Source organism: Hippocampus guttulatus, chromosome 11 (genome assembly GCF_054856545.1).
Source record: "Hippocampus guttulatus isolate MCC_2025c chromosome 11, RoL_Hgut_1.0, whole genome shotgun sequence".
Lineage (NCBI taxonomy): Eukaryota > Metazoa > Chordata > Actinopteri > Syngnathiformes > Syngnathidae > Hippocampus > Hippocampus guttulatus.
The window spans coordinates 8,686,484-8,974,841 of NC_141271.1; the positions used below are offsets into that span (position 1 = coordinate 8,686,484).

Consider the following 288,358-nt stretch of genomic DNA (forward strand, 5'->3'; position numbering starts at 1 on the left):
TTTTTTACTACAACAAATAGAGATTGTTAACCTCTGCGGCCAGCACAACAGCGATGCAGCGTGCATGTTATTGATTGCATGTTAAATGATTCAGACACTCAAAGTGCATTTACAGTAACATCATCAGGAGAGGTCAGTGAGGCCAAAAGACAATGACTGGAGAAACACGGCAACGCTTTGGATGGTTTTCTTGTGGGGAAAATCATTCACATGCCGTGCAATAGATTGCGGTCGATGTAGTCCTCAGTAGGTAATTGGACAACATCGGGAAGTGGTCGGAACACACTGCAGGCAAAAATAAATAATTACATAATAATAATAATAATTCAATGCATCTCAACTAAACTAGACCTATTGTCAGGTTTTGTAGTCTAGTATCCATTTGATTGATTTTGATTGCTGAACAGCCAGTGTACCTCAAGTGCACCCTCCTCCCCCCACATACAGTTTTCATCCACTGAACTTTTGTTTTTACCTGATGTGGAGGTCAGAGGACTACTGCCTGAGAGGACTAAGTGTCTGACAAAGCATTTGGGTCACAGCTGATCTGAGGCCTCACCCACTTGACTTTGGGCGAGAGGCGGGTTCAACCAGGACTCGCTAGTTGCATGCCAGTTACGGTAGAATATATCTAAACAAGCTGAACAGCTTCTGTGAAACCAAGGATTTACCTGGGTTTCCAAACCTTTTTGTTCGATGTTGGTTTAAGAAGGTATCAGACTCATGATGTCTGGGCAGGGGTCAAAGATTGCATCTTTGTTTTAAATCAGGAGTCCCCAATGTAGTGGCACACACAGACTTCAAGGACCATGAGTAGCCCGCGGACCTGTTGCTGTCAAAATAGTCCACCAGTGATGGGACATTGTGATTTCCTACGAATGCTGTAGAAGTGACAATTTGAAAATGTCAACATTGGCAGATTTATAGAGATGAAGTGTTACATATTGACATCGATCTGTTTCATAATTAAATAAATCATTAAAGGAATCAATGTCTGCTCATTGATGAACACAAATAATTATTAAAAATAAAGTTATTATGAAAGGTAAATTGAGAATAAATCAATTATTTCAGAAGTGTGTCTCAAACCGGTTACCCTTCGCGTTAATCAGTACCCAAAAGAGCTCTCGGTCTCAAAAAGATTGTAACACAATAAGATACTCACTGTCGAGCATGGTTCAAAAATGTCCATACTGATAGATTTACATTGTTTAATGAAAAGAAAACCTGCAAGTGATCCGTCTTTAACACAAAGAATTCAGGGGAGTGCATAATGACGGGTTTACTGCCTGATGAACGACAAGCAGATTTATAACCAAGTGGTCAAAGGTGACATGAAGCATCTGAGGATCATCTATCCCTCCCACCTGTTAGGCATCAGACTCCACCAAAAACCCACCACACCCCCCCAAAAAAGCTGAAAGCCATGATTAATGGGCCCGTTTTTTCCACAGCAAATTCTCAAAATGATCATCAAACTTTGATGCCATGTGCCACTCACATCAGAGGGCAGACGCAAGAAAGAGCTGATACCATGCGCATGGTTCATTCAAACATTTGTGTGCTTCCAGGGTTGATAAACGTGTCTATGGAATTTTGTGTCAATCCATACAACTGATAGTGGGGGCCAACCGGTCTATCTTCCTAGGGTGTTCGAATGGATATCTTTGAGGGGGTTGGTTTCAGGTCCACTAAAATTGTCATGGGTCTGTTCTTGTGTGTCTCCAGCAGGTGGCAGAGGAAGGGCTTCCCTCCAGCGTGCACACCTGCTGTTAATCAGCGGACTATTTAAGGACTTCCAAGTTGTCATGTCCCTGTTGGATAATTCATCTTGCTCACAGCTCTGCCACCAAGTATTGAATTCTTCTCGACCAGGGGTAGGGAATTCCGGTTCCTCGAGAACTACATCCTGCCTGTTTTAGGTCCCTCTCTACGCCAACACACCTGATTCAAACGATCAGCTCATCAGCAAGCTCTGTCAAGACCTCAACAATTGGATCAGGTGTGTTGGAATAGGGAAGGACCCAAAACAGACAGGATATGGCTCTCGAGGAACTGGAGTTCCCTACCCCCGTTCTAGACCATAGGTGTCAAAGTCCGGTCCTTGAAGGCTGATGTCCGACATGTTTTCCTTCTCTCCCTGCTGCAACACACCTGATCCAAATGATCAGCTCATCAGCGAGTTCTATAGGAGCCTGATAATGATCCTGATCATTTGAATTAGTTGTGTTGCAGCAGGGAGACATGGAAAACATGCGGGACAACAGCCCTCAAGACCGGAGTTTGACACGTCTTCTAGACGTTCCATGTTTCATGCTCGTCGTTTTTTGACCTCGCCATGTTTTTTTGCACTAACCTTTGAAAGTAGCATTTTGTTGTATTTGTCACATTTTTTTGCATCATACGCATTTTGCTTGTGTATTTATTGACAAGCTATATCCGTTAATATTTTGTTCTTGCCTTTTCCAAGCGTTTTGGGTTGTTTCATTTTCCTGATGCTTTACCAGAGTACTTTCTCGGTCTTGCGGCCTATTTTTTGGGGGAAATAAACCTTTTTGTCAATTCTATCCGGAAACCCTGACCAAAATCATAAGTTACCAGCATATACACTTGCAAAAATGGGTGTGTTTTTTGACATCTAGACACTTCATTCGTCATAATTATAAACACAGCACTCACAACGATGGAGGGAAATGGGCGTATCAAGGACAGTTATTGCATTTATTTATACATTAATGCCAGTAGGTTGGGCCTTGAAACTCTTTGTCACACTTCAGATGGTTGGTCAACCTGACCTCGTGACACAGATATGTGCCAACCACAAGCTTTTATCTGATATTGCTTTTCGTGCAGTCTGTTTTGTCCAATGTGATGTTTGTGGCCTGATGATGTGTATGTCAGATGAGCATGACCTGAGCGTCCAGACGGCCATTGCATCTCTTACTTATCCGATTTAAATCTACCTACGAAAGAGGCCTATGCTATTATCAAAGTAAAATGGCACACTAGGGGTCATGGCCTTTGAGCCTGTTTTGTGGGTCTACTTTTAGTTGACGTGACTGAACAAAATGTGTTTTTATGCGACACATACCGAAATGTTTACCTTCAAAATTCTGTGAGTATTCGGCCCAAGAATAATCACAAAAATAAACAAAGCAAGATCAAGAAGACCTCTGCCCTGCGTCCCCAAGCCCCCCCAAAAAACCGAGATCCAACATACAGCAACTGGCCTTTTAAAACAATTAAGTTTCCTGTCAAATGGCTGTGATGAATTATCCGGAAGCTTTACCCGCTGTAATTTTAAATCTTCCCCAACAAGTCCCTTTGTTGTCAAGAAATTAATGGAAACAAGATTGTCTTTCATGAGAGCTGATCTGACAAACACGACAGCCAGCTGCTCTTTCTCGTACATGACTAAAAACAGTCAGCATTAAGAAGAAAAAAAAAACAAAACCAAACAGGCAGAATACTTATGTTTTTTTCTTCTTTCCTACCACTCGTGTGGAGAAAACAAATCAGGCGATGAGCACGCTTGGCCATCTGTTTTGTTATTTGATATGTGTGAATACGCGTTGTAATGACTTTGTTTGCGAATCAGCGCACGAGAGCTCTCTAGACGTGGCGGAGTGTTCAGAGCTAATCATATAATTGGAGACAATAGTCGATGACAAATGGAGACGCTCCAGGCAGCCAGCTGGGGAAGTGGATTTGTAATCATTGTCAAATCATATCGCTGTTTTTTTTTTTTGGTTGTTTTTTTTTCCATGCGTGCACGTCAAGACGGCTTAATAGAGTTTACTGTGATGATCGCAGATGGAGCATTTGTTTCCCAAATGTTGAATAGGTTATGTGTATCATCATTAAAAGTGCTTTTACAGGCATGTTCATACATGCAGTAGTGCCTGGGTAGGCATGAAGCGTAGTAGGCATGAAGCGTAGTAGGGATGATGTGGGAGGAGTCCCTAAGGTCCCTGTAAAGTCAAAATAAATGTGTCACTGTTGGCGTTTCTACTAAATGCATGAAACCATGCACCGCTGAAATAAAGATGCATCTTTGTTATGCATACGCATCCGACATATTTATACAATACAATACAATACATGCCGATTTATATAGCGCTTTCACAACAGCGGCAGCTGTAACAAAGCGCTTAACAAAACAGTTAACATAAAGTAAAATAATAAACACAACACATAACATAAAACACGGACAGTCGTGCAGTCCTAACCACTTTTCCATCACAGGCTTTGTTGTTTGAAGCAGTTTGAGATGAAAGAGGAGAGAATCAAAGTGTCTTTTAACCAGTGGATCAGAGGCGTCATGCTCAAAATGTGCACATGTCGGCTACAAGCTAAGCTTCAAAGTCAACAAGAAGCTGTAGCAGACATTGACGAAAAAAGAGATTGGTTCACTTCTCCTGTCCCATGGAAATCCATTTCAATTCCAAGCGGCGACTCTCAGTTCCAAATACGCTCCTCTCTCCTCATCCTCAACTTCAGCAGCCATCCATCCAGCCGCACCAACGCCGACTGTCCAACAGCGCCGACATCTCCACTGAACAAAACGGGGTTGTGAAAAATGCTGCCCATTACAGGCGCAAAAAACACAAGCGCCCCAGGTCTGTCCAGCACCGACAGTCAATGGCGCCGACATTCCTCCCAACCACCAAGCACAGATACTTCTCCTTTGACGAATGTCGTGGCCAAAAAACGCTGAAAACAGTCCATATCAGGTCCACACAATGAAACAACGTGACAAAACAAAAGAACAAAAAAAGGACAAAAAAGCAAGGCTCTCGAAGAGCACTTGCCGAAGGCTGCCTACTCGGGCGCCATCTTGGAAAAAAAAATTTAAGCTGCAAATATAAATCCCGGCTGGAAGACAAGACAAGAGGCGCTAGCCACCAGCTAGCTTGCGAGTTTACAGGCCGCAGGGCCCCTCTTGGCCGATGGATGGGTGGCTGGGAATTCGAATCATGACACCGATCTGTTCCGAAAGGGGAAGACCATTTTTGGGGTGCAGGCATAGTTAGCTAGCTAACTGCTATAGTGGTAAAAATGTGTTTAGGAATAAGAACGACATAACTTGGTATTGCACCAAATATCCATTAATGGGAAGATCATGTGCATCACCGGGCACAGTTTTAGCCATGCCCTAAAAAAGAAGAACAAAAACATTCATGCAAGCTGAAATGGTGAAAAACACTAAGGCCATCTCTTCACAACTCAATACAACACTGTTCTCAGTCCTTGCACGTTTGCAACAATTCTTTTTAAAACATTTCTGATGTATTTTATGACACACTTAGGGAGTGGAGGGTCCTGCAAAATCTCGTAAAATAAAGGATTCATTCATTCATTCAAAATCATAGATTTCTCTTGAAAGGTTCTTGGAGAAGTTCTGCAGTCCATCCATCTTAACATCTTCTGCAGCATTTGTCCTCAAAAAGGTCATGAATGAGCTGGAGCTTAGCCCAGCTGACTTTGTGCAAGAGGCCAAGTACACCTTGGAATGGACGTCAACCAATTGCAAGGCACAGTTAACAAACATTCACACCTACTGTGCAGGCATGGAGTGTTCAATTAATCCAACATGCATATTTTTGGAATGTGGGAGGAAGCTGGACGACCTAAGAGTTGTGACGCATACAATGCTACCCTACATCCTCATTTCATGGACCGTATTTTCACGACCATTCGGTGCACTGTGTTGTTGGGCACAGTCTCAGTAAGGGGTGCTATTTCTGTATTTGACACATACACAAAACGCACTGTATTATTGGGCGCAGCCAGGCATGGTAAAACATACGCCAGCTTAAACATACGGCATGCATGCACGCACGCTAAAAACACGTTTTTAAAAAGGCAACGGAAGCAAAACTGAGTTCGGTTGTACTTTATTTAGCCATTTTACAATGTAGTCACATTTTTCTCTTCATCTCTTACACGCTCACCCTTCACTCATTGGCGACTGGTACCTGCGAGGGGCGTGCCTTAAGCGTCCTCTTACACGCCCACCCTTCACTCATTGGCGGACTTCCGCATGCCTGTCGTCACTCACTCCGCCTTTTCTCTATATTAACAGTGTGTCGGCCAGAGGTGCTCTCAGTCAGGCTTTGGAACTCGGCGCATACCCTAGACGCTCCGCATTATAAGGCGTCCTGTCCATTTTGGAGAATATTTAAGACTTTTAATGGCGCCTTATAGTCGTGAAAATACGGTACTTGAATTTCTTTATCCTCCATTTCTACTTTTATCCCCCTTATACTACCTACTGTATTACTTATATCCATTATCTAAACCGCTTTATCCTCACATGGGTTGCTGGTATGCTGGAGCCTATCCCAGCTGCCTTAAGGCAGTAGGTGAGGGACACCCTGAACCGGTTGCCAGCCAATCGCAGGGCACACGAATAGATGAACAGCCATTCACACTCACAATGTAATTTAAGGACACCGTACGACCGGGAGAAAATCTATAAAACCCACGCAGGAACGAGGAGAACACACAAACTCCACACAGGAAGGCCAGAGCCCGGAATCAAACAGCTCAAAAACAGCCAGCTCAAACAATTCATTGAAACAAAAAGGTTCACAACAATGTTGGGTATGCCACTACAAAAAATGTCACAGTCTCAATAACTCGTCATACTGTATGCCCTTGAGCATCAATTACAGAAAACCCACACGGGCATGGGGAGAACATGCAAACTCTATACAGGAAGGCCAGAGACGGAACCGAAACCCGCACCTCTGGACTGTGCAGCGGATGTGCGAACAAGTTCACTACCGTGCCACCAATGTACAGTCATTGTTATTATTTTTATTTCTTCTTTCATTTATACTTTCTGAAATAAGCCAGTCCTGGTTTCAATATGATGTACACACTGGCCCCAGGAAGACTCTGGTGGGTGCTGCATAAAAAGCACACTCGTCTGACATCAACTCACTTTAGCTGACTTGTTTTCCGCAGTTTTGCATCTTGTAACTCCTCCCCTAAAATGTCACCTTGTAAGATCACTCATGTTCTCTGCCTTAATTAAGCTACACGTGGTTACAACCTCGTAAAAACACACACAAAACATTGCCACCTAACTGCTTTAGCTTTTTTTTTTTTGCAGTTTTGCGTGGAAGTTTGTGTTAGCGGTCATGTTGTTCACATTAGTGGGCACATGAAAGAGCTCATAATGTTGTTGGGGTACTCTCCACAGAGTCTGGTTCTAAAGTCGGAGTCTTGCTTGGTCGACTGTACAAACATTTAGCAAGAGCAGCTGCCAGCGTTTACATGCTTTAGCTTTCCTCTTCGGGCGTTTTAATACACTCTAGCTCTCCCCTGGTAAACTTTACAATGTTGAAGGATGCTTGTGGACCGCCATCGGAAATGAGAGGCACATGTGCCCCCCCCCCCCCGCCACTCCCCTGTTTTCACGGGCGAGGACCCCCCCTCAGTGCGATGCTGCGCTTAAGGGTGCCACAATGAGACTAATGGATTCCTTTTGTTGAGCAAAAGCATTTTTAGCGCAAGATGCATCGTGGCCACGTGTGCTAGATCAACAATAATATCTCTGAGCGCAGCGGGAAGTGTCAGGGCCGCTTCGCTGGGGCCATCTTTTACTTTCTGCTCCCCACCGCCGGCGTTGCTTTTCGTCGTCTCCATTAAAAGGACATAATGTAGCGGCGGAGTTTGAAACGTTGCTAAAGTGACTCCAATTGACCCCGACGAGGAGGAGCAAATGTCCTTGATTACTGCTGTGTGTCTATTTTATCTGATTGTACACTTGCTCATTCACATTCGCTGCCAAACGCCATTAGCACATATAAATAATGTAAGGCCCCACCCACCTTCTTGCTTTTTTTTTTCCTACTCAGCTAAGTGCCTGCATCGGAACCTTGGCCTCCACTTGTCACTCTCCTCCATAGATTAGTATAAGATTTATTTTAAGTCTGTAAAGCACCATGTTCTTGAACATGCAAGAGATGTTTTTAATTGTATCGAGTGAGATGAAAGGGGGATCCACGTAAGGTCCTATTAATATTTAATCCAGTCAGATTTCAGTTTTGGAATGTGGAAGCAGCGTAATAAGGCAAGGTATGCCGCCGAAGCATTGGGATCTGGTAGTGGCAAAAGGAGCTCGTCATCACACTAAAGTTGACTTTTTTAATTCAGTATTGACCTTTTTGACCCATCACTTGTTTTTGTCAGCCAAGAGCAAGTGAGTCAAACAAATCATACAATATGTTTTTGCGGACTTTTAGCGTTCGAGTAATGTCTTCCGCCACTGTAGCCTTTTTGACCTTTTAAGGCCACCTGTACATTTGACGCAATAAGTACGTTCAACAAGATACACCTTGCGTGAGCCAAACAAAGTCAGGAGCCTGTAAAAGTTACAAATAAAGTGTTTGTCTTCTGCCAGTCCAGTCTTGAGACTTTTTCGCCCTTTACAGCCACCATACTCATTTTTTTCCACAGAAATGAGTACAAAAAAAGGTCATACATTAGATTAATTGAGGATGTGTAGTGCCAGTCCAGCATTGGGTTGGGTGGAAGGGCTATGCAGAAATTGGTGATGATTCAAATGGAGTCAAGTGGGTATGAAAACGTGACCATCAAATCATAATTTTCCAACTCAGATCAGAATTAAATTGTTGTGTTTATTGTCACTAGCTAATGATCATTAAATTAACTGTTCAGCAGTACGGTAAATGCAGCCCATCTCAGCAGTGTATGAACACCTCTGTCGCTACTTTTCTGACGGCCTCTGGCTCACTCCAGCCAACTTCAGCAGCGGCATGGTGTACGTTTTTATTGCGCTAACCTGCCTGTCTTTCACAGCATAAGTTGCTCGCGGTCTAACCAATGGACCCGTAGCACTGTAGCAGTCCAGTCATTTTTTATGTCTCAGGGCCAACATACTACTCAATCATTTTTCTTGTTAATAGACAATATAAGACATGGGTTGTTGCCATTACACACAATTCTGCCTGTTTGTGTATTTAGCAACATACGTTTACCAGACAGATTTACGAAAGAATGTACTAGCTTTGGACTCTATAGTGTCATAAGCACTTGAAAAGTCGCCAAGGTGGCAAAGCCATAGTTTGCAAGCACGTGTGACACTCGAGCTACTGGTTTCATAGTCTTATACCGGCCCAATATTGTGTTGCTTCATGTTATGATACCCAAAAACTTTCAAACTAATCGTTAGCAAAAATAGCATGAAAAATACACCAAAAAAAAGTTCCACAGGAAAAAAAAAATTCTAAATTGGTTGAGGTTCAGTCTGTGTGTGTGTGTGTGTGTGTGTGTGTGTACGCGCGCGCACACATGTGTACAGAGGAATTGCAAAGTTAGGTGGTGAGCTTCTACGGAGGGGTTGGGTGTGTTTCACTCTCTCAGTTCTCCCCTCAGTGTGCGCATCACGTCTCCGCTCCCGAGCTCAATTACTGCATTATGATCAAGAGAGGAAACTTGATCATGTCGTACAGATGTCTTCACTTCGATACAGAGGGAGATGACGTGTGCTCTCATTTAATGTGACACACTATGGGCAACATTTAAAAGAAATGTCCGACTTTAATGCGACCGGGTGCTTTGTCCTCTTGAATGAATAAATCTCTCATGGCTCCTTTTTCACCTGATGAACATTAACTGTCTCTCAGTTGCTATCGAGTAAATGAATTTTCCTGCACACTATTAAAGATGATCGACCACCTAAGCCCATGCCTTAACTTTAACTCCTAAACCCCACGTGAGGTACCTCACTCCAACCCGAAGCACCTAATTTGAATCCCGAGCCAATGTAAATTTAACCACAACACCTAACTCTGACCAACTAATCCTCACACTAACCTGAACCACTGTAAACCTAAGGATTGTCACCCCTAACTCTAAATCTAACCACCAAGCTTTAAACCTTAATGTATCACAAAGCTCCAAACCCCAAACCTAATGCGAGCCACACAACCCTAATCCACCTCACTCGAAGCAACCGAACCTAAATCCCGAATCACTATAAACGTAAACCTAAAACTGCCTAGCTGCGAAGGTGGATAAGTCATTACATTGTTTCCGAAGCCTGTCATTCGTCAGTGGCCTTCTTGTTCTTCTGTCTGTTGGCGGTTAACAACCATCTATTGGTTCATTACCGCCACCTTCTGAAATGGAAGTGCCAGTGCATTCACCAGGCACTTCGAGTGGGGGCACGGTGTGCCAGTGAGTCAAGTAGAACAAATGAAGCCATTTTAAACTCGAGCAGGTGAAGAACATGGGCTGTATTCAGAAATTTGGGGAGCGGAGCACACTCTGTCTCTCCGAACTCCCACGCACAACCAGAGTCGTGCGCAGGCATAAGAGTGAATTTCCGAACGCAAACAACAATGTATCTGTAAAATTGTATTTAAAGCTACAGTGAAACTCCTCAACAACGAAACCTACATGGGCAAAAATACCCCCTAGTGTGAAAAAAATCACGCATTAACACCATTCCCACTTTCCTGCCCCCCATACAACGAAAAAAAAACCCATGTGGCGTTATACGAAATCTTTTTCTCTGCTCTTGCCTCGCGACAAGATTCACTAGAACGAAGTCTAATCCAACAGTGACCTCTACTGCTTCGTTCGGCAGCAGCAACCACCACACTGGTTTACACATGCGCAGTGGTCCAGGAAGTATTTGTTATTGTTAGTTTCAGACGCAGCAAGAACTTTGCATTGCTAAAGTGGCTACAAAACAGAACTTTGGCTGTCAAGCAGCTAAGACAAGAAGAGCTCTGACGCTGGAAGAGAGGGTAAAAGTGATCAAAATGAAAGATGGAGGAAGCAAAATAAAAGACATTATCCAAAAGATTTATGTGCCGGTAAGTGAAAGTGAATGCTGATCGTAAATTTCGCAATTATTTTCCCTTTTTTTCTTTCTACACTGACTATATCAGGTGTCAAATAAGTGTATGCTCATACTTATGCACTATTGGAATAAAAATAAAGAGTACACCTACGTTTGTGTGTGCGTATACACACACGCATGTGTGTGTGGGTGTGTTTACATCGGAGATCAAATTTGCTACAGTGAAAAAACCCCTGTTGTGAAAAAAATTCTTGCTGCAAACATGATTTCGTTGTAGAGGAGTTTCACTTTACTTTATGATCTCTTCGCTCATGAATTAGTTGTTGTCTTGCACATGCTCTATTGTCTCTTTGGTGCATACTGCCACCCACTACCTATGTAGTCAATGTGATCTACCCAAGCAAGCCGAGTAAATGATTCCATCAGTCGTCTGTGAAATAGGCGTTTGTCACTGACAGACTGAGGGGCCCATCGGGACTACACCTGGTCTGTGACGGATGACGGATCCACCTCCGTCAGTGCTGAATCCTTCGATTTTTTTCCCAAGTTTGTCGTCAGTCATCATTCATCAGAAAATCAAGTGTCCATTAATGTCACCATAAACTCCCGAACACAAACCTAAACACCAAACCCACAAATCCTTGACCACCAAACTCCAACTCCTGCAAACTCGAACACTATTACACTGGTGTGAAAGCACTATACAAATCAGGATGTATTGTATGTTTTGAAAGTATTAAAAATACATTTCCATTTTCATATTTCAAAATGTTCAGTTCTTCAATTACCGCTGTCGACATTTGTGGCTCAAAACGGAGCAGTCGAGAAAGTTTTTATCTACTAGAGCTCCTTTTTGCTCCTGAGATTGCGCATGTGCAGTCACTCAATCATGGTGGGAAGCTTGTAAAGTGCTTTTAAAACATGACAAAAATAATACAAAACAGTCTATCCCAGAGCCATTAAGCTCCATCACAGTAAATATTGTGAACTAGGCAGACAGCTCTTAGAAGTGCCGTGGGCATCACTGCAAGCTCAGCCATCATTAGCGTGTAAAACACTAATAAGACCACACGCATACCTGCATCATACCCACGTTTGCGTGCTTTCGCTTCACAAATGCGACACAAACAGTCACTCAACAACAATGGCGACGTTCTGCTTTAATACGATTACGCTTTTGTCGTCTCAGCCGACGCCAAGCGCTGCTGCGCCTGGAGAACACGTTTCTTCTTCATTGCGTTCCACACACGCTCCCTCTTTCGTGGAGAGCTCACAACCGTGGCTCACGCCCAACATGGTTGAAAGGTAAGCATGGACACACACACACACTCGCAAACGTGCGCGCGCGCGCGCACACACACACACACACACACAACAGCAGGCGGGTTACATGCACATCCAACAAGAGGGAATACAAAAACGCAGCTCTCATTCTTGTTATATAAAGTGATGTTTTGTGTTTAGTTGAGTGTGTGTGTGTGTGTGTGTTTTGTTTGTTTTTTGCTTCTCCATTAAGAGAGCTGTAAAGGAGAGGGAACAGATGGCGGCGGGCCCACTCAGTCCTGCATCTCCTTGCGCGTCCATTAATCTTCCCGCTCGCCGCACAACTTTATTAAAGCAACTCAAGAGAGGGGGCCAACAACGAGCGGCGCAGCTGTCAGGAACACCGCGCGGAACCATTCGTCCACGCCGTGACGACGAGTCATACGTGTTAAACTTTTACTTGTGTTGAGCAGACACAATAGATGCTTTGTGGAATCAAATATAGACCATAGAAAGCAATGAGGAGCAGTTTGTTCCTCGTTTAGCCAGTGTGGCTAAGGCTAAATGCTAAGTCTAAACCAACACAAACCCCGCACAATTCTTAAAAGACAATGTCACGTTCCCACAGCTCCGGTCCATCCATTCATATTGCATTCCTGCCTTATATATAAACACTTATTTGAATGATTTTTACAAAATCCATCCGATATCACAAACTTTACTCAAAGTCTTGTTTTTGATAGGCTTCCTACACAATTCCGATGCAAGACCTACTGTACAGTATATAGAAAATGTTGCATCGATACCGTGATGTCTCGATAGTCTAACCCTTGCTACCACTACTGCTCCCATTGATTAATGGGCGAACAAAATATCATGATACTTGTGCGATATCAGGAGTTAAAAAAGAAAAAAAATCTTCAAATCCCCTGCAGTGACCAGAATCCTAAAGAGTGCTTAAAAACATGGCCTGATAGAAGACGCTTTGAGCTGTAGCATGACAAGCGAGCTTCCCTAGCGTGGAAATAAATTACACCGGAGCTAGAGGGTGCTTTAGACCTGTCAGAAATCAATGTAGCCCTAGTTAAACTCCCCAGCATTTTTATTTGATATTTTAAAATATATTTCTATTTTATTTTCTGCGCCGCCCCCCCCCCCTCCGTTTCCGTCAAACCCTTTTTGTATGAGAACTTTATGTATTCAATTATTGTACTTACACTTTTGTTGCATTTGTTTTTCCAATGACTATGTTTCTCGTCATGACTAATTATTCAAAGTCCACAGGGATGGTTATAGAGTCGCCGCTCTTAAAATGCACACGGAATATGAAATCGACATGGAGAGACAAATTTCTCCCGTAAGCATTTCTGAGTGAAAAGTGTTGACGCAGCATGCTCGGGCCCATTCCCATTTTGCATGCTTTTTAAAGCACGGCTGTAACACAGCCGCCCGAATGAATAATTGACCGATTGTTGCATAATTCAATGGCACATTGTTCACATTCAAGGACTGCACTATTTCAAGCTTCTTATTTTCCTTTTTTTTAAGCAAAATAAGGTTTAAATTTCAGCCAACCTTGAAAGAGCAATATGACACACAACGGGCGGTCAGTCATGAACGCCCGCAAGTCACCCCCCCAAGTGAAAGAAGTCATCCGTTTAGTGACTCAGTGTTTCACATGCTTTTTGTACTCACTTCCTGTGCGCTATGATATTATATTTATTTCTCTTTATGTGATGAACGCACTCAGGGGGCCCCGCAGCTACATGTTTCCTATCACTGCACATTTTGTAATAAATGCAACTCGCTACAAATTTGACCACGAGGCACAAACACTTTAAATACCAAATGTGCATTGTTGTTGCCTTATTTATTTATTTATTTTTTTAAAGAACGTGCCACTCATTACACACTCAAAGCATGCAAGGCATTTTGGACTTGATTTTCTCATTGAGACATCAGGATCATTCCATGTCACCCCATCGGACAGCACACACAACCGTGTGCCCATCTTTGTTAGCCCTGGAGAACCCAAGAACCCTTTTCTTCTTTGGAAAATGATGAATTATACATTAAATGCCTGCTATGTGTTCACTGAACACCAAAGTATATGCTTTTTCAAATATTGAATGCTTTAATCCTAATTTACGATTAGGGCCAAATTTGACCCTTTGGGATTTAAGGGTAGCATTTGAGTAGCAGAATTTATAGGGGCCAAATTTGACCCCGTGGGTTCTCCAGGGTTAGGGTTCCTTAATTGGCAGAATTTTACCACAGCTTTCATCCTTTTGCTTGCACATTTGAGCTTCACATACAAGACAATGCTAAATTAGAAGGAATTTCAGTTTCAATCTTTGTGAAGTTGAAGTTGGATCATATTTCCAGCAAAACGTACAGCAATGAGTTGCATCACTGCAGTGGTCAAAAGTGATTGACATGACGTACTCAAGGGGAGGAAAAAGAAAAAAAAACATTAAAAAAAAGAAGAATAGTAACTTTGGTTCAATGCATTATGATCATGCACAACAGACGTGCGTTAGAATGAAGTGAATCCAAAGGATTGATCTTTTTCAGTGTACCAGTCACATCAATGGGTCTTCACGAATTTCAGTCATGTTTTTGCATCATTGCAAGAATGCTACTGTCTGACCCATGACTCTCAACATATCTGCGGTCAAATAAACTTCTCTAACAGAAGCCTTCAGGGATTTTTGTTCAAGAAAACAATGAATCACAGTAAGTTGTGTGTTTAAACAAAAATGTGTTCAATAGAATACTAGAAAAAATAGAATATAAGAAAGAAACATTTTCGTAAACAAAATGAATATCTAAAAAAATGAATATGAATTACAGATTAAACAACATGAAATTACAATTACATTTTACAACTTCTTTAAAACAATCATCGCAGTTGTGTCAAAACATTAAAAAACCCTAATTAAGGCAAATGTGAGGGGAAAAAAACATTCTGAATCTTAAAAACAGATTAGTCCAAATTAAAAAACACTACATTATTTCAACTTATTTTAATTACTTACGTTTCTATTTCGTAAAATCAAGAGTCGTTTTAAATATAAGAAAGCAAAGCAATTAATTTTTTCCTAAATAATTTGCCAAATCAAAACAAGTAAACTCAATTTAAAACCTCTTACAACTACTATTTTTTTAATTACTTATTATTTTTTAAGTTTTAATTGCTTAGATGTCTTATTTATATATATATATATATATATATATATATATATATATATATATATTTAATTTTAATCCGTCACAGAGCGTTTAATGCAGGGGTACCCAAACTAAGCAAACCAAACTCTCTCGATCGACCCGTTACCGCACCTGCATGCATACACGCGCACACACGCATCCCATAATGAGCAACAGCCGTAATTGACCCGAACATGAACGAAACATTAAAAATGAAGTAGATAACAAGGGTTTGTGAGTTTGTGAAAAGGAAAACACTGCCTACCTTAGCAGAGGTCTGACGCGGAGGCAGTGGACGTCACTTTACAGGGTCTCGCGTGCAAGAGCATCAGTATCGTAGTTCACCTGTGTACCGTTTTAAAATGCTTCACTTGGCGCTCCAGATTCACGTTCTTTGCAAGTGCCATCGGGGAATTGTAGCTTAAATGAACTTTGAAGGAGAAGAATAATAATTTAAAAAAAAGAAGATAGACTGCAACAGCTCTCTGATTTCAAACTGCAATTGCAGACTTCTGACTGCGAACAACTTCCGGTTTTTGCAGGTCACGCCCCCACCTTTGGGTAAAGGTGACCGGCTTTGTACGTAGCAGTAAATGACTCTTTTTGTGTATTCATTTTATTTTTGAAATAGTTTTTGGGTGAATTTCAAACTGACAGGATGTTTAGGGTGCAGTGTTCACCAACACAAAAAACAGACACAACATTTTTTATCCCTCAGGAATCAGCTTGGGATCAATCCGGGGGGGCTATCTGAGGTCATGTGACAGTTGATCTGTTCGGGGTCGCTGCTAACATGGATTTGTTGTTCCACTTATTTGGTGTTACATGCGGTTTTAAAGCCTGCCACCCAAATTAGTTACAATACTATGAATGAAGAAAAGATGTTGACATGACTATTAAAAAGCCACATTTGTTGTTTTCAGGCTTCAAAACATCACCATGTTTTATTTATACTCCAAGGTAAGCCTCACAAGAGGTAATTCTCTGTTCAACTCTATTAATGTTGAGGCGGTGCGGTTGCACGTGCGCACATTAGGACGGTCTGATAGACCCGGTGCCATCTAATCAGATGGACCATTATGTATTAGGCGAGGTACAAAACACTTTCATCTGACAAGGGCCGCGGCCACATTACCTAAATTAACATTTTGCAAGCATGAACATGGAGGCCCACAGAGGCGACGGATTGGGGGGCTGGGGGTCCGCAAAATGGGCGGGTTGGGGGGTGGACGGTTGCAGCGCTGTGGCTTGCGCTTAGACATTCGGCAGTAATTATTAATTTATGATTGTCTCTTGTCTTAATGAAAATGAAAGGCAGGCAAAAGAACAGGGAAGGATAATGTGGCGTGAAATTGAGTTTCATTTGTACAGGGGGCCACCTTTTAACTCTGCGGAAAGGGAGACGGCCGCTTCTTTCGCTCTTTCTTCGCTTTCTCTCTCTCGAGAATCTCTTTTTCTTGATTTTTTTTTCCTGACTTTATCATAGATGGGCCTCCTTTTGTAATCAGAACCCTCTGACATCTCCATTCTGCTCTCATGACGGCTGATGAGTGCGTCAACAAGTGAGGGAATACTTAGGCGTAAGTGTTCACTAAATATCAGCAGGCTGCCAGTGAGACACTAAGACCATTTGTTTATAGTCAACAGTGTTACTGGAACACAAACCGACTGGCCGAATGAATCCTAAATGATTAATTTGGTATTTTTGGATGCCCCGCTATGAAGAGTGCACATATCTTTCCAGCTTTATGCAAAGAAATTTGTTGCACGTAACTTTGAAATGTCATATGTCAGAAACGATGCAAACCGAAGTGCCCCCGTACGAATATCGAGATATTGTCCCCAAGTACAGCAAATCCAACAAATTTGATGCAACTTTTACCAGTCCAAATGGAACATGGTTGTACTTTTGATGAGCGTCGGAAACATTTCTGTGGTGTGTTTTGGCCAATCAGGGTCATACATATGAAAGAACACAGGGAATAATTTATTTACAGTCAGCTTGGTTACACCCGCACTTACATAAATTGTGGGTCTCCAATTAGCCTAAAAAGAAAAATAACACATCGAGGTCAAGGTGCGCACCCCCATCCCAAAAACACACCAGGAGGATCAAGGATTATACATTTTCTTTCACTGCTATACAAAAGAAGAACAATATGCTCAGTCATTTTCTACAGTACAGCATACCTGCATTTGTTTTTTTTTGGTAACCCACACCCCACCCTCGCCCACTCTTTACATAGATGGGAAAAAAAAAGAGTGGGCACACCCCCTTTCTCACGCTCACATGGTTTTATTGTCAACATTATTGTAAGTACAATGAAGAGATGATTTAGAGAGGGAAAAACAAGAAGCTACATAAGTTATCAGTGATAAAACACACACACGGGAGGCTTCTTTTTCTTTTTCTTCTGATTAGAACACATACGCTCAAAAGTGACATTAGGTTATTTCTGTAAGAATATACACACACGTTTAAAAGTCTTTCAGGGACAAAAGTTCACTTTTGATCCAACGGGATACCAGGAAAGTCATGGAGGGGTAGGGGGGAGGAGGTCTTTACCGAGAGAAATTGTTGCACAAACAATGATGGATTGTTTTTGAGTTTCTTGTTTGTCTTTAAAAAAAAAAAAAAAAAAAAAGTGCCGATGTTGAGGATTCAAAATCATCCAAAATGTACAGCAAAATTCCAAGAAATATCACCTCTGTTACAAAGATTACAGTACGAGCGTACAAGAGGAAAAGTCTTCAATTTGAAACTTTTTTTGTGTGGTGGTGAGTAAAACCCTAAATGTTTGTTCAGCACAATATAGGATTCATTATTAAATATCATAATTCCAGGACAAACATTTACATCATGCCTGCATGCTTTCTCAACAAAGTGGCAGCTATAGGAAAGAAGGATGGCTCAGGAATACAACGGAAAACAAAACCCCAAAAAAGAGAAGTTTATATAAACGGTGGTACTGTTTGCCTATTAGTTCTACTATATATATATATATATATATATATATATATATATATATATACACATATCATATCAATCTGCTCCAGTTGTCCCATCACTGTTAGGCATTGCATGTACAACAGTGGGAGAAAGGAAACTTGATTGCATTGTCATCTAAGAAAACCATTTTCCTCTGGATGTTTTTCCGTCTTTTCTGTTTGAAAATTCAAATTTGAAATACAAAAATGGGCAAATTCATGTCACTAGTATTAAAAACAAATCTTCAGTGCTGCGGTTGGATGAGTCGGTGCCAACATTTTGACTGTGCTCAACATCCATGACCGGAAGCCGTTCCCCCCCCCCCCCCCCCCAGGTCGAAACTATCTCAAATCCCAAGGAGAGAAAAAAACTTGCTTATTCTACATTCAAGCACACCTTCCTCCAGCATTCCCTTCAAGCAGCAGCTTCACGACGTCCCCAAAACTAAATCGCCCTGGAAATGGACTCTGGAGAATCTTTTCGATCCTTTGTTTCCATTTTTTTTCTTTTAATCGGCCTTTTCCCACCAGGTTTCTTCCAAGTAGGTAGCTCCTGTCGGCACTATTAGTACATCACGGCTGTTTTGAGGAAGAGTCTGCCATCTGCAACACAAAAATGAGAATTAGCCACCGGCGATGAAGATTGAGACAGGTCACAGAAATGAGCACCCGCCAAAACTCAAGTGCAGAGCTTCTCAAACTTTTACCACAGACAAAAGTTCTTTGTTCTCCAAGTACCAGTGTCAAGACCAATATTAAAATTTAGCAGAGCGTTGTTCATCGGAAAGTAATGATTTGAATTCATAATAAATATTTTTTTAATATTATTGTGCACACCATCTTCACTTAAATCGAGGGAAAAAGCTGTGGTTAAATACTAGTTCAATTAAAATGTATTGCACCTAAAAGTAGGATAAAAATTGTATCTTCCGCATTTTCCGCACTACAAGGCGGACCTAAAAACATTCAATTTTCTTCAAAGCACCTTACAATCCGATGCGCCTTATATATGGGTTAATATGCTGCTTTCTTGTATTTGTATTTTAAATGTTCTGTAAAGCGCTTGTGTTGTATTGTATTGTATTCCCTTTAGCATAGCTCCATCTAGTGGATGCATTACACAATCACAGCCACGACTATAGCTTCTATTCTATGCGCCTTATATTGCAGTGCGCCCTATATATGAAAACAGTCATTCATTGAAGGTGCGCCTGATACTCTGAAGCGCCTTATAGTGCGGAAAATACAGTACATACATTTTTAAATATAAACAATAAAAACAATTGAAAATATAATAACAATTAATGTGAAATACAACTGAACTGTACTCACAAAGTAATTATTTTCATGTACGACAAGAGGGAGCCAGCGAAGCTATCGCACTTTGAAGCTCATGTAAGGAAAGGTTTTTGTCTTGGAAAATTGACTTTTTAAGCTTGTATAAAACAATCGGGGTCTCTGGTGTGACTGCACACCCATTAATTCAATTCAATTCAATTGTATTTATAGAGCACTTTCGAACAGCCATCGCTGCATACAAAGTGCTGTACATGGAGCAATTTAACATATACAATAAACAGTAAAACAAATCGGTAACAAAGACGGGAGAAAGCACCAAACAGTAAAACCAAGAACAAATCTAAGTCATGCTGAGTCGAATGCCAAAGAATACAAGTGAGTTTTGAGGAGGGATTTGAAGATGGGCAGCGAGGAGGGTTGCCGAATGTTCAGTGGGAGGTCATTCCAGAGAGAGGGACCAGCAACAGAAAAGGCTCGATCCCCTCTGAACCTCAGGTTAGTTGTTGGTACTTCTAATAATGTCTGGTCCGCAGACCTGAGGCGCCGGGCAGGTGTGTAGGGGCGGATGAGCTCAGAGAGGTAAGGTGGCATGAGGTCATTTCGAGATTTGAAAACAAATAAGAGGATCTTGAAAATAACTCTAAAATGTATGGGGAGCCAGTGAAGGGATACCAGAGTAGGAGTTATGTGCTCCCTCTTACGAGTACCAGTCAAGAGGCGGGCAGCGGCATTCTGGACCAGATGAAGGTGCTTCATGGAAGACTGGCTGACTCCAAAGTAAAGGGAATTGCAGTAAACGAGCCGGGATGTGACAAAGGCATGAATTAGTGTCTCAATTAAGTGTAAAATAAAACAACTAAGCAACTCTTTAGATACTTTCTACAAACGTAATAGTAATAGGTACTATCTAATAGTGTTGACAAAGTAACCACACCCCACACACGTACTTACTGCACCCGTGACTTGACGGCCAAGCTAGGCGAGTCACCTGAGGCACTTTCAAGCAACTACACTGTATGAAAAAGTATGATACCAAAACTGAGTTTGGTTTGATTCGCAGATTAGCATTAGCGGCCAGTATTAGCTTCTGATAAACGGCATCGAGGCTACTTGGTTGCGCAGAGATGTTGATGCAGTGGGTTCATGGGGGCAGGGTCATAATTGTTTTGGGTTTTTCATTATAGTTTGTCTTTTCTTTTGTTTTGACTTTTATAAATTCATCTAGTTTTTATTTTTAGAGCTGGTTTGTTCATCTGTATTCGTTTTTATTTTTCAAAAATGCTTCATTTATTCATTTAAATATGCAAAGTACAATTCCCAAACAAGTGTTCAACCTTGCTTCTTCCGTATGGCCGCACAGTAACACTGGATAAAATAAAGCTCCTTCATGATATTAATTTAAAAATAAAACAAGAATATTTTAGCTATAATTATAGATTATTTCATTTTTTTCATGTAGTTATTGATTTTCCTTTTTATTTCATTTTGTTAGCGAAAATATTTTTGTTTTTCAATTTTAGTTGTAGTGGCCATCATTCGTTCACCATATTGTAGGGGGTTAGTTTTGTTTGGTGTCAGTTGCATGCACCACAGACAAGGATCTGCACACAAATTGACATTGACACGTCTAATATGGCAGCTTGGAGATGAAGTGATGCCTCCATCAGTGAAAACAGTCTTTCTTTTGGCTTGTGTGTACTTCAAAGTTTGCAGTTTTGACATGCCCAAATCCCAGCTATTTTCCCCGCTCCGTTTTAATCTGCGTGCTGCCAACAGATTCGTTTTAGCAAAATGAGTCCTTTACTTTTAATCACCTGCTCAAAGCCCGTATATATTTATTAGCAATTGATGGTGAAACATAAAACAAAGTATCGACGTTACTGTATGACTACAACATCCGATATATTTATCGGAAGCGGCGTGCTACCTTGAAACAGCGCTCACCTAACGCGCTGCATCCATTTCCTGTGAGAACGCGCTCATCTCGGAAATGCTGCGGCGGTAAAAGCATCTGTCAGGAAGCTTGTCAAATGTTGATTACCTTTCCTCTGCCAGAGGAGCCGTAATGCCTTTAACGTGACGTCCGCCTCTCTACCTCCGCGCGATTAAATAATTCAATGCCGAAGACGAACGCATACTGCACGGAGACATTTAGCGGCGTGAGATGTTAGACTTGACGGCGGACATGACAAGAAAGTCATATTGTACGGTGCCGAGGAAACATCCGAAAGTGAGATAAGTCATTTTTCGTTGCACGTTGATGCGTCATTTCACAGAGGATTTCAGTTGGATTCGCTCCGGGTTGACACGCTAAAATCTTGTGGTTTGAAGAAGAATGTTGCGAAAAAAATACATACACGTATATCGTTACAGGGTCCAATGTCAAGCACATCTCTCCAAATTTTGTGACTTAATGCTTTCATGCAAACACAAAGATGCATCTTGTTTTTTTTTCTACTTTTATTAAATAACAAAAAATATATATATTTGAAGATAGATGACGTTGTCATTGGACAAGGATGTTTTCAAACTAGAACGTCATGTCAGAGGCGGCTTTGCCAAGGCCCAACTCTTCACAAAAGTGGGTGGGGTGGCTGCCATGTTTTACTTGTTTTTGTTTCGTAGCTATCTAGAGCTGACATTTAAACCGTGTTTTTTCCCACACATTCTCCGATCAGTTTTTTTCTTTACAGCTATTCCCGTGCTAAACATGAGGCATTAGCTCATTTGCAAATGTTTGCGCAAATGTTGAAAAATCGCATGATAATTTGTTCTGATGAAACAACCTCGATTAAAACACGTTCAAACTTTAGTATTTTTTTGCGTTCAAATTGAGACTGGAAAAAAAAAGTTCATTAAAGAGAATGCATATTTCATTAGATGCTAAATAAAACAAAATGATTTTTTTTTTGCCTCAGCATAAAAAAAATCCTTTGAAAGATTAATTAATACATGTAAATTATGCAAATTATGCCCATGCAAATATTTTATGAAGACAATTAAGGGATTCATTAATTACAGCCATTCCCCCCCCCCCCCGTCCCTTTCTTTTGCTTCAGTGACATTCATTCATTTAATTTTTAATTTAATTTGAACTGTTTCGATGTTAAATCTAGCAACAACGACGACAACGATGCCAACAACAACAAACAAAAAAAGAACTTTGGAGACAACGGGGCGCAAAGATATCCAAGATGGTGCCGGTGGTGGTGGTGCCCCGTCTGCCAAAAGACTTTTGCTCCCTCTTGGAAGCCGTTCAAAACACAGCGAAAAGCAATTAATAAACACCGACTGTGTTCATATTGCAGAATTAGAGAAGTGTGACAAAAGACAAATAGAAATAATTAGTTTGCTCAAAATGACGCCCTCATTAGCCACCCCCCACCTCCTTGAATCCCTGAGTTAGGAGAATGTCCCAACACATTCACTCTAGCTGATACCTCGCTCTCCCCCCTTCCTCTTTATTTAGTTATTTATTTCACTCTGTGTAATTTATCCTCTTTTTTTGTTGTTGTTTTTTTTGCCATTGGAGGTTAATTATACAGCCAGGCTGGCAGAGTAAAGCACAGGAGGAAACAAGGATGGCAGACAAATGCTTCCCTAATTGAACAAAAAAAAAAAGCACAAAAACGCAGTGTTTTTTTTTTAATTCATTCATATCTTAATTTATGTATTCCGCATGCTCGTCCAACGCAGCCATGTGAGAAAGTCTCATTGTTTTATGATGGACATTGTATTTTATTTTTTGGGATCATTGTGATGTCGCAACAGACAGGCAGGCACCATTGATGGGCAAAGTCAGGTGGACGTACTGCAGCATACAATCTTTTCTCGCCTGTTTGCAGGTTTCTTTTTGGAACCTATCCTCAGTTTTATTTTCTGGAAAATTCACCTATTTGCTGTTTTTCATGCTCATTCTGAAATGCCCCAACATGATGCCAAAACACCGTCTTATAGAAAAGTACGTGCAAAGGTAGTATGTTGTCGTCTGTATGACTGAGAGACAAGCTTTGGATGTTAGGGATACAGGACAGTCACACATTAAGTGTTTTTTCTTCTTGTTGTTGTTTTTTTAATCGGCTGCCATTCTTTAGCCATTCAATGTTAGGGGGATGTAAGATTACATTCTATTTTGTGATCATAATTTATGGTAGATTTACGGTTTTAACTGTTAATTTAAATGATGAACTTTCTGTGACAGGGCTTGTTATAGTTTATATATTTATATCAGATTACATTCTAATAAAGGACATTGTATTATATTAGATTTAGATGCTGATTACTATGAATTTAAGTATGGGTTTATTTTAGTTTAATTATGTAGTGTTGACCACTTATCTTGGCGGTATATACAGTTTTATTGTTAAAAAAATTACTTGACATGAAAAACTTTGAAATGAAAATCATAATTAATCAACAGTGTTACGGTAGTGAAAGACAGTATACAAATTTGTTGTTAAATAAGGCACGATTGTGACTTTGGGATGTGTGCGTTACCTTTGCATTCGTGTAAATCCTGACATCAAACCGTGAGTGAATGGCATTTCATGAAAGAGGAGTCATGGGTTCTTTCTACTGTGTTTGGCTTTTGACACAAATCAAAGTTTTTGTACTGGGGAGATGAAAAATTTCCTCGACAAATTCTGATTAAAGGTGCACCCTCGGCCTCGAGGCATCTTAAAGCGACATGTCTTCGGCGTGATAATTGAGGATGTTTTAGCGCGGTGTCTTGTGTGTGCGTAAACACAAATAGCAGAGGGCCCACTGAGGTTATCACCGGTGTGCGGTCCTCCCCAAAAAAAAAGCACACTCGACACCCCCCACCCCCTGGCCCCAGAGGCGAACAAACAAACAAAGCATTAAAAATGCACAAGGCTTATTCATAAAATGGATTGATTTGGCCTCTTTTATTGCTACCAAAGGGGAGATTCCGACGCTTTTGGTGGTTTTATGACTCATTAGTATTTCCTGAGCGGTAAACAAACGCGTCTGCTTCTGCAAAGAACGCGAACACACACAAGGCATGCCGTTTGGTGATTTTGACTGCATGGAGATGTTTTTACCCTTGGTGGAGGTGAAAGGGTCACGTGCTTGTTTCGTGTGTCGTTATTTCTATTTGTTTGTTCTTAGCATAACTCCCAAAATTATGAAATGTATTTTCACCGCACGAGCAAATATCCAAATCCCGACAGCAACAATTTGCGACGTTTTAGCCCAAAAAAATGAAGACACGGTTTGCTGATTTAATTTTGTTGGTTTTGTTGGCACAACACTTTTATTTTTTGTTTTAGTTGATTCAATAATGATGGAACTAACTCCACCCCAGGAGGCAAATGTTTTCTATTTAAATTCTTTACGTCATTCTCCATGGACCAGGAAGAAGTGTCCTGGCGAGCTAACATATAGACAAATTGTTTTGAGGGATTTCTTTTCCGTTTTCAAAATTGGAGTCATAATGGAACAGCCACAGAATGCAAATACAGAATACAAAGTCCTTTCCAACTGATCCTAAAGTTATTCTCGATGCACAAGAGTGTAGCCTGCTACTAACAAACATGGAAACAGAAATGGCGAGTGACACTTTTTTTTCCATTTATGTACATATTTTAAATGTTCACCTCAGATTCAAAGTGACCCCTTGCCAGGGTAAGAATTAAATTGCAGTCCCTTCTCTTTTGCACTCACGTTATTCTCCATGAATCAAAAATTTGCCTCGTAGCTAACACGGACAGGCAAAGAGATCCACTGCTGATGAAAGTCTTACACTGGGTTCCATAGACAAATTGTATAGTCCAGTCATCTGGCATCATAATCCGTTTCCCACGTTTTTTGTTTAATTGTGCATTTGCCAATATTTCAGTAAAGGAAAATGCAGTCTTAACACTCTTTAAAGTCTTCAAGGTCAATAAAATAATTTGAAATTGAGTTCCGGTACAATCTGTAAAAATATAAATTTCTTAAAAAAGAAAAAAAAAACCTTTTAGCCCAAACCTGATTGAGTCAGGTTTGGGCTAAAAGTCAAATTATATCATGATTTAACAAGATTAAAGTTAGCTGTCTGTTAACAGGACAGAGATGATGCTCATGTGTCAATAAATCATCCTCGGCATCAACTGCCATATCCTTGCCAAACGTTTGACAATGGCAGCTTAATGCTTTTTCAATTCACTGTAGTGAAAAGGGGAACATTGAACCACCTACAAGATCGAAAAATGTTTTGTTCACTTCTATTGAGGGCTATTGTTTTGTTTTTTTTTCTTTCTCCCTGAAAGCATTAGATTGTCTCTAAAGAGAAGCGATGATCTTGACCCAGTACGGTGGCCCAGATGGTGAACAGCGATGGCCCGACGGCAGGCACACTAAATGTGTGTGTGTGTGTGTGTGTGTGTGTGGGTGTGCGCAAGAGGAAGAGAAGAAAAAAAGAGATTTATAGTCTCATCTGAGCCCTTGTACCTTGTATTGTCCTTTCAGCATCTGTTCTTCCGCTGCTGCGGTCGCTCTCCATCTCAGGGGTCAGAGCGTCTGTGGCAGAAAAGAGATCAACGCCGTTAAACATCCTCTCGGCGTCCGTCCGGCGCAATGTCAGCAGTGCCGACGCATCGTTCACTCGGAACGAGCAGTAGCGCCTTGGAGCCTCGCGGCAAACGTGAGATATACTTTTGCTATAATAATGTGTTGCTTGGAGTCACTCGACCTGAAAACGGCAGCTTCAAAACCATTCAAAATAAAGCCCAAAACAGTCAACTTAATAGACGCCGTGCTTCAGTTAGTCAGCAGACGTGGGCTTTCACGTCAGACAAATAAACACCTCGTTCAAATCGACACCTCTATCTAATCGAATGATAAAAAACAAGTACCCTGAGCAGTAGTGAAGATAATCTTGCCATTCTCTGATGTGGTTGCTCCACAATGTGGAGTGCATCCGTGTTTTTGTTCCGCAGACTTATTTGTTTCTCCTGTTGTCGCGTGTCTCCATTGTATTATGTTTCTTGCTTTAAAAGTACAAAGTGTAAAATTCACTCGCAATCTTGTCGTGAAATAATAGAATGCAACGACCTACAGTACGTTCCAAGTGCGTGCATTTTGCACCAATTTCTCAGCAGAGGTACAAGCAAAAAGTCATAAACAATTTCTAGTGCTCCCTCAAGTGACAAAGTGCATTGTATTTGTTATACATGCTGTAGTCATTGATCCAGCAAATTTGTGATCGAGGGATCTGTCTCTTTGAGGTATCCATTGCAGAAGGATGGCAGTGAACCATGAAATATAATTTGCGATTACTAGACCTACGATTATAGAAAAATAAATTATGTTGATGTCCATTGAGCATATGTTTTTGCATATTATTGAAATTAATAGCGGCTTTTAAAAATGAATGCAGATTGAGGTGGACGTGCTAACCAGTCGACCACCGTGCCGCGCCCGTAATATACCACAAACATTGTTAATTCGTTTTAAAAATGCATTTGTTAAAATAATGAGACGGTTGATATCTCCTTCCACTATACTGTATCGTATACTATTTCTGTAATAGGTCTTACACGACTGACTGATCAGTCAACGAGACGTCTCTCATGCTGTGTTATAGGTACGGCATAGGTGCCAACGTAACAGTTCTCGGTTGTTCACTTGTACAAACCTTCTACACAAAAAGCACACAGAATGTTGAGGCTACGTGTCGTGAGAATCCTTGAACCAAATCTCTAGTACAGTTTCAGGTAATTGCTAGCAGAGCGAGCTTATGGCTGAAATGTACAAAGCCATGCTGAGAGGTGATTTCAGAAATGCACTCCAAGTGCGCACTGCTCCAATCCAAGGGTTCAGAAACTCAGAGCGTTGTTGAAATGTGACTTTGGTTATCCAGAGTCTCTCAAAAAATGGATGCCAGTGCGAGCTCTAGGTACTCCAACTGGAGAAAGGGTGTGCTCAGTGTATCAGGCAGTACAGATGGAAATGTGACGGAAGCACGCTGCCTCTCAGAACATACACACTCAGAGTGGAGTTTGGGAGTCGGACTGAATTTCCGAAAGCACCCGAGATAACACTACATTCCACAAACCTTAAAGACAATTTATGGGTAGGATATGCCAAATAGCTACTAGCATTAGCATGGAAATGAAAACAGAATTTTGGAATACATTACATGATTGTTTTCAGTCACTGACCATTGAGTGAGCGCATGCTGTCGGCGGGCGACGGCTGCTTGAGGGTCTGCTCCACCTGCTCTCTCCTCTTGGATTCGTACTCCAGAGCTTCTTGCAGTTTCCTCTTGGCCTTCTTCTCCTTCTTCAGACGCTTCTGGATAATCGCTGAGTGGGGGATGCACAGACATTAAATACACTCTTGGATGTATTGTACAATATGAATGAAATCCCTCACTGTTTGTTTGTCTGTTATCTATAAACATCTTTGTGTAAATAGTAAATCAAGTGAAAGGCATATTCTAGTAATGTGTATTTGAATGCACGCATGCATGCAGAGACAGATTCGGTTACCTCTGTTCTTTTGCTCCATGGCCAGCTGCTTTTCCAGAGTTTCCCGGAGTTCTCGCTCTCGGAAAAGCTCCATCTTCAGCTCCGTCTTCTCCAGCTGAACCTGCTTCTCTTGAGCCCGCGCGTTGTCGATGGCCACCTTCAGCAGGCCCTGCAAACACACACATTATTTATGACAAGTCATACTTGGATGCTTTTTCTCCAATTGTCATCATATTATACACTAATAATAACCAAGTGGAGACTGACACCCGCTGCAGCACAGCGGAGGCCGTGGAATACTGTAGGATCCATAGCTAATGCAAAGACCAATGACAAATGTGATCACCCACTGATAGACAAGAAATGGTTTGCGTCACCCACAAAGTATTTTGTATGCACACTTGGAACCCCACCTGGCCCAGTATTAGAAATTCTACCTGGAAGCAGAATGGCAGCTAAATAACTGGGAGAAGAATAGTATTTGAAACAGTTCCAGTTACCAGCCAAGTGTGCCTGGTACCACAAATATTATCTGGTAAATGGAATAGTACCTACTCCCAGAATGGCGCCAGAAATGTATCTGAAATGGTACACAGTTCCAGGAATCATACTAGTTCCCAGAACAGTACTCGGTCCCATACGTTGTAGTTGTATAGTACCAAGTACCAGAAATAGTAGCTAGTCCCAGTTTAGTCTTATGAAGGTTCCTGTAAACTGTGTACCTATAGCTGCGTTTGATATTGTTTGGGTGGAGAAGTGTCTATCAGTGTTTAAGACCCCATTTATTAAGGTGGAGACCCGCGGCTAATGTACAAATGAGTTTTTATGGATACATCTAGCTGTTGCGGCTTTTAATCGGTTCATTTTGTAGTCCTTAAATTACAGTATACATTTACATAAATATGCACATTTGTCTCTATGTAAATATCGATCTCGATATAATATCAATAGTTGTCACTTCTACACTGATTTTCACTGTTCGCAGGCCTGCTTGGTTTGGGGTTCATGTTCCCAATGCATGTCCTCATAATTGCTCTGTCTTCCTCCCACTTTTCAAGAACATGCATGCTAAACCCACTGAAGACCCTAAATTGTCCATCGGCGTAAATGTGAGGATGAATGTTTTTTGGGGTTTTTTGTAAATGTGGAGCTTGCATAGAGCTGCAGCCAAGAAGTCTGCTGTGTACAGCAAATCTCAACCGAGTTAGCTGGGATTGGCTCCATCTCACCTGTGATTAGGGCTGAACTATTTTGAGATACCCCCCGCCCCCACTTCAAAAATGTGTTTGCAATTCAAGTTGTTAATCTCGATGATAGGAGATATATATAGTACATAAAACAGCCTACTAACTAGCCAAAATTATTTTTTGGGTGTTTTTTTTTAACCCAAAAGTGCAGACTCTGCAATTAAAAAATTCTACTACAGTGCTACATCAATTGGAATTGGATTATCTCTTCAGCTCTATCCACGATCCAAATTATGACAAGCGCTGCAGAATATGGATGCAATGACTGAACGGATGGATGGATATCATGACATTTGGTTAAAAAATTGCACCTGTATGTTGGTGAGGAGAGTCTCTATTGACGACAGGCCATCTGGGAAGAGGAAGGGCGAGGGGAAGCCGGGAGGCAGAGTTGGTCCAGCCAGAGACAACCGCTCATAGCTGTCTCTCGCTGTTGGCGTGCACATCAGGTTATCATCTGCAAACAAAGTCACAACAGATTAAATATTCATCCATCCATGCATCCATTTTCAGGACCACTTTATCCTCACCAGTCAAAAAAGAAAAAAAGAAAAGAAAAAAAAAAGAGCAGAACCAATTAAGAGGAAAGCCCTTGAGGTGCTCAGATTGTGTATGAACTTCGAGGTTCCACAGTCCACTGTCCTAACAGAGGTCTCTTCTATTGTCACCTGGACTCTACTAAATACACTGCAGTGGCCCCTGTGAGAATCCTTTGTATTGCTTTTCCTCAGCATTCCAGAGTGGGGGCTAAACACTATCAAGGCGGACATAAATCCCAGTTTCCTCCATATAAGAGATGTCATGTGGACAACAAAATCAGGCCCACTCGCCTCGACCCCCGAGAGGCTTGCGTTTCCTTTGTGCTCGCACACATGCGACTGTCTGTCAAATCGGTAATGACATCATGCTCCTCTCATCGCGAAACGCGGGGGCTAGAACCCCCGCCATCTGCAATCCAGCCTCGGAGGAGGACGGAGAGGATGGGAAGCAAAGACAGCGCACACATCGGATGTGTTACTTTTGTCCGCCTTGGAAGCAGACGATTCATTGTCAAGGCATCTCCACAGGAGTGAAGTCACTGTTTAAGAGCTACAGTAAATCATTTCAAGTGAGAGGGATTCATGATAAGGTTTGACAGTGCATTATTATCAGTCCTTTTTAAACTCTTTTTCTTTGTGCGTTGTTTGCATCAGGAATACATTTCAGCACTGTTGTTGAAATGAGCTCACTAATCACAGAAGGAACAATAAGTATTATTTTAGAATGGATCCAGAATATTTTTTGTTGTTTCTTAGTGGGGTTTTGCAAAAACATGATTGAATTATCTTTATTTATTTATTTATTTGCCGGCGCAAATCTCGTCCGATCTAAAGTTGGAAATGGGACAAAAGCTTTATTCAGTTAAATTGAAATATCCTTGCATATTTTGATAATGTAAAACATCATCAAGATCAATATTGATATCATTCATTATCTGTATGTACACTGAAAAAAATGGTATGTTGATTTTTTTTAAAAATTGTCAAGTGGGTGTACACAACAGAATCATCAGATTTTAGATATTTTTAAGTAGATGTTGAGTTGACTTAAAAAATGAATTTGGATCCAGATGATTTTATTTCATGCAACCCATTGATTAAATATTTTTTTCAGTGGAATATTTTTGTTTTGTTTGCATTTCATTGGCGGATTGCATAAAATAAAGGCATTTTAATGTATATTTTGCAAACATGTTTATTTTATAAGAAGGATAATGACCCAACAAAATGGTTTTAATGTTATTTGAATAATGTCCATTAATTTTAAAGGGTTCTCAACAGAAAGTGTTCATGGATATTTATTGAACATGAAGAGACAATGTTGTTCATTGTGTCATTTTATTTGTATTTATTTTTTTGTGCTTTAATTTTTAAAATACATGTTTTCATAATGATCATACTTTAAATAAAAAAATATGTAAAAAAGTATATATTTGTGATAGGCATTTTTTTTTCGAGATTGTTAAAAAAAAATCGGCTGTTAAGAATTTTGGGCAATTTGTGCCGAATTGATCGTTGATTGTGTCTCAAAGCAGAATGGCAGTAATTTTCTGCAACCAGCAGAGGTGCTGTTGATTCAGTCTCAATGAATTCAAGTATTGTCGATTGGAGTTGATCCAAATTAAGATCCTTGAGCCTCGGTCTGCGCTCTCAGAGTGCCACTCTCAATTGGAATGTGGACTTCAGTTTTCATTTGTGATTGTGTGGCAACAGAGGACCGGTGCACAAACAGCACCCGCCTTCCCTCCCTCCCTTTCCTCCTTTCACCACCCACCCATCAACATTCAAGCGATGCCAGCCAAGAGCCGGGAACAGCTGGTGCTACATTAATTAGTTTAAAGTATTTATTTCGCCCATCCTCAGAGCAGATTGAGCAAAAACATTAGAGATTATTTCGAGCATCTGCAAAATGCCCTGGAAACATGTCGGGCGCCAAAAACTGGAGCGCTAGGATTCACAGTTTAGGCTTGTAATTTGGATTTGGAGTCCACCTTTCCTGCGGAGAAGGTGGTGAAGGTCCGTGGAGGAAACATACAACCTTTCTGCTTTTATTCAAGGGGAAGAAGTTCACTCTGTGTGGTTAATTAGAATGGATGTTTGCCCGAATTGATTAAAATGCGTTCATAATGTGACTGTAGAAATAATGACGCTCTGACTGTTCAGTAGAATTTTGCTTTGTCTTGCTTAAGCGATCATAAGGTGACTATATTTTGCTTTGTGCAATCTTCCACAAGATGAATACTTCCCAAAATAATTATCAACAGATTCTAAAAAACAAACATTTACAAACTGGGTGCTACAGCGTTAGCATGTGCACCAGCGAAACAAAACAAAACAAAAACATTTTGACAGACCAGGACAGGGAAAAAAATAAAAACAAATGATTAAATATACAATTTAATATTACGCCGAATGTATTTCAATCTTGTTTTTCTTTCAAAAACTCGGAGTTGAGGCGGCATGCGTTGAAGCAGCTTTGATGGCTTTAATATCCCATTTACGAGCCTGTCCTGACATATTAAACAGAGCGAATTTGGCGCATGCGAGTCAACTCGCTATAAACCTTTACCTGAAGTAGGACTACTGATTTTGTCTCTTAAGGACTACCGTTTTTGTCTCTTAAATACATCTTCAATATCTACATATTATTTAAATTGGAAGTTTCCTCTGTGTCATGTTTTGTCCTGTTTTCTTACTCAAAGAAGCTTTCAAAATGTTGCTAAGTTGTGGGCTTACTTTTTCCATGTCATAATGCTGAGATGAGCTTTTTGACAAAGGCACAAGCAGATGCGTCTGGTTTTCTTCTTCTTCAATGCAACCATCACAGTTTGGTTGACTTGTCCCATATACTGTATAAACTCAAAATCCATCCATCCATCCATCCATTTTCTAATCTGCTTCTCACAAGGGTCACGGGTGTGCTGGAGCCTATCCCAGCTATCTTTGGACAGTAGGTACACCCTGAACTGGTTTCCAGCCAATCGCAGGGCACACATAGACGAGCAACCATCTGCGCTCACACTCACACCTAGGGACAATTTAGAGTGTTCCGTTAACCTGCCATGCATGCTTTTGGAATGTGGGAGGAAACAGGAGTACCCGGAGAAAACTCACGCGGGCCCGGGGAGAACATGCAAACTCGACACAGGAAGGTCGGAGCCGGAATCGAAACCTGCACCTCTGCACTGTGAGGCCGAGGTGCTAACCAGTCGATCACCGTGCCGCCCTAAACTCAATATGGAAATCTTTTCTGAAATATGTGCATCTCCAGTAGATCATCCATTTGATAATAAAGTTGTATCCAATCCAATCCAATCCAATAACAATGAGCAGCCTTTGGTGCTGTGTATAACGATGAGGCCGTGCCAATGGTACAAATGCAGATTAAAATGAAGGAAAACCTAAGCCGAAATGAAAGCCACTTTGCAGGAAGGAGGCAGTTGCTATTGTAACCCACAAGTACAGAGACTGATGTCAAATCATGAACAATCATTGGTGCTACTATAATGATTGACATGGTGACTGTCCAATGACTGCAAGAACAGTGACTACAAAGCCACATACGAAGTAGGTTGGTAGGGCCGATGACCAGTCCAGTTGCAGGGCACATATTGAGATGATTTGGATCCAATCAAAACCGAGAAATCTTTTAGGTTGCAAAAAGTGGACATTTCTGGGAAAGACCAAGTTTGGTCACCCTCAGCTATGATTTGCGCCTTGTGCGGTGTGTGAAATAAACATCTTTTAGAGTAAGATGAAAGCCTCGTTTCATCTTCATAAAACACCTAATGAAAGATCAAAACGCCGCGAGTTGGCCGGCGCTCAGGTTGATATAGACGTCGTCCACCCCCGATAAAATCACCATGTCAACGAGGGATGTTAGCACACCTCTGGGAGAGCGCGCTTTGTAATTGAGTCCTACCGGTGGCACTTTGTCGTCCTGATTCCGAGCTGGCATTAATCATAAATCATTGCTTTAACAAACTCCGGCGTCAGGCTTCCGCCAGCACCCCCAGCTCGACACGATGTTGGATCACACAGAATATTTGATGGCTTTGTTGCGACGGGGAAACAACCTGTCATGCCGTGGGAAAAGCAAACAGAGCGTTTTGTTCGACAGACTCCGACGAGTGTGCAAGCGCCTCTTGTCAGATAACATTTCCACCTTGAAAAAAAGAAAAACAACAACTCAGGCAAATAAAATGTGATGAAACCAAAATAGGAGACGGCTTAATGGAATGTGAATATATAGATCAGCAGATCCGCATCCTCTTTCATTCAGCACACGCTTCTTAAATGCAGTCTCTGGCATTCTGGCGTGTTGATTCCTCACAATCGCTTGACGAGCGTAGTCTTCAACTTAATTACAGTGAGCTGAATGGCGGCCCGCTGGAACAGAGCGCTCTGCTTCCAGGTGATATTTCTGCGGGGCTGGCGAGGCTGCCAAGAGCAGCTGTGATGGCGGCGTCGGCGTCCAGGCCCGACGCATGTGAAATACCGCCTGCAAAAACGGGCAGGTCACCCCGACGCCCCCCGCTCCTCCTCCCCTTTCCTGTCACCAATAACATTTCACGCACAACTGTTTCAGCGGATAATAGGAGCCACAAATAAAATGGGGACGTTGTAAATACAATGCATTGTGAATGAAACACCGTAATTTAAACACCTCCACCGTAGCCTCCATAACTCCCTCCTTTCTCCATCTTCCTGCTTTGAATAGCTGCAGAGGGAGTCCTTGACAGCGTGCAAGCGGTGATGAATTACCTATCCAGTTAATTTTCTCATTCCTCCCATGTTGTGCTGCTCAAACACCAGGCCAGGCATTGACTTGACTATAAATACATACAAAACGTAATAAATATATAAATATGAATCACTTGGAGGGATATAGGCTTGTCTCCAACTTACATTTGATTATATATATGTGGCAAGTGGGACCTGAAATTAAAACAATATCATAATGAACCCCCCAAAAAAACTTACACTTACATGCTATTACATTTATGTTTCTAAAATAATAGGCTATACTGTATGTGAAGTTGCATTTATGGATTTATATGTTGTAACATTGGTGGTGTGAGAGGTACTGTGCATTTCTAAAAATAAATGTTAAAAAATGTGACCAGATTTATTGCATAGAAAAAGAAGAAAAAATAGCAGTATTACTGTACATGTAAATGGAAAAAAAAATACTGTATGCAGCACATAAAAAACAAAAAAAACAATAATGTATAAGTGAAGATGTGCTAGCAGATTATGAAATCTGAGTTGCAAGTTTACCTTAAAACTTGTATTTCTAAATATGACACAATGATATATAATTGAAAAATAATAACATAGCAAGTAAAATAAATGTGAACTTGCAAATATTTTGAAATATTTGTTCCAAGCACCCTTACATTGTTCGACAAATACAAAATAAAATAAATCTACGTGCTCATGTGATTACATACGTGTTGTATATAGCAATTGGAACTTGCTCCTACAAATATAAGAACATATCTTAAAACTGCACGTGAAGTTGTGCTATGTAGGGAAAATACGAATTGAAGTGATCTCATTTTAGTTTTTTTTTTCCATTGCGAGAGACACACATCACAATCTGCGGCGAAGCCAGAGGAGGAAAACCTTGGGAAATTTAGCCGCAATCTCGGGATAAATAGCTGTAATTGACCTTGGGAGTTGAAAATGTGCCATATGTTTCTGGTTCTTGTGTTTGAAAGCGACTCCCTCAGGACATTGTTGAAGCGGGGAGAGGGAGGTGTGGAGGAGAGACAGACAAAGAAAAAGGGGGGAAAAAGGAGGTGGAGGAGGATAGTTAAAGAAAAAAAGGCAGAGGAGATGGATGCGTAGATGGCGACGGCACAAGAACAGAATGATTGAAATAGTGACAAGAGTGCGCGAGAGTGAGAGAAGGAGAGAGGGCAAAGGTACACTGGGCTGGGCCAGTCAGAATGATATATTGACAGGTGGAAGCTTTTGTCCTTGTGAGCGCCGCTCCTCCCAGCAGGAGAAGCTTTAAAAAAAAAAAAAAAGCAGCAGCAGCTTGTCAGCACAGAAACGAGTCCTCACTGCACAATTGCATTGGATTTGCCTAACGCCAGAACCTCCTCCTTCAAATGGACCAGTTATGACCTCTCGGACAGCCATTAGCGGCTAACGCGGTGCTGATTCCAGCTGCACTTAAAAGCAATGGATTTGGAAAATCTTGTCAAGGGGAATCATGTGTCTGCCGCTGCAAATGCAAGCGATGCAGGCAGGAAAAAGGAGTTGTATGCAATTTGAGCACTTAAAAAAAACATGAGGCTTGCTTATCTTGCAATCGCTCTCTGCACTTGAAAGCGTCTTTCAGGCTAAGTAGACTCAACTGAATGACCCGTCTAAATGGATGGATATGAGCAGCACTGTTAATCAAATGTCAACGCAAACTTGTTAGTCCATGCATCCTTGGTTCGACTCCCTATTGACAACTTGGATGTACAATTTCTAAGAAATGGCAAGTACTCGGTTCCAAGTTTGAGTACACACGTCACATTTGAGGATAAAAAGCCAAAAATGGCAAAAAGGAACACACATGCTAATATTAGCTTATTCCAGAATACCGTTCTACCGGGTTCTACCTGGTAAATCAAGAAATGATGCCAATGAACACACGCTAAGTTTAGCTCACACCATCGTCTCGTCTTGACTGCAGCGCTCCATTTTATTGTGTTTCAGGTATTTACATGTGTTCGAGCAGAAAGGACAATTCCAAAAAGTACTGCGTGCCTGTAAAAACACAGGACAAAATAACACTGTATAATCTGTTTTCGTACTGTAAAATGACAGCAAACTAGAAGAAGAAAAGAGATGCTAACTTTCTTAGCCTGTGCTCATCGATGGACTGTGCATTGTTTAGTTGATTTACGGCTGACGTGTTCCTTAAAAGATCGCCTGTCCGCTGTTTTTGTTCTGCTAAAAGCAAGTGTTAATTTTGCGCCATGTGGTGTGATCTTGATGGACATGTTTAGGTGTCATAAATTTTCTTCATCTGTATTTTAGATGTCCTGTTTTTTGGGCATACACTGAATACACCTCATGGACAGTCAAACGCGAAAGTCAAAGTATGTGTCTGTTTCTCTCCTGATGCAGCCATAATAGCTCGTGTAGTCTACTTTGCTGTAAGAATTTGCCCGTATTCCCTAAAATTGATTTTTATATGAATTTACAAAAAGGTAAGTTTAATGTCGTAATAGCGCTTGTGTGCATATTTGTTTACCCATGCATTTTTTTTAGTGGGACGATGGGCTGGGGTGTTAAAAATGACTTTTATTTAGTTTTTTTTTATTAAGGGCTGGGCTCGGTTCCTATCTCTGGCGAATAGTGGGGTGTGCCTGTACATTGATGTTATGATATGATGAATCTTAGTACCGTACATATGGAAGGAACCCGAATTCCTGATTGGTCCTTGGGCTGAGAAAGTTCCGCTTCACTTGCAAAGTGAACAAAGTAAACCGCTGATGGATGTATGCGAAAAACAACGCAAACACACAGTCATTAAACACACACGTACGCGCGCGCACACACACACACATCCAAAGGCACATACACAATACTAATGTGGCCTCATCACATTGAAGCTAATTTCCTTTTCATCAAGGAGAGAGGAAAATGAGAGTTTGCCTCATCCCTGCTGGGGGGACAAAGTCAAGGGCCCCCGGTTGGGATTGGGCTCGATTAACAGGTAACATTTGGCACTTGCTCTCTTATCGCAGCGTGAAAATCAAAACGCCGTTCTTTTTTTTCCCCCTCCTCCCATTGCGTCGAGATGAAATCGCTTGGTGCATAAAGCCATTTAGAGAGAGAGAGAGAGAAGGGAAGGTGAGCGAGATAATCAGGCTGGCCACTGGGCCGTGTTTTCCTAAATGCTCTCCAAAACATTACTGTGCACAGGCATTAAATTAGCCGCGGCCCACCTTAAAATGTTGACATTTAGCGTGACTTTTTGGAGAGTGACACCCTCATATTTTTCTCGTTGGATATCATTAAATCTCAACTGCCCTATGGCCGTGCCTTTCCATTAATAACCCATTCCGACTGTTGCCTCCCTCACTCTCTCTCCCTCTGTCTGTCTCGCCGCATTCTTGAAGTGACGACTCCATTGCTTTTGCCTTAATAATAAATTGAATCGTATCCTCAAGGCTGCATGAAGATAGAGACGCAGATGGACATCATAAATCCTTCGGCATCAGGGACGTGACAAAAGACCCTAAGAAGAAGCTCACTCAGGCCATGTCCACACACACGCACACACACACACACACATTTTGTAAAATGTAGGTTTTGTTTTTGGTAACGAAAATCTTTTGTGATGCTTTGCACAGTTTGCTTGAAACTCGGCAGCACGGTGTGTCTCGCGGGTCTGAAGTTCATCGTTCAAAACCTATGATCTGGCATTCGCACGTGGAGTTAACATTCACCCATGCATTTTCTGATTTGCTTATCCCCACAAGGGTCGCGAGGCATGCTGGACTCAGCTGACTTCAGGCAGTAGGCGGGGGACACCCTGAACCGGGTGCAAGCCAATCACTGGCCTGGAGTTAACATGACATTGTATATTACGTTTGTAGTTATTGTTCAGCACCACACATTGTAACAGCGTGAAACACTAATACCCCTTTCCCACTGCCGCAAAATCACGGGTAAACACGCTTTTTTGGGCAGTGGGAAAGGAGTGTCAATCCGTGTCGATCCGTGTCCACCAGCACGCCATCGGAGGCGGTTTGTGATTGCCTCGGATCGCCTCCGCTTGCAGTTTGAAAGCCTAACACGGGACTTCCCAATAATTACGTGATGACATAGGGCGGTACGTGATCAGTCATAAAATTGCGCGCCATCGGCCTCGTATATAGCACGCCCCCACAACAAAGCTAGGAGATCGCCCCTTAAGCTGTTGTCTCAGTAGTAGCAAAGAGTTGACTCTCCGCTGCTTTTCGACCATTTTGAGGACGGTAAAAAGCATGATAAAAGAAAGAACACTCGCTTCCATGTTGCTTTGTTTACCACCAAGAAATCTGTCGCACTATCATCTACGCAATCACAGCGTGGTGACGTAACCAAACACAAAGTGGTGGGGGCGCAGAATCACCTTCTGTTGGTCAATGGGAAAGGGACATATTGCCAATTGGTTGCGTGTCGCCATGGATCACTACTACCCACTAATTTCAGTGGGAAAGGGGTATATGTGTACTTTTTCAGTGAACATCCACAATATGTGTGCTGTACATTCATTCGCCCAATTTCTGCAAAATGATCTCTCCATGCTGGTTAACATTTTCATATTCTTACAATACCGGTGTAGATATGGACTCGGCATCAAAAGAGATGCACTCAACCGTTGACGCTGCTAATCTGCATGGGTGCATAAAGCGCATTATTGCGTTAAGTGGTGGGAGAAGGCCCAATTAGAATCAACTTAAAGAATCTAATCATGCATGAACAGAGCCGTACAGACAACGATCCACCCTTGTCTTCCGCCGTGTATATGAGGTGTGGCGCGACTAATAAGAGCAGATTATGAGCTACAAATTGAACTTTAGTAGCGTGCGTTTAAAGGCGGCGGATACAAGCGTGTCTCACCAGTCGCTCGGTCAGAACGAAACCGCAAACACGTGCGAGGCAGCGAAAGCGGGAAGGTAACGAGGGATCTGCGTTGACTTCCAACCGGGAGGAAGATATCTTGTCTTTTTATGCCGCCCGTGTCATATTTATTGCATAAAGGTCAGAGTGTTCATTTGTTCAAAGTCAGCATTTTGCCTCCCTCCTCTCCGCCGTGTAATAAATGCAGGGGGCTGTGTCATTATCGGACCTACGAGGATTACAGGCTCGGCCGACTGTGATGACTGCATAAAAGTGTGCGGGACTTTTAGTTTCCGCCTTTTCCGACGAGCTCTTAAAGCGAGCCTCGATAAAAAGGTGGCCGTTTTGTGGAGAGAAGTTGGCGAAAAGGCCTTAAATGCGATCCGTAACCCTCGGCAAGATAGCACTACAAAAGGAACTAAGAATTATAGTCGAACATCTGAGGTCGAGCTAGCAACAACATTCCACTGTTTATTGAAGCGGTGATTTAGATTGCGGCCGACCGTTTATTGACACAAGAATCCGAGAGATTAAAATTGATTGGCCATTTTGCCTGACTCATTCCCATTTCCGAGGGGGATCGTTTGTACTGTATACGCCACAAATCTCTGCGTGACCCACTAATCATCCAGCCATTTATTCCTCACTCTTTGTTTACGCTGCCTTTTGTTTGTCATTTATGAATTCATTAGAGCGCCTCCTCACGCGGCTTAACGCGGAAGGTGACTGGGGAGTCCTGCGTGTACCCGATAGCGCCGCCGAAATACGACCAACACAAGCGGCAATTACACATTAAAATCCTAATCATGAAGCATTCGGGACAAACTCACAAATAAACAAATAGGAGAGGAAATCCTCTCTAATTGTCTATTTTTTTTAGTATTTGTCTTAGTAGTATGCTTGGAATGTCACGTAATTCACGTACACCTCTGGTGTCGGTCGAATAAACAAAGAAGAAGCAAGTCCATGTTATGATGCTTGCTAAACTGAGGTCTCAGGACGTACGTTGAGAAATTCGCAATATGGAGAGTCGCAACTTTTCTTTCTTGGGATATCTGAATTTTACAAACTAAGTGGTGATTAACTTTTATGTCACAAAATAGAACATCTCCCACCTCTGCCATATCTTAAAAAGCATTTGATTGTCATGATTTTTATTCCACGAAAAATTTGGCAAAATGTTGAAAAAAATGTCGTAAAAATGTGAAAACCTCAAATATTCCTGAATTTTTAACTTCCGTTGTAGAAAAAAAAGACTGCATAATGTTAAAATTTCCAGTAAGTTGTTTCTGTATTTTCTATATACACGCATTGAGAAATGTATTATAAAAATAAAATGCGTGAAGAATTTGAAGAATTTTGTGCATATGTTCTCCACCTTCATACTCATCTCCCACATGTGACATGCACCCATGACAAATTTGTGAGGAACATTTTTCGGCATATTTTGATCAAATATTTAACAAGAGAGGCAAACCCCTCATAATTGTCTTTTTTTTTTTTTTAAACGGAACAAGTATTAGTATTAGCATCGGACATATCGGCTCAGAGTAACTGTCTTAACTTCGACATGTCTTTGTCTGGTTCTGGAATCCGCTGGGAGCAGCTCTGCTGGCACTAATCCATACTTGTACTCTACTTGGCTTGCTTTTTAACGACGATGATGAAAACACGAACAAAAAGAAGCACAAGAAGAAGCGGGGACTTGAAAAGGACTGGCTTAGAGCAACACTTTGCAAAGACGGATGCAAATCCATTAGTCGTTTCACAGTTATAAAAATACTTAAGGGGCCCTTTTAATCGCAGCGACGTGTTAAACGCGCGGAAATCTGTTTTGATAACATTATTCATAACACCGGCTTTGCTCGTGTGAATTAATAACACTTCATTTGCAGACGCTTCCAGAAAAGCTGGCATGGTATTTGCAGCTAAAGAGATTAATTTTCAAACACCTAATTGACAGACTGGGGTTATACGGGATAAGCAACACACTCTATAAGGCGGCAGCTGCAAAGTCAAGGTGACTGGAATACTGAGGAAAAAGGCTTCCACGAAAAAAAAAAAAAACTGAACAGAATGGAGAGCAGAAAGGGAGGGAGTGAAGAAAATTAGTCCTGAAGCACTTTTCCACCACCCGCCCCCTATTCTTCCTCTCTTTATTAGGAATGATTTACTTTCATGGTGGAAGGATATAAAAGCTCGAGTATAGCCGCGTAATTATCGCCGAGTGAAAATTTAGAGGTTTGACTCACAATGTCCTCAAGTCGGCTATCGAGCAGACTGCCAGACGATAAGAGAGGCCGCGCTGCGCTCCCGGCATCGCATCGCCGATGTTTTTTATTTTATTTTATTTTTTTATGAGTGCTGCCAATGAGGAGCACCGCTCGCGAGTCTGTAAACAGGACGGGAGCGCTGCGAGCGAGCGGGGCCGCTCGCTGTTTACCTTGGCAAGCCCTGGCCTCAGCGTGTCCGCGGCATCCCTTAATTACTGTTTACATGCAAATATTAAATTATACCAAAAAGACCCCCACCCCTGCAAGTACGTCTCCAAAAGTACAGAAATACATATTCAGGGTCAACCTTATCTGTCCGCAACAGTCGCCGCCGCCAAGATATGTATTGTTTTGAATCACAAATGTTCCCGCATTGTACATAATCTTCATAATTGCTTAATGCTGTTGTCCAAGGGCGTTGGGATGGAAGCCTGCTGCCGCGATCTGCATAATAGCAGATGCTCAGATATGTAAAACTCACCTTTTCTGCTCTCAGGGAGGACAACAATAAGAATAATAAAAAATAAAGGGCTGTTAAAAAGAGTTTGTTGAGGGCTGCCGCACGAGCGCATTGAGGAGCAGATACGCTAAAGATAAATACATTGACGACTGGAATGTTGTTTGATACTTCACAGCATATATCCTAGCCACCTCTGGATACCATGAAATTATGCTGTCTTTGAGAGTCATCCAGAAAAAGACAAATGATGAATGCGTTGGCAAAATAGTGACATGGCACTATAAATCGACAACAGTTTTAAAATATATCTACGTGAGGCAATTTTCATTTTATTTGACTTTTTTGTTAATTTAGTGGGTCTAGTTTGTTGAACTCCCATATTTCTGCATGGGGAATGAAGCAAGGGGAACGACTTCTCCACTTTTAAAACTGGACCACAAAAACTCTCATCGAACATCGAAAAATGGCAGCACGGCGAGACAGTGGTTAGCGTCTGCTTTCAGTCAAGAGGTCTCGGGTTCCAATCTTGTCTTAGGTCCTTGCTCTTTCCTTAAAACATGCACGCTCGATGAATTAAAGACTAAATTGTCCATCGGTGTAGATGTGAGTGTGAGTTATTTGTCTTTTGGTGACCAGTGACTGACTGGCCACTCGCCCCAAAGTCACGGAGGCCAATGACCACAAAACAACAGTGACGTTCTGGTACTCCAGAGTCTCTATTCAGTCAGTTCCAGGATAACATGCCAAAGTAAATCCAGGAGACCCCGATTTTCCAACTGATGCATTTCAAAGTGACATGGTTTTCGCAGAAGTAATTCTGATTCTGTACACCCAAAACGCCTGTACAAGGTAATGCGATCCTAGAAAGATTTGCTTGATTGGGTGTATTTTAGTCCAAATATGTAGTGTGATTATTTTTGCCTTTGAAGTCCTGTTTTTTTCCGATAGGCATTTGAGAAAAAAACAAAACAAAAAACAAAAAAAAAACAATAACAACAACGTTAAAGACACTTCCCTGACATTGATGCTCTGCCTATCATTAAAAGTTTTCTTGTCTTCATCTACGCTGACTTTAATGCCGCGTGTTGTGTTGGGTCCTCCCGGTGTCCTTGGCGCTTCGCAGCTTCAAACGGGGTGCTGACTACCTGACTTTTTTTTTTTCCTGGACGAAGGAGGCGAGATCATTAGCCATCAGAGCCCCTGAAATGTGACTTGGCAGACAATAATGCTTTGTGATCAAACAACTTGTCAGTGCGTGCCGTTGAAATGAAAGAGTGCAGAAAAAAAATAATAATTCAATAGAGGATCAATCAAATTTCTTCTTGCACCATGTGAGCAGGAATGCTGATGGTGCAAGAGCAGGGACGCGGGGAGTTCATTTGGATATTTGTTCTCCGCTCATGAATGTTCCATCGCGTGACACCAGCTCCCCGCTAATCACATTTCACTCAGGTGGGTGGTGGTGGTGGTTTGGTGTGGGGGGTGCGGGGGGGATGCTTTTAGGGACGTTGAAAAGAGAGAGGTTCTTTTTAATCTTTGAAATGCCTCAAAAGTGACAGAATGCTCTCTCCTGCCAAGACGGAGAGCGTCGGATGGGGAGATAAATATGCTGTGGTCAGCTAAGTGTATCTAGTGAGCAGAGAGGCAAATTTAATAATGCATTATCATTCACTGGCGAAGGTGAAATCTGCCTGTCCATCAGGAGGCTCGGCCCTGTTTCATGTTACCCTTCAGTGCAAATGAACAAGTGCTTTACTCAGCCAGAGCAGAGATGCACACGAGGCAGTGCGCAGAGCCCCCGCTAAATATGGAACATCAGGAAAAAACGAAAACAACAACAAAAAAACAAAAAAAAAATGGTTGGCAATCAAGGGAATCACTGGTGACTCCAGAGATGAATGATCAAGCGCCTCAATTCCAAATCCAGTTTTGGTTATAACACCAAAAGTTATCTTAAAAGACACTTATCCCTTGTGGCAGGTTTTGGAGTCCTTATATTTCACCCTAGCTACCTTTAGTTTGTTTTAACGGAACTCTGGTTGGTTTCTTGGTTTGGTGCGGTTCAGTTGGAAACGTGGCAACACAGTCAATGAACGCTGGTACAGATAAACTCAAACGGTCTAAGAGTTCTTGCAAGAGCAGGTTCCGGTATGCCACACCTCTTGAACAAATCTCCTCCCAGGTGTACAGAAAATGGGTATGAGAATTTATGGTAACATCAATGAATTCGACGTTAGTAACAAAATGGTAGACCTCAGCGATATTCATAGATACTCACATCCTGCTTTAACGTAAATATGAAACCTGAAGATTGATCATTATTCCGTGGCCGGAAATATTCACAGACTCCGCCTTGTTCCTAACCATGGCGACTAATGCAAATAATCCCGTCTGGAATTTCAGCAACTCTGGAAGATGGTTGCAACTCATTGGTGGCTAAACATTGCCCCCTGCCACATGGGATTTACACGCATGGTTCGATGTACACGCATATGGCTAGCATTTCAAACACTCTCCCAAAAAAATGAAATGATGTCAAGCCGTTTGATGTCCGGAGTGAGTTTTACGGCCAAAGGCTTTCAAATCCCCCCCCCCCCCCCTCCCGCCCCGTCACCACCGTTTGTCGAGGCTACCTGCTGTTTTCATGAGACAGAGGCTTGTAGGAAGACTTTTTTTTTCTCGCATTTGAAGCTGCTCAATTAGTCACATGTGAGATAGCTTTATACTTTAAACATCATCTAATCTCACTCCTTGCTTTTTTTTCCATCCAAGATTTTTTTTTTTTGGACCAATGACAGAAAAAAACAACAACAACAGCCTCAGACCATCTGGCCCGTCTGCGTTGGGTGACACAACTTCGGAAAAAGGCTTGACAACAAACAGCCTTTGTCCCGCCACGGTGTAGATGACATTGCGGCGTCTTTTCGGGAAGCCTATTTAAATGGAGTCCTTTCACCGGCGTTCCCGCTGCGCCCGAGATTAATTGAACGCTCGGCCAGGATCGTAAAGATCAAACAAGTGGGGGCGATATCATTAAACCATCGGAATGCTATCTCTAAACAAACCGACGTGACAAACGGGGCCCTAATTAAAAAGCCGGTCATAAACAAAGCCTCCCGAACAATAGTTTATATTATTCATCTAACGCATCGTGTAATATCATTACAGTCGACTATATCTATCATTAATTTTATTCACTTCACTTAAAGCTTTTATTGGAATTACTTTGGTTATTAGTTAGTTCTTAATGTATCGGACGGTGGTGGCGACCATCTCTCTTATCTCGCGGCATAAACCTGTGCATGTTATTCAAATTGCCTCATTTATTATGATAGCTTCCTCATGTAAATTGTGCTGACTGCTCGCCCTTGCGCAGTCCTCATTAGACTAATGAAAAGCTTCAAACGAAAAAACTAAACAAGCTGCCAAATAAAAGGTTCCGGGGTTATTATGAAAATTACAACTGTGCGAGCGGCGAGGAGCTCTCTTCATTAATTCATGCTCAGCAAATTGCTAACTAATTTGGTTGCACTCCTCTGCATTAATGGGTTATTTTATGAAAAACTAAAAAAATAAATATATATGTATATTTTTTTTCCTCCCCACAGTGCAAGACCTCACAAAAGAGCAGAATCCTAATCAAGTCGATATATCGGGAGTTGACAACACGGTGAGGTTAAAATGAGGGAGGGTCACCTGGTTTGAAATGCTCCTGGAATGTTACCTGCCATTGGTTCATTTTTTTTTTTTTTATGGTTCCCTTGTGTCCATTTTCGAACCATATCGAAACTAAATTGTGTTAACGTTGACTATAACCTTGACCCCATCCCATACTTGGACACATATTCACGTCACAACTCAAAAGAGATTTGATTAGACTCTGAACAACAGCAAGAAACAATTTAAAGATTGAAATATTCAACGTGTTGATACAGAATTCAAATTTTTCGAATGAATCTGTTTACCAAAGCCTCTGGCAAAAGTTAATATTGAAGAATGTTTTATTTTAGGAATATTCAATGCTCTTTCACTTAGTACTGTTTTTATTATTTCAGTGAATGTGATATTGTTTTGGAAATGCGCAGAACCAATCAAAACCTATGTACTTATAACAAAAGCAACAACAATAATAATAACAATAAATAATAATAATAATAATAACAACAAGTAGTGGTAGTTGTAGTCGTAGTGCATTAGTATAGTGAATGTTGACAAATGTTTTACAAAGTATAATTACAATGTATATAAATACCTGACTCAGATTTTTGGGGGGATACCATCTAAACAACTTTGTAGCGCCCCACCTCAAAAAACAAAAAACAAAAAAAATATATATATAAATATATATATACTGTATATATATTTTTTCAATTTGGCAAGACATTATTGTTTTGTATTTTTTATTCCACAATAATTTTTTAAAAATTTTGCATAAATGGTAATGAAGAGTGGCATAAGTAGCACGAAAAAAAAAGTCTGGACGACACAAACAGCCGCTATATCCTTCAAATATTAAAATGTGGCAATATCGAATATGTGATGTGATAATGCATTTGCGGTTCATCTGCACAGAACTTGTGATTTGTCGGTGATGCCTCGTAGTCAAAGCCAGACATTAAAACCAAAACAAAAAAAGTAATAGCATGCCATCCGTCCTGTTATCCAAGATTCATACCACTGCAGTATAAGGAGGATCTGTTTAAAACACACACCCACACACACACACACACACACACACACACACACACACACGTGCGCGCGCGCACACACACACACGCACACGCTTTAGGTGACCCATAAATTGTGTTCATGATCCTGCTAATTATTCCGATGCACTGCTTCGCAGGCTGCGAGGGAAGGGCTAATAGTGATTTTCATGTCAGACTATCCAACAGGGAGCAAAGTGGATCCCGGTGATGATTTCCACAGTGGTTCTCGTATCATTATCACCTCGCCCCACCCCGCATCACCCAGAGTGCAGCATCGCAAGCTACTCTGATCCCTTTAAACCAATGGAGAATACTACAAATCTATTATTTGCTTCACTTTCTATGACAAAAGATCATTTTTATTTTATTTCACGGGACGTAATTAATGAAACTATTCAAGCCCGGGTGATATGACTGGGGTACATCTCTTGAACATATCCCCTCCCATGTGTCAAGCAAATGGGAATCAGAACCTATGGTAATATCAATTAATTTGACTTTTGTAACGAAACCGGTAGACCTCCACCTCCTAATTTAGAACAACGATATAAATGGAACACCTTCATAGATACTCACATCCTGCTTCAATTTGAATATTAAACCTCAAGATTGATCATTATTCAGTGACAAATTCGCCTTTTGCACAATTATCCGGAGTTTCGTCACACTTCCTTTTTTTTTTTTTTTTAAATGGATTGCCGTATTTCGGCAAATTGTGTTGACATACTCAACTACAAATGGAAGGAAGTGCTTATTATTCAATATTAACACATTTACAGAGTCCTTAAATATTGCCACAAAATGTTACCAGTGTGTTATCTCAAGCGAAAGTGTTGTTAATTCCTTTTTTTAAACAAGATAGGAGGCAAACAAACACATATATAGCTCCCCTAAACATGGATGCACGTAGAATGCAAATCGCCCCTTAAAGATGTCGTCATTGTAAATTAAACATCAGCTTTACAACTGGCTTACAACATGTGGCAATCTCCACACTTAAATGCATTTGAGAAATGACTCCAGGGTGGCTGTTTTGGTTAACAATAGAGTTGAAATGGGTTTTACAGTTATGACATTTGCAGTGACGTCATTTTTGCATGGGCTTTATAAATCAAGATAAACATAGTTACTATCTCTTTTTTTTCCTGATGAGAAAAAAAGGCGGCTTTTATTTGTTTTAAGTTGATGATGCACCCAGCGACTAATCAAGTACTGCCCAATCTGTGGGCTATGTACAAATACCACTGAAAATGTCCATAAAAAGACAGACAACTACCTTGCAGCATTTAATGTTTTCATAATGACTTGGAGATTAAACCCTTTTTTTTCCCACATCACCTTTCACTTTTTTTTTTTTTAAGATCCATTTTCAGATTAATTTTCTGACCTTTAATTTGTATTTAACAAGCTCTGTTATCGGACAACATTTTGACCTTTCACACCTTGCAATCCAGCAAATAGCTTGAGGCAGTACCTTCATATATTATAGCTCCTAAAATAGTGGCTCCTACTCTAAGACCCTAACTTTAATCCATTGATTCACAGAAATAAATGGCTCCTTCAAATAATGGTAACTTTCATATACGTAGTTGGTGACTCAAATTCTGATCTTATTCACTGCACACCAAAACAGCAGCACCACGCAACTTCAGATTGTGGACACTTACTGTAAATTGAAAAAAACTTCCCTGTACAGTATTAAATATGATCTAATATACGTTTCATGCTAGTAGAGTCTGACGTAATCATTCCACAATGTTGCGTGCATCAAATTTGCTTGCTTTTAAATCCTTATTTAATAATTAAATTTCACCCCCCCAAAAATACTGATGAATAGAACCTAACTCACCTTTTTCTGCATGCATCCTCTTCACTTCGTGACTCATGTCATGGGCCAGGTCTCCCTCCTTAGGCCCAGGCGGGATGTTGGGGGACAAGCCGAGCAGTGCTTGGTTCATGGACAGGCCGTTGTGGTGTGGTGCTGTGGACAAAAAGGAACCCGGGCGGCCATGAGTACGTGTCTTCAAAATGCAAATCATGAGCCACAATTTGACAAGGATACGTACGTATCCTGTCTGAAGAGCTTTCCGTATGGGCAGGCGAGCTGGACACGCTGCTGCTGCGGTGAGATGACGGGTGACTGCCGGGCCTTCGGTGGTCCTCTAAGGATGGGACAGGGGAGGGACTATCCTGAATGCGCTCCTGCAAGCCCTGCAGTGACAACACACAGCCCTAAAATAAATTCAGTAAATTAATTAACTCCAGAACAGAAATCCCTCGTTTATCGTGGGTGAAGTGTTTTTTTTTTTTTCAGGCCCAAGCATTTAATAAAATATCCATTCATTTAAATGTTTTCTTACATACAACTGACCGTTTTTAGAAATACTGTATGCCCTGCGACTGGCTGGCAACCGGTTGAGGGTGTCCCCCGTCTACTGCCCGAAGATGGCTGGGATAGGCTCCAGCACCCCCCGCGATCCTTATGAGGATTAAGCGGATCAGAAAATGAATAGATGGATGTCTAGAATGTTTTGTGACATTGTGGGTTTTGTCATGGAGAAAGTTTGGCAAGCTGTACAGTGATGGGGCATGGAGACTGTTGACATGAGTCTACAGTCCCTTAGCCAATCAGGATGCAGAACAGAATGCAGTGTATTTTTTTTTTTTACTGTAAAGAATGATTTGCTACTTTTTATACTGCATTCCAAACTAATACCATTATTAAGGGCTAAAATCCTCCAAATATAGTTCAGCTGTTTTTTTAAATCAGAGTTCCCCATATTGCTGTCCGCTTCGAATTTTTGGTCTGGTCTTTTAAGACCCACAAAATATTGTGTCATGTGACACTATAAGCGGGAAATGTACCCAAAGAAAGAGTAGAGACACTACTTTCACAAGAAAAACAATGTCTAGCTTTCAAACATGTTAAGCAGAATTGTGACTGAATGTTTGGCATCGGTGTAATCGTTTACTATGAAACCACAAAAACAAGATCAAGAACGGTCTTTCCCCACCGCGACACATGGACTACTCTGTTGAGACCATGCATAATTATACATCATTGACTATGATGTGCCTAAACTTGTCCAACTTCTAACATGCTGCCATATCTTTCCCACTCAATGGACGTGACAAGCCGAGAATTCCCTTCAGCAAGTCCTTACCTTCTACTCAAAAGCAGTAATGGTATTGATCTCTGATCCAAAGTGACGAAACGTTATCACCGACATAGATCTGTTAGTTACTACAATAGTTTGCAAACATGCGTTTTACAGACAAGCTGGGTGAGACCCTCATCCATGCCTAACTGCTGAAAAACATACAGTACTGGATGAACATATACAATGGTGGCAGTCAACGGGTGGATTCATGTTGACGAGAATAAACGGCGGTGAATGAGTGAATGTCTATATCTGAGGCGTTCAATGTGTACAGTCATTTTTAGTGACTTAATTTTGTCAAATCAGGGGGAATATCAAAAAGAAACTTTTGACGTGTTCAAGAAGTGCACCTGTATAAAAAGTTACCTTAATGACAGAGGTGACCATTCTCGACGGTAGGCTCTGGCCCTGTGCCGCAGCGGCCATGTTGGCGATGGTGCTGAGATGGTTCATCTGGCTCATGGCCATCGTGACGGAAGCTGGAGGCAGGCTGACGGGGATCAGCGGGTGAGGCATCATCATAAAGGGCAGTTCCAGGCCTGGGACAACGTGAAGAGGAGGTCATTGGTTACTCAACGATGCGTTTCATCACCAAAAGGGGCAAACGTTGCCGAAATATATTTTCTGATGCTGCAATTGTCACCCATCAAATACCCCTTAAAAAGTCCAATAACACTTAAGATGGAGCAATTGAATAATTCGCCGTGTTAACATAACTGACATCAATGTTTTACTATGCGTTAATAATAGAGAAGCAATGCAATAATAATCGAGAAAAGGGGTGCGGGGGGATCAAAACTATCCACACAGTCGTTCATGCACCAAAGTTTACACTGCAATAAAAAGGAATCAATTATTCTCCGCTGAATAAAAAATATGGGAACATTATGGAAATTATCTCAATATTTCAATATAAAAACGGTCTTAAAAACAAAGGCAATCTTGAAAGCCACCATGATTAGTTAAGCACGCTCATGATAAACGCAATCTAAGGTTAATTATATTGGCCTATCAGTGGGCATAATGAAGGAATTTACTCCCTTTCATGTGTATGTATATGTGTGTGTGTGTGTGTGTGTGTATATATATATATATATATATACATACACACACACACACACATATACATCCATGCAGACATTATTCCATTTCGGCATTAGAAATATCTTTTAAATTATTCAATTGCAGTCCGCCGATGGACGCCTAATTGGGGGAAATTGAAGATGTTTAAATGGCAAAGAGAGTGGAATAATAAAGACACCGCGGGGGGTTCGTAGTTAGCAGCGCGCCGTGCTTCTTTCAGGAAAACAGGGCAACTTTTAGAAGGTCACAGTTCGGTGTCTGCGTACCCCTCCAGCACCCCGCCCTTCCCTATCGTCCGTCCCCACTCGCCTTGATGGGGACTTTGAACGGCTGAGGATCAAACGTGACTGTGAAGAGTTTGGTCTCATTCCTGTGCCGCTCGCTTTAAAGGCAACCTCATGGACGCTCAGATACTGATTGAGCTTTTTTTTTTTGTTGATTTTTTTTCCCTTTCTCTTTCTCTCTCACTTGGCAGAGCAGTTCAAGGTAAAAAAAAAAAAAGCTGATCTGCAGAAAAACAACTCTGACAAAACATCAGTCGCTAAAGGGCAAGGAGATCTACATGGCGACAACTCGAAAGAGAAGGACACTGGTTGGAAATGAAAGGGCTCCTTTTTCCAAAAGCAAGCATTGATTTCCATAAGAAAGATGCCTTGGCGGAGAGTATTCGCAAACAATATAAAGGATTAAAGCAAGCACCTTGTATCAGTGCTCGGACTGAATCAATTACCGCTCAGCAGGCAGAGCTCAATTAAAGCGCCCCCCCCCCCCAAAAAAACAAACAAAACTACAAGGGTCTGATTGGGGAGGTGCTTAGTATAGGACATCATGGAGAGGGTTTTGGCAACCCATTCAAGGCTCCTCAGGGGCCGCTCAGGTGGGATGCATAACACCCAGGGCCAAGCGAGCCCTCCCTTTCCAAATATACAGAGAACCCGCCACCACTTGTCCTTCAGGCGACACAGTGTACCTCTGTTCGGGGTATTAGTGTCATTTTCAGCGGCTGCGCAGCACCTTTCATGTCCGCCTTGTCCTAAAGAGCCCAACCCCACTTAAAGTTCATTGAAAGGAGGGAAGGAGAATGTGCCACAGGCCAACAAACTTTATTTTGTTGGAGACTGAAAGGATCTAGGGGAGCATAATTGCCAAAATTCCTTCATGAGAAATGACCAGAAAATGTGCCGCCCAAGTCTAATGTCCAAAGTCTAAAAAAAATATGTGCAACTGGAGATCATTGCCACAACTAACAAAAACATCTCATGCAGACTGAATTAGAAAGCCCAATTTCCACCAAGCAGAGTGAGACAGGTCAGTTTGGCACGGTACATATCTTTCAGTATTGCCATACAAAATTGATTAAAGCATTGCCATTCAAGATAAGACCCTTTTTTTCTTCAAGTTAAATGTAACCTCTTTTTAGGACCAATTTAAGACCTTTTTTTTTCTTTTTATCTTAATACATATTTCACAGCCATATGGGCAAAGGAAAAAAACATCTGTGATTTTGTGTTAATTTATTTCTCAAACATGGAAATGTGGAATGCGTGCACAATTTATAAATGCAGCATGTTGAGTAGGGTTCTCCGGTAACACCAGCACGGCACAGATAAAGAGCAGAGTAAACACAGGCCAAGTAGAGGTGTGAAAAATCAGAACCCCTGACCTCTGAGCACACATAATGTCATTTTCAGTTGACCGCAAGTGGTAAAATGTGCGAAAGTTGCCAACTGATACCAAATATTAAGCATGAAATACAAAATAAGTCTCGCGATATTTTATAGGCTTAATCAGCATTGTGTCATCTCTTCTCATAGTGGTTTGGGTGGAAAGAAAAAAGTTACGCGCGGCAGCTTTAACTTTAAAGCCACCGCAAAATTGAAGATACCTTTGCTATTGCAATTTTCAACCACAGAAGTTAAGAAGTGATGAAGAAGCGAATTCCCGCGCTTCGTAAACAAAGCGTTTGGAATCATTTACCGGAAGTGAGCCTGAGGGAGCCGCAAAGGTGAACTCCGATGTGCTGTCATTAAAACAACAAATCTCTTAATGCCGACATAAACAGCTCAGCTATTATACTCACGCCTGGCTAAGCAAAGATCGGAATCGGCGGGGACGAACAGAGTGAATTGAAACAGCCCTCAGTGAGAGCGCAATTACTGCAAAGGGCTTGTTATGGCAAACTCAAATTGCATATTATCCCCCAAAAAATGGCAACCAAAGAAAGAAGATTTTCAAATGATGAAATGGAGCTGTTGCCTATGTGGTGGACGCGAATGATATCGGCCACCATCAGTCTTAATCTAAACTGGAAGTCTCCCTTTCTGCGGACAAATATATGAGAACAAGGAAAGCGGAAGCCTCTTACTCTTTTAACTTTACTGCAGGGAGATTTCCCCTGACAAAAATTAAACTAGATCCTACTTGGCACTTTATTATCTCTTCAATGGAATGATTTATTGTTTGTGGAACCAAGGAAGCACAAAGAGCGAAGGAGGAGATTACATTTCCAGCTCAAGCTCAAGCCTGATCTCGTTTTCCGAGGAATAAAAGGAGGGAAAAAAAAAGGTTCCTGACAAACAATAATGTCAGCTGTAATTGATCAGAGGTCGCCGGCTGAGCCCACAGTAACGGTGCACTATTTAAGCGACAATCTGCCCCGACGCTTTTCAGACGCTGGCTAATGAAGCTGTCTGTCTTGGGCTATTTACCTTCCCTTAACTGGACGGCAGGAGATGTACTGTAAGAGACAGCGCCGGAGAGGATCTGTGAAATAGGACCTGCACACGCCTGAGGAATGTCTAATTGGTTGGCGCCGGCCAAGCTTGGGATCTGGCGCTAATTAAATGCCTTGTTTAAAGCCTATCTGTCTTTGTTTGGTGCGTCAGAACACTGCATCCGAGACAAACATTCCTGGCGGTTCTGCTTTGAGTTTGATTTCAATTGGACGAGACAAAAGAGCCGACGTGTTTGACCGCTAAGCCTTTTGGGTTGTTTGGTGTTGAGACGCTTCTTCCGTCCCTCTGATCCAGTCAAACTCAACAGGAACATTCCACTATGCTGGCTAAATGGAGCGAGTCACCGCTCCATACGAAATTCAATCTCGGTCTGCCTTTAATTGAGCTCAGCAAAGTTGTATTCTTGCATAGATGGGATGAGACGTCGGTGCACTTCAACAATCTTGTTTTTTTTTGGGGGGGGGGGGGGTCATACCAAGAATGTGATGACAAATATGGCGTTTTTGGCAAATTACGTTCACTATTATTGGGGATGGCACGTTAACTTAAAATTCGAATCTGTCAATAGGTCCGAATGGTTGTTTGTCGATGTTTGCTCTGCCATTGCCTGGCTACCAGTCCAGGATGTACACCACCTCTTGCCCAAAGTCAGCTGGTCTCAAGTTCACCCACGACTCTAACAGAGCACAATAGAATATGGATGAGTGGGATGGATGGAAACAGTGGAGTTGGAATAATCGTTTACCGACCTGACATTTACGTGATATATTAATGACCTTGCAGAGGGGGGGAAAAAAGTATGTCCCTGACATTTGAGTAAAATTTCATTCACTCACTGCTTTTCATCCATCCATCCGTTTTTTTCGGCAATTCATGTTGAGGGTTCATGGGTGAGCTTAAGTCTATCGCAGATTGCTGTCTTTTGGGAAAATGCAGATGGCACCCTGGGCCAGACTGCTAACATATTGACACACAGGCTTTGAAACACTCCCATCCACACTATCACTGAGAGGAAAATGTTCATGCATGCAAGTCAAAAGGTTGAACCACGACCCCATCTGTGATCTGCAAATTTCCATGCAAAAAAAAAAAAAAAATTGTTTGGAGACAAATATTTTTCTCCAAGAGGAAAATCATCTCATTGGAACGTAATATTGGTTACAGTCATGTAAAAAAATGGTGGAGTTAATGTTCCTGATGTATTTGACTTGAAGCAAAAAAATTCAAAATAGTTGTCAAATTTCTGAGTCAACATTTCATAGTTTGATGAAAGAACTACAGAAAGAAAACAATCACATGATTGAAATGATTGCAAATTCTATTATTTCTCACACATCATCAGATACTGCAATTTTCTGGAAAATAGTTGACTTTGAACACTCGTCCATGATATATTAGTGACTGCACCAAAAAGGCCTTGAAAGAATAAACAAGTGTACACAAAAAAATAGTTGTCAGTCTATTCTATACAGTGCTCTACGATTTTCTGCAAAAGCATGAGACATCACACAGAGTCTCAAGTATCGAGGTGATGGCGGGCGAATTTCCCAGAAGCTCCTTCACACTCTCTCCTGAAGGGCGTAAACAAGGCAGTCCTCATTTAAGTGTCAGCTTATAAAATGCCCCCATGTCGTATTCCGGCAACAAAGGTGAGGTATGAACAGCCTTTGTTGTGGTCATATCAAGCATTTGCGTGAACCCCAAGAGGAAATGAATAGCGAGACATTTGGCGGTCCGTTGCACTAATCAGCTCTTCATCTTTATTAGAACTGTTCACGACGCTGAAAAAAATTACTGGAGCCATCGTTTTTGGGAGCCTGGCGGATACGACTTCAAACGTGGAGAACCTCCATAAACGTGTTGTGCTGTCTGGAGTTATGCTACCACTTACAACGCTTACATTACGCACAGACGCACACACGCAGATGGCGGGTCGGGTCCAGGCAGGCGAGTCCTGGTTCTCATTAAAGTGGGAGGAAGGTATCCGGCTTTGATGTTGCCACCCACAGCCCCGGAGTGTCATTGAACGCACCGAGGAAGAAAACCTTTTGTGTTGACGCACTTAATGTTGATCATAAAGCAAACATGCTGCCTTTGTTAAATACGTCCTATGCGTGCACACACACACATGAGGGAACGGATGCCGTCAAGACGACATAAACATGAAACCTCAGATAATAACGCACTATAGGTGCACGCGGAGACGACCCGACATGAAACACATGCAAACGCTATGCTTTGCATTCCACAGGCCAGATGGAGACAAATCACGCTGAGGTGTGTCAACAAGCTGAATGATGGTGGATGAAATGTCCTTCTAAAATGCTGACGATATTTCAAGCCTTTGCAGCACCTTCATTTCTACAATCATAATGCAAACTTTTGCGATAGGGGCGTCTGGATTTTTTTAAATTTTGTTTTGGCTTTTTTATTTTTTACATTCAGTAAGTATTAATTATTTTTTGGAGCAGGTTTGTTTATTTGTATTCACATTTCTTCATTGGTTTTAGTATTAATTTTTGTTATTTTTTTGTATTTGTCAAGTGGAAGATTAAAAAAAAAGACACCAAGTGATGTGTAATAACATAATTATTACGGTCACTTTGAGTTATTTCTCTTAACATTAGATGGAGTTAGTTTTTGTTTTGTTAAAAACATTTTTGTTTTTTATTTCATTAACGAACATGGTTTCATGTTCATGGGTAAAAAACTGAGCTACAGCCCCGGTAAATGGACACGTGAGTGCAGAACATTCAGAGAGATTTCCCCACCCCATCAAAAATAATACTTAACCCTTTCATACACTCTGTAACCTGATAACACGGTAAGCTGTCCACTGTAGTAACCGATGTCCCTGAAAGGGTTAAAAAGAAGTTAATTGGTCATTAGTTGATCCAAGAGTTAGTTGATCGGTCAAATACTCGATCTTAGCCCAACCACTTCAATGTCAAGCATCGTCATACGCAGCATGTCCAATTGCGGGGATGTTAGCAGAGCCGCAATAAGAGAGAAAACATCTCCGATTTGACAAGCTGTAGAATAATTGCTTTTCTCGGTGAAGCGGCGGAGTGTAACATGTGGTCGAAATTATCAGCCTGACAGAGGTGTTTGTCCTTTAAGTGTATCGGGCTAACTTTTATGGGATCATTTAAAATCCCGGCGCTCTAATGGCATCCATTCTTAAAGAGGAAATGGAAAGATCCATCATGCATGTGACAGAGGAAAAAAAGCGTTCTTCCTATCTTTTGAGTAGGAAATGCAAAACACGTTTTGGCCTTCTAGCGCAAGCCACACGTTTGAGCTGTCTGCTCTTTGCTGGGAATGTTAACGGACATTTATTGACCATCTTTTTTTAGGTGAAAATGTTGATCTAACGGAGGGTGCAAATGGTTTAAGAGCCTGAATTCAATGCAGGCAATGTGGGTTCAATTCCCACTCAGTGATGGAGTGAATGTGAGACTGAATAGCTGTCCAGTATACAGTATGTCCTGTGACTGACTGGCGACCAGTCTGGGGTGGAAATTTGCTTTTTATTTAGAGTTGGCTCCAGCTCTCCTGTACCCTGAACATGAAAAGCGGAATAGGAAATGGACGGTAGAAAATGTTCAAAGGTTCGAGAAAATAGTTGGGTTGGAACATATTGTGGTCATATATCATTAAAACTCCATGCGCGTGTGTGTGTGTGTGTGTGTGGGGGGGGGGGGGCTTTGTAATATTTAATCCAAAAATGTGGATTTTTTTGGAGTGGACTGTGCATGCTGTTAAAATACACATTTCGGACATGAAAAAAGGTGCAGAGACTCATTCTCAATAATAAAACAATACATTATAACAATTTTATGAGGGGTGTCCGTGGTGTGGCAGCACATTAGATCTTGCGTAGCCAAGTGTGTCGTGCATTTTTTTTAAAAATTCAAAATTGTTTCTAATTGTTTTGTTTATTACTATTGTCAGTGTGAAAGCATTTTTTTATATCTCTAATTCTGTGGATTATGCCTCGTGTTCCTATTCATTCATGTTCTGGGAGGAAAAAAAAAGTAACCAAAAAAAATGGAATTGTTATGGTGCAAGAAATCTTGCAAAACACGTTTTTGTCTGCCTTGAAGCACTTTTGAGTTGTCTTGTCTGGCTCTTTGCTGCAAATGTTAACGAACAGGGCTCCATAATCATGCCATATGCTTGCATGTGGCAAATCTCATTAGAGTAAATGACCTTTACCAGGCAATGCCAACATCCCAGCACTTGATAACGGAGAGCACAGGAGACAATGGCGGCTCCGGTTAACGTCTTCACTGTCGGACAGCAAAACGGATTCCCGGGAGGAACGGCTCCTCTAATTTGGGCCCATTTTTTATATTTGTGTCACGTCACTCTTGATAAATTTGCCGCATCAGGGGGGAAAGAGAGCCAGCGATAAGCGACAAAGGCGTGAAGAGTGCCGTGGACAGGAGTGGAGAGTGTTAGCAGGGTGCAGATATTAGCAGCTGCTTTTACTGCAGCGGCTGCAATATATTCAAGGCCAATCAATAAAGCTCCAGCAGACAGTGACACCCAAGCAGACAGAGGAATCATTTTCATCTGATACTTAGCAAAGGCTCCCCCCTTTTAAAAAGATTGCTTTCAGTCAATGACAAGCCGTTGTCATTTGACTAAGGCTCCCCAAATGAAATATATCGACGACCGTTATCAATCACAACCCACTCCGCTGCCATATCACACAGGCAGGAAAATGGACACTTGGGAGTGGATGGCTGTTAGGGTTTCATGTGGTCATCGCGTGCATGGCATGTTTTTAATAAGACCAATTTGCGACGACAAGGTTTATCTTTTTTTTTTACAGTTCCAACACAACCAAAACAAACTGCCGGCAGTCAAGGTTCATAGCGTCTGACAATTAAAAGTGCATATCTGCAAACTTGGTGTTCGTTTTTTTTTTTTAATTCCACAACAGGATTTTTGTTCATATTTGTGCGAAAAAAAGGGATTAAAAATGAGACCATTAAAATGGCAAAATCGCTGCAATTGAAAGTCTGAATTAAAGCACCTGGTGAAGCTGGATGGGATCCTCCACTTTATATGACAGATAATACATTTGTTAAGCAGTGTATGGAGTATGAAATCCACTTCTCATGCAACAATTGCAACAAAAATAAAAATTTAAAATGTTGAAAACAACATCAATAAATACCTTCAAAAAATAAAACAACATCGGATCCTTGGTGGATAACGGTCCCAAAATTCGACGTGCTGGAGACTATGAATGGTGTCCAATGGACAAGTTTACAGCGTGACAGAAGAATATGTCGTCGTACAACAAAGGAAGGTGCACGCAGTTACCGCCATGTGCCCTGCTTGTCAAATATATACTATGTCTTTACAAATAAAGTTATAATTTTAGTCTATGATTATGATTTTGCTGCCACGTTAGGGTAGGGTAGGCGATGACACATGTAAACGTCAGCGCCCTGGAATTCCTGTGAAAACAGAAGACCCCCTCGCTGTGTCTGCTTTTTGTTGGACCGTGACGTCATGCTCTATGCTGCTAGATAATTTAATTTGTTCTCTGTGTTTATTTCCTTGCATAGCTGGATTGCAGACGATCAAACTTAAAGGGGAAGTCAACCCTAAAATATTCTTTGCAATAACTAAAAATGGTTTTCTGAGTTAGGTCATGTGCCATTTGCTTAATTCATCTTCCATAAATGCAATATGAATCAGAATGCCAGGTTTAGATAAGTGGGGCTGCAAAAAACATACTATTGGAAAGAACATTTTGGGGTGGGCTTCCCCTTTAACTGGAGAAAATTGTAATGTTTTTTTTTTTAATATATCCCTTATATTGTTCTTATACTACTGATATTAATGACGATTTGCTGCCATGATTTCGGTTCTACCTAAAAGAAAAATAGGACTGACAAGCTGTGGCTGGCCTGACGCAGTAATCTAATTGACACTGACTCAAATGGCACAATTACGATTTTATCTACCATGTGGCCCAATTTGGATCATGGTCATAACATTAAAACAGAAAACGCCGCATGGAACTTAAATGACAATCAGACACAAATTGGATATTTGCCGACAATTGTATATATACTGTATCTACTTTCAAGGCAAGTTTGACATGATCAAAATTCACCCACACATCTTCCCAAACAACAAACCTGCTGTGATTTATTTATTTTTTTTTTTAGGATTTATGAGTGCCAAGGTTGACACTATCGTGAATTGTATTTGACCATACTCTACATGTAATAACATGGGCAATTGCAATTGAGGGACCTGCAGTGTAAATGCAGCCTGATTGTCTCCTGCAGTTAGTTGATGTGCATAATAATAAAATAATAAAAATGACCAGTCGAGTTGTCACCCATCATCAACATTAAAGCTCATTCTTGATTAATTGGATAGATTAATTTGGAGCACCAGGATGCGGGGGCGATACGTCTGCTCCACTGTCCAACCCCCCCCCCCCCCCCCCCACACTCTTCTTCTCTGTCAACTCGAATTTAGCGGCGCAAGGCGCTGACCTTTGCGAAGTGAAGAGATCAACACAATCTGAAAAGACAATGTCACTTGGTGTAAATGTGATACGCGCAATAAACAACATTCAACCTTTCGGCGGCGATTCACAGGTTTTGAGGCTGTAATGCAGAGAGAGATTGCGCGGCGATGTAAAGCAGTTTACGCAGTGAAAATGGCTGCGACATCAGAGACGCGATCATGCTTAGAAGGGAACATTAGCATGTCGGCACGTAACATTACACCACACGCAAGTGTAATGACGTGGTGATTACAGCGACAAAACAATTTTCTACGGTGATTGAAGAGAAAAAACACAAATGGTCAATGATTTTGCCTAGTAACAAAATGAAAAGCTCCTCCTACATTCCCATGTAATGGGGAGTGTTACAATCTTGCATGTAGTTGACAGATTTAGAACATTTACAATATTAATGATGATGTAATTTCAGACAAATTTCAGTGATACATAATACCCAATGTTTTCAGTTCACTACCAAACGAAAAATTCTACTTCCTTTCTGTGCCCTAAAACAACAGATGCTTCATAACTTTATGAGATCAACTGCCATCAACAATAATGACAACGTCATGCGAGAAGTGCTTACATGTGGACTCCTTCGATTTCAGTGAGCCTTCAACATTTGATCATTTTGAACAGGAATGAGGATTTGGGTACACTTTTTTTATATCCCAACTTGAGTCATTAGAAATGAATCCAGCATAACACTTACAGAAGTCAAGTGAGAAATGTTCTTAATACTAATATGTTCTTTATGCACCCCCACTGGGGTAAATACAGTATTCAGATTACGTAATATTGATTTAGTGGAATATGAATTAAGCAGGGCGGCACGGTAGTCGACTGGTTAGCACGTCTGCCTCAATGTGCAGAGGTGTAGGGTTTTGCTCTGGCCTTCCTGTGTGGAGTTTGCATGTTCGCGAATGGTTGTTCGCCTATGTTTGCCCTGCGATTGGCTGGCAAGCAGTTCGGGGTGTCCCCTGCCAACTGCCCGAAGACAGCTGGGAGAGGCTCCAGCACGCCCGCGATAAAATGGATGGACGGATTAAGCAGAAAAAGACATCTGTTTTCATCCCTCTCAGGGGGCGACCATTTTGTCTTGGCCTGCCACTGGCTGTTGACTGAAAATGACATCACTATGCCTAATGTGAACATCACATGACTAAACCCAAAAAACTGATGAATCGTGACCGTCGTTACCTGAGCAACTGTGATGTCATTTTCAGTCGACAGCTAGTGGCAGTCCAAGGCAAGATGGTCGCCTCATGAGACTGATAAAAACAGAGACTGATTTTTTTTTTTTTTATACAAAATTCATACTGTACAAACTCAATATTAATCAGAGTGTTGTGTTTAGACTAGTGGGGGCGCATAAAACATAATATTTTGTATAATATTGCATTTATTTATGATTAAGATATCCTTTATTTGTCCCACACTGGGGAAATTTACAGTCAACAGCAGCAAATTTGGGGGGTAGAAAGAAGAAAAACAAAGTGTTTGCAAGCACAAAAATAAATGTAGATTTATGTAATTTGTGAGTTCCAGAAAGGATTGCAAATCTTGGGTCAGGTTGCAGTATTAAGTATCTCCAGGTTGGATCTCTGGAGTGTAGTGTAAATCCTTTCCGAAAACAAGTATATTCTTGTGGGGTGATTTGTTTTTGTTTAGTTATTTTTTTTGGATGTGAGGCGGGAAAAAATGGTTCTGCATCATATTAAAAAAATATGTTAATGAGGGTCCTCTGTTTACGACGGTAGTCTATCACTAACCCATCACAGTGGTGAAGTTGTAATTTCAGTAAATATTTTTTTATTAAAAAAAACAAGATGTCATAACTATCAAAATTGAAATAAAAAACAGTAACTCGTGGGCATGAACCCCCCTTTTTTAAATTCGTACTCACTTATAAACTAAGTACTCACTTGAAAAACCTAAATGTAGACCTCTATGACGGTAATTTTGATCAATGAGGAATAACCTGCACATGCTTTTTGTAATGTATAATAATGACAGGAGTAGACTTCAGGTCCGTTTCAAAGATCTTAGAATTGATTTGTGTGGACAATATTTTAAAAAAATATCTGCAGAGGAGCCGAGTGTGTAACCGCCCCTTCCAACTTTGCTTGATATGCATCATTACGAAAATAATATTTCATCAATCTCATGTGGTATTGCAATCTATTTCTGCAATTGTCGTCGTGGCATTTGTGGTGTTTTTTGCGGGGCGACTCCCCATTTCCCCGTCATGCATATTCAACAACGGCGCACACTGCCGGAATTGGAACGAGGACATTAAACTTCATTAAAGAGGAGAAATGATTATCAGATTTATCTGTTGAAATGTCTATTAAAACGTGTGACTTATCTGTCACCTGGCTCCCAGGAGGCTCGCCAGCCTAATGGAGAGATGGCGAGGGCCTCAACCCAAGAGAGTGAAAGAGGGAGCGAGAGAAAGAGATAGAGTGAGGGAGAGAGAGAGAGAGAAAGAGAGAGAGCGCAATTAAGCTCTTTGCTCATCTTGTTGTCTTTATTTGACAACACCTTGCCACATTTCTGTTCCTGAACCTTTTAAACGGCTTCTCCCGTCGCCTGAACACAAAACAGTGCTGTAATGCATAAATCAGACATAAATGTGCCCCCTCACCCCCCACCGCCGCCAACCACTCCATGGAGGAGCTCTTGTTCATGAAACAAATTCCATTCAGCCCATGGCTAAAATCGCGTTGCTCTCGAGAGCTTCCCTGGGACAAAAGGTTCCCACAAGAGAGCTACACAAGAAGACGGATGAAGTTGCCCCCAGACACTCATATCAGGTCAGCATGCGCTTTATCCCCTAATGGTTAAGGTTACGATAGAGTAGAGATGGGGGGGTAGATACCAGATCTTAGCCTGAGGGCCATCGTTCTGTCTAGCAGGGACAACAAGGAAGCACTTGCCACCATCCTCCATCCATGTGTTGGCCCACATTCACAGAGCAGCCACCAGTCTCCTGCAGCAGCGAGCTGGTCGAAGCCGCTTCGGATGTGTCCTTCCACCCGGAGAGCGTTATTATTAGAAAGGACATAAACAGACTAATTAAATCGCAGTAGCGCAGCCGAGGCTGACAGCTGGCGCAGAGAGTGTGACCAAACGGATTGCTGTCAAGAGTGCGGGCGCGGCATCGCTGCATGTGGCCATCGTCTGTGGACAGGCACAACACCATGCAGTGCCACTGCACATACATGAGGGTCTGAAATGTGCCTGATATTCAGAAGACATGTTTCCTTTCAAATACCTATTATTCAGATTCCACTACATGTCATTTACCGTATATACTGTATATCTCGTATATAGATATAGATAGATAGATAGTTAAATAGATCGATGTTTCATTCAAATTATTTCCATATTTTAGCATATTTCTTCATCGTCTTGTTCTTTCACATTGAACATTTTAATGCAAGATGTAATTTTAAAAATATATTTTATATACAGTATATTTTTTTCTTTTTGTATCTTTATCTGATTTTACATTTCTGTAGAAGCTAGCTGTCAAACCCAAGACCCAGAGAACAGATCTGGCCCACCGCATCAATGCATACGGCCTGCAAAAGAAGCAAAGTAGTTAATGAAAACAAATGAGAAAAAAACATTAGGTAAAAAAACATTTTTTGAAATGAAATAAAAATGAGTGTTCGAAAAAACAATACCTTCATAACACAAACTCTGATTATAGTATTATTTACAATTGTATTGGGAGATGCCCAGTGCACTGTACCCACCAATTTGCAGGATGCTTTTGATACTGCGCCATTATGTCAGCATGTAACGCAACACAAGATAATCTGTACCCCCCTTTTTTGCTTCAATACCATATAAACAAAGTCACGCTAAAAGTTGCAGTGAAAAAAAAACACTGAAAGTTTTCATCATCTATCCATCCATCCATCCATCCATCCATTCATCCATCCATCTGCCTGCCAAACTAATCTGTATCTATCTTTGACAGTCACGAATAAAAGTAAGTGCCTTGTAGTGGAGTGGAATCCAGTAGCTACAGTTCAAGGTCAATAACGACCATAAATCTGAAAGTCCATTGGAAAATTAATCTGTCAAATGTATGGTTGGAAAGGCGACTTCACTCTGAGTACAACACAACAAGAATTTTGAATGAAGGGTTCAGATTATACTGCCTATCAAAAACCTGCTCAAAAAACACTTTAAAATTAGAGTAACAGTCTAACTATATTATTCCTCAACATCTCTTTTTCTCATTTGTTTCCACTTTCAGAAAGGGGTGTTTGCGCCGTTGTGGGAGCCGACTTCATTCCCGGCAAATTAAAGCAGCTGCCCTCGTTGCCTTTAAATTCAGCATCGGAGAGGTGCACATTCTACATGGCGGAAGCATAAAAGACTTGCTGGACTCCATGCAGAAGATCGACATGTGCAAAGTACATTTATAGGGTACTGCAATAACATCTCCTCTTGAGGATGACATAAAATTGGCCACGGCAAAGTGGGCACTTGGAGACCATCGTGAATCCCCGTTCCTGGGTCTGAGTGTGACGACCCAACCAATGATTCGGAGGGTTTGATGCACGGTTTCGTCATATTTATGAATGAAATACAGTACTACCCAACACATATCAGCAAAGCGCAAAATCTCTCTGCCTGCACCTGGATCAAATCGAACAAAATCGTGTCACACCCTGTAGTTTCCCCTGGTCTAAAGTCTAGTCTATAAAGTACTTTCTGTCACCACATTGTCAGGTGCGCGGGGAGCGTAACAGAAAATGTCTTCAATCTGCTAGAACGCCCGGCGAGGCTCAGCGCGGTGTGCGAAATTCCCAAACACGGTAAACCAGACTTGCCCTGGCACGAAAATGAAGACGAATTAGTTAATACACCGACATCACTGTCACAAAGGGGAACCCTTGTACCACGAATGGTACAGAGAACACACTTTGAAAATTACAGACAACACGTATATCATAACTCAAAGGCTAATGTCTAATTTACTCACTCGATTATGAGATATGGGAATCAAAAAGACTCATCATATTAGTCCTTTATTGAACTGAGAATATGAATCAGGGTTGTCAGCGGTTGGTTTATTATAACAAAATGGTCAGCTCATTTTTGAGTTCGTGTTTTTCTGCAAAACAAAATGGCAGCACGATCTGTCGCCATAGTGAACGCATCTGCCAGCCAATGGAAATGCTTGTTGATGCACGCCGTAATAAAACACGTTTTATTATCTTCCCATGCAGGAGATTACGGACTTTTGCATTCTGTAGGCCAGTAATACCAATACAGTGTGTTGTGGTACTTTTGTGTGCTGTGAGAGATCATTTCACGAAGACTGGTCTGAAAATAATTTGTGGATCTTTGTTTATCTATCTATCTCGAACAATTAAATGATCCCACTAAATACAAGAGCTGCATCATTTTCTTGTTGCATCATGTACCATCAGATCTTTTTGTCATGAGAAATAAATGTTGCTCAAGGTTGGGAAGCTATAAGCTATCTTAAAGAGGGCATGGAATGTTTTCATCAGTTAACAATGTCATTTACACACATGTTAATTTATAGTGCTATCCAGCAGAGCGGTAAACATTCAGGTAATTAGCGCTTGCTCTCGATGCTCGCTCTGGGCGGCTCTCCGGCGTCGCAAAGCAGAGACCCCATATCGGGAGGGGGCCCCGTTATGCATTGATCTTGCAAAATTAAGACTAACCGCCCCAGATTGCCGCGTCTTGATGTACCGTCTGGCCGAGCGACACATGCTAGGCTACGTGCTGTTTGTGGGCCGAACACAATGACTCAGGCCTTGCCGTGCACCTTAAATAATTAATGATTCCCCTTAAAGTGCCGTTCTATCTGTTGACCGCAGATATGATGATGATGAGAAAATATTGTTTGAACAAGTCAATAATGGCGACGACAACGAGAATAACCTAATCAATGCGGCTGCAGTGTTTGCAAACTTGAATTATAAACGCAGATCATTGATCTCTTCCATTTCTCCTTCATGTGATGCAATGCTTTATCGACCGGCCAAGGATAATGGGAACTTTCTATTTTAGATTTAGCATGACTTCTGCCCTCCCCACCAGCCCTCCATTCCTTTATGCTTAGTCTTCATCCTTTTATTTGAAATTTGCAAGCTGTAGCGTCAGCTTAACCAAAAAGGATTAAGTCCCAAACCCAACAGAGAACACAGATAATGCTCAGTAATTGGTAAAAAATGAAGATGAATGGGACAGCTAGATAAGGACCAATTAGCTGCTGGGAGTGTACAGCTGTGGTCTCCTCACAGAGCGCTCTCAGGGGCCAAAGCCCCCCTTTTCTGATGCATGTGCATGAGCGTGCACGCACACCCACACCCACACACAAATGCGCTAACATGCAAGAATGAGGGTGGTGCTGCCAGAAATTAGCCTGATGACCCTGGAACGGAGAAAATGGCGCTTCCTCCTCGTCTTGCCATTTCCCTCTAAACTCGCATGCAGGCAACACTCCAGGTATGTGGACAACGCCAAATGAGCAGGTGGAGATTTTGGATTTCGAAGTAGGTTACCATGTCTACACTGCAGCAGAACTGCTGATGTCAAACAAATCAGTTTTCTGGTCGAATTAAGAACCATCCCCCCATAGAAAATAATGAAAAGAGAATGAATTCAACTCTTGGGTAAAACTGTGGCTCTCAGTGATGTTTTCAAGAACGTTTTAATATATTTATGACAAATGAGCCGATTTTTTTAAATCAAGAATGAACATAGCATTTTTCGACTTTCTTCTGTATTGGAATGTGCAGGAAGGTCAGCGACAGTGAGTACCACTTTTGACCTGGCCATGGAGCCGCTTCCTGTTCTATGGTTGTCATCACTAATTGCTTCTTTGGTAAGAGCAAGTTTACACAAAAAGTTGAACAAAAAGCACTGAGCTAAGTCTAACGCTTAGAGGCATAGTTTGATGGAAAATGGATGGATTCCAAATGGTGCTATTTCAGAGTCATTCAAATTACGAAATTAAATTGTCTTTTTGTGAGCTGCTACATTATCACTAATTTTTCGTCCACACATCAGATTCCTGCTTTTCACCCATTCACAAAAGTAGCTATTTTGTCTTATCCGAAAATGATTTTCTTTGGTTTCCGATTGACTACTCAAGCCATAATTTTTCTGCCATTTTTCCAGGTTAGTTTTGGCCACCAGCTGCACTGACATGGAATGAAGTGTCTGAAGTGTGACACCCAACAGTCACTTCTCCAGCCAAGTTGTGTCGAAAATAACTGTCATGGTTTGACAATATTTGTTCATCACAACAAACATTGGTGCTGATGTCATCTACTCTAATTATCCGATTGTGGGATGTCGTGTCACACGGGTGCATTAATGTCTCTTTTCCCTGGGTTCTACCATATATGAAAAGCAAACGGTCGATCTTCTATTTCAGCTCTCATACAGGTATTTGCAGGACCTGTCTGTGAAAGAGGCAGGGGCTTTTATATATATATATATATATATATATATATATATATATATATATATATATATATATATAGTGCCACCGAGATTCAGCAAACATGTTTTGATGTGGTCCGGGATTTTTCTTAAAATTCCACTGGTGTGGAGGGACATTTGTTTGAGGCCGCCGTGTGTAAGAAAACTGTTTTGTACAGTATGTATGGACACCGTCTGAGTCTCTACTGCTCAGAAGTCGATTAGGAAGCGTTGCATTTAAGCAGTCTTCGCCCCACTTGTGTTTCTTTGGTTGGTGGCATCATCTGGCTGATGACAGTCAGAATTCCCATATCTAATTACGAGCGGGATTTCAGCTCCATTAGAGCTGCGTGGTGACGAGTCGGACGAGTGGCGTGGCAAGCACCCAGTGGCCAAAGAGAAGGCCGGGAGTAGGTTGAAAGATGGATGGATTTTGATAAAATAATAAAGGAGGAGCGGTTGAACATTGTCATCTTTACCTCCCACTCCTCTTACTGAGAAACACTTTATTTTCCTTCCACGCCAGAGAAGAAAGAAAAAATAACAATTCCTTCTCATGGAATTGGCAGGTGTTTGTTAGTGGGCAGCGGACAGTGTTTTCTCTCCCAGTAATGAAGGTTGTGGCTGGGGTCAGTGCACAGAGGAAAACTGGGGAGGGGAGTGGGTGGTGGGGGCTGTTTATCCCCCTCAAGGCCCAGCGCCACATGTGTTTTGCTTGGTCTGTGATCTGTAATTGTGGCATTTCCTGAGAGGCGCAGGAACAATCCACAGTGTACTCTGGGAGGGCTGATTCTAACAGGCAACCTTGATTCATTCCCGTAAAAAATATATTAAAAAAAAAAACCAACACAAAAAAAACCCCAGTTTTCATTTCTTTGTCTCTCATCACAGACAGTATTCCCAACATTCAAAACTATTTCCCCTCTTGCTCAGGATGTTTGCCTAGTTTGGTTTAAGAGTGGAACCAGCTGTTTTTCCTTTTCTTATAATTAATAACATTGATGCAAACAGGAAACTAATTGAGATGAATATTTAATGCAAGGGAGAAACATCAGGCTGTTCAATTTACATCAACACAAAGACAGCTACCGCCGATCCAACTCTACAAACGGAACAGAGTGTCCTTCACAGGCTGGCTCACGCTTTCAGCCTTCTCACACAAACACTCAGAGGGGGCACCTGTAGCTAAGAGGGTTGGGATTTAATACAGCCATGCAGTCCAATTATATCAATGTCACGGCTGGTCACATACACTGTACATATATCCAGCTTCAAAGATTTTGTATGTAGGTAGGGTAAAGCTGCTTGCATAGGTATTTGACGGGTATAGGTTAAGTAGGTACACAGTGCAAGTTCAGTAGGCGATTTGTTGTTGGGGAATTGGGTTTTTCTACCTTTTGGTACCTTAAAGGTACTTAAAGTAAAGAAGATAGCTAGATAAGGTGGTGTGTAGGGTTGGTAGTTAAGTAGGATAAGGAGGTTGCAGATAGGTACACTGAAAAAAATTGGTGTTATGAATTTACACAATTTTATTTTGTCAGGTGGTTGCACACAATAAAATCATCTGGATCCAAATGCATTTTTTTAAGATAGATGGATAGTTAAAAAAAAACGTATTTGGATTAGGTTGATTTTATCTCATACAACCACCTGATGAAATAAAATTTAGCAAATTCAACGTACCTTTTTTTTTCAGTGTGGGTAAGCAGGGTTGGGTAAGAAGGTCGGTAGGTAGGATAGATAGGGTGGTAGGCAGGGTAAGGAGATCTGCAGGAAGATAGATAGGTTGGAAGGTAAGGACAGGATTGGTGGGAGGTACAGTAGGTATGGTAGCCAGGTAGGTCGGATATGAAGAGCGGGTAGCTAGGTAGCTAGCTAGCTAGCAAGGGCCGAGTCGGATTTTGTACGGACATCAGTGATGAATAAAGCGGTGTCAAGAGAGATAGTTGCTGAATCGTTATCACACAAGTTGATATTTTGGTGGATTTACTGGTATTAAATATAATCCAAGGGTGGAGATGGATGAAGAAGCAATGCAATAACTCTGCGGCGTATTATCAAGATGACTCCTGCTGGCCACCTCTGTCACAGACGAGTGCTTGATATAAACACGAGATTGCTGCGACACCCGGTAATCAATATGAGGATGGTTTTCAGTACCAAACATCATTTGTCTCCGAGACCATTCCTTTGACCAAACGGAGCATTAATTCAAATCATAAATCTGAGCTGATTTAAATCCGCATTGAGTGAGAGCAGGGGCGAGATGAGGAGGAGGTGGGCGCCGGTGTGGGGGCAGGGGAGTGTAGAGTGGCCCTGTCGAGCTAATGATTTATTTTCTACATTTCTGCGAGCGAGAGATTTGTCCATACTCACTGACAGGTCACCTTCAAACGCCACTGGCAGACTGTTCATCACCATGCATACGAGCATGGTCTCATCGTAGCGGGTAAATATTAAAGGAAAAAGAATCCAATTGATTGTGGATGGGGCCAAGAGGCGTCGCCGCCATATATTTCACTCACAAGCTAATGCCGGACGCACCTGAGAGCCGCTCCCGCCCTTCGCCGGCTAGGATTATGATTCTAGCGCGGCGTGGCCGTGCTCAAGGTTACCATTTAAATTGTAAAAAGATAAAAGAGTTTCTTATTAGCTCCAATGCCGCAGCCTTGCTGTTGGTGCTCACATTTATCTTTATTTCCGTGACCTCGCACACTCCTATTCTCTTCCGTCTTTCTTTTTTTTTTTTTTTTTTTTAACACACTCTATTCTCTTGGAGCAACGACCTCACGGTTTATGCATTCCGTATTGTTAAAATCGGCTTCGGATACACATCCTGTTTTCGTGTGCGGTGTCAAGTGTTACTAGTGAAATGTATTCACGAGTCGCAGTAAGTGAATCCAAAAGCTTCCATTTAGCAGCCAAAGCTTCAGGGAATACATTTGGTTTATAATTCGGAATGGGCTCGTGGATCTGCTCTATTATCATTCTCTTTAATACACTAAGTGCTTCTGTGTGATATCATGAAAATCCTTCTGCATTTTAGGGCTAATAATTAATTGGAATGGCACACAGCGAAAGGAGGGAAGAAAAAAAAACCAAAGCTTTCACAGCAATTCAATTAGGCCTTGTTAAAAGGCTGATAGCTTTGGGAAATTGTGTTCACAGATTCACTTAGCCTTCAAGAGTGTTGAGTTTTTTTCTCACTTTCAACACAACAATCTCAAATGTCAGGTGAGGAAAATAAGAAACAAGCCTAACCAAGCTTTGCAGCTAGCTCAGATTAGCCAATATTGGTATGTTCCTACTTATAACAAAAGGTGACTACTTTTAAAATTGTGTACAGTATATTGTCAATGGGTGGAGGATTTTGAAGAAAATCTGACAAATTTGAGGGCAAAAAAAAAAATCCAAGAAAAATGCAGTTGAACCTGTTGGCTGGAAAATGTTGCTATCTAGCTGCAAATATAAATCCCATAAAAATATCCACTGAAAATCAATCTTAGCCATTAATTCTTGTGTATTGGAAAAATGTCAGGCCCAATCTAAAAATATGCAGTAAAAGCTACTTATTGATATCAGGCCCCTAAGTTACCATGTATGCTACAAGTGCTGTTCATTATTTAATATGTTTTGAAAAAGATAATATTAATAAACAGTTTAAAAAACTACATTTTTTCCTTATTAGCCACCTAGTGAGCTACAAATCCCAGACTACAAAAAAGGGGAGTTGGAATTGCCATTATTGTGTATCCTTAAACTATGACAGAAATACTTTCAGTTGTAAGGAGCAAAACTCACTCCTCAATCTCAAATTATGATCCACTTTATTGGTTGTTTATTCGCTGTCCAGCTTGCGAGCTAGATAGCTAGTTAAATTCATTGTTAAATGACTACAACTAGAACATATTTTGATGTGTTCATGATATACTGATGAGTCAATCGTTTTTTGTTTTTTTCCCCCTGAGAATGACTGTGTTGATGACAGTACAGTACATGCGCCCTCACCGACGCTGGAGCTGAGGTCTCCGTTCTCACCGTCGGCCCCGTGGTGGTGGTTGGCGTTGGCGTGGAAGCCGCCCATGGCCTCCAACTTGATCTTCTTGACTTTCATGGCCTCTGCGATGGCTGCGTTGGCTGCTGCAGCCGCTGCCGCCGTGAGACCTTGAGGGAGGGGGGAGAAAGAGGAAGCATAACAGACTGCTTAGCTACAGTGTGCCACAAGTTCGCCAGGGGACGCAAAAAACCTGCTTGAGCAAATGAATGGAAAGAAAAGGGGACTTTTGAAAGAGTAGAACAATGAATAATGTCATACCCCATGGGGAATAGGCATGTACATGTTTTTTCATGTGGCGACAGAGGATATCTTCACAGCAGGCTGTCATGATGATGATATCATACGATCGTGATGAAGGCTACACCCACCCCATGGTGCCTCACCCTCTACATTGAAATATTCGTGCCTTCAAAGGGAAGAGATGCCGTTATAATAACTACATGTGAATCACGATGCAAGCATTCGTTTGTTCAGTTTATTTACCGTTCCAGTGTATGAGTTACGCTTTGATATTATACTCTCAAATGTCCTATGGCCAGCGGTGTACTGATTGGCCAGCATCTGCCCGGTGGGCCGGCAATCCTTTGGGCCCAACTGCGATGCATATATTTATTTATTTGCTTATTTATACACCCTAATTAATTGCCCTTGCTCATCACATTGTAATACTGCACACTTGCCAAAATCTAGCAGCCATGGCACCTTATTCTGAGAAAATAGCAAATGGTCATTGTCGAGAAGTATTGGATGAGGAGCAAGTATCCACTTTCTACCACATAGTAATTTAGGTATTTATTTTTGAAAGCTAGCATCGTATTTTGAGAAACGGTTTATGCTGCAATTTGTTAGAAATCATCATGGTTGCTTTTCATGACTTTATAAAGCAGCCCTATTTATGCCGGACATGCATGTTATAGTTTTAGTGGAGGTAACGAGAGACAACAAACTTGTGATGGCTACAATTTTAACGATACTGTACATTGTTTTAAATATAAAGTAGAAAAAGAGAATATACTGTACCTAAAGGGGTCAAACTATAAATGACATTTCTATTACATAGTATTTATCTGATATATGCGTGCCTGAAGTCAACTACATTTTTGGTTATCTTGGTTGGTGCATTACTATGAGCCTTTTAGTCCCATAATGTTCGGTTTCGATGGTTTACACTGTTGCAATTTTTCCAGGAAATTCAAGCGTTTTTAGTTTTGATTTTAAGCTTTTAATTATCATTTCAATTTGTTGATGGCAGTGGAGGAGAGAGAAGAGGGACTTCTTTGGACACACACCGTACCAAATATGTTTCGAATAATTTTAAAATCAATTCCTTTGGGGAGCACACATAAATTAGGAATTCTAAAATGTTTTTACATGTTCAAAAATTGGGCTAAGTAGCACTAAAGTTAGCAAGAAAGTTGTTAGTCAAATAGAAACAATGTGCACTGATGTTACCTGGCTCAGTTTTATAGATTAAAAAATATATATTTTAAGCGTGTTGTTTTACAGCAATGGAACGTTTAAACAATCAGGTCCATTGTCCAAGTTGATTAGTCATAATTTCAAAAAAATAATACTTTGAAATACAAAAAATATATATAAGTGGGACAACATTTCCAAGTTCCAAGATTATTTTGTGTGCCTTAAATATGGATTTTCCTCAATAACTCTTTTTCCAATTTTCAAACATAAAGAATGAGCATGACCAGACCCTCAAATAAAATGGACTGGATATGATCTAGTATGTGCGGGATAATAGACACACATATGGCGAGTGCACTGCAGAGATCATAAAGCATCGGGTTTGTCATTGCGGCACTTTCGGGGCTTCTGGCTGTATCAAACGTGACTTGAAATCTTTATTCATGAGGCTTCTGTCTCCAGCAGTTGCGACAAATAGCGCTAAAGCTCTTCCGGGCCGGCGTGCATGGTACGCGCGGTCCCGGGAGAATCCCCCCGAATTCTCCTCGCCAACAACATAAAAGATGCGCAATTGGGAAAAGATGAAAAAAAAGGAATACAATAGAAAAGCGCCTATTAGTGGAATCAGTCAGCTCCGCCATAGAGTATATCACCTGCCCTTTCACTGCTTCGCCGCTGCGCTGTCACACTCAGAAGGGGCTTTTAGCACACGTGTGAAGGGGCGGGAATCGAACGTGTGAGCCTGGCAGAAGATGCTCTTTTTTTCCCCAGCTGATAGGCAGATGGCGAGAGTCATTCTGCGCATATAATTTCGAAGCTTGTTTGCATCTTAAAATACATCAGGACCATATTGACGCACTGTATACATCATGTCAGCGATGGCCCCCTCGTTTGTGACCGACTGTTCCATATGCAAAAGGCGTCAGACAGAAAAAAAAAAAGTCAGGGGCCCATAAGAAGGTGATACTTGTGCACATAATGAATGTAGCCCCTGCCTGGCCTGAAGGTCAGCCTTCATTTGTGTATAATGGCCAAGAGTCAACTGTTTCCCAAATGAGACGTATGCAGAACAGACTGCAGAGTAAATATTGAAATCACCTCCGGGGCTGTTTGTGTGATAAATTCACCGCACAAATCAGGTGTAGGGAACACCTCGCCGTGCCCCCACCCGCAGCTTTAAATGTGGTTTATTGTACTGCAGCCTGTGAATCCTTAACACTTGTGAGTACCGTCTAGGATATTTTATTTGCTGTTTGTTTTGCCATTGTTTCGTGTGTTAAGACAACCAGCGACAACAAACATTTCCTCATCTGCCCAAATCAAAGCTGGGTGGAACAAGTGCAGTTTAAGACATGCCGGGAAATATACCAGCCGTGCAGGAAAATTAACATATTTTCCCGAAATTCCCGATAGCCACCCCACCCCTGGCAATCTTACAAATTGTCTATGAGAAGATATTTTCATATGAAAAAGCTCCAAATGGCACCTCGTATGAAAAGATGTAACTATTTTGCAAGACATCAGAGCATTTGGAGAGGAGCTTTGATGAAAATGTCTGTTCCTAAGATGTTTCGTGCCTGAAACTGCACTTTGAGGCCGACGCGCGAACCAGTCAACCACCGGGCCGCCCACCTCTAGGACATTGTTCACGAATGTCTTGCACTTGGCTTTTGGGAGCTTAACATTGCAAGATCAGAAAATGTCCTTTTTCAATTGCATATTGATCAATGCATTCATCTAAAAAAAAAAAAAAAACTGCAAATGCAAAGAAATGCAGAAGAAGCTGTGGATCAGATGTTTATGATATTGCCGAGCAGAGCTATCAAACGAGGCTCACTTTGTCTTTGGCTAAACGACTCCCTTAATAAATCTACTTTGTAAAATCTTTCTCCTGCTAATTGTTTCATTCCAACAGATCAATTGTCATATCTTCAGAACCCGCGGCTTGACGCAGCAGGCGTAATGAGGAGGACAGGGAAGTCTATTAAGCCGCAGGAAGTCTAAAACGTCAACATTCCACTTGGTTGCTAATCTGCATTCATTACCATGCAAACAAAACAATCCCGCCTTGTATAGTCTCCCAAAGTCACCTTAAGATTCAGACGCTGGTATGGACACAGGTACGAATCATTGTGAGCGCAAAAGCAAACCCAAAGGAAAAAAAAATGCAGAACCCGTCAAAGAATTAATGGAGACTAGCGTGGCGGTGTCACACGGGGAGCACCAAACAGCAAATAACAGAGACAAGGTCTGACGGTAGCCCTTGGAGCAGCTGTCATATTAAATAATAATGAAGGATCTATTAATATGCAAAGGAAGCAGCAGCCGACTGGCTTAACGCTGTCATGCCTCCGCATATTGTCAGGATCTTCATCATTAATTAACATGCTAGCTGCCCCATACCTGCGCCAATGTCAGAACATTCTTACGACAAACACTCCGGTGCCTGTGCCCTCCGCAACTAACTCGCATAATTGAATTAAAATCAGATTACCTTCACACCACTGCCCAAAAACTGGATTCATATTTCTCACAAAATGAAAGTTTTTGGCTTTGTTAAAGAGCCCACCACGGGCACACATTAAAACACTTAAACATCAGCTTACGTATACATGTGGCAGCAAATTAGCGACACGAGCAAGGCTACGCTCTTAGGTGAACTGCCCCTACTCGAACTGTGCTACATTGCATCACGAAAACTTTAGGATCAGTTACAGTGCTTGCTAACCTTATGACAGGCTGCCAACTGAGAGGAGGAGTGACCAGCAGCACAAAGAAACAACGCAAATTGGAGGTGGATCTATTTTAAAAGCAGCTTGAAATGGCGGATTAGGGCAAGCTGCTCTCGTCGCCACCGACATGCTAATTGTATGTCAAAAAGGCATACATATTTCGACAACAGTAAAACAACACGGGTCGGCTGAGCCACATGTGATTCTGAAATAAATACATACATACGATCAAAAACACAATTTACAGACTTCTGACTTTGAACAGCAGTCATGTATGACGACAGAACAATGAACCCCACTATTTGCAGAGGATAGGGATCAAACTCATACAATTCTTCAAAATCGGCAAGTAATTGATGCCCCCACTAAAATGTTTTAAGTATAATTGCCTGTAGAGGGCAGCAAAAAAAAATTGTCTGAATGAAACTCCTCAACACACAGATACCGCAAAATAGTGGCAAAGTTTTTTTTCAAATAAAACTACGCAATTCAACTCAACATAGCTATTTGACACAAAGATGCAACAAAGTGGCAGCAAAGTAATACTTTTATATTGCATTATGTGCCGTCAACGGTTTCATAATACATGGACTGCGTGATTATGAAGTCATGTCAATGTGATTTTGTGTATTGTGCGAATGCATGTCACTGAATGTCCTGTTGGTTGTTTGTCTTTATATCTGCCCGGTGATTGAGTGGCGACCCATTCGGGGTGTAGTCTGCCTTCCGCCTGGAGTCAGCTGGGATAAGCTCCAACGACCCCCGCGACCCTGTTTAGGATAAACTTTGTTGAAAGCAATGGATGGTTTTAAGACAGGGCCTTGGCGAGTTTGAAGAAGCCATATTACATGTTTTAAGGCAACTTCCATCAAATTTAAGACCTCTCCTTCACTAAATTTGACCATAATGACTGAGTGATATGAACTTCGCATTATATCACAGAAGCGAATATGTAGTTACGACATATTTGTAAAGATATTTTGTTCGGATATACAGAGGGCAGTCTAGTTTATGTCTGCAGTCATTTTAAGACCTTTGAATGCTGGCATATCATTTTTGGGGGTCTTGAATTTGGACCAAATGTTAGAATCGCTGGTCATCTTTATTTTGACAAAACTGAAGTGTGTAAGGGACAACTGCAGCCCACCACTATAAAATACTTTATTTTCCTTTTACTTTTAAAAGTCCATCCATTGTCCAATCCACTTACGTAGTTGCCACTGCACCAATGATTTTAACTTCCAGTGGGGCAAACAATAATTTCAGGGTTTCACTGTCTTGTTATTTTATCAGTGAAGTAGTGGACATTTGCAGGTAGGATGTATACTGTTGGTGGCATTCATTTCTCTAATGGTAAACTCGTTCCTCTGGCACATAAATGAATTACACTGAAGCTTGTTCTGCTCAAGTCGTGGCCCATAGTGTGAGTGGAGGTCCTCTCTCCACTTTGAAGGAGATGTCATTTTCGTGTGGTGTCACTCCATGGCAAATAATCCCATTTGGAAGGTTGGGAACGTCGGGTTGGGAGTGGGGGTGGGGCAATCTGCCTGTAATGCATCAGCCACCTGAAAAACTCCCTTAGGCACGTGAATACACTTACACGTGCGGTTTCACACACACACACACACACACACACACACACACACACACACACACACACACACGCACACGCACGCATGCATGCACACACACACACATGAACATCTGAGAGTATTTCCTTAAATGGGAAGCTAAGCATATTAAAATGTCCTCTTTTCTAAATGTAGGCGTTGTCAAGGGCACACATACATATGTTAACGATATGTTCCAACATGCATATTGCTGCTGTTGTTAGCGAGTGAAGGAAACCTGTACTACAGCGTAGGCGTTGATTCTAATCGAACGCGATTTGCGCATTGAGCGGCAGCAAAAAATACAACATTTGCAGATGAATGAGTCATAAACACCACAGTGGATTGGGGCTTGTTTAGGACAAAGTAAAATGAATGTGACAAATTTGAGCTATGGTGATTTAAGTGCGACTGGCCATTAGCAAATATGGCACCATGGTGACATTTCAAATATACTTGCTTCAAAATGCTGCTTGAACAGCCTTAAGACTTCATTAAAACTTTCTAACAACATTTGAGACATTTAGCTCATATAGACCATCGCATGTACAACAGGTGCCAGAATATTTGCGGATGGCAAAACAGTGACTGACTAACGCTGACCAATACAGAAAATGATGGCAAAAACGTGTAAAACCTCTCAAAGGTTGTTTGTTGCGGTCACATAACCCCCAAAATTTGTAAACAATGCCTCAATCATCTGGTTTGTGGAAGGAATTTTCTCACAGGTATGCATAAAATGGTTGTGAGAAATTTGTCCGAACATACGTCCAAGCATGATAGCTAACATGAGCTTTAAAATAGCTTGTCTGTGCCATTTATCCGAATTATACAAAAACCAATTGGGCAGTCGCTTAGTGATCATATTACCGGTGTTCGAATTTCTACCACGTGTTTTTTTAATCAATTTACCTGTTGAAATGTAAATGACCAGCTTTCCATCTCGCTTGGAGGTTATTCATCTCACGTAACAACGTTTTGACTGACACAAAGTACAGTAGTCGAAAAGAAGGCTAAAATTCAAGCAATTATGCAATTTTCTCGCTCTGCCTTGATATGGAAGGGTATGTTTACCAGTGGTAAACCTCAGGCTTCAAATTGTCTTCATGGATGGAAAAAAAAACATCGCAACAATTTTCTAAGCAGTCTGTCAAGGGCCATGAGTGACAATGTCTTGTTGAAAACTGATTTGACAAGTAGCTAGATAATGTTGATGAAAAAGGTCTGATTACAGCTGCTCGTGTTTATTGAAAATTGCTGCATATCTGTACAAAATAGCTGATACAAAAATGATGCGATAATCGGTGAAGCCGTCGGCATGCTGAAAATACGCACGGGGGCGCTAGCTCAAGCGAAAAATGAAATAATACGATGTGCCACGATGACTCTTTGAGACACTTTCTCATCGCCTTTATTTACCACCCATCAGCACTCTTTGGACGTGACAACAACATCAATTAGCCGCCTGCTTAGATACTAACTTATGTGTGGTCAATTATATCCAATTAGGCGACTGTCAAGATCGGTAACTTCCCCTGACATTTAACGCCTAATGCTATCATCAAAACGGTTCAATTATGAAAGCAGCAAGTGGCGGATAGGAAAAGTCGCATCTGAGCACCGTGAGCGAGGGCCGCATGACAGTTATGAGAACAGCGAAAACCTCAATTACTTTATCAGTGGCCTCTGAATACCCCGACTAAAATGTCAAGATCAGAGCGTTGCTCTGCGCTTGAAAGGGGATGCTATCAAAAGGCCTCTCTGTTGCTCGTGTGTTCCACCAAATAACACGACTCTTTCACAACATTGTCCTCCTCCGCGCTCATCTCGGCCTTTAAGTTTTGCTTTCTACAGTGAGCCGCCGACCTCGCCCTATGCGTTCAAAGCATGTAACTGTGGTGAATGAGCTTCATATTAGGTTTCAAACATCTCGCAGACAATGTTTTCTTGCCTCCAGGACAAAAACACTTTTGGTATAATATTACAGCAAAGAAGAGATAAATACAAGTCTGTTAAAGCAAAACTGTGTTTCATCAGTTTGTCCGAGAAAATCTCTGACAATCAGACACCCTTTTTTTCGATCTGGAATCAAATTTGGGAAGTTAAGTTGGCTTCAGCAGTGGGAAGAGCAGATTTTTTTGGAAAGCCGTTGTCTCATGAAAAGACAACATTTTGGTGCTTTTGAGTAAAAATATAAAAATAAATAAACAACAGAAAATTTTGAGATCCATGATTTACAGTGGCCGATGATTGATAGTTCGATTTTTCCGGGGGGGAGGGGGAGAGACATAATTACATGAGTAAAACCACCTAATTCCTCCCAAACAATTAAAAAAAATTCATCATAAAAAGCGATTAAACCATCTCGTTGCCATCTTATGAAAAACATTTCTCTGAAATGTCTCGAAATCTCTGAAATATTGTGCTTATTTTGAAAACCTATGAAAATAAATAAATAAACATTTAAGGAATGGTCCAAGCTTTTCTTTATTTGCAAGACAATGAACATTTTCAATGCAGTTTTTTTTGAGAGATAAAATAACAATTAAAATTGAGAAAAAAAATGAACATAATTGGTGGCTCGTTTTTTTTTAAAGCAAGGGGCTTCACTGTTACAAAACCCCAGTCGTCGCAATGGAGGATTTCATAGTTAATCATTTGTTTTTAACTGCTTGTATGCTGGTCATCAAAATATATCTATGCGATAAAGTGACTTGCCCGGTAAGTGGTAAAAGTAAAAAGAAAAAAGAAATTGCTGCTTCTAAATGCTGGCGTGCGTTAGTGGAAGCATTGCACACGTCCTGACTGGCAACACATCCGTTAGATAAGGTATTTTTCATACACAGCATACTCAAATTGAAGCAAAACTCCAAGCCAGCCTCAGAAAACAGAGAACCAAAGCTCTTTGGTGTTTGCACTAGTTTTAACACGGTGGGTGTGTCATAAGTCTGGACGTAGATGTCGTGTGGAAGCCCAGGCGTGCAAAAAAAAAAGTGAAATGCAAACCACAACCTTTTTGGTTACATACAGTTAGCCAAAAGGTACAAAACAAAAACACATAAAAGTGGAATGCTTCTGAGGTTTTAAAAATTGCAGCCTGCTTTGTCGTCGAAGACGTTTCCCCTCCCATCTGAGTAGGCTTCATAAATTCATGCAATAAGACAAACAAGGCAATTGCGACTGATTTCATTCCCTAAGAATGCCAACAGTTACTACAGCTAGTAAGCACGTGTTTTGCTTTTTCTTTGGCTTTAAAGTGACACTCAAAGACTTGTTCTAAAAGCTGAGGAAGTGTTTTGTTGTTTTTATATTTTACAGTGATTTATATCTGTAGAGTGGATTTTTTTTTCTTCTTCCTGGAACGGATTGAGTGTTATCTGAGATTTGGCATTACACTCAAAGCTGTAAGGAGACCCCGGAAGCCATCTGACATCGTCATAGATATAAGCAGTGTTGTTTTATGTGTATTATATCTGGAGTACTTCAGTAAATGTCATGTACACCAAGTGAATGCTGAAAATGGTGTAACATCGTTCGACATGTCAAGAAGGAGAGCACAACAATATGCAAATGGCGCACTTAAAGCCACCAACATCAAAGTAGTCACAATGAAGCCCGCCACAAATAGAACAAAAGCGTTTGTCGCAATAAGACTCGGCCTGAGGGGGCGTCAGGGCCTGAACGCTTGCTGTTGATTCTTGTGGCGATAAGCTTGCTTTAGCGTCAACCAGTGCCTATGTACATATTGCAGTGGAGTGGATTAATCGCGCTAATTAGAATGCACTCCAGGCAACAAATGCAACATCTACCGGAATAATCTGAGAGAAAAGATCTCCATTCCAATTTATTCAACCTTGCCTTTGTTGTTGCTTTTTTTCCACAGGGGCTAACGCAGACGATCTGTTTTTGGTGAACGAGTGAGCGGCGGGTGTCTGGTGGCGGGGGGCTTCATGTGTCACTTCGGACCCATTGCCATTTCGAGGATGAGCTGCAGGGTGCCCCCGGGCAGGCACTACAGTGGTACCTCCAAGTTCCAACACCCGAAGGACGTATCTGGAATTTGACCCACATTTGGAAGAAAAAATATGCCCTAAAGTTCTCCAGAAGTCGGGAGTTCCAACCGTGATCATACCTCACGTCATTATTTTACCACAAAACTCCCTAGAATTCATGCCAGCCATAATCCAAGGATTACTTTGTGCATATGTTTTGCGGCAGCCTTCTTTATGATTATGGGCTACATAAACAAAATTTGACTTTGACTTGGCTTCAGAGAAAAGAAAAAAAATCAGCTAACGCCGTCATGTTAGGCAGAGGTGAAGTGAGTGAAGTCCAGCCGTTTGTGCTATTTGACAAAAAGAAGCACAGAGTGAATTTGTAGACTGCCATGTTAGCTTCAAGCTAGCCACAGACTGGCTGATGTGTGTCAATTGTCAAAAACACTTTATACAACCTGTCTTTGTTGCCAATGTGCTTATCTTGCTCCTACGTTAGCTCATCACATTTTTGGTTAGCCCCCATATGCTCATCACTTGTGATCAGAAGGGAGAATGTGTTATACATATATGCTGATTTGTTTTTATCATTCATAACTTTCACAGAAGTGTAACGATTAGTTAATTACAGATGCATACTACTATATATTTTTGGCCTACTTTTCTATCACCCTTCGTGAGGATGCTTCTTTTTTTGGATTAAGTTTCATGACAAACCAAAGAAAAACCCGAATAAGGGCTCGTGAAGGAGCATCACATTTAAGAGGCATATACTTTGGTCAAACTCAAAATGTGAGTGGTGTTGAGCATTTGAGTCCTAAATGGAGATGTTTAATTTTATTTTATACTTGTGTGACAGACAGTTTATGTTAAAAAAAATGAAATGGACCCTCCTCAATGGATTATTCAATTAAAGAGTGCTCCAAGAGAGTTTTACAATGTGACAGTTTGGACGCTAGAACGAATTATTTCAAATCCGGTATAATTTATGTAAATGGGATATTTTGCTTGACCAAGACTAAGTGGGAATCCAAGCCTACCTGTGGGTGGGATCATGCCAGGGGACATGAGACCGGGGACCGTGTGGGGCATGATGTGAGGGTTCTCGGGCGATGTCACACTCTGGGTCCTCTTCGGAGGCCGACCGGGTCTGGAGCTGAAAGCAAACACAAGAGGCAGACGGATGAGAGAGTGCGGGGGTGGCAGCGAGAGCGGTGGTGGGGGAGGTGGGCGACAGCGATGGCTGGTGTTAACATTTGGAGCGTTCCACAACGAGACAACACGCACTGTAAATAAATTCCCTTTCAAGGACAGTTGCTTTCTGCAGCTCAACATAATAGACTTCCATAACTAATTAGAGTACACGCTGAATTCATTTCCTTTTATTGAAGATCAACCACTTTTTGATGCATAATTCATAGCCCGTACCTCGTTACCTGTTTCTGCGCATTAATATCCCCCGCACTATTTGAATTGCCTCGTTTGCATATGCTAAAATCTTCAGCCCACGTCAGTCTCGAAATTACACATTAACTTGTTATAATTATTGCAGTCAGGGCCCTATTGATTTATGAGACTTTTAAAAACCAAATATGTGTAGTTGCAGTAATGAATGATATTTTAAGCTTCTTCAGGAAATTAAAAGGCAATGGCTGCCTTAGGAAATGTTCCGCTTGCTTGATTTAATGCATGCCATTGCTGGAAGGTGGTGTGACAGAGTGATTCAGACCTGTTGGACCACTCCGATGGGGGGGAGTTTTATTACAGCAAGCGAGGGGCACAGATCCAGCCGTGATAAATGACCCAGTCACCTGACTGAGGAGGGTGGAAAAGGCCTTGGAAGCAGATACCATACTGACTTTCCACACGTCTCACTCATTGGCGTGTTAATACAGCTCCAAGTTGCAATCAATACCTACTTTGCTGGCTTATACTTACAAAGAGATGCCTACAGGGTGACAAAAACATATTATAAGGGGGCAAAGACTCCATAAAGGTATATGCTGGTGTCTCTACCGAAGATGAATTATGGCCGACTTGACACCAGTGACATATTGGCGTCATAAATTATTGAGCATACAATAGTCTGAGTGTTATCAGGCTACTAAATCCTATCCAAAATGAGATGGGCTTTTGTTTCAAATCTTTAAAAGATCAGTCAAAACCAGAACAACATGGCATTCATTTCAGAAACACAAAACATGGCCAGAAATCAAATGTGTCGAATGGTTCTGGGCGATACTCGCCGACAACCCCTCCCCCAGACCCCTGCCCTGCGCAGCACCCGCCATTCAAATGAATTCTTTTTCTGTTAATAAGACTACAACAGTTAAATGTGATGTATTGTGTTCCACTAGAAACCGCAATTACATTCTCCCCTTGGAGATAAGTGTTTGTTCTTGTGCTAATGAGAAAATTAGAAAAAAAGCAGGATAGGAAAGGTGATCCAACACATTATTTGACTGTTCACTCAGACTTGCGTCTCGTGGTATGGAATGGGGCAATAGAGGGAGGGGAATATGTTTTCAGTTATCAAGTGCATGCGATGCTGTGTGCTATTTGTCTTTGGACCGTTTTTTTTTTTTTTAAACTACACTATAACCAAAACATGATGCATCAAACTTTGATGCATTCTAATCAAACATATTCACGTTTATTAGTCTGTTTTGCCATTGGAAGTTAACTAGATGTGGGTGTGGACTAAAGCAAGGTCTCCATGACGAAAAAAAAAAAAAGAAAAATCAGACAGTTATCTTTTTCACCACTGCTGAATTTCGTATATCTGAGGGCCTCAACAGCAAACAAATGAAAAAAAAAAGATGTCTACGAACAACAGGGGGATGCCGGATCCATGTGTTATAGTGCTACTACCACTAATGTGGGCGCTGCACTCTTTATTCACCTACAAGGAAGACCAGTGCAGAAACGTGGAAATAAATGAAAGCGGTTGTCTCTGATTGGTTATGACAGTTATCTGCCCCAACTTTGATTTGCTCATCAGTCTGACCCATAACGACAAGGTTGTCATTGTCAGTGCTGACCTAAGTACTCGGGATACACTAATATCAATACCAGTGTTAGTATACCAGTATACTGTATGTCTGTATCGTATCCGTACAGCAAACACAGAGTGTCTCGAGCCTCGTCGCCGCGAAGATTTGAACACCATTGCCCTAAAACCGAGACCCATGTTAAGCAGAAAAAAAAAGTCCGGAGAGGAATTGGCCTTTTCCATTAAAGCTGTTTAAGTGAGGATGAGCTTTTTTTGTATTTTTTATTAAACACTTGTGGCTGAATCCAGCGCCCCTCATCAGCCATTGCGGTCGTTTGCCTTACAGCCCATCTCATGCATTTCCCACAGGCAGCATCCGCAGCAAACGGCCTTAATAGTGGAGTTTATTCAGCCGTGTCTTGTGAGGTTTACTTACCTCGCTGCTTGCTAATAGAGTGCGCTTGCTCTCTCTGTCTGTCTGAATGTGCTGACTCTCATGGCGTGGCTCAAGAGGACTAAAAGCCGGCCCTCATCGAACCCTTTGAAGGGGGGCGGGAAAAAAATAGACAAGCGAGCGAAGTGGCGAGGGAGCGAAAGTGAGAGGAGCGGGTGGTGGTGGTGGGGGGTGGGGGGGGGGGGGGGGGGGGGGCAAGTGCCCGCTCAACCTGGGAATGTCTGCAAATGTAATTCCTATTTCTATATGCCTCTTTGATCGGAGGAGAGGGAGCGATCGCGGACAGTTTTGCTGTCATCACTTTCACTCGTTCTCTGGCTGAATTATTTATGAAGACCTCAATGGAGGCTATGTGACGGCTAAAAGGCTTTTTGCCAACAATACAAAAAGCAAAAAAATGCTTCTCAAATGGACAAAAAAAAGTGATGTTAAAGGATGTGAACTTTAGTATGAAAAAAAAACAGGTAAAAGTGGTTTGTCAGCTTGTACGCCTACAAGCTGCCAGTGAAAGTCGCACAAATGTACTTTGCAACCTAGCATGCGCACATCTGTGACGGTCAAGCTAAGTGACACAGTGCGTCCGCAGAGGAACTCAACCTGGCCTCCAACAATAAAAGCGCCAAGCTATTTATCAAGCAGCAGATGCTGACTTCCCTAAATAGCCTGGCACAGAAAAAGGCCCCAAAGTAGGCCATTATTGCAGAATAACTGAATTCATGCAGGCTTGGAATTTTTAAACCCATTTTGTGTGTGTGTGTGTGTGTGTGTGGTTTTACATGATGAAAAACAAAGCCATTTTTCTCTCTTTTTCAGATTTATCAAATTTCAGACAAAATAAGCAGTTCATTATGAGACTGTAGATGAGCTTTTTCGGAGACAAACACTGAAATACGTTGTTCACAGATATGTTGCTTAATCTACATTAAGAAGTTTTCGTTTTGATAGCAACAAGAGTTTCTGTTTGGCTCATCACAACTGATGCAATATCGTGAGTTTTCAGTCACCGCAGTGAGACAAAATGAGTACATTGTTGCAAACTGTTAAAAAAAAGGCAATCGGTATGCATTAAAGATTTCCCTCAACGTAGAGAGAAACCATTGTTGTAGTGTCTAAATCTGCATCAGTGACGTTTTGGGTGACACTCATTGGGGCCTGATGTTATAGTTATGCTCTCAGCTGCTATTGTGCTTTTCTGTGTCACTCTTGCATATACAGTTGTATGAAATATAATACAGTAAGTTGCCATTTATCAATAATATCAATAAGCAGAATTTTTCATTTTATTTTTACATCCCCTTCATCATTTCCATCAGGTCTGAAGTGTTTACGGAAAAAGATACAATATATAAAAGTGGGAGGTGACTTGTAAAACAAATGATTTCAGTCTTTATTTACGTTCGAGCTGCGAAAGGATATTTGAGGGCCTCACATCTCTGCTGGCTTCAATTAAATAACCCAAATAGGCCCTGGCAGCAAATATGCGATGTATCACTTTCTTTGTTTTGCTGCCGTCGCCAAAAGAAAATAACAATGAACTTTCCCTGAACCTGACCCCCTATAATGGCGCGGCCTTGTGTTGACCCAGCAGAGTCGCCGGGAACCCGATACTCGCCAACACACTACGCCGCGGCGGGCAATCGGATTACACGGGGCCCAACATGAGTCCAATTTCAATGCCCCGACGCAATAAAAGCCCCGATAATTGCATTCACGTTCTCACCCCAGTTTACAGGAAGTGATAGGCGGAGAATATCGCGAAAGGGGACGGAAACGGTGACTGGGATCTCATTACGCAGCGCGCCGCTAATGCAGTGATTACGATCGGTTATAAATCAATCGATAATGTTGAGCCCAAGTGAGCGTGCCGTCTTTGGTGGATTTTGTTACACACATCTGCCGCCCTCCCGTCTTTTGGAATCCAACCTGATTATGTCAACAGAGATGGTAAAATTATTTTCCGGCGGTTCTGATAGAGCCATTAACCTTTTATCTGGGCTTTTGTTTGACGTGCCTAAAAGGTAGGCATGAAGATATTTATTCCATTTCCGCTGCTCGTTCGGCCGACAAACAAACGAGTGAATCATTCCGTGTGTAAACAAAAGGCCTCTGCAGGTTTCCGCCAATCAGACCTTATAAAATATTAACCCAATGTCATTGCCCTTTGAAAATCTCTCACCTAGAATTCCCCTAATTGTTCTTTTTCTTTATCTCTCCGCCGCAGAGAGTAAATAAATTAACAAAATAGCTTTTATCGCCCCGAGTAACCTTTTAACTGAAGGATTATCTGGGGTTTATTTTTCATTTCTCCACCAGCGATAGCGGAGCGCACACCCATTGATTGGTTCTGCGAGGTGATGACCAGCCGTGAAAACAAGGTCTTATTGATAAAACAAAGCGTCTCCTTACCTTTTTTTTTTTTTTCTTCTTCAAAGTGCCGGGTCAAGCAGAAACACAGACGCTTCGTATCGTCAGGGACCGGAATTTTCTGACTTTATTAGCGTTTATATATATTTATTTTTGTATGTATTTGCTCAGGTCAAACAGTTTAAAAACTCCCCCAGGGGGTTAACCGCTGCTTGAAGGACTTACTATCAATAGAAAATTCAATAGTGCATTGTTGGACAGAATAAATCAACTCTAAATCAAAAATTTAATGCAAGCTAGCATCCATATTTTTACAGAAAACAATTTCACAGGACATGGACGATTTGGGAAATATGAAGCAGCGTTATTGTTAGACAGTAGACAACAGTGTAAAGTTACAGGAAAGCGGCAATTTTCACATGGAGATGAATGGATTAAGAACACAACTTTTCAATTAGGTAAGCATGACAATGTTACGAGTTAAAAACAACCTTATTTGTCAGATACTGCTCGAGTGTACCTAGGGCCGTATTCTACTAGACGCCAGTCTTAAGGCGGGGCATATGAAATTTATGAGGGGGAGGGGGGCCATTCTCAATAGAATATAGACAGCATTTACTTTGCTTTGCTCCATATTTTAGATGATCTTGAACTGCAATTTATTCGCTCAGCGCTGCACCCCATACGCAATTGTCTTAAATGGTGCCATGTGGGACATCAGCTGGCAAGAATGACCAGAGACAACATTTACTGTCATACACATGGAGCGCTGAATCATACATCAACGCCGCATCCATAGTGGATGGAGCAAAGTGATGTGTAAAGAAGCTTCATTCATTCGCTCCTTGGAGAAGTATCAAGCCAGAACTCGTGGGATTAAGAGTGAGCCATTACTTCTGATTTTATTGTGTCATTGTAACACCATTTTCAAATTATAATGACCAAATTTTATGGCTAATACAATGGCCACATCGAATATGGCGGACACGCTGATGTATCGCATGGAATGGGCTAAGGCGGTTTCTGCAGCAGAATAAAAAAACAACCGCCCCCCAAAGAAAACAAAACTAAGAAAAGAGAAACATCTTATTTTGGCTCGTATTATTTCAAAATATCTACATATTTTATAGACATGTAATCCGATTGCACACTGATTCCCTGCAAAGATATTTAATATTTTTCATCACGTAAGCCTATTATTTTGACTCATATGTGAGTGATAAAGAACTTGACATTATTTAACAAAAAAATAGCTGCTATGATAATCTAATATATATATACAGTTAAACCTCGGTTTTTGAACGTCTCGGTTCTCGACCAATTCGGTTTTCAACCAAAAACGATGACGAACAAATTTTGGTTCTCGAACAAACTGAGCGCACTTAAATGCACCATTTGACTCCTCTCGCCTTCCTTACACGACGAAGTGCCGCTTCCTCGGGTAGACGAGGAAGTGACGCTTCCTCGTGTTGCTTTCCATTGTGAGCAGACGTGTTCAGTAAACATTTTTATTTTAAAAAGAGCGTGGTTTCGGTTTTCGAACAATTTCGGTTTTCAAACAGCCTTCTGGAACGGATTATGGACGAAAACTGAGGTTTGACTGTATATTATATATATATTGTATATAAAATCGTTTACACATTCTAGAGGCTATTTTAAGTCCAGCACCCTGTGGAGGTGAAACATCATATTTTACTCAGTTACAAACTACATTGGCACACATTGTGCTTTCAGAAGGCTATCAAATGTACAGTATGTACTTCGCGTTCACCGTTCTTGGGTGATTGTACACTCATTCCAAGGTTACTCCAGGTGGGTGTGTCAGAAGTCTGGCTGTAACATTTATTTGTTTATTGACATTTTGAAGGATCCCCATTGTCCCCCGGAAGTCCCATTATGCTCTAATTGGACCATGAAAATATGTTACTTTAGTCAATATGAAGCAGTCATTACTTTCACGTGATTATGATGAGAAACTAGTTGATGGGTCCGTGCCTGACGTTACCCTCAAGACTGTAGTCCAGCAAGTTCCGTTCACTGTGTAGCGGGTACAATCCTGTTCGCAAACACGAAAGTACAGATAACATCGGGCGGCCATGCAAACGATCGCACCAGGAACAGTGGAGCATTTTGTGAATCATTTACAAGTTACCAAGCGGAGACCGTTTCCTCTTCCAAAGCTATCAGTACTTTAAAAGATGAAGACCCAAAAGTGACTGGCGTGAAATCATTCAAGGGGTCCTTCATCTTTCACGCAACGTTTGACTTTTCTGTTTGGATCATCACAACTGATTCAGTATCTTGAGTTTTCAGTCACGGCGGTGAGACAAAATGAGTACATTGTTGCAAACTGTTAAATAAAACAGGTAATAGGTATGCATTAAAGATTTCCTTCAACGCAGAGAGAAGAGAAAAAAAGGGATGATTTATATTTCCTGCTGACCTTGGCAGTCTATTGCTTGTGATGATCGTAATCTCACAGTCACACCATGATACATGGGAATATATTCGCTCATCCATCTTTTTCATGCAGCCATCTATCCCCACGCCTCATCTTGTATCTGCACTCGCATTCAACTTATTCTCGGATTATCTCCATCAGCTTCCCCTTGCACCTGTCAAACAGACGCCCGTCGCTGGTAGCCACATGGACCTTATCTTATCAAGATTGTGGGTGAGTTGGTGAGAGCGGGGAACAGTTTTTTATTTATTAGGGATGGGAGGGAACAGCTGCATCCGCCTTGAAAACTGTGAACCTTTTGTTGCCTAACAATATATGGCAGATCAAATAGTGAGGAACCAACCAGAGGCGGGGGTGGATAGGGCGAGCAGCGATTCAGTCCCCACTAAAACTCTCGTCTGGTGCCTGTTCCCTGTGAGGGCGATAGCTTGGGATCAGGAGTCGCAAAGGGACCAGTCACTCCCCAGTGCTTTTCTTTGACTTGATTAGAACTGTCAGCTCAAGTGTCAGCGGTGAACCTTGAGTCAGTTAAGCACATTTTTACGTAAAATAGAATCCAATATCTGTCAACATTGGATTGGATCAGGAATGTTATCCAGCCCAGGCCAGTACTGGGGGAGTCTAATGGGAATGTATAGTCAAACTTTAAATCAACTATTAAAGTCATCCATCGCATACAGTTGTCGCTGGATGACTACTCTGGCAAAAATGGCCGAAAAAAAAATCCATGTCCAATTTAACCACATAAACAAAATCCTAAATACAATATACGTTTTGTTAATTATTTCCCATTATTGTTCCAAAGGAAGCAACACTTGAGTGCATGACCCACTAGTTCAGTTAGTTTCGCTTTCTCCATTTTTGATGAAACACTGTAAAAACCCTTTTTCTCTTCATATCAATTAACTAAGAAAGACCGAGCATCTTAATTGCTAGTTCCCAAATTATCTCAAGTGCAATTTTGCAGTCCAAATGTTTTAACATTTGCATTGTAATAAGTCCCAAAATATTTTATACGTAGCCTGCGCCACTTTTCCGTATACCGTACTTTGGTTGGGGTCTGCAGTGGTGCAGCTCAATTCAGTATGCTTTCCGTTGGGGTCATGAAGTACAGTCTGGTTCAATTCAGTGCATCGTGTGTTTCAGCGTTTCTATCCAACCAGTGGTGAGTCAACTTTCATTCAGTTACACTATAGTCACCCCAAGTAGTATGCAGTACTGTATTTTTTAAACGGACTTCATGAAAACACTCAACTCAACTGTATTTATAGAGCACTTTCAAACACTTGCTGCATACAAAGTGCTGTCCATGGAAAACACAGCAAATATTCTCTAATAATGAGAAAGTAGTACACCAGTAGCTATAAAGAACAAAGAAGAAAACGACAGGATAAATAAAAGTCACATCCCATTGCTGTATTTTAAACATTTCAATGGACAGCAACAAAATGCCGAACATAGCTATTAAAGAGACGTATTAAAAAAAACAAATCTAATATGATTACAACAGGGGCGGCCGGGTGATCGAGTGGTTAGCGCGTCAACCTCACAGTACAGAGGTTCTGGGTTCGATCCCGGCTGCGGTCTCCTTGTGTGGAGTTTGCATGTTCTTCCCGTGCCTGCGTGGGTTTTCTCCGGGTACTCTGGTTTCCTCCCACATTCCAAAAACATGCATGGCAGGCTGATTGAACACTCTAAATTGTCCCGAGATGGGAGTGTGAGCACGGATAGTTGTTCGTCTCTATGTGCCTTGCGATTGTCTGGCAACCGGTTCAGGGTGTCCCCCGCCTACTGCCCGAAGACGGTTGGGATAGGCTCCAGCACCCCCCGTGACCCTTGTGAGGATAAAGCGGATCAGAAAATGGATGGATGGATGATTCGAACAGAGATAAGAATATGGCGTTTTTGTAGCTTTTTTTCTTTTTCCTCTTTGGCCAGTGACAAGCAACCAATGATGTCACACTCCCACCTGCACAATGAATCCGCACCGTACTGTAGTGTTCCAAGACTATGAACAACTCATGTTTTAACAGCCTCCAAGTGAAACTATTGTCCAAACTTAGTGATGATAAAAGTTCTGAAGTCAAGGACCATTCGTACTCCTTCAATCTTTTGGGAGGAGACTTTCTCATAATCACATTCCATTAGAGCTGTTTGAAGCCTCTCAGCTGTGAAATTCAATCTACAAAACATCTAAAACACCATAAATTGCTGATTATAAGGCGCGCTTCATTAATGGCAAAAAAGAAGATTTCATAATTGCCGCCGCCGCTGCCGTAACTACAGAGTAAGAGTGTTTAGTATCACATCAACAGGCCACGATAATGAGTAAGCAGGCTTCCCACATCATGGCAACTGATGAGGAAAGCCTAATTGGTTGACTTTTCCATGCCTAATGGATGATTCTCTTAATTAAAAAGATACTGTAGCAAATGTTGGGAATCAGATAGTGCTTCAAGTAAATGCAGTTAATCAAATGTACGCGAGTGCACAGTTCCAGGAAAGCCCCAAATGAGATTGCTTGATATGATTGGCTCCAGTATTTATTATTAAGCGCCTTTGGTTAACAAAACAGACCAGGTCTTATCTTCAAACTGCGAGGAAATTTCTCTTTTTTTTTTTTCATGAACTGTGATGCATATGAAACAAGTCTTCAAAACAAGGCTTTAAAAACTTACCCAGTCAGGGTGCCTTTGAGGATATTTAATTAAAATCTAATCCTGCATTCATTAAGGCTCACATAAATTAAGCTGTCATTCATAAGATTTATGGATTCTCATTTGCATATTGCATACAATTCATCAATTACTCAAGTATGAAAGGAGCGCATTTCCCTTGGAGCTGCCTGCTAGCCTGCCAACATTTGAAATGAGAGAAAGAGCACGACTGTCAGGCATTCACGGCAAACTTTTTTTTTTCCCCCCTCCTCACAATGTCTGCAGCGCTGATTAATCTCATTTCCTGAGCATCCCTTACAAGAAACGTACACAGCGAAGCTAGACTTTTCAACTTTTTCAATTATTTCCCCTGTCCTCTCCGAGGAACTCTGAAAAGCAGGACACGGGCTACTCATGCAGACTGGAGGCTACTTGTGTCTTTATGTATAAAACATGTCCTTTTTGCCAGCGTAATCATAAATTAGAGCGCGAGAGGCTGATGGAGAGGAAATGTCGTAATTTTATTACGGATCCCATCAGGCAAATATTCCATGTGCTATAACAGCATATTTCCCATCATGTTTCAGGGCAGGGGTGGGGTGGGGTGGGGGGGGGGGGGGTGGTAACATCCGGCAGGCATTCTGACGGAGGCAACAAAGACTAGAGCAGGTGGGGGCGGTAGGAGGTTCAAGGTATGATCAGGCGCCATCTGACTAAGGTTGCTTTTGTACTTTTGACAGTAACTGTGGAATACTTAATCGAATCGAGGTTTCAATGGCTGAAAGGAAGGGGGGGGGTCAATTACACAAAGTTCACTTGCATCTACAAAATGTATGAAAGCGCTACTAAGCCCATCAGAAGGCTGAACAAACAATAGCAACTGCATCGGTTGTCTGAGAAATTATTTAATCGGGTTATCGGGAAAAACTCGAGAGTAATAGTGAGCATTAAATTGTACGTTTGCTACAAGCTTTGAAATTCTGACAGATTTCTAAAAAGCACATTTTGGAATGAATTCACCAAAATGCACTGACAATATTCAAACAATACTTGCATAAAAAAATAATTATAATAAAAGAGAAAAACTATTTTGCTGCATACTGATTGGGAGCTGAGCACATTCCTTTAATAGGTAAGGGACATTTTAGACAGTTATATAGTGGACTGATTCTTACCAAGGTTATCGTACTAAACGTTTTAGTTAGCAAAGTAAAATACAAATGAAAATGATGGAAAAAAAAAAGAAAATTAACTGAAACAAAATCTTACATGACAAAAAAAGGAGTAAAACTGCAAAAATGTCTGTTGGTTTCATCTTAATATGATGAATTAATAACATGAGCTTTCGGGGTTCATTTTAAATATATTTATTTTAGTTATGCTGTAAGTCCGTAAAGAAGAAGGACCGTCAAAATTGCTGTTTGAAAATAGTAGTTAATTTTACTTCATTACATAATACATAGTGACCTCTTTTTCTTATCTTGCACTAGACAAATACCCCTTATATTAAAAACATTTTTAAAATGAAGCATTTTTGAACAAATAACCTGCTCTAAAAAGGAATGAAAGCTAACTGAATAAAAAAAACCATAAGTCAAAACAAAATAAAAACAAAATATAATGAAATATCCAAAACTACTAGAACCATTCTAACTACTGAGGATACTTTTTAAAGTACCTTAATACTGTCTAAATGAGTGAAAGGAGTGTTCCAGTGATAAACCCCGGGGCGATATGGTGAAGTCCACATGCATACAAAAAAAAAAAAAACAACCAAGGAAAAATGTATATCTTATATCTCCACATTAAAATTTACCTTTAGTCAAGTGCCATCAAGGCAATGAAAAAACCTGATATATTTCTAAAATGCCCACTTTAAAAAAACATGGCATATATTTATAAAGAGCTCATTATTAGCAGTAATAAAACTCTAGTTTCAAAATCACATTTTAATCATCTAAATATAGCAAAGACTATCCAAACCAGATCTAAAAGTATGACGAAACAAAAGGTACAGCATCTTTCACATCGAGCTTGGGAGCCGAGCACTCCCTAAAGTTTCCATCCTGAGAGGGCAGCCGTGAAACAAAAGCGCGGGGGAGCACCTCAGTGCTAAACACATAAAAAAAAAAAAGTCCTTATTTGGATGCGAGGCTATGGGAATCGCAGCGAGGAGCGGGTACTTAAAGCCAGCCGAGCGTGAACGAATCTCAGATAAAAGGTCAGGCCCGAAAAACAAACAGGCCACTTGCCAGGACGAATGGAATTAATTGACTCATTAATATGCATGGCTAATAAAGCTGGAAATCCTAAAACAAAAATCATTGTCAAGCATTTCCTTTTAATGGCTCTTATTTTCAGCTTGAGAAGAGCGAGTCTACAGGGCGCATCAATCTTTAAAGGGGGGTGTTTTTCGGGGGGCGTCTCTCGGAGTCACCTCGCTGTTGTATGCTCATGTCCTCCCCGGCAGACAAAGGCGGAGTTCTTCTGCTGCGGGGATTAATTGAGAATTAATCCCGCTTTCTGGCAGCGGAGCAGACCGGCAGTTAGAAGTGAAAGTCATCCTGAAGGGTAGTTAATTGGTTCCCCCCATAGCAAGAAGCTTTGGAGAAGAGAAATCAAGCTGCATTTTCACCGGCGTCAAAATTGTCGCGGAGAGTGACTTCACATGGAGTACAACGGTTAAAAGCTTTCATTTTCATTCTGTCGGTGCGGTGACAGTTAAAAAAAAACGCCCGAGAACCACAGCAGTACCGGGACTCGAGCGTCTCGGGGCTCTAAATTCTTGACAAAGTGATAAAAGTCGTGAAAAAAATCAAGGTGAGAGCACCATGGATAGTAACTCGGCCTCACATTTGTTAGAATAGCAGCATACTATTATTTTTGTAATGTGAATATAGCGTTTACTGTGGAGCAGAATTGAGATGATTGAATATTGATATGTGCCTTTTGATTTTTTGTTTTTTTTCCCCACAGATCGAGTCAACCACATGGACAACCATAAAACTTGATACAGAGCCTTTATTCACCTCGATATGTTTTAAGTTTTGGAAACCTCAATTTCCCTGGATAACGCTTATCACTGACCCATCTTAACCATACCTCAATCCATCCATTTCCTTTTTATCACTTATCCCCTTCAGTGATTTCCGCTGACTGGGAGAGGCAGACACAACATTGGTATGGTGGTGAACAAGTGCCGAGCTTTATCCACAGCATTTATTTACTTGGGTTACTTTTGGAAATGTGACAAAGCAAAACAAAATCCCTTTAACCTCCCTGAATAACACGCGTTGTCTGGGGCCTTTAAATGTTTTCCCCGTGCTTGGGTGTTTTTTCTCCGGATATTTTTATACTGTTTAACGAAGATAAAGTGCCCATTCATCTTTGTCGATGTATTATGTAATCCTCACCAGGCAACCAGTCCACCTGCGATAGGCCTCAACTCACGCGTCACCCTTAATGGAATAAGTGATATTAAAAAAAATGAATGAATGAATGGAAAACGTTTCTGTTTTTACAAAGCTTGTAAAAGTGGATAATAATTTGGTTTTATGTTCATGGATTGACATAAATTCAGCGTTCCTGATAGCACAGTGATGAGCGTAAAATGGTGGCAATGCAACAAATCCCCTCCTGACTATTTCCTCGTGAAAGGTTTTAAGAGGGCAGGAGCAGCCACACACAAACTCAAGTTGAAGCTAAACAGGAAGACCGTGGTGATTAGCATTAATTGCACTGAGGATTGAGATCCTGTGTGAAACAGTCAACAAAAATTATCTTCTGTTTATTCCCACCCCCCCCCCTCTCTGATTTTCCCAATAATTAATGAAAAGTAAATACAGAGGAGGAGTCCAAAAGCGATCTGGGGGAGGGAAAAGAAATATTTACACAAACTTGAGTGTGCTCTCAGTTTGTATACATGCAAAAAGGTTAGGGATCGGGCCTGTTTCTCACTTGTAGGACACCCCCCCCCCCCCCCCCCCCACTGCTGGGAGAGTGTTTATTCTCCAACGCGAGCCATGATCAATTTGACCAGCTGTGCTTTAAATACAACAAGAAGAGCCTGGAAGAGGCATGAATGGAAGGAGAGGGAACTTCTGAGAAGAGCCCCCCCCTTTACACCCCCCTCCTCCTTGCTTTCTTTTAGTTCAAAGCTTGCGCATTCCCAGACGAGCATTTGTACCCAGTTAAAGACAAATCAAAGCGCCTCCTCCGCAAGACACGGAAGACTTGGATTCCGTCTGTGTACATGCTTGTGATCTTTTTTGCGGAAGACTGCTTGAGCAAAGAACAGGAAATAACAGGCGCTCCAAATTGAGCTGAACTTTGAATGTCGGATTTACTTAAACTGTTATCGACCGCCTGTCACTAAATAACTCTATTTGGGCGAGCTACTGCATTCCTCCACCCTTGACAATTCGCTTTAGAGGTCTCCATGTCAACAGTCACACGTTCCAACGCACAATCATTGCTGTACGATTCCTGCCAACCCAGAAGTCGTCGGTCTAACTTGTAACTTCTCGTTAATGCCAAAACATACAAAGTTGAGTATTTTGCTATCGTTATTTCACTTTGGTATGGCTATAAAGCTAATGTCCTGTTACAGTGGATATCAAAAGTTTTTTTTTCTGATATAATAAGTTGAAATCTGTCACATTTAGACATTTAATAGAAGTCACTACACACCAGCACGTTTAAAGCGGCTCTTTTTAAACCCAAATAAAATTCGGCTGTTCTAGTAGGCTTCTCCTGATATTTTTTTTTCTTCTTTCAAGCAAAAGTCTCCAGATTTTGTGCCAATGCTGACTGCGAGATCAAACTGTTCATGATTCACTCCACCTTGAACCTGGTTGTAGTTCTGCTGAAACAAACAAAAAAACAGCACTAAAAGCTTGATGCTGCCACCACCATGTTTTACTCTAGGTACAGAACGGTGGATTTTTTTGGGGGGCTGGGGGGTGATGAACAGTTAGTTTGGTGATGAATCGTGCTGTGTCTGAGCATGCGGAAACATACAGGTACCTTTCGAAATTACGGCTTAAAAGTTCTTGGTTTCATCATTTACCGACATGGGTCTGGAAGATTTTGTCATGGTCGATGACATGTTGCTTGATTCTATCCGGATATACCGTTTCCTGTAGTTTTCTGTGCCTGCATTCTATTGGAAAGCAATGATATGCACATAGGGAGTAAGACAAAGATAGAAGATTTAAGAAGATCCTTGTTTTGTTTTTTTTTTGTTTTTAATCCTCAAAAAAGTATTTTTGTTGACTAAAAAGCAAATCATAATATTTGGAGACTCCTACATTGCAATTGTTTTTGACCGGATGAAAACAAGAACTCATTAAAAAGTTGGACACAGATGGTTTTTATGAGACGGCAACTACAGTATCTGCAAAATTGAGAGTGGGGCACTTGTGCATTGTTAGTTTATATCCCTTTATGTAAGAGTTGCACTTTATTGCATTGCTACGATGTTATGGCATTCCCAGAGCTGACGCAGCTTTCACCATCCCTTCTACCGTACTGAATCGCTTGGCTGTGCAAATATCGGATTCCCTAAAATCCCCATGTGTGTGACAATTGTTATCGACTAGCCTGTCACACCTAGCGCAAATAACTCCATTGGGGTGATCTACTGCATTCCTCAAGACTTCAGGAATTCTCTTTATGAAAAAAAAAACCCAACCCTCAATTCACAAATGGCAGAGAGCAAATAGGCCTACTCAGCAGTGTCGAAGCACAGCCCGCCGGTGTCCTCTTATGTGACGATATAATTCTTAATGTAAACCACAAGAACGCATAAATCTTACCCCCAGCGAGCGTCACCTCTCCAGAATTCCTCGTGATGAATTGTTTGCTACATCTCGCAGACTAAAACCCTTCAACCTCTTCAAAGCCGGGTTTCTAATAACGCGCAGGTGCTTCTGCGAGGTGACAGCATGATGAATATCACAACAGACAGCTCCAATATGGAACAATTTTACCAGATCGATATCGCTCTCTGTAATATCAGAGAAAAGGAGCTGATATTAGTGCAGAAAGTGTATTACAGATGGGCTCCATTTCTCCTTCCCCTTGCACTCCCAATGAACCTGCGCTATATTTCATCCATGTCAAACGGCGCTTTACACACTCGCAAACTAATCATAGCACGAGAGCATCTGTTTAAGAATTATCCATATGCGTGTGCGTGTCTGTGTGTGTGTGAGAGAGAGAGAGAGAGAGGCAGCCATAACCGGATTCAATGTGGGAATGGACTTGAAAATAAACTGAGAACCGCAAGCGTGGAGGACACAGACGATTATTCCTGGTGAGAACAAAATATTTTGTCACGTTCTAATAAAAGACGTCGCTTTGAGGCAGATGTTCCCATGCAACCGAAACGGTTACGTGCATGACAAATGTCACTGCTCTTGTTGATTAGAAATGTCTTTGAGGTACATCGAAAAATTTCAAATGGACAACTTGGCATTTGTGTTTACTGGCGATAAGGCACATTTTGACTACGGCAGGCAATGATATTTTAATATTTAGGATAATGGACGGATGGATATAAATGGTCGTTGATGACAACAAGATCCCCGTGAGGCATCCTGTTTATTTGAATTTTCTCTTCATTTGTTAGATACGGGCTCAAGCTTTTAATTGGACTGTTGCATAAAATGATAATATATTGTCATACAAAATAAAAATGATAATTGTAATTACAGTTCAAATACGACCCGATGGCTGCTTTCAGAGAAGTGTCTGCCTAACAACAGCAAAAAAGCAATCAAAGACCAAAGTGCTTGCTAATAGTTACTAATACTCCAATAATCATTTCACGATATTGGTTGTTTGCTCTAATGTACAGGATTACAGTTGATTCATATGTTGGTTTTTGCGTTTACAAGCAGAATCTTTGTTTTTGTTAATGGCAGGTTTGTTGGCTGCTAGATTTGAAAATGTCCAACGTGTAAACTTTGAATACGAAAACAATTAAGAACGTATTGCAGGTTAACACTACTTTCATATTTATGGTGGCCGTCTGATTCCCTCGACTGCACTTTTATGACACAGTATTTTCATTTGGAGTCCTGAGGTGTAAAATGATTTTAAAAAAAAAGCACTCACACAGCACATCTCAAGGCAAATCATGATGAATATGAGAATTAATTGTGTATATTTAGTATATTGAACTGTCAAATCTGTTTCAACTGACTCGTGTGCCTTTTTCTTGGCTTGATGAATGAATGAGACGTGTTTCAACTCGCTATTAGAAGTGGTATGCAAATGTCTGCATGCAGGTGTCATTAGACGTCCAAGTTTAATTTGGAGCAAATTGCAGTGCCGGGGATCCATCACAAACATTTATTGAGCCTCAAATGAATAAATCAATCACAAACTCTCGCCGACAAATGAACCGACACGTTTCTCTTTGTCCAACACAGCGGTCAAGTAATGCAAATCGCAAGGAAAATGCAAGGTGACACCTTCCACTTGGGCTGATGACGGAAAGACTCCCAAATCCAAACATCACTAAAATGCTTAATATAGGCCCTTTCTCTCTGGAGGGCCGTGGCCGAGGGCCCCTCTGCTGTCAGACGCAATTGGTCCTTTTGGTGAGTGCTCAAGGTTCGTTGAGGACTATTAATGGAACACGGAATCCCTCGTGCGGGGGAACTTGTCAGTCTTTCATTAGAAGCTGATAAACATATACTACGGACGTGTCAAACTGTGTGTGGAGAGGAGGAGGTGGGGCAGGATTTGGAATTGCTGTATGAGCCATCCTGTAGTCTAGTCTGCCTATCGTAAGTAGTTAGAAAAAGGAAAATATTTACTTTTGCCCTAACATGCTGAAAGAGATCGACAAAGCAAACGGCTAAGGCTGTCATTTTTTTATGCCAAGCCTCTAGCTGGCCGCACAAATGTGACTTTTTGGAAGTCTAGTTATTATATCTTTAGTTTGTCCTGTCAAATGAAAAACAGAGAGGGAGAAATTAGTGAGCGTTTTTGTCCTGATGTGAAAATAAATGCTTTCCATGCGTTTTTCTTTGATACAAAAGTCATTTTGAAAAATGGTCATATATAAACTAAACTAATTTCATTTTTCATGGAAGGAATATTTTGAGATTATGTACATCATTTGATCTGAAAACTAATATTTTTGGGATGGATAAAACAAAAAATGTCCGGAAAAAGTGTGACATACAATGTTTTCGATTATAGCCAGCATTATAGTTCACATCAATTTGCTATGCATTTTTTGAATTTGTGTTGTTTTGTTTTGAATCTTCCAATGTTATCTTCTGTTTAATTTTCATCAGGTTATACAGTATCTATCACGTTAAAATAACACACTACCTATATATGAGGTGTGCCAGAAAAGTTTTCCCCTTCGAAGTAATTCACATGGAGTCGAACGAACTTTCCCATCCTTCTCAGTCACACCTTCATGTACTCCTGGAAATATTCTTTCCAAATCCAACAGAGATCTGTTGTCAGAGCCCATAATGAAAAGGAAAACTTTCAGTTTGGATTTCAAATACATCTTTTGTGACACTAGTACAGTAGTGTTTTCAGCACAAAATAACACAAGTTGGCAACGTAAGATGGCTGCCCTCTGGTTTCAGCCACGAGGGCCCAGTTGAGTCCATTCATTTACAATGTAAGCAAAGTGCCTCAGGTAATGACCAATTGTGGGCGTGAGCCTAGTAATAGTTTGTAAATTTATCTACAGTACTGCAATTGGAAAACATGGTTAATGTTTCTACATTTCATGTCTTTAAACCAAATTGAAATGAATGGTGATGAATATGCAGATGATTGTTAGCATTTCCCCACCAGCAGTGGGACAAAATTACAGGACTAATGTAAGAAATGCTGATTTACTTTGAAGTCATTGCCAAGACCAAAAAAAAAAAAAAGAAAAAGCTATGTTGAACACGCAATCTTCATTAGATGTAAAGAAAAGTTTGCCGTGGTGGACGTCTAGCAAGATAAGTCGCTTTGGATCATCTATTGTTCGCTAACAGCAGTTGGGGCCCGAACATATAAGAAAAGAAATGCGTCGTATTCAATTAAAGTTATTTCCCGACACTATAGAAGAAACAGGCCCACAGCTGGGACTCTGGGTCGAGTTCACAAAGTCCTTTTGATCATTTGGCTACAGTTTGAGAGTAGTTTGGAGTCCCATGGAGTATGTGGCCAAGCCAATCTTACTATGATAATTGGGATACATCAACTTCACATGCCGCTAATGGAGCGAGATTGCGCTGATCAAGAGCACATCTTCCACTTTTGAAAGCAGACGCTACGCGAAACGTCCTGGTCGCCTTCCCAGTAGGCAGCGCTCTTCAAATAGGGCGCTGGGAGCAACGGTTAGCTTTGAAGAAAAGCGGTCAAGTTACGTCTATGTCTTCCCGCGAGTGTCTAATTGGTAACCGTGACCATTAATGAAGTTAATCTTTTTTTTCCTATCTTTTATGCACACTCTCTTCAAGCACAGGGAAATATCACAGGTCAAATAATTAAAAACGTGTCAGGTGAAAGTCCAGCACGCTTTCTCGCACTGTATGTTCTCACATTGGCCGCTTTGTTCGTCCTATTAACCTCCTTGCCGCCGGCCTCGCCTTTAAATGAAATCTGTAGCCCTTTACACGCCAAATTAAAACTGCCCTCCCTCCAGCGCTTTTAATTATTCTTCTTCGTCTTCTTCCGGAGAAACTTTTGTCTTTCTTCCTGCTCTCGCTCTTTTGCACTCCCACTCGCCGGCCAGCCAGGCCTGTCACGCTCCACTCCTCCCTCCCTTCCTCCCACCCCACATTTATTTTTTTTTTGGTGCTCTGTAATCTTTCCCTTTTCTCTTCTCTTTCTTCAGGTCTGTTTAATTCTCACCTTGCTCTGCCCTTGTCATCAAGCCGCTCAAGCACAAAGCCAGGAGCAAGGGAGTGTTTACTCATTTCCCCACTACATTACCCTTCCTATTAATCACGCCATGGAAACTTCTGAACACTGAAACATTTCTGTGGCCTTCGTGCCCCTCCTCATCTATCGACTGGCAGGGGCCAACTTTAAATAAAGCATAGATGTAGGAGATATCAGAGATAATTGTACACAGAGCTCACAATTTTATTCGGACCATGTTCAAATTGGGCGCGTGGACATCCAGCACTTGAAATGCCAACATGGCAAAAAAAGGCCAACGTCGATGCTTTCTGTTCATTCCTCCCAACACTAAAAATAGGATTTCCTTCAAGCAATTATTGGTATGTGTTATATTACTGCAAAATGGCTTCATTTGAGTACTTTGTTAGTTGGTTAAATACTATGATTTTATTAAAAAAAAATTCTAAACTTTTCCCCAAGTATTATGACTTCTTTTTTTGGTGCAGTTTTTTTCTTTAATTACTTTTTAACCAATAATGTTCTTTATTGTAATAAAAGTAGAACTTAAATTTCAAATTCTGACTTCCGGTAAAATTCTTTTTTTCTCTTAATATTACAAATTCATTTTCATAAAGTGGCAACGTTTTGTGGAGAGTTATTCATTTTTTCGAGGAAAAGGTCAACTTTTATCCAATTACAGGATAGAGTGGGTATCGATTCGCTTGAAAAGAAAAAAAAAGTTTTCTAGTAAGGAACAAATTGTCAGAAGCTGCCGTGAAGGATTCATTTGAAATTAAATAACACAGCAACAAGCGTCCTTTTGTTTTCTCTGTTGCCCTGATTGCCACATTATCGCTTGAAACCGCAGCATTTCTGGTGATTCGGCTCACCCGCTTTTGCCGTAAATTTGCCTTCTGTATATGTGTGGGGGAGGCTGTATTAAAAGAAAAGAAGAAAAAAAAGAAAAAAAAACAAGGGCTCCTTAAATATTAGGAGGGGATGTTTGAGGAGATGGATGGCCGCGGGCAAGTGCCGAGATTCCCAACCCGTGTGCCGTGAGAACTCTAACGGTGTGAAATTATCAAATGTCACCTAATTGGCGAGAACATTATTTATAAATCACAAATAATGTATCTTTGTCCCTCTATCTATGCCAACAACTTATGACAGAAAGAACAAGTAAATGATCTTATATTAGGTTGGAAACCTCTTTTTGTCACAATTTTCTTTGGTGGTGTGTCGTGTCATTTTTTTCATATGTAATAAAATATGTGTCTTGACTCAATAAAGGTTGGGAATAACTGGGCTAGTGGGCCGACCAGGATTTTAGTGGGCATGGGGCAGGACGGGGGTTGGGGTGGGCTTGTTTGGGGAAACACATGCTCTTAATGAGGCTGTATGGACATAAGCGACATAATCATTAGCGACCCGTTGGTGGATTTTACTTCCGTTTTTACCACTTTCCCAATTAAAGTTGTACTGGAAGTCCGTAGGCGACGCGGCTGTATATACGGCAAAGAGAAAGAAGACCTAAAATATTTGAAATGCAAATCCACGGGCAATGTAAATAGTTTGGAGAGTTTAGTCTGCGAACAATGCCCCCATTATGCGACAAATGCAACAGAGGCAGCCTGTACGGGACCGCTGGTGTCGGTAGGGGCGGAGTGGGGAGGGGAGCGGGGGCGGGGGGGGGGGGGGGGGTCTTGCGGAAGGGAGTGGGGGGATGATCCAACACAATGTGGCCCTTCTCCTGAAGCAACTTGTTATCAGGCACAGCCCCCACTGCTCAACCCCATTCAATCTGCATTTAAATACATTTCAGTCCACTCGCTCATTTGCATTCATTTCTGCCATTATATTTGAAAATGGCCAAATGTCTGCCCACCACAATGTTGGAGCCCATCACCGGGATAGAGACGGGGGTAGTTGTGGGGGACGTGCGCCCACACCTGATGCCAATTTAGTCCTGCTTGGATCTTTTCAGCGCTCTTTGCCATCCTCTTCAATTGGATGTGCTTGTGCTGACAAAATTGTTTTGCTCCTTGTGTGTGTTTTTTTTCCCTCCTTCACCCTCTCCTCACTTTTCCCTCCCTCCCTTTTTTTGCCGTGTTTGTCTGGGTGTCTGTTGGGGAGCCATGGGAAAAGCAGAGGCAAACGATTCTCAGTGGCTTCTGATTTCCACTATTTGTTCAGCATTAGGCCCCACTTATCTTACCCCCCCCCCAAAAAAAAGAAAAAGCAACACGCGGAGGGAAAGTGACAAACTCACTAATGGGTCCTTATTGTAAAGCGCAAAGATATGCATTCAAACACTACAACTCCCTCTTAATTTTTTTCTCCACTGCTGGCCCTTCCTTCGATCTGTCGCTCGCTATCTGGCCGCATACTCGCGCACAGACGCCTCAGTCAATTACCGCTGCTAATCTGTGACGGAAGGGTAAATATTTCATTACCTTTTCCAAATAAACACTTGCTCTGAGGAGCCCCTCAAGTGTCATCTATCCTGCGGAAGGTACAGCTGACAAGTGGCTCCAGTTTGTCACTGATTGTTGGCTTGTTTGTAGGAGAGTGGCTCTGTGCAAACCGAATTCAGTGAAACACGTTGAACCCATTTCTAAAAGAAAAAACTTTTAAAAAAGTGCTTCTTGGATGTACAGTCTAGTGATAGACCACTGTGTTTATTTCAGGGCCAGCACCAAAACCGATATTTGGAGCCGATATTCACACAGAAAATCAGATTGGTTTTAAAATTTGAACAAAAAGTGCAGGGAGTATCCTGGGTCATTAGCATGTCTTGAGTTTAACCAAAACTAGTACAGAGCTCTCAAAAAACGTTTTTATTTTCCACGCCTTCAAACTTTGCAAACATGTTTAGCTTACACTCTTGGGGTGGCTCTATTTTTGTGGCCAGTGCAAGTTTATCTTGATGCACGGTCTAAAACTGTGTAGGGATGGGCTAGACTTGTTTTGGTGAGTTTTGCAGACGAACGCAGCTTGGTGCATTTAAAAACTGAGGCTCTGCACCATTGTGGGTGTGAACAAAATGGACTGGATTCATCGTCAGTGGAAGTGGCTCCTCTTATTCAATTTAGTATTTTAAGCTTGAAGAAATTGATTTCCTTGTCCACGTGTGAGGTTGAAATGCACAAACTATGTTCATAAGGACCAAGCAGATATTCACGAGCAGATGATGTAAAATCAAGGAGAATCACAAAGTGATATGGGGCACTGGAGGATTGCCTTACACCACGATGGTTTGAGTCCGTGATCTTTTGTCTGAACTTGATACTGCATTAACATCAAAATTCAGGCTGTGAGTCAGATGTGGTGCTGATCAACATTTTGAATGTTTTGGCCTTTGGGGAGCTCTGACTACAATCAGGCTTATTCATGTCACCAACAAATGTTACCAATCACTTTATATTCACCATCATTAACACGAACAACTCGAACAGCACTTTCTGCTTGAAAACACAGCTCTTTTGGCACACTCGTCCCCCGCTACATGCTAACTTAAGCGGAGCTGGGTGATAAAATAATGCGCAGAGCAGGCGAGAGGGGAGGGCGATGGCGGCGTGAGGAAAAGAGGACGGGTGGGGGGTTGACTGAGATCCCAGTGTCTACTGCTCATTAATCACTGCAGCTTCTTTGACCTTTCATTTGCCAAGGGCGCAAAGAGGGGAGGAGGCGGTAAAGAGGAGGAGGGCGGCCACTAAAAGCTGTCTGGGTTTAAAAGAAAAAAAAAAAAAAAAGGCAAGAGCGGTGCGATGACCAAGCGGCGGAGATACACTCTCCGGTCACCACAACACCTTCTTAATGAAGAGTGAAATTAATCAGCTTCACGGACTGTTGGATGGATCCGACACTTCCTGGCCCTGGAGGAGGTATCAGCTGCTGCGCTCCGCTGGCCAAGCACGATAAACAGCGACAGCCTAGCCCCCCCTTTGCCTTACCCCTGCATTCGTTTACACGTTATTAAAAGAATTACGAAGATGCTTTCACACCAGCTCGGCCTCTGGGAAGACAGTGCAGGAAACAGCAAGGGGGTGCGACTTTAGCGCCAGCTATATTTTTAGCGTGCTCGGATTGCCAGTGGCATCATAGTGAGGAATAAGTGTGTGTGTGTGTGTGTGTGTGTGTGAGCACCTGTGTGTATGCATGAGGGCATGCTTGTGTGCAACAGAGCTAACGTGGGAATGTTAGTAAGAATACCCAGAATAGCTTCAAGTAGGAGGACCTTTACCAAGGCCCAAAAATCCAAATTTGGATCAGCATCATGTTGTTCACCTTCAGAGGCTCGAGGAAGGAGGGCATATTTAAAATGTCTTTTTCCCAGCACTTTGGTCTTCCTAACATATGAAACATAAACTGGTTTAGGGGCACGGAAAATGGACTCTGTGTTTCAAATCCACCTTTACTTGAGGGATCAGCAACTCTTGCATAAATGTTGCTTTTTCTTTTGCCATTCAGTTGCATGCATTATTCTTGAAGAGACTGATGAGAAAAAACGCCCTATCTTGCAATGTTAACAATGTAATCGGCTTTTTTTTTTCATATTGCAGCTAATTAACAAACAAACAAAGAATATGATAACGTCCTGTGTGGAGGTAACACCTTGAACAAGAGATAAAATAAGTGATGACACAGACACTCAAATGATGCAAAGCAAGGTTAGAGCGCAGCATCAACTAGTTATTAATATACATTTCATCATTTTTTTTTTCATTTCTTTCCAACCCCGACTGATGTTCAAGGTTAATCTAATCAGCCTGAACACGCGTACGAAGAGCCTGCTCCACTTTTAATTGGCTATTTTTACGGCCTCAGCACCGCTGTCAGTCCAAACCAAGAGGGGATATCTCACAACAAGTGTGACATGTGGAACGTCTGGGGGGAAGAGTTATAAATATGTGACAAAAGTATGTGCATTATTCACGCCATTATTTCCCCGTGACTGCGGGGCGAAGTCTGGAGATTTCTAATCATTAACATTCCAAATGACAGATGTTAGAGCGGTCAAAGCTGGGAATCCTGTTTGGAGAATTTGAAAGGTTGATTCAACACGTTGTCGCCTTTCAGTGCCTGATTCATAAAAGCGAGAGATTACATTGTGTCTAAGACTTCCTGGATCCAATTACGCCATTGATGATATCGATCGAGACTTTGAGAATGTGCTCCCCTCTTCAACGTCCTTTTATATCGGAACGAATGTTCCATTTGGCATCACGGCACTATTTGGAGATGAAGGGCTTATTAATGGCATGCCTACTTCCTGCTAAGAGTTCCGCTGGGAATTACACGCTGCGGACCGTGTTGTTATTTGTCCTCAAAAGGAATGACTGCCACTCCGGAGCGCTGCTTTATATATCAGACCTATTTAAGGTTCTGGAAGGACGAGAGGCTCTGTTAAGGTCGGAGAAAGTTGGGACTACAACCGGTCCGGAGTGGAAAACACCACCTACTCAAGCTTGACATCTGTACAAAAACAAAAATAATCTGCTGTCAGCGGAATGTTCAGCGACTGCTATCACCCGCGCCGCGATAAAAGACCCGGAGGGGAGGCAGGGCTGCGTTTCTGTGGATCGGAATGCATGCTAATTGCTGTCGGAGCTATGCGGCCAGCCTTACGATTCTTGCGCGTTGCACTGCAGAAAAAAAAAAACCCCTAAAACTAAAAAAACAACAAATGAAGAGTGTTGAATGGCTGTAATGCGGGACCATACATTTCATTAATGAGGTCAGCAGTGCTGCCGCTCTGCATTAATGCCACGTGGCGAAATTCTCCCTCAGTATAATATGTCGCACTGGAATACACAGTTTTTCTTTTTACAGGTTTTCTTACTGGATATGATGTCGCTCCGCTTGTGATTCAAAAGGCATGTAAAAGAGTAGGCAAAAACACTAGTGGAAAAAGTATGTATAAATGTACTTCTTTACATCGAAAAATTTTATCCAAGACGAGACTGGAGGCACAAATAAACCGGAGTGCAACAGCAAAATGGAGCCTGCAAAGTGTAATACTGTACTGCAGCAGGCAGAGCTAAAGGGCAGCAATAGTGAGAGCTAATGTCAGCATATGTGTTAATTTTGGCATGTTTAGCCAGGTATCGTGAGGAACCTACTCGATCAATGAGCAAAAAGCAGTGGTTGAGCTAGATGTTAGTGTCACACTTGGAACCCCAGGAATTTTGCCTCTGCAAAGCATGAGTAGCAAGTACAATCGCATTGATCCAAGTAGAAACTTTTAAAAATCAGAATTAAAACATGCAAATGGGCAAAAATATGTTCATTAAAAAAAACACAGCATACTTGACCCCAGGGCCTCTATTTTCATGAACAGTGTAAATCTTGCAATTACTCTTTGAGGAGGTGAGTAAGACCTATGTTATTTGGCAGATGAGTGCAGACTGGCAGGCCTCAGAGAGGGAGGACTGCACCGCAATGGGAGAGGTCAACGCCGACTTCCATCATGGCCAATCAAAGTCTCGACATGGTGGAGCGCACATCTCCGTACTGCCCCACCCCTCCACTGCCCACAGAATCGTTATGCAGGCCAGCGGAATGATTTAAAAAAAAAATTTACTCATGATGATTATTGAATGATAATACAGTCGCGTTAGGCCAGCTGTCGACCCTTCTAAGAAATCTCTACCACAAAATTGTCACTTTGCCAGGTTCATCTCGAACGACTTAGGCTGCGCTGGCACGCCCAGCTCGGCGGAGCAAGGTCTGTCAATTTGGAAAACATGCTGCGAGTCTTGCACCCGTACGGAAATCAGGATCTGCCGGCACTTCGAGTCCACCGCAAATTGAGCACTACACGTCACTCCCTTTCAAAATATTTTCTTTGAAAATTAAAATCCAAAATCCGAAAAACGATTTAACCATGGGAACTAATTAAAATACAACAATTTGAAACAATAATATAATGTGTGTGTGTGTGTGTGTGTGTAATGAAGTGTAAAATGTAATAGATATAAATAAATATGAATACAAATACAAATAAAACATTCAATCCAGTTTGTCGGATCAATGTGACACTCTAAACAAGAGCAAAGCTCCCTTTTTTAATAATTGATACTTTCTGATTAAATGTGGCAGTTTGGAGATAATGAATTCTTTATAGTGCGCCTGGAGCAAGTCGGCAGCGTTGCCCGCGCATGACAGCTTTATGGGGCATCTCTCTCTCTCTCTCTCTCTCTCTTTTTTGTTCCCAAATTCAGAAAGTTTAACCTATGTAGATCAATCCTTAAAAGAGTTTCATAAATTAAAGTGCAGGGGGCTCTCCCCTCAACCCCCCCTTTCCCCTCTGTGAACAGAAAAAGCTGATGAGACAGGTTTAGTTTAATCTCAGGCAATAGAAGTCATTAACCATTCTCCCAGGAATTAAAATATAGCTTGCCCTTTTCTTCTCTCACTTATCATTAGCATCACTTTAATCTCCGCGCGTTTCACACTGCTATTTTAATCATTACTTACTGCCTTTTGACAAGTGAAGAACACGCTTGGGCAATATCCTGATTTTAGCTGACAAAATGTAGGACATCATTTAAAAATATCAAAATTTCCTCTTCCTCTTCTTTTTTTTTCTTTTTAATTGTCTATTTCCATCAAACAAAAGGAGGTGCGGCATGGACGACATTTGAAGGGGAACAAAATGTAGAATACGCGGTTATTTTAATGAATGCAGCGCTTCACATAATGCTCGATGTGGGTCATGCAGGGTATTGGAGCGGGATGGTGTTGGGCGGAGGGAGGGGTGGGGGGAGTATTTGTACGCCCTTGAATCAATGATCATTTGCAACATAAACCTCCCATCACCAGAGCAGAATATAAATAAAGTATTATGGCCGGCCGCTCAGTGACAATGACAGATGTAGGGCGCCATTTCTTCAACTTTGGGGTCTTTATTGTTACTATTGTTGAACAACGCCAGTGGATCTGGAGCATGATTAATTTGGATATGATAAAAAAAAAAAAAAAAGACAGCCTAAAGCTGATAGCGTACAGTTGCAGAATGTGCACTCGGAGGCTTCCAATCCGAGTTTGTTCTTGAATTAAATGAGAACGTAACACGATTTAACAAGCATTACTTTTGACGAGTGCCGTAATTCTGCCCGATTTGCTGTTTATTTGCCGTGTCAGTGCAAATAAAGGCATTTTGAGTCATTACATTTCATTTCCACTATTTAACAGTAATCCATCTAAGCCGGCGAGCGCTTCGACAACCCCTGAAAGTACGCAAAATTGAACTAATCTGCTTTTCCCCTTGCCGATTTTTTTTTTTTTTTTTAAACACGGTGCCAAGATTAAAAGCATTAGCAAAGCAAAGAAACCGCAAGACTTTTAGATTAGTGTTCAAATGACTTAATCCTTTAATAGAATTGTTGAGTTTGGTACGAAACAACAAGATGACCTCGTAGGTTAAGAAATATTGCCGCTGGCAGAAATGACAATGAACAATTCACAAGACCACCATTTTTTTTTTTTTTGCTTGAATTCAGAACATACAAAACTATAATGTGCTGTCATATGGGACCACAGAGGATATCATCAGACATCCTGCAAGTGATCTTTTATTTTTTCCCCAAGGAAATAGTACAGGAACATTTGTTAAATTCTTTTTACACTTGCTTGACCTTAAAAATCCCAAAATGTCTCTTCAAACATTGCCTTGTACAGCTAATCAAGGTTTTATTATGGTGAAATGTTGATTATTGTCATTCATTCCAAAGAGGAAATAAGGAAGGGCGGGCAAAGTTTGTGCTCAAGGGGTTTTCAAAATGGACAGATGGGCCAGGTTAATCATAGATGAGGTTATAGAAAATAAGAGTTAAAATGTTTATGGAGTAACTTTTGAAATGAAATGAAAAACTATTTCATTCAAATTTTCAAATGAAATTAAGATTTTAATAACTGTATGTGCTGTGCAGAATCAATCTCTTACTAAAATAGATAAACTGTAAATGTACATACAGTGGAAACTGGTTATTTGTATGTAAAATACAGTACTACAATTAATCACACCATAAATTAATGCGTTCATGGCATACTTGAATTTAAACTAAATACACTTAGAAAAACTATTAAATCTTGATCGGTAGTTCAAATAAAAGTTTCATGCAAGCTGACCTTATTTTAGATCATGTAAGTGTTAGGCGAACCGGTTTAATAAACTGAGTGGTGGTCATTGGTGGCCATAGTTTACCCACCACTGTTTTCCATCCATCCATCCTTTATCGCTCTTATCCTCAAGTGTGCTCGAAAAAATCCCAGCTGACTTTGGACGAGAAGCAGAGAACACGCTTGAATGGTCACCAGTCAATTGGAGGACACATACCGTATTTTTCGGATTATAAATCGCACTGGAGTATAAATCGCATTTTGGGGGGAAATGTATTTGATAAAATCCAACACCAAAAACATACACGTCATCTTGAAAGGCAATTTAAAATAAAAATAAAATAGAGAACAACAGGCTGAAAAAGTGTACGGTATACTAACGTTACATAACTGACATGCCTGGTAATGTCAGTAACGACGTGACATATTAAGAGTTATTCAGATAACTCTAGCATAAAGAACATGCTAACAAGTTTACCAAACTAAATCTTCATCCTCAGTGTCACTTTTAAACAACTCCCCCAACTCGGGAGGTGGACGATGCGCCGCTTCCTCTTCTACGTCACTTACGTCAGACTCATCGTCGATTTATCAACACAGGCCGAGAGCGCCCTCTTGTGGTTTATTGTGAAAATAACATGAAATGACATAATCATGTGTTAATAATTTCACACATAAGTCGCTCCAGAGTATAAGTCGCACCTTCGGCCAAACTATGAAAAAAACTGTGACTTATAGTCCAGAAAATACGGTACATACAAAACATCCCACTGGAAGGTCTGATAAAATGTACCTAGTTTTGGCATAGGGGGTTTCGTCCCGACACTAGCTATGTTAGTCAACTTGAATCACAAAAGTTTTCACACAATGCAAACTCTTCCACAAGAGACATCAGAGAAGGACGCATTAAAGATGGCTTATTAACCTCATGCGACGCTTCAGCCAAAACTTGATCGAGGAGCTCTTCTGATGAATAAAAGGAGAGAGTTCCTCCCGTTTTCCGACTAGTTTTTTTTTTTTTTTTTAAATCAACAGCGCTCCCTCCTAAAGAGTTGGGTGCATTTTATGAAGAGCGAAATCCCCTCCTCTTACATCAAAAAGCAGCTCCACCAGCTGACTTGTGATGTGTGTCCAAGTGCAGAGGGCGAGCTAAAGTGATGCTTCAAAGACGAGCGCAATCAAAGACGTGCAGCTGTTAAAACAATCTTTTTTTTTTTGCTTGCTCATTGTCTTCTTGACTGCACTCCTCACATATAATCCCTTTTCGCAAAATGAGAGGAAGCAGAATAAAATAAGTTGCATTCAATCATTCCAAGTGGGAGGCTTCGGTGTCACGCTACACGTAAAGATTTACGACTATTTACAGCGGCCGCCACACTACAATAAGCTGGAATCGCCGCCGCCGGAACAACTCACGCCGTCCTCTTAAACATGCCAAACCACATGAAATACGCAGAGGTATTTTGACGCCGAGTTATGGCAGGCTACATTTTAAATTTGACGCACCACAAGTATCATCAGCCGCCCTCTGCAAGGGCAAGTTGTGGCACACTTCTCCATGCTGCTGAACTTGTCATGCAAGAGCCGGAGGAACATTTTCTTGAATACGTGCCTTCGCTTTAATCCGACTCTAATGTACGTTGAGATAGAGTGAGAGGAACTGTCAATCAGCACTCACCTAAATTATACACCTCGACTTCATTCTGTGCTTGTCAATCAAATCACTCGGGCGATGGCCGCTTCGGTGGTTATTTCAGTTGCAGATGGCGCTCTTGGAACCATTAGCGCTCAGTTCAAGAGTGCCTGTTGCTCTCGAATAACACACTGTTGAATGTTATTCAGTTACAACATATATATGTTTGTGTCCAAGTCCAATTACCTGATGTTTGTTGGAGGATTACTCAAAAACATATTTCTAATAAAATTTTGTGGAGGGGTGTGACGCGGGTCAAAGAAGAAGCTGTTGAAATTTATCAATAAAATGTGCAGATGAAATATGTTAATGGAACAAGATTTGTGTCAATATTACTCCTAAAGCATAAGAATCCAGAAACAGGTGCCAATCTAGTTCTTACCTTTGTCAAGATGCTTATTTAGCTCCACCCTCCCAGGTTTATTTGGTTATGCAAATAAATAAATTAAGAAATAAAAACGGAACAAACACCAACAAAACATTGAGTTCAGGGTTTGGGCATAGACCAAGGAAAGATGTACAGAAATCAGTCCTTGTCAAGTTCGTCCATGTACCAACTTTTTAAACTGTTTTTTTTTTTTAATTGTGAAAAAAGGTAAGAAAAAATCTCAACTTTGAAAATTGTTCATCTTCAGTCTTACGATGAGCACCAGTGACACTTACATACCACATTCTATCCCGATTTTCCTACTGGGTTGCAAATTAAAAAGATTGTTTTTAAAAAGAGCTACGGAAAAAATAAATAAATAAACAACTCACCTGCACATCAGACAAGCCGAACAGGACCAGCAACAGCACATGCAAAAAGGGAAACAAAAAAGAGAGTATATTAGGACAGTGATAAAAGCAAAGTGGTTTTTTTTCAAAGTCTATAACTTTACTTTTTGAGGAGAGGAAACATAATGCGATTGATCTGCAGAATAAAGAGATTTGCATTTTTTTTTGATTCACGTTGCCAAGGAAGACATTCTGTGAGGCTTCCATAAAAAAAAAAAAAAAAAAAATTGGGAGTGAAAAAAATGAACAGAGCGACGGACAATATGTGCAGCATTAAATTGTGAGACGTTTTCATTTGGACTGTTTGCAAACATGACACCAGCTGTACACTTGCCAGCCGCTCTTTGCGGCCATATTTCTGACGAGAAAGAGGCTGACTTGATGGCAGGAGGGAGGTGGCGGGTAGCTTGGAGACAAAATGCCAAGAATGACATTATCATTTCCATATATGCCACACGGCGAGCAGATCTTTTCAAAATAAGGGTGTTTTCTTGTGTGAGCGTGCGTCTGACCCGCTCCATCTGGAGGACTGCAATACTGGGCTGTCACACAATGGTGGAGACGAAAGCCCGCTGAAGGATAACAAATGACTTCATGGCAAAACAGCCATTGAAATTCTTTCACTATGTGGCATTAAAAACAACTGAACAAATAGAGATAAGACGCTGGCGAGGATTTGAAATGAGATTTTTTCCCCCCCCTGCTCTCCCTTCCTGTGTAAAAAGCTAAAGCAAACAAATGGAGCTTATTGCTTCAGATAAACTTACACTGGACACAGTCACCGCGTGTAAACACGCCGTCCTCCGCTAAACGCAGCACCATCATCGAAACCCAGCGCCATGTTGTGAGATAAAGTCAAATGAGCAGACGTTTAAAAATATAACTGTCGAAGAGGTCGTTTCCACACGGGTCGCCACAGCAAACACAGATAAGACAATTAGGCTGTTATATTTTGACTGTGGCCGCCAAACACCATCATTGACGTTGGCCAGCAACCAGGATACACTCGAACAAGCACTCTATTTATTTTCACTACCAATTGATTACTTGATTGTTGCTGGGGTTTTTGTACTACTGACAAGGAAGGTGATGGAACGACTTCTGCTGTCAGGATTAAACCACTGTAGAACACAACCGCTTTTTCAACTCCAATTGTGTCGGATTTTGAAACAACTGCCATCATAAAACGATAGTAGGCAATGTGTTAAGCAAAATGTTAGCAGTCAGGCAAGTGTAAAAAGAAGCAAACCAATGTGAATGCATCGATGTAGAAACAATTGTCGAAAATGTAAAAATCGTTTCTAGCCATAGCAATGGTTCGAAGTGTTGTTCAGATATTTAACTCCCCAAAACGTTGCTTGAATCCTGAATTTACAATCTTAGGGGAAATCTTATAATTAATTAATTTACACTGAGAAAATCGTGTTGAATAAGCAATATTTTATTTTGTGTGTGCGTGTGTGTGTGTGTGTGTGTGTGGTGCACTACTGTTCTCCACGACGGTAAACTAAAACATTACATTAATCAGGCCACTGAGAGAAAGTCTCAGAATCAAGCACACTTCCCATTCCTGCCGCGGTCAACTGAACATTAACAATAATTTTGAACCCAAACTGACGATGAATTTTACTGCAACTATTTCCCTCTTCCTGGACCGAACTGATCAATAAGCCATAAACTGAAGATGCATCATAGTTTGTACAGGAACAGGGTCGCACAGACTGGGTTTGGTCCCATATTCAACGACTTCAGTCATGTAGTACTGAATTTCCGGAAGGGCTGTTTCTAGCTTGTGGGTCACCAATCTTTAAACTTGGATCTACTTCTTGAGTACTGATGATTGCAAAGGTTTGATACATACTTTATAAATATGCTCTTATAACATCTTATTTCTGTAAATCTCAGCAAGTGTTCTCAAATTATTCCTCTGCTAACCTTCCTAGGAAATCGTCATGTCATCATCACTGGTTTAACTCTTTTCAGAACAGGCCCACTGGTTCCTCTTATGATCCTCAGGGGGCCACCTTGTGCTCGCGGGCACCATGTTGCTGACCCTTCTTCTAGTTGTTAGCAGTGGAAACTGATACCTCTGGTTGCTTTCCCCCTACCCGCCAAAAGAAAAACACAAAACACAAGTGGCCTGTGACGTTGCATATAAATTGATGCACAAAGGGCCACTGGCGTTTGTGTAAATATTACAAAATAATTGGATGTTGCCGCATCAGCTTGGCTGTTATCCTCCTGTAGTAAGTGGAGTTTATGAGAGCCCGTTTGATTCGACAGCGGGTACGGACACGGATACCACCCTTTACTAAATTTATCACGTGACCTCAACTGCCTAACAATCAGGCGGCTATGTGAACAAAAGCCCATTCCAAATAAATTCTCACTGTATTTGTGCTGGGATTTGATTTAGTGGCCTGTGGGGAGGCACCATTTGGTAGCGCGAGAAGAGGCGGGAGGATGTAGGTGGTGTCTGACAGTGTTTGTGTGTGTGTATGAAGGGGCTGGGCATCAGGGGAGCAGGATGGGTAGAGTTGGGGTGGTGGTGGTGGCGGTGGTGCTCATGTGCCAGAAGTGTTTATTGTGTCATGGTGATTTATTGAGTGAGCTTCATTTCACTGAATGTTCTCAGATATTTATTTCCCTAAAGGCCCCCACAAAGATATGAACAGGCCTGCATCCACATATGTCATCATTGCCCATTTTACAGTGTCAGGAGATTTCTCTCCACCTAAAGGGAGGAGGCGCTGCTGCGAAGATTGTGGTGGGGGAGTGGAAGTGGAGGGGGGGGGGCTACAACAGCTCGTGGCGATCAGGGCTCCTCTCCATCAGAAAGCCTTGAAACAAAGGCACCTCAGCAAGACGGCAAAACGGCATTTCAGAAGACAGCTGATGACTTTCCGGCCTCTGACCACAGTTTGCTGCCGCAGATGTACTTACTGACTGCAAATAGTAAATTCAAAGCAAGACTAAACGACTTCATTGTTTTCATTGCGCAACTCTAATGGTTCAAGTTTTTCCAATCCCCTGACAGCATATAAAGAAAAAAGGGGGGAAAACCCCCCCACATGGGGATTATAATCAGGCCATGTCCAAATCTGGAGAAAAAGTACACTATCAATCGTATGCAATTGCAGCTACGCACAGATCAGATGTACCCTATCGGCGTGAGCTTGTCAAAGTGTGACGTTCAAAACTTACGTAAAAACAAATGACAATAAATATGATGCAGGTGTAAAAATGGTGCATCACAAGCGCACCGGCCAGATTTTCACTATTTGCACCACTGTGCTTGGACCCCATCAGGAACCAATATGATATACTGTACTACGTTATGAGTTGTTAACAGAAAAAACGGCATTTGGATTTGATGGTGTATTGCAATACAACTGAAGGCTACTAAAACCTTCAAAAAAAAGCCACGCCAAAATTGCAAATGATTAAAGTTATCATCATAGCTGCCTCCCACTGACAACTGCTCACATTTGACAGCGGGAAATGGCTGTCATCGACACAATCCCCGCCACTGACATTCTCTTGTGCTTGGGCTCAACCAAAAGTCTTATCACATGCTCGAAAGATGTGTCGTTCGAGCTACCAGAGGCCGAGGAGGGGCTCGTATCCATCTTCGTAATGCTGTTGGAGGATAAGGAAGAGGAGGAGGAAGACGAAGGAGGCAGCATGTCAATGAGCCTAGCCCGTGTCACTGAGCAGCGCACACAAGAGCCATCTGGAGAATCAAAAGACTCCAACCATCTGGCCGCCTCAGCCACTCTCTACCCCCACTGAATTAGAATGGACCAGACGCCGCTTTACCATAACACTCCCGGCCTTTCATGGAGAGAAGAGTCAGGCAAAACCGTCATTTAGGTGAAAACATTGCTTATGATCTTTAGATGTTCTCTTGTTCGCCAATAAGCAACATCATCCCAGTTGATTGATTTCACATCTTTTGCTCAGAAAACACTCACAACTTGCACAGGTATACCCACGTGTTCATTCAATCAAACCAAAAAAAAAGAAAGAAAGGATTTCGGAAAAATGACCCCCCCCCCCACCGCCTGCTCACAATGCCCTGAGCATTCAACAGTTTCTCGCCAAAAAACAGTGTGCCGATACTTGAGCATCATCATCCTGACTCACCAGACCTAGCACGATGTGATTTGCGTTTCTCTTTCCCAAACTCAAAGTGATCGTCAAGGATAACAAGATGGTTATGAGAGCAACGCTATGGCCAATCTGCGTTTTCTGAGTGTGGCTTAGTGAGAGATACTTTTTGAATGTTTCTATCAAGAGTGCAGCATAAACGTTTTTTTTTTTAAAAGGCTTGTATTAAATTATTATTTATTGACATAGTTTGTCATTTCACTGCATTTGTTCCCCCCCCCCCTCCCCCCTATTTTGTTCATTCATTCCCGAGCGTGTATAAATTACGCGATGCGGAGTGCTGACAGTGAGGAAACTGTCATCTTGACCCTCATCATTGCTTTGGCCGGGCAGGAAATGAAGCAACATTCATGCACATCCAAATTAGTCAGTTAAGCAAATCTCAGCCCTAATTTGAATGGGACCAGTTAAGTCGGCATTAAACGCTCACCGCTTTTATTCGCTGACCCCCGGTGTGCACCTCTCCTTTCGGGGTCATATCATCATTACCATAGTGCAAGCTCAGAGACTTGCTTTTCTGTGTGCTTTAATTAATGTGTGTTTATAGGGAAAGGGGGTGCTCTTAATGAAACATGGCTACGTCTGTCTCGGGAGTCCGCGAAAGACAGCTCGGCTATTGTGCTGGCTGTAAAGACTTAATTGATCTGTGGAGCATATTTGACTGTCTGGATTGGGAGGCTTCCCTGATTGCTTTTAAATTCAGCAGAATGTAGTCAGTGTCTGGGGTCTGTTTACTGCATGTTAAAAGTGCACACACACGCATCAAAAAGCTCGGCAAAAAGTGTGTGGCGGAATAAAAACGCACAGTGGCCGGGCCCTTCACTTGTGTGTGCGCGTGTTCGTGCGTGCGCAGCGGTGCCAATGACAGGGGCCACGGCCTCCTCCACTCGAGGGAGCGGCAATGAAAAAAGAAGCATTTCCTCTCACATTCCACGGGTGACCCAAACAATTCGCCCGGAGAGCGCTGGCTAACGCCGGAAAAAAGCTGCCGGGTATCACAGGAAGAGGCGGAATAGCATTGAAGAATATAGTACGATTCTTCCTAGAGTGGCATTGTTGTATAATTAATACGTTTGCTGTGTGTTCTGCATCGGAAGGAACTAATTTCATTTCTCACGCTTCAGCGACTTTGTGATTACTTTTAATGGAGAACACACAGAATGATTCGCTACTTCATTACCCGGCAACACATACGACGACTGAAGCTAAACACGTAACCTTGTGGCTCATACCGCTTAAAAGTCTCCATCCGAATAGGATGCTGTTTAAACATACACTGTTGTGATAAAGGGAGAAAAAAAATGATGACGAGAAAGGTGGAGACAAACTTAAAACAAAGTTACGTTCTTCTTTTTTGTAAGTTGAGCTGTATTTTTTTGTGTTTATTGTTAGTACGGGTACAATGTGATGCGGCGGTCTACTTATAATCATTTTATTTAGAAATGATGCTAATTATACCCATAAAGTCGATTAAAAACATTTTAATCCATTTGGAGGTTTGATCGTGTCTCGAGGCTCTTTTAAAGGACGCCGCACTTCCCGTGAGCCACTTTGGCATTTCCTGCGACCCACAAAAATATCCTGCTTGAGGCTGTTCGGCTTTTGTTTCTGCGCGACAGATGGACAGTGTGTGCTCAAATTGTGGTTTCCTTTAATTGCGTTCATAATTCATCTGCCCTGCAGATTTTGGATTGAAACACATGTTTGACGAGCCCACTTTTACCTCGACTCTATATATATATTTTTTTCCTCTATGCTGCACTCCAGCAGGATAAAAGGACTTGAGCGACTGTGGTGTTCATTAACGCCGCGATCTGCCCTCCAGGGTGAACATGTTCAATAGGTGAGATTGTCTTTCTTTCAATATACACTTAAACTGTGCAAGATTGCGAGTGTAAAGCTTCACAGCGGCCTTCCCGAGTTCAATGTTCCGATCATTGGGATCGGCGTGGAGAGGCGAGCACCATGTAATCAAATATCCAAGTGTTAGACTAAGCCGCTCACAAGGACATGCATATTCAGGACCTACAGTGCGTTGCATTCAGGTACATCGCACACAGAAGAAAGAGCCCACTCGAGTTCTTTATTCCTGGTTTCTACACGCTGCATGTTCAAGTGGCCCTTCTCCTTCGACAAGTGCTGAGCTTCTATTCTTTCTTTGCAAACATGCAGGGCCATGATACATCTGACTAAAACCCCTTTCCCACTACAAGCTACTGAGTTTACTCGGGGCTACCGTACCTGGTTTGAATTATTGCAGTGAGTTTTAGACTTCAAATGACTAAACAGAAACCATGCCGTATGAACGCATCCGTCAAAATGACACACTTCAACAAACAACGCCTATGGTGCCAAATGAGGATGTCCTCTGCTTACTTCTTGACGGTGCAGAGACCCAATTAGAGCCGAGAGGAAACAGGGCCGCAACAGCGAAATGGAGACAGGGGAGTAGAACTCAGCAGCAGCATCCAGCAACAGGGTGTGTTTTTCTAAGCAACCTTTTTTTTGAAAAATGACTGCGTGGAAACTGTATGACCAAAAAGGATAATTTTTCAGGAGCTACAATTTTAATTCTGTAAAGTGATTGGATAGTCAGACTCCATAAAGGAACTGCTATGTGAACAATGAGTTGTTTTAAAATGGTGTCAGCGATGCCATTGCGAAAAAAATCAGAGACCACAATACATTGGAACCGACGCATCGGCTCACAACGATTCGGTTTACACACAAAATTGTCAAAAAAAATAATAATATTGCCACGGATCACGCACTTTGCTTAGGTTCATGAAGACTCTCAGCAGAGAAGGCTCAGTTGTGTATTTCTGTCTCATGCCATATAAACATGCACTCGGTACATCATGTTTTGTAGGTCTTGTCATTTTCGGATCGAAATTAACCTTTTAATTGTTGAGATTATAATCATATTTTAATCATGTTATATTTGAGTTATCACTGGTAAATTATTGCAATAACATTTTTGTGATTCCCTCTCACAATCCACCCTGGTGTGACAGTCTTAGTGATATTGTCGTATCGCGTTTTTTGAGCCAGCTTTTATGTCACATTCATTTTTGCAACGTCCCATGACGTCTTTTCCAGGTTCAATCCAGACCCCGCTGCATCTCATTAGCGGTGTTAAGATTATATGCTTGTCTCCACTCTTTATAGTAGCCTCTGCCACCCTCTAATTGATGCACCCCTGCCAATTTACACTTGAGCCCTAGCTCTGACCCCTATTAACTACCTGGCCTCACTGTGCCGTGTTCCTCCAGCCCTAATCAACTCCTCTTTAGAATGCCGCGAAACACATTTTCATTCCCAGCCAGTGAGCTACTTCACATGCCCTGACCGCCAACTTTTTTTCTTTTTTAAATCTGGATAAGAATAAGCCATGCAGTTCATCATTTCCAAGCCTTGCGGTCGTTCACGACCGTGAATCTTTATTTATTTTCCCTCCGTCTTCAGATTAGCGTCCCAGTAACACAGCACTAGCCACTTGTCACTGTCTGTTTGGCGCTCGTCCTAGATCGAGTATTTTGAGTAATTTCCGCCCTGCTCTCTCTGTTATGCCGTTCCACAAGTGAGTCCACTTTGGGGCTGAAAAATAACAAGGACTTGGAGGGGGAGGGGGCGGGGGGGCTTCTACGTGTTTTCTATCAGCTCGGATTCTGACACTTGATATGATGTGAAGACAGCTTCAGTCAGAATTAAACTCTTATTCTTTCAATATGTCAAAAATAATGAACTGAGTGCGTGAGACTTTTCCACAGTCCTTTATGTATGTGGCCTGATCAAGGATATGTTGTTTGCATGAGCACTGGGGAAAACATCTATTATTAGATGACAAGATGGTGCCACATGACTCCAGAAACAGGAAATCTACTCTCTAAAGAGTGTATGATTCAAGAGAGGGATTGCATATTAAAGGGGACATTTTATGGAAAATTGATGAGGAATGTGGTTGAATTAGCTTGGGGTGGCTTTCGTGAAGGGACATGCATTGACAGTCGGGACAAGGAGGGAGAAATAGCTCCAAAGACCGTTATATAATAAAACCACAAAAAGTTTTTTTTTCGCTCATGACTTTGAGAGTCACGAGACAAATTAGAAAAGCTGGAAATTAAGGAAGAATGTCGCTAAATTGGCAAGACTGAGAAGCCGCCAAATTTGTTGTATGACTCCTCCATACCTGGTTGTGAGAGTAAGAAAAGATGCCCTCCAGTAAATACGGAAAACCGTGGGAAAAATATCATCGCACGTCTTCTCCAATTACAAGCCTGCAAGTGCCATAGAAAATTGCTCACTGCTAAAATGGGATCGAAAGAAGCTCTAGCAGTTGAATTAGCAAGCAATACGACATCATTCTGTTTCACCGCCGTGGTTAAGGTCACTGGACCGAGAGGTGTGTTACCATTACTGGTTTGGAGCTGAGGACAGTGAAGACACACCTAAAAGGTAATTGAATTTATAATTAAATCAATAGCCAAAGTTCAGGAGAAAACAAGGACATATGTGAGCAGTTGCAATCCGCATTCGGCAGCATGCAGCTGACTGTGTGGTGAAGCCAACCAATATTTGCGAAAGACTGCTTTTATTCATAAACACTCTTTTGATCAGCTCAGCGTGTCTTGGAAAGGCCATGGAACAAACAGAAAAAAAAAGAACAGCTTGACTAAGATCTTTTTAGTCAAGCTCCGGTGAATCATTGAGAACTGCTGACCACAGCGGGAAAAAACAAAGTGATAGTTATCGATGCCCCAGAATGATGGCGTAAAGTGCTTGCAGAACGTTCGTCTTCAAAAGTCTGAAATCCAAAATAAATCTGCCATGTTTAAAAAAAACAGAACAAAACAATAAAAAAAAACCAATATATTCTGACCGATTAAAGCACATCAAAGCCTTTTTTGCATCATACCTCAGAGCAATGAAGAGAGATTTTAATTACCAGATGATAAAATCCTCACAATTATTAGGGAGAGCATACAAATTACACCATGCACAAAAGTGACCAGTCGAGAAATGTAGAAGTGTATATATATATATATATATATATATATATATATATATATACTGTATATATACATAAATATATAGATAAAATGTATGCAAATGTATATATACATAAATATATCGATACAAATGTATGCAAATGTATATATACATAAATCTATCGCTAAAAATGTATGCAAGGTTTCACTTATGGGGCGGGTCTGGAACACATACCCACAGGGGCGTGCTCTACAGAGGTGTCAAGATCTTTCACTGCACTGCATTTCCACACTGCAATGACTTTGATGGTGCGGAAATCTACACGGAGCGGTACACAAGCGCATATAAATATCGAGCGCAGAGGCAGACACAGATACACAGCACGGAGGTGTCAGAAAGCGCTGTGGCGGCCACGATAAGAGGCTGACAATGATCCTGTGCAGCTATTAGGCCTCAAATAGCCGGCCAATACAAACAGTTGTCGCGCCAAGCTATTGTCACTCTGTGGATTTACAGTGAAGCCCAAAGAATTTAGTCCGCTGTGCTTTTGTATGAAGTTTCCTGAGCCTATTGGGCACATTGTGTGGCTGTTTAAAAAATTGCGGCATTAATAAAGAAGGAAAAACACACGTTCCTGATATTCTTAGTGAAACACATCTAATTAAAATCCACATTTCTCCCACAAAAAGGAAAACGCGCCATCTTTCAACAATCCTTGCAGCCCCGGTTGTGAATTTCCAGATAAACACGGCAATATGCGCAGACACGGGGTGGCGTTAATTAAAAGCCTTGATAGACACAGCTTCGATCTTAAAAAAATAAAAAATAAAATCCTGAATTAAATTGCTATCAGTGACACAGAGAGCAGTTGAGGGCTCCCTCAGGGGGATTCATGAAACAGACTTTCATACAGGAGCCATCAGAGCCGCCTCTAGGCAGGAGGGGGCTGCGAGGGAAGAAAGGGACCAGCAGCGGGATGTCATGTGTGGGACGGCGGCGTCGCTGACCTCTCATTTCATACTTTAATAAAGTCGCATCCAGGTGTCCTTGATGCCTTCCATTTGCCCAGGGGCTTGTGGGTACAACACCCCCCACCCCCCTCTCTAGAACTGGGGGGAAAAATGCTCAAAGCTTTCCCCTGCTTTGTGGTGTACATCCATCAGGGTTTTTGGACAGCTACAAATACTCCAACCACTTCATCAAATATCCTAAAACTGTGACAAAATCCGTAGCCAGCAATATCAAGTGCAGAAAATCGCCAGCGCGCCTAACTGTTTACATGCCGGTGTCGTATTAAGCAGAAAAATGATGCCTGCGGGAGTTGACAGAAAAGTACGAGAGTGAATCAATAGCTCCTCTGCTGTTTGAAGACAGTTTTAGGTTGATGACAAATGTTACAAAATGAGGAGAATTAAATCGTAATATCGTGAGGGTGGGGCGGGGGGGGGGGGGACACATTGTTACTCGAATAAAATCGATTTCATGAGAAAAGTTGGAACAAGGGGAAGCACATGTTTTTCAAGAAAAAAAATCTTGAGAAAAAAATCTGATTTTTTTTTTAAAGAGAAAATTTGTAATGATCAATGAAAATCATTTTTTACTTGTTTGGAAAAAAAGAGAAAATGTTTAGCTTGTCATAAAACAAGAACAAAGATGATCATATTATTATCATTAAACATTAGGAATATCCAATACAATTTAACATTTTTTGAAAGGTCACATGGAAAAAAAACATGTTAAAAAAGTCAGATTTTTTTCAAGTCAGACCATCTCTAAAATAAAAATCTAATTTTCAAGAAGAAAACCAAAGAATAAAGTGGTGATTGCAGTGAGAAAATGCTTTCACGTTTTTAAAAATTAATCTGTTTTTACTAAATGATAAAAAGTCACCATCTCTCACTATGGCGTGACTGTAGAACATAGTTGACATCATGACCTTTAGGCAGAAAACTTAGTTTTGTGAGTGAACCTACAGCACCTCTGCTGTTTTTAGCCAAATGGCACACAAAATTTTGCCTTCATGTAAGTTTATGACATGATTAAATTTCCATAAGATAAGATATGAAAATCTTTATTTGTCTCACAATGGAGAAATTCCCAATTTACAGCAGCAAAATTATGAACGGCCATGCCGTGATTAATTAACAGTTGTGCCCACCCCACGCCCATACAACTCAAATCAAAGTAGGCAGTATGTTAAATAACTCTCTAAGCCAGACAAAAATCCAACACAAACTCATTACTGACAAGAGGTTCGACACAACTCCCAGCTACTGGGCAAGGTCTCTAATCCAGATAAAAGTGTACTCATTGAGAAACGTGACGATTTCCTCACTCGCCAGCTCAACTTGTGTAATGGCAAGCGGCCGTTGCATCAACACAACGTGTACCAGTGTCATGATTTACAATCGCGCACAGTTTGGTCACAGGAAATTGGAACAGCTCTGACTTGCTTTTGAATTGTGGGCCCAGGCCGTTTACTGTTGAAAAGTGAAGCAGATTATCAGGCAGCAGATTTGGAGATGCACGCCGCGCTCCACACAATATGTTATCACAACACAGCCAGCGCCCAGACACCTGCTATCTGTCATAAACTCGGCCTATTGTTGGCCACACTTCCCCCTGCGACATGTGACCTCATCGAGATGAGCCGCCGCCGAGCAAATACAGAGCGGAATGGTGTCATTTTTAATAAAGCCGTTTTATGGACTCTAGTCACAGAGCCACGGGAGCCTACGCTCCAAACTTCCTTGTGCAAATGATGCGGCGGTGACGACAACTGCGGCGGCGGTTTCATAACTTCCTGCGCTCAGACGAGCCTGTGGCAAGTCCGCTGGCTGGGCAAAGTTAGAGAGGAAGAAGAAGGAAAAAAAAAAGCATAACCTGAGTCTTATCAAGATATTACAGACATTCCTTTAATTCGTTTTAATACATCTTGTTTAGATAATGTCAGCCAATTGACAATTCGGTCCCAAGCGGATCAGTAAGGAAACTAGGGAGAGTGGAATGGAGAGGGTGGGAGCACATCTCAGAGAAATGATGATGAGAACGATAGTATATTCCATTTTATTTAACAGCGTTTTTCTTTTTTTTGGGGGGGGGGGGCAGGCACAAAATTGTTACCATGAAACTTTCAGCAAGTAGCTGTGAAATACAAAATACTCAATAGTTCTTTACTACGGACATACACAAGATAGAAACAGATGCAGAAAAAAAAAAACATCCAGAGGAAGAAGCCCCAAAACCTTGATGACAATCTGGCAGCAATGCAAATCCAGGTCCAAAAAGTAAAAACCCTGCCGCAGTTTGGCTTTGGCCTCGGGTGCTTCTCCTCATCTGGCAGGTGAACGAGTTCCCTGAAAAGAAGCACCCATGGCTAAAGCCAAACTGCGGCAGGGTTTTTGCTTTTTGGACCTGGCTTCGCCACAACTGGAATCTAGATATGGGTGAACAAAAATAACTAAATGAACATTTTCACATCAATAAGGCATCAAAAGGATGTGTGCATCCCCAAAAACAAAAAAGCATAGCCTACCCATGAACGAGGATATAACCTGCTGGCTAACAAACACATATGTTGTGATGTTTTTCCCCTCTTAGCTGGACTTCAGAGCTCTATTGTGATTGTGTTTATATTATACTAGAGGTCCTTTGTTTACGGCGGTCCCAACATCCTTTTTCAAATTTCATATTTATAATTTAATAGTAACAACAAGGAGCAAAAGGCTAAATCTGGTAAAAAAAAAAAAAAAAAGTGGCACCTCCAAACCATAATGGCGAGCTCCCCAAACATTTCACAGTGCAGGATCTCATTGATTTTCAGGTATCGTATCATGACTGACGTGCGTAAGGATTGGAATGCACATATACTCATTTTGATTTCTTAAAATAGGACAGACAGGAAACTTTTATTTTGTCTTGTCACTCACAATTACGTTATGGTTTCTTACATAACATTTAAAACATGATAACTTTGAAGTCAAGATGGCGCCCGAGTAGGCAGCCGTCAGCAAGTGCTCTCATGAGCCTTGCTTTTTTTTGTTGTTTTTGTGTTTGTTTTGTCACTTTGTGTTTGTTGTTACGTCGTGTGGACCTGATGTGGACTTTTTTCAGCATTTTTTGGCCACGACATTCATCAAGGAGGAGGCTCTGTGCTTGGTGGTTGCGCCTTCTCAGCAGCATGGGTATACCAGCACTGTTTTTGACTGGGAGGAATGTCGGCGCTATTTGACTGTCGTTGCTGGACAGTCCCGGGGCGCTTGTGTCTTGTGCCTGGAATGGGCAGCATTTTTCACAGCCCCACTTTGTTCAGCGGAGAGATCGCTGCTGTTGAACGGTCTGCGGCTGGATGTATGTAAGTCTTGAGGAGCCGACGATGAGAAGAAAGGAGCGTTAGCGCGGAGCGCCGATGCGGATTTGGAACTGGGAGTCGCGGCTTGGAGTTTGAAGCGGATTACGTGGGACAGGAGAAGTGAACGAATCTCTTTTCGTCAATGGACGCTACAGCTTCATGTTTGCTTTCAAAACTTAGCTTGTAGCAGACGTGTGCACATTTTCAGCATGACGTCTCTGATCCACTGGTGAAAGGACACTTTGATCCTCTCCTCGTTCATCTATAACTGCTTCAGACAAAAAAGTGTATGCAGAAAAGTGGTGAAGATTGCACGACTGTCTGTGTCCTATGTGTTGTGTTGTGTTATTTTTGTTATTTTGACTTCAAAATGGCGCCGCGAGAGTGGCTGCCTTTCCAGCAGCTCCTATATTTTGTTGTTCTACTTCTTCCTTTCATAACTTTGCTGCTGTGAATTGGGAATTTCTCCATTGCGAGACTAATAAAGGTTTTCTTATCTTATCAGTAGGTCGCTCGCTTGAGGGATGAGGATAGATTTTTTTTTTCTTGAGGCTTTTTTTGTCTATATGTGATTCATATTGTTGCATTTCGGTAACAGGTTTGTGGAGAAGGGGGAGAGGCAGAGGTGTTTCTAAGTTGTACACTGGCGGCTCGAGACAGTGTTATTTGGGGTGGCATGAGGTTCCATTTTCTGGATTCCCTGGCAAGTTTTATGCAGACCACATGAAAAACAGCTCAACGTTGAGCGCTAACCCACTCCTTGTATTCAGTGCAATAACAATTCTTAACTGGGGTTACCACAAACGATGATTTTGCGAGTCAACGTGTCGTCGCCATTAATTGACGAATCGGATCATATGCAAATCGTGGCAAATTGCACCGGCGAAAAGCTGGTCTTAAATAACGATCATTGGTTTAGCTTACAGCCATATTTTTTTTAAGGCATGTGCCAACTTAAAATAGAGACAAGATGATATTGCAGTCAAATTTGATTAAACTTTGCAGCTTGTGCCAGCATTCCTGACGTGTTCATCAATGACGTGTGAGAGAGCGAAAGCGAGAGAGAGAGAGAGAGAACGGCTTGACTGATTGAGCAAGATTAAAACGACTGTGTGTGCTGTTTGTGTTTTGGCATCACTCCGGTCATACAATAGCTGTGTTATGTTGTAAATAAAAGTTTACTGACCAACGTGTCCCATGATCTTTGGAAGACGTTACAATAGTTTGTTTTCAAAATATTGTTTCGTCTAGACGGACAGCAAGCCTCTGTATAAACTAGATAACGTTACCCCGGCCCCGGCCCCTAATTAAACCCCAAATAGCTCAAAATATAGCTGCTAACAACATTTCACATTAGTTGTCACAATTTTAACACATTCAACATAGACCAGAGAACAAGCTATATCTTACCCGATTGTCTGTGTCAGCCTGGGATGGTCAAGTTAAAGTGCACTTGACGTTCTTCCGTAATTAGTGGCGGGGTGGAGGGGGGGTGTTGAAGTAGGAGTGAATTCTAAACACACATTTTATAAAGACTATGGAGACAATATAAGGAAAATATATAATAAAATTATAAATTTAGTATTGATGCGATTGGCTGGCAACCAGTTCAGGATGTCCCCTGCCGACTGCCCGAAAACAGCTAGGATAGGCTCCAACAAGCCCCAAAATCCTTGTGAGGATAAGCGGATCAGAAAATAGCTGGATGGATGGATTACTATTGACAGGTTAATTGCCAACAGTGGGGTTGGTAACCGGGGCTGCAAGGCATTTGGTGAAGGTGGGTGCTGCCACCCCTTGCCACGTTGTAAAACCACCTCTGGCTCCAAGTCAGAGACAGTTACATTTTACTACGATAAAACAGACAGTAAATATCAGCAAGTTGTTCTAAAATTTTGTTCCGGAACATCGCGACCCTATCAGCCAATGTGGTCTTCAAACTAAAGGGGAAAAGCAAACAACAGCTAACGCTTGCACAATAGAAACTTTTGCACAATACTAAACAACCGCCAGTATTTGTGTTTGTTTGGAACTGGTTGTAGGGCATGATTGTGTTCTCACAGCGGTGATGGAAAAACAATTAGCACAGCTGGGGAAAAAGTTTCCTCTCTTTTTCAGTCATCCCAGACAAATGATGTGGGCCTCGACCCCAAAACAATGTCGATCAAAGCGCAGAAACATCTGGAGCCACAAAAAAAAGACGGAAAAAAAACAGCCTTTTCCGGAAACAAACATGTCCAGATCTATTTATAATCAGTGCTGAGATGTGCACTTCAGATGGCCATGCTGAGTGCATATCAAAAGCTTTTTAGGGCGATACTGTAGCCTACCTGCATGATCACCCGGGAACCACCACCTGTCTTGCTTTCATCCACACTCCCAACAACCACATTTAACAAATTGACTACCTTTTGAGCCTGTGTCATCCTTTCTCATCTTGCACACCTTTTTGGGGTGGAAGGTGTTGAGTGGTTGACACCCCCCCCCCCCCCACGCCACCATCACCCTTCACCCACCTCTTAATGCAATCCATCCCCTCATGCTTCCCCTCTCTTAACTTTGTGTCTCCGGCAGCTGGCGGGAGGAGGCTTCAACAGCTGCACACGAAGATGGAAAAATATTGCACAAGGTAAACACCTCCAATCCCCTCAGGGTTGTCAAACTCCGGAGGCACCTCTCTTGAAACCAAGCCCCTGCGCCCCAGACTTTGGTGTTTTCCAGAGGAGGAAAACTTTTGCATTCAGTGTCCTGTTAAATGTACTCACTGGGTTATGTTCAGTTTGGATAATGCATCTCTTCCAAATGGAAATGATGTGAGTATGCTTCCCCCCCCCCCCCCAGCATCAAAATAAATGGGGACCATCTCTAGGGCTTTTTGTGTTACCCTGGCAAGGTTAGGCCATTCTCATTCCAAATTTCCTGAGGGCGGTTAAGAAAACGAAAACAATCCTGTGTAGATAAATCACTACCACAGATCAAAAGACAAATCAGTGGCAAAGACAAAAGATGCTGACTGGCTGAGAACAATGGAGAGGACTGATGCAAAGGTATCAGAGGAGCTGGCCGCTCGAACCAGGGTTTGCATGCAAGGTCAAACAAACTTCAGGAAAAGAGAAAAAGCTAAACAAATATACTTCACTTTTATTTTATTTAGATTTAAGTGGGTTGCAAGAACCCTACTGATTCCAAGTAAAATCCTTTCCGAGATCTGCAGAACTTCACACAATCAGCCATGGCAACGTCCTACTTAGATTTGCAGGTTTCCCAGTGAAAATCACTTAAGAAACTACTGATCAAGAGTCATTTACCTCCGCAACCCCTTTCTTGAGTGACACTGAGATGGGTAGCTAGTTTGAAAATAACTGGTAAATGTAGCAGCTCAACAAGAACCCTATTTTTCCACACAATATATGCTTTATCTTCCAAAACAATGTGTCCTAAAAAATTTACAACTTTTGACTGAGCTTCATCATCTGTAAGAATTGAGGCTTCACAAGAAGGAGAGTCTTTGTGAATCAAGAAACAGAAGTGACAGAAGTGACCATCGGCTATCATTGTGTTTTGGCAAACGGCTTACCAAATAAACATAACTTGGCTACCTACATACCTATTTTATTATGTTGAGGAATTTGTCACCTATTGTTTACATTATGACTCACAAAAAAATTAGGGATATTTGGCCTTCAGGCGAAAGTTATGGAATTTATGGACCTTCTCGAAGCTTTTGAATGCACATGACCAACTGTTAAATGTTTCAGTACTTTTTGCACAACTTGCTCTTGTCTTACGAGGAGCTTAAAGGCAAAATTGATAGTTGAATGGACCAATAAATGTCCTAGTTCAATTCGAGCTGTGGTTTAAAAGTCGTCCTCATCATGCTGTTTTGACATCATGAGACCAAGACAATGCCTAACCATGGATCAACACTACCTTGCCATTGTGACGCTTCAAACAGGACATTCTCAGACGGAAAATTGGCCATTGAGCTGAGAGTGTCACAGAGTGTCATCAACAGACTGCAACAGAGATACCGAGAGACTGGAAGAGTCACAGAAAGATGTATAGAAGTGGACACATCCCATGCTGATGACCGATGCATTGTGAACAATGCCCTGAGAAACTGGATGATGAATGCCATTCAACTCCAGGCACGTTTCATTTAAATTCACCTGTAAAGGCTTGAATGCATTTTAGGCTCGTCCTGAAATTTCACCCAAAAGCTAAATATCCCAAACATTTTAAGAGTAATGTATATATATTTGAATAACTGTGATATGAATAAATGCAATCCATGGAGTTGAACATAAAATAAATTAAAAGCATTTCCCCAAAAGTCTGTTAATCTTACAGAGTAGTGTCCCGCCTGAACATTGGGTTTTATTCAAATACGTGAGGCCAACAGGGTTACAGGATTTATCCTAATCGATTTGGTTAGCACCCCGTGCAGGTGCCGTAAGGAAGATTAGCATTAAAATATAAACCTTAGCTGTGTCGAGACCCCTGTGAAAGCGAGCCGCACTCAAGTGGCTGTCTACAGTCCAAAAAGGGGGAGACTTGATACTGCTGTCCCAGGCGGGAGTCGGGGTGGAGTGGAATTGATGGGGGTGCATTCAAGGTCAGTGCCACAACAAAGACGGGAAGTTCAACATAAAACCCCTTTCACATAGTTTCCACAACATTGGCATTTCAGACATTTAACCGTTGGATTTTTGTGCCTTTTCAGAATCTTCTTGTGTGACACCTAAAATACTTGTCAGACAATTGCTTTCAACACAACAGGCCAGGAGAAAATAATCCAAGGTGTTAAACCTCATATCCTTATCTTGCCTTTCCACTATCCTTCTTCTGGTTGCAGGCTCAAATTCCTGTTATGTGCAAGTGCCTTTCACACAGCACTACCCTACCCTACCCTACCTGTTATTACCTCAGAAACCAGGAGTTTTGCCGGTCCACTTCAACACCCCCAGTTCCAGGTTGCACCTCAGATGTGCTCTTGGAAGCCTGGTCAACCTGGACCCTCTATTACGTGTAATTATCTGTCACACAGGTGCTGTCCCACCTCTGATACTACCTCAGAAGGCAATAAATTTGCTGGTCGCCTTCAACCTCCCATTCTCTGTTGTTACCTTTGACAGTGCCATCATCCAGACTCCAATACGACACTGGAAGCCCTGAAAATCACAGGTCGACTTCACCCCCTCATTACATGCCTTTTATTTTTTATTTTTTACCTTTACTTACGCCTCTGATACTACCATGGAATATTTATACTGTATGGAAAATTATGGGCCAAGTTCTTCTCCCCCTTTCTGGGTCTGACTCTTCACACAGATGCAGTTCTACCAAGGGTACATTACAGCTACTGTATAATACCGAGCCAGAAAATGTGTAGTTCCATTTCAATTCTCAATACTATGTTGGTACTATCCATACACACACCATCCCGCCTTTGACACTACCTGGGAATATGAGGTGCACTTTTCCAACACCCTCATTCAGTGTCAGCACCTTTCAGTCCGCCTTGTTTATGTTATACCTCTGTTACAACCGCAGAAGTCAGGAAATTTGCAGGTGAAATTTAATTCCTTATTCTGTGTGGATACATTACACACAAAACAGTGCATCAAAAGCTTTTACAGGCAGTGTAGACGGAGATATCGATTCCCACTTCAGTCATTCCGTCAAGCCTCCCTATCGCCAAGAACATTGCTAATGGAGAGAGAATTGTAGCTCGGAGCTGGCAGAGACACCTGCGACATATTTTCTCCCGCACACCTCCTCCTCCACCTCTTCTTCGCCATCCATTCCCCCTCCCCCCTCGACATTAAAGTCCTTCACAGAAATCAGAATTTAATAAATCACCCCAGAGCCTGACAGAGTTTATCTCCGGGGGTCGCCTCTGCCGCGCAGACACTCGGTGACAGACAAAGCCTGGCACGATAAGATGTGAAATTAAATACAGTTAGTACTTTGAGACAAAAGGCTGGAGAGTGTCATGGCCAGCTTGGCACGACGTAAACGGCAGGTCTGCTTACACAAATGTCACAGAGACATTGAGGTGATCTTTTCAGCCCCCCCCCCCCCCCCCACGTACACATTTAGCCTCATTTGCATCATCTACTGTCAACGTATCGCCTCTCCCAGTTACATTCAAGAGCTTTCATTAGGGCGTCCAAGAGATGACACCCCCCCCCCTTTTTTTTTTTTGCGGTGTTATTAATCACCAGAGCTCTACTCCAATGCGGAACCATCTCCATCACGGATCAAACGCTATCTGCCCGTGTTTCCTTTCAGTCAGCAGACATGCCTGACACCAGCCATCAGCGCCGCTAAAGGAGACTTATGAGAGCACGTCGGGTCTCCGACGACCTTACAAATGCGCTACATGAGCGTTTAATACCGGCGGGGGTATAAATGTGAGGATTTGTTCAGCGCTAGTCGGATCTGTCAGAGCAAACCTCGGGCAGCGCAGCACAGGAGCACAGATGAGAGAGACGGAACGAGAGGCCCACCGCCGTAAAAATAATATAACAATGAAACGGCTGCCCTGGTGTTATGAGGAAGATTGCTTTTAAGCAGTAATATTGTTTTCAATTAACTGTGCGCTCGTCAGGAGATGGACGACCTCCCCTGATGTTGGCCCACCATGGTAGTTAGGAGAACGCAATGTCAGGTATTCGAGATGGTGCAGCTTGTTTAATAGTACAGGTGAGCCAAAAAGATATCACAATAAAATGTTTGGTTTTCTACAGTACACTAGTTATGTCAACGTCAGGTATTGACACTTGTCATCAATATGTCATGTTTTTAACACGTGACAAGCAGATCACTGAAAAAGTATTCACAGCATTTTTGTCATAGTTTTACTCGTAGATTGGAAAGGAACATATTTGTTTACGCTCAAGTAAATTTGGAAATATTTACCCGTGCTCACATATGTATGCATTCTCTGAGCCTCGTCTATGGTAGGGTCCTTTAGCCAATTTTTTTTTTTGTTTGTTTTGTTTTCTGTTGCACTTCTTAAAATGCAATGAACCAAAGCTTTTTGGGAGGACTAAGATATAACCCGTTCCATCAACGGATTCGAAGAGAGTCATGTTAAATCAGCAAACTATTGATGACACCTGAGCCAATAAGATAATTAGCCTCCCCTCTGAGATGTTAACATGAATTCATCATTTTCCCTAAACTTTGTGGCAGGTTCATTAATGTAGCATGCAAGGCTCTGATATTAATTTGTCAATGAACATAGCATATAGTTGTGCCGTCTTTCAAATGTGCTACGACAAAGCGTATTAAATGTTACTACACACACGGAACAAAAACCAATTTTGTATCATCAATTATTCCATGAATCCCACACATTTAATAGCCTTCGTCCTCTTCCTTTCAACAATTCCTAACACGACTAACCCGCTGCCCGCCTTGGGAACGCTGTGACCTGCGGGTGAAGCCTAATCTCTTCCGACTGCGTCCTTTCCCGCTGCCCAGACGGCTGTCATCCACAGCCATCACCGCTCCTGCGAGTGATGTCTTCCTGCTGAGCCAACAGTGCCAAGGAACTGTCAACAGACCGGGCCCCAGCAGGGACTCAGATTGGGCCTCTCGAGGTTCCGCAGGCAGTGACACTCCAACGTTCTCCTGAGGAATGTGGAGAAGAATGGCAGGAATGCAGGGTGCCATCACGCATCCTGATAACATTCCACATCCAAGAGCATGATTACTTTCTCACTGCAGTCAGCCAGTCTGTGGATGGCATTGCTGGGCATGGGAGGCCAGTTTTAAAAATGCAACTTTTGAATGTCATTAGCAACCACTGTTTTGAAGTCTTTCATCCACATAGGGTTTCGTTCGTGTTTGCCATTAATTATGGCAGAGTTGGTGGACAAAGGCAGTTTTCAAGCATGTCTGATATTCTGCCATCCGAGTAAAGTGAAAAAAGTAATGAAGGTATCGTAATGCCATCACATGTGGGCAAGGGGAGCCACAGTTGCCAATGAACTTTAGGCCATTTACTGAATGGGACCAATTGTCAAATACACAAACTTAAAATGAAAACACTTGCTGAGCTACTGTCAGTGTAGACACAACTCGCACAACCAGACTCACTCACTTGGCAACTCAGACACTGTAGTAGAGATGGCTGGCATCATCACTTCTCAGGAGACCCCAAAAAAGGCATGTTTGTTTAACCATTCACATTGCATCGTCAAAGTGTGCAAGACATATTCCAACACTTCGGATTGGTCATTAATTTGTTTAAAAATAATAATAATAAATAAATAGCACACACATACTGTATATGGACTCACCAATCGTATTTGTGAAAAATTATCAAATTCACCAAATTTGGGCACGGGAGGGTTCGGCCTGATGCCAGTGATATAGTAATTATACACCATTTTTTTCCTTTATTTTTTCCTTTACTTTCATTCTGTTTATGTTTTCATGCAATAAAGGCTATATTTCTTTATTAAACTCATCAAGCATTACAAAGTGGTGACTTTTAGAGAGGAAGGCAACGCTCAACAGCCTTTAATTCCAAGGTGGAAATTATACGAGTAAACCGAGTTATGAGCTGGTTTACAGAAAAAAACTCATAGGCTACAACTGTAGTTGTTATTTACCATCAATTATAAGGGAAGATTCAACTTCTGGGTGGAAATTTTAAATGCTTTGGAAGAAACATTGATCATTATTGCTGGCAAGCGAATCAAAAGGCCTTAATTGATGCCTTTTAATACCAGACGTCTTGGGGTCCAACATATTCATTCACCATATCAAGGACGATCAATGCACCTCTTGCGCGCAGCACTTAAAAAGGAATGTAAGAGCTCCTTCAATTGGCTGCGAATCAAGTTGGGTGTGTTCATGCCCACAACTGTGCAAAATGCCTTTTTTGTTTCTTTTGATGTGCCCCACTGCACAGGTCTGTAAAAATACCAAAATGTAATTGAGCACGATAATGCACAGATTTATACCACCTCAGACTTGCACCGGGCATGAAAATGGATTTCATTGTCTGTACATTTTCTCCAATTTTGCCCGCATATTCATCAGCTAATTTTGGAGACGATTATATGAGCTAACACACTAATAAGCATACCGTCAAGCTTTTTCAGCATATGGACTGTTTTTTTGCAAATGTTTAATGTTGAAAATCGGCGGTAGTTTAGATTCAGGTATTAATATGCAAATTGAACAGATTTTTTTTTTGTTAATCCAGCACAACTCTTTTATTTGTATGACTACGGTAATTAAATAAATAAATAAATAAAAATGAAATGTAAATAGACAGCCCGATGGTCCAGTGGTTAGCGCATCGACCTCACAGTGCAGAGGTACCGGGTTAAATTCCAGCTCCGGCCTCCCTGTGTGGAGTTTGCATGCTCTCCCGGGGCCTGTGTGGGTTTTCTCCGGGTACTCCGGTTTGGCTCCCACATTCCAAAAACACGCATAGCAGACTGATTGAACACTCCAAATTGTCCCTAAGTGTGAGTGTGAGCGCGGATGGTTGTTGGTCTCTGTGTGCCCTGCGATTGGCTGGCAACCAGTTCAGGGTGCCTACTGCCCGAACACTACTGGGATAGACTCCAGCATCCCCGGCGACCCTTGTGATGATAAGCGAATCGGAAAATGGATGGATGGGATGGATGGAAATGTAAATAAATGGTGATAATGCCATGTTCCACTTATGTCTTTTTGAACAACCTTACTGCAACAACAGGAACAGGAAATGGCACAGCTGTCGACATCAACACAAATAGTGAATGTTTACAGACGCTCAAACACACTGGCGAGCTTAGTGGTGGATGAACACAAGTACACTCGCACTAACTCCACCTCTGCTGTGAGCATCAGATAAGGGGGGGGGGGGGGGCGCTGACTGTATCCGCCACTGCGTAACATAAACTTTGTTTGATGTGAGCGGTTCATTCTTTTTATTGTTCCTGTGTTCAAATAACGGGTCTTTTTTTTTTCTTTCCCCAGGGCAAATAAACCGCACAAAGAAGGGTTTGATGTCCGAAACGCGATCTGTATTTCTTTGCATTGTCTCCACTTCCTAGCGTGGCTTCTTGAAAGGTCAGCAGGGGAGGAAGAAAAAAAAAGGCCATTTGATAACTATAGAAGGACCTTTTGGGTTTATTACGCAGTCTTTCATGTGCTTTAAAACAAAGCATGGCATGCTCTTGCAAAAGTAATTGATCACCTCCATTTTCATTAAAAGCAGCTTCAAAGCAAAATCAATGAAAAGGCATCCTTAAGAGGGATTGTTGGTGTGAGTCATGCGTCACTAAGTAGAAATAAGAATTGCAGAGTGATACAACAATGTGTGACAGCGTGAGTATCAGAGATATATTAGAAAAAAACAAATTTGTGAAATGGATGAGAAATGAAGAGTAACTCGCTATTAAACACATTACCACAATATCTGAACAACTACACGGATCTATCGCAATACTTCGACTGCGGAATAATTGATGTATTGTATCAGCAGAAAACTAAAGTGACATGATTGCGATAGTTTTCCAATAATACGGATAGTATCACGATAAAATGATTGTTGGTGAGTTGATATATTGGAAAAAAATTGTGCTTGATTGGAATGGGAATTGAGTAAGATGGGGTTCCGAATTTTTTTTTAATTCTCTAGCTCCTAATGTGTGACACAGTTGATGTGAATGACACACCAAAATTCAACAACAAAAGTTTGATAAAAAGCTTTTTGACTTTCAAAAATGTTTTTTTTTAACTTTAATTTTTTTTTTCCGTTAATAGGAACTAAGTGTAACATCAGTCAACAAGATGGACATTTGATCCAGCTGAGTTGATATCACATGAGAAAACAATGTGATTTTGTGCGTTATCAATATTTTGTCCCGCTCGATATATCACCCAAAATCTGACGAAAGGAAAACTTAGTCATGATTTAAAGAAATTGGAATTTTGACATTGGATCATAAGAATGAAAAATCTGATGTTTTCTAAATTAATATTTTGTATAAGCATTTAACCCTTTCAGGGTAAGCGGTTACTCCAGTGGACAGCTTATCATGAAAGGATGCATGAAAGGGTAGAAACCTCATAGGGGGACAACATTCTAAATTGCCATGAAAGTTGACATTGAAAAGAGACCACATCAATACTTGATCCAATTGTAACAATGATGTATCATGTAAGATGATGCAAAACAATGTTGATATCCCCCCCCCCCACATGTAATGTGCAAAATATGGCAATATTTATTTATTGTAACTGGTAAAGGCCAAACAATAAATAAATGAGAAATATATAATTGAGTCTCCCAAACCTGATCATAAAAATCAAGCCAAAGCTGTCAAAACTGTCACCAAGTTCAACATCAGAGAGCGACAATATGAATTTTGATCCAGTTGTACTGATACTGTATGAAATAATCCGTTATACACAGTGCCACACTCGTTTATTCCAATTACGACCATTACAACTTCCAACTACATTTTTCTGACGGTAACCTTGGGAGGCACTTCAGATCCACTAGCCTGCGAAAAATGTTTTTGATATGCTTGTGTCATTTAATCATCGCCGTTCTGCCACCAGGACTGCGTGGGACAATTTTGCAGGATATTAACTCCCGGCTAAAGCCCGCCTTGTATCATTTGCCGGGCCCAGTCAAGCGGCGTTCCCAGGAGGTATCTTGCTCTCCTCGACACTCGTAAGTGATCCAAGCTCGACTGGGCACAATACACAGGTAGAATGAGCCATAAAGGGATAAGGGGATGAGGCAATGGCAGATTTAAATGAAGTCTTTCCCTGACAAGCCACCACTGTGAAAAGAAAAAGTGTTTCTGTGATTTGGTTGATCAAGCCAAAAACAATGATTCTATAATGGGTTATATCCACATAAATGGAAAATAACGTACAAACAAAACCCTTTTTTAAAACACAATGGTAATGCATTTAAACAGAAAACAAAAACAGCAATTATGAAATGGGTAGAAAATACTTTGCATATCATAGTGTCTAGTGTGTTCCATATGTGCCTTTCAGAGGTGTGGCTTGGTGCGGTCAGTCTGCCTGCGAGTGTCTGGGTGTGAGCTGTGGTCAACAGCAGCTACTGCATGTGTTTTACTGTGTATATCATTTGTTTTCCTGACTCTCAATACATTTATGAAAAGCCCATCAGAGACTGTGGTTCTCCTTTCCCAAATGAGAGGACATGACAGAAAGGATCCTGGAATAACCACAAAAAAAAGACACACACACCTAAACATTGTGTGACATACATACAAAATATAATATAGTAGGGGAACACTGTATGCCTCCTCTCAACATAATTTGCAGAAGATGGCACAAGCTCTATTTTATGCAAATTAGCCATGTGGTCCATGTTTCAATTTGCATCCTCCCTCACTTTGAACTTCAAAATTAGACTACCTAAGTATTTTAGTGTTTTTGCAAAGGTTGACTTCTTTTTGCACTTGTATTTCTGTTACTTGGCCTGGAGAGCTCAAAAGGTTATGACTGTTTGCATTATTTCTATTTACATCATTTCTTATGGGAAAGCCGGTTTTGCAAATGTAAATAAAGCAGCATAGTTCAACATAAGTTTTACAATATTTTTTTCTCATGAATTTTTGTTTTTTTCAGTCATTATTTAAAAAAAAAACGGCACTTAATAGTGATCCATGTGAACATCTCACATTGCTTAATGGAGTAGCAAATTCCGTTTTTTTCTCAACACAGAATGGATGACACAATTCGATGCAAAATATATGAAGCCATTCTGAGAAAAAATAGTTTCAATACAAAGTCCAGGCATATCCTCGGTCTGAACGTCTCACACGCACACTATACAATGCTCACAAGAAAGAAAGCAAAGGCAAGCCATGAAAAAAATCCACACAAAGAAGTAGGTCAGCCTCTCATAATTGTCAATCATGCAATAAATGTGTGAGCACCACAAATGAATACAGCATTGGGAATGAGACAAAGCGTATTGGCATGCTATGTCAGCTTGACTCAATTCATCCTGCTTTTCACACAAGACCATTCACATGTGAACTCTCCCACTTTCACACTACCTCGCCCGCTCGCGCGCTGCAAATGTGTGAGCCGCGCCGGGGTTAATGTATGTGGACGCGTCGTCCCAGCCTAGGGGCACTTTATTACCATGAGCCGTGTTGATTTCCATAGAGGAGGCGTCACGCCGTGTAATTATTTGCCTCACCGTTATGGAATGACCAAAAAATAAATAAAAAAGTTACTTTTCAGCCGCTCGAGGCTTGAAAGTGGTCGCATGGACGCAACTTGCTGATTTGGAGATGAGATGCACTTAACTGTTTCAATTTAAACTGAGCTCGTGTTAGTAGGTTGACAAAAGAATGGGAACACATGCCCATTTTAGGAAGGAAAGAACTCTTTCCACACCAACTTCATCCAAGCATGCCTGTCACAGAACTTGCTGGGAAGACTGGGAACTGAACAGGGCCATCACGAAAACTATCCCCACAAAGTCAGAAGCATGCCGTTGTATCTATTACAAGCTCGTGTTTAATAATCGTGGCCCAGCCCTGCCACACAATTTTTTTTTTCCACTAACTGCCTACACGACAACTCAACTGTACTGTAAATATGTTTTTTTTATTTTACGTGGGGGAACATTATGCCACAAACTATTGTCAATTCAAATCTATTATTTCAATCTTGCATGACCTTGTCAAATATAAGGCTTTCTGATTATTTGCCTTGAAAAATTGAATGTATACATTAACATGCAGCATTCACAAGACGCTCTATTAAGGCCCAATTATATTGGCTGCAGTTACCTATTTTAAAATGGACAAAAATCGCCTTTTATTGCCATTTTGGTTTTCTTATACAGGAAAATGGATGGATGGATGGAACATAATGCAAAGTTAATGACATGCGGATAATTACATTGCAACCGCGAAAGCACTGAATTTCCACAGCCACAACTTGGTTGTTGCAGTTCTGCGGTACTACAGTACACTAAATCACTCTGTCAAAGCCAAAGGTTAAGCACAGCTGCAGTGTTAGCAAACAATTAGCAATAGCTAACAGATAAGTGAAAGACAATAAATACATTTGCTGCTGGTTGCTTTAAAATGAATAGATAGATAGATAGATAGATACCTGAGCCCCCGTGGCTTGATCATGACATCCTAGAAAAGTAAAAGTGCTGTGAATGTCAAATATGCTGTGAATATCCTTGGCGTATTTTGATGGAAGAATGTCGGAAACCTGGGAACTTCTTAAAATTGTGTGGAGAAAGTCTCCTTTAAATCGACGCCCCTTCAAAGAGAATGGGGCGGCCTTTTTTGCTGCACTCCCCAAACTATAGTCACTCCTTGATGACACCTGCAGATGTTTTGAGTCACCAGGTGTTCTGGCTTGCCCACCGGTATTATAGACCACTGGAAGTAGGTGATTTGAGCTGATCGTTTGACAGGTGGCACACAACCGAAATTGTTTAGAAGCAGGGTCACATTGTTTCATGTTGTGTCTTCAGTCACAACTTTAAAGAAAATGAGGCAGACTCGTTGCTGCATTCATGGCAGTCGCCCACAGTCATCCCCAAACGCAGTTGCTCCTTGACACCTGCGAAGGTTATGAGTTGGCTATCAATAACAGCAGGTCAACACATTTTAATCCAACACTGACACTCCCAGCCTTCTTCTTTCTGCACCTCGCGTCTTCTGTCCAGCCGGATTAATCGTGGTCGTATTTTTATTGGCCACACCGCTCTTGTTTGTCCCCCTCGCCGACTCAAATGTCAGCATCTCCCTGACGTTTCTTCAAAATCACCAGCGCCACCACTTTGCCGCGGTGCCCGGCTATTATTACCTACGTCTTAAAGAGTGACAGGCGGTGTCCTCAGAGACGCGCGCAGCATCAAGCCAAGGTGCTGTCGGGTCAGTGGGATCGCGAGGGGCGGACCTCTGTGAACCTAATGTGCTTTGATGCAATCGTCAGACGTCTGCCGCTACAATGTATGAAAGTATTGAGGCGCGCATCTCATTGAAATTAGTTCTACTTGAATTGTTATTTGTTGGCATATCAAAGTCACACAAAGGAGTTATCCTGCAGTTAAAGGTGGTTTGGAATACTAAACAGTTTGGGGAAAATAATCCCCAGTGTTCCCCCACTAAAGCGGTTCAATATTCATGCCAATGCTTTACCGCAGATTTTTGAGCGATTGTTTTTGGGTGATGTTTTTGCAGCATAAAGGCAAGTATGAATTTAGAGTTGTGCACCTTTAGTGTAGTACTACATTGTGCAACAACATGCAAGAGGTCTACTGGAAGAAATGTAAAGCAATTAAGAGTAAGAAGAAGAGGCAGGGAAGGTTCCAAACTATACGCTCTAGTAGGTAATACTTGTTTCAGCAGTGTCAGTAACTTGTATGCATGTAGGGCTGATACGCAAAATTATTGTTTCGACATCAGATAATTTGGGTTATCACTTTTTCCAATTACCAGATTTAAAGCATTTGTAATGGAAAATAAAGAAACGAGAGAGTTTTTCAACATATTAACATTGCATTGTAAACAGATCTGATTGACTGAATGACATCATCGATCAGATTCCCAAAATAAGACATGACAGCAAACACAATCTCGTTCACTCCAGGGCCATTCTGTGCTGCCATTGTAATTTCCCAATATTGATGAATAGTTTTGTGATTTTTGTGGGAGGGTGTTGCCCCCCCCCCCCCACCTGTTTTCCAGATATTGAATGTTTATCAGCTTTTTGAGAAGGATTTTGGGGCGGCGGGATGCATTTCGGTGCGTGTCAGTTTTGAGTTAGTTTTAGAGTAAATTTCAACTGTGAGAAATAAGCAGCTTGAAGCAAGCATACTAGTCTTCTTATTTGGAGAAGTGTGCAAACGGGAGCTTGAGAACAGGTGCCAAAGAAAATGTAAAGAGCATGTTTTAATAAACGGTCTCTGCCCTTAAGTAACAATACTACTGCCCTGTTATGTCTGAATGACAGAATGGGTACAATCTGCTGATCGACGTCCATGTCTGGAACCACCAGTCTGCTCGATATGACCCAGAAATGTAATTGTTTTAAATCATCTCTTAATGAATTTGTTGGATCATTTCTATCCGAAAAGGGGAAATTTCCCAAACCACTATGATGCCCAAAAGTTTACCCACATTCCAAAGTTGGTCCCTCAACGGTTTTAATACCATGGCTGCGCTTTTCAATAAAACCTGAAACAGTACCTCTGTTGAAAATCAAAGCAATGTCTCATCTGCTGACTCAACTCAGCAATGTGAGATTGAATCCAGCACAATACACACACACGCACACACACACACCAGTGACTGCATTGAGTGTTTGTCTGCTTCAGACTTCCCGTCAAACAGAGTTACGGTCATTTTTCTTTGGTTGGTCATCACAAGGTATTGACTGAGGGCGAAAGCTTTTGAAGCAGTGTGAAGAATGAGCCGCTAGTCTCAAGTGTCATTAGCTCACGGGGCTTTTCTCAGTTTGCGGCAGGTAAAGATTAGATAACAATCGGGTATTTTGTTTGTTTTTTTTCAATGTAAGATCTTGTGTCGTGCTCTTCAACTGAGGAAGAAGAGGCAGCGGGAAAAATGTGTCACGGTGACGCTGAACTGTGATATTTAACAAAATCATACCAGACTTTTGGCTGCTGTCAGTGTGCTCGCTTCACTCAGGTGCACTCCTTAAATTAGATTCGCTCTTACTTTCTTCACTCGTGAATATTTGGAGTGAGGCCCTTTGCATGAAACGACGAGAATGTGATTTAGGCATGAGCGTAACACAGCATTGACAAAAAAATAATAATAATTCCTTTTCAAAATGCTAAAACGACAAAGGCTCACTGCAATGGAAAAGCTTGCATTCAAGTGCTTTATGATGGTAATAAATTGTGATTAATCGACGGCATTTGGAGCAGCTCATTCAAAAAAAAAATATTTTTTTTTAATGTTCCAAATAAGCTGACATTATTAAAGCCGAGCTGCTTGTTTGGAATAGAGAGCTGAAGAAAGAGTAACTCTTGAGGAACAACATCTGTGTGTTTATGCAGGAGAAGATTCATCCCCGATAGCGGCCGTGAAAGAAAAAAAAACAAGTGGAGGAAATTTGTGGAATCCCGTCTGAGATGGCCTCCCTGATGGATTCCTTTTCCTGTCAGCTCAGACGAGAAATGAACCCGGGGAAAATTAACTCCTGATACGGCCACGCCGAATTAGACAGAAAAGAGGAAAGGGGGGGGGGGGGGTAGTGGGAGAGCAAACGAGACACTTTTTAAGGATTCCATCCTTGTCATTTTCAATTTTCTGCTCTTTTGGACATGCTTGTATTCAGGCTCCCCAACATCTCCTCGCCATATCAATCCTAATTAGACAATCTGGGCACCGCCAAGTATGGGAAGCGGCTTATTTGCATAATTTAATCATAAATACTCAGTGATACATATTTCCAAATGCATTTGTACAATTATCTTTTCATCCTTGGGGCAAAAAAAGCATTATGATTAGGCAATACTTTTCCAAAAAGGGAAAATACTCTTTTTTTTTTTTTTAACTCCAGCTTTAGGCTGTATGAAAAATTAATTAATTTCAGAGGAAAATCAATTTCTCCATGTGACCATATTAGACGGTGCCGACCCAAGGCCCATGTTCCTCTTTCCTTTCCTCCAATCAGGAAATCTCATCTCCAGCATCCAACTTGTCAGTAGCGTTTAGCGTCCTTGCGTCTGAGACGCGCGCCACCCTCGCTAAATGCGGCGCATGGTGAGGAGCAGGCTTAGGGTGGAGGAGCATTTGATGTGAAACTCGTGAGTTTTGTGTGATTCGCTAACTGCTGTTAAGAGTCATCTAACATTTTGTCGACTTGTGCTATGCGCCACCAAAAATGTATTACCAAAAGCAAAACAAAAAAACATGAAATGCCACAAGAAATCTTAGGAGGGGAAAAAACTTAATGGTGCAAGGATAAAGTTGTGATTTCTTTGTGAATGACAAAATATGAGGAAAAAAAGTTGCAATATTAGGAGACGTTCAAAGTGTTAAGAGAAAACTGCATAGAAGTTGGAGAAATATGAGAATAGTGTTCATTTGGGGAGATACAATGTGGAGGAAAAGGGTGAAGATTAACAACATGGGTTAAAAGAAAAATGCAGTGAACCAGTAACATTGACAAGAATAAACTCCTTCCTTTTTTAAGAAAAAGATCATTTCAACAACCGCAGACTCTCTTTGTAAGAATTTTTTTTGCCCTCCCTGCCACTCCTCTCTCATTGCCCATGTGTCGCGAAAACTCTTCATACCAATAAGAGCAGGAGCGAGAGCAGGCAAATGAAGCAAACGCATCTTAGCCATGCAAATAGCCTCCAAAGCCACAAACGTCATTAAGACGACGGCAAACAAAGCCTCTTTTAACAAGTCAAATCTGCAGCCGCTACACCCCGCGCCCCAGCAAAAAAAAAAAAGATTTTATTTGGGGTATGTTTGTTCACTTGTTCCAATTGGATGAATGTCATGTTAATAAAGCCCTTCTGATTTTTCAAGGAGACTATTTGCAAGGGGGGCGGGGTGGGGGGTCACACCTTGCCGCCATCTGTCACCTGCACAGTTGACTTGAGCAATTGTACTGTACCTAATCAAATTTAGAAGAGCTCCATTGAAGGAAAATAAATACATCCCATACCTGTTTGAAAAAAAAGAAAAACATGGGCAATTTCACTTCCAAGGAATTTGAAACAGCTTTGTGTACCACTATCTCACCACCCCACCCCACTCTACCCTGTCTAATCAGGCATCTGTCACTCTTGTTTTTGAAGTTATTATCGCTCTGGCTCCCTCTTGGATGCGGTTGCCGAGTGACGGGTATCTCGGCACCCACTCTAACCGGGTAGAAGCATTTGAATGGAATCCAGAAATCTCCCCTGAGTACCTGTAAACACATTGGCGTCTTGTAAGAAAACAAATATATTATAAGGGAGCTCAATGGCGGCGGATAAGAAGGGGGGGATGCCGGTTGTTGGTGGTAGCGGGGGTTTACACCCTCGGTGGCAGATCACACGGAGCGCTATACAAAACAATTACCGTCATTTCCCGATGTGTGAGCATGTGTGTGTAGGCTTAAACACGCTTGAAAGATGCACAAGCGAGTTAGGTTGACGCCAGGCAAGAGGTGCAGATGATTTGCTTTTCTTCTAAAGAGTGTGTGTGTGCCTGCAATTGGCTGGCAACTGATTCAGGGTGTCCCCGCCTACTGCCCGAAGACGGCTGGGATAGGCTCCAGCACCCCCCGCGACCCTAGTGAGGATCAAGCGGGTCGGAAAATGGATGGATGGAGTGTGTGTGTGTGTGTGTGCTCCTGTTGGGTCAGCTCCTTCAATGCAATGAAATACAATACAAAACTCATGTGCAAACAAATCCAAAAAAACAAAGATTGAAGCTTACAAAAATGGGTCTGTTTAAACTTGATTTGTGGCTCTTATTAAAATTTGGTGTTGCATATCTGGCTCGAAAAAAAGGTGGAAAACACAAATTCTGACTCGTGCAAGATAGTGTTGTAACAATATGAAAACATGTCAAGTTGGCAAATTGTAAAAAAAAAAAAAGTTTAACATTAAAATAAAGCCATAACATGAGAAACATGTTTGGTGTTGAACAGAGAAGTGGTAAGAATCAAGTACAAGCACAACATTTTCCGCAGCTCACAATAATAGGGGTCACTCCGCCAGCCTGATGTCATGTCAATGTGGTGCATTTGATGAAAAGGGGGGTATGAGTGAGCGAAAAAAAAAAAGTATATTTTGCAAGGGCTGGCACCCCTTGACACTTTTAATCAGGTAAGTTAGATCAGGGGTCACCAACATGGACCCCACAGGCACCAGTTTGCCACCAAGGACCATGGGAGCAGCCTGCGGGCATGTTCTAAAATTAGCTCTCCAGTGATGGGATATTGCGATTTCCTCAGCATTTCATAGAATTGAGTATCATTAACAGTTATTGGAACCAAATTATTTTAGAAGAGTGTATCAAACGGGTAGACCTTCCAATGATCAGTACACAAGAAGTGGTTCTCACTTTCAAAAAGGTTGGGGACCCCTCTAATAGACACTACAAACTATATATATATATATATATATATATATATATATATATATATGTTGTTTGTCTCTGTGTGCCCTGCGATTGGCTGGCAACCAATTCAGGATGTCCCCCGCCTACTGCCCGAAGACAGCTGGGATAGGCTCCAGCACCCCCCGCAACCCTAGTGAGGATAAAGCGGTTTGGAAGATGAATGAATGAATGAATGAATGAATATATAAACAAACACACACACACACACAAACACACACGGGGACAAGAAAACATCTTGCAGACGACACATTTAAACATGTGGAATAAAAGCATCTTATCACAAGAAATGGTAATAAATCTCATATTAAGATGAGAAACCCTTTTTAATGTGAGAATAACGTAACAATGTTAGCACTTATACTTTGGCCAGTAAAGTGATGAGAAATATTGCAAATTTTAGGGACATAATAAAAGCTGAATATTTCAAGAACAAATGCAGGACAAATATGAGAACAGTGCACTTTGTTTAAAAAGTTGTAATATTGTGTTTTGTTTTGTTTAATTCGAATAACCTTGTACAATTTTGAGAAAAAAGATCAGGAGAGTGAGACTCCGTTTCTGAATGTTTCAGAAGAAAAAAAAACAGTATCACAAGAAAACAAGTTCATTTAAAAAAAAAAAGCGTTGGACTTAAGATCTACTAACCAAAATATACATGAGAATAAGGTTGTAATTTTTGGGTGAAGAAAGTCACAATATCATGGGTGCCTCGCGGCGATAAAGACTGTATTTAAGGAAGGGCCTCCTTCCCCAGTCGCATGACGCTGTCTGGGGTGCTTAACCTTCAGGGCGAGTGAGGCGGGACCATGATTGTCAATTAACTGCAACATTGCTGCGCCTTTCTCAGCAACAGCAGACCAATGAGAGATATGCGATATCTTTAGGTCCACCAAACAGCTCGCTTCCCCACCACCGCCACCTGCTATGTTATAATAACCTTTCAGAGAGTTCAAGTGTCACACGGCAATAAGAACCTTTTTCCCATCCCACCGCGGGGAAAATGAAAAGGAAAACAAGTAGCTGGAACAGGGGGGGGGGGGGGGGGGGGGCTCCTGGAGGGCCGCTCGTAATGTAAGGGAGATTACTGAACCTCGATCTGTGTGTGCCTGTTAGTGTGTGGTAGGCAAAGGAAAGAGGCGCAGGAGAGCCCCTCAGAAAATCAAGGGGTCAACAATGACAATATTCCTAAAGATGAACAATAATTACAAAGTACAAAAACACAGTGCACATGTTGTCAGGTCACATCAAAACCGTTGGTAAAACAAACCTCCCCTAATGCCAAAAAATACCATATCTTGAATCAACGTTGATGCAAACCTCATTTGCTCAGAACGTTTCCATGCGCATTTACTTACTAAATGGCAGAGAAGCTCGGGTAAGCTGAAAGGAATGATACTGAGAGGACTCCGTTTTTTTTTTCTAAATTGCAGTTTAGACTCAATCTTAAATCCCAGCTTTACAGATACCACATCGTATCTGCAGGCAGGGCGTGATGTAGTGAAGATGTATATGGCGCCACCTAGTGGTATCAGTCAGAAGGAAAATAACCATTGCCTTCTAGAATTTGTTTGTCCCGGGGAGGAAGTGAAGATTGCCGGGAGTCCATTTGGGGTAAGCGACCGTATGTACTCGTGGTCAGTATACGACGACTTAACGATTTTGAAATATTCTCTAATGGTGATCCTCCCTACCATATAACGATTGCGATCATATAATCAATATATTGAATAAACATACCGGTAAATACAAATAATGTATTGGGATAATGTATGTATAAGGAATTAATTGGTCAGCCCTCCTGGATATATTGAGAAATACTGTTTCACGTTAACGCGTTTCATGCCATCTTGTTTTGTTTAAAATCAAAATCAGCTTTTCATCCACCATGTAAGAGCTGCCAGAGGTGTCATTTGTGGTAAATAAGATGGCTTCCGATAAATGTTTTTACAATTTGCTTCTATTTTTTTCTGAGCTCCATCAAAAGCTTATCAGCTTTAAAGATGCCACGTCTTTGCTGTGGTAACTCAACACATGGTGGCATTACAGCCAGCAGTTTTTTAACCCCCCCCCCCCCAACCTTAACACACACACACACGGTAGGGTGTGGCATTTATTTACTGTATTTATAAAGAATTGAAGGACGATGTTAACTTGAGACAGTTATTCAGTACCTCCATTTTGTTATTAAAACTCAGACTGCCTCGTCCTGTAACAGAAACCACTTCAGTAGCTTTACTGCAATCATCATCGCGAGGTTAAACATCGCTGTCCAAAGAAAAGCATGTATCCTGACACTTTTTTTTTTGCCCTTTTTTAGCCTGGTGCTCAGCGATAAAAGCAAAAGAGAAGGAAAGGAGGTGAATTGTTGTTATTAACATTTTTTGGACATTGACGTCCAAACAAAGTTGCAACATGCTCAACATTATAACGAGTTGTATGAATCCAAATTATTTCTCAAAGAGGCAACAACCGGTGATGGTACAATGTTGAACTGTGTTGTTTTAGCACAATAGACAAGCGGGGATGAACAGGGGGAGGAGGACGGGGGGGGGCTTAATAGCTGCATGTGAAATAGTGCAACCCCATTGTAGTCGATACACAAGTATTATTCACCTCATTGTTGCGTAAATAAAGAAGAGCAGCAACTGATGGGGAGTCGAGACTATTTCCAGAAGATACTTTTTCATCTGGCGGGTGGGAAAAAAGGGGTGGGTGCGGGCAACCTGTTTACACAAACTGACCATCTTGTCAGCGGCAGTTCAATCAAACACTAACACACCCCCGCATTGCACACACATCCCCGGCAAATAAAATCATTGTAAGCAACAGAAGCCTTTTATCCAGCAGATGCCTCTTGCACGTGATGTAATTCTCCAAATGGGACAAGCGGACGCACGGACGCTCGGCAGGGCAGGCCTCTTCTTGACTGATTGATTTGGAGCCCTGCACCGACCCGCAGGACCTGGCGGCTTTCACAGACAATTACAGTGCTGTGTCCGTGTGCCCCGAAATGGCTCGGCACTTTAGCGTCATTAAAGCGGCGCGAGGCACTGCATTATCCTTTAACCCAAAGCAATCCACCAAAACGACACGCGCAAACACACACCTACACATCGTCATGAAGAGGTATTCGACTATGTCACCACAGAGGAAGCGGGTGACGCATGTGTGTCAAGATTTGCTCATTTTAGCTGACATAGTTGACGAATGCCTAATAAGCATATGAAGGGCAGGGAGACGGGGGGGGGGGGGGGGGGCTCGGCAACCAATAGACCCATGGGATCATACACAGCAATAACTTTGAAGGCCTAATTTTAACACGAAATGCATGGTGGTAAATGACCACAACGTATCCCATGGGGCTTTCTGTCAAATGTTTGACGTCGTGTATTGACGCCGTCGTCTAATGAAGGGCATGAAATGTATCGGTAAATTTTGGAATTCGAAAACAAGAAAAGTCAAACAGCCGAAAAACATGGAACTCACTGATGCACACAACATACGATAATAAACATGTTTGACTGACATATTTTGTCTATATGTTCAATATTGATGAAATCTGAAAAGGTCCTACAACTTAACATTTAATTCTATTAAAAAATAATAATGCAAAAATGCTCCATGAAGCAAAGCTTTCCCTTCTTGACCTAAAACATACGTGAGTGGTAATCAGAGTGATTTAAGCGGTAGTCAACATCTTTAATGCTGACCAAGTGACTCAAAGTGTTGACAACTATTCCGCCACCTTCCCGTCATATTTGCATTTTCTGCTCGTCTCCGTGGAAACGGTTGGTGGGGGGGGATCGATATGGAATCAATCACAGTGACAGGTGAGAGGGTCAGTCTGACCGGTGTGTGTGAGAGACAGGAATAATCAACTATTGATCTGTGGCTTTTTAATCATGTCATATTCAAACATATGGAGATCCAAAAATATTCTGATTGCTAATATGGAATGATGGATTCATTCCCTCCCTGGTGTTTTTGTGTGTGTGCGCGCACCACTAATGTATCTGTGGTGAGCTTTTCTCCAAATGGAGGCTGTTTAATTGAGGATCGTTAATCTCCCATCATAATTCCTGGCATGTGCACTTGGTACATTTGTAATCATTATTATGGAGCGGAGTCATGGCAGTCAATTAAAAAATATATACTATTATATATTTTCTTTTAAAATTGATTGTAAAAAAAAAAAAGTGCGTCACTGGAAAAAATATATATTTACCGTAATTGAATGCATCAATTGAATAATTTGATCATTTATTGCAGGCTGCAGGAGCCATTGGTGCGATTTTGGATTTTGGAGCTATACGTTTATAAAAATATATTAAGTTGTTGGAGAATTGCTGGCCCGCTTCTACGCTACTGTAGATGTGCCCTTGAGCAAGGCACTATCCAGACACCCCCAGCACTGTTTGTGTCCCACTTTCACACTGACATATCTCCTTGAATGCCTACATGCGTGCGATTTGGTTTTGTGTACGCTATGCGTCACTATATATGTATATAAATATATATAAACACACCACAATTTAAATTGAAGCTACCACTGAGGGCTTAAAATGACCGTCACCAATTAAATGCTCTTGAATTAATGCCGAAAGTGACCTTTTTTTTGGTCGGGACATAACTTTTATGTCAAGCTTTTTTCTGACCCTCCCTGGATGTCTGAACTTTTATGCACGCTTAAAACACTTTGGCACTCACAACAACGTTTTAATATCCTACAATGTACGCACTAAAACGGAATTCCGTGCGCTTTACGCGCGAGAAGCGCGGAGAACAGCGGACCTCCAACCCCCTGCGCGCGCGCGCACACACACACACACGCACTTACATACACACACATTTCTTTTCACTCACCTGGCGTTAGTGCAGTCGTTGTAGAGCGTCTCGAAGTCCTTCCTGGAGATGAGCTTGCATCGGTTGACGCCGGGCTGGATCGCACCGAGCCCGCGGAGGATTCGGACTTGCTCCACGTTGCACACCACCGGCGTGATCTCCAACCTCTTGAGCTTCGTGTAGACTGTGTGCAGGCCCCCCACTAGATGCTTGAGGAACAGGTCGAACGCCTGGGGAAGGCAGATGAGCTCGCAGCCGTCCACCGTGAATGAGGCCACCTTGGCCCCGCGCAGCTCCACCATCTTGCACTCATTATTCTGCGGGATGTTCTCCACGGGCGACGGGGTGGAGTAGACGGGTTTGCCGGCCGCCGCGATGCCCGCCGGGCTGCCGGCGGCCAGCAGCTCAGAGCGGAAGAGCGTCTGTGCGGCTCCCACCGCAGCCGGCAGGGGAGGCAGCGAGGAGGAGGAGGACGGAGACGGAGAGGAGGTGGCCGACGACGGGGACGCGCTGATGCCGGTGCCGCTGGACGCGACCTGGGGCGGAGGAGGAGGCGGCGGAGGGACCAGAGAGGTCGGCGGGAGGAGAGCAGCCGGGACGGCGGCCATGGTCACCTTACAACGTTTCGGGGGGAGGGGGGGTGGGGGTTACGGACGAGTCGCCGAAGTTCAAAGTATGCGAGCCAGCCTGCCTGGCCAAATAAAAGAATCCACCGGAGTTCCTTTTTTTTGTGTGTGTGTCTGGAGCTCCTCAGATAAGTTGCGTGGAAGTTGTGGCACCAAAAAAAGAAGAAGAACAAGAGAGAGACGTGAGTAGTTCGTGATGGGGGTAGAAAGGAGGAGGAGGAGTAGGTGGAGGAGGAGGAGGAGGAGGGGGGCAGGACAATGATCAAAGATAGGAGGAGGAATGACAGCAGGAAAATGAGCTGAAAAGTGAAGCTGGGCTCGCTCGATGACTTGTTGTTGTCACACGGTGCGCGAGAAGGGGGTGGAGCTTGGGGACAGTGCAACAAAAAGCCTTTAGAAGAGAAACGCACGCACGCAAAACGCATCACCCGCTCCGATCATGAATATGTGTTTAAACAAGTGCATGAAACGTTTGTTTCCAAACCACCCGACTGTGGAAGTCACAATACCCTTTTGTTTATTTGATTTATTTTTTTAGTTTTGAAAGCTAATAGCCGAGATCAGGACTCTCATATTAAAAGTTAAAAGGAAAAAAAAGTATTCAAGTCTCTACAGCATGGATTATACTGTATACTAAATTCCAAAGGTCATATTCAAACCTCAAACGCGCTTGAAAAACACTTTGCACATGCACGCAAACACGCGCGTGGCCGAAAGCACGCGCGCGCAGACACACGCTCACAGTCCTGTTATGATTACATTTTCAAACAAGCGCAGGAAACGCTTGTTAAATGTTTCCAAGTGGTTTTCATGAGGGGAACCCTTTTTTTAGATACTTATTTTGCACCACAGCCTACATTAGGAGCTATGGTTTGAAAATTACAGGGGAAAAGTCAGACTTTTACACTCAATACATGCTCACTCTTATAATGAATAAGTTCAAGTCATTTTTTTGCACACACATTGTCCTATTATGGGTGTTTTAAACAAATGCATGAAATGACCGCTCAATGTATCCATCATCTAAATACCAGAATCACAGTGATTTCCATGAAAGCCACAACTATCCTTTTGTTCCTACAGTACTTACAATGTTTTCTGCAAAGTTACAATGTTAGATCGGGGTACTACATTAAAAATTAAACTCAAACAGCCTTCATGTGCAACAAGCATTACAGTTCAATCAGATACTGTGTCATCCTGAACACCCACACATGCTTTAAACAATTTCGCGCGCGCACACACACACACACACTGCATATGCACTCTTATTTTGAATTCCTGTATGCGTTTAAACTAATGGATAAAAAGTTTGCTTGATGTTTCCCAACAACCAGACACATAGTGGTTTCTGCTCAAGCCACAGCAACCTATTTTACTCGCTTTACATACTATGTAGCCTATACCCTAGATCAGGTGTCCTCACTTAAAATTTAAAGGCAAAAAAGTTTCCAAGTGGAGGTCCAGAATATCATAATCAACAGCAAGCATTATAATTCAACGCGTTGTCACCAAACGACACCCACAAGCACTATTACAGACACACACACACACACACATGGCGCATGCCTACTTTCTATATTTTTAAATAAGTGAATGAAACATTCACTTAATGTTTGCATTAAGATCATGGCCCTTCAATTAAGTTCAAGAGAAAGACATTTTTTCAAAATGTATTCATAGAATGCATTATAACTCACTAGTTAGCTGTAACTACATTGTTGTCGTCAAATGACTGTCACACTGAAGACCCACGCATGCTTTAAAAACAAATTTGCATGCGCGCGCGCACACACACACACAAACACGTTCACCCACAAAAACACAATTCATGCCTGCTGAGTTCTCTGTATTGTTTAACAAGTGCATGTAACGTTTGCGGAATATTTCTACTGAGTCCAAACCACCAGAACCACTGTGGTTTCGATTGAAGCCACAACGCCCTTTTACTTATTTTTGCATGCTTGTTAAGCTTACAGCATGGGTGCCCACACTTTTTCAGTATGCGAGCTTCTTATAAAATGTAAAAAAGTTCAGAATACTTTATTCATTTGTTTACTTATTGATTGATTTATTTGTATGTCAGTCAACATTGTGATCGGTGGGAGTCTTTTTTTTTCCCTCCCATTCACTACCGTTGGCCGGCAGCTATACCAAAAAGGGCTGGCAGCGAGTGAGCTAATGCCATGAGTGCTTTCACTCCTTTCACAAGTTAGTGGTAGCTCACGATCTACCTAATGGGCACTCCTGACTTGCATTGATGGGCCGTCAAATAAAGGTGAAAAGGGTAAAGTCTTTGCGAGGAGGTTCAAAAAGTCATGATTAATAGCATGAGTGTTATAAATCAAATATTGTGCTGTCACCAACTGACAAATGAGAAAAAAAAATCACTTTCAACCTAAAGTGGAATACTTCTGAACAAGGCATCCTTAAGTGTCAAATAATATAAAGTGATAACGTTAAGTAAATTCAACACATATTCAGTAAAGTGTTTTACTCTCTTGGTAATTAATTAAATCGTTTCGAAAAAAAATCTGAGCTGAAACGATCTGCAAACCAACTTTAACCTGTCTTATTTATGCAGTTATCATATTTGGATATGTCACATGATTACATTTAAATTTTTCCTCTTCGCTTGCCTTTTTCGCCAGGCTTCTCTGAAGAAACCGTTTGATGGGCTGAGAGGATTTACATTGCATGCGATTGCTCCTTGTGTTTCCTTTGCTCACACACATACATTGACCTCCGTGGAACAGAGAAACAGACTTCCAAAAACATGTCAATTGCCAATTTTTTTTTCACTTCAGCTGGATGAAGTTACTTTCCACTTTTGGCATTTGAGTTACAATTAAATCATCTGGACCACCCGGAATTGCAAATGATATATCCCTGTCCATTGAATCATATTGTATTTATCCAGCCAACACAAGAACAGCTGTTTATTCTGAAGTTCTCTTATTACTTTTTCGCCCATTCAGGAATAATAAAAACAAACAAAAAAAAATACAATCTCGTCATTTTACATAATTTTCTATGGAATAAACATAAAAATGTATTGGCAACCAGGCTGGGGTGTGTCCTCCTCAAAGTCAACTGTTTTAGGCTTCAGTTCAGCTGCAAACCGAATGTGGATGAGCAATCTAAAAATGAATTGATAGGTCAATTTCTTGAGATAAGCTTGGTGTTTATCGTGACATATGGTGTCTTTTAAAAGACGAGAATTGAGTTTGTTAGCAGGACAGAGATCCCCATAGCATTCATTGCTGTCCACTGGCACATTCTATTCAGAGTGCACGCAACTGATTGCAGAAATGGTCGGTTGCCACAAGGCCATCTGCCAGTGTTGTCAACCTTGCCTACACGTGCTCTACTGTGTGCGATCCCAGTCATGATTATAAATATACTTTTATTATTAGGACCCTATAACATCACCAAAGTGCCAAATTTAAATTGCTGATCACATATCTTAAATTTCTTCTTTTAATTGACTTTTCAAGAGCGCTTGCACATTACTACTCCCACCGGGAGGAAAGAGTGTTTTGCCATCCAAAACAATACGGATGCTCTGATTCTCGGTTGTATCAGAGGACTTGAAAGAGATTCGGTTGTGTCATTTCAAAATTATCATTCAAGAAAAGAGGCGGCCTGTAGTGTAAAAATCAATAGCTGCTTAAAATTCATTGGGGTGGCAATCCATTTGCCCTTTATATTGGTAACCTTTCACTTAAATATGCACCTTATTAAGATTGCATTGTATACGACGAATGTCACAACAGTTTGCAAGTATTGTTTGTACGGGTTGACGGCGTTGCACTACTCACAATAGTCAGAAGACAACAAATAGAGGTATATATTTAACATTTTATGGGAATCACGTTGGATAATATATGAGCCTTGTATGTGGCTGGGGGTGGGGTGAATCTGCATTAAACAATGCTTGTTTCAGCCACTGGTAGCTTTCAATGAAGTGGGTGGGCTGCTACGTATGACCCCCCCCCCCCTATTGATAAAGGAAAAATGCATCTACACTGCAGAGCTTGTAAAATAAAATCAAAAAAAGTAAAAGAAAAAAAAACTGCAAAAATAAGTCAACATTGCATACGAAAACTCATTTTCAGAAAAAGATCTGCAAGTTCTGCCACCATAAAATCTGTTCTAGTGTCAAACTCTTTATTCAAAGATTTTCTTTTGTGATTGACAGTTTTAAATTCTTATGTCACATCGGCATAAAGTAAACTATTCGGGATGGTCGTTTCCAAACTAACCTTTTTGTAACTAATGGGAGACATTTATTAATTTTTATACCCTTCTGGCAGTCACAAGCGGCATCTATAGAACAACAGTTACTATACATATGAAACTATGCTTCTGTGAGTCCTGAATGACCACCAAATTTTCACGTAATTTGGATGCCTCGCGTTTGTGTGAGTAGGTTCTGAGGGGCTGTCATAGGGGCTCTTATAACTTTGTACATGCCCGGGGTCATCTGGGGGTCACAATGTTGATATGCATTCTTGACCTGTACGTGCACAAAGGGACTTTTGTTCTTTTTTTTTTTTTCCCCTTGCCCGTTTTGGGAGTTTAGATCAAGAAATGTCCCAAATCTTCATCAACTGTGGGCCTGTGAAGCCCTTTGAGACTTCATTGTGATGAAAGGCTGAATAAATAAAAATGATTTGACTTACCACACTTTCCCAGCTTTCTCTGCCATGCCTTCTTGCACTCCTGGAAGGATCCTTCCTGGATCCTCTGCAACTCTGTCATCAGGTCCATCTTAATGTCATCCACATCTTCAAAACGGGTTGAGAAAGAGGAAAAATAATAATAAATCACACAGAGCCGGGTCAGGTGAGTAGGGAGGTTGCTCCATTTCTTCTTAGACGGCAACTCTTGGATGACAAAGGCAATGTAAGTAGGCGAGTTGCCCTGCCACTAATCGTGGTGCGATTAGGCGTTTGGAAAGTCCAAACGCTGCCACAGTTTGGCTTCAGCCACAGGTGTTTCATCTCAAGCGATTGGCAAACAAGCTCTTGCATTGAAACACCTGTTGCCAAAGCCAAACTGTGGCATGGTTTTTACACTGAATGAAGCAAATGCGTCTCACAAACTGAAAAATTCATAATGATGAAATAATCAATCATTATGCTCATTGATTGTTCTAGGAGAAGAGAGAAAAAAAATCAGCAAACTATTTGAAAGTAAATCAACAGCACCTCTTCTGGTTGCAGTCAACGCGTCCCCTCCATTTTACATTGACTGTGCCCATCCTTGATAACCACTGCAGAAACAGACTCAAACTCACGCTTTTATGACACCTGATTGACAGTGTCAACTGTTGGAATCACAAAATAAATACTGTACATTTTCTCGGGGTGTAACAAAAAAGTCTTTGAATGGGAAAATTATTTTGGGATTTAAAAGATGCAAATGCATTGAATACAACCGAATCACGTTCCACTTACATAATTTATTGAGATACGTACAGAATGGCCTTTCTAATAGAGAGTTATACGGATAACAAGTTCATTCAAATGTATGAAAAATGGAATAAAAAAATTAATTGCATCAAATCCTCTCGAACTGAGCCATAGCGTATCGAATCAAATCATAATCCCATTGAGTCTAACTGAATCGAATCGTTCTACTTTCAAATAGAACCGTAACCATTTTTGAATCGTTTCACACCTCACATTTCAAAAAACATGTTTTTTTTTTGTTTTTTTTGGTGGAGAGATGCAGACAGCCCCCTAACATACTTTACATACATTCACCAAACTTGTTACTAAAGTAGTTAAAAAGTGTCCAAAATCTAGTTCAAAAACATCTGAAAGTAAATTGTGTGTACAGTAAACACAAGAATGTTTCCAAAGCATCGGAGTCACTCCGTGGCATATTATAGCGATTGCTAAAAGTGATGACCCACATTGTGTCATCGGGCAGCATTTGCACACAATTTGTCTTCCATGTGCAGTTTAAGAAACTTATGAAAAAGCAGAATAATATACATGTAAAATAGTACAACATAGAAAGAAAAAAAATTCCACTACATAAATTTGCTACTCATTAGTAGAATGCTTTTGATGCTAGCATGCTAAATAATTTGTTTCTGTAATTTATATGAAATTAATTGTGTTGGCAATACACGAAGCAGCTTTCACATTTTTTTTTCATATCATTATCGTTGCGTGGTTCTCATCCAACACAAAGGAAAAGTAAAACACACATGGCATTTACAGAAAAGTTTCATCTAATTCCAAATTGGGTGTGATGAAAAACAAACTATTCGTTGAAATACTTTTTTTAAGAAGTGCACGGACGTGGCAGAGGTCGTATGAAACAAATGAGTTTGTCAAAAACGTAATCAGCGTGCATGATGTATGGAGGAGGGCAGGCGTTTGAAAATGTACGTTGCGTATGATCAATGGCACAGTATATTGTTTCTTGTGATAATTTATTCGGGCCGCAACGCTTTGATAAAACAATGTTGAAAAGCAATTTAAAGGGAATTCATTTAAATGTCAATTCTCATGCTTAAGACTTTTCTATAATTGGCTATTTAATTAAAATAATTTTCATAGTCATTAATACGGGCCGGGCGACTTGTAGCGTGCTGACGTGTTTTAATTACATGGTATTAACAAAATTGATACGCTTTAGAAAGCATGGTGAATAAGAAATAATTAGAGCAATCATGCATCATCCTCTTATGGACATTAAGTGTAGCACAATATAATTGATGAAGTTGTGCAGGGGGAGGTGGGGGGGGGGTGGAAGAAAGAAAGAGAGATAAATAACTTTAATTGTGCGGCTGTACTGCGCTCGCAACAAAGAATTGTATTGTGTTTCGGGTCTAATTCATAATCTACGGGATCGCTTGGCTCTCCTTTAACCTACGATTACATGACATTTGAAAGCAGCGGCGATACGGCGCTCTCGTTCCAAGCGTCCTCTTGCCTCGTGCGAATAAATCTCGCTGGAAAATGGGGGCGCGTCACCGTGCACTTTGGAATCATTGAGATGCTCGGAATAAAGCGACTATTGATCATGAATATTTGTTTGCTTCAAGGTCGCAACGCCTTGAACTCATCTATTCCCAGGCAGCATCAAACACAAACATGCCACGCCAGAGGTGACGGGGGACACTACACTGGAGCACATGTGTTTTATGAGAAACAAGTTGCATTTTGTTGAGAAAAGAGTGTGATTTTTTGGGGTGTGGGGACACAAATGAACCACGAATGTGATGTACATGTACATCTTGTAAAAAGTGCAATTACCTTTGTTTATGTCATAGTCAGGTCAAATCATTCACAGTTCAACAGACATTAAAACTGTCTAAGTAAATCTGAACACCATTGCTAACCAAAAGAGCAATACTGACTTCAGTATCTTATATGAAGACATATTGCATGTTACCTGGAGCAGTTTGAAAGATGAGTTTATGGTTTGTGTTGAAGGAGTCGATAACAATGATTAGTATCCCAGATCAATCTTATATGCGATTGCTACACAATGTTGTGTTTATTCATACTTTTATTCCAAGGATCTCTGAGGCTTATTGTATTTGGTCCACTTTCAGTAGCGGTATTCCTCCCAGGGATCGACGGTGGCCCACTGGCCCTTGACCACAAGGCCACTGTGTCAGGCCATTAGCCACCCTTAGACAATTGCCCAGGCCAAATTTCTTAGTCACGGCTGCCAAAAATGGCCACAAAGTGTATTTAAAACAACACGGCAACCTGTCAATTAAAAATACATTTTAATTATACATTGCGTGTCCAATTATACACTGCATATGTCCAAATGGATTATTTACAAATGTATTAAAAACGGAAAAAAGTAAATAAAATTACATGGGCTAAGTATAGTTTTTTAAAAATTGTATGACGTCCTATCACAACAGTCACACGGTGACTACTGAGCGAACAAAATTTCCCGCAGCACTAATTGGACAAGCAATGTCATGTGACCATCTGCAGCCAGTGATGGCCGAGCGGGCGTGTCATAACTAATTAACATCTTGAGTCGGGTGTGTCTTAACCTTCATGGCAGAGGCTCCGTCGAACCCCTGAGACCGATTCATCGAACCCCTAGGGTTCGATCGAACCCAGGTTAAGTACCACTGATCTCAAATAATAAACATTGTTCAACGAATACAACAACAAAGCATTTTTATCTTTTGTCAAGTCCAATTATAAGATAAGAAAACCTTTATTAGTCTCGCAATGGAGAAATTCCCAATTCGCAGCAGCAGTTATGAAAGGAAGAAGTAGAACAACAAAATATAGGAGCTGCTGGAAAGGCAGCCACTCTCGCGGCGCCATTTTGAAGTCAAAATAACAAAAATAACACAACACAAAACATATGCAAGTGTACTGAATACTCTGGTCACTAGGGTCCAAAATATTCTAGCCCTGAGACAATGACCACTCCATGACAGACATATGACTTGCTGACACTGAGTACCAAATACTTGATAACGTCATAACATCTTGCAATTATGTTGAAAATATGTTTCCTTCTTCGTCAAATACTGTTTAAAAGCGCACACTTTTAAGGAACATGGAGTGAATTTGACTCAAATATAACACGTCTTACTCGCACGGGATAATCCTATTCCATTTTGCCCTGCAGGTCCAATTTTGGGTTAGATTGACTGTAAACGTCGACTGAGAGTTTCAATAAACTGCTTGAAGCAAGCACATATAGTCACTCTTAATAACTGTTCACTTTCTATCGAACTCCACACTGCATGCTCAGCGAGGACAGAATACCATAGCTCGGTCTATGACAGGCTGGCGATGTGATAGCAAGTGTCGGTGTTTAGTTACAAGTAGAGAGGTACAGTATCAAGCCGACAGTGATATTGCTGAATCTTGAGTGTATTCATTGCACTTGGTAATTGCATCTAAAATGTAACTGTCACTGAAGAGGGCAAATATTGTGTATCCAAATATGTCAAATTAGTCACTTTTTGACAATCTTGTTGTTATTAAAAATAGATTCTGTCATTAAACCATCTTGGACTTTCCTGTTGTTTGAAACAAATTTCCTTTGTTAAAAAAAAAAAAAAACACGCAACTTGCGGCTCGGTGGAACAGTGGTTAGCGCGTCAACCACACCCTGCAGAGGTCATGGGTTCGATCCAGGCTCCGGCCTCCCTGTGTGAAGTTTGCATGTTCTCCCTGTGTCTGTGTGGGTTTTCTCCGGGTACTCCGGTTTCCTCCCACATTCCAAAAATATGCATGGCAGGCTGATTGAACACTCTAAATTGTCCCGAGGTGTAAGTGTGAGCACGGATGTTTGTTCGTCTGTGTGCCCTGCAATTGGCTGGCAACCGGTTCAGGGTGTCCCCACCTACTCCCCGAAGACAGCTGGGATTGGCTCCAGCACCCCCCGCGACCCTTGTGAGAATAAAGCGGATCAGAAAATGGATGGATGGAACATGCAATTTTTATTCTGACCACTGGATTATCATGACCCTGTAAAATGAACTCAGATATGCCTTTAAATACTTGATATATGTTTGAATGCGCACAGACTGAGAACTATGTAGTGCTGAATTGTGGAGATGCAGTGTTCAGGTATTTTTCCCTTTTCATGATTTTTGGGGGCGTGGCTAAAATGCAATTTGGCCAGCATGAGTCAATCGTTCCCCCATAAATTAAAAAAATGGGGCACATTTTTTGGATCTCATTATATGTCTTAAACCCGAGTTACTTAGTTCTTATTGCCAGGCCATTTTCAATCACTACAGCATGCAGTTTACGAAGTAGCTATGCCTACAACATCAAAAAGGTATCTTCCCCGGATGCCAGAATTTACAGAGCAGTTTGGTGTAATTATTTCAATCCCAAGAGAGGAGGTCAGGTCGCATGCGAGCTTGCCGCCCATCCACTCACTCGAGAGAGGCCTCCCCCGAAGCCTACTAGCTCGCGAGATAGTCTGTGTCCAGTGCCTCTTATGTCAGCATGGAAAGCACCAGGTATTTCAATTATCAAAGGCTTGAAGCGGATATATTTTCATGGCTCAACCATTGTACGGACATGAAGGCAGAAAAAAATTGCTTGACGAAGTGGAATCATGCATTGCTTTTAAACTCCTTTATTTGTCAGAAAAATATCGATTTTAGCATTATTTAATTTTCTTGGGATGTGTAGCATTACTACTGCATATTTTTACGTATATCTTTTCTTTTTGTTCACAAAAGTTATTTTAGTTTTCAAGCTCCTTATTATACAGAAATGCTTGCAGAAATTTGACCTAAGTCCATTGAGTAACTGAGGCTTGTGCCCAAGGGGAATTATGGGAAATGAAGTACTCTATATAGCTAATCGTCTTATTTCTCTGGTAACAATTCAATTACCAAAAGAGATCATTTACTTCCGTTGTGTTTTCACACTTAAAAGGCACATTTATCGAGTGTTGGTGTTGTAAATAAGACTAATTTAAGAGCACGCTCTGCCAGCACTTAAGGCAAGTGTTAACTTACAACACTTTAATAACACGCCACCACTCACAAAAGTACGTCAAATAACAGCTTCCCTGATGAATGCGGCCACTCACAATGAAGCCCGCATCATTTGCAGTTGCATTTCATTTGGCACCGCACCGCTCGAAAAAAACACAAACGCACTGAAGAAAAAAGAGATTTGTCGATCTCTAAATTGCCAGTGCACCAACCTGTATAAACAGCGGTAATTACCGGCCCATTGACGGCACCGTGGCGCTGCGCTGCGCTCGTTCTGGCAACAGCCGCAGTGATTAAAATGAATCCTCATCGACTTCTCCATTAAAGCGCTGGCGGCGGCGATCTCATGACCTTTGCGCATTGATTGGACATAACAATCACAATTCAATTGCAATGCAAAGAGGACATTTGTTAGAATGTACACCAGATGCATGAGCCATTTCCTGGGAGCTAATCAATGGAGCGAGTCTTGCTGTGATGCACAGAGAAGGAGGCCTTCTGATTCATACTTGATGGAAAACAATCATGTGGATGTGGGCACTCTATTGTTTGTGGGAAAACAAGAAACATTTTTTTTCCATGCGCTAATAGCCAAACACTTAGCATTGGTTCACATCACAGCATATGACCCACAAGTGGAATTTGATCCATCTTGCTCTGCATTCTACATTAATTCAATTGAACTATTTTTAGCACCTGTCTTCAATAGGGTCATGGGTGAGCTGGAACAAATCATTCACGTTCAAAAATCACACCCGTGGGCAACTCAGAGTCTTTCCTAACCCAACGATATTGATCAGCAAAACATGCTAACAACAAGCCGCATCTTGAGAGATGCAGGGAGTGTTGCGAACGTGCCGTTTGAATTGAATGACATCGGACAATCTGGGCTGGTCCAATCATTCGACGTGTTATTCTGACAAGTCACAATTCTGTGCCAGTCAAGAAAGGACAAACTTGCGCAAACCACACAGAAAAGCCGATGCTTAGCGAAACACACGCCGAGGACTTGCTGCAAGAAACTGGTACTAGGCACTGGTAGGCATAAAAATGTTTAAAATATTGAAATATACAGTATATAAAGCATAAAATGTCTTTCACAGCCGCACTCGACGGCGTCTTTCAAAAAGTCTTCTTATGAAGAGTGCGTGTCAATGATGTCCTGAAGGGATTTTCTTTTTAGAAGCAGGAGATAATAGTTTACACGGACATTAAACAGATTAAACCGGGCTGCCTTCTCAAGGCAGTTTATCGAATGGAGAAAATGTGCTATGCTAATTGGGAAATTCCAATGGAAAAAAAAATTATATTTAAAGCTATCTCTCTCTTTCTCGCACTCTCTCACTCTGCTGGAGAATTTGGCGTGATGAAATGTAACGGCCAGCGGCAAGACGTCAGCTAGAGGGAGGTAGAGGGAGGGGGTGTGTTGTTTGCTAAGCTAAAAGGTAATTGTCTGTGAAAACTTCATCGATGACAGATTCAATTCCATTTGGCAAATGTTTAATAAACGCTCTACAAACAGCGGTGGGGCCTATCTGGGAAAACAAAGGGATACTTTAATTGCTTTCATCATCGTTGACGCGGCGGTTGCCCTTAAAAAATAGCAGTTAACAGAAACTGTCCCGACCAGGAAATTGAACCGCATTTGGCAGAACGATGCGTAATTAAGATAGCACATCCTGAGCAGGGGGGCCAAACTTGTTGTGGCTAGGAACGACATTCCGAGCCTATTCAATTAACAGACGGACGCAAAGGAAAACAAGCAGCCTATTACGTATCGCCTGCTTTTAATCAGATCCAGAGCAATTGTATCACTTTTTGAAAATCGCCCAACACAAACATGTTAATTAACAGATAGGCGGGTGGAAAGATGTATTTTTCATTACTGGGTGAAATAATGTTTAACAACCAGGAGGAGAAAATAATCCAGTGCAGTTAAAACTAGTCAGTAGTGCAGATTCCCCGCCAGCATTTTTATTTAAAAGCTCATTACTGTGTTCAAAGCTGCACCTTTAATCTGCACTAAAAGGAAATAATGCGTTTCCTGTTTTATTTACCAGCCGTACTTAACAAGTGTTCCTGTACAATTAGAATTGTGAAGAGGGATCTGGGAAACAAAAGGACTTTGAAGGTGGGAAAGTGCTGACATTATTTCTCACGGGAATACACAAAAGAATCAAACGAAAATGATCCCGATATTGGTTATACCACAAGAAAAAAGAAAAAAAAATGGGGTGGGGGTATTTTGGTCCAAGCTGTCATTACATTACAAGCAAGATTTTTATTCAGGAAAATGTGTTGTCATATTAAAAAAGAACAATGATGAAAACAAAGACCTTCTATTATGTGGAAATAATATCCAAGGTTGCAGATTAGTTTTCACTAAAATAAATTGTAATTTAGAAAAGCATCCAGTGTCACTTAATTAGTAAGAAAATTATCATTTGTAATTAATCATACCGGTATATCTTTGTTCATCTATCGAGCCAGTGACCTATAGTCAAAGCCAGTACATCTAAAAACTATTTCATGAACTGACAGAAGGTACAATAAATTTGTGTTGCCGTTCATACTGTCCTGATTTTTTGATTTTGTTCAGATTAGATTTAGATTCTTGGCATTTTCAGGACTTTGTGTTTTGGATTTAATTTTTTCAGTGTTCCCTGGTAAGTTTTTTTGTTATTACATGTTGTTCAGTACTCCCTAGTTCTCCTGCCTCCCTGCTTTTGTGGGTCCACTACCATCACGTAACATGACAGAATGATTCCTGCAGGACCTGAGGTGAGTGCTTGGTCTCCTGGCTCAAGCGGTGCACATCCCACAGTTGCCACGCGTCCCCGTTGAGTTGGCGCACATCACGCGGCCGCATCCCGCCCCCATTCAGCCGCCGCATGTCCTGCGGCCACCACCTATTCCCGTCCTAGCGTCGCTCATACTGCGGCCGCCGGATGTTCCTGTTCCAGTGGCGCACATCCTGCGGCCGCCAATCGTTCCTGTTTTAACACCTTATTACAGCTCTAGGTTTTAGAAGATCATTCTTTTGGATTAATTAAGGTTGTGAAACATTATTCTATACCACTTGTCCTCATTTGTTATGCGGGTGAGCAGGAGCCTATCCCAGCTGACTTTGGTGAACCGTGAGAGGTAGAACACATCCGAGACAAGCGGCCAGTGTAGTTTACATAACCAATTACACTTACATTCAAATTTATGAGCAATTTAGTCAAAATAAAAAAGAATGAAGCTACATTTTTTGAGAAATATGTTTATCCACAAGAAGTTGTAACATTACTGAAATAAATCTATATTGCACCTTATGTTTCTTGAGAAATAAGGTGCAATAGAGCAGAAAATAGTTTCACTTTTTCAAGAATGGTCTTCAATTCATTGAAAAGTATTAAGGTGTGTTCCAAGAATACAGTGAAGCCATATTTTTTTGCTAGGTCATGCGACATGAAAATACATTGTGAAATGTAACGATCTTGTAAAATTAGAATTGCTGTTCGATCGGGGAAACTCAAGGTCTCCAAAGGTAGGAAAGCGCTGATATGGAGAATAATATTTAAAAAAAAATCTCAAGTAAAGGTGTGAGATGTTTCATAAATGTATTTTCCTGGCAGAGACGCACACAGAAATGATATCCTGGCACACATCATAAATCAACCCCGTAAAACATTTCATTGCCACACAACACTAAATTACACAGATTCTGTTTAAACATTGTAATTTTGCCTCATTCACATTAAACCAATGCCCGCTTTTTACAATCCATAAACAGAGTATCTGCAATAAAAGTTAATAAATGTCAGAATTTGCATTTGCAGAAAGACAAGGAGGGAGAAAAAACACACCCGTGCTACGTTTTTTTCTTTTCCTCTGCAAATATCAATCTATGAACCTTTCAACATTTTGTCAGACAAAATGCTAATTGTACCTTTAGGAATTTTAGACGACATGTGACAAGAAATGAGATGCAATGTCCTTTACAATGAGGAGAAGCAGGAATACATTAAAGCGCCGCACTTTAAAAAGAAACAAATTAAATCGTGTGATGCATTGTCACTGCCACGCACAAACAGGATATGTATCCATTTAATAAGATGTTGTTTTTTCTTTGCCGCATGATCACACGTCATTTAATTGCACTAAAGTTGTAACAGTGTCGTTTGGCGGCATCCGTCATGCTTCTCAACCGTTTCTTGCTCTCCTCTTTATTGAAAGATGCTGATAAAGGATGCACTGAATTATTCATGAGTACAAATGAGATTATGGGAGCATACATTGACCAAATGCAGAGGTTGCATTTGAAAGTTCATCTTTCAGTTGTTCAGCGGAGTCAATTGAAGGACCACACTGGCAAGGAAAGGGGTGGTGGTGGTGGTGGTGGTGGGGGGGGTGGGGGGGGACTATATTTAGAGGAAAAACATGTAAACTAAAACTGGGTCCTTGCAAGAAAAATGTAGAACTTTAACTTAAATTCAGACAATTTTATTTTTAAAATATTTTGGGAATAATGTCATATCGAATATTAAAGCTTTGATGTTATCACCAAAAAATATATCATCTTATATTACATCCATCCATCCATCCATTGTCCGAACCGCTTAATCCACACTAGGGTCGCGGGGGGAGCTGGAGCCTATCCCAGCCGTCTTCGGGCAGTAGGCGGGGGACACCCTGAACTGGTTGCCAGCCAATTGCAGGGCACACAGAGACGAACAACCATGCGCGCACACACTCACACCTAGGGACAATTAAGTGTGTTCAATCAGCCTGCCATGCATGTTTTTGGAACGTGGGAGGAAACCGGAGCACCCGGAGAAAACCCACGCAGGCCCGGGGAGAGAGGGAGGCCCATGCAAACTCCACACCGGGAGGCCGGAGCTGGAATTGCACTGTGAAGTCGACGTGCTAAACACTGGACTACTGGGCCGCCCTTATATTACATAGAATTTTTTTTATTTTTTATGAAAGCAATAGATAAGAGTAATGTTTTATCATCTCAAAAAATAAATTAATTTTAGGAAGAGGGGGTTAGGAAAAGGATATAATGAAACAAGTCTAATTTTTTAAAGCTATTTTTAGTTTTTAAAAAAATAAATTCACAACAAAGAGAATAAAGTTGCACTGTTTCAATAAAAATGCAATAACAGTCACAATTGTAAATGAGAATACAGTATCTTATCTTCTTTCAGAATCAGTCATGGGTGGTTGGATTGATTGAATTTAGATTACAAGGATTTATTAAATGCGAAGTAGTCTTTAGAAATATTATCAAAGGTGGGACATCAGGTTAAAAAACAGAAATGTTAGAATAATTAACTAGACCCCCCACATGTTAACGCAGACTGTTGGAGTGGCCTTTGAATTAGAATTTTACCAAAGAGCTTGCTCTCCTCCTTTTTCTCTCGTCTTCACACTTTTTGGCTGAGCACCCAGTGCTCCTGTGTCGCAGCTGGCAATCACAAACGCGACAAGTTAACAGCGTAAACAACACCCTGCTTTTGTTTGCCAGGCCCAATGAAACGTGTGCGCAGCGCACCTCTCCTTCTCACCAAAGCGCCTCTGATGATTGTAACGGACGATAACCAGATAGTTGTACCGCAACTCCAAGTGGGCCACTCTTCATTCATATCATCTCATTTCATTTGGGGCCAAATTCTGACAAACTGTGAATTGAACATTTGCAGGATTTACCAAATTGTATAGAAGTTTGTTCTTTATATTTCCTTCACTTTGTAGTTTATTTTATTTGATTTCATCCTATTAGGTTCTCATTCTTTACTCCTCTGTTCCTATCCCAGTAGTTTTCTTTATGACATTTCTATTCAAATTGCTATGTGGATGGCAAAATAAACATGCATATAATAAGAACTGGCTTGTATAGATACTAATCTCAAGAAAAAAACTCAAACCCCTGCGTCCTTTTGATTTAAAGAGGTTTTTCATCTGTTATCCTCTCCAGAATTCTTAAAAAAACAGACGTGGTGCCCCTCGTGACGCTCAAGGTTAGCGCAGGCAGTAAACTCGAATCACCATTGATCAATTAAATAATTAGTTGACCCGATTTATACAAACATAAGTATATTCATCCAAAATAATGAATCGATTGACCGGAATTTTCTCCAGCTCCATTCGGACAAGACAGAAGTGATTGTTTTAGGCCCCCAAAAGTAAAGGTTGAAGATCAGAACTCACCTGGACGCCATGTTGTTGAAAGCCACAAATCAAGCAAGAAATGTTGGTGTGGTTAGTGACTCAGACCTGACAAACTACAAAAGCGGTGACCCAATTTGCTTAGTACCGACTGGAAAACACAGCTTGAATTAAGTGTTTTCTGGATCAACAGGACAAGGAAAAAAAAGTTCAGGATTTTATCTTCAGTAGGCTAAATTACTGTAATGGTGTCTTAAGAAGTCTGAAAAAAAAACCAAAAAACGATGAGGTAGCTGCAGTTGATCCAAAATACTGCCGCCAAAGTCCTGACAAACACCAGAAAACTGGACCAGATCACACCTGCCTTCAAATAACGACAATGGGTTCCTGTGAGTCAAAGAATGGATTTGAAAACTTGCTGCTGGTCCTTAAATCTTTCAAAGGTTTTGAACCAAGATACGAGCAAGATGTGTTAGAGTACCCTGTGAAGCCCCTCACACCCCTCAGATCTCTGGGCCAGGTCTGTTGTGTGTTTTCGGAACCAAACAAAGTGAAGCAGCATTAAGTTATTTATCATGCTCATCACTTGTTTAAAAAAAAAAATCCCTAAGACTTCAGGTCTGCTCAAACTGTCCATTTAAATTTGGAGAGGAAACAAGATTGTTTTCGACAGCGTTCATATGAATCCATCCTCAATTCCCTTTTTTGATTACCGTTTGCATGGTATCTTTTAACTGATCAAGCCTGTTGCTTGGTTTTAATCATTTTTTTGAATTTATTGTTGAATTTATTATGATTTTTGTAATGTCCTAATAATATTTTGTTTCTCATTCCGTCATGCCGAATGTTTTCTGTAAAGCACTTTGTATTTTTGTGTCCATGAAATGTGCCACACAATTCAACTTGCCTTGCCTTTGTCAACTAATAGTTTCAGCTCATAATACACCATATAATACAAATGCAAATAGACTTGGGAGGTGTTTTATTAAGTAAGAACTTTGTGGAGTCTCACTCGGCGTACTTTTTTATCTCGCCAAAGGTACTGATCCGATACACCATGTGCTGATGTTATCAATTCACTAAATGGGAACATTATCAACTCTTATCACAACCACTACAACGTGATGCTCTCTGGACACTTCATCAGGTGCATCTAATGACATACAATGCAAGATCTGCATTTATTAATTAAAATCTGTTCTTTTATTACTGTAGGTTTAGCTTGTAGGGCTGTATATATTTATATATCTACAGTATATACTGTATATATATTTAAATATATGACTCCATTACAAAAGTTGACTCATACAATGTAGTAGGTAACGTTACAATGCATTACAAAAGGTAGACATTACAATCGAGCATGTTGCAGTGCAGTCAAGTGAAGTGCATTCCAATGTATTGAACAATATAGGACATTGCAATTTTTCAAAATAGAGTACAGTATTACAAATAATTTGGCTGTCCCAGTGCATTATGTTGTGGAACAAGGTAACATGCATTGTATATTTTTACAATTCATATTATTATGTGATGTAATACATTGCTATAGAGTACCAGTATGTTCATTTTCTATAATATTATGTGTAATGATGTTACAATACATAACATAGCAATGCAATCTATAACACATTTTAATGTTACACTATATATTAGAATACAGCTTACACAGTACCTTACTAAGGTTACAGGTATCGCATATATGTGAGGAAAGGTGACAATACAGTGATCCCTCGCTACTTCACGGTTCGTTTATCGCGGGTTCAGTGCATCGCGGATTTTTTCAAACCATTTTTTTTTTTTTTTTTACATATACATGGAGTACAGTACTGTATATGTTGCTCTATGTGACTCCCCGTTGTTTTGCAGCTTCTCGCGGACCGTTTGTGGACTTAAAAAAAAAATGTTACCTGTTTATGTTAATTGGACGCTACTTTGCGGATTTTTGTTTATCGCGGGTGGTTTTGGTCCCCATTAACCGCGATAAACGAGGGATTGCTGTATATTAAAATTAATTGTATCGCATTACATACTATGTGACAGTGAAATACTTTCTAGAACTCACAGTGAATATGACGAGAGAAAGGTCTATCTATTCTTGTTGGATGTCATGCATTTCAATATGTCATGAAATGCAATGCCGTGTATCACAATGAATTTTCCATGTGACACAGTATTTTATCCCACAGTACTGGACGGTACACAGCGAATGATATATTGTGGGTTGGAAAACAAGATTAACCATTGTCCGTCTTCTTGACGTATGCCTTTTTTGGTCACGCCCACCATTCCAACTAACTTCCTCTGCTGTTGAACTTTCTGCCTTTATTATTCACGTCTAATCTCATTTGCTCCTTTTCCTGCGGTCATAATTACTAAGAGTGGCTGGAGGGCATCTGTCACCTGCACTGGAGCAGATAGACTACACCTGCACCCTTTGTCTTAAGTTTCCTCTTTTGTTTTCCCCTCAGTAATAACAGGACGTGTTCTTGGGGCCTTAATTCACTTTAGGTCAGCGCAAATCAAAATGCATGCAGATTGATTTTTAATCTAAGAGACTAATCGCGTTTATAGTGTATGTATCCATCACGGCAGTGACGCTTCGTGATATGATGCGATATGAATTTCGCATTACGAGCTCAGGCTACAAGTTCACTTTTATCGTTCATGCTGTAATAAAGCTTGGCAATCATTTGCTATGACAACTTTTAATAAAGTGTGCATCCAGCAACAATAATTAGTCATGTCATTCTTCAAAGGTCCTTGAGAAAGATCTCCAGATTCAACCTTTTGTATTAATTCAAGCTTGGCGACGACTGTACCATCTGGGCCCTTGTACTTTGTGATTAATGCCAAGCGCTTGATTCATACGCACAACTGCGGATTAATAAACACCGACTTCTGGAGCTAAATGGCACATACAAATGCTGAGGATGAACTCATTCAGACGCTCTCATTTGTGTTGGTGGTAATAAAGCCCACTCATCACTGCACACTACAATCATCTCCCAGATACATAAATAAGGAGGGAGGGGGGGGGGGGGGGGGTGGCGATTAACATAATGTGTTTTTTCCAGCGGAGAGAAAATAATATTAATCCCGCTGTCCTAAAATGCCTTGAGGCATATGAACACAGCGCTCTTCATTTGGTTAACTTACTAACAGTGCAATGTGATTAACACTGGCATTGACCATAATGACGGATCATTGCTGTGCAGATTAGACACCACAAAAACTGTTCTACTTGAGAAAAAAACTAACAATAATTTTTTGTTATAGACGTTATGACTGGGCGAACAAAATTAACTCTGTAATCCTTTATCCCGTCTTCAATGACACACAACTGAACCTGCCATGATTCTGGTTTTGTGCGTCTCCAGCAGGTGGCAAAGGAGGGCCTTCCCTCCAGCCTGAACACCTGATGCCAATCATAATCAGTCAAATATTGAAGGACTTCCAAGCTGCCAAGTCTCGGTCAGGTCATCTTCACGACAAGCTATTTCTGTTGATATTATCCTTGCCTTTTGGAAGCATTTTCGGTTTGTTTTTGCTTTCCTGTAACCAGCGTCATTTGTTGTACTTTGTCAGTCTTGCGTTTTTATGTATTAAAAAATATTTTCCTTCAGTTCTATCTGAGTCCACGTTTTGAGAGTCTGATTCTGTTCCGAACCCTCCTGGAACTGTAATAGAACCTAGCATAATCGTGCTAAAGCTATCAAATAAACATGGTGCAATTACCATCAACTCTTTCACAAACAATGCTTCACAAAAACAATGTACCTTATAACTGGTGTGCCATGTGTATCAAAATGAATTAAAATAGAGCTGTTAGCCATTGTCAGGCCTTCAGAAGCCATACACAGTCAAAATCACAGACCCTTACTATACTGCACGCTTACTAGATTAACTCGATTCTGAATACATCCATGCTCACACTCACACCTATGGACAATTTAGAGCGTTCAATCAGCCTGCTATGCATGTTTTTGGAATGTGGGAGGAATCCGGAGTACCCGGAGAAAACCCACGCAGGCCCGGGGAGAACATGCAAACTCCACACAGGGAGGCCGGAGCTGGAATTGAACCCGATACCTCTGCGGTGAGGTCGACGCGCTAACCACTGGATCATAATCGTATATAATATATAATAGTTGTATACGTAAAATGTGGGCCTTTACAAAGATGCTCAGTTTTGACTGTCAACTTTAGAGTGGTATTCATTCAACAAAAGGGACTGTTGGAAGTTATGTAAAGGCAAGCCTCTTTCTAGTTCTTTTTAGGAAGGTGGAGGAGGACAAGGCGCGTGCCGAGGGAAAAAAAAAGAAGGAAAAAAATCTGGATCATTGAGGAGGAATGAATGATGCTCAGATAAGAGACAAAGTAAAGGGGGCAGACCAAACAGGAAAAGTACAAAGGGGAATATGCGGGGCGTTGTCTGCCCGAGCAGGAAAATGTGCTGATATCAATATTTTCGACTCTTTCTTGGGTCTTTCTTTTGTATTGTTTTGCATGTGTGCGCGTGCATGCGTGCAACTTTAGTCATAACACTCGGTGAGCAGTGGTGGGAAAAAGCCTTTCTGCGCTTAGTTTGTTACTTTGCCATTACATTACGTCAAGGTTATCATTGCTGACTGCTGAAAAGCATTACAGTAAAAGCTCTGAAGACCTTTGCATGCCCCTAAGATCATACGATTTGGAATTTGAACTACATTTTGAGCAAAATAAGCATTACAGAGTCAAGAGTAAGAGTTTGAATCTTTTTTTGGGGGGGGCACAATTTCTATTTTCAAAGTATCATATTCATACCAGTAAAACTGCACCAAAATGAACTTATCTAATTAGACTATCTTTACAGTGGTCAACACACATTTACAGTTGTGTGACAATTAAGAATGTTTAAAAAAAAAAAAAAAGGAAAGAAACAAAGAGCTTGTAATTGCCAGCCATGTTATGTTGCATTACATTACGTGTATCTGAATATGTATGTAAACATGGACAAACATGAATATGAAAGTAGTATTGCATTGCAACTGTTCAAAGTGCGGGTAGGATTATAGTGGAGTGCAAATTCTATTTCTGGCTCAATTGCTCATCATTAGTAATAGCAAATAGGGCCAAATTGTTGAGAAAAAAGAAAACATGGGCTAATCTGCCTTTTTTTTCTTTCCCCACAAGGGAACAGGAAAAGACAGGGAATGTTGTAGCCCCATTTCTTTCCTGCTTCAGTCCTCCTTTATGTATTCAAATGAACTTCAGCAGCATAAAATTCTCCCATGAGACGGCATTGTCCTCCTGCGTGTCCCTTGGGCTCCCGATCTCCCCGCTACCTTTCTTCACCCACCTCCACACAGTCTCAACTACACTTCCACATGCTCCAAATATACTGGAACTTTAAATGCTACATAATAACCTCTGTGGAAATGGCTAACTTCCATGTTTTTTTTTAAAACAACAACAAAAACTCTACACATAATCTAAAATAAATATGTTCCAGGACTGAACAACATCCGAAAACTTTAGCTCCCAAACAAAATTTAGAGTAACATAACATTCTTCACTGTCAAATAATTATAAAGTGAAGTAAAAAGCAAAAGTAACATAAAATTACGCCCAGTGGAAGACATGCAATGGAGTGAGGATAGGACAGTGTTGTCAGAATTAATTGGCCATCTTGTGCTGTTTTATACATCGGCTTATTGCTGCAATTTAAAAAATTCTGCGTAAAATGCTTAGTGCATTTACCTTACCATCTACTTGTTAGTCCAGTTGTGAATGGAAATTATATTTAATAAATGCTTGTGCTCCTATCATATTGAGTAGCGAGCCAAGTTCCTACGGCGCGATTCAGTTATAACACGTTTCCTCATTGCCATTACTTGGTTCGCTTCAGTGGTGGCATCACAAAAACAACAACCAAATGAGTAACATTTATATTCTCACTGAATCTCAGTTTCAATACATTTGAACTCCAAGTTTTGTTCGACTCATGAGAAGTCACACTCTGACCAAGTTGTGTTTCATGGCAGGTCATCAAAGGTTGTTTCCATTCTCTGCTGGCAGCACGCTACCAAAAAAATAAATAAAAATAAAACTCAATTTATTCTGATTGTGATATCATCCATGTAACTTGTTTCAGTGCTTCATATTTGGTTGTAAACGGTAAAAAAATAAAATAAATAAAAGTTGGTGAAGGATGCCTGGAAACATAAAATCGCTAAAAGAGCCTTTTCAGACATGGCTTTTTATGGATCCAATGTTTTATGTGGAACTGGCTTCAATGGCCATAAATAAATAAATAACAATAATAAGAATAATCATTGAAAAAGAAAATGTTCCAGGGTTCATGATGAAGCACTGCTGTCAACCAAAGCCAGAATGAACATGCCTGCAAAATGTGTCTTTCGAGTGTGGGGAACAAGTTGGTGATTTATTTGGTCCTAATAACAGCAAAGGATACAACAATTCCAGCTGTAATATTTCAGCAAAACACAGCCTGGATTTAGTGATCCATCTAACAGATCATCTCACGACAACAACATCAAAAGTCCCCTCTTATGTACGGGAAGGAGTGATTTCCAAAGAATTCCAATATTATCATATCTATTCAGCACTAGCAGGATTCAAATGGGCTCAACGGCATGCCCGCCTCTACAAAACTCTCCCACAGGGTTCTAATAAAACAGCACCATTTCCGACTCGGCGTATCCCCCCGTCGCAAAGATCGCGGTCTGAAGCTTCTGTGATCTGCGATAGACAAAATGAGAAGCAGCAGTTGCAACAGAGCCGAGGCGCAGTTGGCGTATTCCCGGGCGCTCTTAGAATAGATAATGCTCTCACATGCCTTTTATTCCCTCAAAAAGAATGCATCAGAGGTGCCAAACATTAATTCTCCTCGTCATATGGAGGAGCTACGCAAGTGGCATACCACCACGGGCTTTTGAATGATTAAGGGAACACATAAAGGGGTGCTTTGAACATTTTTTTTTTCAGCAGTTCCAGAGTTCCAAGCACTGTCAACTTTATTCCCCGGCTCTGCAGGAGACTCCGTGTTAAAAGACTACATTAATGAAAGATCCGTAACAGGTAGGGACAAAGGAATAAATTCAATGCAAATGCATCAAGCCTCTTAAGAGCTGACTCGGGCATGTAGTTGAATATAGAATCCACTTTGCTGGCTTTGTCTTTTTTTAAATTTTTTATTCTCACTTTGGATCACCTTCACAGAAAGCAAACCTGTTAAAGATGATCACCACCTAAAAAAGAAATAAATAAAATAACATCAGTAATGCACAACAAACTAGTTTATGAATAAGTCGATAACACAAAGGGGTTTCCTTTTTTTATTTTTTTTTAGCTTTTCGGTTGTGGCTGCGGATGCCAATTTTGTGTGAAGACCTTTCAAAATCAATTGTTGCGTCAGCTCTTTGGGAAAGATTGGATAAATAGCCGAATGACCCTCATGGATGGATGTTTTCGTAAAAAATAAAAAAATGTACATCGAGGGCTCACCAAACATGTTTTTTAAAGCAAATCAATTGCCACTCAAAAGTTATTATTTTGATTTCCGTTTGTGAACTACATTACACAAAAACTACATCACAGATTTCTATTATGTCATAGGATCTTAGAATGTATTTTATTTTTGTTGTTACAGTCCACCTGCATTGGTGGCCTTCGAGTGTAGTCACCGAGCCGATTCAGTTGATGGAGCTTCGCATTATAGGGCTGGAGTGGAACAACGTATGCAGTGATTTGTCAGGTGGACACATTCTGGATGGTTCAGCCTTGGCGGAAGTCTGAGCTCTCAGCGCAAACCATTCTTTGTTTTAGATAAATGCCACAGCCTGGGAGTGTACATTAAGATGCAAGTGTGTGTGTGTGTGTGTGTGTGTGTGTGTGTGTGTGTGTGTGTGTGTGTTAGGGGGAGGGGAATCACTTCAAGGAGTGACATTGACAGGGGAAGTGCTGACTTGCACCACTGTTTGTCTTTTGATGTGAGAGATCAAATCAATGTATACGCCGCTTCTCCAGGGCCACTTCGCAGGCAGATTAGCATTAGCCCGAAGGTGCGGGCTTTGCCCCTCGATCATTAGCGTTTACTTGCGTCTCTCCAAATAATCAAGATGCACTGAGTGCCGCCGCTTCTGTGCAGGCTCATCGACAGGTTGGCTGAACATCGGAGATGCAAGGCAAGTGTGAGGTTGTCATTAGGAGACTCCCAACCTGAGCCACGGACAGCGGTTGACACTGACATTTGTTATTGCCAGCTGCCGCGTTATTTGTCAACGGCCTGGTGTGCAATGGTGCCTTCACATGGAAAATACCACAATGAGATCTCCTGGGTCTTAAGTCAGATGGATGGAATGCTCCGGAATGTTGATAAAGGTTGAGTTCGAAGCACACAGACATTATATAGTGGGGAAACTAATGCTGAATAATTGGCGCATTTTCTCCCGTCAAAATACAGCACAATGACAAACTTTGCCCTTGCATCACACAGCAAGAACCTTTTACAAATAAATGAATGGATAATCAGGCATCGGAATTGAACTCAATTTCCTTGACCGACTGTAGCATGAAAGCGAATCGAATGTCATTTTTGAAGAATGATTATTAGTGTTAGAAAATGTGTGTTTAATAAATAAACACTAAGTAGCAAATATGCTGAAATGATGTCCTAACAAATAAAGGATATCTTATCTTAACACAGAGCTGTCCAAAGTATTTGCCATTATTTGTTTGGTCCCATTCATTTGTTAGTGGCCTGCAACATTTACTAAAACTAATGATTAATTGGGTGTAGTGCCCCCCCCCCTACTGATAATAAACAAAAAAAAACTAACAAATGTGAAAATGTCGGTTTGATTTTGTGCAAAAACACAACGAAACTATTTTCAACAAAAATCGTAAAAATATTTATTTTCATAACACTCTCAGGTACAAAGACCATCCTTTTAAAGCAACAACGAGAATGAATCATAGTTGTTTCGCAAGATGAAAATAGACAGATAATTATAAATTGGCCCACAGTTGGTAGCATGCAGCGAGGGTGGCATTCAAAAAATAAAAATAACTAAATAAAAAACAAAAAATCAGTGATGGCATCAAATGAGAGGGTGGGCATTCAGTCAGTATGTGAATGAAGAGAGAGACCCCCCCCCCCACACACATCATATATACCACGCCTCCTTGGCAAATGTTACTTAGGAAAAGAAGATTTCTGCATGCCATCCTGCCCCCTGTTTACAACAGATTTCAAATGAGGAAAGTGCATCACCTTCTCAACCACACCCAACTGACCAGTGCCACCAGCGAGGCACCAACTCACTAATAGCTGTGGTTGGATAGGTAGCATGGCTAATTACTGTCCCAACACTGCTGTTCCTCAGTAATCTAATTCTTACCTCAGTGATGGCAAATCAGCACACTTGCTAACAAGTGTTGTTCTTATTCAAGGACAAAGTGTAATTACCAAAGAGAAGATGCAAAACCCGAGCTAACCACTAATGTATTGTGAATGTTGTGCTTAGGAGAGGTGGTACACAGAACTCTGGCTGAAACAGTTTTCCGGCAGACATTAAGTATTGTAACTATTAAAAGCTAATTAAGAGGTAAATAATGTGTCTAGAGAGAAAATAATACAAAAACCGCTATGGTAAGAGCCCAAAAAAGGTCCAAAAACCGGAAGTGAATCACTATGTTATCACATACACCAGAAGGAAGGAGGTGCCCATAAAAGTCCAAAGTATATTATTATTCTGTACAATTCTTTGTATGTGACTTTCGTTTACCTTGTATAGCACAAAATCAACAGGGTTCTAGACACAAAGGAATAATCACAGAAAAAAAAATGTGAAAAATATACCTGTCTGGATTTAGAAAATTATTTAACTGTAATGAAACAAGTTGAAGGCGTTGCCAAGAAAAAAAAATGTTGATTGACCCCAAGTCCTAAAGATGATAAAGAAGGCTGAATGAGAATGTGAGCGAATGACTGCATTAAATGCTTACACTTTCCAACACGCTTTATTTGGCAGAAATTAATCTTTGGGATGTAGATGTCTGATTTGCATTCGCTAAAAGCACCCCCCAAAAAGTCAAACTTCATTCCAAGCAAATTCGCTTGATTGTGTATGGCGACAAATTCCCAAAATGAGCTGCAAATTTTCTCTAGCAATTCTTTCCGATTGCAAAATAAGGAGCATTATTGTATTTGCTTCAGTGTTGAGCAGCATCTAGATTCTGGGCTAAAAAAAAAAAAAAAAAAAAAAAAAAGATATTAGTGCTCAGGTAATTACAAGAATCTGCATTTTTCATTGTTAATTGTGGGTGTCAGCATCATTAATTTTCATTTGCGGCACGCAATAAAATGAAAAATACTTTTTGCTGATGTTTTAAATCAGGTCTGTGAAGGGGACGACACATAACATGACTTAAATCTCAAGGAGATATTGATTGCGGCTGGACGGGACTTTTCTATGAATCTTAAATAGCCCACACTGGAAATGTGTGTCACTTTGCAGAGTAAACTTTACCAGACAGACGGCACAGGTTCGATACAATTAACAAGGTGTCAGTTGACGCATAAGAGCATACGTGTGCAAAGTCAGTCGGACCATCAAAACTTGGGTACTGAATTAGGTGCTGTGCGGATTTATTACCGAAAACATTTTCTTGAATCAGGCACAATATCAAGTCTCATAGCCTGACATCACAAGCAAGACTACTCCAGGAATAGATAATACGTTAAGCACGTTACTTTGTTAGCGTTGTTGATCAGAATTCCAAATCCGGAGATTTGTATTTGTTTTGACAAGTAATTAAAACTCACTGCAGGCATTTCTGTTGCTGCAGATGCCAGTGAGGTAAAAATGGATATCGCTTGTCAAGTTTTTTATACGAGTTGAATACTTCTACGTAAGAAGTTGCTGCCCCACAATTTTATCCACAGAAAAACTCCACTGAGTAAAAGGTCTACTGAAAACATTTCACTTTCCAATGATATTCTGTGATCATGTGGTTTGGAAGATAACATTGGGCTGTTGGAGAGTTTGATGTGAAAACGCTGTACTGTACAGTCTACGTGTTCTATGGGGAGATGACATTGTGTGTTTCTGCTCCAACACTTGATTTATAGCTCCATTTGGCCCTCGCTTGTAGCATACACATCCTGCCTGCTGCATTGTCGTCACCAAACAAAGGAAAAATAAAATTGATCTTCGTGGACACACACACACACAAAATCAATGAATGACTATTTCCTGTTTCATGCCACGTGAATCCAACTCGTCCAGAATTTTGAACTTTCCTCTTCTGTCCATGTTGAACAGGTCACCAAAGTTTAACCTCAGATTATATCAAACTGTATCCTTTTAGACTTCGTCAGTTTACAGTACAGATTTCAAACGCTTTGTGAGCACACTGGCCAGTGTTTGCTTATAATCACAAACTTGTGCAAGCTTGGCTGATCTGTAGGGAGCGCTGTGGAACTGTCCTCTCATATAACCACAGAAAACCATTTATTTATATCAAATACTTATTGTGTACCAATCAATGAATACAAGCCCAAGGTTTAGGGAATCTGGTGACTAAATAAGATAAGATAAGAAAACCTTTATTAGTCTCGCAATGGAGAAATTCCCAATTCACAGCAGCAAAGTTATGAAAGGAAGAAGTAGAACAACAAAATATAGGAGCTGCTAGAAAGGCAGCCACTCTTGCGGCGCCATTTTGAAGTCAAAATAACAAAATAACACAACACAACACATAGGACACAGACAGTCGTGCAAAATAAAGCAGTGAGAAATAGTTTGGTAAGTGTTAAAAGGCCTTTCCTAAAGCTTTAGTACTCCCGTGAACTATTTATTCACAAATGGAGAAAACAGAACAGTGGTGAACAGCTAGCCTGCAAAAATAACCCCAAGAGCGCAGCGTCGACCCACCTGGTAGATCTCAAAGGACCCCAGGACAAAATCTAAAAGGACTGTAGGCCTCCCTTCATGACTCAAAAATAAGGAACAAGCTGGGCAAAAATGGCATCCATGGCAGAGTTCCAAGGTTAAACTCGCTGCTGACCAAAAAGAACAGAAAAATGATTCCCAATACTTTGAGTATTTCTGAACCGATGAGAAAACCTTTTGGAAGGTGTGTGTCTCCTTACTGGCATAACGTAAACTTTCAGAAAAAGAATCCATGGTTTTATTGTGATGGTTTGAAGCTGCTTTGCTAATTCAGGACTTTTCTGTGATTGATGCAACCATGAATACTGCTCTTTACCAGAAAATCCTGAAGGACAAATTCCGGACTATAATTCTATTGAAATGCTGTGGCATGATCGTAAAAAGGACGCTCACACTCAAAATCCAGCACAAAAAAGATTTCTAATTACATTGGTCAGCTTACCATGACCCTGAACAGGATGGTAAGCGGTATATAAAATGGGTGGATGAATGATTAGATGCTCGTGGCGAATCAGAGTAAAAATGCAGCGCTTCTATACACAGCAAGTTTTCAGATGGAACCAAAGACAGGCGAGTGTTTATTTAAAGTGTGCCCAGTTGTTCTTAATATATTTTAAAATGATTCACGTTCTGTTGACTCACTTGCATCCTCCCTTTGAATCCCATCGTCTGTATTTTTGTGCTTATTCCAAAGGATGTGCTTTTACCTGTTGTGAAGCACATTCCGTTTTCCCGCAAAAATTATGTTTCCACAACGCATAAGTATTCCAAAGTTCCATGTTCAATTGTTCTTCAACAGGCTGGCCATTGGCCAGCGGCCCCTGCATGACACATGGATCTAGCGTACTATCGGCCCCCAATTCCTTTTCCTGTCCCAAAGCGTGTCACCTCTCCGCAACAATGATGGTTGATTTGGACTCAGCTTACCCGGGGCAAATAAGTGCTTAAGCAGCTGTGTGTACTTTGATCCAATTTACTTCCTGAACGTGAGCTTCCTCGTGCACTCTAAACAACCCTGCCCGAGATGCCATTAGATTAAAGACAAGGAAAATGGTTCTCATGATTATTGTTAGCTGTGTGTTCCTATTGCCACATACAATTACCTAGAACAGTCTAGTCTTTGCCAAACTTGGGAGCAGGACCCAAAACAAGTCCCAGGTCAGTTTCTATTATAGGGTCATCAAGCCCTTTAGAAACTAAAAGCTTTTTATTGGATACTCATGAATGCGAAGGTTGGCCAGTTTAACACGCACTTCAGAAATAACACATTTGATCAAATTACTTTATATATTATTCATAATGTATTTGAAAATCATGTTAAAGATATCTTACAATTATCATGGTTGGAAGTGCAAAGGAAGTGCTAGTGAGTACAACTAAAATTAAATAGTTTTATTGACTTTTTTTTTTTAAGTGCAACCGGTTTGCATGTTTTTTTAAAGTAATGATAACTAATTCAATTTTACAGCGTGGCTTAAGCCAAAATGTGATGTGGGTTTTACTTTCTGTACCTGGATTTTCCACCTTTGATAAGCTGTTGTTTTTTTTATAGTCTGAAATGTAAATACATGTCGCGCACCGCTCAGTCCCCTGATAAAGTCACTTTAAAAGCTCTAAAAATGCAGTCTATGATCATGTGGCTGCCTGATGTCGTTTCATTGGAGAAATGCCATCAAACATCACTTTTGGTTAGGATCCAAGGAGGAAGTAATTTTGATGAGCTTTAACTGAATACAGTAGATTGTAACAATTGTAAAAAGTTTTGATTGTCAAATCAAAGTATCAAGCGGAATCTAGCTCAATGTAGCTGAGCTAAAGTAACGTCACTTCTTAACCTATTATGCTGCATTAAAACGACTCTGCAAGTATGATTCGCCCAAAATGTTACTTGAGTAACTGTAACAGAGTAAATGGAGTGGGCTCCTACGCACCTCTGCAGGTGATGTATTTTGGAAAATAAAAGTAATTATGTTTCTTGCATTAGTTCTAGTTGTATTTATCCTCAAATATGTGAAACACCTCTGTCTATTTTAATGCCACGTATAGTTACTGTTATGACGCGCATTATCAAATTTGTCACCCCAAAGTATGCAGCCGAGAAATGGCAATGGAAAACGAGAAGGGACGTCGAATCTAAATGATATTATGCAGACTAGCAAACAAACTGTCACAATCAAGTGGAACTGAGAAACTGAAGAAGAGTAGTAGAAGATATTGACAAGTCAAAAATACTTAACTTATCGCGTTAAACTTTGCTCTCGCCTTGTTTGGTGGGTATTGCTTTTGTAATCAAACACTGTAAGCGCCTTTGAAGGTGGTTGCTTATTCCAGAGCTACAATTTGTACAAAGAGTGCTGTTGTTGCAGATCTGTCTGCTTTTTAGGGAAATGTAGCAGAGCCTTTCACACAATGATAATAAACATGCTAAACAAAAAGTATCGAGAGTCATTCTTTTGTCTTTGTGTCGCATTCACAGAAACGTGAATGAGAAACACTCAGCCCTGAGAAACACTTGGCAGCAAGTGGAACACCAGATCTCGTGGTAATACATCGGACAAGGATACTGATTAGAAATCAACCCCATTTGAGTAATCAGGAGTAACTGTGGAAAGTTCCAAAGCCCAAATTAGTGTCTGCACAACAACAAGAGTCCCTCAAATATGCATGAAAAAATGTAAATAAAAAGTATTGTACTTCCTTTTTACTTCTTCATTCAAGCAGTACACCTGCACAATGTATGATGTTTTATAATTGCAACATGTATTTCCAGTCAGGTCAGACACGGCACAGACAGAATGTTGCAGTAGCACCAGAAACCATGGGGGCAGTGGTGGAATCAAAGCAAATCTTTTTAAGAAATGGCTGCTGGCAATGAAAAAAAGGAAATCCCAAAATAAAATCTCCATCTATTGGGGGTCTTTAACAATTACACACCCCCACGATTTCGTTTTTAGCTTCAGAACATTCTAAATACCTCCTCCAGGTGTAATTCTAAATATTCATGACCAATTTATTGACGTATGATGGCGACATTGGGGAACTTATATGAGCCTATATGCAATATTTGGGCAAAGAGTGGGAAATCCCTTTTAGCGCATGTTCTGAGACTCAGCTGACACGATGTAGTTCTGGTACCGTATTTTTAGGATTATACATAGCTCCGGATTATAAATCACACCAGCCAAAAAATGCATAATTAAGAAGGAAAAAACATAAGTCGCACTGGAGTATAAATCGCATTTTTGGGGGTAATTTATTTTATAAAATACAACACCAAAAACATACATGTCATCTTGAAAGGCAATTTAAAATTAAAATAAAACTAGAGAACAACAGGCTGAATAAATGTATGATATGCTAACGTTACATGACGCTTAAACAATGAACTGTGAATGTGCCTGGTATGTTCACGTAACATATTAAGAGTTATTTAGACAACTATAGCACAAAGAACATGCTAACAAATTTGTCAAACCATCAGCGTCACTCCAAATCATGAAATCTTCATGCTCGGTGTCACTTTTAAACAACTCCGCCAACTCCGGAGGTAGAAGATGCAGCGCTTCCTCTTCTACGTCGCTTACGTCAGAGTCATCGTCAGTTGTTTCTCTCAATTACCGCCAACGTGGAAAGTATCAACACAGGCCGAGAGCACCCTCTTGCGGTTTAATGTGAAAATAACATGTGATGTGCACAATGTGTTAACCATTTCACACATTCGTCGCTCCAGAGTATAAATCGCACCCCCGGCCAAACTATGAAAAAAACGGACTTATACTCTGGAAAATATGGTATATACTTGTATGCGACGGCAAAAGGCTTGAACTCAATATTGCCTAGCTTTCGCAGGTAGAATGGAGGTATCGTATGGTGAATAGGGCAACCTCTAACATCATTGTGTGCTTGACTTATCCCCAAGGACGACGTGGCTAAAAAAGATGATCAGCGAGAGGAAATTGATAGCGGTGATTTAATAAACATCCTCAAAATGATCCCCGTGACCTGGCAGGCAGCGCAGCAGTCGCTCGCACTTCAGCTAGGTTCAAGAATCAAGTGCGATGATTCATTTGAGTGACTGGGGTAGTTGAGTTTGATGGATCATCTTTAAAAGCATCATTGCTAATCTTCGGCTCCTCTTTTTTAGGTTATTCACAGATCAGTGAGTTTTCCGGCTAATCCTGGACCCGACCGCCGCTACCGTCTGTGTACATGGTATTCATCACGTGCTGACAGGTGGAGTCCTTCAGACGACAAATAACCTTCAGCGAGAGGAGGCATGCAAGCAGTAGGTGTGCAGTTATTTTGGATACATTGCACAGCGGAGTGGGGAAAGCTGCATGGGGAGATGTATGGTGTCCTTGTTGGGCGCACCGAGATGGACCCCTTTCCGTTTCCTGGCATAATCATTCTGAGCCTCAGCCATGCCTTCGACAACTCAATCAGACAGCTCTCTACCTGTAAAGTGGCTGGGCTGATTTGATTGCCATTTTTATTGGATCCCGCGGCCATAAATCAAACCAATGGGGACGGCTCTACAGACGTGACCACTCGTCATTCGCAAGCAGCCTTGGAAACATTGTTTCGGAGGCCGCGTGGCTGTCATCAGAGGTAAATCAGGGCTCGGAAGTTTCTTCCCTCTAATACAGTTAAATCATTTTGAAAATGGATGTCACAGCGACCAAGTGTTTTCACCTACCCCTTCAATAGAGTCCCATCAAGTGGTGACAATGTCAGCACTTTTAGCCTCCTCTGGGGGGGAAAAAAGTCCTCTATTCGTGGTCTGCTTTAGCTGATAAGAGTAATTCAGTTTTTAGACAGTTTCAAAGACTTTCGAGTTTCAAGTCTTGTTAATAGGAGCGAGAATTGCAGAGTGAACCACAATAACTAACAATATCAAGATATTTATGAGGCAATCTTGCAATTTATGCACTGGGGGAAAAATAAAACGGACACATCACAATATCTATATTATGTAAATGAAAAAGAGCAAAATGTCCTGCATGTACCGCAGTTATCATATCAACATAAGCAAATATACACTTTGACAAGCAAAAAAGTATGACAAACATTATTTAGCCATAAAAATAAATAGTTTGATAGATTTAACGTCGGACATGGCAATCTTTACTCACAATATTAACACATTCAAATATTGTGTATTTTGCCGGGATACAAGGTAAATCATTTGCATGAGTATCAGTGTCGGTAAGGATGACAGTGGCAACTGACATAGGGCGGCAAAAATGTACCAATAAACTGAATGCTAGCGATTGCTAACAAAATCTCACTTAAGATTAACAACGGGCATTAAACTGATTATTAGGGTTGTTGAAAATAACATTTGGAAAAGGTAAAGCTCCCTTTGGCTACTTTTACCCCCCCAAAAAAATTATAACTGACAACAGTATTGGACACTTCTTTCTTTGAGCTGTAAGCAAAAACAGATAACAGCCTCCCATCACAGAATATCAAAGAACCTCTCGCACATATTCAAAGAGCATGTTAAACTATTATTCAGATTGTACGTAATGAAAGCGGGACTGAGTGGTTTCCTTTTATCCGAAAAGAAATACGGCCTCCATCCATGCCGGTAAACTGTTTTTTACACTCCCTTTGAAACTTGGATTTCATTGTTCATCATCGCTTAGCGCTGTCTGCTCAGCGTTTGATTCAGTGTGAAAGTGAAGTCTATCATGTCCACCAGCGCTTACCGCGGCAACATATTCTATTAAAACGCAGGTAGCTCATTTCCTCTCCCCGCATGGGTGAGCGGGACTGTGAACGAAGGTGATGTAAAATTAATTCCGACCTCTGAAATTTTGATCACGCCAAGGCTATTTTAGGTTTCTGGCGGCGACAAGTAATAGGGGGTTGTTGCTTCCTACCCTCATTCCCAGGGGGCCACTTGGAATCATTGTCATTCAGCATAAATATCACCTGATCTGTAAAAGGAAATTGGACATAACAAAAGCCATAAATGTAAGGAAGCACTATGAAGACAAAGATACAAGAGGGCGAGATATGCCCACGGCAGTAAACACGTAAACAAGGCGGCCGTTAGGAGCGCGGATGATTTGAATCAACAAGGGTGAACAGATATGGATACTCGGCGCATTAGTGTTTAATAGGAATAGATTATGGAGGGATTTGGCGGAGTGACCTTCAGTGCACTAATTGAAATAGTATTCCGAGTCAGCAGTGGAGTAATCAACTTAAACACAGAATCATAAATCACGGTGAGTAGCGCTGTCACAACGCGGCCATTAGCCTCGTGTTTTTTTCCCCCCCGGCAACCTCACGAAAATGTTTGCCACGCCGCTCCGTAGGTTAATAGGAACAGAAATGGCATTTAGACTCTATTTGGATCAAGCGCACTGCGGGGTTGAAAGTTTGCTAATTTGCAGGTAATGTGAATTGATGTAGTGAACGGGCTGGAAGACGGGTTCAGCGGCGGAGGACGGCGGCGGGCGAGATAAAAGCGACATCATAACGCCGCTTCGTGACAGGCCGTCTTTGCGAGGTTGACTAAGAGGTCCACTAGTGACCAGATCTGTTATCAAGAAGGGATTAATCTTACAGGCTTTGTATGACCTTTGGGTTTTCTTATTAATTATAGCTGACAAAAGTGCAATAAATTGTGTTTACTTAGGGCTCCCGCTCTCCCTTACACAGGGTATCTGTTGGCTTCAGGAAGTCAACTTTAAGACTTTAAAGGGCCTTTTTAAGGCCACTTCAATTAAATTTAAGACCTGGTGTCAACAAAATGTGAGCATCACAAATAGTCAGCAAGCCTGAAAGCAATCCACTCTCCAGTTTTTTAAATGTTTATTGATAGTTCAGCTCATTTCCATCTCGCTTTCCTAATATGCACGTCGTAAGATGGACACCTCCATACGTTGTACAAAATGGAATTCAGCCAACATGTGGGGGGGGGGGGGGGGGGGTGAGACCCAAAAGTTGAAATAAGTTTTGGGGAGGTGTAATTTGTATTTGGTGATGTGTCCATAATATTTTGACATGAATTGCAAAAGCGTAATTTGGCATCTTGCTTCTGCCTCTATGAGGGAAATAAATATATTGCATGAGGATTAAGCAGTTTGCATCATGGATGGATGTTTTCTTGCAGTTCACTTTTTTAGATGTAGGTATTATTTAGTGATGAAAAGCAACCATTAAGCAGTATCACGAGAGGAATCGTACCGTACTCACTTCTTCAATTACTGTTACAGTCTTTGGTTTCCAAATTAAAGCAGATGTCTTGTTTTAAAATAAAAATAATTGACGATTGAAATCAGAAAATGGTTACTGTCAAGAGGCTGAGATCAGAGAATATTAAACAATGGCTCTCAACGATTACTCGATTATTGAAATACAGTAATTGTCGATTATTTCGAGAATGGATTAGTTGTCAATTAATCCATTGCAATTTATTTTGAAACCTCTATTCAGGTTAGGAAATGCATCCTATGTGGCCACGCACAAGCGCTGAAGAGACCGAGAACTCCAGCCGACAGTTTGCATCAACTCATCAGAGATTCGAGAGCCAGCAGCTGCCGCCCACATCGTTTCTGAGAACATTTTCGTTATGCCATTTATTGTGGACATTGTGCATGTTTTTTTTTTTGTCAAGCGGATGTTGAAATAAGGACTGCCACCTGACAAAACATCTGTATGTGCTCGGTGAACCCTTGGCAGGAGCAAGGCGGTCTCTTTTCAAACATTGCCTGGACAGTTGATCAAAGTTCAATGTCAGCAAATGGACCCGTGTACAAATCAACCAAGTGGGAGATTTTATTTTGAAAGGCAACCCAATTCGACAAGTATGATGTAACAGACTGTGATTACATTTTTTTATTTATTAAAAAGAATATCTTTAACATCAGAAGCAACCTCTTCAATGAACAAGTGTAATTTTTAAGGACAAGAGACACTTTAACTTGGAACACTCAGATTTAAGACTTTGTAAAAGACTCTCTGCTGCCAATCAAGCATGTGCCGCTTGTTCATAACAAAGCTCTTGATTAGCGCTAATGCGTCTGATACAAGTTTATTTACTCATCATCACTTAAATGTCATTTCAAGTATCGGCACTGAGTGGATTGTGGCCACATCTATATCAATATCAACAACTACCCTGGTGGTAAATAGCTTTTTAATTGCGGCTAAAGAGTTGGAATTGGATACTAAACAGTCAGTTAGCGTCGGCGAGATGTCTTTCACACAACAATACACGGCAAAGTTGTCACAAAAGCTGATAAGAGGGCCGATCCCGAGCGCTTGCACGGCATTAATCAAATAGCAGGTCTAATTAAAACCGCTTTAAACAAAGCTTTTCTTCTAAATGTTGCTCAGGTATGGCAATAATTTTTGATCAGCCAAGCCTGCAAGACAAATAATTAGAAATGCCACAGCGGCCTGATGAGTGATGTCAGCATCTCGGAGTGACCTTCCCCTGCTAATTAATTTTCATTCCCAGGGAAAAAAAAGGGCTCTGTTGTTGCACATTATTAATTGAGTTCATGAAAAGATGCACCTGATTAATTTTTGTTGATAATACTTGTCATTCTGGTGACCGTCGGTAATCATTTTATAGGGGTTTTTTTTTGTCGTTTCTATTTTTCAAAAAGTTGATCTAAGTCAGCGTTGTTGGAGATTAATTCATCCAAAAACAACAGGACCTCTGTTAGAAAACTGTAATCATCTATGGCTTATTTTTAGATCTTGCTTAATCACATATTGTTGCAGCAGATATGCAGGGAATATAGGGGACATAATTAACCTTTGGTCACTACAAACATTTTAACTTTGATAATAAAGTAAGGATGAATTTAATTTTAAAAAAAAATAATTTAAAACTTAGAACGCAAATTTTCATCTTGGTGCTCTACATTAGTTGTGTATAAAAACAATTTTAAAAGTATGCTTAAAAAAAGTATTGAATAAAAAAAAAGTCTAAATGGAAAACTATCTAAAAATAGTTCAAAATCCTATAGATTGTTTTATCATTATTTTATTTGAGTTAAAAATGCACCCTGCTCAATGATCTGCTACACACGATTTTCACCCGATCACGTTCTAACATGGCACAGTGATGTTTTTCCTTAAGTAAAGCAAGAATCCTTTTGTTGGTGACGTAGCTGAGGTTAAAGTATCTCCTCACACTTGACCGTCTGACTCGTCAACCAATCTTAAAATTTTCAGGGATTGCTGTAAATCCTCATACGTGGTTCAGATTGTTTATTCACTGAGCTGCATAAAGATCATTTCAGCCACCTGTTTATTTTTTTTGGGGGGGTGTTTTTGTTTCCCCCGAAAGGAATCATGTCTGGGTGAGGTGGGGTGTTAGATCATGTATAAAGTGGGGAGTTGCACCTGATGATTAATTGGGGCATTGACTAAAGCTATTACTTTTTTGGTAACATTTATGTATCTTTAAAAAATGTGTGTGTGTGGTGTTGGGGGGTGGGGTGGGGGAGAATGAATGCGGTGCAGGTTTTATATAATTATGGTTAAAGGGTAGTAGTAGAAGTTCTAGTTTCAACATAACATACTTAAGTATTATCGTGTACATTCATTCAAACGGATGATTAATTGATACGATTGGCTGGCAACCAGTGCAGGGTGTCCCCCTCCAACTGCCCGAGGACGGCTGGGAGAGACTCCGGCACGCCCACGCAAGGATAAGTGGCTCGGATAATGGATGGATGGATGGATGATTAATTGGGGGACACCGTCTATCGGAGCGGAGGAGACGAAACAGCTGTACAGTTGGTCATGTGGTCATTGTACAGTAGTGTATAATTATTTTTTTCACTTAAAAAAAAAACCATGGTGCAGTTTTCACCATCGTATTGTTGTTAATGAAAAATGCGACAAAAGCCTGTTGTTGTATGATAAGCTACGAAACATGGAGAGGTGTCTCACAAATATCAATCCGTTTGGAATTAATACAGAAAGCCTTTTTGTTCATGAAAACGTGTCATCCGCTTCAGGGTAATCTGCGCAATGCAAGACGCCACTGAGCTGCCATCACTGTAGGCTTTAATGGCCACTCTCCCAGCGATGTTACATTGTTCTTGACAGCGGGAAATGATGTGAATAGCTGGTGCTCGTCATTATTGCGAAACTATTAAAAACATCTGTAATTACACTGGGCAAATTGCTGATTTTTTTTTCTTTCCTCCCCCTCTTCTAGCGGTATTTGATATGCTCAGCACAATGAAGAGATGAATTAGGACTAATAAACAGGTCTCATGATTCCATGTTTAATTGGAGGATCATTATATCTCTTCCATAGAGATGCCCCCACAGCTAAACCCCTTGGTTTCAAACGGGACACAAAAAAGGCTTTAATGAATACTCCTGTGACTTAGCGCCGTCTCTCACAAAGGGGGGAGGCACATAATGTGTTTTTATCTTACACATAGTTTCCAGTAATTGTTGGGCTGAGGTACGAGATCAATGCAGCTTCCCTTGGAAATAATTAACGCAGAGGTTGAATTTAGGTTACAGTCGGCATACTGAAGTTTTGCTGATTATTTGATAAATTTGATGTGACAATGAGTTTAAAAGAACAATCGGTAGTTCTATGACCTAAAACATGATCCTAAAACCCGCGAGTAGTAGACTGGCCTGCCTGCAGTCCAGACCTGTCTCCCATTGAAAATGTGTGCGGTGTCTAACAGCATAAAATGTCCCTTTGCGACACATAGTTTGACGATGTATACCAACGTCATTCATGGCCCCTTGGTGATAAAGGGCCAATGTCAAGAGTCAATGTCACCTAAGGGTCAGTCCCTCCTTTGTTCTCACGTGTCATTCAAATGCTCAAATGCGGGTTGTGTTGTACCCTGCGGATCAAAGGAATTTTCAATCTTCATCTGCATTCCGTCGCTGAGAGCCTCGTGACCATGTTGGTCGGAGCTGCAGAGTTTTTCTCCCTCCTAAAGCTATGACTCTGTTTTGGTTAGTCTGTGCCCTGCTCTTGCTGGTTTATTGCCGCTGTGGCATTCTTTTCATATGTTACAACCCGTGACTGCATGAGGTAAAGTAGCTGGGCACTTTGATAGTCTCGCTTTGATGGTTACCGCTTGGGCCACGGACTAACTCTTGTTGCTGGGACATTTGTCCTGGTGTTTACACCTGGGCTATGTACCCTGCGGTTACTTCTTTTGCTCCTGCTTGTTAGCACTGCCGTCATTGGATTTTCTCCGGCAAAGTTGCCTTTTAGTTTGCTATTCGCCGTTGCTGGTGGCGCTTGTCTACGCATGCCCTCTTCCAGACGGCGTTGCGGCTGCCACTGCTGTGTTTTGCCAGTGGTTTTGCCTTGGCGTGTTGTGTGCCTTTGCTGGCAAAGGTTGCCTTCACGCATCCTCTCCTAGCTTGCAGCATTGCGGGGCTTTTGCTGGTGCGCCTCTGCACTCGCTCTTCGTATTGCCGCGACTGCTGCCTTGTCTCGCCAGCGGCGTTGCCTTGAAGTTTGCTGTGTGCCTTTGCTAGTGACAGCAACGTTCACCTCCTCTCTCCCATCCTGCGGCTTCTCACGCAGACTTTCCGAACATCATTGGGGAATTCAAGCTAAGCCTTCCTCCTTGTTACATGGGCTTGTCATTCCCGTGGTTTGTACTGGGTGACTGCTTCTGCCGTGGCTTGTGCTGGGTGACTTGCTGCTGCCGCGCAGGTCGTATCAGCGCTCCATTCTCTTTGCTTATTCCTTTTTTATTCGTTCCTGTGCGACTTTCTGCTCTTGATGGTGCGTGAGTTGCTTGTGGTGCATGTCTTTTGGTTCTGCCTGCCCTTCCTTCAGTGTGTACATGTCATTTTGCTTTGGAGGGCTTCCCCTGTTGTGTTGGTTCCCTCACTGTGGGCACCGATGACCAGGACGACCTCTGTGTTTTACCAAATATCTTGACTTTGTAGTGTATTCAATTGCATATAGGTTGAAAACTATTTGCAAATCACCATTGTATTTTGTTTTTATTTACATTTGACACAACATCACTGGAATTGGTCTTTAAAACCCTGGAGAACCCAATAACCTTTTTCTTCTTTGGACAATGATGAATTTTATATTAAATGACTGCTTTATGTCCACTGAACACCAAACTGTTTTTTCAAATATTTAACGCTTTAATCCTAATTTAGGATTAGGGCCAAATTTGACCCATTGCAATTTAAGGGTAACATTTGAGTAGCAGAATTTATAGGGGCCAAAATATAAGGGTTCTCCAGGTTTAAAAAAAAAAGTGAATAATCCTACTTGTTATAAAACCTGCGAAAAGGGTCTCTGACTGCAGCTTTCACAATGATCTCAAATGTGTTTCTTGTTTAAAGCAGAGTAATGGAGGTACGCAGAGCCAACGTAATGCACACAGGAAATGTTCCATTTGCTCCCATAATGCAGTTGATAGTCATTAGAGAGGCGCTCAGCTCTCAGGCCCCTCTCATACAAATGGCAGGACGGAACCATCAGGTGCTTTGTGGCCTTTGAGCACTTCGCTAAAGCTAAGGAGTTACGATGTGTAAACAGGTCACAAAGAAAGATGTGACAAAGGGACACGGGGAGGGGGGGGGGTTCTTCTCACAATGTCAAATAGGTTTTCTATTCTTTTTTTTTTTAACCCATCATGTTTGACCTCCATGCTAATGGAGGAGCCCCTTCTTTATCTATGACTGACCAACGTGATCACCCTTGGACGGCTTGAAAAACTGCTGAAATGGTCTAAACGACGAGCGGAAGGATCTGCAGGCTTTTTGCATATCACACATCCTCCATGGCTTTAAGAGGAAAAAAAAAAGGTGAAAGAGGTCAGCTCAATATGCATATAATTTGGCGTTACATTCCAAGTTTGGGTTATAAGCTGCTTGATGAAAGAAGGCTATGAATAAATGTAATCTTTTTCTCTCACATTTTGGTCATTTGCGAGTAGGAGTGCCAGGCGAAAAGTCTTTGTTCAGCAAGCCGGATGTGCTGTTAGGGTTCCTTAATGCCACTCCCTGTGAATTATTGTCCTCCTTAAACCCTCTCAATGTGTGACCAATGTCAACCAGTTCACACGTAGCACCAGAACACCACAAAATTGCTTGAGCGCACCTCCGTCAAGCAGCCTATTAACTGAAGTGGGCGGCAATGAAATCATGTAGCACCTTGCTTGTTTGTTTCGAGCGGGTTACTTACACATTCTTGGAGGATGCAGTAAGATGACAAACAGACATAACATGTTGGTATACAAACGGGAAAGTTCTATACACTATTTTCCAACTAGGGTGAGGCAGAGTTCTCGATTCACTGATTAAACGATCCTTGAGAATTCAGTAGACTTTGCGCCTTGAAATAATTGAGACAAAATGGGCTTCAGCAATTACTTGCAACCAGCAGAGGCGCTCTTAAGTCACCCACAAGAACATGACATCTAAGGCCTGCTACCACAGACGCTGACGACTCCAAGTAGCATCATTCTGCCCAACACAACAACTGGCATGATATTCAGATATGTACTCAACCCATTTGTTGAGTTTCAGGTCTCTTCCTCATTGCATTTCATTTAACAAGATCGGAGTCTGTGGCTCGCTTAAAGTCTTTGTTGACCACACACACACCGAGAAACGTGGCCAAATGCCACTGAACTGGATATAAATTACGGTCGGAAATGCACACCCGCACACCTGGTGACTGACTCTCGGATACATCCTAACTCGTTGCGACAGACAACCTGCAACACTTCATGTTCTTATCGGGAAATGTTTTGAGGCGCCACATTTTTTTGAACCACAAACAATATAGCACGATTGTCCAGGAAGAAGTGGAGTTCCCAGGCCACTGCTGATGTATTACTACATAAAGAGAGGAAACGGACGAGAAGCAAAGTTGAGAGTGTTGATATTTGAGAGCCTGTTGGCGATGATTGTCACATAGAACAGGTTCTACATTTGCAGTGGTCTGGTGGCCCAGGGCCACTATGTGACCTTGTCTGACCTTAAGTTCACTTCCACTGGCCTAACTGGGCCAGCACAAACTTCATAACTAAATTCAGTGAAATCAACATGTTGCTTTTTTAATATTCAATATTTTAAGTTTTAGCCACTTAAAGTGGTCAATCACCAGTGACCTTTTTACCGTGCTGCACAGAATTTTGTCCAACTTGTTAAATAAGGAATAGTTTGAACAAGATATAAAGCTCAGAAAATGTCAAATATGAAATTGTTGCATTTTAAACTACAGAAAAACATAACAACAACACAGATGTCTTAAAGGCTTAAATAACACTGTATGAAGACAGAAAAATGAACCAAGAAACATTTTTTTAAAAATATATATCATGTGAATATACAAGGCCATTGCAGGTTCTGGCCGGGCCTAAGCAACGTGGCTATTGGTACCCCAGCCAAAAGGCTTAAATTTGGACCCTAAATCATCAACATTTCTGCACCTGAGCCTCTCAACACTTTGCTTTTTCACCACAGGTATGAAAAGCTAAATATTGTGAAGTAGTATTGGCAAACTAAATAATGAAACTGCATTAAGGCAGGCAGATGAATTTCGCTTCATACCCAGACACGTCATTTTTGTTGTGAAAGCTCATGATACGACATGGCATTTAAAAAAAAAAAAAGATTACAAATTCAACGTTGCAACAATGTTCATCTGTGACTCAGATTATGAATTGTAGAAAAAATATTCACTGAATAAATCCTAGTTGCACATTGTAGTCGTCTTCCACCGGGTCGCTCGGTTTGCAGGGGGTCTCCGTAACAGTATAATCACTTACTCTGCCTTTCCATGTGCTGTTTTTTTTTTGCCTCTTTTTGTTACAAAAATGAGGCTTACTGAACTCAAATATACCGGTATGTGAAAAAACACATTTAGGCGTCTATTCCTACGAAAAAAAAAATGCCTACCATGTGCTGTCGCAGATTATAAAAGTGTTTTGTCCACCATGCTGTCAAGCAACTTATTTGTCGAGCCATGCAAAAATTGTGAGGAATGGAGGGCAGGCAGCCAGTCAAAGGCGCGAACATGCCATTCATCTGCTCACCTGTTCAAGGTGCGCCTGGTTGATGTTGTCCTCCTTTAGTGGTGAAACATATGTCCACAGCAGCTGTGCCACCGTCAATAGGCGGTGATTGTATGCTTGCTAACCACATTCCCGGGAGCCAGGCCAAGTTTGAGCCGAGTGAGCTGTCCCATTTTTTTTCCTCCATGCAAGCTTTTCCAGACATTCCACCTGACAAATGAATCTCAGTGGAATTAGTGACCATTCATTTTGGCCAAAACTGCATACAAGCTAAATTTTTGTCACAAGACCACAGCTGTCGAGCAGTTGTTGAAAGGACCTGTTTCAAAATGTCCGTTTAGTTTATCCCAAAGGTGTTTCATCGGGTTAAAGGTCGGAACTCTCACGTTCTCCTTTTCTCATGTGGACCAGCAAAGGGTCTCTGTCAAACTGTTCCCACAAAGTTGAGAGTATATCATTGTTCAAAATGTCCCTGCGACGGACTGGCGACCAGTTCCGAGTGTAGTCTGCCTTCCGCCCAAAGTCAGCTGGCTCCAGCTACTCCCCACGACCCTGTTCAAGATAAGCGGTGTTGAAAATGGATGGATGGATGGATGGCTGTCTGCTAACAGCCATCCAACCATTTTCTATAGTACTTGCCCTCAATAGGGTATCTTGAAAGAACGTTGAAATTCAGCAAGGGGTCCAACACACGATTTGGTCATGAATCGGTTCGTGGCCGTTTATTCATTCATCTATATATCCTTCCATCCATTTTCTAATTCGCTTATCCTCACGGGGGTTGCAGACATGTTAGAGCCTATTAAAGTGGTCTTCGGGCAGTAGGCAGTGTACACCCTGAACTGGTTGCCGGCCAATCGCAATGCACACAAAGACAACAAACCATTGACACAATCACACAAAGGGAGAATTTACAGTATTCCATGAACCTACCATGCATGTTTTTGGAATGTGGAAGGAAACCGGAGTACCGGGAGAAAACCCCATGGCGACAGCATGCAAAATCCACACAAGGGGCCTGGAATCGAACCCTGCACCTCTGCACTGTGAGACAAATGTGCTCATCAGTCGCCGACCATACTGCCTAATCTTTGTATGTGTGTGGGAGCTCTCCCCCTGCTCCTTTCTGATCGGTGGCCCTCGGTCCCAACTTACCTGACCAGTCAGTGCAGAGGAGAGTGACTCAATTAGCAAATAGCTTCAGGTGTGCCACCACCTGCAAAGATTAACCTCCACTGTTTTAGGGTCTCAGTTTTTCAGAGTAAAGTCCTGTTTTGTGTGTGAACTCACTACCTGGGGCTGGGGCTGGCTTTGTCGTGTGTGTTGTTAGGTTGAGTTTGTTAGCCCTTATCCCTCATGTGTCTTTTGATTCTGCCGTCTTGGTGTGACAAATTAGTTCTTCATAATAGCCATCAGCCATTCATTCATTTCACCATTTTATTCATTAGCGTGTTTAGGAAAATTCACCAGAAGTAGTTTTGGTTCGGCGGTCAACTGATTAGTGTGTCCGTCTCACAGTGCAGAGATGCAGGGTTCGATTCCGGCTCCGGCCTTCCTGTGTGGAGTAATAATAATAATAATAATAATACATTTTATTTATAAGTGCCTTTCAAGACACCCAAGGACACTTTACAATAACAAAAAACACAAAACAATACAGGTTGAGCAGCGGCAGCCAAAACGCGCCAGCGTTCACTCAACCCGGAAGTCAGAAAGAAACCACAAGGGAGGGAGAGGGGGAGAAAAAAACCCCACGCTCGAACAACCCTCATTTCTGAGTTTGCTTGTTCTCCCCATGCCTACGTGGATTTTATCCACGTACTCCGGTTTCCTCCCACATTTTAAAAACCTGCTTGGGAAGTTAATAGAACACTCCAAATTGTCCCTAGGTATGAATGTGAGCGTGGATGTTAGTTTGTCTGTGCCCTGCGACTGGCTGGCAACCAGTTCAAGGTGTACCCCAAAAGACAGAGATAAGCAGATCCGAAAAAATGGAATGATAAATAGTTTTGGTTCACTTTGGTCAGTTCATTTGCGTGACACTAAGTCAGTGGGATTCGGGAGTGTTTACTCCAACTTAGTCGTGTCATGTGCCCCCTGTTAGGTTGTCCCCCTGTGTGAGTACTCATTTGTTTTCAGATAGTCCAAACCTTGACAGCGCACCACTTTTTCCTCCTTTCCAACTCTCACAGATATGTTATGCCCTTCCTAATAAAGTAATAAAAATAAATGATTTTTCTAAATTCTTAGTGTGATCATGCTGTTGCAATAACTGTTAAATGTCAAAGCAAACATGGCCCTCATCATCCCCTTGCAACACCTGTGATTGTTGTTCACTCGTACAGGAAAAGCAGGGCCTGTTATGTTCACGGCCACCACAACACCGTCAAAAAAGATTCCGAGGCAGCTGCAAAATGGAATTCTCATTTCTGTTGTTGACGTTTAGTCCGCAAACAAACAATGGATGGACATATGCAACGCTGCTCCTGTCCTATCGCCGACCTCCATCCCGCCAAGCGCGAGGTCAACAGAAGAGCTCCGGCATCCCGAAATAAACCAATCCCGCCTCTTAAAAACAACACAATCGCACAATCGACGTCGCGCCGCCTTTGCCTCATTGTTTAATTCCGAGCGGCTATCTTAGATATCTCTGCGACTGTTCTTATCTTTGACCTTCAGCTTGTTGCTTTGTCGTCAACCCCCGCTGCACCCACGCACCTAGCTTCTCCCCCCCCCGCACCAACACCCCCCACGCCTTGCTCCACAGCGACCTTCAGAGGGGTGCCATTACTCCCTGACCCATTTGATGATCCCCTCATGTGGAATGTGCATATGCCCAATGGCTTGGCTGGCTGGTGAGCGGCACAGTATGGGGTGAGGTGAAGTACTTGCAGAAATATGACTTGACACGCTTTATCAAATGGGGAAAGATGAAGACGAAACAGCTGCTGGTGCTGTCGTAAGCAATCTGGCCGTGATTGAATAAAAGTGTCAGGAAAAAGGGCCGCTTGATGGTCTTTTGTTCTCCCCCCCCCCCCACCCCCACCATCCAGCTTGATGTTAGTTTGAGCTGTCAGGAGGGAATCACAGCTGGGTGATTTATCAATACTTGAAGTGACCTTGCAGCCACACAGCACTGGTGCAAGAGTGTGTGTTTGTGTGGATTAAAGAGACATAAAGTGGGATATTTTCAACACGCTTGGCACACACAAACAAAGACTTGGCCCAGCTTGGAACAAAATCGGCTCTCCTCTTAAGAGTGGATTGTTCTTGCCAGTACGATAAGACTACATTTTCATTTATTCTCCACTTCAGAGCACCACCGGTAAATGTTTGAGTCTTTTAACTAGCGCTGCTTTTGAAGATTGATTTTTTTTCTCTTAGCTGCTAGATATAGAGTCCGGAACCAGGTTAGGTGATATTTTACGTGGGTGCGTGGTTTTATTGTATTTTTTTTGGAGGGGGGGGGGGGGGTTGCGAGGGTAGAGTTCACCTGAACATTGCACCTTGGGTCGGATTGCGTGCATATTGCGATTAATAATAATAGTAAAATAATATCACAACAGGCGGCCCGGTAGTCCAGTGGTTAGCACGTCGGCTTCACAGTGCAGAGGTACCGGGTTCGATTCCAGCTCCGGCCTCCCTGTGTGGGGTTTGCATGTTCTCCTCGGGCCTGCGTGGGTTTTCCCCGGGTGCTCCGGTTTCCTCCCACATTCCAAAAACATGCGTGGCAGGCTGATTGAACACTCTAAATTGTCCCTAGGTGTGAGTGTGTGCGTGGATGGTTGTTCGTCTCTGTGTGCCCTGTAATTGGCTGGCAACCGATTCAGGGTGTCCCCCGCCTACTGCCCGGAGACAGCTGGGATAGGCTCCAGCACCCCCCGCGACCCTAGTGAGGATCAAGCGGTTCGGAAGATGAATGAATGAATGAATATCACAACAAAAAATAAGCAAGAAACCATGATAATGCAACAGAAGTTGCATTCTTGTCATCATTAGGGTTTCAGGTAAGCTGGAGCCAGTCCAAGTGACTTTGGTCAAGAGGCAAGGTATGCTCTGGACTGGTCGCAAATCAGTCACAGGATAAATATTGACAGACAAGTGTTCACATTCAAATTTATGGACAATTAATGCCAAATTAATTAAAAAGCATCTTTGGGGAATTTATAGGAGGACGTCAGGGAAGCTGAGGGCAAAAACCTACGTGAGCACAGGGAGAACACGCAAGTTCCACAGAGGAGTGTCCGAGCAAAGATTCAAAGCTGCAGCCTCTCCAGTGTGAGCCACATTTGTTACAATCGAAGCTCAAGACTTAAAATCGAAAGATGAACACTTTGAATAAAATGACAAATGTCATGAGTGCCATGAGAGCACATCACCAGATTTAATCTCAGGCAGCATCTAGGTGTTTTGCCTTTTCTTCGACTGGATTCTATAAGCAGCACATAGGTAAAAGAAGAATGTCAGAAGAAATTAAGATTCACTCGACGACCAAGAAACAAGCAAAGTCACATTCCACGCAGAAAAGACTGATATTCTCTAATATGAGCTTTAGTTTAGTGTTCACGTGTCACGATAGCTGGAGAAGATCAACATTAGTCATGAATGACTGAGCAGACGTTTCTGCCAAGCCATGTTTGGTGCTGTTACCGCTACCGTTTCAATGTCGTAGTGCTGTATCAAATCCCAAATGAAAGGTAATTTATTTATACCACGTGTGACTGGTGTGATGCGTTTTGAGTCCATCAGTGTCTGCTGTTTGACAAGAAGGAGCACAGAGGAAAGATGTAAACTGCTCCGCTGAGCTTCTCATAAAAAGTCAGAAAGGGATGTTTCCACTAAAATCGTACACTTAAAGGGTAGTATGTCTATTTTGTTTGTGTGTGTGTGTGTGTGTGTGTGTGTGTGTGTGTGTGTGTGTGTGTGTGTGTGTGTGTGTGTGTGTGTGTGTGTGTGTGTGTGTGTGTGTGTGTGTGTGTGTGTGTGTGTGTGTGTGTGTGTGTAGATAGATTAGTAGGTAGGCGCTCCATTGGTTGACTGGTTAGCGCGTCGGCCTCACAGTGCAGAGGTGCAGGGTTCGATTCCGGCCTTGGCCTTCCTGTTTGGAGTTTGCTTTTTCTCCCTGTGGCTATGTGGTTTTTGTCCGGGTACTCCGGTTTCCTCCCACATTCCAAAAACTTGCATGGCAGGTTAATGGAACACTCTAATCAGTGGTTCTTAACATGGGTTCGGTGTATCGGTTTAAGTGTTCAACCTCTGACATGGAGGTTAAGACGTTAAGACACACCCGACTCAACATGCCAATTAGTTATGACACGCCTGCTTGGCCATCACTGGCTGCAGCTGATCACATTACAGTGTTTGTCCAATCAGTGCAGTGGGAAATTTAGTTCGCTCAGTAGTCAACGTGTGACTGTCGTGATAGTACGTCATGTGATTTAAAAAAAAAAAAAAAAAATTTGAATATATGTTATGTCGAGCAAAAAAAGAAAGTGGCCGGATAAATATGTACAACATGCATCACAGAACGTGATGGGACTCAGCGTCTTATCAGCATGATTTGTCATGCCAAGTTGAGCAACTCTAGTCTCACACCGGCAAAACTGAAGGAACCCTTCTTGAAACTGCATACTGATTTATGATTTATTTTTTTCCTTTTATGCGCCATTAAAAAACGTATGTCTTTAAATTGTATTTACTCTTTTCTGAATGTGTTTTTTATGTCTTGTCTCTTTATGTCTTGAATTTGTAAAAAAATAATCTTTTTATTTTTCACTAATGAAGCGTTCGATGAATGTGCATATCAACTGGTTGGGTTCGGTACCTCGAACAAGGTTAAGAGCCACTGCTCTAAATTGTCCCAACGTGTGAGTGTCAGTGCAGATGGTTGTTTGTCTGTGTGTGTGTGTGCCCTGCGATTGGCTGGCAACCAGTTCAGGATGTACCCCACCTACTGCCCAAAGACAGATTGGAGAGGCTCCGGCACGCCCCGCGACGCTTGTGAGGATGAGCCGAATTAGATAAAAATGGCTGGATGGATGGTTGGATATATGGGTGTGTGGATGTGTCCTCACCAAATAGCTATTGTTTGAAATAGTTTCCATCCATACACCCATCCTCTAAAAAAGTGTAAAAATCCAATTAAACATAAATCCACTATTGTGTCTTAAAGTCAACTTAATACGTTAGTTATTGCGATCGAGGGTCAAAAAAGGCGAGAACACTTTTTAGTGGTTGAGGCCTCCACAAGACATTTGTCAGTGTGCGCCTGACTTCCCGTGTTGTGATCAAGCAGATGTTTTATTGCCGACTGGCGCAGACATTGGCGCTATAAACCCATCTGTGCAATGGTGTTTTAATGCAAATTTGCAGCATATCCGCATAAATAAAGTTCCAATTAATACCGTTCTGCAAACCTCCGCACTCTTGTTCTTCGCCACGCTCTTAATTGCGTACATGCAGGGAAAACAACACAATCGATGTCAAGTTTATAAGATGTTAGATACTTTATAGAGCGTTTTGCGTGAGCAACAAATAAACCAAATTCAGTCATATTTTATGGATTTTTCGAGCACACTGCATGGTTTGCAGACAGCATTTTTTTTATATACGTCGCCACATTTTGACAAGCCTAGGCCGCTAACTATTGATGTATCTTTAATTAAGAATGAGCGACAAACAACTTCAATCAGGGGTAACATTCATGTAAAAGTCGCAGCAGGCAGCGTTTTCGGTTACAGGGGAAATAAAAGCAAATCTGCTGCTACCGGTTGATTGGGAACTACTGAAGAGTAAAGTTTCTTGCGAGAACATTAAGGCGGCTTTATAGATCCCTTTGTTGTGAGGGTGCCAATGGAAGCTCATTAATTTCCCCAGGCTTTTTAATGGGGGAGCGCTGAACATGTGGCAAGAGTTGTCTTGCTGGGACCCTTATGTGTTGCACACCTCTGCAGTTGGGAGTCGGCGCGCTGCCGTTCAGTTGTAAAACCCTTGTCCCTTTTGCGAGCTAATCAAACGCTTACCAGCACCAAATGATTTATGTGTGATTCTAATTAGGCCGCTTTTAAGATTCCATTTATGCCTGCCACCGCTCTGTGCAGCCCACTGAGAATTGCCTGCTTTTGGGTGTAAACTAAGCAGTATAAAGAATTATTTACCCGCATGGTGGGATGATGTCTGAGTTAGTGGTACTTTGCTCAGTGTCGTGGTGTCCTTGGGTCTCCAAATTTAAGAACTTAAGCTCATTTTCAATTAGTATAAATCACCATGGTTGTGAAGAAAGACTTGTAAACCGTGCAAGATTAAAGGATGAACACGCATCCCGAATCAAGTTTCGGAAATAATGGAAATGGGAATAATCTGTTCCAGGGTCAAACAGTAGCCATCCTACAACTGGTTGGAGGTGATTTTTTTTTTTTTTTGTGTTAAATAACATTTTTAAATGTCAAACAGAGAGAAAGCCAAAACACACACGCAATTTGTTGACACATAGCCGTCATGACGCATGGTGACATCTGACATGATCGGACTGCTTAACTATGATTTTCATAAAAGTGTCATTCTTTGAAATGTACAAGGACAGATGCGGATATTTGACTGTTTATGCTGTCAAAGTCTCCCACCTGTCCATCTATTTTCTACTCCACTTTTCCTCATCAGGGGCAAATAAACAAAAAAATCATTTATTGTAAGAAGAATGTACAGTGATGCCTCGCTATTTGGCGGTTAGTTTATCGCGGCTTCAGTGCATCGCGGGTTTTTTCAAACATATTCATAAAAATAAGAATAAATGATTTTCTTTCCATATACATGGAGTACAGTACTGTATATGTTGCTCTATGTGACTCGCTGTTGTTTTGCAGCTTCTCGCGGACCGTTTGCGGACTTAATTTGTATTTTTCTTTTTAACCTGTATATTTTTATTGGTCGCTTTTTTCATTTATCGTGGGTGGTTTTGGTCCCCATTAACCGCGATAACTGAGGGATTACTGTATTCTCTTCTTCAAAGGTGGAGTACCTGGAGAAAAGCCACACAAGCATGAGTACGCTAACCTTCCTTCCACTACATTTTTAAAACTTATTTCATGACAATAGGAGTTAGGAATCATTTTCCTTTTACAGGATTTTAACCCTCCTCGGGGGAAATGAATTACAGTGTATATGATGAGCACTTTTTTTTTAAGCTTTCTTTTGTCTTTAGAATTGCACGTCGAACCGCATCAAATGTTCTTATGGGCCATTTAAGGCCCATGCGCTGTAGGCTACCCACCCCTGAGCAAAACGGTACAAAGTATTCTATCACAATTTTTTTTTCTTTTTTCCCACACTGCCAGAGTTTCTCATGTACGTAATGCTGCATTATTTCTTTCGTCAGCTTGCAAACATATAGCAACTTTCTACCTAATGAATTTAGCAGCTCCGCCGCCGCAACACAGTCGGTCCGAGCTGCCATCTCGCAAATTAAATTATGTCTATAAGCGTGATAGCTTTGATGCTGTATTTGGGCGGCCCACGTGCATCCATTTGCTAAATTCTATCTAACAAAATTAACAAACCAAAAAAAAAGCACAGACACCTACGGAAAGGGGGATCGGCGGCAGCACTTAAAGGCAACCACTCCAAACAGTTTGCTGACTAATGCATTTCTAATCATTCCTCTGATCAATGTTAGCTGCCGTACATAAGATTAATCAGCCATATGCAAAGCAAGGATCACCTTGAGCAAGAAGCGTCTTTATTATGCGTAAGTGCACAGTAGAGAAAAGAAATGCACACCTGCATTATTCCTGTTCTTCCCGTCATGGGTCACGTTGACTGTGTTTCAGTTCCCATCAGCTGTGTTTGGGCATCTGTGCACGGCCATCCTGCCGCTGAATGGCACTCTGATTATTCCAAATAGAAAGGAATATCCAAACAAGGCCGCTAATTCATTCGTCCCGATGATTCTCCAGAGCTTGAGCAGCTGTTGAGCAGACGGACAGATTTTTTTTCAGTACAAATAATGGGGCGGTGTTAAAAATCTAGGAAAAGGTGGACGAATAAGATTCGGGAAATGTTTAGTCTCTATATTTTTAAACTCCTAAGCAATGCCTGTTTGTATTTCAACTATGGAAATATCGTTTTAGGTGCGCAATATGTCGTCAAAAGAGTGAATCAAACTGTTGTAGGAGTTTAAATATACACTTAGGATTCCTAAAGTCTGGAAAAACATTTTTATTCCAGTGGAATATTAACAAAAAAAATGTTCAATATGGTTCCCAACCTTTGTGATACAAAGGTCGACACACAATACAAGATTGGCGTTAATTCTCAAACTCCACATTGCTGTCAATTCTAGCATCGAGTACACATGTCCATTAGCACACACTAGAAAGAGAAGTCAAGAGGACGAAGGTCTGGTGAAAAAATGGATCACGCCGCATCAGTGGTCCCCATCCACCGGTCCGCGACTCGTTTGGTACGGCGCCGCAGTGAGACAGGCAAATCAAATTGCATTATTATTGTTTGGATTATTATTTATTGAATTATTTTATTATTGGACAGTTGAATAAAAAAATTACTGTAATTATCTTTGTCAGCAACAATGCTTTAAAATATTCATTTATAAACAATGCAAAGTCGATTTCTAATGCTAGCTTTGATGCTAGCATTGGTGCTAAAGTTGCACTTCAGAGATGTGTTGCGTGCTTTACAGTTTATGTATTCTAACAATAAGAACCTTGTCAGGCTTTTATGAAAACAAAGGATACTTTATGAAGACAATGTCATCAAAATGTTTCCACCAAAGATAGGTTCTATGATTTGCGCTTACTGTGCTCAAAGTGAACAATACTTTTTTTTTTTTTTTTAATGGTGTACAATAGGACAATGCCCAGTTGGATACAATGAGGTCCTTCTGAGGGCACGCATTTGTAGAATGTAGAATTTACATTGCTTAACTTCTTTTTACGCTTGTGTGATGAGGATGTTACAGGGCATGAGATGTGAAAGCGATAGGTATGACAGTTTGACAATCTGAACAAGGTGTGTGAAGGTTTCCTCTGTAATTCTCTCACTCGAATGTGCTGTATATCTCAATACTCGTGTCAAGCATCATGATGTGCATCATTTGTAAAAGTTAAGGTCGATTCTTTTTGTTTGTTTGTTTTACACTGGTTAGCTGCTCAATACACTTGTCAAGAAACATGTAAAATTTACTGTATCCTTAGTTTAGGATTTGATGATGGCCACAGTTAAACCCTTGAACCGATTATTTCAATTTCACATTTGTAATGGGGATTATTTCTTTATTTCTACATACAGAACATGCATACAAATATAAATCGCCTGGCTCATTGAAATGCCCCTTCGGGGGAGATCTGGAACAAAAACTTTCAGGAACTCTGTTCGATTCAAATTATAAAAAGATGTGAAAACAAGTGCACTGTAAAAAGCATGTTCGTCAAATATAATGGTGTATGTCATTTGAGAAAGTTGAGGTAGACTGTTATATTTTATTTTAATTTTTTAATTTTTTTTTACAGTGGTTAGCTACTTTTTACACCTCACAGTTAAGATGTTAAAAACTCTTAAAATGTCTATCTTGTTAATTTAGGATTCTGTTTTTTTTTTTCATTTAAAACCTCAAACGGATTATTTCTACTTCTCATTTGTAGGGGCATTTTTTTAAATTATTGTTTCTCTTTTTTTTTTTTTTTTAAAGATCAACTGCCTTAGTGCAATGCCTGTCAGGTGAAACCTGGAACAAAATAAAACTTTCAGTAACTTTGTCACAATCTGATTACAATAAACTGTGAGACCAAATCATACAAGGCCACTGACAAGAGCATGTCAGTGCGGGAATAGAGATCAGTTTGTCCGGTAGAAGAAATTTCTCCAGGCCAACATTCTCCGTGCTGAACAATGGCCAGGTTTGTTCATCAAGGGTACACCTGTGAGGGCAATTATGCCAGTGCTCAAGACGGGGCACTGTCATCTTCAAACAGGCTACATTCTTGAGGCAGATTAGAGCAAAATGATGTATTATTATTTGGGGTTGAGGAGGAGGTTATGAACTGGACTCGCCATTGTGGTGAAATCCAAGACAGTTTGAGATGGCAGCGGCATGTTTGGAGTTTTTATGAAAGGCCAGCAGGGAGGATCAGATTAGAAAGCCAAAAGCGAGCGACGCTATCATCTCTCGTCTTCTTGTCCGAGCCTGTAGAGAGCTTAAATTAAATGGCTGTAATAAATGTTGCGGAATGGCCGCCCATCAAAGGGGGAAAAAAATGCCGCAGAGAAACAGCAACACGGTGGAAGATCACAAGGAAAATGCAAAATGGACTTGTTTTCATTTCAAGCTCAATTATAATGCTGCACCCCTGAAACAATTATATTGATGAATGCTGCCTAAGTTACTGTAATTAAATTATTCCATTTAATTAAGGAATTATAGGGAATTTCTCCCCTGAGAGCCTACCCAAGCCTCATCTGCTGTTTCCCAAACAGGAGAGGGCTAATGTTGTATGCTATGGAAATTATGCCTAATGAAAGAGTGTCACGTCGGATAAGTATACTCTATGCTGCTCGGAACAAAGCCAAAATGACTGATTAAATAAAACTAGGGAAAACATATTGATTGTACTTTTCAAGGGTAGGAGCATTTAAAAACTAACTCAATTGTGACTCAACATGAAAGAGGGTCACTTGAGCATGTAGAAAGGCATGTGTTTAAGTTATATTTAATATAATGTATTTAATATAAAATAATGTGTGCTTAATAATAATGATGAGAACAATGAACCCTAAAGATGTGAGTGTTCAAAACCATTGTAGGCAACGACATACTAACAGGAAACCATTAGCTGTTTGAAGTAGCACCATATAGCTAAGCATATCCACGATAAAAATCGAACTCATTGACTTTGTTAGTTAGATAATAGAGTTGAATGAAAAGATGAGAGTTGTATTTAAATACTGTACATCGCGATATAGGTGAACTGCAGCTGATCATTGCCCCCTGGTGGTTATCCTAGGGAAGTGCAGCTCAACACAATGCTGTCTATATTTCAAATGCGGTCAACAATTTACTTGAAAGCATATTTATAATAAATCAGCGCTACCGTAAAAGAAAAGGAAAGCCAAACATAAACAACTCAACAAATAAATAAAACAATGAAAAAATAAAACAAAACCTGACCGAAAAGGAAATTATTCATGATGAACAAATTACAGTACAGTGCTGTATATGCAAGCAACAAAGACCAACAACGATAAAAATCAACAAATATTTATAGAAATACACAGTAGTATGTGTCAAGATGCGGACAACAATTATATCAAAATATAAATATAAAATATATTATCTGTGTATCTATGCACACATATACCTTACAGTGCACATTTTATCATTATGTTGAATTGGTGGGATCATATCAGATCATAAGATAAGTCTTGAGGCTTCTTCAAACTTGCCTTTTTTTCTTGTAAAGCACTTAAATCGCTGCATGGCTTTTGTGCTGCCAGTTATCTGTTTGCATTTGCGCGTAAAAGTGAAAGTCATAGTCATTGTTGCTAAAGTATGAATCTGAAACAAATTTATTCCTCTGACGTATTTACTATCAGAAAATTTTGTTTTTGAAGTCAACTTGCTTTATGCTATCATTCCATTGCGACGACATGTTCAGTCAGGTCAGCTTTGCAGTGGTTACTCGATTCTTTCTACTGTATGTCTTGTGTGGGAACTAAAACAAAAATCCTGACAAGTCAACTCTATTGTGTTAAGCTGATCTTTAAAGCTGCTGTCACTGTGATCTTAAGAGTGCTGCAAGGTTGGATTAGTACTCGGCTTTTTATTGCCGAGACATGACAATGAGAAGAAATTAGGCAAAAGCACCACGCGGGTGTCAAAGTTCCTGCAAGAAGCTGACAAATGGATCTACATAGTAAATGTAATGTTTGTAGTTTGATTCTTGGAATTAACAAACTTAGAGTAGAATGTCCAAAATCTAACAACAGAAACAGTTGACACAATATGATTCAAAAATTAAATGAATTTAAAGGGCTTCAAATATGGCATTGCACACACACAAAATTATATACATATATATGCCAAAATCATATCAATGAATTAACTCGACCGGTTACACTGCATATGAATATGGGCACAAAGCAAATCACATGACATACTCACAGTCAATTTGTGTCCATGGGCAAGGCACTTCACCCACAGTGGTGCACGCACGGCTGAGTGTGAATGTATGGTGGTGGTCGTAGGCAAAACCAAACAGGGTTGTCCAACTGAATACTCACAAAAGTAGTTTGTGAGGCCTTGTCTTCCAGATTTGGCGGAAGGACACGTGGCAAGCAGTTGACAAATGACACTCATTAGACTGAAGGGAGTCAGCTGGGCGACTCACCAGGCTCCTTGGCAAGTTTGGGTGCTCCTCCAAGTTTACACATCCAGTATATATATATATATACTGTATATACAGTGTATATATAGAAATAAGTTTCTCAACTCAACTCAACTGTATTTATAAAGCACTTTCAATGCAGTTTGAGCAGTTTGAATAAAATGTGCAGCTCATCACTCGTTACCTGTTCCTGCTTGAACCAAAACAGGTTCATGAATCCGACTGGCCATGCGACATCACAGAAACGACTATGATTGGCCAAGTGGACCACACAGCTATACTTTAAATTGTAGAAATGATGTACCTGTAAACATGGAATCATTCATGATCGGCTAGTTGATGTTATCCGTTTTAAACAATATGAACCAAAAAACAAGTGGACACCATGTTATGAGGCAATTTTTTTTTTCATCAAATACCATTATTTTTGCCCACTTTAGGGAAATTTGATTCCATCTTGCAAGCAAGGCGAAAACTGATGCTGTCGAAAATAGTCTCAATTCTAACCTGGGAACTTCCATCATCACGTAAAGGCGTAGTTTCAATTTCAAGTAAACAATCAGGTTGAATCCGGGTGGCGGATCATTTTAGTGATGAACACAGGCGTTTTCTTGTTGGGTTTTTTTTTTCAACCGAGCGGGGTAAGTCCACCACCAGAGTTCTGTTATTAACACTGTCCCCGAACTCTTGACACTAGTGGATTTGCAGTGCCGACACACCAATAATAAATAGTGAACACAACTCTAAAAGTATTCAGGTAATTATCAAAACCCAGAGTAACAACATTGAAGACATTTTTTCTCAACTCTATCCAGTCAACTTCAACCCTTACGTAAAGGTGTGATTTCAGTTTCAATTAGACACCAATCAGGTTCGAATCCCGGTGATACCCTATTGAACAATTTATTGTTTCATCCAGGGCGTGGCGTCTCGGCGGTTTTATAGCTGAGTGATGTTAAGACATTTCTGTTTTTAAAGCTGTCCCCTAACGTTGAACTCTTTCAGGGACTGCGGTTAGTGGACAGCTTATCATGTTATCAGGTTACAGGGTGCATAAAAGGGTTCATATTGGCCATGTATGTAGGTATGTATGCATTGATTGTCAGGGCTGCATGATATTGGAAAAACATGCGATATCAAGATTAGTGCAATATTTAATTAATATCTACCTAAAGAAATGACATTTTTATGATCTAATGAAACAAATACCGTCAATATTTTTGTGTCTTTCTTCTGTAAAAAAAAAACAGCTGTTTTTTATTTATTTATGCGCAAGTAAAAAAATGCTTTGTTTTCAGCTTTTTGCCTACAACATACACATTTCATAAAAGTTTAAAAAATAAGTAAAACGTGTTTTAGTCATATTTCCGTTTCCTGCATTTTATCAATAGATTCGAACGTACTTTGTAGTACGTTTGAACAAGTATGCCCATTTTTTGGCCACATTTTTGGGGGGTAGCAAATCATATCCCAACATCATAAGTATTTTTTAAGTCACGCTCCAAACAAGATGAAAGTGTCGTTTCCTTGATTTGTCTTCAAAAAGCTATTTCAAAGTGCTCCTTTTTTTTTTTGTTCTCCACTTAGGACCTGGCGGCATGAACATCTGCCAGACGTTTTTTAGTGTCTTCAAGCTCCTTTTCAAAGTGGCTTTTATGTATATTTATTTTTTCAAATTAACGAATAAACACCAAATAAACCCTTTTCCCAGTGGGATGATGTTCGCCTACCTTTCTCGACTAAAACCATTCCTGCCACTTGATTTTTCAAAATGTATTTGTCTATTTATTTTACGAGCAAAAGGATGAACATTTGATTATTTCCTCCATGGGCTCACAACATGTGTCAATGTAAAGTTTTTGGGTCCAACCGGCAAATCAGAAAGAGAGCATATCAAAATCATTTAGAGCAAAGGTCACAGGGTTCTACCAGGTTAAAATAGGAATAAGGGTAGTTTGCGTTCTTTGTTGTTGTTTTTTTAATGGTTTATAAGTGTGAATTCATGTTGTTATAATATTATAGTTTATTAAATCATTGATTGAAATATATACGAAAGTTACACATCTGCAATTTGCACCTCGAAGATGGTGGGGAGGAGTAATAAGGAATGAATCATTTTCATATAAATTATGATAGGTGCATGTTTTTAAGCTTTAGTTTCCTTTTTTTTTTTTTTGGTGGAGGGTGAGTGTTATTTTTTTGGGAACAAAATAAATCAAGCTACAGTGAAGACGAGTACCGGTAAGCCAAACTCTGCCTGACTCATCCACCGTTGGACTGAATCTCACATTTGACGTGAGAGCCTAAAAAAAATTCCAAAAATGAAATGGGTGAACTTCAGAATTGTACAACAACAGGGGCATATTTTTCCCTCATAAATTGAAACCAATCAAAATTTGGAAATACTCTACGTTCCCCATAATCCCAATATTTGCCAACCAAAGAATAACAGGATATAACTCAAGCATTACATATCAAATGCAATTTTATTTACCTTCATGCCTCCATTCATATTAATATACATTTATATGTTTCAATTGATTTAAATTTCACAGCTCCATCCATAAGGAAAAAAAGACATACAGAAGAAGTAGAAGACAAAGCACAGACTGGATAGGCTACTTAAACAACTGAGAAAGAAACAAGAGCAACACAAAAAAAATGGGCACCTTTTTCTTTTTTTTCAAGATTTGACTCCCTCCCCCAAACAATAAAAAATAAAAATGTACAGTTGTGTTGTTATTCCGAGAGCAAAATCTCCCTTTTAAGGTTTGCTGAGCGAGCTCACATTTTTCATTACGTCGAGAATGAAAAGAAGAAAATTGAAAGCTATTTACACTACACTCACTTTACATAAATACAAGAACAACCATTTACCGTACGAAATATCTGCAAATTCAAACACAGCCGCCAGCTTCACTACTCTTCCAAATCTCAAAATGAAAAAGTACATTGAAAGTAGAGTAGATATAGAACTGATAGATTCATTTATTAAAAAAAAAAAAAGATCATCGATCAACATAGAGTAGGATTCCTTGATTTGTGTGTGTTTGTGTTTTATTTTATTTTATTTAATTTTTATGCGGGATAACACAAACTGGATTCCTGTGCGTCAGAAAGGCTTGTTTTTTGTTTTTGTAAGAAAATGTGTGATGAACAGTGTCAGTGAGTGGATGCGGTAAACACATGCAATCGCCATGTTATTTAAACATGAGAGGTCCGACTTGCATATCGTTGTCTGTGCTTTTTTTGTTTTCTTCCCTCCTCAATTGTTGCTTTGTGACGTACAAACGATTTTGTCAAATGAAAATGCTGCGCGGAGCAGTAATGTCAAATGAGGCACTATTTATTTACATTATTATTCATCTTGTTATTATTGCATAACTTTGACCCTGGTTACCGTTGCAAAATTATGCTTTAAAAAAGATGTTGAAGAGAAAATACAAAACAGCCTGTCTTATCAGGATGCTATTTTTTTTTCCAAGACACTGCTAAGATGAAACAAATTCATATCATGTTTGGGAATTTTGTTGATATGTGTATACAAACAATTCATTGAGAAGCGAACACTTTTCACTCCCCGAGAAAGATTTGATTGAAAACAATCTAATCCAGAGACTTCACCTCATAGTTGTATGTAAACCACACAATTTCATGATATGATTTCAACAAAATCATAGTTTACCCAATATTAACTTTATTTGTGTTTAATATTTTTTATCAACTCGCAACGCACAATTTCAATGAGTCAGTGAAGCATAAAATTGTGAAATGGACTCAGCATTTAACAAAAATAAAGGATGTCAGCCAGTGTCTTTGTGCTGCTTCAGAGATCACTTTTGAAACCTTATCTGATTTTATACTTTTTTTTTGGGCTCATTCAAAAATAAGTTTTTAAACCACACTCTTCTCTGTAATGTGTTAAATTTAGAAGGCATTTGTAACCGCATCATTTTAGAAGAAAAATCTTTTTCCGGAGCATTTGATTCCAATCTAGAAATTGTTTGACTTTCGAAATAGTACAACTTTTTATTCAAGGGGCATTTTATTTTTCCAGAAAATGTTCATAAAATTCTAAGGCGTATGCTTTTAAGGATAAATTCAGGGTACATTTTGAAATTGTACACTATATGGGACATACCTTTCATGGAATTGGTTATGTTTGGAATATGAGAGCATATTTTCCTTCATACAAATTGGATAAACTTGTCTTTGTTTTCAGCTAACAAAATGTTGTTGCATGTCAATGTATAACAATAACAAAATACACCCAAAAAGTTATTTGAGGACGCTAAAAATGTGATTGTGTGGAACAAGCTGAAAGACAAATATTTAACACAAAATGTAAAATAACCGCGATTGGCTGGCAGCCAGTTCAGGGTGTAACCTGAATACTACCCGGAGACAGCTGGGATAGACTCCAGCACGCCCCGCGACCCTCATGAGGATAAGCGGATTGGAAAATAAATGGATGGAAATGTAAAATAATGTTTAAACAATTTGCCTTTTTTTTTGCTCGATTACCATATAGCAACAGGTCGATAAAATTATTGGACAAACCAAAAGTAACTGATTTCTCATTAAATTCAGATTATTTAATGAGGAAACAAAATTATGTAGAGCAGGTTGAAAAAAATATTGACATAAGTATTTTAGTAATTTTGTCAATGACCGGCTAAAAAGTATGACTTTTTTCCCCCCCTTTCTTTTTTTTTTAATTTAATTTTTTTATCTAACATATTGCAAAATGTTCCAAATGGAAAACAAACAAAGCTTCATGTTTGCAATATTGCAACTTCAAGAAATATAACATGTTGAAATGTAAAAATACTAAACAAAAAATATGAATCATCTACTTATTTTTGGTAAAACCAAAAAATGAAAGTACGTGGACCACTTGGACACCAAAGTTTTTCTAACCAAATTTTAAGTCCATTTTGCACTGAATAACAAACAACAGTAGCGTGGAACAGTTAAATATAAAAATATCAGGTGATGTCCAAATTTTATTGTTTTGTGTAACCGCTAGTCCAAACCAGTGAAAGTGAACAGCATTTAGCCCCATGTTTGACTGTGTACAACAAATAAATTTGAATGGCACTCTCTGAAGAAAAAAAAAAAAAGGCATACGGATAAATCCTGCACCTCGAATCAAAGAGCCCTCTTCAGCCAACGCATAAACAGTATACTGTGTTTATACGGTATATACACACACGCGCGTCTTAAAAACGTCATCACATATATTACAATATTTTATTTGTACAGAAAGAAAAGTAATATGAGCGTGTTGAAGTGACCCTCAATCATAAAATATGATATATATATATATATATATATATATTATATGAATCATAAAATATGATAATGGTGGTTATTTTTGATTATAAATTGACATCTCCCATAAAAATTATTTTACAAAAAAAACTAATAATAATAAACAAACAAGGTGCTGATATTCTGTCACTAACTTAACACATTGATATGTGCACAAATTATATACAGTACATAAATAAAGCAAACACATACATGTTACACATTGGGTTAATATGTATATGAGGGTGGGTGGTTATGGGCGTCGAGCTTTTTCCAAGGTGCCATTATATGTGTGTGTGTGTGTAAGGGTCACCGGCTCCTTTTACTGGCTTGGCTCCAATAACTGTATTTCACTATCGAAGAATATTGACTGCTTTAATACTGTAGGCAGAAGAAGCAAATCTCTGCATTTGAAGAAAATAAATTCTGAATATAGTTCAAATATTGTGAAAAAAATATTGATGTCCTATTGTTAAATATGGACAAAAGAATTGGGGAGGGCCATCTAATTAAACACAGTGGAAACGCAAATTTTGAACGCCCAAAATGTCGTGCAATTGGGAAAGTGAAAAAGAAAATTGTTGAAGGAAATGTCACAGAACTAGAGAAAAAAAAAGTCGAAAAAAAATATTCGAGTAGACATTCTGCAAGATTTCAGAAAATCTTGCGAGACGAGACTACAGCTAATTTCAGCGAGCGAGCCTGAAATCATTTAATGCGCACATTTGGCTCTTTCTTTGGTTTTTCAACAGGTTCTTGAATAACTTCTCATACAGCCAACAGTCCCAAGTTAAGTGAATATAATTTATACAAAAGTGTAATGCCTAGACCCCAGAAATGTCACACATTTTAATATACGTTGATAAATGATACGTTTTACACTTTTACTGAGCACATTCTAAGTTTGAATTTAAATATTATCTTTCACGGTTTTAATTCATTGAAACTTAATGTTTTAGTTTACACTTTTACAAGACTTTTTTTAAATGATAATTGTGCATTAAAAAAACAACAAACAAAAACTTAAAACGGATATACTTTTCAGTGCTGTATTTTTGTGATATTAAATGATGTGTTGTGCACGGAGGCGGGTTAGGCGCTGATGTATGCACACGAGAGGATCTGCAAGAGGGAGAACGGTGCTGCTGTGGGAGGAGCCACAGTCAATCAAAATGTCTCCTTTCATTTCCTTTAAATGCAGCACACTAGTCATACACTAGCGTCTCGACGTGGCTGAAACACAGCCGTACCATGAAGTGAGCACATGGAGACCACCTCTTCCACCAACCAATCTATAACTGTGGTGCCCATTGGGATGATTCAAAAAATATATACGACAATGATTCATATGTTTTGAAGTCCGCCGTTCACAAATTCATGAATGAAATACATCGTACTACACCAGTCGTCTACCCTGTGCGGGTACGAAGATGTGGTCTCAGAAGGTGGAAGGCGTAAATTGACTTTCAAGCTAAACTTGTTCCAGCTACAAATTGCAAAAAACATCCATCGCGATCTGTGCAAGTGAATACATTTAATAACATTTAATAATCAGCGTCTTGGTGAGTATTTTATCCATTCATCTGTTATCTGAGCCGCTTATCCTCACGAGGGTCGCGGGCGTGCTGGAGCCTATCCCAGCCGTCTTCGGGTAGGAGGCAGGTTACACCCTGAACTGGTTGTCAGCCAGTCGCAGGGTACATATAGACCTGCTCACGATTACACCAAGGGGCAATTTAGAGCACTTGTGTCAAACTCAAAGCCCAGGGGCCAAATCTGGCCCGCCATGTCATTTTACGTGGCCAGTGAAATTGGAATTGAACCCTGGACCTCTGAACCATGAGGCAAATGTGCTAACCCGTTTGACGACCTTGTGTATGTTTAAAAAATAAAAATAAAAAGATTCTGAACTGTTCTGATGACATGAACTGAAAACATTGCATTTTTTTTACAGGAATGATGGTGATTATAGTTGCGACGTAATAATGGGGTTCTTAGTCGAAGAATTCAGTCTGAAAAATCTGAACTCAAGGCCGAGTTACAAAATGCATGGCCCACCACTTTTGAGAAGCAGGGTTTGTGAGGGTGACAGTTTGCCCCTGAGACAGACTGATTCTATTTCCATTTTTTGCAGTGTGGAGAATTTCGATATTCCACTGTGTTCATCACTCAGGGGGTTTATGAAATATCGTCCCAATGCTTTTGTCCACATCATGGATGCAAATGAGCAATGTTGTAACAAAATGTCAATTAAGTGGAGTTCCCATTATAATCCAGACGAAGTATTTTGTAGTTGATGACATTCAAGGCAGCTAAATTTTGTACACAGATGGGAGCAAAAATCAAATTTGACATCAATCACCCAACAATGTATTGCTCTTCTGTATGTGTGTGCATTTGCCGCCATCTTTGTAACACTTCAGCCATTTTAAAGTCAAGTGCTGCTGTGCAAAAAAAAAAAAAAATCCACAAATTACAAAACCAGCTGAGAGAAGAAGTAAGGAAAGCAGAGTCCTTATCGTGATTGTTGCCAAGTTCTCTGTACAGGATGTTGCTGAAGTGTATAAAGCCAGCAATGAAACCTCGAGAAAAAAAGGCCCCCCAAAAAATTTTACCTACAAAGGCGCATAATACATATTATTATTATTAATTATTATTAGTAGTAGTCATAATAATTAATAATAATAATAAAAAACAATGGTATTTTTTCACAAATTTACTATGGCCCTTGGAGGTCTAAAGTGGCCCCTGATATAGAAAAAAAGGTGTTTTTAAGAAAAACTGTTTTGTGTGTGTGTGTGTGTGTGTATTGTTGTAACCGTTAAGATTACACTTAATCTGATTGCTTCATCACAGCTCAAAAATCCAACAAAGAGGCTCCAGATTTTTTTTGAGGGGGGTGGGGGGGGCTGTTAAATCGATATTTGAGAGTGGGCCCACCCTTAAAAATAGATATTGCGTCAATGAGTTTGTGGTGGTTCTCGCAAAGGCCAGAGGAAATCATCTGTGATCAAGTGGCACCCTCTGCTGCCAATCTGGTTCTGCTTCTAGAAAGTCAGCATCATGAAAAGAAAAAAGGGGGCTAGGGGGAAGAAAAATCCGCACTCTGGGGTCTTTCACATTATGAAGACAAAAAAAAAATATTCCGAAAATTGCATCTTCTCCCCCCGTCCGATTAAAGAGTCTGTGTTAAAAACTTCCAAACAGTGCTGTAAAAGACAATAAAAGCTCCTGACTGTCTGCTCCTTCCAAGAGGATCCCCATTTGACCCTGTTTTCTTTCTTCTTCGCCGTCATGTTCCTCTCGTGTGTCCAGGCCAGCTGAAGAACATTTCCCAGGGAGATCCTGCTCCCCCACGTGTGGTGATTCCTTCCTTCCTTCCCGGCTGATAATTTCTCACTTGTCTCACACCAGCATGTGCCGACGCCGGTGCAAGGCTAAGTGGTCCGAACGGGAGAAGCTGCGGTCGCAGTCCGCGCACTTGAAGGGTTTGACGCCCGTGTGCTTCCGGTAGTGGCGGGTCAGCTCGTCCGAGCGGGCGAACTTCCACGTGCAGCCGTCCCAAGTGCATTTGTAAGGCTTTTCTCCTATCGGGAACACACAAAAAACACACCTGCTCAGAAAAAAACAAACAAACGTAGCAATTTCCAGTGTCTCCTTACAATACCTCCAACTTTGTTAGATGGTCATTTTAATACTCGCTTTTTTATCAGCTGTCAGAGATGAATTGATTTACTAAAATGTTTTCTCAACGTGGTTGTTGTGTGCTGTGCTACCGAAATACACGGCTTCACACTGGGACTGTGTAACTGGATAAAGAAAGCTTTCTTTTTTCAACTGAATGTTAATGTTCTATTAAAACGTATGGATTAAAAAAGGGGAGTCCGTATATCGCTGAATAATAAACACGATGAAATGATGAATTCAAATTGCTTTGTTTTTTTAATACAGTAGTGGCGATTTTACGAGTGTGTCCAGTCGGTGGCTTTCAAACAATGAACACCCACCCATCTAATGGGATTACATGCAAGAATTCAGCCCAAATGTTTTACTTTTTCCTAGACGTCAATAGCTTCCTTGGTCTTATCGAGCTACATACAACCTACGGGTGATGTTTGAAGTACAAGTAAAACGTTAACATTCATAATTGTTCTGCAAGTGTGATCATGAATTGCTGTTGTATGAATAAAAGCCTAAAAAAATTAAACTTATTGTAAAAAGAAAGATTGGCTGGCAACTGATTCTGGGTGTCCCCCGCCTACTGCCCGAAGACGGCTGGGATAGGCTCCAGCACCCCCCGCGACCCTAGTGAGGATCAAGCGGTTCGGAAAATGGATGGATGTAAAAAGAAAGCCACCAATGCAGATTATAAACACTATAAAGCACGACAGCTAATGCTGCCGAGCAACTAGCCACGCGGCAGATAGCTCGTGAGAGGCAAGCGCTAATAGTTAACATTAGTGGTTGACCTCACCGAGCATTGCGCACAATAAATGCGCAAGACAGCGGATAAAGGGTGAAAATTAAGATTTTGGTAATTTTCTAAATTATTTGAAATATTTTACAAACAACAAAAAAATGCTACTGGTTTATAGTGCTGTGGAGCAGCTGTGGGGCTTGCTATCGGCTCATATTTGCAACCAAACTTCACTCTCTGGACATTTCAAAATTGGCCTAATCTACAACTACGTTATTACTTTGCAGCTAGGGGCAAGAGGCACTACTTGTTAACGTTAACAGTCAACTTCCCTGCTTGGACTTAGAGATACATTTTGCAACAATACAGTATTGTTTGCTCTTTGTTTCATTCCCAAGTTAGACCAGCCCAAATAATGTTAAATACGACAATGATGATCTCCTTTAAAACTGTTTTTGGGCAAGCACATAACATAGCACACAAAACGGCAAACACGTTCTTTTCAACTGACCTGTATGCGTCCGCCGATGTGCTTTTAAATGGGAGCTTTTGGTGTAAACCTTATTGCAGCCCTCAAAATCGCATCGGTGGATTCTCCGCTTTTTGGAATCGGGCGACTCCGACCTCCGAGGGCGCCGTATACTGTCAATACTGAACGGCGACATTGAACTGAAACACACAAAAGATGCGTCAAAGGCGGTGACATTTTTGGCCCGTGTGACATTCGTTTAAAAGGAGTTCGAGCCATTTAAACAGTTTGACAAAAATAATTGTGCACTTTTCGATGGGTTACATATAATAGGGACAGTAAATAGTGTTGTTGGATCAAATATTCGGCAATTATGCTACAAACACCTGCAATTGGTGGGAGATCAGGGGTGTTGTACTTCGCCTAACCTGAAGACAGCTGTGATAGACTCCCATAGGCCCGCAACCCTCATGAAGATAAGCAGCACGGATAATAGATGGATATACTATTTACACATAAAACATGTACCCCAATCTTCAACAGATAGATAGACAGACAGACAGACAGACAGACAGACTACGAGTGGCTGGCAACCGGTTCAGGGTGTCCACTGTCAACTGCCCAAAGACAACTAAGGTAGGCTGCAGCACCCTCCGCGACCCTTGTGAGGATAAAGCGGTTTGGAAAATAGATAGATAGATAGATAGATAGATAGATAGATAGATAGATAGATAGATAGATAGATAGATAGATAGATAGATAGATAGATGGATAGATGCAAAAGATTGAACGTGCACGTCTGTGGTTCAATGTGCAATTTCGCCAGCAGGTGGCAGTGTTGGCGTGCATTATAATAAAGATGTTGACTACCTCCAAATCCTATCAACGTGTTCTCTATCTCCATCGAGTCCACTGAGATTAACGACGACAGATTTATTTCCATTGTCCGTTATTGTGGCATTACCACAGCCGTAAGTGGTCAGTATCATCTTGATGATGTCTTTTGTCAGTTTATCACAGCGAGATAAAAATCCCATTAGGACTATGGTAATGTGTATTACAGTCTGGGGGCCCAAAACGACTCATGAAAATGGTGGAAAATATTTTCTTTAAATTAGAGTAATAATTATTGTTTTAGTCTTAATTCACATGTTCAAAAAAACAACATAGAATTGCTTAACCTATTGTGACCATTTATGTAGTGGCCTCCTGCTCTCTCGTGCAGTGGACAATTGCATCTTCACACTGGGCATGATCAGACTTGATTTAAGTAAGAATTAGAACTACAGCACCTTGCAGACACATTGTGTGGAAAAAGACGTTATTGCAGTGGAGTGGAGAAGGCGAGATTAAACTGTTTTTGATCAAAACTACCAAAGTTTCAACCTATTTCCCATTGACATGAAATCTAGACGCTCTGCTGTCAGTGTCATCAGAGGACGCAGCAGAAATCAAGTGCGGAGTGACACGAGAGACACTTTTCTTTATGAAGATGAAAGTGGTTGAAATGGCAAACTTGATTAAATGTTATTGTTCTTGATCAGTTACAGTGAAAGTGTTGAGACGATTGACTTGTTTGATCATTTTCAACAAAAAGGATTTTAAGGACTTTACCTCAGGAAATGAACTGTTTCAAATTCACATGGGTGAGTTGGTGAGAAACATTAATATTCAGATGTGGAGGCCCCCCATGAGTGTGTTTGCCGTGTGCCACCAAATGACTAAATACGCCTTGGTATGTATAGCATTTCAATGTGCATTCAAGATGGGCAAATGAAGAAGTATGAGAGAGGAAGATCAAGGGCTGGATTTGAGTGCCAGACAGTTCACACAAGGGACTGTCGCCACCGCAGCAACACCACTTCCTGTTTCCCTTTGCATCTTTTACCATTTTCTTTTTCGAATTCTCCCGAAAACATGGTACACACAGACAAGCAGAAGATAATGCGGCAGACACCTGTTGCTCTTGGCCTCTTGCCAAATTGAAGCTGCAAAGGAAATTCTCATGAACCCGCTTTTTACTTTCAGCGGTACAACATATTCAACTTGACTATTTTGGGTGTTTGATTTTGATATTTTAGTATTTTTCAAATGTTGATGTTTAAGTGTTAGTATTGTATTGTCATTGTTATTCAATAAAAACAACATCCAACCTGATGATGAATAAAATGTTTTCATATTTAGATTTATGACAACATAAGATCAACAAGTTAGTCAAAATAGTGTGACATAGGTGAACACAGAAAAAAAGTTGAGTCACCACAAGTACTGTACTTGGTGTTGTGGGGATGACATTAAAAAGTAAAAATATGAAGATATAAAATGAAAAAAAAATTACAACTGTTAATTAAACATAAGAAAAATTTGCACAGATAAATTGATTTGAATATTTTGGTTTTTGAATGTATTTTATGTTTGATTTCCAATTGGAACAAATCCAGTGAAAGAAGTTCATATTTAATCTCATTTGTGAAATCAGTTGCCCCAACGAGAATAATTAGACATTGATTCTCATCATTTTTCTTTTTTGAAAAAGCACTGGCTATTTTTTTCATGATACTACACGATTGTTCCATGGTTCCATGACCACTAATGTGGGATAGTTTAAATAAAAAAGGGAATTACTGTAAAATTGAACTATTTGTGATTAGTAAAGCCTCCCAATGAAAATAGAATCATCTGGATTTCGATTTTATTTTTTTAACTACAGGTATAGTCTATCATTTGATACATACCATTTTTTTTCGAGTGTACATTCATCAGGTCAATACGGGCAGATGTTGGATTTTTACCATCGCAACTCTCCTTTAATAGATTGAGACAGACTTCATGCAACAAACGTTGCACTTGTTAAAAGTTTTAATGGTTAACATGATTTGTATACAATTAACATCGCAGGTCTTTATGAAGAGCCACTGCAGAAAGGGGGTGGGGGGGTAGTAAAATCAAAACAAATAGTCTCCATAAAAACTATGTGGAGGTAATTCAGCCTTTTAGAACTACAAAGGAGAGAACTATTAGCTCATTAAGCCGTTACTTTGCATATGTGAAACTTTGATCTTATCGTAACGTAGCTGCAGTGGGATCATCAATTGGGACTTTTCTCATGTGAGCCCCAAGTCAAAGCCAGCCCAGCCACACTGCGTCCAAACCTCTGTTTATTTGTGTGTCTAGGAAAAAAAGGAAGTAGCACTTTGAAGCATTTTAAACACTGCTGACCTCTGTTCAAGTTCCTCTCTCTCTGCTTTCTCTCCAGAACAGACGTTGATCAGAATGTGTGTGTGTAGACGTGTGTCACCCGAAAGAGGAGCTCTGGATCCTGCTTTATTAAACACAATAGCATCTGTGTGCTTGGCGAAAAGGAAAGCGGGTCATGCTAACGGATGAGGTTCTCACGCTGCGTCTAATTGCGGCTTTGCAGAGAAAACAGGAAAGGACGTGAGAAAGTGTGCCCTGGGTGGCCTCCCGTCGGCCATTGTGGTACCTGTCAGAGGATATGACTCCAAGCACGGCTGCACTCCTGCCACCTACACATTGCACAAGCTGTGGCTCCGCTAGGTCTTGAGTAACAGGCCAGAGTGATGTGTCCACTTAGAGGACAGTATACCCAGAAGCACGACATGACTTGCATTCATCAAGTCCCTTAATATTGACGGAAATCGTCTAGACTCCGGCTCAACATTTGCACACCGATCGGCCTTTACGTAACTACATTATCAGTCAAAGAAAGAGAAAACAGAGTGTCAGGGTGTACAATGTTAGAGCTAAAGGAGGAAATAGAAACTTGTTTGATAAGCCACAGCCTGTCTTTGATTATATTATATACCATGCATATTTGATGCTGATCGAGTCGAGCAAAATTGGTTGATAGTCTGCTAAAATGTACGCAAAGTCGACGATCGACCATCATGCCATAATTTGTGCAATCCATCAATGACAAATCAATGACAAGATTTGAATAAGGCAAAATAACATGCTTTTTCTCACAAATACAGTATATTGTTAGAATCATTTGTTTCAGATGTACTGCAATTATTTTCTGTATAAAAATTAATTTGGTGTTCAAAAAGTCTTATTTCAAATTTGAGTTTTGAAAAAGAGGGGGTCATCTTATAATCAGGGCCGTCTTATATTTGGGCCAATACGATAAGCTAATCTTAGCCTTGGCTTGGGTCGTCTGAGCTCAAAGAATTTGCGCTGGGAGAAACAGTTTGTGTAGATAGGGCTGAATCCACACAGCTACGGGGAAAAAAGAATCCTCGTCTCACCCCGTCCCTCATTCAGCTTGGGTCCTCTACCAGAGGCCAGGAAGCTTGAGGGTTCTGCGCAGTATCCTTGCTGTTCCCAGAACTGCACATTTCTGGACTGAGATGTCCGATGTTGTTCCTGGGATCTGTGCAACCACTCATCTACCTGTGTGTCCTGGGTATAGCCTGCTCCTCACCCAATGTCAGCTATAGGACCATCGATCCATCCATCCATTTTCTGATGCACTTATCTTCAAAAGCGTTGCGGTGCATTCTGGAGCTTATTCCAGCCGTCTTCAGGCAGTAGGTAAGGTACACCCGGAACTTGTTACCAGTCAATCACAGGGCACACATTGATGCTCACACTCAAACCTAGGGACAATTTTGATTATTCCATTAATTGACTGTTTTTGGAATGTGGGAGGAAACCGGAGGACTCAGAGAAAAAACATGCAGGCATGAAGAGAACATGCAAACTCCACAATGGAAGCCCAGAGCTGGAATCGAACCCTGCACCTCTGCTCTGTGAGACCGACGCACTAAACAGTCATCCACTGGGCCCCCCATGTCGCAAATGAATGATGCACGTTATAAGGACTTTTGGTGGTCTTTGCAACTGCCAGCTTGAAGAAGTCTGTCTTACATGCACACACTCCTTCCAGCCTCACTGTTCACTTCAAATGCTGCCCTCCAACAATAGCCAACCACTGTTCCTCTGGAAAACGCATGAATATGGAGGAGCTACCTGAAGAAACCTACACCACACACACTCGCATGCACACACATTGTCACTCTCCTCTCTCATTTCAATTGTATGAATATATGGATACCTGGAATGAAAATTGTGCCCTTACACCTCACCTTTGTGATGGCTCTGCATGATGCTTATGTGAAAGCAAACGCAGAATGAAATGCATCCTTCCTTTTAGACTAACAATGGAGCTCTCCGTAGATCAACACAATCACACGCGTCGTGTCAGCCCCTGCATATGTGTGGAACTCGAGACGGATGTGCCCCCCCCCCCCACCCCACATACACACACACACTCAAGTATAGCGTGGTCCCTGTCCCTGTGTGGACAATGAGTTGACCTCCTTGTGGAAGTGGCTGTGCACGGCGCAGGAACATGTATTGATGTACAGCAGGGGCACATGGACACCTGAGGTCTACTGATGGGAGGGAGAGAGTAAGGGGGCACAGCCTGGCTGGACGCTTGGGCAGAGAAAGGTTGGGGCCTGCCAAACTCTGTTCTCCTCTGAATTACCCAGTGCCACGTGTGTCTGTGTGTGTGTGTGTCTGTGTGTGTGTGTGTGTGTGTGTGTGTGTGTGTGTGTGTGTGTGTGTGTGTGTGCATCTTCAAACATTGCCATGAAACAGGCAATTCTATCTGAATGTGTTGCACAGGAGCCCTACATAGCTTGTTTTTCACACAAAAAAAAAAAACTCTTTCGCACAGTGATCCTGCAAATAGACGCCAGCGGCGTGATCTGGCATTAAAATGCCTTTTTCTTTGACACAGAACCCAGCTCAGCAGGATAATGTTGCAACTGTGAGCGTTTTCACACAGTCATCAAATCAAGTAATCTAAACGGTGGGACTGACAATTTCGTTGGACAATCAATCCAAATCAAATCAAAATAATGGTTCGCTGCGGTTTGCACAGGTGTGCGTATGTAGCAAAGTTTTTTTTGTTTTTTGTTTTTGGCAGAGTTCGTTCAAGGTTGCAAATGGTTGCAAAGACATTTGCTGACAATTTGCATTGTCAGTTTTTCTTGTGGCCATCAAAGTTTGAACATGTTCAAAATTTCATCCAAGTTTGATAAGATAAGAAAATATTTATTTGTCTCACAATGGAGAAATTCCCAATTTACAGCAGCAAAATTATGAAAGGAAGAAAGTAGAAGACAAAAAGTACAGTATATAAATAAATACAAATATAAAATATAAAACATACCTGTAAATATAAGTACATTAAAAATGGGTGAGTCGGGGTGAATCCAATTGATCAGGTTCAAAATGTCTTGACCATTCAAATTGTCGGTAAATGTCTTTGCCACCATTTGCAAAATTTTGAACATTTTATTTGATGGTGACAAGAAAAACTGTTTGCAACATTGAATACATTTTGTCAAAAAAATAAAAATAAATAAAAACATTCGCTCCGTGTGCACACACCATTTCAGTGTGATGATACCGGCTTAAATTGCAATGAGTTGTCCGGGTTGAAATTGCATCAACGATCAATGGGCAGTTACTGCGCAATTCCCGATTCAGGAAGTTATGTGGTAGCATCATGTTCCCACATGAGAAAGATTAGCACAGCCTGGGGACACTTTCCTCGCAGTTACACTAAATAACCATCCGATGGGCATGAGCTTGAGTCTGGCCAGGCGGCCGTTCTGGCTCGACATCTCGCGGTAAAGGAGGGGGGCGGGGTCCCGACTTCCTGCTCGCCATCAGGAAAGCGTCGTCGCTGTCATCCGCTCAAGAGGCAAGTCTTTTCATTCAACACAGATGGGCTGGCACCGCTGAAGCTCGCTATGCCCGGAGGCCGTAAAGTATGCCTGCCATGCGAGACCGTCCGTATATGTAGTTACACAGCAACACATTACATCCAACCCCAGGGTGGAAAAGCACTTCCAGGGAGATTGACAAGGCCTTTTATGTCAACAACCACCTCTGTACTCTTTTCAAGATATTTTCTACATTTATGGAATAGTCAACCTGTCCTTGATCTTGACATTGTAATTTTAGTTCAAAGACCTTTTGAAACAGTCACCAGGCCACGGCATTAACTACACCTGGGCAATTCAAGAGCGCTACATCAAAAACAGATATCAGAGCCCACTGGTGTGCTAAATGCAGTCTTTAATATGGCACCGTAAACTTGTTTAAAGCATGAGGTATGAGTCCAGACTTGCTGTGCACGTGCCGCTGTTTTAGTTTGAAACAAAGTTGAAATGGACTCATTTTTTTATTCTTTAATGTCTGTATGTGCGCGATGGCATATGTAAAGTGATATTACTTAATACCGGTGGTAGATTATCTGTAGTCAGCCTCACAGATGCGACGTCTACTCTGCAGGTTGTGTTGTTCAAGCTGTCTACCGTGACATCGAGAGGTATCAGTCACAGTCAAGGCAATTCCGGTCCCTACGAGTGGCTCAGTTTTTGATTGCTTTAAAAAAATGATGCATTGATTTAAAGTGTGGCAGAATATGTTCCAGTGGGCGAGGCAATGAGCATGTCAGAGTTTACTGGAATGCTAATTGAGCATTGATACTGCTCAGGAAACATGTTGACAACATGAGATAAGGCTCAGCACTTTAATTAATCTGGGAGACCTGTTTACTTGGTTGGCGCGACTGTTTTGGTTATCAGCAAGCATTTAAATTAGCTGAACTGATGTCTATGTGTGAACAGCACTATTAAATGTGATCATTATGCTTTCTAGGTGTTTTTTGACTGATGGGAGAAATGGGGGTGGGGCGTCTATTTGGGAGAGTCTTTTAGTGGATGATGCACTTGGGAACGTATTTACAAAACGTTTTAATCAGAGATGCAAGTACATTTTCTAGATGATTTTTTTTGCACTGATTCACTGATCATTAAACAAGTTTAATAATAATAATAATACATGTAATATGGTAATCTTTTTTGGAATATTGAATAGAGAGTTCGGTTCAGCAACAAGGTGGGATTCTTGTTTCTGAAAATTCAGGTATAAATTACAAGGCATGGTAAAATCCATCATGCACAAGCTTTTATAGGTCTAACTTGTAAACAAAACAAAATATCTCCAAAACCTGACGTGCTAGAAAAAAAGTCAAGTCACTTTTGAAATCCACATCAAAAATATGTTTCGGGACACATGAAGCCATTTCTGTTAAAAAATAAATAAATACATAAATAAATAAATATCTTGATCCGTGTACCAGTAATTACTTTAAAAAATTTCTATGTCAAGTAATTTGAACAAATTGTGTTTTAAAATGTTTTACTTTTTTTTTTGTTAGTTTTTTTACTCATGTAATCCTTTTTTTTTTTAATTAAATAATCTATTCATTATTTCTGGTGAAGTTTAACATGGACAGAACCTGCACCATCAAGGGACTGGTCGTTCATTCGCACCGAAAGTCCAGACATTATAATAAACATCTTCCACATAAAACCACCCAACCGAACACATACACAAGAATGGAAAGAATGGCCTATGTAAATATGAAGATATATAAAAGAGACTAATACTCACTCTTGTACAGCGCGGGCTATAGACAGTGCAGTGGAGCCGGTCTCATTGACGCTGTCCAACGTCACGTTTGGCAGGTCGTCGTCATCGCTGTCACTCTTGATGTGACGCGGCGACAGGCCGTTGTGTTCCGCGTGTGCTATGAGGATGAGACGAGACCATGACGGTGGTGCAGAAAGAACAAAGATCATCCTTGTTTTGTACTGGAAAGATGTACAATATTTGTTCAACAAAAGCCTTTTCGAATATTCTGTCAGCCTCTTACAGCTTCAAAACCACAGTGTGTGTTGCGAATTTACTACCTCCATGACATTGTTCATCAAAACTGACCATTATCTTGTTTCATTTGGACATTTTGGTCCATACGCATGCTTCCCTGCACTCGCATGAATATCGAATCATTTCAATGCCAGTGTCTTTCATAACTATAAATTGTCTGTTCCTAAAGATAATCTGAATTTCAGCGCCGCATGCACATCCACCACGAAACATTGATTTGGCATGAAGGCCAAGGCCATTGTGTGCGAGGCTCCATCTAAACTGAGCACTGACCTCTGACAAGACCAACTATTCTGAGTTTGGAAGACACACCACCTTGTACATCTTCACCGGTATCCACCTCCTTCTTATGTAATGACATTTGCAATTTAAACCCCCCCAAAAAAGAAAAATCTGTGAACATAGCTTATTCCCTGCAGGGAGTGTGTGACACAATAGCAGTGCAATACAATTACCGGTATTTTAAGGTGAAGTTTGAAACATTTGTTCAAAAGGACTATGATGGAGACTAACTCATATTCACGACTAAAACATTGTGGAGCGACCTCATCAGGGTCGACTGGATATTAAGTTGTCTAAGCATATAAAATAATCGTTAATAGTGCAGAAGGAATTCGCTTAGAACACAAAGTGTACATACTGGTATTTTTTTTCATCTGAGAGGCTGATTGTTAGTGTGTCGGTAGGTGCTGACGTTTTGGCTAGCACCCTGATGCAGCAGATGACTAACTAGTCTTTACGCATGTGAACAACAGTGTCTACGAACAGACATAATGACATTTGTTTTCCTGTTAATTCTGTCATGGGGAAAATGAGAGGTGTCTATTTGAGGTATGCTTTGTGTTAAATCAATAAAGCACATGGTGATTCATTATGCCATGGCGACAGCCTCTAAGCATCTCACCGCTGTAAATTTAACGGACGAATTTAGCTTTTTTTGTTTGTCTGTTTGTTTATTTGTTGAAAAGAGCTTCAGTTAGCATGTCAAAAACGAACTCTTTTCACATTTTACTCAGGCTGCTTGATGTCACACAAAGCGGCTTCTGTGAATCAAATATGATGATAACCATAGAATCAGAATTGTTTTCGAGCAAAATAACTTGAAACGGCTGGATAAATTTCAGCAGTGGGTGACAGTGCTTGCCAGGCTTCTTTATTTTAATTGCTTAATGGAACCTCACTTTTGTCTACTCGGTTTTGGTAAATGGTCCTCACCAGACTTATCCACCTGCCCCTGTGACTCGGCCACATAGTGGCCGGAATCAAGCCCCACACTAAGCATCCTATCCACATGCACAACTTGACTGTTTTCTTGAGGTAGCGTCACCCTGTACACTCATTGGAAGCATTTCAAAAATTGTTGACTTGAGTTGTTGAATGTGACTGTTCAATGCTATGGCACCACGGGCCCGTGGAAAGTTTTAATTCCCATTTCACATATAAATTCCCTTTAACTTAGGTAGGACTGATAGCTATTCTCGATAAAATATATATATTTGTGAATATTTCTGTGCGTCCTAAAGGTTTGCTTGGCTTTCCATGATTTCTTATGGCCTTTTTTTTTTCCGGGGCGAGATTTCATGTCAAATGTCATCTTTAGTTTTCTCAAGCTGCTGCACATCACATTCAGGATGAACAACCTTCTAATCAGTATAGTGATTAAATATTGATTTTAAGTAATTCAGAAAGAAACAAAAGTACAAAGACATCCAGTCAATAGAAAACATGGCATCCATTGAAACTCCCTTATATGAATTTCAAAGCTATCAAGGGTCCTCTCGGATGGCACTGAAGCCATTACAGCCCATAATAAGAGCAGCAAATAAAGCAGTAGTGACTGCTTTTAAAGCTTTCTACTTCGCCAATCTGAAGGGGAGAACTCTGGTAAATGTGTGGGGGCTTGGGGGGGGGGGGTCACCATCTTGCCTGGCCTATGGAAAGCCTGCAATTAGGGAGTGTAATTAGCTAGAAATGGGAGGCGGGTTGAGGGCGGGTGGGAGGGTGGGGGTATTTTGAGCGAGGGACACAAAGGAGGAGTGCGAGAGAGGTGGGCAGATCACCACATTTCTTTCCTTTCTTTCTCTCGCTCCTGTTGTTTCCAGTCATGCCCTGTTTCCATGGCAACCTGCTGCCGGAGACAGGGAGGCAGCAGTGAAAAGGAAGTGTATCCGCCCTCTCTTAAAGAGGATGGCCGACCTGTGCGTGTGTATGTGTGTGCGTGCACTTGTGGGCGTGTGGATGTGGGTGTGGGCAAAGTGTTTTTGTATCAATGTTGAAAGCTTTTCATTCGACTTGCATCACTGCACACTGTTGTGTTGCTGTCATCGGCTTTAGAGTGAGTCAAATAGGTGGAGATGCTTTCGGGTACATACTTATTTATTCCCTCGCATAGTTAATGCATGGTGTGCTACATTCATGAGAGCCTTTGTTAGGTACAACAGCAAAAATTCCGCCTTTTGAGAAAAGCGATGGTACCTTCAATAAAGTGTTTCATTCGTTCCAAGCTCGTAACTCAATTTACTCACATATGAAATACATTGTCCCCATTGAAATGAACTGAAATGCCAATCATCCGTTCCAGCCATCCAACATTTTTGGAGGTTCCTGGTTTTTCATACAATTGAAAGAATCTGAACAATAATCTGTGATTTTTTTTTTCACCTCAATATTGCAAATGCGATTTAATAAGCACATTTTTTTAAACTCTTCCCATTCACAATAATATAATCTTTATTAAACTAAACAATAACAGATCAGGCGGCCCGGTGGCCAGTGGTTAGCGTGTCGACCTCGCAGTGCAGAGGTAACAATTAAAAACAAAAAATAAAAAAACAATTGAACCCGGGTTCAATTCCAGCTGCGGCCTCCCTGTGTGGAGTTTGCATATTCTCCCCGGGCCCGCGTGGGTTTTCTCCGGGTACTCCGGTTTCCTCCCACATTCCAAAAACATGAATGGCAGGCTGATCGAACACTCAAAATTGTCCCCAGGTGTGAGTGTGAGCACGGAGGAGTGTTCGTCTTTGTGCGCCCTGCGATTGGCTGGCAACCGGTTCAGGGTGTTCCCCTGCCTACTGACCGAAGACAGCAGGGATAGGCTCCAGCACCCTCCGCGACCCTTGTGAGGATAGGCGGATGGGAAAATGAATGATTGAATGAATATCAGATCGATGATAAAGAAATATTTTAGTTGTATGTTACGCTAAAATACAGGCAGATGAACCTTGAATGTATATGAAATATGTTTTATTAATCTAGTTCAATTGGGGAAGTTCACCTTGTAGATTGCAGTCTTTTAAGCATTCATTACGACCACTACTTCCTACCCCCACCCCTACCAGTGTGGTGTAAAAAAAAGTTAGTAAATCATATATCCGATTACATAAATAATGCAGATGGATACCTGGCTTCATCACTTTAACATGTACTGTATGTGTGATATTATTTTATGATATGAGCGTGCCCAGTAGAGCACCACCAATTGCTGGGGAAAGGTACTGGCCCAGCCCGCGAATAGCAAAACTCAATGTAGGTTACAATTGATGGCCACTGTTCGAAAAAAAAAAAAAAAAAGCAGATTAAAAACGGGATAGAAGTTTGGAAGTGAAAATCCCCCCTCAACAAGGGATCATAAATGCGCGGCGTCAATAACCCGTTCTGTCAGCGCACCTCACAAGACCTCATTTCAGACAGCATCAAAGGAAATTATTCTGTGTGCTGTTCTTTTTTGTTTTGTTTCGTTTTGCTATTTTGCCTTAAACTTCAGAGTTCGAAACAGGGTCATGCAGGAGAACACGCCAGCTATCATTGTACCTCACTTCTGTTCAGCCAGCAACCAAGGTAAATTTGGCTTTTTTAAAAGAAACAACAGCTTCTACAGGGGGTTTTAAATGCATGAGGTAGTCATACCATGCCAGCAATCAGCACACCTTAGGAGACCCCATTTTAGCCAGCATCAAACGATCCATTTGATGCATTTTTATCTTCTCACACTTAATGTCAGTTGTCATTAAAGTTAAGACCTTATTTCATGTTATCGTTCCAACCGTAGTTAACTTATTTTATACACTAGTATGACTGACAGAAATGTTAAAATGTTACTGAAAAAAATTATCTGCACAGTTGATCGAGGTTTTAAGAAAACGACATTGCTTCTTCCGAGGGGACCATACTCAAATTCTAAATCAGGTATGGACAGCTAAAATGATCTCTGATCTCAACAAATTAGAGATCTTCCAGTATCTCAGAACAAATTGTATTGGTGTCCTCAAAGTTCAGCACCTCTCCGACAGTGTCATTTGATAAAAAATGTGCATTCTTATCTTTGTCAGGGCATTTTTTTTCAACCTTAAACTGTCGACTGGCTGCTACTGCTTTAAGCGACTAAATCCATCAGTTTATTTTATACTGTATTATGTCAACTTGGCTTTGTTCATGTGTCTACTTGTGTGTGTCTCGAATACGGATCCGCACCCTGTTATGCAAGTCTTGATTTTCCCGTCCTATTTTTCTCCCTCAGAAACTCACAAGTATCTCTGAGGATCACCCCACCCAGACTAATTACACACCCCTGTTTGTATGCTCGCAAGTAGGCTACATGCTCGGGCATGAAGCCTAAATGTCCATCCTTGCAGGATGTGACCAAAAGTAGCCTCTTTTAGAAAAATGAACACTTGCTCTGTGTATGGTGCGGGAGGTGGACAAGAGCGGCCAGTGTCGGTTCCCTCCCCGTGGTTGGCAGTAAAAACCCCACCCAAAGAGAGAGAAGCAGTCACACCCCGCACGACATTGGAAGTGCTGCAGATGATTGCTGCTTTGCTGCTGCTACCTGTCATAAAAGGCAACAAACAGCACCTAAGAGCTTGTTCACCTCTGAAGGGCAGCATCATTGCCTGGGCGGGCCCTCAAGAGAGGAACACACACAAAGTCGTGGCACGCTGTTTGATGCAAGACGCAAGGTTATCGTCAAAAGTAGGAGTGAGTCGCGTGTGCGCAAGCTACGGTGTACGGAATGCTCAAACCATCACCTTTAAGATTCAAGCAATGCCCAAAGTATCGCAGGAAAAAAATTCCACACTAAATTTTAAAAAAGTCAAGCTATTACTTGGGTTAAACACGTCAAGTCATAAAATCTTGCCCAGTCACATTTGCACACACATTAGCCCCTTTACTCTCAATATCTGTACCCGTGTTAGTTGGCAACTAGCATATTCACAAATACATTTTTTCATGGTTCCACTCCAGCCTCTGTACTCTCGATTCCTTCATTTTCTTCTCAATTAAACACACAGCCCACATGAAGGAGAGGTCATTTGACCAGTTATTGATAAGCCAAACTGAAGTTAACAAGGCTTACCTATATTTTGGGGGTTTATCGTCACAGATATCTCTTATCTTTGAGTCGCAAACTTAGCATTTTGCCTTTCTAGTTCTCCTGATATTAAAAATAAATAAATAAACATGATCCTTGAATCGAAATGTAATCATTTTGGGAGATCCTTCCCTGATACTTGCTTCAAGAGATGACCTCTGAACTCGGTTTTATATCACAATGGTGGGTCGCCAGGTTTGCGTTCGCTACATTAAAAACAAACAAACAAAAAAAACCTTGTCTTTCAAAAACACTGGAACATTTGTCTCTGCCCTGGCTGCTCACTACAAACCTACAGTGCCGTGAAAAAAGTATTAGTATTCAGAGGCAACCAAAGGGAATACAAAATGACTGAAATGACTCAAATGAATTTATTCAGGCCCCAAAAAAGTCCAAACCTTTCTGACGCTCTGTGAAAAAGTGATTGCCCCTCCCTTGTTAAATCACAACGTAACTGTGACTAACGACAGTTTTGGGAAAGTTCGATTTCTCAGACTCTGGGGCTCCTGCAAACCACTGTCAAGAGTCATTATTCACAAATGGAGAACACTTGGAACAGTGGCAAACATTCCCAGGCGTGGTCGACCAGCTAAAATTATTCCAAAAGTGTGACGACGACTCATCCAGGAGGTTGCAAAAGAACCTAGAACAACATCCAAAGAACTCTAGACCTTGCTGACCTCAGTTTGGATCAGTGTTCACCATTCTACAATAAGAAAGACACTGGCTAAAAATGGCATCCACCGGAGAGTTCCCAGGTGAAAACAACTGTTGTCCAAAAAGAACACAAAGACTCGTCTCACATTTGCCGAAAGACATCCTGATGATGACCAAGAATTCTGTGGACTGATGAGCCAAAAAGTCAATTCGATTTGAAACCTTTGTGTGTGATCGATATGCAAAAAACAAACAAACCCAGAAATCGGGAGCGGGGTGCAAATATTTTTTCACTGCACTGTACATTTTCAAGGCCAACTTGACAATAAAAAGAGAATAATATATTAGGACCAGCGGTGTTTTGTATTTATGTGACGACTCATCAGGTAGACATGCAGGAAATGTCCTTCTGCATGCAACCTTGGCCTTAATAGTGAGTACAGTGTCCCGTGCTAAGTCTCAGACTTCACAGTTTTTAAGTGATCGTTATTTGAGAGATTTTACATGAAATGGGAACGTTTAAAATTAGTGTTGCTCGCCTTCAGTGGTGTGCTGCAATACTCCTGAACTCTCCTGGAAGAGTTTCGATAATTGAGCATGTGAAATCCACAAAGTTCATTTTGTCATGCGTCGCCAAAGTGCAGCTGTGGAGTTACAGTCATTTACAAAATGTCTTTAATATTTGGGATAAAAACATTCAATGAATAATAACCCATCATTAATTGTCAAAGCATGAATGGTTCCATTTATTTTATTATTAAATTATTAATATCAAAATTGCAATGCATCATCAAAGTGCTCGTCTTTAGTTTAGCTTTGTTTTATTCGAGACCCTTTCACTTAACTTTTACACTTGTGAAATATGGAGTGAACACCGCCATTGAAGCGTGAGCAGTTTGTTATATTATTTTAATTGTATAGTGATGTCATTATTTTGTACACTCGCATGCGTGACTCGTATTTTAGTTGTGTTAAACAGTGGCAAATTATTTTGCGCTTGTTGATATTTTTGAAATGACACGATACATCTAGTCGACTCCTGCCCATCACTGAGAGTTTTATTTGAATTTCATAGTATAATCTTGTTTTGTTTGTTGGCTAAATTGTTGTGACAAAGTTCCAGAGTTGGCAACTCTGAGGAGCAGCTCGCACCACCACATGCCCTGGCTCACCTGGGTTGTCATGGTAACAAAAGTCAGACTCTGCACTTGCATGAGACAGAAACGCCCTTTCACCGTCCTACAAACAGGTGATTTAACGGAAAAGTTAGCGACCTTTCATAGAGACACCGGAGAACTGTTTTCAATAAAATGTCTCCTTGGCTCGACTCATTCATTTGCACAGGCACAAATATTTTTAGCATTAAACAGCACACTGGTCTCACCTTTGCCCTGGCTCTTGGCGTCGTCCAGCAGAGGTAGCATGATGGCGTTGTTGAGGCTGGAGGGCGAACGCATGGCCGTGGTATACATGAGCGGCAGCGACTGCACCACCACCGGGATGCGGTGAACACGGCCGCTCAGCTTTCCGGCGCCCTGCAGGCCCAGCGGGCTGGACGGAGGCGGCGGCACCGAGTGCAGGATGTGCAAATATGGCTGACCTCTCATCCCGGGCGCAACCAGAGGGCCCGGCGAGAGGACCGACGCCGCCGAGGTAATGACCGACGGCGAAGATGAAGAGGACGACGACGACAGCGAGGACGGCGAAAAAGCGGATCTCAGCGGGGAGGAGGATGACGTGGTGGTGGAAGAAGAAGAGGGGCGGGGCTTGTTGATGGACAGGTCCACCGGCTCGGTCTGCGTGTGGAAGTGCAGGTCGTGTGCCAGCAGGTCTTCCGGAGGCTCGGGTTTCACTCTGCTGAGAAAGAAGGGGACGCCGTCCATCGCGGAATAAGACCGCACTTTGGGTGACTGCGGAAGGAGAGACACATTCATTTAGAAATACAATTGAAACACTCTTGGAACATTTGGAACTGGATGTCATATAATAGGAGTGTGACAGAGTATGAAACACTGAAAGTTTGAATAACAGTTGACACTTAATGAGGCAAGTGGTTCGCACAGCAGTCCCACAGATGAAAGATCCTGGGTTCACATCTCAACATCGGTTTTCCTGTGTGGAGTATGCATGTTCTCTCGCTCCTTTCAGGGGTTTTATCAGATCAGTCAGGCTTCCCTACCACATTCCAAAATGTGTGTGTGTGTTAGGTTGACTCAAGACTCAAAATTCTCTAGAGGTGTGAATAAGATTAAGAATGCTTGTTTGTCTATATGTGGCATGTAACTGATCGGCAACCAGCGCAGGCCGTGAGCCTCTTGCCCACGCTCATTTTTCACAGAAATCTAATGAGGACCATAGCTGCAGAAAATGGATGGATGAGAAGAAATGTCCCACAGCTTTGACCTTTGAAGCATCATAGGTTGGATATTTTGCAAAAAAAAAAAATCCATTATAGAATAATAGAATTAAAGAAGAAGAAGTTGACCTCTAACACTGTTTGTTTCAAAATTAAGAGTACCGGTAATCTAATTATGCCGGTTTGAGGATCAATTGACACTCTTTTTGACTGGCAGAGAGGTCAAACGCAACCTAAATTTTCATGTCACACACATTCTTCATCTGCTCTCATGCTTCGATTCCTCCAAAAATCAATAGTCTTCTTACCATGACCTTTTGTGTTTGGAGGGTTAGTTGAGAAGTAATGAGCAAAAACAACATTTTTTGGGGGGAGGGGGGGGGGGAATCAATAAGGGTCTTGAGATGACCATGTCTGACAAACTGGGAATCAGGTTGTGCACCAAATTTACAATGACGAGTTTGATGATGAATTCAACTGACGACTGGCAGAGCGGCAATATTGAACCTCAATGTGGGAATACTTCAAAACCGATAGCTGAGGCAATGCCCAAAATGCTGAGAAACACATGGCGACATAATAAAGATAGTGTCACTCAGCACTTGTAACCTTTCATCATCTCCTCTCTTTCACTCCCTGCGTTGTTCCGCCTCTCAATTCCTCCTGTTTTCCATCACTCCCCCAGAAATGTGCCTCTGTGTATTGCCTACCCCCTTCTCTTAAATCTCCTTTGTGGAAAAAAAAAAAAAAAAAAACATCATATGGGCTCAATTTCCTGCCCGTCTCTCTCTCTCTCTCTCTCTCTCTCTCTCCCCGACAGCCCCGCTGTAACTCTGGCGCTCCGATGTGACCCTGAACGCATCACAAACTTGTTTCCCCTCAAAGCCGTCTTGGCTATTTCAAGTGATCTTTGTCTAGAGCGTGTCACGTGTGGGAGGGGTGCCACAAGTCATGATCCTAACAGTGAGGCCTTTCACAGGCCCGTCGGGGAGGGAGCTCATATGGCAATTTTTTTTTCTTTTAACTAATCGGACGCGTAAAGCTTATTAAATCTAGAAGGAAAAGCCGGCTATGAAAAATGTGCCCCGCCATGGATTTTCACCCCCACTTCACATTTCATTCTGCTTATGTAATGCTGGCTGCGAGTAGTGAATTCAGATTTTTTTCCCCGTCTTCCAAGTAGCGTGTGTTCATTTTTTTTTTTTTATAGTAGCCTACTATTTATACTCCAAGCTTGTATACTCAGCCTACAGGAAATGTTACGAGCTTATGAATAGAATGAAAATGCTTGTTTACTCTGTAACGCCCTCGCCAGTGAAAAACAAACCCCGCCACCATTCTGGACGGGTTCACCTGGGGTTCAGCGGCGTCGGGTCAAGGTTTATGGCGTACGGTTATGGTCCGCTTCACAGAACCACCCACTAAGAATTCTCCCAAAAACTAAATATGTGCCCCTATGACCTTGAAACCCAACCACCTTAAAGCATTTTGGACCAGTACCAGTACCAGTAAATCAACCATTTGTAGTGCTGTAGTAGTATTACTCTGCATAGGCCTAAATAGGATTTTTATCATGCCAGTTCAATTGGTTGGAGGTGATAAGGAACATGTACAGTTTGTCATCGATGATCATGTATTTAGGAAGAAAATATCTGATTTGTCAGGGGCAGGGCCAGTGTCGGCCAGTGGTCTCAGCCCACCTGTTTGGCCAGCTAGGAGAACATTTGATACCTGTAATTCTTCCTCCATTTCCACATGGATACAGGATTCTTATACGCCTTGATACTCTGCCTCAAGTTATTTTGATTCATTGCACATTTGAAGAATATCTATTCAATTGATCTGAACGCAAAATCTAAAATAAAATGTCTTGAGTAAGGAAGATTCGAGAGAACATCAGTCAAAATTATTACTTCCACACCATAGCAAGCAATTAACACTGTCAAAAAGTCACTGTTTATCAAAACATCCACAGTGAAAATACACACTTAGACCAATCTTACACACACACACACGCACACGCACGCGCACACACACACACACACACACACACACACACACACACACACACACACACACACACACACACACACACACACACATAATACCAGCAGGAGCAAACCTCTGTTAAAAGCAGTGTTTATAATTGTAAGGAATTAAACAATTTTTGTGTCATTGTGATTTTTAGATATGTGAATGAATGAGCCATTGATCGCAGTATGCAAAATAACGTTGGCCGTAGGTGACAATTGATCAATCTGATTGGCTGTTAGCTGGCGATTCAGTGGGTGAGATAGAAGTCAACTATAAGAGAGCACACAAGAGCAATACCCTGGCAAAAAAAAATATGTATATATACTGTATATATATATAAAAAATTGCAAAACGGTATTATAAAGAAGGATGCACACACGCAGGACCACCCCTCTGACAAATTTCTGGCCATGCCCCTATGAATTGTGTTGGCGTGTATATTGTGCTCATGACATTTAATATTCCATCTATAATTCAGGGCCGCATCAACTAATGAACATCTTTGACCTTATATACAGGACAGGAGATCCTCACGTCCCATCATTCAATGGCCAAGGTTACAAAGAGCACACAACACAATGGACTTTTTTTTTTTAAAACATGCTGTACTCAGCAGAGGTTCAGCTAATTCACTCGCAAGTAGTTTCCTGGATGTCTCGTGGTTGAAAAAAAAGTTGAAGAAGTCTTTTTATTGACTATTTTCCCAAATAAGTCCATCATACATTATGTCAGAATTATGGCCTTGCCATGGCACAACTTCGGGCAGCATTATGCAGCTCAATAAGTCACTGATGTAACAGTAGTTCAGTACTTTGAAAAAAATCGACAAACAATATTATTTGATCCTTCAGTAGGATTTGTTGTCCACTGACAAAAACGAAAACTTGGCATTCATATCAAGCGACAGAAAAAGGAAAAATGAAGCCACCTCCACTCTTGTTTTGACAGACACAACCCCCCTTCTCTCTCTCCACACACACAAAGATGTGCTCGATCTGCCTACTTGCCTCAGTTCTGCTGCCATTGTCTTTAATAGGGGATAGTTGTTAGCAGGGCCCATTTTTCAGCCCCTTGCATAGGAAGGGTCTAACGAGTCAGGCCATATTTCCAGCCTTGGCTCCCTGCCACCCAAATGAAGACCACATTTTTGTCGCGGCCTGTCTGCCCTGTAACAGGGAGGCACAGTCATTTGGGGGCGGGAGATTGGATCTCGGCGCACTTCAAAGCCGTTTGAGGTCGCATCCAGATTGACATCGCGGCACGAATGGAGGGTGACTTCAGAAGACTCAACAGCCTTGAGGCACGGTAGGGAGCAGAATGCCCAGAAAGACCCGGAGAGGAACCACCTGCTGCCATACTTAAGTGCTCAGATGTGGAGATTTCTTATCAGCAAGTAGTACCGACTAAATGTGACCACAAGACCCATCTGGCTACAACGATCTTGTGTTCTTCCCATTCAACATGCACACACGAATGACCTCTGCTTCATCTTGACTACGTGACTCCAAGGGATGCTTCACTGGGATCATGCATTGGTTTTTCAAGTATCAGCCAAAATTACGAAGGAACAAAAAACCTCTTTGACACAGAGATACCACAGAATAGTCCTATCAGAAGATCTGATCTGCCTTGGGTTATTACACAGAAGCCAACAAAGCTGTGAACGTAGTATCGCAGCACCGCTTGACAGTTGGAGACCCAAACAGCCATCTACATGTTGTGTTTTACAACAGTGGTACCTAACGGTATTTAAAACTCAACATCGAAAACTGGATGACAAGCACGCAGTCGCTGATGCCAAAATGCAGAGCGAGTCATGAGCAGCTCAGTGAATGGGAGCGAGCTGAATCCGAAGCCATCTTTTATGAAGCAAATATTGCTCGTTAACTTCGGCGTCGGTCAATGTGGGAAAGTACACATCCAGACTTGGATATTTATTAATTTTTCTTTCTACGAGAAGGATTTAACATGGCACGCGTCGTACATGGGTTTCCGCCTTGTGTGCGCTGTCTGACAGAGCAGTAGGAGCATTAAAACATGCACCCGCGCGAGTGCAATCGGATAAAATTCTTACCCGCACGCACTGAAATGTTTACGAGCATATTGGGCGTACTGTCAAGCTCTGCGTAACAGAACACCCAGCGATAAACTGTGTTCAGGTTTAACACCAAACCCTATGAAGGCGCATCATCGGGAACTCGATGCTTGTCCACAGCAGCGCGGCATCTTGGGACCAGATAATTCTAATGACGTCAACGCCAGCAACTGGTGTGATGTACAAAACACTTATCGGAACGCGACGTTCCTGCTACGCGATGACTGTTGGGTCAGCGATATCACACCCTTGTCCCAACATTCTGACATTCACTATTTCCACCAGGGGTGCCCAAGTCCAGTCCTTGAGAGCCCCTATCCAGCCTGTTTTAGATGCCTGCCATGATCACCTGGAGGTTTCATTAGATCATCAATATCACACCTGATTCTGAAAAAGCCGAACCCTCCCACGTCAAACTCAAGAGCGGAACCAATCTTTTGAACCACAGGAATAATGAGGCACATTCAAAGCCAGTTAGACTGCCTGACTACCAAATTGTGATATATTTACATATAGGACAGATAATCGATGGGATTAGGTAAAAGATGATAGCATTTAATAGCTACCAAAAATATCCTGAGCTCTGTTGGCATCGTACAACTCATGAACAAAGAAACCCTAGAAATTTGAACATTAGCTGTTGGTACAATTACATTTTCCGCAATGCATGTGAGATATTTGAGAATTTGCGCCACTTTTCCAGTGACACCGCTTTGGCCTCACAATGCATCACCCACCTGCAACATTTCTTCCATTAAAAAATATTTCACAAGATGATCATTTATTCTGCCCCCATTTTAGATTGTGTATAAAGAACATTTTAAATGATTTTTGGAGAAATTTAAAAGGTACTCCATCACAAATCTGAGTTTATATCAAAAGGAATTCAGCATTCATGCATCATTATTACAGAAATGTGGTGACCTGAGCACGCGGCATGCACACGCACACACACACACACACACACAAAACACAGCTGTGGCAGCAACACAAAGCCCCCGTAACCTAGCAACAGCTTCTCCATAACAAGACCACTTTATTTATAGGTATGCTGGACCAGAGAGCCCTGACACTCTACAAGGGCCATGCAAAGCCTGCGTGAGGTAACATCGTTATAAACCCGACCCAACTAAGAATGAACTATTTTTTTTTAAAGACAACGGCGCCCGATGGGAGTTTAGCGAAAGGCTTGAATTGCGACGTTTAACTTCCGCGTCTGTGATTCATACTTGGCAATAGAAGGTGCGACGGGAGAGCGAGGGGGGAGTTGAGGAAGAGATGGAGCTGTGATAGTGCTCTTCAGAGGAAGAGGAGGATTGCGTTTGTTTGTGTGTTGTATGTTGTGCACACAAGAGGAAGATTATTCATGTGTTTGTAAGACAGGAGGGTAAGAGGAGGATCAATGGGGGAACATAAAGATGCGGAGAGATAGTAGACTCTGAGTTTCTCATGTGACCCAACATCTTTGCTGACAATCGCCCCCAACTAGTACGGACTCCCAAACAATCGCCGCCTAACCACCTCCTCCTTCGTAATGCATTCCTGTCCCAGCTGTGGCTCGCCTTCTCTTCCTCCTCACTACCATGCTCTCCGACCACTCCTCAGAGCCCCCAAGCTTGCTGTCTCACTCGCTAAGGCCTGGGAGTGATTATCTGCCCATTGCCGGGAGGAGGAAAGACGGAGAGGAAAGCAAGAGGGGGTGGGGGCGGGGGGTGGGGGTGAGGGAAATGGGGAATCGTCTGGAAAACAACTGCTCGCTTACCCCTTGTTCCGATTCCAGGGGCTCGGCTTTGACTCGGACTGCAGGCATTCCGTCAAGCATTAACATCCTGTCTCTTTGGCGGCCTGTGAAGTGACAAACAGGAGGTTTTAGCGTGTTGAATTAGGACCTGCAAAGAAGTAAACACATCTGTCTGTCACAAACAGGGGAACAGTGGGAGTTGATTTCTGACCCTAAAAGGGTAAAGTCTGGACCAGCATTTTGTAAACTGAACCCACTGTTAGTGTAGCCGTTCCCTTATGTGACTGCCGTGGAGATCGCATGGGATCAATTGTCACTGTGTTCGCAATCAACCGGTGCTGCAGCCAAGAAAGGGAGTTCTTTTGTCTGATGAACTACCATGAGCACGAACTGAATAAATGGTTGAGAAACAGGATGGCTGGAAGGTTTCACAAACCTTTGCAAAAATGAGACTGGGGGGATAGCGTTCGGATTTGGGTTGAGATTTTTGCAGATAGCATTAGGGGGTTCAAATTAGGATTAGGGCAGACCTGGGCAAATTTCGGCCTCTGGGCAACATTGGCCATCCACAGTCTTTGCCCAGCCTATCTTTGTCTGAAATGTAAAATTTGCAAATGTGCTGATTTTTTTAACCCTCATGTTCGCCCGCCGACATTTGGTTTTTTTATTTTTTTATTTTTATTCTATTTGATGTGCATGTGTTGATGATACAAGCAACAGTCCTAAAGTCAAATTTTTACTTCCTGCATGGTAGGAAAAATTTGCCCTCATAACACACATCAATAATATAAAACGGTGTATGTAAAGATGTATTCTACAATACTTGCCACACATCCATCTATCAATTGATCAATCTACGCATCTGTTCATCTATGTGTCGAATCATTGATTTGGGAGTAACAACTAGGAACGGCTAATATAAATTGGCAGTTGGTGCTCATAATGTTAGCATATTTTAAAAATGCAGAGGAAAAAAAATCCACACATTATAGACACAATTTTTGTAAATGTTGATTTAAAACATCACAAGAAGAATCGCCCAGAAGCATTGTGGCTTGTCAAAAAGCATTATAGCAAATTCCAGTCTCGGTCTCAATGTATTTCAGCCATGATAGCATTGTAGAAAGAAGAGAACACTGAAACCACTGAAACAAACAGCAGGCGCAGTTATGTTTTGAGGCTGCTTTGCTAAATCCAGCACAGGGTGCCTTGCACCTGTTTGGAATACAAAGAAATCTCAAGACTATCGAGGCATTCTGGAGTGAAATGCGCTGCCCACAGTTAGAAAACTTGGTGGCAGTTGCAGGTCATGTGACTTTCAATGGGATAAAGATATAAACACACAGCCAAAAAAAAATAATACAAGAATTGCCAAGAACAAAACTTCAGACTATTTTAAAGAGTCCTATTAACACTTTTGGACGTCTGTGAAAGAAGCTGAAACATGCACTGGTTGGAAGACAGCCTTCAAACCAGAGAAGGTTGAAGCACTTGGCTCATAAATAGTGGGCCAAAAATACCTGTTGCGATGTGCTAACAGTCTCAATCAGAATTACAGAAATTATTTCTGATGATGAGACCCTCGAAAAAATAAGCTTTTAAGTTAAGGGTACCATAATTATTGCAAGAGCTACTTTCATTTATTTTGAAATATAAGATGATTCTGTTGGACTATGAAAGCAAACAGTATTTGGACTTTATTCATTCATTTTCAGTAACTTTTTTTATGATCACTTTTATCGGTTTGAATATATTTCAGTAATTATTTGGTGGTTTTCTATCATTAACAGCAATGTACCAACAATTCAGTCTGTTGTATGTGTAACGTTCTTAAAATTTGGTTATAAACATTTCCAGACACTCAAATTCACTAAGACGTAAATGTAATACCCATAATATAAAAACTGAACTTTTCAGTGACAAATGAATGCATGTCAAGATGTCCAATGATATACTTTTAATTCTGATGATGATCAAATGCTGACATGAATTATGCTGAGTCATTATGCTGTTTTAACTCAGACATTCGGCTGGCTGGTGGGCTGCCGCGAGCCTATTCGTCTTTCACTGACGGACAATAACTGCCTTGTATAAGTTGTTACTCAACAGTTGTTGCAACACCACCGCCAGGTCACGGTTACTCGTGTCATTCAGGCAGGAAAAAAAAAAAAGCTGCAAATGTGCAGCAAACACACTTGCAGACAAACGTCCTCCTGCCCCCACTGCGAGCACTCAGCTTCTGCCTGGTGGCGTGTAAATGCTGCTGCTGTAAAGCTAATGGAGCCAATAACAACAATGTATATTCCACATCCCCCTCAGCCGGAGATGACCTTAGGTAGCAACTAGCTAGCCCTCTTATTATTCTAGCAGAAGTGTAGAAAGAACACAAGCACGGCAAGTCGGCTCCATGTGGTATCGCTGTTGATCCTTCATGTCTGTTGCACTACACGAAATAAACCTCAGTTGGTGATGAATACTGTTGATGCTTTCCTGACCTGATTGACTCAATGGGACAAATCAACTCATGCAAGGTCATGTTTCTACCAATCGCACAGTTCAGGTTGACGTGCTTCCGTATGGTACAACTTTGAATCGTCTCTCAGTGAAACTTTGAAGCTTTCATTAATATATAGAGTATAGCACATAATGAACCAGAAAGGCTCAATTTTATTGACTTATCACCGAAACCACTTGGACCGCTTTGTTTGCATTCCCTAAGAACATACTGCAGATCGGCTCAGCTTGTCTCAGTGTAGTTGGGCCTGGTGTGTTGGTGTGCGTGAAAGTTGGTCGGACTGCTAAGTCTGCTACGTAACTGTAAATAGTGTGACAATTAATGAAACAAAGAAGCTAAACACGATGAGAATTCTTTGCAGGTATTATCAGGAAATAAATGAAAAGGCGGAGAAACTCCCGATGTCCTGATGTAAATGTGTGAAGCGGTGTTCACATTCATTCAGAAAACTGCACCACAATAGCGATCGACTTTGGTTCTCTTTGGTACTATTATCGTTAAATCCTGAGATCTGGGATGCACTTCTACCATAGAATGTGTAGACAGGGACCAGCAAGGTCCGTTCCCTTTTCATTGTCAATTTAAGTTTAGTTAGGCTGGCGTGTGACAGCTGACCAATAAACAGACAGCAGCAAAGAGCTGATCTGTCTGCAAAGCATCCATGGCCCAGGATGCTGTACTGATCAGTGTAATGCCGCAGAACAGGACTACCATATCTCATCAAAGGGATCTGAACTGAAATGATCTGTGGGGACAAGGATTAAGCCACCCTTTTTGGAACCACGAAACCACTCATTTATCCAGAAACAAAACGGCTTGATTAGATGCCACCTATCGTCCAGTACTTCTCCAGCGCAAGACTAATCCTGATGGTGTTTGTGTGTGTGATGGAGGTAGAGCGGTAGAGGGGAGGGTGGATTTGCTCCTTTTCAATCGGCAGCCTCCACCTCCAAACCCCTCCCTGCACACCCACACACACATATACATGTATATACCTCCCTCTCAGGTCTAAGTCCCTCAGGTACCCTGGCTGTGCTGCTATTGTATTGTTGTCCAGCATGTCCTTCGGCTTCAGGTCTTGGTAGGCCCCGATAGCGTTGCCATGGTAACTGTTTGAGCAGGTGGAGCATCGGCTAGAGTCCAGCCTCGAGCCATGTGTTGAAGAGAACAAGCGAAGGGAGTGTAGCAGGAAAAGTACATGGCTTATTTTCCCTGATAATGACTGCATCCCGAAATATGATCATTTTACGTCTATGTCTTTAAATGTATTCATGTTAGTCAATAAATGAAAATGCATTGTGAGAAAGAGCCACTCTATTCATCCGCAGTCCCACTAATCCAGCGGTGTGTGGACACCCTCATAATGAACTGGCCTGCAGCGAGCTATTCAGGGGAAATCAATGGCCAGTGCATGCCGCTGCTTGTGACCGCAATGACCAAAGTGCAAACAGTGGCGAGGGAGGCCTCACGCCGAGTAACGAGCTAATGGAGGGAGGTGAGGTCGAAATACTTTGACCGATTGCTCCATCGCAGGCCCCGCGAAGCGGTTTCTTTGCTTAAAGTAGTCAAACAATGCATCTAATAGTCTTCATCAGTGCATTCGCTGCACAGGCGACCGTGAACTGCAGTCCGTCCATCAGCAGTATGCTCTGTGTGTGCGAGATAGCCAGTGGGCGGGGGTTGTGGGGGCGGCGGTGCAGGGTAGATTAAGATCACCTTTCCATTTGCTGCACTCTGAAATAAAATGGCCATCCCAGGTGTGCGGGGGAGTCAAACGCAGCGAGGAAGGCACGTCAGTGGAGTGTTGAGGCATGTCATTTCTCCTTCCAACAAACAAATTCCCCTAAGATAAAATGCTGACTGAAGTTTTTGCAGGCAAAGTGAATACAAAAATATAAAACCATGCACACCATTCATCTGGGAATTTTTTTTTCCAAGGATTTAGAGCATGTATAGAATTTGCCTCGAAATTTGCACTCGATCAAGTAGCGACTCGAAAATCATCAGGTGTGCCTATGTTGTGATTCTTGTCACGCAAGGACCTAAACACACGAGGGTCGACTTCTGGCCTTGTGGAGTTGAGCTATAAGGAATTATGTGTTTTATGGAGAGTGATCAAATTTATCAATCATGCTTAGTCTACATGGGGTGACAAAAACTTTTTTTTTTCCACTTTAGCTTCTTTCAACTGTCTAGTAACATATATGTGCTTTAAATGTGGAAGCAATCAAACAAAATCTATACCATAACTTTTCTGGTTTTGTAGCAACATTGAAAATGGCCGAAATCATTCTAAAATAGACACCATCCATCCATCAATCCATTTTGCGATCCACTTTATCCTCACATGGGTCGAGGGGGGATGCTAGAGCCTATTCCAGCTGTCTTCGGGCAGTAGGCGGGGGACCCTGAACCAGTTGCCAGCCAATCGAGGGCACACAGATTTACCTTGCACGCTCTCACTCACACCAAGGGGCAATTTCGAGTGTTCAGTCAGCCTGCCATGTGTGTTTTCGGAAGGTGAGAGGAAATCGGAGTACCCAAAGAAAACCCACGCAGGCCCAGAAAGAACATGCAAACTCCACACAGGAAGGCCGCAGCTGGGATCGAACCCACGGCCTCTGCACTGTGAGGACGACGCACTAACCACTCGGTCACCGGGCTGCCCTATAACAGACACTTGAAATCAAATTGTGTGCTTCTGGCAACTTTTTTTTTTTTCTGCGTCAACTCATGATAGACATGGTTGGCAAACGTCATGAGGAGCTCAATTTACTGGGCCGCAAAAAGAAAATTCTAGCAGGTTATGCCAGCCTTCACTACCACACATAACATGGCAAATACTACAAAATGTGTGTTCATTCAAGTTATTATATGTGAGTAAATTGAAACCAGATCACCATTACTTTATCATATATTTTGTGATATTTTTGCTTGATGGTATCGCGTGAGATTTTTCTCATGTAAAATGGATGCCTTGGCTTTGAAAAGGTCGGGAAAAACTCTCTTCATGGATCAACAGTTACGATTAGAGGAGAACTCCGGCCTTTGGTCAACCTATGATTGACTGGTGTCCAGTGATTGATAAATTGATGAAGAGGTGCGTCGCAAGACCATTGCCTATATAATGTGCAGACACAGTACCCTCTTTTGGACAATAATTCTGTAATGTTAACTCTGACAGTAACCGTCAACCGTGTTTATTTTCCTCTGCCTTTAACACAGAACCTAGCAAAGCGGGATATTGCAGCAACGGTGTGTGCTGTCACACAGCGGAACGGCAATCAGATCATGAGATGACACCCATTCCAGCGTCTGGCGTGATTTATAAAATATTTTCAACACAAGAGTGCGGCAGAAGTGACTGTGAAAATAACCTATACCAGCTCTCGTACTGTCTCAGTAGCCAGGAAATGTCAGTGAACCTCGGTGCCTTAATTCAGTTCTGGTGTCATATATAGACAACAGTGACAATAAAAGGTGAATAAATTCCAGCTTTGATGGACACTGCAAAAGGGGCTTCCAGTATGACCACTTAAGATGTGACATTTCTAGGGTTGACTTTGCCCTGTGTTGTGTTGATATTTTTTCTACAGAAAGGGGCTTAGCACACATGTATCCGTGCTTTAGTCAGAACCCAAAACGTATCTGTCCACTTATCCTGATTCATGTTTGGGAATTTGTCCTAATTCAGATTTGCAGGAGAACTGGAGCCTCTCTTAGCTGACTTTGGACGTTAGGCAGGATATCGCCTCGACTGGTCATCAGCCAATCACAGGGCAGGAACATGAAACCATGAACTTAATATTGAGTTCAAGTGAAGGTGAAAGCTGTGATCGTCTGAAGAAATCGCCCTAAAAGTTGACACACCTCACCCGGTCTGGGTCCTGCCATTGTGAGCTTTAGCATCCATGTGATACTGGTTTACGGGGAATAATTTGGATAAACTGAACAGCAGATTTGCTCTGAGCTTCAGATGATTGCTTTGATTAGCAGGAAAGACCAGACGTGTGTGTGTGTGTGTGGGTTACACACCGCGCAGTGTTATCTCAACACGAGAGGGTGAAAGGACCCATCCGGCTTATCTCCCGACTCACACAGAGTTATTTCTTCAGGTGAAAGTTAAGCTTGAATCAACTGACTGAAGCAGATGTAAGAAATTGCGCTCTTCCCTGCCCTTGCCTTGCATGTGCATCTACTATCCCAAAACAGACTGTGCCACCCAGCCTCCATCAGTGCTTTGTTTCCATGTCGAGTGCCCGGGGGCGGCCGGCTACATCTGTGTCGCAGAGCCCGGACCTGCTGCCATTGGCCCTGCATGCAAGGGAGGTCAAGAGGACTGATGAGGCAAGGAAGTGGGCACTGAATTATCTGGGGTGCATAAAGGGAGTCGATAGCGAGAGGGAAGAGGCAAGCTGGAGGTGGGGGGAAGCACAATGGGGGTGCAAGGAGGAGGAAGAGGAGGGAGGGTGGGGGGGTGATAGTCAGAGAAGCGAGAGAGGGTAGAGAGGGGATATGGACTACAGCCAAGGCCCGGTCGAGCGCAAAGCACACAGTGCAAGAATGCCAACAAACCCCACCGCCCCTTCCCTCTGCCTCCCACCAGGTCCTCCACCAGAGCAGAGAGAGAGAGTGGGGAGAATGAGACGTGAAAAAGCTTCCTTTTTGATTGGTGCAACAGTATAAAAAGAGCCGAAATGATTTCCTGTGGACAGCCCCTGGATGTGACACAGTCATAGCGGGCCTAGCAGCTCACTCCTACACTCGTTCTGTTCGGCAACATTTAGAAAGCTGCTTGATTTAGTGACTTTGTCACAATGAAGGCTAATGTTGAAGGCAATCATGCACAGAGTGACTGGGTGACGTCGCCTTCGCATGTCTCAGGGCTTGTGTTTGATCCCACTGCAGTAGCTGCTTCAACAGGAAGTGCACCGAGGCAAACAAAAGGGACTATGTGCTCAAACACTTGAACTTTCAACCCATGGACCCGATGTATGCAAGGTGGCCGAAGTAGCTCATATCAACGTACAAATTGGTACGTTGGCTCAATCAATCCATCGCAATCTTTTTAAACATGATGGATTTTCTCTTCCGTTTTTTTCCCGCGAATTTTGAATGAAACCCAAAGGACGATGCCCAACATAAGTTCAAGTTCAAAGCATATTCTGGAATATTGTTCCTTTGTTTTCTCACCTATCCACAACAATTTTATGTCTTTCAGAAATGAGTTCCTTAGTGTCAGAGCAAAACCAGTATTTCTATCCTTCAAATTGAAAAAGCTTACAAAATACACCGGCTTTAATACTAATCAGCCAGCTGTCCTTTGAAAAGTCGACTGACATTACAGCCCTGAAAATGCTGGCTTATTATTAAGATAAGATAAGATAAGATATCCTTTATTTGTCCCACACTGGGGAAATTTACAGCCTCCAGCAGCAAGAATGTAGGCAGAAAGAAGAAAGAAGAAAAAACAAACAAACACCGTTCAATTAAGTGCAATATAAATACAAAATGGATAAATCGCAGTGCTATTTACAGTTGTTTTTCACATCATTTAATTATTATTATTATTGTTGCTATTTTTATTCAGCAGCCTGACAGCAGGATTAGTAGATATTAGTTATTAAATATATTAATAAAAATAAGATATATATTAGATATTAAATGAGAGTCTGGCTTTCATTACAAAGAGGGATATAATAACATTTTTAATTAATGTTATCTAAATAATAATAATTGCTAGTACTCAGTGAAGTGTTGCAGAATTTCTATTTCATTCGCCATATTTTGCTTAGCGATAGCAACCAGCTGAGTCTTTTGGATGCTCCTGGGACATTTTTGAGCAAGGTCGGACAAAGCACTGGAGTGCACTACTTGGCTGCAACCAGCAGAGGTGCTGTTGATTTTGTTTTCAAAAGAACAACAAAATGTCATCGGCTATGGGAAGTTGTGTTCCACGCAATGGCTCATCTTCCCCGGGTGGTATTATTCTAATCAATAAATTCAACACTGACAAGGAAATGGGAGTTCAGAACATTCAGTCAATTGTGGTGTTCCCACTACATCAGAAAATTTTTTTTGCAAATCTGCTGTACAGTAATTCAAGGGAATTTGGTTGAATATCAATCCCGATTTGTTTCCAACACGCACCTTAAATGGGTCACAAAATAGCTGTTTTACACACACCCACAAAAATAAGCAAACAAAAAAAAAACACTGCATCAATTTACACGAAATTCCTGCCAGAACAAAATCAACCTCTTGTCTTTCTTGACAAGACTTGAGAGAAACTGACAACGAGAGATCATTTTACCTAGCGACTCAGCAAGAATGCACCAGACTCACATGCTCATGGGTATGACTTACAGGCTGTAAGTTGGTCACAGAGAGACGAAATCATTGATACACAACAACAAGTTCTATCTTACCAAAGCTGCACAAGTGAAAGCACTGTCACACACGAGTGGTTAAAGAGGGGCATTAGAAAGTAATGTGACTGAATCAGGGCGGCCCGGAAGTCCAGTGGTTAGCACGTCGACCTCACAGTGCAGATGTACCGGGTTCAATTCTAGCTCCGGCCTCCCTGTGTGGAGTTTGCATGTTCTCCCGGGGCATGCGTGGGTTTTCTTCGGGTACTCCGGTTTCCTCCCACATTCCAAAAACATGCATGGCAGGCTGATTGAATACCCTAAATTGTCCCTAGGTGTGAGTGTGAGCGCAGATGGTTGTTCGTCTCTGTGTGCCCTGCGATTGGCTGTCAACCGGTTCAGGGTGTCCCCCACCTACTGCCCGAAGACGGCTAGGATATGCTCCAGCACCGCCCCGCGACCCTTGTGAGGATAAATGGATGTGACTGAATCACAAAATAAAAGAAGCTTTGTGCCCCCCCCCCCAAAAAAAAACACCACCCACAACAAGAAAACTTTGAATCATAATGATCCTGTTTGGAAAAAAACACCACAATGCGGAAGTGCTTATTGGATGAATGTAAGTAAATGTCCAATAGCTGATAAGTTTTTTTCCCCTTGGTCTTTGTTTAGTCCTCGTTTCACAACTAAGCTATGTTCCTATTGAGATGTAACCCGAATTTGTACGTACAGTAATTCAGAACATGCCCATAACAACACCGAAGAAGAGACATAATAATAGACAAATACACAATTAGTTATTTGAATTAAAAAAAAAAAACAAAACAAAACACTGAGTCCATGAATATCCATGAAACCAATTTCTATCGCACTTGGCTCATGAGGTTTGCGAATGAGCTTGAGCTTACTTTGAGGAGAGGGGTGTGGAACACTCTGGATCAGTCTCATCCAATGGCAGGGCCATAAACATGAAGCAATCAAACAAACTGTAGCTGTCATGGTTTTCTTCTGTCTGTGTTTTTGTTTTCAGCATCACCTGAAGCGGTGGGCGTGCCTCTGCAGCGGTGCAGCTGTTTCTCATTCCTCATCAAGCCTTGCCGAGTATTCAAGGGTGGTCAAGTTTCCAAGTCACTGTCGGATTATTGACCTTGCTTCCTGATATGCTCGGTATATTTTCTAGACCTCACGTTTACGTTCATCGTCGCGTCATTGCCGATAGTTCCTTGTTTTGTAGGTGTTCTGGTTTTCCACTTATTCTGGACTGATTTCCGTTTCGTGTGTTTGGGCTTTTGCCATTTCGTTTAGTGCTTTTTCGGGTGTCAAATTTACCTTGCCGCAAGCACTTTAAGCTCATATTTGTTTTTCCTGGTTCTTTGTCGCCAGCGATTTTTGTTTGTACTTTGTCGGTCCTTTGTTTTTCTATCAATAAATGTTTCGCAGTTTGTCTGAGTTTACGTTTGTGGCATCTGCACACCATCTGGTTCGTTTCCGAACCGTGTCAGAAACTGAGCGTGTGCTCATGTGCTGCCAAATGACATTCTGTTGGGCAATTTACTTGACCGCACACCGTTTGTAAGCTTGAAACTATTTGACTTTGAGTATCTGTAGCATTAAATCCGTGATTTTTTAAAAGTTCAATATTATAACTCGTGAGAGGGATGATAATCGATTATTCAGACTTCAATAACTGTGTGGGATTGACAGTTGATTCATTGTGTCTTGAAGAAATCGAGGCAAAATGGGGTGTACTGTACATTGGCTGTGACGAGCGGGGTGCTTTTCACCTATATTTCACTAGTTTGCTCTCAAAGACATCACTGGGGTGAACTACAGCAAAAACTCCATTGTGGCATTATTCTTCTCAGCGTGTTGAAACAGGCGTTCAGAAAAGTTAGTCGACCACTGAAATAACAAGAGCATTTGGGAAAAAAAAAAGATGATTAATTAAATGGTAAAGTTACTAACAGCCGGTAAAACTATTTTTTTTGTTTTAATATACATTAACAAAGATGGTGGACATGCTGTGCTGAACCTAAAATATGAAATAAAGTTTCATATTTTCTAAATACTTTTCAAGCGGGCGGGTGGGGATTGATTTTCAATAAATTACCGTGAATAATTTTGGGGTGGGAGGTGGGGGGGTATGAAATCATAATAAAATCATAAGAACAGGCAGTGGTGAGCACCTGGGAGGAAACCGGGTCAATTTGTAGCTGATACAAATAAACAACATACGCACGCGACCCTTGGAAGTTCCCATATTCTGGTGTATTGGCCTTGGTTCATGGCTATTTCTGCCAGGGGGGGATCCTGTGTCACTAATCCTGTCGAGATGTGAGGGAGGGCGAAGGGGGGGGGGGGGGAGTGAAATTGCCGGATGCAGCTGAAGTTTACTGACTTCACTGACAAACACAATATCAAAATGTCAAAATAACACAACAGGGCTAAAGAAAGAGAGTGTGCGCGAGTTGATCCGGAACATGCATGCACCCCACTATCAGGTGACAAAAGACCCCTTCAACAGAACCCCCCGGTGACATGACAGAGGTAATAATTAGCTCGGGGCATATCAGTGCTTCCCTTCCCATCTGGCAAAAACCAAAGTGTGCAATTTGATTAGAGGCAAAATGACCAAATTATAATTGACCTTTTTTTTGTCTACAATGGCAGCCAGAAAGCTGTCGGCCGGGCTTCAAATGTTGTGGCTTACAACAAACCAATCAATACGCACTTCGTTAAGAATGTCGACTGAGAATATAATAAAAAAAAATAATAATTGCCTTTAAAAAGGTAATGAAGCTATGTTTTCATTACATTTGCTTTTGGACTTTGCTGTGGTATAAAACTGCACTTTGTCGTGCTCAGAGCCCCTCTCAACTTAGGTGAATGAGTCACCTAAATAGTCAAAACTGTCACTGTTGTGATCCGTGAGCATATGAGAAGCATGTGTCGGAACATTTAGCTGATTTGGCTGCATGAATAAAACCAACATAGGAAAAAAAAAAGCACCTGCATTTCATCAGCTATGTCTAAATACGCCGGGGGGGGGGGGGGGTTATCATTCATAAATCTTAGGGAGTTTCTTGTCTCTGCAAAAGTTCCCGACCTCTACAAAAACCACATCGCTCCCTTGAGGGGCTGCTCGCTCTGCGAAATAAAACTCAAAAAAAAAAACTTTAAAGTGCCGTTTGGTTTTGTCTGCGTGTGCTTCCATCTGCATGTCAGCCTCGCTTCCTGAATAGAACAGAAGAATAGAACAGATATTCTGATTTATGGCTGCAAAGTGGACAGTAGCAGCACGCAATAATAATAATAAAAGCAAAGACTGAACAGTAATACTCTATTTACATATTTACAACAAGATGTGTTTGCTTGGAATGGGAGCGCCAGTGTGTGTGGCAACTGAACATTTATGGCTACTTGTGAATATGTACAGAAGTGCGGTAGCAAATAATCAGCAGAACTCTACTGTATGCAACACAAAATTATGTATAGACACCAGCAGTGAAGTGACAACACTAAAACAGAATACTATATTGTACTGTATGTGGAAGATGTTTAAAAAAAAAAAAAAAAGAGCAATAAAAGGCAGCGTCGTTGTATGCCTAAACTACACGTTGCTCAACTTGATCAAATGAGTGTTGCTACAGTCTGGCTTGCGAGCAGGAACGCCAACTCAAGCAAACACACCTTGTTTGTGACCTTTGCCTACACCCACCTATCTTTGGTTTCGAGACACACTCGCACATGAATCCACGCAACCGTCTCGCTCATGAAAGCGGAAGAATAGAAGCCCATTCAGGCACGCAAGCTGCCACCTACAGCCACCCACAGTGTGCGCTAATTCACACTCACATTGCTCCTGCTCCAGAGAAGAGTGTGACATCCTCTTGCATCATGCGCCTCCAAAATGCTGCAGAGGAACAGCGACTAAACAAGCCGCGACCGTGACAGCTCTAACGTGAGGTGGCGTTACTCGAGGCTCACAAGTCAAAGCGATTTGTGACAGCGGTCCAGACACTTTTGTTGACACTTGACAATCAGTTTGGATGTAACCACGAAAAAGAAGTTAAACGCTCCACTCGAATAACAAAGCCCCCACCCATTCATATCCCCACCCCAGAAGAAAAAAAACTGAGTCAAAAACACTATGGTAGGAGGGCAAGATTGTGGACAACAAGTCACAACCCCTTTAAAGGACACTGACAATAAAGTCTGCCATCGTTTTATGTGCAGATGTGCTGAACTTAACACAAACATCAGACCACACATTAGTTGACAAAATCACGAAGCTGCTTCCAAAAGCTTGATTTACCGTTTTGTTACTAAAACAATCTAATAAGCTGTTGGAAAATATTCAATTTGTTACAGCCTCAGCCCAAGGAGATGGCAGCAATGACAGTAAAAGCCCTATGAGAGATTGCTAAGGTACGTTATCGTTGTTTTTTAGCTTCAAGTCAAAATGAAACATTTCTTATCTTTTGCCCTTACAGGGAGGTGCTTTTGGGAGTACCAGCATGCTCACAATAACCTGCATGCCTCCCACCCACCACCCACATGCCTCCCTTGCTCTATATGGAATGCCGCTTCACTTTTGCCCTAATGGGGGTTTCTCTCAGTCGCCTTTTATCCCCCCAGGCTGTGTGGTGCATCTGCGTGCGCGCTGATGCTCTAACATGTAATGTACAGTATGTCTTACTGTGTGCGAGCAAAAGCCCCCTCCCTCACTCCCACCCTTCCGCCCCAGAGTGTGCAGGACGAACATACAATTTCCACAATGGCCTGCCCACTGAGTGCATCACAGCACATACGCACTCACATGCTCTCCAAAGACCGGTCAAGATGGTTTACTCCATGTTTGCAATCACAACCATGTTGAGGCATCGATGCGATGACTGGTTTCCAGGAATGGCTGTCGGCAACTCACTTGGAAACATGTTGGTTTTAGATGAGTTCACGGGCAACACCGGCACAGAGAATTAAGCCATTTTGGGCATCTCGAAGTAATATACGGTCAGGTCAATGTGGATCTTCTTCAGAGAGCATAACAGAAAACTCATCAGGAACGTCTCTAAATACATTCTAGCAACCACCTTCAGTCATCAATAAATGTATGGCTCACTATCTGATGCAACGCCTGCAAATTGAAAATAATAAACTTCTGCAATAATTAGTTTGATAGGCAATGGTGAAGCCAGAGCTTCTGCGCCAAGCCGCATCTCTCGCGTGTGATAAGAACGCAGATGCTTTGTAATTCAGCATAATCCATGCGTCTAATGTAAACTGTTGGAAACAAAAACGAACAATGATTCCCTTAAGAGGAAAAGGTTGACGTGTAATAAGATGTCGAGATTTCAGCAAAGGAATTCTTTATACACAGTCATGCCAAGATCAGCGCTCGTGGAACAGGGTTATGTTAATTTGTGTTTCACCGATAATTATCAAACTCACAACTTTTGCAATTAAACATGGCACAAGTATCCAAGACTTGGAAACTCAAAAGCGTTTTGACCTGCTCCAGCTCTTCAACTCCACTCAACAAAAGCCTCACTCTGTTTACTTCAATTAGTCACCCAGTGACCTTCAATCGATTCATTAATGTATTTTTTTTTCTTCCTTTGAAAAGAAAATGTGCTGAGGTGATACACCGAGGAAGCCGTTGGCACCTGGGGAGTTAGGGTCTATGGCGGGAAGTCGTTTTTGTTGACGCCAAAGACCTTGTGGAATGCCAGCGCTACCTAAATGGATTCCACATGTTGCTGACATAATTTCCCCTCCTTAAGGGTCGACTCAGATTGCCACAACGGCAGCATCTTTACATCGGCCCTACTCTGAGATCAAATGAAATCAGCACATTAATGGTTAAAACCGCCGGATTATTGTAGCCTTGTTAGCAACCCATATTTGGCCAGACAGTGAGAACCGTGGCCACAGATAGTCAGGCCCTACATTGGCATGCTTTTCCATCCTCGCCATGGAAACATGTGAAAGCAACCTTAAATCAGATGACGGGAGCGAAGCGTTCCAAAGCCAGTCTCTTCCCGTAAGGGTGTGACAAAAGTTTCTTTTTTTTTTGCTAAAACATCAACAAGAAGATCTTGGCTCAATGAGGGGCAGTTAAGGCACAATCAGAATCCTCCTTGAGTGTGTTTAAAGGTCAGTGTGGTGATAACATGTTTCAGTGAAATACTTCAAAACAAGAAGTTGTCATTGACAAGCCAGAGCCTCCTTTGTTAAAGTGCAAGTTTTGTTTTTTTTAGTCGAGGGACAGATCAGTGTTTAGACTATCAGCCACAGCTTCACAGGGGCTGTTGCACAACACTTTCCGTGCTTGGGCCACAAAAGTCACATGCTGCGATCGCTTCGTGCGCACCCTTAACTCGATTTTGGTCAACAAACACGGGCTGGACAGCGGGGTCGAAGGTTGAATCCACAAGAGAAAACACAAAGAGGGAGGAGGGAACATTTTGTCACCATCTGACAGGGTGAAATAACAGCAGAGTGGAGCTGCGATGGTACATGCTCAAAAGACAAAAGTGCTTTCTTGTAAAATGGTTTGCATTTGGGCTGCATCCTCAACGTTACGGATTATGTGGCCCTGACACTGGAAAATACTGTTTAAAATACAGTGTCCAAAGATTAGCCTAGATTATTGTAGATTGCAGGCTCAGGACAGAACTGACGTTTCCCCTGTTTCTGACGGTGTGAAATTTAAATCTGCCAACGTCAACACAGAAAAAGTGCTTCACCTCCCTAACACATTAATTTTGTTGAAGTGCAGTAACCAGTGGTATCACAACACCATGTATGGGGAAAATTGAAGGACTTTTTGGGCCTTATTGATTGATTTCAGGTTGATTTGTTGAGACTTTTCACCCACGTCTACTAACAAACGGTGTTGCTTTGTTCGAGCATGAGCCAATTCAGAGCGCTGATCTAATTTCTATTTTTTCTGATTCTGAAACAAATTTTCCACATTGGGAACATATGGAAATGGAAAAATATTCAGTTTGAAGGTCAAAATCTTACCATGTTAACATGAAATAAAAGTCATATTAACCACAGTTGAACGACAAAACACTCAACCAGAGGATTGGGAACAAGTGACAATGCATACAATGCGGCAGGCAAACATTTTACACTACGATCAATATGATGCTAGCATTTTATGCTAACTTCTATAAGTCACAATGCGTAAGCTAATGCCAGAATCTACTTAATTTAAAAGTCTGCTTGCATTATATTTTGTGTAAATATACTATACAAGGCCAGTCTCTCTTTTGGAATATGTGTTGCAAGCAAGCCAAAGAAAAAGCACAGCGTGAATTACAACATTTTGTGAGCCAGAAGGGTACAACCTTTCCAAGAATTTCTGAGCCGCAAAAGCTTTGTTAGGTATAAGGACATCTCATAGTTTGAACTGCAATTTTCACTTTTCCATTTTGGTCATATTGTAAAGTGTGTGCGTGTGTGTGTGTGTGTGTGTGTGTGTTTTATGTCAGATTTAGAACGTACTCTGTGAAGTCAACACTTGATGAATGCAAAACTCATGTCCACATGACTACATCACTTTCTTCCGGCTTCAAGTCATACCGACAGAGCTCCAGTCTTTCTGCTAATCACTTTCTATACCCTCCGCAGCAGTGCAATAATCTTCCAGCGGTTTGTCAATAGAGCAGCGGTTAACCCAGCTGATTAGGGGTAATGCTGGGCATTTTGAAGGAGAGGACAGAACTTCTTGACGGACTCTGTCTGTCAGCAGGCGAGCAATTTGTGAGTCAGACAAGGAGATGCCTCTTAGTGGTGGCTGATTAAATGTCCTGGGCGGCCGCGTGATGATGGACAGATAGAGTCTATCCATTGGTGATTGCCTTTTTAATTGAGTCCCCCACCACCGCCGTCGCCATCAGCACCCGCCACCTGAGCTGATCGCAATCGAAAGTCTGTGTACAGTGAAAGGGTTGGGGGTTGAGCCACAATAGGAGCCATCGTAGAAGCAGTCACTGGGGAGATTATGACCGGAGCTGGATCACATCACATGGTTTACGATGTGAAGCAGTACAGTCCGCAACAATCACTAGCGCGTGTCAGAGAATTTGGGGCTAAGTTTCGCTCTTCTTTATTGACATCTCAAAACACTTCAAAGTATGTCAGTGAATGCACAAGTGCTTTATTCTTGAGGTCACCTTCACCTTTACAGGTCCGGCCGTGCCGTGGTTCTGTCAGAATATTTGTGGGTACCCATTGTCACTGCTTTTCTGAAAATTGTAAAGCTCTTTTTGCGAAGAATTAGCACCTCGTGTGTCACCGCTCAGCTTACTACAGCACTCTGAATATGCAGTTAAAATAATGATTGACAACCGTCGTACCAAAGCAAAACACCTTGGCCACAAATCAGACACTTCATTCGTGGGAATGTAACCATATTCCATCGTCACGATACGATACGATCATGACATGACCTTTACCATATGGTAGTTATCACAATATTGTGGAATGATATAAAGAAGCACAATATAGGGTATAAAAACTCACAATATTGTACCAAAAAGAAAAAAAAAGAGCTTATTTATTAGAAAAAAAATGCACAATATTGTGGTTTTGTACCTAAAAAGGGCAGTGACAAAGGAAGAGCCTTCGAACAGTCATTTCATTGTCATGTATCATGGTCTATGTAGCTCAGTGCCGTCTTTGGCTGAAGTGAGTTCAACTTTTTTTTTTTTTTTGATGGAGATGTGCTGCTTTTGATATCGTGACATGACGACAATGATATTGTGGCAATTTTAACATCATGATATCGTGACAACGCCGTTATCGTGACATCCCTATTCACGAGGCTTAACCTAGACAAGCTTCCAGGAAGAGCTCCAACCAAAGAACTTCATCATAAATTCTGCCTTGTTAAGTATCATAAAATGATTATTTTTTAATGACTTAGTTAGTGTTCTTTTATAGTTGTTATAAAACTGTACTGTATCATCTTGATAGCTGGCTAAGATAACCAAAATATTAGAAACACGTGTCGTATGATGCAGTGCAAGTCTACACCACTCGACAGACTAGAGTGGAGACTCTAAATTGGAAAGACCGTTAAGTCCCACAAATCGGAATTTGATCAAAATTTGGTGGGTACCATGCCGATGCTTCTGAAGTCACACAATCATCAGAAACATGTCGTACAAAACCTGAGCATACGTTTTGCTTTTGCTTTTTTGTACAAATACACATTCCCCAAAACTTGCTCAGGGCTATTAGGAAAGAGAAAGAGAAGGCAAAAAAAAGAAGATATGCTAAGCAAGCAGACACAAACGTCACCATTTGTTGGCACATGAAATCAGGTTGTTCTTTTCATGCAGTTGACTTCTTTTCACACCTATGTGAAAAAGGCATGAATGGAAAAAATAATAATTGCATTAAGAACAGCTGTGACATAAATAATGGTAAGACTGTGTTTTAAGTCTTACTTTTGCACTTGGATGACAGTTAAGAATGTTAAAATTGCACTTCTGAACATTACCTGGACAGTTAAGGGTTTAATGATGGCAACAGTTTTTAATTTTTTTTTCATGAACTTGATGTTTTCTTTTTTGTTTATCTCCTACAGTGAACATAATTCCAAAATGAAGGTCAATCATATAAGAGCCATAACAGGGCTTCCATCATTTATCCATCTGTGCCTCTTCAGAACCTTGTGAAGTCTGATCATGCAATCAGATGATTAGATGATGTCAGCGCCAGCTTTGGTTTAAGGAACAAAACACTTGAGGTTAAACTTCACACCATTATCAAGGCATTGTGGAAGAGCCTTAAACATAGACAGCATATCACATTTGTTCTCGAGTGTGGGGGGGGGGGCTGGGTTTACTACGATACAGACATACAGATACACATACGCAATTCCAGGTTACGAAAGGGTGTATTAGTTGTGCTGAGGTTTAAGAACATGTCTGAAGACACGGTCAGTTACCACCATTGGCTACCATTTTTTTTCCGGTCTCAAACTGTTTTTCAGATGAATATTTACCATTATTATGACTTAATACAGCACTCGCATTGGAAAAAAGTATGTTCCGACATAAATTACTTTTTTTTTTTTTTGTCACTACCGTAGGAATGAAACTAGATTGTAAACCAAGAAACCATGTACCACGGCTGGTGAAAACATTTCCGGGTCGATTTGGTCACCAGTTCCCACTGCTGGTGGCTTTTAAAAAGAACAACGACATTAGAAAAAAATGGGAAATTGCTGTCTGTAAAAAGGACTAATGTGCTGGAATTATACCTTTCAAAACCGTGCATTAGTATATATGTACAGTATATATATATATATATATATATATATATATATATATATATATATATAGTATATATACAGTATATTAAATATAGAAAAAAAAATCTCCATCACTCGTATTAGGCAGTTGCGCCAAATAGGAGTACTTCAATGAGCTGATCCCCCTTGCCCCTAATATGGAAATGTATTTAAGTGAGAGTTCAGTTGGACACTAATAACCTCACTCGTTGAACATCAAGTGATTTGCAGGGGATCTCATCTACACACATATTGCACAAGCGCACGCGCGCGCGCACACACGCAAACACACACACAAGCACACGCACACACACACACACACACACAAACAGCTGTCACGTAGTTACAGTCAAGGCGATGGCCTCTCACTGCAAACGTTGGGGTAAAGTCACAGAGGTCAACGCTCAGTTTCCACATCAAACCCGAGAGCAGAGGCCACCTTCCCACCTTTCTCCCGCCCACCACCACCTCCTGCCTGCCCTCACTACGTTTACAAATGCCTTTGCTGTCAGCTCTGACTACCTTCACCCCCACCCCTCCGACCCCAACCCCCCACTGTAATTGAAAATAACAGCCAAGGGCCACCCCACACCCCTTTGGCCTGGTGGTGCCCCCCCCCCCCCACCCCCTTCTCCCGGCCACCCTGACAGCTCACCATCAATACCGATGACTATTATCCTACACTGCTGATGACATCCAAGACACCCAGCCCTGCAACACTCTCCCACCTCCCACCCCTTACCGCCCACCCCCCACCGCCCCACCGTGTCCTTCCTCCCGCTACCCGAGCCGCCCTAATGTTTAACCCGTTGCTAACAGCCGCCGTCTCCAAGCTGCCACACAGCAGGCTCGGGTTGGCACAACACACACACACACACACACACACACACACACACACACACACACACACACACACACACACACGCACAACTCTTTCTGAGAGTGGGCAAACTTTTCCACTGTGCTTCAGCACAAGTTTGGCATGGCTTAAAAAGTTGCCTTGCAAAAAAAGGTGAATTCAAACTTCACATTAGGAACGTTGGGTGTCGCGGTGACACATAAGGTGAGCTGTCATCTCTCCTTGGGCAATGACAGCTGAAGCCAGGCACATGCGTAAGACAAATGAAGCACACAACAACAATAACACCACCAGCGGCAGCTGAGAGAGGAAGGAAGAGGGGAGGTAAAATAAATGAAAGTGCACACAGACCTTGTCAGAAGCTGCAGAGCCGTGGAGACTGTTTTCCTTTCCACGCTCTCCTCTCCCTTTCCTCGTCTCCTCTGCTATCTATGAGTATGGACGAGTGCGTGTGTGTGTGTGTGCGTGCATGTGTGTGAGTGTGTGAATGTGTGAGTGTACGCGTAGCTCCCTCCCCTTCTGCCTCTCAGCTGCTGCGCGCAGGCAGGCAGCTCTCAGGAAATGAATGGGGAGCGCTGCACAGAGTTGTGTTGTACTTGCAAATGACTTAACCCCGCATCACATGATCTGCTCAAATGTAGGCTGGACTGGTGGGTGGAGGCTTCATAAGCACACACACACACACACATACACACAAAGAATGAAGACAATATAGTCTAAGCTTTAACAGCATGCGTCGAATTACACTGGGGGGCCCCGCCAAAGATGGTGGTGGCGGTGGTGGGGTGAATCGGACGGGTCCAGCCCTGGTGAGCCGTCCTCCTTCCCGCAGAGAGCAAACGACCTAGGGCAGGGCATCACGGGGTGTTTCAAAAAGAAAAAAACTGTCAATTTTAAATAACCTAGCCATGAAGTCATTTTGTTTCTAAATACATCTATTGTTGAGATGCGTTAAACTCTGTCACCTTTTCAGTTGTCCAGATTTATGGGGCATGGCTAAGGGGCACACCAAGGCCCCTGGCATGGCCCTCTCCCACTACATTTCATCTATGGCTATTCATTGCAATTACGAGTTACCAAATAATGACACCTTAGCTTATTTCTGCTATTACAGAATGCAGTTAGCCATCCCACTATGCCCACACCCCCTAAAAAATGCATCTTGTCTGAGGTTTTAGGCCATGTGCGGCAAACAGAGTGAGCCAATGACAAGTTGGATAGCTCCACTGCAAAATGACGTGCAAATTGGGCTAGAAGCTATTCACCACTAGTGGGCTCATGGGCGGCGTGGATCCACACAACAGAGACACTTTTGAAAGTGCACACAGACCTTGTCAGAAGCTGCAGACCAAACAGGAAATATTGCATCGCCCCATGTGTCTCATGTTTAAGTCAAATATTCAATTTTTTTTTCTGCCTCCATCAAGATGCACGTAATTATAACCAGACTGGATCATACAGAGAGGTGTTATATACTATACTGTCATATTTTTTTTCTCGGTTTTTGAACAGTTTTTATCTGTTGTCAATTGCAGTGAAAGAATTGATTCATGTATTTTTATAATAATATAATATATAGATCTTCTCCTTCAGAGTGTAGATTGAAGAATGTTTAAATTTAATAATAATAATAATAACAATAATAATAATGTGTAAGCAAAAACATTTAAAAATCTCTTTATTTTTCATCTATTTATTCATTCAAGTGATTGGCCATTTCATGTTGTTTCTGAATGATTTAAGTTATTAAATTGAAGAACAATAATTGCTTTTTATGGATGAAAATTAGTTAATGTGTAATTGAAAAAAACGAGCGAATTATAAACATATCTAGATATAAATCAATTTCTAAAGTGTGTATGTGTGTGTGTGTGTGTGTTACCAGCCTTGGATAACACACTGGAACAATTCCACATAATGACTGCTTTTATTACCCTGCATTTCGGCGAGCAGGGCGGCCCGGTAGTCCAGTGGTTAGCACGTCGGCTTCACAGTGCAGAGGTACCGGGTTCGATCCCAGCTCCGCCCTCCCTGTGTGGAGTTTGCATGTTCTCCCCGGGCCTGCGTGGGTTTTCCCCGGGTGCTCCGGTTTCCTCCCACATTCCAAAAACATGCGTGGCAGGTTGATTGGAAGCTCTAAATTGTCCCTAGGTGTGAGTGTGAGCGCGGGTGCTTGTTCGTCTCTGTGTGCCCTGCGATTGGCTGGCAACCGATTCAGGGTGTCCCCCGCCTACTGCCCGGAGACAGCTGGGATAGGCTCCAGCACCCCCCGCGACCCTCGTGAGGATCAAGCGGTACGGAAGATGAATGAATGAATGAATTTCGGCGAGCGCCTGATCCCAGTGCATGCATCTCAGTTTCCCTCACGGGCGTTTCCCGTCTCACAGTGGCTCCACCCCGTGGGAGCACTCATGAAGGTAAAGGCGTGAGGACTCATTTGCATGTACACACGCTCCCATACGGAGTTTTGGAGCATTGTGATTGGGTTTCGGCAGGGGATGATAGAGATGCTTGCCGTGGTACAATAAGGGCAAAGCATTTAATATTCCTCCTGTTTCAGTTCAGATAGTGAGAGGCTTGTCAGGATTGAATGGCTGGGTGGAGGGGAAGAAAGACATGATAAATGGGCTCGGGTGGGCTGAATAAAGGGGTGCATGGGCGAATGTGGGGCGGCCCGGTAGTCCAGTGGTTAGCACGTCGGCTTCACAGTGCAGAGGTACCGGGTTCGATTCCAGCTCCGGCCTCCCTGTGTGGAGTTTGCATGTTCTCCCCGGGCCTGTGTGGGTTTTCTCCGGGTGCTCCGGTTTCCTCCCACATTCCAAAAACATGCATGTCAGGCTGATTGGACGCTCTAAATTGTCCCTAGGTGTGAGTGTGGGCGTGGATGGTTGTTCGTCTCTGTGTGCCCTGCGATTGGCTGTCAACTGATTCAGGGTGTCCCCCGCCTACTGCCCGGAGATGGCTGGGATAGGCTCCAGCACCCCCCGCGACCCTAGTGAGGATCAAGCGGTTCGGAAAATGGATGGATGGATGGATGGGCGAATGTGTTGGGGTGCAATAAGAAGATGAAAGGCGGATAGATGGAGAGGTAGATGACGTAATGCACAGGTGTCAAACCAAGTGACAAGCATATGGCGGCGGTCCAGTTGGCAGCTAACAAGCTAGCATGTGAAGATAAGTTTGCAGTCCACATTGCCACTCAGTGCTCCTTTTGGTCAAACAGAACAAAAAGATGGACAATAACAGTTGCAGAAGATCCAAATTGGCAATTTGTTTGCGAGAAGTTGAGCAACACCAACTGAGTGAGTCCCACCAAGCCAACCGGACAGAAACAAACCCAGAAAGTAGAAACTGACCAAAAATAAAGACAGTAAGAGCCCTGCGCATTACTGCACAGAACCAACAAAACTACGTCAAAAATATCTCTGTCTTCTATTACTGGCATTGCATTGCATTTTGTCGAAAATACGACTAAATGCTCGCAATAATTCAGAGAGTGTTGATTTAAAATATAAACGCGTAAAAAAAAAAATTCTACTCAATTAGTGACTTTTTCAACAAAATCCCATTTATTGCTTGTGCGAGCACGTGTTTACATCCAAAATGGACTACTGTCAAGATGTAATGACCGTATTGATTTTGGTACAAAACCCCACTGAATAATCATGCTCAAATTTCTTTGGTTACAAATTTAAAATAAGCAAAAGTGGGTCCAATAAGTGTCACAAAAGGATGTGCTGAACATATATTTACAGTATATGGTTTCATAGTTCATTGGAACCCTCTGAGGGCAACCTTAGCAGCCCTGTTTTAAAGGGATGTAACTGCAGAATACAAAACCATTCAGACGCTTCTTTTAATTGATTTTTTTTCAAGCACAAAGCAGCTTAAAAGCATATCCAACATTGTACTATTTTGTATTTTTTTATTTATTTATTTTTTTTACAATTTCCCAATGCTTTTAACTTGTTTGTATACTGCAAGGGTTGCAGGTGGGCCATGTTACACAATCCTTGCAAAAAAGCTTTTTTTGTCCGTTTTTTTTTTTTTTTCCCCCACCATGCAGCGCTCAACAGCACACCCACCTAAAATACTACAAACACCACTCGGAGCAAGAGGGAATTGCTCGGATCACTCAGTGCCCGCAGCAGCGAGATGGAGGTGGAACTGCTTGTTACAATGATCCAGATGCAACACCAATGGATTTTTTTTTCAAAACACACACACACACACGCATGTGCACGCATACACACATGAACGGATGATGTGACGTGATGCTTGCCGTGCGGAAAAATCACAGCCTGTGGAACTCGAGGAAATTGAAGCCGTGCTTTGGAACACAGTCACAGTCGGTCGTACCTGACATACAGTTGTTGTTGTTGTTGTTGTTGTTGAGCATTTTGTGGATTTGTGACCAAATTGGCCATCCTGTCACCTCAGAACATCAATTTAAGATGAAGGCGCCAAGAGGCCATCTTGTCTTGTGGAAAGTTGGAAAGAAATTGTTCCAAATAATCGGTTTTGCATGTGAATTTAATTATTTTCAAGCAACATGACGCACAGCCCCAAAAACGTGCTGCACAAACAATAGATTTTTACGCAAAAACACTGATCAATTAAAAAAAAAAAGAAAGAAAGAAAATTAGTCCGTTTTCCTATTAGACTGATTTTAGGTACAAATTAGACTAAATTCTTGGTGCCACAAAATTTGAGAGGAATGCGGGTCCAGAGTTTTTGTCCAAAAGTCGACTAAATTGTCATTCATGCACTACTTTGCCTCTGAAACATAACGTTGTCAAGCCATGACACAATTTTAAAGTAGCAAGAGTGTATGATTACAAAGCATTAGTTTACCGCTAATCAAGGTCCAACTTTTGTACAAATTGGTGTGAGAAGAGCTTCATGAGGAAATAATGGATAGGATAAGATAAGATGACAGCAGATACTTTGGGGGTCTTGTGGGGGAGTTGCATCGGCTGAAAAGGGCCGGCTGGATATACTCTGTCCCCAGTAGGGCTTATTAAACACCTGAGACGCACCAAGCAACTGTAGACAGGCTGCTAATGCGTCACCCCGCGGTGGCAGCAGCTTGGAGATAATATGGGCGTCTGGGGGTTCATTTGCGGGGCATCATCACGGAGGCTTCAGAAGACATCAAGACGTTATTAGCGTTGCACACTTCTCCCTTGCATCATCCGACCCAATCTCATCAAATTATTGTAAAACCATTCGTCAATTAGTCACGCGCAACAAAATGTGAGGGGGCGAACATTCTCAAGTCTATAGAGAAGCTTCCAATTTGACTCTGGAGGAAAAACTTAAAGAATGTGTATGGGAGAGGTATTACTGTATATGAGAAAATATTACTACCAGAGCATCGTGTATGGTGTTCTATCCTCATCCTACCGACGACTATTTTATGCTGCTTTTCTTCTGCCCAGTTCCATTTTGGCTCAGTTTGGCTCTTCTGTTTTTTTTCCCCACTTCAAAACTATGAAAACCACAAAACTGAATGGATCAGCCACAATCAGACACGCTAAGAAAACAGGAACAGTGAAGGAGGATGAGCTTGCTCTATTTATTTAATGGAGAAAACTTTTTTGCTCTATTTATTTACTGGAGGAACATTATTTCAAGAGGAGACTAAGGGCAGTGGAAAACAAATAAAACACAGCCCTGCAACCAAGTGGAGACTGTGGAGCACAGTACAGTACTGCAAAAAGGATAAGACAAGCATAAGGTGGTATCGTACTGAGCGGTGAATACTTGCGAAGGTAAAAAATGTTGGATCACCAACTTTTCTGACAAATGGATGATGTGTGGTACAAAGAAGGTCCATCTACCTATATATCGACATGAGGCTTATCACTGAATAGTGATTTGCCACACGAAGAAAATTATCCCTAGTTTGTAAGAATTGGCTGAGGATTTTCTGTTACTTTTTATGTTGTGAATGGCCGGAACTGACACGTCCAGAAATCACTGTAAGTAAATGGATAATTTGTAATTTGTAACAATCACAATTGTGAATAAATTCTGGCTTCGATGTTTGCTATCTTATATCAAAACTATGATCAAGTAGGGTGAGTGACACTTTTCATCACTGGATAAAAGTGGTTGAAATGGTCACCTAATTGTTGAATACGTGTTGCAATGCTTCACTTGTTAGATAATAAACCCCGAGTATATGAATCTCACGGCACATCACCATCAACACTTGATACGTGTGTCGCAAGCAATGTGCTTCAATTGTGAGGAGACGTACTCGGCATCGAGGCTTCTTCCCTCGATTACTTGTGAGTTATGAGAGGATTGGTGAGGTGACGAGTGGACAGCGCGAGCGCCGGGCAACGCCGCGTCTGCTGGTAGGGGTGACTTCGGGTCAAAGCAAGATTGCACAGCATGTGTGCTTGCTTTGTAGCTGTCTTTTATTTTGTTCTTTCCCACTCCGTCAAGCACAAATGAATTTTTACATTTCTTTGTGTAAGGAAAACATGAAAATGGAAACTACAAATACTGTACAGCTCATGTTCGATTGTTGGTATTTTTTAATGTGTTGCATATATTTGCTGTGCGCCGAGAGGGTGAGAGCAGTGTGCAATTGCGCACGCACGCAGCTTAGAAATGAAGATGGATTTGTGTAACTTAGACAATTTCATACCAAAAAAACATTATTCCGTACATGGTGGCGCAGACCCTTGCCTTCAAATGTCTCTTTAACAAAGTGCTTCATCAATCTTTTTTGCTATTTGTATCCTTAAACTCATCCAAACAGCTGTTGTAAAACAAAGGGTACTCCTGATTGGTTTCCTCTTTGTGCTTTGTATCTCCTGGCATGTGGAGAACGGATGCTGATAACTCACTAAACGGCGAATGCTTGTGAAGGATGGATCGACATGTATTGGAAGCATGGTCATCATGGTCACGTGGTCTCAAGCGTTGGTGAATCAAAATGAACTTGGGCGATATCTTTTACAAACGTTTACAAATGCCTGTGGACATTTTGCAAACACTTGTGACTTTTAGCGACGCCATGGATTTGTAACATTGATTTAAAAAAGGCTGAAAATATTTTCATTAAAGGAATGCGGAAAAAAACTGAGCTTTTAACGTAGCTTTAAAAGTATTTATACTTGGGGCCGACTTCACTTCGGCTGGAAAAGTATTCCATTTGATGCCGCATAGAAGCTAAATGCCGCTTCACCGTGTTTGCTTTTCAACCAGGGTGCTACTCGGGACACCCGAGTTTGCAGACTTCAGAAACTTACTGAGTTTATTTTCAATTTGCATGTTCGTAATGTACTCAGGCCCCAGACCATTCAATGATTTAGAAGCAGAATCTTATTAATTCATTGTGTCTTTTCACACACACAGTTTTTGAAGTGAATTCATGTGGCAGCACCATTTTGTAAACAAAGCTGACTTTTTTTTTTAAAGCACACAACAGAAAAACTGAGAAAGCCCTGTTGCCAATCACGTGACAAAGATGTTGCACAACTGCATGTGAAATGCTGTAATATTCAATGATACTTTGAAGAAATTATCGTAACATTAAATTTGAACCAAAGGAGACTGAGGACAGCAAGAAAGCAGAGCACTACAGCAAAGCGGAGACTGGGGCGTATAACACGACAGGGCCTAGGAGTAAGGCACAGCAAAAGCCTCAGCTAACATTCGCATGTATGTGTATTTCCAGCCATATTTTCTCAAATATACATGGAACAATTTTACCCAAGTGGACTGAGTACAGCACTTTCATGAACCACTGCAGCCAAGAGGAGATGATGGAGTATAAGGACTTCTGTTCACATCTAGGGCACAGCAAATTGATGTTAGCATTGACTTCCATCTGGATCCTATCCTTGCCAAAATTGAATTGGATCTTCCTCATGTTGTTATGAGTATGAAAACATAAAATATGATCAAAACAAAACAAAATAATTAACATTGGCTTTGGGTTGAAAGTATGTAATTTTCTGGGTGTGTTTTTACCTATTTTGTGACACGTTAAAAACACGGCAGTTACATCTTGAAAACATGCATGCCTTAGCTCTGGATAATGGCAATTGCAGGCAATAGCGTGTTTACTAGTAATGTGAGCTATGGCATGAACATGGATAAAACAAAAATGGAGCGTGACTCACCAAGTGGTTTATTGTGTTGAATGAATCCCACAAGGTATTTTCTAATTGTTTACTTGGATATGTACCATATAAACTCGACTCAAATGGAACTGTTTTGAATGACGTTGAATCTGTGAGGTAAAATGTCATTTAGAAATTAGATTTTTGCGTGTCGTAATTCACGAATATTGTGCTCTACAACCAGCAGATGGGATTCCTCCAACCCAACTCCAGTAAATGTGGTTTTGTGTGTGTGTGCCGTACCAAAAAAAAAATGCAAATGGAAAAATAAATAGTCACATAACTGTGAAATAGAGAGAGGACGACAGTGCAAGAAGTATGCAGAGAAATAGAGCGTTACCACATCTGCTCGCCGAGGGTGTCTCCCCCGGTCCAGTGGATTTGCATGTGTGTGTGTATATATATATATATATATATATATATATATATATATGTGTGTGTGTGTGTACGTGCGTGTGTGCGTTTGTCTGTGTGACTGGGTGGGCGCTGTGCATTTGTGTTTGTCCAGGCGTCAGTACACCTGCACAGACCGAGTGGGCTGGCGCGGAGCTCGACGGTTCCCCCGCGGGCCGTCTCTCTGTCAGGCCCTGCCAAGGTCAGCCTCCCGCTGGGGGTGGGGGGGCGGGACAGGGGCGGTGAAAGGGACACACCAGCGGGACAACAGCGATCAAGTGTCGGACGCAGGCTTTCGCTCTGCGACCTGCTGAAACGTGCACTGACACGTGAGTGGAAACGCCTCTAAGTTTGATGTGATATGTATATCTATCTATCTATATCTATATGTGATATATCTATCTATCTATATATCTATCTCTCTAATATATATATATATATATATATATATATTACACACATATCGAGAGAGAGAGAGAGAGAGAGAGAGAGAGAGAGAGAGAGAGAGAGAGGGTCAGGTTGCAGTCAATCATGACGTTCACAAGCAGAGCTGTGATTGGTCGGTATGCGTATGTACTGTATGTATATATATATATATATATATATACACATATATACTTATAGCGGCTGGATAGCTCAGTTGGTAAGGCATCGGTTTGGGAGACGGATTCCGAATCCCGCTTTGGGCAAAAAAAAAGAGCACATAACACCATCCAGTGTGGGTCCTTGGGCAAGACCCTTCACGCTAATGCCTACCTCATACAATGATGAGAGACAATAAAACGAATGGCATGCCGACTCAGACGTCGCCCGGCCAAACAAGGTCTGCGTCAGGTGCTGGGGAACCAGAAAAATGGAGCAAAGCGGAGATGGGCGAGATGCGATAACATGGCTCTGTTGGAATGCTACTACTCAAGCAACCCTAGTCAGAGGGGTTACATGCAGAAAATGTGGGCTTACTTTGAAACCCACAGTCACGGTTGACCACGAAACAACGAGTAGCTCAGTGTTCCAACATCCACAAACGGCAATTGCTGTCACAACTTGAGATTGATGAGGTACAACGCAGGTTCCATGGTGAAGGGCCCCAGGCTGCCAGATCATAGGAGGAGGTCATACCAGAGATTGGGAGGCAAGCACCAATGAATGCAGATGATAAGATTGGGAGGCCAGCCCCAATGAATGAAATGCTGAGCGAGGCAGCGACTGACTTGAAAGCTAAGATCATGGCGAGAATGAAAGCTGGGCAACCTAGAAACCGATTACAACGGCTTTGTGAAGTACCACCTGAAAGTCTCTTGGAAAGTGTGAATGCAGCACTCAGGGCGATCCCTACCGCAACGATCACGGAAACCAATGAGCTGATATACGCTTCAGCATCAGTGATCCTTGAGATGCTTGGCTATAAGTGCAACCATGGGAGCCATGAGATACGTTACCCACAATGGAAAAGACGGTTGGAGGCTAAGATCAAGGCGGCTCAGAAAGATTTGAGTCAATTGACGGAGGCCCAGAGAGGTGTGATGAAAAAAAGGCAGATACCCGAGAGGTACATCCAGATGACCATACCTGAAGCACTCGAAACTGCCAAACAAAGGCTCCAAGCCTTGTCCAGCCGCCTAAAGAGGTACACGAAAGAGAATGAACAGGCTGTTTGCAACACAACCTGCGAAAGTGTACGGTGGCAGGGTCCTAACAACAGAGCTGACCCACCAAGACTGGAAACTGAAAGGTACTGGAAAGGCATATGGGAGAAGGAGGTTTCACATAACAGCAGTGCACAATGGCTGGTGACCCTGAGAGAGGAGCACAGCAACCTCCCTGAACAGAACCCAGTTACCATCACAGTGGCAGACATACAGGAAAGAGTCTCAGATGTGAAGAACTGGACAGCACCAGGCCCGGACATGGTCCACACCTACTGGCTAAAGAAACTCACAGCACTCCATGAGCGCCTAGCAGCACAAATGAACCAGCTGCTGAGGGATGGGACTCACCCAGGATGGCTAACCGAAGGGCGAACGATCCTGATCATGAAGGATCCCTCAAAGGGTGCAGTCCCATCCAACTATCGGCCAATAACCTGTCTCTCCACAACATGGAAGCCCATGTCAGGCATCATTGCGGCTAAGATAAGTGGACACATGGATCAATACATGAGTGAAGCACAGAAGGGCATTGGTAGAGATACCAGAGGAGCCAAACATCAGCTCCTGGTTGACAGAACAGTCGCACAAGACTGCAGGTCCCGACATACCAACCTGTGCACAGCCTGGATCGATTACAAGAAAGCCTATGACTCGATGTCACATACATGGGTCACTGAATGCTTGGAGTTGTATAAGATGAACAGGACCCTAAGAGCCTTCGTTGCGAACTCGATGAGGATGTGGAAAACCACACTTAAAGCCAATGGCAAGCCACTTACCCAAGTGTCCATCAAATGTGGCATATACCAAGGTGATGCACTTTCCCCACTGGTGTTCTGCATACGACTGAACCCCCTAAGCCAAGTAATCACCGAGACAGGCTATGGATACTGCCTCAAAAATGGAGCTACGATCAGTCACCTCCTCTACATGGATGACATAAAGCTGTATGCTAAGAGCGAAAGGGACATAGACTCTCTGATCCACACAACCAGGATCTACAGCAGCGACATCGGGATGTCATTCGGGCTTGAGAAATGTAGTCGGATGGTGACTAAGAGAGGAAAGGTAGTCCGCACTGAAGGGGTCTCACTCCCTGAAGGAACAATAGCAGACATTGAGGACAGCTACAAGTACCTCGGTATACCACAAGCCAATGGCAACCTCGAACTCGCAACAAGGAAAGCGGCTCCGGCCAAATATCTCCAGCGAGTGAGGCAAGTCCTAAGAAGCCAGCTCAATGGCAAGAATAAGACCCGGGCAATAAACAGCTATGCCCTGCCAGTGATCAGATACCCTGCAGGAATAATAAGGTGGCCAAAGGAAGAGATTCAGACCACGGACATTAAGACCCGAAAGCTCCTAACCATGCATGGAGGGTTCCATCCCAAATCCAGCACCCTGAGACTGTACGCAAGCCGAAAGGAAGGAGGCCGGGGACTAGTGAGTGTGAGAGCCACTGTCCAGGATGAAACATCCAAGCTCCATGAATACATCAAGGAGAAGGCTCCAACGGATGACGTACTCAGAGAATGTCTCAGACAATGGGGAACAGAGGATGAGGTGCTGGAAGAGGGACCATCAAGGGACGACAAGCCCCTACACGGGATGTACCACCGGACCATCACTGAAGTGGCTAATCTCAAGAAGTCCTATCAGTGGCTAGAGAGGGCTGGCTTGAAGGACAGCACAGAGGCACTCATCCTGGCTGCTCAGGAGCAGGCCCTGAGCACCAGAGCCATTGAGGCCCAGATATACCACACCAGACAAGACCCAAGGTGTAGGTTGTTCAAAGAGGCACCTGAGACGATCCAACACATAACTGCAGGGTGTAAGATGCTGGCAGGGAAAGCCTACATGGAATACCATAACCAGGTGGCTGGCATTGTCTACCGAAACATCTGTGCGGAGGATGGACTGGAAACCCCAAGGTCAAAATGGGACACACCTCCGAAGGTGGTGGAGAATGACCGAGCGAAGGTCCTGTGGGACTTCCAGATCCAGACTGACAAGATGGTAATGGCGAACCAACCAGATATCGTGATCATAGATAAAGGGCAGAGGAAAGCCGTTGTCGTGGATGTAGCAGTCCCAAGTGATGGAAACATCAGAAAGAAGGAACACTAGAAACTCGAGAAATACCAAGGGCTCAGAGAGGAGCTGGAGAGAGCCTGCAAGGTAAAGGTGACAGTCATGCCTGTGGTGGTCGGAGCACTCGGGGCAGTGACCCCCAAACTAGATGAGTGGTTGCAACAGATCCCGCCCGGGAACAACATCGGACATCTCAGTCCAGAAAAGCGCAGTGCTGGGAACAGCAAGGATACTGCGCAGAATCCTCAAGCTTCCTGGCCTCTGGTAGAGGACCCGAGCTGAATGGAGGACGGACACCACCCAAGGGGTGAGACGAGGATTTTTTTTTTATATACACACACATACACACATACACACACACACACACACACACACGTGTGGACATGCAAGTGAAAAAACGTGTTTTTAAAGGTGTTAATTCGTTAATTTCATATGAAAAAGTTATCACAATTAGTATAAACAAATATATCCACGTTATATTGCTGAAAATGGCAAAATGTGTGAAGCATCCCTTTCAGTTAAAAACACTGAATTCATCCAAATTGTATTTTTAACAAACCATTTTGTACAAAATGTTGCCGTTTATATACTATGTACAATTACAAATTCAGGTCAACATTTGGGAAAATCTATCGATAGGCCTTGAAAACATCATAGTTTGGTTTTTATTTGGGTGTGACAGAATGATATTCATGTGAAAATGACTGGGATCTGTGATGCACGTCTGCAACCCAAATCACCGTTGCATTGTGCTTTCATCACTTCAGATGTTCGAAGATCAGGAATGAAAATGTACACTTAGAAAAGATTAAAGGTGTCTTCGATAAGAAGGTGAGAAAAAAATAAGTAGAGTGTGTCTGACACCAACAGTCTTCCCTCAACATTTTTTTTAAGATGAATGTTACATTTCTTGAAAAAAAAAGCATGTATTCTTCCTCAAAGGTTCACTTTTCTCATAAAAAAGTTTCTCAATTTTTTTTCTTTTAGAATTGTTTTTTATGCATTTCTTGAAAAAATACTTTTTGGACAAGTTGACCTTGTTTTGTCAAAAAAAAGCCTTTTTTGACAAAACAACGTGGCTGTTCTTTACAGATTTAGAGTTTATCTTGTCTCAAAAATGTATTTCATTGCGAGATGTTTCTAAGGTAACATTGTACTGTTACCTTGGAAAATTCAAGGCATAAAAAAACACATTTATTAAAAACAGAAAAACAACTTCAATAAAATTGCAAGACAAAAGTATACGTTTTTTTAATTGTGCACAAAATGAACCAGCCAGTGTTGGCCAAGTGGGCATGTCATAACTAATTGACATGTTGAGTCGGGTGTGTCTTAACCTCCATGGGAGAGGCTCCGTCGAACCCCTGAGACCGATTGACTGAACCCCTAGGGTTCGATCGAACCCAGGTTAAGAACAACTGCCTGAGAGTCTTCAATTCGCCTAATTTGCATGTTTTTGGAATGTGAAGAAAAATCTGTCCAAAGCACGATAGAACATGCAAATTCCACCCAGGAAGGCTTTGAAACCCAAACTCAGAACTGTGAGGCGGATGTGCTCACCATTCATTCACCATGCTGCCGTGACCTTCATCATATCAAAAAAAGTATACAGTATATATATATACACTGTATTAATACACCAGTGACTGGCTGCTGACTAGTTCAGGGTGTATACAATCGATCACCTACAGTTAGCCGGGATAGGCTGCACCTCACTTTTGACACTAATGAGGATAATAGATACAGAGAGAGGACGAATGGATGGATGGATGGCTTTTGTCTCACAGGTTCAAATTCTTCTCGTAAGGTTTGGACTTTTTTCAGTGAATTTAGTACTTGGGTGGATAGGGGGGGAGGTGCGGAGAGAAGAATACACACAAGAAGTTGCATGAAGTAAGGCTATTAACATTGAAAGAAATAAATGGACATGACATTGCACTTGACACCTGAACCTAATGGCAGCGCTACAAGTTTGACCACGCCCCCCCACATCCCCTTTCCCAGCTGTCAAGCCTGTCATCAACAGTTGTGCGAGCCACCTCTCGATTGCGCTTTTGCTGCGAGACCTTGCGTATCCAACCGCCCCATCCTCCCACCTACCACCACCGCCGCCTCACCTCTCTCCCTCCTCCCCTCCCAGGCGTTTGGGTACAGCCAGTGCTCTCCAAACACGAGGACGCGAGCTGCCAGCGAATCACCATGGCAACAGCTTCACTCTCGCCCCAACTGTGGAGAATGGACCCCCCCCCCCTCAATCTCTCTCTTTCTCCCAAGCGGCCCAAATTAGACTTGTCACAGTGTTTTTCTGGCATCCCTTTAAATCATCATGTGTGCGTAGAGTGGGAGGAGGAGGAAGAAAGAGAGGTGAATGGGGGTGTTAATCAAAAAGACAGATTGATGCGCAACAAATGATTTTTTTTTTTAACACTCCTTAAGGATAGGCATAAGACTGTAGTGGGTGGAGACAAGGATGCCTGATATATTTCCGGGCCAGGCGTGCAGGACTTATCTCTGTGGGTGCAAGAGCAGAAGTGCACTCCAGAAGAGACGAGGCCAACGTCTGCTCGTCACATCAATTCCTTGTTCCCAACGCACTCTTTGTGGGATTCATTTGAAGGTTCCATCCCTGCATGTCCGTTCACTTGTATGTCTGTCACACACACACACACACACACACACACACACACACACACACACACACACACACACACACATACGTGTTTTGGTGCATTTTCAGGACGTCCGTTTGTTCACCCGACATATGGGTACATGCCTTTCCCGTGGTCCTACAGGCTCCAAAAAAATATGGTAACCATGAAAAAAAATCAGGAAGACACCCATCTATCCAGATTTTGGCTAAGACGAAATTTTTTTTGGATTTATGACAAAACTACTACATATGAGGACATTGACAGGTTTTTGTGTATTATGGAGACAGTCACCTCAAACACACTGCCATTTCATGTTTTTGTGAATTTTGAGCCCCCTAGATACACATCATTTTCAAGTATATGTGACTTATGAAGACCAGCTAAGAATAGAGTGTGTATTTTTAGATTGACTCCTGTAACATACCAACAGTATATGTTAGGCACATGTGTCCAATTGTCATGCTCGGGCACGGGGAGAACTCTACAAAGGAAGGAAGCCCAGATTCAAACTATCAATTGCTGATCTGTGAGGCGAATGTGCCAAACAGTCGTTACACCCATCATCCCTCAGATATTCACGTTAATAATACAAGACAGTAAAACTAAGCTGTGAAGAAAAAGAGACAGTTAAATATGTGGTCAGTCCACTTTCTCATTTTTTAATTGCTGACAAATATGAAATTATGAACACAGAAAACATGCCACCTCCTCTCCATGAAACAAGGCAGTGCAATAGATGAGGGCTGTTTGAACTGAAGAGGATTATGTCAAAATGTGAATACTGTGATGAAGAATTTTTAATGAATCTGGCCATATATTGTGCCATGTGTGTAGCAACTTCTTCTTTAGCTACCTGTTAGACAAAAGCAACTTTTCAAAAAGTATTGAAATTCTTGAAATAGGATGAATTCAAATGTATTAGGGTTTTTCTGAAATATCACCTCAAACCTAATAAGTCCTTTTGTGAGAAGTTTGTATATTGTACGTACATTTATATACAGCAGGGTTGTCCAAAGTCGGTCCTCAAGGGCCGCTGTCTTTTTGTTTTCCAGCTCTCCCAGGATGTTCTAATGCTGTATCAGAGCTGACTGATGAACTGATCATCTGAATCAGGTGTGATGCAGCCGGGAGAGCTGGAAAACAGGCACGACAGTGGCCCTCCAGGCCCAGATCGGGACATGCCTGATATACAGTATACCTTAAATGTTCATACATCTCCAAGGATTTTCCAAATTGCTCTTGAAGATCATGAAACAACAAACGTGAAACACAGTATTCAACAACAAATATGAAATCCGTAATTGACCAGCCCACCCTAAATGCACCATTGCTATTGCTTTAGTTAACTTGAACTGAAATGTACCCAGGCGTGCTCGCATTTCAATGGACTATCTATTCATTTTCCTTTTTAATGCAGTTATCCTGTTGTGGATGTAGTTTTTGATGGACACCCAGTCTCTGTCTTTCAGAGCTACTGGCTCTGCGTGGAGACAGGACTCACAGCTCGTTTTACCTGGAACTTTATGGCTTGTTATGAAATCAAACATATGTCGCTCAACAGCCTTCACTTCATCATCTGTCCACGTGCGTCTCTTATTCCCACCTGTAAAAGAAGGCATTATTTATTAAAAATGGCATTGCTAATGTTAAAAATGCAAAATAAGATATTCCAGGAAATAATGAGAATTTTGAAAAAATGCTCTTTAACCTTGCTTTACATTGGAACACTTTGACTTTCTCACTTGAAGTGATGTGCTTCGATGAGAATCTAAAATGACAGAAAATAATATATTCTCATACTCCCATGTTAGAGAAAAAATATTTTTTTGTTCATCAAAAGTACTTCAACTTCAATTAAGATATGTTAATTTTTGCCATTTTTGTTTAACTGTTACTGGTGTTTTTGTTGTCCCGTGTGGTTGAGAAGGAAGTGTCGTCCATGTTCTCTAACTGGGTTGGAGCAGAAATGTTTTCCAGGGTTGAGACAAAACTGTCTTCAGTGTTGTCGAAGGTGGTTGAAGCAGAAATGCCTTCCATGTTGTCCGATGTGGATGGCGCATATGCATGGCTTGGGTTCCCAGAAGTCTCAGAGCTTGAGCCTTTGAAAAATAATACAAAAATATTTGAATGTGGCTTTTCACCATTGCTTTCTTATATGTTTGAAATCGTCTCCTAATTTCTCAATTTTCTTTCGGCTGTCGAAACCTGCACATTTTCCATCTTTCAACACCATTTTCAAATACTGTAGTATATTGTCTCTAATTCATACATAGTTGTGCATAAAGACTGAGATTATCAGTCTTTATGCACAACTCTGTCTTGTGTCATAACTTGAGGACATTACCATTTTCTGTGTAAGTGAGAATCGCTTTTTCTTGATTAAGGTCAGCATTGGTTTCTTTGCTCAAATCGTCATCGCTCGTGGTTACTTCATCTGGTTGGGTTAAAAAAAGAGGAAAAAACAGACAGGACAAAATGCTTTTGTTTCAGGGCAAACGCAGAATGTTAGATGTTTTAAAAATGATATTTAAACAACATTTCACCATCAGGATTGATCTCGATTTCATTCAGTCCTTTTCCCTGCAGGTCAGACAGTTTTCCTTTCTCCATCACCATCAACAGTTTGCTGACTTTTGCAAGCTGCAGGGTACTCTCCGGAAGTCGGTAGAATTCTCGGTGGACGCGGATGTCGTGTCCTAGAAATGTGGCAAGTTGATCCATTTCATTTTCTTTCAGGTTCAGTACTGTGGACAGAGTGGCAACTTGTTTTCGTAATCTTGTGGAGGTAAGTGCATCTGGGTACATTGCACCACATTGGTTTGCAAACTTGCGGAGGCAGTCAGAACCTCTGTAATGGGAAAGGACACCTGGACGTGCGAACAAGTACACATTCTTTGTGTGGACTTGACAATCATTCCTCTTTTTCACAAGGAGGTCCATTGCAGTGATCATGCCAGGGGTGAGAAGAACGGGTACCATCCTTGATCTTTTGCCACGGATCTCAACTCTGTCAAAATACTTTGTCAGCTTCCTTTCAAATTCAGTGAGACACAGCATAATGTCGGGATTCAACTCTGTGCGATTTCGCATTGTGAAAGACTGGAGCTCCATTTTTGAAATTTCCCCTTGCCTCTTTCTGTTAAATAGTACAACTTGCGTCAAAGTCACTTTTGCAAGATTTCCAAAGGTTATATTGTTGGGTTTTTCATTCAAATCTTTCATGCACTGAGCAGACTCAGCCTCAAGGTACTTGTGCAGCAGCGAAACATCCTGTGTAAACGGTAAAACCTGAGGTTTATTCCACTTGGCTTGTTGAAGTGTACCCAATGCAGCAGCTGAAATGGTCTCATTCCACTTTTTCTCATAGAGTGTGACGAATTGCTTGGCTGACTCTGCAACATCAAGTTGATTTGCAACGATGGCACTGCACTGCACAATGCCTGCAACTTTGGCCAAACTGTGCCCCAATTTCAAAGCCAAGGAAGGGGTTTTAAATGAGTTGCTTTCTAACTCAAAACCAGCAACAGCTCTGACTGCTTGTATGACATGGGGAAAGTTACTTGGCATAACAAGGTCTTCTGTGCTCTTCAATGGTGTTACGGCTCTGGCCGTTATCAATAATCTTGCCATTTCTCTCATTTTTTGGCGAATGTATTCATTCCTTTTCTCTTGTGGTTTTCTGGCATTGTACAATGACTCGCCAAGGCTAAGAATGTATTTTTCACTCCTTGCTACCAAGGAAATGTCATCATCGTTCATTTCACAGGCAATCTTCCAAACAGCTTCTCGGACTTGATTAGGTCTTGGTAAGTCTAGTTTGATCCGCTTTTGCCCAATGGAAGGCTCTGCCTCAGACTTCTGAGGACAGTTTTTAACATGTCTCCAAAGAGAAGCTTTTGCATATAATCCTTGACAAAACTTGCAGTGACGGTAGCCATCAGATTTAGTTGCTGTATGGGGTCTTCGACAAGCAACCATTTCGCCAGAACCACAGCTTGCCACAGTAGAATTATGCTTAAAGTTTCCCCTCTTCTTCAGAAATCTGAACAAATTTCTTCTTTCGCAGGACCTTTTATCAAAATTTAGAGCCCGAGCAACATCAGGCTGTGAACTGTGGGCAGACTCAAGGTGTCTTGCCAGTTTAGAAACAGCCTTTTTACAATAAAGACAATACTGCTTCTTGTTGTATTTGCTTTGTTTTGCCCCCTTTGGCAATGGTGTGACCTTGATAGCGCTGTTACTCTCTGATGCGTTCCCTGATGAAGTGGCACTGCAACTTGTCACTGAAATCGAATGACTTGAAGCTATCGCTGAGGTGGTGATTTCCTCAATCTGGACTGCATCTTTGACTGGCATGTCCTCTTTTGGGGAAACAAGAGAATCTGTGATTCTGTGCTCTGTACTGCAAATACTTTCATCTGATGAATTGCCACTTGTGTCTGGAACATAGTCCATGTCGTCATAATCCGAATATTCATCAGGAGATATCTTAATTAAAAGAAGAGAAAAAATGTATTTTATATTTAAATATGGAAAGAATATCAGTCCACCCCAATACCACCATGCTCACCGAATCAGTCATTCTTTTCATCTGACTCAGTGTGATTTGCCTTTCTCTTTCGATAATCTCTTTCCTGGCCTGGTTTTGCAGTCGATGGCTGGCTCTTAACTGTCCATATCATGGATGAAATATAAACAGTCTTCGTGTTACTTGAGATTCAACAATATTTCCTCAGACAGTAAATATGTCAAGTCAAAGAACATGCAATTCAAATGAAGCAGGAGAAAACAGCTGTCCTACCTGCTTTGCAGTAGCTGTCTGGTGAAAGGGGACTAATCCAATTACTTTGCTGGCCTTAAAATATAATAACAATAATTTAAAAAAAATACCGATTTTATATTTGTTCAGCATTATTAATCCTGATACAAGATGATCTGGGCCCAATGTACCACATTAAAGAATCTGAACGCTGTTCAGCTCCATAAAGCAGCAATATGGAGACAATATATCAAAGAATTTAACTGAAACACTTAAGTGTTTCAAACGAAAGAAATATGAGGCCATGATGACTGAAATCCTGAAGAGTCCATTTTCCTGATTTCTAAACTATCTTTAGAGGGTTTGGGATTAATATACCACACTATAGAAAGTTAACACTGTTCAGCTCTGTGTAACAGCAATATGGGGACATTCGAACACTAGCTCTCCAGAGTTAGGTCCAGACAAAAATCATGTCACCTGAAACACACTCAGGTTTTTCAGGTCTAAAGAAATATGAGGACATGACGACTGAAATCATGGAGTGTCCATGTTTCTGATTTATAACTTCTCCTGTGTTTGTCAAAGAAAGCTGTAAATTCAAACCTAGTATATAATGATAAGACATAGTAACCTGTTGTAAGGATGAAGCGGATCTCTCACTCCCTTCTTGATCTCCAGAAGGTTCAGTCAGGATCCCGTCACTTAGTGTCTGCTACATAACAACCTTACGGTGTCAAAATATTCAGCATTCTTCATTCTGACCAGTTAATAAATGAAGAAACTTTATTTCTCATTGAATATCGCTCACAGGAGGGTTTGGGATTAATATACCACACTATAGAAAACTAACACTGTTCAGCTCTGTGGAACAGCAATATGGGGACATTTGAACACAGGTTCTCCAGAGTTAGGTCCAGACAAAAGTCATGTCACCCGAAACACACTGAGGTTTTTCAGGTCTAAAGAAATATGAGGACATGACGACTGAAATCATGGAGAGTCCATGTTTCTGATTTATAACTTCTCCTGTGTTTGTCAAAGAAAGCTGAAAACTCAAACCTAGTATATAATGATAAGATGTAGGTACCTGTTGTAAGGATGAAGTGGATCTCCCAATCCTTTCTTGATCTTCAGAAGGTTTCGTCAGGGTCCGAACACCTGGTGTCTGCAACATAGCAACAGTGCAGCGTCAGAAATATTCTAATTTATTAATCCTGATTAGTTAATAAATGAATGAACATTATTTCTCATTGAACATCGCTCACAGGAGGGTTTGGGATTAATATGCCACAATATAGAAAACTAACACTGTTCAGCTCTGTGGAACAGCAATATGGGGACATTCAAACACAGGCTGTCCAGAGTTAGGTCCAGACAAAAGTCATGTCACCCGAAACACACTGAGGTTTTTCAGGTCTAAAGAAATATGAGGACATGACGACTGAAATCATGGAGAGTCCATGTTTCTGATTTATAACTTCTCCTGTGTTTGTCAAAGAAAGCTGTAAACTCAAAACTGGTATATACTGATAAAACGCAATGACCTGTTGTAAGGATGAAGTGGATCTCCCAATCCTTTCTTGATCTTCAGAAGGTTTCATCGGGATCTGAACACCTGGTGTCTGCAACATAGCAACAGTGCAGTGTCAGAAATATTCAAATTTATTCACCCTGATTAGTTAATAAATGAATAAACATTGTTTTTCATTGAACATCGCTCACAGGAGGGTTTGGGATTAATATACCACACTATAGAAAGTTAACACTGTTCAGTTCTGTGGAACAGCAATATGGGGACATTCGAGCACAGGCTGTCCAGAGTTAGGCCAGACAAAAATCATGTCATCTGAAACACACTCCGATTTTTCAGGTCTAAAGAAATATGAGGACATGACGACTGAAATCATGGAGAGTCCATGTTTCTGATTTATAACTTCTCCTGTGTTTGTCAAAAAAAGCTGTAAACTCAAAACTGGTATATCATGATAAGACGTAGTAACCTGTTGTAAGGATGAAGTGGATCTCTCATTCCATTCTTGGTCTCCAGAAGATTCAGTCAGGTACCCGTCACTTGGTGTCTGCAACATAACAACATTACGGTGTCAAAATATTCAGCATTCTTCATTCTGACAAGTTAATAAATGAATAAACATTATTTCCCATTGAACATTGCTCACAGGAGAGTTTGGGATTAATATACCACACTATAGAAAGTTAACACTGTTCATCTCTGTGGAACAACAATATGGGGACATTCAGACACAACCTCTCCAGAGTTAGGTTAAGACAAAAGTCATGTCACCTGAAACACACTCAGGTTTTTCAGGTCTAAAGAAATATGAGGACATGACGACTGAAATCATGGAGAGGCCACATTTCTGATTTATAACCTCTCCTGCGTTTGTCAAAGAAAGCTGTAAACTCAAAACTGGTATATAATGATAAGACGTAGTAACCTGCTGTAAGGATGAAGCGGATCTCTCACTCCCTTCTTGGTCTCCAGAAGGTTCAGTCAGGATCCCGTCACTTGGTATCTGCAACATAACAACATTAAGGTGTCAAAATATTCAGCATTCTTCATTCTGACCAGTTAATAAATGAATAAACATTATTTCCCATTGAACATTGCTCACAGGAGAGTTTGGGATTAATATACCACACTATAGAAAGTTAACACTGTTCAGCTCTGTGGAACAGCAATATGGGGACATTCAGACACAACCTCTCCAGAGTTAGGTTAAGACAAAAGTCATGTCACCTGAAACACACTCAGGTTTTTCAGGTCTAAAGAAATATGAGGACATGACGACTGAAATCATGGAGAGGCCACATTTCTGATTTATAACTTCTCCTGCGTTTGTCAAAGAAAGCTGTAAACTCAAAACTGGTATATCATGATAAGACGTAGTAACCTGTTGTAAGGATGAAGTGGATCTCTCATTCCATTCTTGGTCTCCAGAAGGTTCAGTCAGGTACCTGTCACTTGGTGTCTGCAACATAACAACATTACGGTGTCAAAATATTCAGCATTCTTCATTCTGACAAGTTAATAAATGAATAAACATTATTTCCCATTGAATATTGCTCACAGGAGAGTTTTGGGATTAATATACCACACTATAGAAAGTTAACACTGTTCAGCTCTGTGGAACAACAATATGGGGACATTCAGACACAACCTCTCCAGAGTTAGGTTAAGACAAAAGTCATGTCACCTGAAACACACTCAGGTTTTTCAGGTCTAAAGAAATATGAGGACATGACGACTGAAATCATGGAGAGGCCACATTTCTGATTTATAACTTCTCCTGCGTTTGTCAAAGAAAGCTGTAAACTCAAAACTGGTATATAATGATAAGACGTAGTAACCTGCTGTAAGGATGAAGCGGATCTCTCACTCCCTTCTTGGTCTCCAGAAGGTTCAGTCAAGATCCCGTCACTTGGTATCTGCAACATAACAACATTAAGGTGTCAAAATATTCTGCATTCTTCATTCTGACCAGTTAATAAATGAATAAACATTATTTCCCATTGAACATTGCTCACAGGAGAGTTTGGGATTAATATACCACACTATAGAAAGTTAACACTGTTCAGCTCTGTGGAACAGCAATATGGGGACATTCAGACACAGCCTCTCCAGAGTTAGGTTAAGACAAAAGTCATGTCACCTGAAACACACTCAGGTTTTTCAGGTCTAAAGAAATATGAGGACATGACGACTGAAATCATGGAGAGTCCATGTTTATGATTTATAACTTCTCCTTTGTTTGTCAAAGAAAGCTGTAAACTCAAAACTGGTATATAATGATAAAATCCAATGACCTGTTGTAAGGATGAAGTGGATCTCCCAATCCTTTCTTGATCTTCAGAAGGTTTCATCGGGATCCGAACACCTGGTGTCTGCAACATAGCAACAGTGCAGTGTCAGAAATATTCTAATTTATTCATCCTGATTAGTTAATAAATGAATAAACATTGTTTTTCATTGAACATCGCTCACAGGAGGGTTTGGGATTAATATACCATACTATAGAAAGTTAACACTGTTCAGTTCTGTGGAACAGCAATATGGGGACATTCGAACACAGGCTCTCCAGAGTTAGATTAAGACAAAAGTCATGTCACCTGAAACACACTCAGGTTTTTCAGGTCTAAAGAAATATGAGGACATGACGACTGAAATCATGGAGAGGCCACATTTCTGATTTATAACTTCTCCTGCGTTTGTCAAAGAAAGCTGTAAACTCAAAACTGGTATATAATGATAAGACGTAGTAACCTGTTGTAAGGATGAAGCGGATCTCTCACTCCCTTCTTGGTCTCCAGAAGGTTCAGTCAGGATCCCGTCACTTGGTATCTGCAACATAACAACATTACGGTGTCAAAATATTCAGCATTCTTCATTCTGACCAATTAAGAAATGAATAAACATTATTTCTCATTGAACATAGCTCACAGGAGAGTTTGGGATTAATATACCACACTGTAGAAAGTTAACACTGTTCAGTTCTGTGGAACAGCAATATGGGGACATTCGAACACAGGCTCTCCAGAGTTAGGTTAAGACAAAAGTCATGTCACCTGAAACACACTCAGGTTTTTCAGGTCTAAAGAAATATGAGGACATGACGACTGAAATCATGGAGAGTCCATGTTTCTGATTTATAACTTCTCCTGTGTTTGTCAAAGAAAGCTGTAAACTCAAAACTGGTATATAATGATAAGACGTAGTAACCTGTTGTAAGGATGAAGCGGATCTCTCACTCCCTTCTTGGTCTCCAGAAGGTTCAGTCAGGATCCCGTCACTTGGTATCTGCAACATAACAACATTACGGTGTCAAAATATTCAGCATTCTTCATTCTGACCAATTAAGAAATGAATAAACATTATTTCTCATTGAACATAGCTCACAGGAGAGTTTGGGATTAATATACCACACTGTAGAAAGTTAACACTGTTCAGCTCTGTGGAACAGCAATATGGGGACATTCAGACACAACCTTTCCAGAGTTAGGTTAAGACAAAAGTCATGTCACCTGAAACACACTCAGGTTTTTCAGGTCTAAAGAAATATGAGGACATGACGACTGAAATCATGGAGAGGCCACGTTTCTGATTTATAACTTCTCCTGCGTT

General features: G+C 41.4%; 3 protein-coding genes across 7 annotated transcripts; all 3 read right to left on the reverse strand.

Annotated features, from left to right (window-relative positions):
* Positions 1–17,282: 17,282 nt before the first annotated feature.
* Positions 17,283–153,527, reverse strand: dachd (dachshund d). 5 transcript variants are annotated; one of them, XM_086124039.1, is made up of 12 exons: positions 152,650–153,527; positions 82,788–82,903; positions 71,973–72,098; positions 50,451–50,623; positions 49,295–49,402; positions 48,990–49,155; positions 48,773–48,904; positions 29,636–29,781; positions 28,099–28,246; positions 27,769–27,912; positions 26,057–26,125; positions 17,283–18,907 (listed from the first exon to the last, which is right to left on the reverse strand). In XM_086124039.1, exons 1-12 carry the CDS (start codon positions 153,234–153,236, stop codon positions 18,870–18,872), a joined length of 1,953 nt encoding a protein of 650 aa, XP_085980165.1. In that variant the 5' UTR covers positions 153,237–153,527; the 3' UTR covers positions 17,283–18,869. The 5 variants fall into 5 exon arrangements, with proteins under 5 accessions (XP_085980165.1, XP_085980164.1, XP_085980163.1 ...); XM_086124038.1 differs by having other exon boundaries at positions 48,990–49,134; positions 71,943–72,098; XM_086124037.1 differs by having other exon boundaries at positions 71,943–72,098.
* Positions 153,528–212,716: 59,189 nt separating this feature from the next.
* klf12b (Kruppel like factor 12b) lies at positions 212,717–264,095 on the reverse strand. Its single transcript, XM_086123315.1, has 6 exons — positions 263,880–264,095; positions 243,496–243,578; positions 236,633–237,158; positions 228,948–229,083; positions 220,491–220,648; positions 212,717–219,149 (listed from the first exon to the last, which is right to left on the reverse strand). Exons 2-6 carry the CDS (start codon positions 243,559–243,561, stop codon positions 218,968–218,970), a joined length of 1,068 nt encoding a protein of 355 aa, XP_085979441.1. The 5' UTR covers positions 243,562–243,578; positions 263,880–264,095; the 3' UTR covers positions 212,717–218,967.
* A 15,001-nt stretch (positions 264,096–279,096) lies between these two features.
* On the reverse strand, positions 279,097–284,336 carry LOC147197974 (uncharacterized). The gene is made up of 9 exons (XM_086122926.1): positions 284,306–284,336; positions 283,850–283,930; positions 283,258–283,311; positions 283,027–283,125; positions 281,000–282,944; positions 280,801–280,890; positions 280,352–280,555; positions 280,165–280,224; positions 279,097–280,059 (listed from the first exon to the last, which is right to left on the reverse strand). The coding sequence occupies exons 4-9, from the start codon at positions 283,045–283,047 to the stop codon at positions 279,845–279,847; spliced, it is 2,535 nt and encodes an 844-aa protein (XP_085979052.1). The 5' UTR covers positions 283,048–283,125; positions 283,258–283,311; positions 283,850–283,930; positions 284,306–284,336; the 3' UTR covers positions 279,097–279,844.
* Positions 284,337–288,358: the final 4,022 nt, after the last annotated feature.

Bases quoted from the DNA above. Each gene is read 5' to 3' on its own strand.
- dachd (XM_086124037.1), bottom strand. From the start codon at position 153,236: ATGGCCGCCGTCCCGGCTGCTCTCCTCCCGCCGACCTCTCTGGTCCCT. The intron at 26,126-27,768 runs GTCAGTGACTGA...TTTCTGCCACAG, and splicing joins CAGCATGCGCTCACTCAATG to ACGCTCTGACCCCTGAGATG. The intron at 18,908-26,056 runs GTACAAGGGCTC...TTTGTGTTGCAG, and splicing joins TGCTGAAAGGACAATACAAG to ATGGCAGACTCTTCCTCAAA.
- klf12b (XM_086123315.1), bottom strand. From the start codon at position 243,561: ATGTTAATGCTTGACGGAATGCCTGCAGTCCGAGTCAAAGCCGAGCCC. The intron at 237,159-243,495 runs GTAAGCGAGCAG...CTCCTTCCGCAG, and splicing joins CCCTGGAATCGGAACAAGGG to TCACCCAAAGTGCGGTCTTA. The intron at 220,649-228,947 runs GTGAGTATTAGT...TGTGTGTTTCAG, and splicing joins ATAGCCCGCGCTGTACAAGA to TTCAATGTCGCCGTTCAGTA.
- LOC147197974 (XM_086122926.1), bottom strand. From the start codon at position 283,047: ATGAAAAGAATGACTGATTCG. The intron at 280,225-280,351 runs GTAACAGTTAAA...CTGTCATTTTAG, and splicing joins ACGGGACAACAAAAACACCA to ATTCTCATCGAAGCACATCA. The intron at 280,060-280,164 runs GTTAAAGAGCAT...CTTCTTTTACAG, and splicing joins GTGTTCCAATGTAAAGCAAG to GTGGGAATAAGAGACGCACG.